A 232,741-nucleotide genomic window follows, 5' to 3' on the forward strand; every position below is an offset into this window, starting at 1 on the left:
TAGAAAGGAACCAAGCTGCATTCTCCCTTTTCAAATGGAAGTGTTCTCAGTAGTTATCCTGTGCCCACCTCCCACTTTGGTGGGGTGCATATAACCTATCTGTTTAGTCCACTAGTCTTTAGATCAAAAGGAATGGTGTTCAAGGAACTGTCCCCAAGCACTGCACTTGAGGTCCTCAGCAGCCATGCCACCTGAGTTGGATGACAAGATCCCAGGTCTTGAACCTGCACCTGAATGACATGATAGATGAAATTTGGGGGAAGTATTACAAAGAATGGGTATATTTTGCATATGAGATAAACACAAATAATTCCAGTGACTCTTAAGTCCAGAGGGTGGACTGTAGTGGTTTTAAAACGTGGTTCCCAAATCCTTTGACAGTCTTCCCATCAAAAGGTAGTGTCTATGTATCTGTGTCCATTTCCCTTGATCAGGGGCAAATTCAGTGATGGTTCCCCAACAGAATATGATAGGAGTTAACTTTTGAAGAGAGGTCATGTAATCTAGATGAGGAAAGGTCATGTAATCTCTACCTGGTACTCTTGAGAACACTCTTGGAATCCAGCCAAGAGGAAAGATGACCAGTCTCTGGAGAAGTTCACACAGAGAGGTACCCTCCATTCTCAGCCCCAACTGAAGTCCTAACTAAAAGTCAATGGTAACTTGCCAGCCATGTGAGTAGTCCTGATGGTGGATCCTCCAAGTCCCAGTCAGGGTTCCCCATGTGGAACAGACACTAGTCTGCGCGACCAGCCCCTGGCAAATTGCTGGTTCATGAGTTAAGTAAATGGTTATTGCTTTCTCAAGCCACTAACTCTTGGAGTGGTTTAAAATATAGAAAAAAATAACGGGAGCATCCTGCACATGGCTGCAAAAGCACTTCAGTGAGAATAATTTTGATCTCCAAAGAATTGAGAGACCCTAGGGAAAACATTAATGTCCATGAATATTTTGTGCAAATATGATTCTCTTGATAAATGTACTGCAAAAGTCTACTTAAAAATAAAGGAGGCTTAACATCATACTTAATGGAGAAAAACTGAAACCACTTCCCCTAAAATCAGGATGGAGACAAGGGTGCCCACTCTCCCCACTCCTATTCAACATAGTCCTGGAAATCGTAGCCAGAGCAATAAAGCAAGAAGTAATAAAAGGAATACAAAGAGATAAAGAAATTGTCAAAGTATCCTTATTTGCAGACAACACGATCCTATACCTCAAAGACCCAAAAAACTCTACCCAAAAACTCCTAGATACCATAAACAGCTTCAACAATGTAGCAGGATACAAAATCAACTTACAAAAATCAGTAGCCTCTCTATACACCAACAATGAACAAATTGAGAAAGAATATAGGAAAACAATTCCATTTACAATCACCTCAAAAAAATCAAATACCTAGGAGTAAACTTAACAAAGGATGTGAATGACCTCTACAAGGAGAACTACAAACCTCTGAAGAAAGAGATCGAGGAAGATTACAGAAGGTAGAAAGATCTCCCATGCTCATGGATTGGTAGAAACAACATAGTAAAAATGGCTATACTCCCAAAAGTAATCTACATGTTCAACGCAATTCTCATCAAAATCCCAATGATATTCATCACAGAGACTGAAAAATCTACCAGAAAGCTCATTTGGAAACACAAGAGACTGTGAATAGCCAAGGCAATACTCAGCAAAAATAGCAATGCTGGAGATATCACAATACCCGACTTCAAACAATATTACAGAGCAATAGCAATAAAAACAGCATGGTACTGGCACAAAAACAGATATGAAGACCAGTGGAACAGAATAGAAGACCCAGACATAAATCCACACAGCTATGACCACTTTATTTTTGACAAAGTCTCCAAAAACATACAATGGAGAATAGACAGTCTCTTCAACAAATGTTGCTGAGAAAAGTGGTTATCTGCCCAGAGAAAACTGAAACTACATCCATGCTTGTCACCCTGTACTAGTATCAACTCAAAGTGGATTAAGGACCTTAATATCAGACCTGAAACTCAGAAGTTAGTACAGGAAAGAGCAGGGAATACTCTGGAAGCAATAGGAATAGGAAAATAATTCCTCAATAGAACTCTAGCAGCCCAGCAACTAAGAGAAAGGATGCACAAGTGGGACTATATGAAATTAAAAACTTCTGTACAACATAAGAAATGGTCTCTAAACTGAAGAGACCACCCACAGAGTGGGAGAAAATATTCGCTGGCTATACATCAAAGGACTGATAACCAGAATATACAGGGAGTTCCAAAAACTAAACTCCCTCCAAATCAATGAACCAATAAAGAAGTGGACAACTGATATAAACAGAACTTTTTCAAAAGAAGAAATTCAAATGGCCAAAAAACACATGAAAAAGTGCTTACCATCCTTGGCCATAAAGGAAATCGAAATCAAAACCACACTAAGATTCCACCTCACCCCTGTTAGAATAGCTATCATCAAAAACAAATGTTGGCAAGGATGCAGGGAAAAAAGGAACCTTCACACACTACCGGTGGGATTGTAAACTAGTATGACCACTTTAGAAAATGATATAGAGGCTTCTTAAAAAACTAAACATAGATCTGCCATATGATCCAGCAATACCACTCTTAGGCATATACCCAAAGGAATGCGATTCAGGTTACTCCAGAGGCACCTGCACACCCATGTTTATTTCAGCACTATTCACAATTGCCAAGTTATGGAAACAGCCAAGATACCCCACTACTGACGAATGGATTAAGAAAATGTGGTATTTATACACAATGGAATTTTACTCAGCCACAAAGAAGAATGAAATTTTGTCATTCCCAAGTAAATGGATAGAACTGGACAACATCACTAAGTGAAGTTAGCCAGGCTCAGAAGGCCAAAAATCATATGTTCTCTCTCATATGTTGACTATAGACCTAAAACAAATGCAGTAATATTATTGGACATGGGTCACATGCTAAGGGGAGAAAGCGTACAGGAGGAATAGGGAAAGGGAAGGAAACCTAAAATTTGAAAGTGTTTGATGTGCCCACGGTAGAGGAGTGAATACAGTAATCTTAAATTGGCAGAGGTCACTATGGGAAGGGGACCAGGAAATAGTGAAGAGGTCTGATAGAGATGAACCAATTTGTGTTGCAATTCACATGTACATGGAAGCAATGCTAGGAATCTCTCTGTATAGCTATCTTTAGATCAAGCTAGAAAAAACGCTATGTCTTTCTTGTTATCTTAGTTTTCTCTTCAACAAAATTGGAGAATAGGGCAGAACAGGTTCTGCCTGGAAGCGGGGGATAGGAATGGTAGGAGACGGGGTAGGGGAGGGGTAGGGGGAGAGAGGGCCCAAACAATGTATACACATATGAATAAACGTATAGACAATTTTAAAAACAGAAATTGAAGAAAAAATAAAGGAGGCTATAATGAGTTGTCCAACAATTTGGTTGGACAAAAACATACATCTTCGAAAGAATCAACACCTGATCTGATTATTTGCCCTTAAAATCAGGACATCACTTCAATCATGCCCTATATTTTGTTAACTATAGGATAACATTAATTTTATTTTTTTAACTCTTGACAAAACCAAGTCAGATCTATCAATTTGCCTCTAGGTCAAAAATTTAACCTTTTTTTGAAGTGTTTCATATTGTGTGAATTTTTTTTTCTAGTCCCCAATTATCCTTAGGAACTGGTACCATCAGGGATCTTCAAAGAAACAGAATGTGTGCATGTGTGCGCATACATGTCTTCATACGTGTACACACACATAGGTTTTATTTCTCAGGAATACATAGATATATATATATGTAAGGAAGAATATATGTCTGTATTTGTCTGTATAATATATGTGAAGAGATTTATTATAAGGTGTTGGCTCACGATTACGGAGGCTGAGAAGTACCTCAATGTGCTACCGTATGCAAGCTGGACCCCAGGAATGTCCGTGGGATAGTTTGAAGGCCTGAAAGCCAGGAATCAGATCCTGTGGATTCTAGTCTGGGTCTGAAGGCTGGAGAACCGGGCCTGCCAAGGGCAGGAGCAGAGCTGTGAGACCTCAGTCAGGCCGAGTCAATTTGCCCTTCCTCCACCTGTTTTTTCTATCTGGGCTCTAGCGGATTGGATAATGCCACCAACATCAGGGAGGCCATCTGCTTCACTGGGTCCACCAATTCAGATGCTAATCTATTCCAGAAAATTCCTCACAGACACATTCAAATATTTAAATAGCTGTCTGGGCATCCGAAGCCCAATCAAGTTAACATAAAATTAGCCATAACAAAAACCAATAACCTCAGCTATACGCCTGGACCATATTGCTGTATCCTTAGGCTGTCCTTTGTCAGGCTTGCTTTTTCCCTAGCACCAAAAGAAGAGGATGTTCCCCAACCTCTCCAGATCTTCTCTCACCCCCAGTCTGCCTATTCATCAGTAAATGCCCAGCCTTTCCTTGCACCCACTGAGAAAGAACCTCAAAGTGCTCCCTCATTTCACAGCCCCATCATGCACCACTCTCATCCTGGCTTCTCCTGTTTCTCCACTTTTCTCCACCTCCTTGGTTCTTCATCTTTGTTCAGCCTCTTTCCCTGCACTGTCCTTCGTAGTCCTCTTCATTCCATGTGGATACTTCGACAGTATGTATTTTCAAGTGCATCCAAGTATGGGTTCTTGGATAGGTCCCCAAGTGTTCCATATGGACACTTGAATATGTATCTTCCTTGCAGATGTACACTTCATTCCATATGCATTACCCTCTTTCATGAAATAACCCACACCAACTCCATCCAATCCCAAATACCAGACCATGATGCTGACATTTATGCCAGATTGGTCCCAACTATCATGAAAAAGAAGCAAACAGTGACTAACAATGTTATATTTGAGAAAACCCAAGACTGACAAATTTTGCACTTCCTTGAGACTAGGTCTTGGGACGAGAAGTTTATAGATAAAATTTCACATAGGAAAACTCCAAATCTGTCCTTTTAATTTACCAAGCTCTGTGGACTCACAATGCACCATCTATCAGTTAGAAATCATTATGTTGAAAATATCAAAAACTCAATTCAAGCTGGTTTAAACAATAAAGACAATTTGTCGTCTGATAGAATAGAAAAGGGCAGAGATTGGCCTAGCTTCAGGCAGGGCTTGTTCTAGACACTCAAATGATGCTACCATGAATCCAGTTTCATTCCATCTCTCTTCTGTCCTTTCTTTAAACAGCACATTCATTCTAAAGGTGGACCTTTTCTTGGTCACAGGACATCTGTCAGTATTATCCAAGGGTTAGATAAGCCCTCTCCCCAACAGTTCAATAAAAGTCTCATAACTTATTCTATTTGGTTCTTGTTGGCTAACTTGGATTATGTGCCATTGGCCAATCCACGTGTAACCTTTTGGTCAAGAAGATGACCCTAATTGGGTCCATCCTCTGTATGATGCTTATACTAACCACCCACATGGATGAGGTATGAAAGATACTTTTAGGAAGGGGGAAACAGGTATTGAAAGGCTAGAAATTTATTCCAGATCACAAGTCCCACATACTTCCTGGATACAGTCAAGGTACTTAACTGCCCCTAAGATGGTGATAACAATGTATTTCTACATGCCTTGTTAAAAATAGGCTTTATTTTTTAAAGAAATTTTAGGTTCACAGTAAAACTGGGCAGAAGGTACAGATATTCCCAACATGCCCCTGTTCTTCTACACAGACACACACGGGCACTCTCCCCCACTGTCCATATCTCACACTAGAGTGGTAGATATGTTACATTTGATGAACCTGTGTCCATGTATTATCATCACTCATAATTTACATCCTGACTCTTGGTGTTATACATGCTAAGGATTTGGGCAAATGGATAACGAGATGAATCTACCATCACAGTATCTCCCAGAGTAGTTTCACTGCCCTAAATATCCTCTGTGCTCTGCCTACTCATCCCTTCCCTCAACCTCCGGCAACCACTGATCTTTTTACTGTCTCCACTGCATCGCTTTTTCTGAATGTCATAGAGTTGGAATTATCCAGTATGTAGCCTTTTCAGATTGGTTTCTTTCACTTAGTAACTGAAATTCCCTCTGCCTGCTCATTTCTTTTTAAGCACTAAATAATGCTCCATTGTCTGGATGTACTCAAGTTTATTTACCCATCCACCTATTGAAGGACGTCTTGGCTGTATCCGTATTTTGCAAAATAATGTTTAAAGCTGCTATTAACGTCTGCATGCAGGTTTTTGTACAGACATACGTTCTCATGCACATCTTTTTACAGTTTACCCAAGTTCCTTTTCATCCACTCTCTCCTTGGACTCTCACCTCTTTCCTGAAAAGTAGATACCAGTAACTCCAACGTCCAGGGGAGTTGTGTCAATTATACCTTAAACTACAAAATTCTATACTTTTTCTTGGCCTTGACACTGATTTTCTAGGAGATGAGTGTCTAGAAAACCAGATTCAAAGCTGCTTCCAAATGACAAAGCACAGACTCAGCCTAAGTTCTTGGTCCCCCATTCAGCGCACAGATATGCCCTCTAAGTTATTTAGTGCTTTTCTCATTTTGGGGAACTCTGAGTTCTATGGTCCATGAGTCTGGTTATCACCTGGCCTACCCTCAGACCCCCTGACAGTACTTTTGTGTCCATTGGGCAGATTCCTGCTTGCATCCAAACCAGTTCCAACTAGACTGGAGTCCTTTATTTCCCTGCTTCCCTTTGTTCTTGCCTTTCTTCACCCAGTGTTTATTGAACATCTCACAAAACCCAGTGTCCTTGATGTAGCATTGACTCACACTCACCTCTAGCTCTCTGGTCTCACCTCCCACAACTTTCTCGTCATGCAAGCCATCCAACCAACTGGCCTCTCGCAGTCCCTCAAATGTCACCTCAGGGCCTCGCAGTCTCTGATTGCTATAGCATGGCTTATTCTCACTTCCTTCAAGTTTCTGTGTAAAGATCACTATATAAGTGAGTTCTCCTCTGACCCTTCAGGAAAAAAAGTCAACATCCTCAGTTCTCCCAGCACCATCTCTGTTTTAATTTTTCACATAATAGTTATCACAACAAATGTCTTATGCATTTATGTGTTTATTGTGCATCTCCTTAAGGCAGAGACCTTTGTTTATTGAACAATTTTGTGCTTCTGGGACTGTATGGTGGCACTATCAGGTGTTCAATGAATATTGGTGGAAATGCTGAATGTTATAACCTAGCCGGACTCTCTTGCCTTTTAGAGCCTTCCAGACATAGGTGATACCAGCCTAAGTGCCACAATGACGGGAGACTGAGATGAGACTCTATGGGGGTAAGGGACTGTTCTTGAATCTCTTTTCACTCTTGAGATTTTCTTTCTCCCTCATGACAGTAGTGGGGTACAGTGATACCCAACACCTCACTAGCTCCAAAGATACCCCTTCTTCTCCCTCTAACCTCAGCCTCGGATGCCCTCCAACCTGGCCAAACTTGTGTCAGAATCACTTGGTGTATCCTTCACAGGTAGGCTGATCCCTCACTTTGCCTGAGAGTGCTTGTCACCTGTGTTTTGTTCTGGCTTCTGGTTTCAGCTGATACTGAGCTAGAAACAGTCCACTAACATACTGCTACATGTACTTCACATCCATGTACTTCCATGAGGACTCAACAATGCAAATGTCCTTATCTCCATTTTGTAGATTGGAAAACTGAAGCTCAGAGAGTTCTTCCCCTCTGGAAAAATGAGACTGGAGAAGTGCTCACAAAGTAACTCTCTCCCGGATCCCACAGAGAGCAATGGGTCTTGTCATCCTCGCCATTGCTAGACAGCCAGTCAGCAGCTGATTGCTCTTTTTACTGCAGGGCTCTGCCTCCCACCTAATCATTACAAAGTCCCCTGCTTCCAGCCAAGCAGACTCTGGAGAAGCTTCAGTCCCTGGTCAGCGGCACCTCTTGTCCACCTCCATGCTAAACAGCTTGGTAGGGAGATAAATGGATGTGATTATTGGCCTCCAATGAGGCTTAGACAGCATCGTGGATTTTCCTCCCTCTTAGTTGAAGACACGATGGAAAGGAAGTCTGTGATTTCAGACCCAAGGTAGGGTGCCAAGCACTTTCATGACCTCAGTTATGCCAAAGATTGAGAGTCAGATGAATTTGGGTTTGCATCCAAATTCTATGACCTTGGCCATGCCATTTCTGTCTGACCCTGTTATTTCCCTGTGCACAAGGAGGTACAAACATGCTGGAATAGGTTTATTCTTCTTTTTCAGAAAGGATCGTTCTCCAAAGTTCTGCTTTAAAGAATTTTACATACAACTGTACAGTTCTCCATTAATTACCTCTAGGTATCTCAGCGTTTACTGCAACAACACTGCATCTTGAAACAGCAAACCAAACTACTCTACACAACAGAACCAACTGACATACCTAAGATCTTCTAGTATGCACGCATGTTACAGACATACTATTATTTTATCCTCTCAATAATTCTAAGAATTCAGTTCTGTTTTTCTCTTGTTTTGTGTGTGGAGTCAAAAAGTCAAAAGCCATGTGGCTTGACTAATTTTATAAAATTAGTGAGAGGTGAGGCCAGGTTCAGCACTCAGTTCTAGACTCCCCAAACCCAACACTGAAAGCCTTCCCCAAATGCCTCAATTGAGTGTGACCTGGTCTCTCTAGCAACTTCTGACTCAAATGTAAGCTTTACAAAATCCACATGAACTACTGTCATGAGCACTGACTGTACTTGTCTCTGGGTCCCTGTTTCTCCATCTGGAAACTAGAGGTGATAATTCTTTCATTCAAATGACTGTTTCAAGGATTAAGTGAAAGGTAATACCTGCTCAAGAATTATCAGTATTCCTTCTTTTCCCCTCAAAACTTAATATAAATTGACTTGCCAAAATGAAGTCAACTGGGTTTTGAGAACATCAATAAAAATGGAAAAATAAATCAGGTGAAGAATGGATGGTGATAAAAATGGTCCACCTAACTACTCTGTGTGTCGCACTGGTAGAGGTGTTGGGGCACAGTGTATTGCTTTGCTTTAATGCCACTGCTAGCTGATGTTACAGGGAGTGGTGATAGTGTCACACCACCTGATTCAATGAACATGCATCAAGCCACTTTCCCCAGCATGCCCCGTAGCCCATACATTGGAATTAAATCTCCAACGCAGCAGTGTAGGGGCGGGGCCTTGGGGGTCAGTGCTTAGGTCATGGAGGATCAGCTCTCATGAATGGATTAGTGTTGTTATAAAGAGGTGGGTGGGAGTGGGTTCATGCCTTTCTGCTCTCCTGTCCTGTGGAGAAACAGTGCTGGTCCCCTCTGCCCTCCACTTTCCACCAGGTGAGGATGCAGCAAGGAGGCCCCCCACAAAATGCATCAGTGATCTTGGACTTCCCAGTCTCCAGAACTCAGAGAAAATACATTTTCGTTCTTTTATAAATGACCCAGTTTCAGGTACTATCACAGCACAAAGCAGTTCAACACAGTGAGTTCAGAGGTAAATACGACACAGTCCTTGCTGTCATGGAGATTATAGTCCAGTGCAAAAAACAGAAAGTAATAGTTAAATAAGATGTTTTAAGGAGCAGTGAGGTAAACATCGAATGGAATTGGGGTGAGAAGAAGCTATTTTAGAGAATGAGGGTGGGCCAGCCAACCTTCTCTGAGATGCTCATGAATATTGAGGAATAAAGCATTCCTGCAAAGGGATGTGGGGCTGGTGGAGTGGCTCAGGTGGTAAAGCGTCTGTCTCACAAGCCTAGCAAGTGTGAAGCCCTGAGTTCAAGCCCCAGTACTGCCAAAAAAAAGAGTAAAAAGGGCCAAGAATGAGAGGCATAGATATAGATTATATATGTGTATATATAGTTGTTGTTGCTGTTTTCATTTTTTGAGACAGAGTCTTGTTATGTAGCCCCAGTCTGGCCTCCAAGTCACAATCCTTCAGCCTCAGCCCCCCCAGTGCTAGGTTTACAGGTATGCACCACTGTGCCCAACTGAGATGTGTATATTTAAGAACTGAAAAGAAATTCTGTGGCATGTGAAGAGTTCTCAACACTGGTACAAGACACTCTGTGTAAGTTAGCTATTATCAGGGCCCATGTGGACTTCCCAGAGGGGTGGAGAGACAGAAGGTAGATTTTAGTTCTTGAGCCAAGACTGAGTTTCATTAGCATAGTGATCACCCTCTGAAACAAATGAAAGCATAAAATATTATTACCACATAATAGAGACCATCAGGACCCAAATACTGGAGCCAAAAGATGTAAAGAGGAAGTCCTGGCTTGGTTAGGTGTTGATCACCTAAGTGCCAAAATGCCTGTCTATGTAGGGAAAGGAAAATTGTTACAATTATTAACCATTTTGAAGAGCTAAATCCCAGCCCCCGCCAAAGTGCTCAGAGTCAAGGGCAGAGGATTTTTACTTTCTAGAGTCAGCAGTCCAAAGAATTGTGCACACCAGGAGTAAGTGGTGCTTGTCATCCCTTCTCCTTCTTGGATTATTACAGCTGCCTTTGAACTTAACTCCCTGCATCCAACACTTACAGAACACCTGCACTGGTCCAGGTACCCAATAGGTATTAAGAAACAATAAGCATAAGCCATCAGGCAGGCCCACATCACACCAGAGCAGTATTTCAATGTCAGCAGAAAGCACTTTGCAAATCATAAGGGACTGATCTAATGTCGTTGCTGTGGGGATAACAAGGTGGCAATGGCAGTTGTTAAAGTGAAGATCTTATCTTTCAATGGCTCTCCACCACCTGTGAGATGAAGTTGCACTAGCCCAGTCCAAACCAATTGCTGACTAATTTCCCATCCCCTGTCCCCTTCATGACCTCTAACAGTCCCCTCATTTCCACATCCCAAGGTTCTCAAGTATTCAATTTTCCTCCATCTGAAAAACTCTCCCCTTTTTTCTTCCTGTAAACCCCCACTTAATCCTTCAAGGTTCAATTTCAGCCTCCCCAAAGGTAGAGTTTTTGTTCCCTTTCCTTGGCTGGCAGTTCTCTCTACTTGAATGTTACTCAGAAGGGGTGAAACAAATGGATTTTTTATGACCTAAGAATCATTTTCAAATCTCAGGCTCATCCCTGAAACCAGAAACTCAGTAGTTCAAAATGGTTTCAGAGCTCACATTTGGGGTCAAATAAAGTCAGGTTAGTCTCAATTCAGCTATTCAGAAGCTTTACCACCTCAGTTTCCTCTGTAAATTGGGGACAGGAGTGAGTGGGAATGACCAGCTAAACAAAGTTTACAAAATACTTAGTAATAATACTTAATAATAGTACCTGATGCCTGGGAAGCACTCAACAAGTTGCAATTATTATTGAAAAGTTTCATTTTGCTTGAATCTTGATAGCCTGTCTATTTCTTGCCCACAGCACTCCACCTGTCTCCATGTTGAAAATCACTCCTGGGCATTTATCAAATTTTATTAAAATCCATTTGCCTGTGTTTCCTACCAATGTGAAATCCCAGGTGCCAAAGGCTATGTCCTTCAGGTTAGCTCCCCAGCATGTACTCTAATACCAAGAATAGTGTCATTCCTTACAAGCTGTTTGACCTTGGTCAAGTCAGTATGTCTCTGTTGGCCTCAATTGCTTTAGGTGTAAAATGGGCAACCTACCAGGCCTGGTTGTCATAAATATCAAACAAAATCATGAAAATGAAGGTGCTTTGAATGGTTTGTACAAGGAGTTGTTATGGTCTCGTTATCCAGTGTGAAAAAGGGCTGCTGTTCAGTCATATATCTGCAACTCTCCCTGTTGTGGTTTGAGTTTGTCCCCCAAGTTTATTATATTGGAAACTTAATTCCCAGTCCAATGATGTTAGGATTGGGGCTTATGGGAGGTCATGAGGGCTCTCCAATTATATAGAGATCAAGTCTGAAAGTCATTTTTCTCTCTCTCTTCTTTCACTATGGGATAACATAGCAAGAAAGCCCTCACCAGATGCCAGCTCCATGTTGGACTTCTCAGCCATCTGAACAGTGAGTTAGTAAGTTTCTCTTCATAATAAATTACCCAGCTTATGTTATTCAGTTATGGCAGCACAGAACAGCCTAAGGCCCTCCCCTTCCTATCCTCAGGAATAGCCACACACCCCTCTTTCTTTACACATTCTTAGGTGATTTATACCTCAGAGGTGATTCCACAATGACCTGCACAAAAGATCAAGCTCTTTTCCAAAGATGAAAAGACTGAATACATTGACATAAGATGAGTTCTCAGAATGTTAAGAACTGAAGGTCCTGAGTGACAATGTAGACAGGACCCTTGCCCCAATACAGGTCTAGTTCTAGTTGGGGGAAGCCACTAATAAACAAATACACACACATATGGTTGTGTATAGATACATATGTATACATATAGACTCACAATCAGCCTTCTGTGTCTGCAGGTTTCACATTTTCATGTTCAACCAGCTTCAAACTGGAAATGCTTGGGGAAAACAAATGTATCTGTACTGAACATGTACAGACTATTTTTCTTGTCATTGTTTCCCAAACATTACAATGTAACAACTGTGTACATAGCATATACATTGCATTAGGGATTATAAGTCATCTAGACGTGACCTAACGTATATGGGAGGATGTGAGGGTTACATGCAAACACTAAGCCATTTTATATAAGAGTCCTGAGCATCCTCAGATTTTGGTATCAGTGGAAAGTCCTGGAACTCATCCCCCTTGGATACTGAGGAGAATGTGAAATGATTTCAGAGAGTAATAAAAACAAAAAAATTGAAGTGTTACTACAGAATTGGGGGAGAAAGCATTAGGCAGGTGGTCAGAGAAGGCCTCTTTGAGGAAATGACATTTCAGCTAAAATCCAAATGACAAAGCCAAGGCATGGTGGCACATGCCTGCAATCCCAGCAATCAGGAGGCTGAAGCAGAAGGGTACAAGTTCCAGGCCAGCCTGGGCTACATTGTGAAACCGTGTCTAAAAAAAAAAGACCAAAAAAAAAATCCAAGTGTCAAGATGGATTCAGTGATGTGAGTCAAAATGGTGAGGGTGTCAGGTAGAGAAAATAGCAACTAATTTTTTTTTAATTTTAAAAGTAGCTCAATAGAAGATTGAGGTCATTGTAGGAGGAACTTCTGACTCAGGGGAGAGTTGGTGATAAGGCAGGAATGCTGCCATGATAAAAAAAATATGGAAATCAAATGAGCACCAGGTGTGGTGGTACACATCTGTAATCCCAGCATTCAGGAGGATGGAGCAGAAGGATCAAGAGTTCAAAGCCAGACTGGGCTACACAGCAAGACAGGAGAGAGAGAAAAAGAGAAGGAAAACAAAAAGAAATCAAATGAATAATGGCACCAAGAAAAAGGAAGTCCCTTTGAGCCCTGCTTTGCATTTGTTCACTCATTCAGCAGATATAATTGAACACCAGTTGTGTCAGTCACCAACCTAGGATATGGAGATACAGAGAAAAACATGGGACCAGCTTTTCAGAGCTGAGGAGCTGAGGATTTGTGACTGAAAATCTAGTAGAGAGATGTGAGGACTGACAGAGCCCAAAGGAGGGAGTGACTGACCGTGCTGTAGGAGTCAGGACATTTTTCACTTTGGATGAAAACACTAAACTTGCAGATGAAGAGTAAGAAGGGGGACAAAGTTTGCACCCTAAGGGAACAAATAGCTGTGCTAAGGCACTGGGGGGAGCTGATCAGAGTGAGTGGTCCTCTGTCATGGTGGGAGACAACTGGAAAGCAGGTGGTGGGCCTTGCTGATGAACAACTTAAATATCATATTTTCAGAAAGATCTCTCTGGGCCATGATTGATGACAGATAGAAAAGAGGAACTGGAGTTATATCAGTGAGCTGTCCTTGCAACAGCACAGGTAAGTGTCAAAGACCTGCGTTTGGTTATTGGCCACAGAAATGAAGAGAGAGGGAAGAGACTTCCAAGATAGGATAGACACCCCCTCTGTCCCCAAACTTCAAGGTAGAACTGCCTGTATGGGGAACCCCCCCCCCCGTCTCCCTCTTGATTTCACAGCCACCTCTGCTGGCGCCCTCTCCCGTCCCAGCCACCAGCCCCCGCCTCTTTTCTCAGGAAGCTTGGGTCTCCCTGGGAGCGGGTCTGCCCTTAGGGGAGGCCTCTCGGCTCTGCGCCCAGCAGCTCGGCTGACATTCAAGACGGACAGAAGAGGGGCTCGGCGCCCCCCGCGCGCACATGTGCTAACCCAGGCAGGAGGGAGCATCTCAGCGGAGGAGTCAAGGAAGACGGAGAGGGACAGAACCGCGCCAGAACCTCGGACCCCGGCTCTCTGGTCCGCCGCGGAGGAGCTGCAGCCTCCAACAGGTTCGTAGAACGCGCGCTCGCTGGCTGTCGCTGAGCTGCCACCTCCTCCCCTGGAGCAGGCTCGCTGGAGAGACCCTAGTCATAGGCCCCGAGCTGCGGAGCTCCCCGGTGCGGCTTCCTCCGGCCTCTGCCTGTCTCGCAAGCTCAGCCGCCGCCGGCTCTTCCCGGCGAAGCGGAGGGCGCTACAAGCGCCTTCCATTTCAGCACCACCTCGGAGACAGCTCCACGCCCGGCCCCACAGGGGTCCGCTCCTCGTTTCAGCACTGCACGGGCGGACAGCGCCCGCCTGCCGGGCTCCGCTCCTCTCCCGGTCCCCGCGGACAGCGCCTCGCCCCCCGCGGGCTGAGCTCCCGCGTCAGCACCGCGGCCGTGGACAGCTCCCCGCCAGCGTCCCGGCCAGCCACCAACAAAGCCGAGGGGCTGGGGCCTCCCGCGTTCCCTGGGGTGGGAAGGGTGGGGGTGGGGATGGTGGCTGCCTCGATTGGGGGATTTCGGGTTCTCCCAGGGGCTGGCACGGGCGGGCTGGAAAAGGGGGCCTAGTCACAGCGCGCGACTCCGGCTCGGGTTTGCAGTTCGCCAGGCCTGCGGTGCAATGGCGGGTCTCCGCGGGAGTCAGAAAGAGGGTGGAAGGGGAGATGGACACAGGAGGGTCCTGGGTTCCTGTTGGGTGATCTGGAGCCTAATCTGGACTGGGAGGCAGGAGTGCGCCCCCATTCCCGCACCACCACCACCCCTTTCTCCAAACCTCCACCCTAGCTCAGGACCACGGACTTCGGAGAGACTAACCCAGATGCCTGGGACTCGCTCAATCAGCTGAAATCACTGGCTCTGGCTGTCCCCGGAGCATCCCTAGAAAGTGTGAGGCTGAGTTTCCGTGGGGGGGAGGGGGCCGAGAAACAGCGGGGAAGCCGCACGCAGGAACAGGGCAGCTACATGCTTCCCCACCCTCTTGCCCAGTGTTCCACCTCCACCTCTAGAGAAATCCCAGCCCGCAAGGAAGGGAGTGGGGGGAGGAGGCGACCCGGGCAGCAGGTTGTGAATATGGCTCAGCTCTGGGAGACTGCAATTAGCAAGAAAAACGGTTGAGGAAGTAGGAGAAACTGGGAGGTTCCCAAGCAGGGAAGCCAGCTCTGTGGCAGGAAACCAAAGGTGGAAGAGAAACCTTTTCTCTGGGAGCTGAAGCTGGGAGGTCCCTGGGATCACGTGATCTTCTGATCACTGACAGTCTCACCAGGAGACTAGGCCTAGGGGGCAGAGGTGATTTGCCCAAGGTCACTGGGCAATTTGGTAGCAATGTTGGGCCCAAAACCCAGGCCCCTCAGCTCTCCTGCAACTGTTGTATAACATTTATGGAGTTAGTCTCATGAAATGTCAAATGCAAGAAGAGCCACAGTGGTTTCCATTCTGAAACCATTTCAGCCCTGTCACTTAGTAGCATATGACCTTGGGCAAGTAACCTCCCAAGATCTTCTTCAGCTACTAAAAGGGAGGGATAAGATTAATAGTATACCCACTTGTGGTGAGGATTCAATGAAATGGCTATGTAATGAGCTTAGTGCAGTGCCTGGGACACAGTAAATGTTAAAAATATGTAGCTACCATTATTGCTGTTATCACTTCTGTAAACATGTGCTGAAGTCCTATTAAATACCAAGTCTGGCTGTGCATTGGGAGGATAGGGGAATATCCCAAAGATGTCACAGACTAGCAGGGGAAGCAAAACAAGAAAACACAGAACTGCAATATGGTGTGATAAGTATTGAGGCTGGTAAACAAGGCTGTGGGACTGCAGAAGCAGGAGTGTGGAATTGTGGGAGAAAAGAGGAAAAAGATCTCAGACAGATGGAGCTGAGTGCAAAGGCCTAGAGGTGTGAAATCACAGCCACCAGGGTAATGTCACCATGCCAGAAGGTCCTCAGGATGGGGGCTGTGAACTGAGGGTAAAGAGAGAAGCTGAAGCCAGTCTCCAAAGGTCCTTTTGTGATGGAATATTTCAAACATATTTTGAAAAATAGAAAAAAGAGTACAATAAACACCCACATAACCATCATTCAACTTCAGCAGTTGGCCAATTTGTTTCACTTATGCCCATACTTGTTCTCATCAGAGAGAGAGGGAGAGAGAGAGAGAGAGAGACTTATTTTGAAGCAAACTCAAGACATAGTACAAGACATTACACCATTTTATGCAGAAAGATGTTAACACCAATAACAATTTCTGCCGTTTAGATGCTGCATCGCTTTAGAACTCACTAAATCCTGACCTTTCCTGCTTTTCCTTCTGTTCTGAACTTTTCTGTACTTAGCAGAAAGTTTTGAGAAATAGGCTATGCTAGCCAGGCACCAGTGGCTCATGCCTATAATCCTAGCTACTGAGGAGGCAGAGATCAGGAGGATTATGGTTCGAAGCCTACTAGGACAAATAGTTCTTAAACACCTATCTCAAAAAAAAATCACAAAAAAGAGGCTGGTGGAGTGGCTTAAGTTGTAGCCCCTGAGTTCAAACCCCAGTACAGAAGAAGGAGAAGGAGGAGGAGGAGAAGGAGGAGAGAGAGAGAGAGAGAGAGAGAGAGAGAAGCCACACTGTGGCAATAAACCACTTATCTTAGAAGACACTGTTTCAGGGAAAAGGGGGTGGACATCAACTCTCAACAGATTTTACCAAACCAGAATTGTTCGATTCTACTACCAACACTGGGGCCTTAGGCCAGTGACTATCTGAAAGGCAGACCAAAGGACAAATCCAGCTCCATAAAGACAAAGTGAGTTTCCCTTTCAAAGCAATCTGAATCATGAACTCTTAAGGGTAGAAGGTTTGATGTCATGGAAATTATTCATTTGGAGATCATCAAGTCATATCTTACAGATGAGAAAGACAAAGGTCAGGGAATTGGAACAATTTACCCAGTGTTGCACAGTGCTGAGGCCAGAGCACGATCTTCAAACTCACAATCTGGAGTGTTTTTTCAGTTCCTGATTTTACCTAGAAGATTCAGCCTTGGAGTTTCTTGGTACATGCACGTGAGGTGCTATTTCTTTCCCCAACCTAGACAGGCTGGAAGGAGGAAGAGGAATAGGGCAAGAAATGTCTTCCTGGCTGTCAAGAAGACAGTCATGTGTGATGGTTGGTCTTTGAGACCCCTCCCCCATCCATAGACTTTCAGAGTTACTTGAAGGTACATTAATGGCACCTACTTTCTGGCCACTGTGCTAATCTGTCCACTGCCCCCCTGAGTTATCATTAGCAATGGACTCTGCAGCCAGATACCACAGATAATCACTTCTGTGGATTAGGTCCAGTCCTACTAGCCTTAACTAGAGGCATATGAACCCTCCCTTTCTCCATTTGCCCTGAATTTGGCTGCACATCCTCTAGGTTATCCACAGCTCCTGTGACGTGTTAAATGAATAGTGTTTGGTCCAGGCCCCGGCAGGACTCAGAGCTCTTGTGCCTTTTTAGAGCATAAAATCTTTTCAGTTACAGACAAAATGTGACGGCTGTGATGGGTTTATGTGCCCTGATCAGGCTCTAGGGCTCTAACTACAGTAGTCAGCATTTTTCACTTTTCAGGGAAGCTCCTGTGAGCAAAACAGGGAAGATGGTATCTTACAGGTCTCCCTAAGTCGTGGCTGGACAAATGAGGGCAGACAGAAGAAGTTCTTAGCATCCTAGTGAAGGGAAATCAGCAGAGAAACTAGCTCACTTCTGGGAGTATGATTGCCAACAAGACAAAGGAAAGTGATAAAGGCAGTGAACTTCAGCAAGCGAGGTTCATCAGCCTGGGAGGGGCCCCATTCTGATGTATTCTATTACCTGGGCCTTGTTGAATTGCATGGTAGGATCCCAAAGGGACTTGTTGAGGCTCTCCCCTTTCTTCAAGACACTTATCCACTGAGCGGCTGTTCTGTGTCAGGCACCGTTCCAGGTGCAGGTGACACAGCAGAACCAGACAGAGAGATCTCTGCTCTCTTGAGACTTACAGACTCACAGTAGATGCTGTCATTAATAACAATTAAAAAGTGAATATAGAAACATATAAACAGACAGATGAGGAAATAGTGACATGGAACGGAGGTCTAAGTAACAAGGAGTCAGTCATGTGAGATGTGGGGAAGAACATTTCAGGAAGAGGAAATCTCTCTGGCAGAGGCCCTAATGTGAGGGTGACTGTTCAGAGACAGGCAGGAGGCCAGTGTGTCTGGAGCAGGGTGAGAAAGTGAGGAAGTAACATCAGATGAGGGCGGAGAGAGCACAGGGGTAGACCATGCAGAATTCTGTGGTCAGAATTGGGATTTTATTCAAAATGCAGTGGATTTTTCCAGATAGGTTTAAGGCGGGAACTGATCTTAAATGCTTTTGTTTTTTAAATATGCCTCTGGCTGCTGCATGGAGAATGGATGATAGGAGGATGCTAGGTTGGGAAGGGAGGAGGAAGGAAGGGTGAGGCACAGACTCCCATGCCCTGAGGTGCCCAGCACCCAAGAGGAGACAATACACAAACAAGAGCAGAGCACCCCGTGGGGAGGCTGTCCTGGGGAAGGACTGGATATGCAAAGCATTGTGGGTACACAGAGTGCAGAAGAATTAATTCATCTGGGGTGGGGGCATTAGGGAAGGCTTCTTGGATGTTGAATTGTACCTAGAAAAGGAGAGGAGTAGTCTGGTGCACAGGTGGCCAGAGAAGCAGCAGTGACAGCAGTGCCTATGCAGACTCCAGGCCTGTCATCGAGCAACTGTGTGGGTTCAAGTGAGCCATTCACCTCTATGCGTCTCGGTGTCCTCATCCTTAAGATGTGAATATAAGGAGGACCCAAATCCTTATTTCAGGGCTTCTGTGAGGATTAAACAAGTTAAAATTGGTGCCATGTGAGTGCTGTGAAATTAAAACGGGGCTGGAGAGCAGGAAGCACGCACCAAAGAGTGACAAGTGGAGCACCATTCTGAAGGATCTTGAATCCCAGGCCAGAGGTGCCTATCTTGCTCTACAAGCAATAAGGGACTGTCAAAGGCTTAGGAGGGAGACTATGAGGGAAGAATAAGATAAAACCCAAAGACCCGAAGAGAACAGGGTATTTACCCAAGTCACACAGCCAGTTACAGGACACTACTGGGCCATGTCTGCAAGATGGCAAGGGTAGCACATATTTTGTTCCAGCATTCCATTCTTCAGTGTCCAGGAGAATGTCTAAGATATTCTCAGTAAATATTTGTGGAATTCATTGCTGAATCAGAGACCAAATAGGAAAGGAAGCAATAGAAACCTTCAATCCCAAAAAAGCCGACACATTTAGGACAGTAGAGAAACCACTCTCAGGAAAACAGATCAAACACCTAGAGGTGTTGTCTTGGGGGCCTTAAGCCCCTCCAAACCTCAGGTTCTCTTGTACAAAAGACATTGCCTCCCACACTTCCCCCGCCACCCCCTCAATCCGCAGCAAGCCTTGCTGCATAGGGTTCAGAAGTTAATCTTGGTAAAGTGCCTGGAGATGAAAAATGCTCCCGAGACATTCCACATAGTAATTGCCAACGCAGAGAAAAATATATCTCTACATTTGCAAGAGGCAGGTCTTTGTGTTCCACAAAAACCAGCCATTAGAATTCCTGTGTCTGACTCGTCGGGAAACTGTGACAGCCAGGCGGGCATGTCGGGTCTTGCAGTTCAAGCAGCAGATGGCAGAGGAGTGGAGCTGCAGATCTCAGTGCTGAACACCCACTCAGAACAGGGAGCAGAGCCAGGCGTACCTCCATCAGGACAGAACCCCAGACCCAGCACTCTGGGGCAGTCCTGTCATTCCTCTGAGATTCAAGTTCGTTATCTGTAAAATGGGGAAATGAACTGCCAGGCTTTACTGGTCATTTTGTCTAGTGGTAGATCATGTGAAAACATGCCTTTTTTTAGTTTAGTTTTTTTTGTTGTTGTTGTTATACTGGGAATTGAACCCAGGGCCTTACAAATGCTAGGCAGGTGTTCTAACATTTGAGTCATGTCCCCAGCCCTGCAAATATGCCTTTGATGCTGCCAGTAACCTTTTAGGACTAGAGGTATCATCCCAATTCCCAAATGTGGAAGCTGAAGCCCAGGGAATGGCTCCCTGGGTCATCAACACTCACTGAGAACCCCAGCTCATGGCGAGCAGACTGGCTTTCAGTGCTAGTTCAGAGTGGGAACAGTGCCTGCCCCAGGTGTTGTCCCTGCCACTAAACCCAGGACTGGATTCTACTCAAGCCGGCTCATCCCTTCCCCTTGTCTCACCCTATCCCAGTGCCCATTTTAGGAGCTGGAGAGATGATGAAGAATAAGACAGACAAGGGCCATCCCTTCCCAGAGCTCATGTTTTAGTGAGAAGACAGAAAATAAACAATTAAACACATAAAATAATTTTGCCAAATCCCATAAATGCTAGGAGAGAAACAAAGAGGGAGCTGTTTAGATAAGATATCCAGGAAGACCTCAAGGAAGAGACACTGAAGCTAGCATCTCAACAAATGGAAGAGGAAAGGTATGGGACAAGCATCTAGGCAGGAGGATGCTTGGGGCAGGAAAAAAAACTGACAAGGTTGCAAGATAGAAATGAAGTGAGCAGCTGATCATGGTGGTGCTCACCTGTAATCCCAACTATTCAGAAGGTAGAGACAGGAGGATTTCAAGTTTGAGGCTAGCCTGGGCAAGGTAAGAAACAAAATACAAACAAAAGGGCTGGGAGCATGGCTCAAGTTGTAGAGTACTTGCTTAGGGCCTGGGTTCAATCCCCAGTACTGCAAAAAATGAAGTGAGCAAGGAGGAGAATGGTGGACGGTGAGGGTGGAAGGTGGCCTTGAAGGCTGCGTGGTAGAATCTATTTGTGAGGCAAAGAGGTAGCATAATCTAAGTTGTGGTGATGTGACTTCTTTCAGTCATGCAGCCAGTGAGAGGCTAGATGGGGTTAAGCCCACGTCAAAGTAGCCTCCTGGATCTCCCTCAGGTCCACAGGCCCCACTACCATCTCCAGAGCAGGTCAGCCAAAGGACAAGCCAGGTGATGCATCTCAGGACTCACCTGCTGGAAAATAAACCCATCAGCCACTGGCTGTCAGCGGTGCAGGCAGCACCGACAGGGCTGGCAGAAACTCGGGGGAGGCCAAGAAGAGAGGCACCTACCCTAGGTACTAAATTTAAGGAGATGTGACAACCCACGTGACAAAATAGGATAAATAACTTTTGTGTAGCTCTTTGATATTTATAAAGGCACTTTATATCACTTCAACTGACTATCATAGCCCTTTGAGTAAGAAACCACGAGCCATCCATTTCACAGAGGAAAAAAAGATCTAGATTCAGAGATGAAGTGACTTGTCCAAGTTAACCGGGACTGAAATCCCTGAAGTCTGACACTCAACATCTGTGTGAACATCTAACCAAGAAACATCAACCAAGGTCGATCAGGCTAAGGCAATGTTAGACTCCAGCGATGGCATTGTCCAACCTTCTTATTCTACAGAAGGGTCTGAACAGACCTGTGGAGGAGAAGAGACTTATCCAAGATCACTCAGACTGAACATTAGCCCTCAAGTCAGACCCTAGCTCCCAAGACTCCCAAGCCAGAATCCTTCCCAGGGTCCAGACCCACCTCTGTCCATGATTGACAGTTCCTTGAGTCGGCCGAGTGGTCAGGAGGCATCCCAGCTCCACCTTCCAGTCCAATCAGAAGAGGAATGAGCAGAGGCTGGCGTTCCAAGGTGAGGGCTGCCAGGTTGGTAGGACACAGTTTGGGAGCCTTCAGTCAGATGCTGGGGCTAGGCCTGGGCCTGGGAATGGGGATGGGACTAGAGCCTGCCACTGTGATTTTCTTGGGGGCCAGGAGAGGACCTCTAACCTCAGGGTGAGTCATCCAATGGCAGAGTTGACTCCTATGGCCTCTCCTATGTCATCTCTCCACCCAACCCAGGAGGCTGAGTCCCCTTCTCCCTCAACTCCACACTTCATCAAGCAAATCCTATTCCCTACTCCTACTATCTTTGTTACCCTGAGCCACTACCTTCAAGCCTCTCTTTGTCTGTAGGCTGGCAAGAGAGTCCCACAGTCCATTCTCAGTCCCCATTCCTCACCTCTCCCCGCAGGGCCTCTCCAGAGGCACAAAGCTGAGCCTATTAGTGGCCCTCCAACCCTCGGGGATCCTCTAAGGACCCTCAGAAATGTGCCCCAACAACCTGCCAAATTTCTTTTCACCCCAAGGCTCCAGCCAAATCACACTCTTCCAAGTTCCCTAACTGAACCATACTCCCTCCATACCTTTGCAGATGCTGTTCCTTATTCCTTCCCACTCCACTGCTCTTAGCCTTCTGTAAGAAGGCTTCCACTAGCTCCAAACTCACTTCTCAGGGAAGCCACCCTGCTGCTCCCAGCAGAGTGAAGCCCCTTGCAAACCTGCATCAGTGTGGGAACCACATGGCCATTTTTAACCACCTGCTTTCCTGTTTGTGTCCCTGTTGTGCTGTGAGCTTTTTATATATTGATACTGGGTTTTTCATTAAGCCTCCCTGCCACCTCTGTGTGACATTGGCCTTGCCAGGCTTCTGAGCATGTTCTAAACATTGGGACGTAAGGACAGGGGACATAGAGAGACAGAGGGGATAACCAGCAGGCAGAGGGTTCTACAGAGTGAAGTCTCACTCAAGTACAAGGCATAGCCCTATGACAGTTAGCACTTTAACTCCCACAGTCTCTGGACCTAAGCCAGCCTCATGTGTTCTCTGCCCACCTGTATTCCTCCAATAAAAGTTGACTAAGTACCTACTATGTGCCAGCTGTGTGCTAGCTGTCTGGGTCTCAGTAAGAGGTTGACATTAAGCATTTAGAGAAACCATCCATTTTCTTCTCTTGGCTTCTTAAAGATCAGCCACCTGACTGACCCTGAACCCAGGTAGCCCTGCCTGAGGACATTTGGCTGAGATGCCATGCCCCTGCTGTCTAGAAGGCTCCACCTCTCCACCACTCCTCCCCCAGCTCCCTACCCCAGCCAGTTAGAAAATAGTAATTCAGCCCATTTCCAATCCAACTGAAACTTTAAATTCAAATATTGTCAGTTCCCTGAGAGAAGGCATCCTGTCTGTCCCTTTCACTGCTATGCCACACCAACGATTAGAACATGGTCCACCCTCTCCTTCAACCACCGAGTCTGCATTCATTCATCATTCAGCAGATACTTACCAAGTTCTGCTAAGTGCGAGCTCTGGAAAACACCAGGTCCCTGCCCCAGGAGCTCCTATTTGGACAGTGGGATTGGAGGCAAGGCGGATGTGCAGAGGGTATAATGCCATGGAGAAAGTTAAGCACGATCAAGCGTTTGGGACGGAGGAGTCAGAGTGCTTCATAATCTAAGTTGGTGATCAAGTCCTAGAGCTGGCCCTCTCCTTTGGAATCTCTGCTTCACCCCACACTGCCTCTGTGGGCTGGACTCTTCATTCTTCTGAACAGGAACCCCCATTTCAGTAAATGACACAAAAATATCTGCTCCCTGGAGCCACTGGGAGCAGGACTATGGCTACTGGAAAGAAGAGGAAAGAGACAGTGGGGGAGGAAGTGGCAGTTTGTACAAGGAAGAAGTGACCTGAGTGAACATTGCAAACCCTTCATTGGCCTGGACCTTGGTGCTCAGCCAACAGAGGCCCCAGCTCAACAGAGAACAGCAGCTGGAGTGGAAAGAGCGAGGGATATAGGTTCAGATCCCAGACCCACTCTTAACCCCGTGGGAACTTGACCAGATCATCTCCTCTCTGCACCTGTTCTGTCCTCTGTGAATGGGGAGGGAACAGCGGCCCCTCTAATCCTCAAATCATGAAAGCAACTCTAGCAGACTTGTGGAAACAAGGTTTAATCAACAAAAGCTGGTTGGACACCAGCATTCTGTCAAAGCCTTGTGCAAGGTCTGGAAATGTCATAAAAGAGTCAACCCTTGCCTCTTAAGGAATGCTTGGTGCCCCGTAGAATAACATAGGATGGTAACCAAAATTTGGAGGGGGGGGCCTCAGTGTAATTGATATTTTCACAGAAATTATCTTATTTAAACAGTCATCATGACCATAAGCTCTTCATGTATGAAGTTAGTTATCAGAAATCCCATTTTACAGATGAGGAAGCTGAGGGCCAAAGAGATGTAATGGATGTCCCTGTTGATTAACAATAAAACCTGTCTGTTGACATTGATGAGAGACCACTGTCATGTTGGAGAATAGTGTGGCCAGTGGTATGATGCAAGCGTCTTCTGAACCAGTTGATAAGATGGACAGCTGCTATCAGATTAGATGAAGTAGAGTCAGGAGTTGAGTCTGATGCCAGAGGGGGTCCCATCCTGTGTAGCCCTTTGCTGGAACCAAGCGAGCAGTGGTGACATTGAGAGAAGTGAGGGCATGTCCTCATTGGCACCTGGGGTCCCCACTCATTCAGGAAGCAACACACTCTCATCCCGCATAAGCTCTTCTCACTTCCAAATTCTCTCTCCTCCTCCAGGAAGTGCATCTCTGACATGGTCTCTGCTCTACTCAGTGCCTGAAGGCTCTTGCATCCCAACTCAGCCAGGAAGCAAAGGTAAGGGTACTGCCCACGGTCATTGCCATGGGTGGTGTTCAGTGACCCCCCCCGGGGCTCCACTGGAGGGGGTCTCAATGTTGTGTCTGCTTGTGATCACCAGGGACACTCCTAAGTTGGACTGAGGTGGGTGAGGTGGTGGGCGAGATGGTGGAACTGTGTCAGACTGCATCTTCAGAGCTGTTTACAATAGAGAGGTGCTTTCAGGTGCATTCTCTTATTCCATGGTACCCCCTACACTCTGCCAAAACCTGAGGTGGGTATTTCAGATGAGGAAACAAAAGCTCAGAGAGGTGGAAGATCTTGCCTAAAGACACACAGCTGGGAAGTGACTAAGGCTGAATTCCAACCTACCTATTCTTAGCCCAGTAACCCATGCATGCTGTAGGGGTGTGGTACATGGTGGATGAATGAATGAGTGAGTTGATGAATTTCCCAAGATAACTAGCAGGACAGAGCTGAGCAAGAACCTGGCTCTCTTGTCTCCACCAGGTCCTGTGCTCTTTCTGCTGCATTACAGCTCTCAGCATCCCTGCCCCCGCCCTACCCCATCCTAGAACCTCAAGCTCTGCCCCTTCTGATGGAGACAGAAGGTCCAAGGGTAGACCTCAGCTCCTCTCCCAGGTGGCTGGCCAAGCTTGGATGGTACCCAGCATCCCTTCCTCCACATCATCTCTTCCCCACCACCCACTACCAGCAATCCACTGTGCATAGTTGTAAACTTGTTTCTTTAAATAAACAGTCTTCAGTTTCATACCAAATAGTCTTTTAAGAGGAGGAACGTCTCCAGGCCACCTCATATTTAGTATACAGTGAGCACATATTTGCACAGAGAGAGTGTGTGTGGATATAGAGATGGCTTGATCGCTATAGATATCACTGCTTATCCAGATGGGAGCTATTTATGATGCTGACTCATTCACAGCAAATGCCACTGAGGAATCCCAGGCTGGGCTCTGAGCCCCAGCATCACAGACCTCATGGCTCTCTGCCTCATCGTCACTGTTCACAAATGAGAGAGAGAGAGAGAGAGAGAGAGAAAGGGTGCGCACGCACACGGTCCCCCACCACAGTGCAGGGAAAGAAGAGAATGTTTGGGACATTAAGAAATGGAAGGCCATCTCATAACCAGTTCCTATTTTAAGTCCTTGTCCTCCATCCAGAGCTGTTCACCCTTACAGGTCTAATCTATTCCTTCATTGAGAACCAGAGAGGGGAAAGACCTTACCCGAGCCACACAGAGAAGTGACAGAGCTGGTGCAATGCCTTAGATCTGAGGTGGAGGGCTCCTTCCACTCCCCCAGCTACCTCTTCTGCTTTCTCTCAATGTCTTGGCATTTGTAGCCCTGGAGTTGCTTCCTGTCCTCAGCAAACTTGGAGATTTCACTGAGCACACTTGGGGACTGAGTCCTTCATTTGATGTCCCCATGTTTACTGCAGGACCCGCACACACTGGGAGCTCAATCCATGTGTACAAAGCACTGGGTAAACCAAACTCAAGACCTGTTCCCAGGGAACCCTAGTTCTCCATTTGCAAAAGCATCCATTTATCTCCTCCACCCTCCTTTCTTGTCTCCAAGCCAGTTCTCTATCCATGTAAAAATAGACTGACTCCCGCCCACTCGCCACCCACCTCTGCCCAATTCTATAAAGAATCAATTTTATTAATAGGCTTTGGATAGAAACTTTACAAAGCCTTTTTGTGAAAGTCACCCTTTATCTCCCTATATAGTTCACTTCTCAAAGAATTCTAATAAACTAGTCAGGTGGGATTTGGGCCGACATAAAATAGTCATTAATCTGCTCTTCCCCTCCATATAGAGTATGTTTGTTTAAGCATTCAGTGATCTATACCTTTATTATAGATTGTCTTCAGTTGTTGTAAGGGACAAGGGGAAGCGATGCAAAGGGCACAGGCTTGGGATTGGGGCTGGGTTAAATTCTAGATGATTCTAGTGGGTTCTGTATCCATACTGCACAGAGATCTTTGGAATGAAATTCTCATAGAAAATTAAATGAGAGAGCATCTGTAAGGTGTGCGGCACACAGAGAGTGTTCAATGCAGGTTTGTGAAAAAAGAAACAAATAATGAATGAATGAACCAGATCTTAAAATATGAGGAACACAGTGGCTTTGTGATCTGAGGTGCTCAGGTCATACAACACCAGGAGAACAGTTTGAGAAGTCTTGGAAAGCAGACCCAGCGTCCTTGGCTGCCAACGAGGCTATCCCAAGCCCAAAAAGGGGTTCTTTCTCTGGCCCCTTAGCTCAAGGGGAATTTTGATTTCAGCTCAAAGCAAAAACACTCCTTTGAGAGCTGAGAGTGTGTCCTGTTAACTGTTGGATTTTACCTTCTTCCCACTGTTACCTGGCTAAGGGGATGGGATAGTGGAGAGGAACACAGTGAGTACATACTGTGTTGACTGGCTGGGTTTATCTTGACTAGTGTTGATCTGACAGACCTGGCATGATTGACTGGAGTAGTTTTGAGTTTAAGAATAGACTCGACTCTTAGACCTACTAAGACAGAAGCTTCCTGGAACTTGGGCTTGGTTAAGACATGGTCCTATAGCACAGGGGAGTCCCCAAGGGTGAAGTTCTGGGGATATTGCAGGATCTTCCAAAGATGAGGCATCTCAAGAGGACCAGCACCATCACCAGGACTGAGGGAAAAGGGTAGCAGTCTTGGCGAGGTGGGCGATGGGCACAAGGTAGAGTATCCTTTAAGAATCTTGAGGTTGAGAACTGGCTGGAACTCTGCCAGATTCTCTGCATGTTTTCAAGGCAGCAGGTCCTTCTCTTCCTGGGCACAGAAGGGCATTCCCACTTTAGGAGTTCCCACTTCAGTGAGAGGATAGCCTCTTGGTTAGGGGGTCAAATAGACTCAACTAGGAGGGAGAAAGCAGTCTGAGGTCAGGAGTCAGGGAGAGTTTCGTGTTACAGATGCTGGGATGGTTGTACGTGGCCTTTCCTATTGGAATGAGGATTTGGGGTCTGAGTGAGGTATGATTCTAACTCCAAATTTCTATCAGACACTGCTTGCTGAAGGGATCTGTAATTTCAAAACCACAGTTGGTGGTCAGGCAAGACCACTGGCATCACAATGTGCGAAGCACAGAATGCAGCCAGGCCCCTGAGAAAGATAGGAACTGAGGTGATAAATGAGCTTTAGGAGAGCAGGAGGTGTTCAGTTCTCCAGTTGGTCACATCTGTGTCTGTTTCCCACACTGGGGAACCCATCAAAGGAAATATATTCAATTCCTCTCACTCCCCCTTTATGCCCTCTGAAAATCTGGGTACAGTTTAGACATCGGTGTTTGATGAATGAATAATGAAGTCAGAGCAAGACTTAGAAAGCCAGTGGAATATTTCAAATGGCAAGATGGAAATTTTTGAAATATCAGGATGGCCAAGGTCCAAAAGCAGAGATGCCCAGCCAGAAAGGATTGGACACACCCCAAAGTTGCCCCCCCACACACACACACACCAAAAGTGGCTCACAGAAAAAAATTGAACAGAGACATGAGACAGTGGCAGAGTGCAGGTTTAAAAGAATGTTCCTCTGAGCCCCAGGCTTCTGATCAAGGTCCTCAGGAACCACTAACAGATGGTTTGGGGAAAAGGAAAGGCCCTTAAGAAGCAGCTCTGGACTCCCAGGCCCACTTCAATCACAAAAGCTCTGCTTTTATTTGTTTTATATATTGGACTCCCACATACATTTTTATTTTTAAAGGATGCTTTGGATTTTAGAAACGTGTTTGGAAAGCATCAGAGTGAAAGGCCCTTGGGATATGGAGGTAGATAGTCTAGATTCACACCCTAACCCCAACCCTTGAGGTGGGACTTGAGGCAGGTGACACTGTGTGCCTCCAGTTCTTTTCTATACTATAGCTCATCCTCCCAGAGCTGTGTGAGCATTTGCTAAAATTCTACAGCATTTCCCAAAGTCTGGCGTGATTGATGCCATTTGAGATGATTTTAGGAGGTGTATATATATTTTAATAGCTCACAATTGATGTATGTTAGAAATATATAACCCGCACATCAAACTGTGATTTATGGAAATAATATCACATTTCCTTTGAAAACAAAATTGTGCGCTTTTTAAATCAATTTAAAGAGAAATGCTAAGTAAATGAATTGTACCAATAGGGCAGAAATCGTGAAGCTAGTACATGAATGAGATTTGGGGAAATTTGAGATGTCCGTGGGAAACACCAACCACAGTAGCTGTCACTTAAAAAGGGTTCAAAAATTGCAGTTCTTGTTTCCTTCTCTTCACCCTAACTTGCTGAGATATCTAGACCAAGAACCAAACTGGTTCACCAAGGCAAAGCAGGTACCCAGGCCTCATTGGCCTGGGGTACTGTGCGAGGGGGACATTGGGCTGGTGGCAGTGACTTGAGTCCAGTTGGGCAGTAGTAATCAAATCTGGCTGTCCCCCTCTGCACCACAGGCTGCTGAAGCAGCATTTTCCACAAAATGGGCACAAACCATCAGTGGTCCATTGTCACTTTTAAAATTTACTCAGACACCAATGAAATAGCTTTGCGAGAAGGCTGGAAATGTGGCTCCGAGTAGAATACTAACCAAGCATGCATGAAGCCCTGGGTTCCATCCCAAGCCCGACCAAAACTAAGAAATAAAAAAAATCATACTTTTGAATTTAGCTCTTTTCCCAAGCTAGCAATACACAGTAGGACTCTCTCTCTAGAAATGCTGGGTAGAACCACAGAAATGGTGCAGTACACGGGGCTGCTAGACTGGGGTCTGCTACAAGTCACACGTACCAAATGCATTTTCTAGTTACAATTGTCAACTTAGGAGGTTTATCAGGATGTGCTCCTCATAATTCCAGAAGTATCTGTGCTGGATTCCTGTGTATGAGAACGGCCTCATGTTTCCTTTTTAGGTATGTATATAAAAGGTCGCCTCAGCCTCCCAGCCTTTGGGAAAAGCTTGGTCCTGGGAAGACCAACACGGGACCCCAGAGAAGTGGCCCAGAGTTTCCTGGCTAAGCCAGGAGTCCAGGGATCAGGACGGCCCCTTGGCCAGGCGTCAGTAGAACTTGGGTTATGGCCAGAGTTGTGTCTGGAACAGATCTCAGATCTTTCGTTTCTGGATTCGCTTTTCCAAGCCCAGGCTTGACTCTGAGAACAGTCCCTGGCCCAGGGTCACCATCTCAGGCTGAGGACTGCTCAGCTCTTCTTGGGACATAGCCCCGCAGGGCTCCCAGGGAGAAGCTTCCAAATCCTCCCGATGGGCTGGAGGCCCTGGGGGAGAGAGGGTGGCTGGACAGCTTGGTGCTGGGCCTCAGGACAGGACAAGACCTGCTGGGCTGAGGAAGTCTCAGGAGAACTGATTTACTCAGGGGCTAGAAAGCCGACCAAATGCAGGGCAGAACAGGAGCAAAAGCACAGCGGGAGCTGCAGTCCTGTGAAATCATGAGCTGTCTACACAGCAGCACAGCCAGCTCTAGACAGGTTTTACCACACAGCTATGTGACTCCAGTATTAACAGATATCCTTTTTAAAGTGAATCCCCAACCCAGACTTTTATGGGTACTGTTAATATTAATATTAACATCCCTGTTAATTGACAATATTTACAGTTGTTAATGTTAATATTGTGTTTATTAGTAAAATAAACCATATACCACCAGTTTGTGGTCATTGGACCACCTTCTATTCATCTGCTACAATTCAGCTGAAATATCACTTCCTCCAGGAAGCCTTCTATGGTTTGTCCCTCCCTCTGCCTTGCCACCCTTGCTTTGGACTCCCACAGACCCCATTTTTCCTCCTGTCACAGTGCTAACCTTCACTATTATGAAGCTCTTTGGCTCTTCTCTGCCATTCTTTGGCTGTGAGCTACTTCAGAGACCATGGTGTCATGGCATATCTGTGCCTAGTCCAGCACCTGACACACAGTGCTATGGCCCTGATGGACAGGGATTGTGGGAACTGCATGTGGAAGACAGTTAGGTCATCTGTGGTGACCAAGGAATACTGAAGTCTGTGTGGCTTGACACAGCAGAAGTTGATTCTCCCTCGTGAGGCATAACTGTGGAACCAGCAGCTCTTTCAGGCTAGGACTCAGGGGTCCAGGCTCACTCCTCCACTCTGCAGCAGGGGATGAAAGCGAGTGTAAAACTCACACCCATTCAAGTAATTCAGCCTAGAAGTGATGCTCTGTTCATTCTTTTCGCAGCCTGTTGGCTAAAACAAGTGACATGACTTGTCTCACACAGGAGGCAGGGAAATGGGTGAGAGGGCGAGTGTTCACTGAGTCTGTATCTCTGCAACATGGTCCCTGAGCTGCAGCCAGCAGAACCAGAGAGTCTGGGGGGTCCAGAGATGGGCTTAGGAGTCTGGTGGGTCCAAGGCAGCCAGAGCCCCATGTTTTCATGGTCCACACATGGAAGCACCTGTTCATTCGCATTTTTAATACAAGGTGTCCTGAAAAGTGGAAGAGACTGGGGAGAAGATGTCATTAGCACAATATTTCTACCTTTCTTTGTTTTTCTGATCAGCAAACACTAGAAAATGAAAATCAGGTTGATGTAAAAGAGAGGACAAATGCCAGTGAGCAAACCATTTACAGTGAAATTGCCACTTGGCCCCTTTGGCATCTCATTTGAGGTTCACAATGACCTAGGAGGGGTTGTGCCTGCTCAAAGGACGTCTCTTCTGTGATCCGACACCAATGCACTCAGGGAACCTGACTCCCGATGCACTGTCAATCGTAGTCAAACCATGGTCAATGGCAAATCTATGACTCCAGTTCCAGGGAGCTCCAAAACACTCCCCACACCCTCCATCAGGTTGGGCTGGCACAACACCAACAGCTCTTGTCTCCTTGGGATGGAATCGTCAGTCCTAGATGTGCTCTAGAAAGAGGTCAAGCTTAGCAGCCAGGAAGGCCTGGGTTCAGTTTCTAGCTTTCCTAGAAAGTAGAATTCCTAGTAAGACCCTTTCCTCTGCTGAGTTTCAGTTTCATTGTCTTTAAAATAAGAACAATGACAACTTGTTCCCAAGACAATTCTGCAAAGTCTGAAAGGGCTTAGTGCACAGTAGGGCTTCATTGCACTTCCTTTTCCCTATTGGGGTTGGAGAAACTGAGTCTAACATCCAACTACCAGCACCCCTAACTGTGGCCACCCAACTCTCATTTGCATACCTCTGATGACCAAAAGCCACACCCACCCCTAGTATCCGGCTCCATTTTTAACCATTCCCATGGTCTTTGTGATGAGAGGCTCTGATGCCCCTAAGGGTTGAGGTTGGAGGGGAAAGGTCTTGGCCCAACTATCCCTTCCCCTGGCCTGACCAATCAGTGCCTTGTCTCACAGGAGTTGTCCTGGGAAACTGAGTATGGTGGGGATGAAGGAGGTGAGGGGATCAGGGTAGAGAATATGTGTCCATTATGTGTTCACAGAGCAGAAACAGAAGTTCATCCAATGGCAACAGGATGAGGACCAGGGTCATTTATCCCAGAGAAGAGAAACTTCTGGAGGACGTGGTCACAAGGCAATGATGGAGGTTCCAGCTGAGGTTAAATGCAGGGAGCTCTAGAAGAGCCAATAGGAACCCAAAATAAGAGTGAGTTTCCTTCATTCCTTCCACAAGCATTACTTTTGGCCCACCATGCCAGGCCCCATGCTGAGCATGGGGGAGAGAGAAATGAATCAGCCACTGTCCCTGACCTTGGAGGAGTGCCTAGTGTACAGATGATAACATTTAAAATCAAATGCTGAGATGATGGAAAGTGTGCCATGGAGACTCCGGAGAAGGGTGTGTAGCCCCTGGGAAGGAGTGTTCAGGAAAGGATAAGAACACAAACAAAAATGGGGACAGAGAGGATGCTGGGTAAAGGGGTACCAAGGACAAAGGCACAGAGGTGAGAAATAGCCTGGTGTGTGGAAGACTTGCCCACTGTCCTGCTGTTTGAGGTAGGGAGACATGACAAATTGACAGCAGGGGGCTGTGAATGACAACCACAAAGCTGGGGCCATGTCCCAGGCAAGGAGGGAGCCATGGAAGGAGTTCTTTTTTTTGGTTTTGTTTGGGCTTTATTTCATAAAAAATTTTACTGAAATATAATCAAATGTGTTAGCTTTCCATTGCTGTGACAAAACACCCAAGAAAATCAACTTAAAAGAGGAAAGATTAAATTTTCGTTCACAGTTTCAATTCATGTCAAAGGGCTCCATTTCTTTTAGGCCTGTGTCAAGGCAGAAACGCCATGGCGGAAGAAGATAGTGTAGGAAATCTGCTCATCTCATGGCACGGAAAGAGAGGAGGGTCAGAGAACAGGATGCACCCTTCCAGCATACACTTCCAGGGACCTAAGTCCTCCAACTAGGCTCCACCTCCTCGCCCATTGAGCTCTGAACTCATCCGTGGAGTAACTCACTGATGGAGTGAGTGTTCTCATGATCCAAGCACCTTCAAGGCCCCACTTGTGAATGCTGCTGCATTGGAAACCAAGCCTTCAACCATGGACCTTTTGAAGGGACACTTCATATCCAAACCATAATACTGGCTCACATAAGTTTACCACTCAGTGAATTTTCACAAAGTGAACCTACCTATGTAACCCACCCCAGATCAAGAAGCAGAAGTTTACAACCTCACAGGAAGCTCCCTCTGCTCTTCCTCCCAGTTACATGACTCCCTTGAAAAAGAGCCACCATACCAACTTCTACCCTCATAGATTAGCTGACTTGTTGTTGAAATTTATACAAGTAAAATCAAGCAATAATTAAGCTCTTCAGCATTTGACTTCTTTCATTTAACATATGTTTGATACTTTTTTGCCCTTGGTTGTAATTCATTTTCATGGCTATGTTATATTCCATGTGTGACCTTATCAACATGTATTCAACCATTCTAGGATGCACACTTGGGTTGTTTTCAGCTGGAGGCTCTTAGGGAAAATGCTGCCATAAAGATTTCTATGCATGCCTTTGGATGATCATATACACACATTTCTGTTGGGTTCTTGCCATAGGGTGGAGTGGCTGTGTCCTAGGACGGGCTGGTTCAGCCTCAGCAGATATTGGCAAATGTCTTTCAGATGGCAGGTATCACTTGCACTCCTTCCTGTACCGCGTGAGAGTTCTAGGAGCTCCAAATCCTGGCCAACACTTGGCATTTTCTGTCTTTTCCATCCTAGCCATTCTGGTGAGCAGTGTAGTGATTATAGTTGTAATTTGCATCTACTGGATAACAGATGAAGTCAAACACCTCCTCATTTGCTTACTCATCATTTGTACATCCTCCTTCATGAAGTGTTTATTTATGTTTCTGGAAGGAGAGTAACAAGGTCTATATTTCATTTTAGAAACTCGTTTCAGGCACCATCGTGGGATGACTAGGTTTATGGATGTAGGTGACTTTGAATCTCTGGCTAACACTAAAGGTATCTCACTTGAGTCCTAAACTTCACGCACTTCTGCCTCCCTAAATCCTCACTGCTGCCTTGAGAGTCTAATTATAATTAACATTTCAAAGAGGGGAGTCACTTGCCCAAGGTCTCACAATGGAACTGGAAGTGGAGCCCAAGGCTGGGGACACCGAGTTTATTTCCACACCCATCTCAGATGGGACAGGTGACCTCAGGAAGGAATAGAACAGAAAGGAACAGAAAAAAAAAAAGATAAGGAAACGGTTACATGAACTTCTGTCTCCGTATTTTGCAGAGGAGGAATTTCTCCTTCTCTCTCTCCTCCCCTTCAGTCCCCACTCTCCTTATCACACCAAAAATCCTGGCAGAGGTGAGTTGGATGCCCAGTGATGTAAAGAAAAGAGGCCAACTTGGATCAAGCCCTCCCTCTGCCACACCTACTATGTGGCCCTGGACTGGTCACTTTTCCCTCCCCAAGCCTAAGCCCTTCATCTGTTTCAATCATCTCTTTCTCAGAGCCTCCTGGAGAGAAGCCAGTGAGACAGACAGGTGAACTGCCCAGTGCAACTTAGCCCATGCTCATCCCTACCCCCCGCAACGCTTCCAGGATGGCTCCTGCCCAGGACCCACTCCTTGGGCTCCTCCCTCCCTGAGTAGCAGGGTCAGCATCCTTTTGTCTTGTGCAGCTACAGCTGGCCCCTGGTGGGTTTCCTCAGTGCCTAAGAGCAGGTGTGGTGGGGACGGGATCCACACCCTCCCCCACCTCTTCTCCAAGGACCTCCGTCTCCCTGCAGCTGCCTGCACTCGGGCTGACAGCCACACAAGTAGCCCCAGAAGGGCCTGTCTCTTCTGAAGGGCTCTCATCTCAGAGCCCAGATGCCTTTATTTTGGGAGACTTGCTTGGTAAAGTGCCACCTCCAAGCACCAACCGCAACCCACACCACACACATAATCCACACATGGCCATCCCACAAGACCTTCCATTCATTAATCTGCTCAGCATTCAGGGAGCATTTCCAGGTGTTGTGCTAGGCACTGGGAGACCCACCAGACCCCTGTCATGGAGTTTCCCTGCAGTGGGAGAGACAGAAAATAAACAGTTAGATGGGCACAATAAACAGGATCACTTTGAATGGTGCTCAGGACGGTGGAGAGGATAAAGGAGAAGGTGGTGATGGAGAGGGGCAGTCTATCAGACACTCAGCCTTAGAGCAGAGTGGGGAAAATCAAAGACCGACTGCCTGCAAAGCATGGTGGCGGGGGAGGGCTTTCCTGGCTTGGGATCCAAACACAGCTTCTGAAGGGAAGGGTCACTGCACAGACCCCCTGAGAAGTCCCTCAGAACATAGCAGTACCAAAGGTCCTGGCTGCTTCTGACTGCCAGCTTTTTCTCTCCCTCCTTTCCTTCATTGCTGAGCCGTACCGGCATCTCACGATTGTCTTGCATCTCCAGCCCCACTAGTAGGGAGAGGAAGTGCGGGAACTCTTCCTTGGTCCACCAGCTTCTCCCCACCCACACCATAGGGTTCTTCTCAACTCTGGGATTCTGACCAAACCAAGTCCTTTCCAAAAAGTTACCCTGCAAAACACCAGGAGCAATGTCAACTGAATCCCAGAGAAGTCCAGCCAACCCTCCCAGAGCTTCACACCCATACCCCATTCTTGGTCTCTCTTTGGGTCTCTCTCTTCCCTGTCTCCATCCCTTGCTGACCCAGTATCTCTGTCTGTGCATCTCAGCTCTCTTGTCCCTTCTCTATCTCTCTGTCACTCTTATTTGCATCCTAAATTTACTTCTTATGTGGACATTCATTTCCTTTAGAAAAAAAAAATACATTGAACCCCTACTGGGTGCCAAGCATGGGGTTGGATCTAATCAAAGATAAGTAAGTCATGGGCTTCTCCAGAAGGGAGATGAGTCATGCACTGAAATAAATGAAACAGGGAGGCTGAAAGTGGCCAGCATTGGAGACACTGACCGGGCTGTAGAACATCAAGAAAGAGGGCTCCTGGGCTTCCTGGGGGTAATGTTTTTAGTCAGACCTTGAAATGTGGTCATGCAACAAAATGCAGGCTGCCTGTGGGGACGAAGGTCCTCTTCCGTGGCTGCTTATGTAGTTACAAACTCATTTAGCTAGAAGGTAAGAAATCACAATGCTATCTTCTTCCACTTTTACAGTTCTGGTTCCAACTCACTCCCTTAAGTCTCACCACCTTCTTTCTTCCACTGATGCTGGCCCCTTCACAGACCAGAAGCCAGTGGTTCTGAGTTTCATCTCTGATTCCTCTCCTTCCATCCTCTCCCAAATCTAAGTCCTTCTCCCCAGCATACTTCTTCCTTCACCTCCACAGTGCCCTGAGTGAGGGATGAGTTTTGATGTCTCGCAGACCTGCATCTAAGTCTGCTGACTCAACTCGCCAAGGCTCTCATCTTATCTATAAGCAGCTTCCCAGGGCTTCTGTGAAAACCAAATAAGACACAGGGTGTGAATATGCTTCCTACTGCTAATGAGACTGTTTACTGTTAATGAAGTCTCTTTTGACTGCAAGTGACAGAAACCCCACTCGAAATGGCTCAAAGGGAAAGTCTGACATTGTGCCATCAAACATGTCTGGATCGAAGGTTCAAAGGATGACTTCAATACTCTGTCTTTCTACGTCTCTCAGACAGGTCTCTGTTATGTTATATCGGCCCCATTCACTGGCAGGCTCTCCCCTTCAGAGTGGTGACACAGCCACTCTGAGCAGTTCCATTCCCCCATTCCCCATGGGGCCAACAGAGGTCAGGGATTGAACATCAGCAGATTAATCCAAAACCCATTCCCAACAGCCAGGCCTGGGTCTTACACTACCTCCTGGAGCTATTGATAATGTGGTTTTCCTAGCCAGTCCATAAGGACCACAAGAAGAAAGGGGAATGAGGAGAATGGTTGTTGGAAAGCAATCTCCATGGGTAAAAGAAGCAAGGAACCAAGGGGAAAGGGGCAGGTTCATTCCTTGGCTCTCAGGGCTCTGACCAGATGTCATCTCTTCAGAAAAGTCTTCTCTGGCCCCCAAGAATGTGTTGGGTACCTCATTCTGTGTTCCTGCAGCACCTTACGCCCTCCATCTACCTGCTGCATTTTTTACAGTTGTCAAGTTACTTTTCTCCCTCCTTCACCTGATTATTACTATTGAAAGGACAAACCCAGTGCCTGTCTTGCCTGTCACTGTACCCTCAATGTTGACAAATTCTAGGTTCTTACTAAATGGCGGCTGGAAGGATTCAGGGCTGGAAGGATGGACGAATGGATGGATGGGTGGATGGATGGATGGATGAGCAGACAGATGCATAAGTGAATTGATAGGTGGTAAATGGACAGTTGGTAAGATAGATGATGAAGAGGTGAATGAATGAATCCGTGAGGGGTTCAATGTATGGGTGATGGATAGTCAGCTGGATGAATGGAAGGATGAAAGGATGGATAGGATGGACGGTTTGGGAAAAAACAAATAAGATCGGTTTGCAATGTGCTAAGCCTGAACTTTCTGTGAACAAACAGAGCTGTCCCTCAAGCTGTTGGTAGATGGACCTGGAGTTCAGAAGAGAGGTCAGGGCTGTAAACAGAGGTTGGGGAGCTATTAAGATGGAGACTCTAACAGCAGCCGTGGAAAGGAATCATGGAGGAGGGGGTAAACTGGTACACTCAAGGTCCTGTATCTCATCAGGAACCCTTAAACCCAAGGCTGTGTGATGTCAAAGCCTGTCTCATTCCCTCATTCTGAGGCAGCCTGGCCACTACGTGAGATAGCAGCACAGTGTTGCCATCTCTTCCTTCTCTCCTCCCTCTCCCTCCTCAAGCCACTCAGCCAGAAGGGAGCAGCTGCCTGGGAGGACAGAGAGGCAGATTATGTAAACTGTGACTGCCACCCACTGGAGGAGGACAGAGAAAAGGTATTGAAATTTGCTTTCAATAATGCATGTCCTCCTCCGCACAGGCCTGGGGCTGGGTGGCAGAGAGAGGAGCCTTAAAGAGACCAAGCTTCCCATCCCCAGTGGCAGCACTCACAGGCCTTGCATGGCCACACAGGTCTTCTGTCCACTCCTAGGGATTATGTGGACATCCTCCCAGTGTTCCAGTCTCTCCATGGCAAGGACCCCCTTTTATCCCCCACTGGCCCCAGTAGATTTGTGTGTTTCAAAGATTCTGTTTCCCAGATACACTGCATTTAAATCATGATTAATTCATTTTCCCCATTTTTTATTAATCAAAGACACTTAACTGCCAGTCAGAGGTAACCCAAAGCTAAGAAATATGACAATATCATTAGTCAGCCCTACCTCGCTGCTGGAAAAGGTCCTCTCCCTGCCCCACATCCAGTGCTGTCTTTGGAAAACCTCCACAAACAGAAGAAGCCCAGGCTGGGGAACAGGGAGCCTGCCCAATGCCCAGAGGAGGAAACTGAGCCTCAGAAAGGGGAATGGATTTGCCTGGGTCTCAGGATCTATGGAGGCCTGACGTCTCCAGGTTTAACTGACCTAGAACTTGGCAGTAAGATAAAACCATCCAAGAGATCTGACAGTCAAGAACAGGGTAGCCAAGAAAGAAAAACGGAATTAATGGTAGCCAGTACCTTCATTGTGCCGCACTATGCCAGACCCACCAGTGTTGCTCTCTTCAAACTAACCCAGGGGTGAGTTTGTCATTCCTGTTGTGCATAGAAGGAAATTGAGCTTTGAAGAACTCCTATAATTTATATAATCCACATGGTGGGGAAATGAAGGCTAGGGATTCCCTCCCCCAAAATTCCCTCCTCCTAGAGACCTGGCTAGGATGGAGGTGAGGGGGTCACCTGAACCAGATCTGAAGTTCTACTTACCACTTCAAAGCTGTGTGAGTTTGGTCAATGATCTCACCTCTCTGAGCTTCCATCCTTCATCTGTGAGCTAGGATCGTGTCTGGTTCTTAAGTGATCAAGTGGTCACGGAGAAGAAGAGAAGATGAGGTTAAAGCCCCCAGCACAGAGCTCAATGTTTCAAAATGGCATTCCTCTCCCTCTATTCCTCCCTTTTATTGTGAAAACTCATCCAAGCTGGCAGAAGCCCGGGTGTGAGAACTGATTGCTTATGTCTTTGGGGATCTCCTGGGCTGTGGAGCAGGAAAACATTGTCCTGTTCCCACTCTGTTATCAATTATCCAGGCTGGTTTCCTCTGGTCCAATAATTCTAAGACCAGGGTCAAGGGTGGGACAAGGATCCCTCCCTCCAGCTTCACTGCCTTCCAGCCATCGCCATCTGCTCCCACGTCTGGTTTTGTTGATGTCGAGTCAGTGATGGTTTGAAAGTTTCCACCACACTCCTGGAAACCCCACGCACTTCCCCAAGGCAATCTAATGAAGCTGGATGGGAAATTTCAGCTCCCAGCAACTGGAAAGAGTGACTATTGTGGCCTTGCCACCTTTGCTCCTCCTGAGCAATACAAGTACTTGACTCTCTGTATTCCCCTGGAAATGGTTTTAAATGAATAAGTGAAAAAATTTTTTAAAAATTGATGACTGGTCTGCCACCCTGAACAATTCCTTACCAGGATCTCAGTGAACAGTCATCACCCCTCTCCCTTATCTCTAGGGAACACGTTGCAAGACCCTCCAGTGGGTGCCAGAAACTGCACGTAATCCTAAGTCCTATATATGTTGTTTTTCCCATATAACACACCTATGATAAAGTTGAATTGATAAATTATGTGCAGTAAGAGATTAACACCATACATAATAAAGCAGAACAATTACGACAACATCCTAAAATACATGATCTCTCTCTCGAAATATGTTACTGTACTATACTCACCCTTCTTGTGATGATGTGAGCTAATTCAATGCCAATGGGATAAGATGAAGGGAGGAGACTGTGTCACTGTGAGGTAGCATTAGGGTACTCCATAACGATTACTTGAACACAGGCACTGTGACACCAGGACAGTTGATCTGATAACCCAAACAGCTACTAATTGACGAACTGGAGGGTATCATATACAGTGTGGATACACTGGACAAAGGAATGATGTCATGTCTGGGGCAGAAAGGAGTAGGATGGGGTGAGATTTCAACACACTACTTAGAATGGCCCCTAATTTAAAACATATGAATTGTCTATTTCTGGAATTTTCCATTCAATGTTGTTGGACCACAGCTGACGTGGGTAACTGAAGTCACAGGAAGCAAAACCTTGATAAAGGGGAACCACTGTGTGAGAAGCTTGTGAGGCGCCTCACTATGCTAACATGGGCTGTGAGCACTCAGGGAAGGATATGGCCTGGTCCTGCCCTCACTGAGCACCCTGACTCAGGGGCTATGGAGATAGACTAGAACCAAGGGCAGTACAGGGGCTGTGATGGAGGCAGGTGCAGGATGGGATACAGTGATTAGCCAAACCCTGGCCATGTGTCTTCTACACGAACCCTGGTTGAGGGCTCAGTTTTCTCCCCTAAACTATGTGGAAGGAAACTGGGGGAGGACAGTTCTCCCAAAAGGAAATGGGGGCGCCCTTCCTAAGAGAAAGGGGGATGGATGCACGGACTGCAAACTCAGCAGTGCAACCCTTTCTCCTACAGCCTAGGGCTCCCCGTATACTTTCAGCGTTTGGCACCCACATTATGGTTTTTATATCCAGGCCTCCTCGACACTCTCGTAAGGACCAAAAGATGAACGAGCAGAGAGGTACATTTGACCTTTTCCACACTGAAAATAACAACCACCTGAAGCTATCCATTTATGCATTCATTGGCTTCTGTGTGCCTGGCCAGCTCTGACTGTCACGGGTGATAGAAAGACCCGACTCTGCCCTCAAGAAACTCACAGTGAGGAGAGTCTACACGAAGGCTAATTCTCTGATAATTCAGTAGAGTCAAACTTGCCCTTCAAAAATTACATTGCACCGCATATTTTTTCCTGGCCCTTGAATGCTTTTATTTGCTTGTAGATTAACTGCCTCCCATGAAAATCAAACATTGAAAATTCCCCCTTTTACTTCAGAGTGGATTTCGTTTTCACTAATAAAAATACCTAATTGCTATTACATTTATTGTGTGTTCTCATGAGGCAGCCTCTGGGACTTTCACGGTATATTCTTTGCAAATGTGGCCCAGAGTTTCAGGTGTTTGGTGCCATCACTGACTGAGAGGGCGAGGAAGCTGTTCTATTACAACAGTGACTGCAAAATTATAGTCTGTAAAAAACAAGAAAAAAAGAAGAAGACTCAGGAGCTGGGGGAGTGGCTTAAGTGGTAGAGCACCTGCCTAGCAAGCATGAGGCCCTAAGTTCAAACCCCAGCCTCACCAAAACTCAAAGACGACTCAAGGCTTGTGATCTCTGATGTCAAGGACCTATATGTGAAACCACTGCATGTTGATCCTGTGGGTGGCAGTCATGGGAATTAGGAATAGATTTTTAGCTCCATGTGAAAAAGAAATATTTAGGGACCAGAGGTATTGCAAAATGCATGACCACCATAAGAGGTTGTGAGTTCCTCATACTTGGAGGTATGTAAGCTAGGAACTCTTGGATGCGAAGTTGGGCCAAGTGAACACAGCCTTTGCCAGCTAGGAGATTCCTAAACCATGGGTTCCAGGTCTGGCTCTGTGGCTTTGGATAAAACCTTGCCCCTCTCTGAGCCTCAGTGACCTAGATTCCTGTAGCTTCTTCTAAATGCTTTGCCTTGTCTCAGACATCCACACCTAACTCTGTACACTCAGCTGATTCTGTCCCCCCAAGCACTCAAAAGCTACCAGTGCCTGAGCAAACCCACAGGTGAGCAGTGGCTTCTGTCTGCACCTTCTGTTCTTAGAGATGTCTTGATTCTCAGCCATGGGGGATGCCTCCCACATCTGGCAGGTGGAGGGTGCCCCTGCAAACACACCCCACTGGCATCTCCCTCCCTACCAGCACTAACCCAGGACTTGCCCTGGATCCCCAGACCATCCAGAGAGCTGACCTCTCCCCCAGGTCAGGTGAAGAGCAGCTACAGGCAGATGCCGACCCGACCCATCTGAAGCTGACAAGTGCTTCTCCAGCTGGTCTGTCCTCACAGGCTGCTCTCATTTCATTTTTATGACAGTCCTTCTCCAACTTGTGGGGAGGAAACTGAGGCTTAGCAACTGTCTACAGCCAACAGCAAGTCCACAGTTGTGAGGGCAAAGGGGCAGCTGTGCCCCTTTCTGGGGATATGAAAGAACTGGCCTTCTGTGAGAGGCACCCACTCTTCCAAGGAGACGCTTTCTGAGGACATCCAGCCTGAGCCAGACCTTCCCTCCATGTCCTTCTGTCAGAGTTTACCAAAGGATGGAGGTGGATTAGGTGGTCCCCTCTGAACAATGCTGGGTCTTTTGGAGAAACCCCTTACCCCTCTGTAAAAGGAAGGACTTTGTTCCTCCAGGACTAATTCTAGGAGGCCACTGTTCCAAGCTTCCCCAACCCCAGGTCTCCACCTTCTGGTCACACACAGGCTGACAAAGCATTTTCCACCATGTGTCTGCCTTCATGTGACCATATATCGTGATCAACAAAGGTTCACAGCACAGAGGAGAAGACCAAGAAGCTGTATCTCAAATCCAAGTTCACACAGGGAAGAGGACTCAAGGTCAGGGTGGTGGCCCAGCCTTTCACACTCTGACAGTGCCTACCAGGAACTCTTGAGGGTACTTAGTGTATGGCTACTGGACTCACAGACATCCAAGAGTAAGCCAGCAACATGCTTGTCAACTTTGGGCTCCACAAGGTGCTGGCTCCTCCATCCTAGGACCTAACTGAAGTCTAGAATCCACTCCATCAAAACTGCAATGTCTTCTGCTGGTGATGGGAACCAGTCCCAGACCACTGCCTGGTGATCTTTCTCACTCACCCACAGAGCCAGAGGTCCTTCTGAGCTCTCTGGGGTTCTGAGGGCAGTCATGGGGGACTCCTGGCTATCCAGAAGAGAGACAATTTGAGTTGGAAGGGCAAATGAAGGGCACTGTGGGCAGAGGAGGTTGGGAGGAGGGCTGAGAAGAAAGAGAGCTGTAGATGCCCACGTGGGTCAGGCTGGTCTTCACCCCTGGGTTGGAGAGATGCACAGCCAAGCAGGACAGAGGTGATCAGATCTACCTCTTGTTGCTTCATTTTTACAACTCATAAGGGAGAGAGACGTGAGCAGCTCCATTTTTCAGTTGAAAACCCTGGTGCTCAGAGATATGAAGCATCTTGCCCAAAGTCACACAGCTAGGTATAAACCACCCTACCACACTGTCCTCCCAGAGGTGCCTGATGTCCTCAGCCAGGACAGCTGAGCAGGATAGCCTTTGTCTAAGCCTTCCCACCCCCAGCCATCCGGCTGCCCTTGGCCTCTTTGCCACAGGCTGGGGGGACCCGTATACCTAGCTGTGCAGGCAGGCAAGGGACAAGTCCAATCCAATCTCTGGAGTCCTCATTCCCCAGAGCTTTTCTGGAAATAGCAGGAAGCTATTTTTAAGAAGTAGCATTCACAGGCAGTAACCCGGGAGATGGGCTCCATCCTGATTGTCAACCCCTGGCCAGGAATGGTGTTACCCTGCTCACAGCCCAGCCAGGACACCCAGCAACTGCAGCTCCTCTGCCTGCCTAGATCTGAGAGAGGGGAGGGCACTGCCACCTGCCAGAGGAAGGGATGTGGGTCTTCTTCAATGACCCCCACCTGTACCTGCTGGGAGAGGCTTTGGATCACCATAGGGGATGTGCCTGTGGTTGCATACTTGTGGGTGATGATAAGAATAGGTATAGCGGATGTAGACGTTGTTCGTGGCAGACTGAATATGTCTATATCCTATGCAAATGTGACATTTAGACATGTGGGTCTGTCTGTCTATCGGTCTGTCTGAAAGCCAGTACATATTGATGTGTCTCTGTCTGTCTGTCTGTCTGCGTGCTTCTGCATCTGTCGTTCCTGTGTGCGTGTATGTAGGTGTGTGTGCAGGAATGATTGTGTGTGTCTGTCAGTCTCCAAGAAACCCAGGAAGCAAACTTATAGAATTTTAGAAGTAGGAGGAGCATTTGCCTTCTCTGTATCTCAGTTCCCACTGCTTAAGTCACAGAAAAGGAAGCAGAAGCTCAGAGCGGGAGAGGGAATTGCCCATGGGCAGCCTATGGCAGTGAGGATTGGAACCCAGATGTGCTTCCTGGCCCAAGAGCTTATTCATTTGGTGCCCATACAAGCTCCATTTCCAGTCAACAGCTGCTCCCACCCTGCTTCTATGGATGGGACCAGCTGGGCCCATCACCCCACTAAGCTTCCAGCTGGCTGCTAAGAGGGGGGAGGGAACAGTACAGAAACGAGGGCATCTGTTATGGGCCCTGGGTGGGACATGGACTCATTCAACAAACCTTCACTGGGGTGAGGGAAGAGCATAAACTAAGCCAGCCAGCTGCCCAACCCTAGGCCCATGGTGATCCCAAGAGAGGCTGGACATGGCATCTGACTTTAGGAAATCCACAGTCTGACAGCTAAGTGAATAAAAACTATGGCAAAGGGTTGAAAGTACCTAATGGAGGTATGAGCAGAAACCCTTTGTTCTAGAGAGATTCAGCTCCTCCCTGGTCTGAAGACTCTGCTTGGCCTGTCCTCCATGCCTCCTGGCTATGCTCCTGTTATTCCCACCATCTGAAATTTATTCATTCCTTCAGCAAATATGTCCTGAGCACCAAAAAAGGTTCTTGGCCCTGAAAGTAGTATGGGAGACACCAATGTGATTTCGAGCATAATTGTGGTGCTGGAAGGCAAGAAATGGGAACAGTTAATAGTCAATCAACTGCAGATCCTTGTTTCCTATGTGCCTGGCCTCGTTGCCAGGGCAGAGAGGGTTGGAAAAGCCCATGGACAGAGGAAGGAAGTTCACTAGGCACCTTGTTATGCCAGGCCTGGGTCCTTGCCACAAAAGCACCTTAACAAAAATTTAAGTCCTGATGGACCCATTTCTGGAAAAGGAAGTTGAGTCTCAAAGAGATAAACTGACCTACTGAGTTTTGTCCTAACCCTAAATATCAAAGCAGTTCTTCATGACTCAGAATCTAGATTATTTCTGCTGAGCTGGGCTGACTGCCTGCACAAGCAAAACACATGCTTTGAAAACTACTGTTTTCACTACTCTTGTGCCTATAACCATCTCCTTCCTGGTCCTCCTAAGCTGGGACTTGAGGCAGTGGGGGTGTTTTTGACTTTTGGGCTCAAAGAACGTGGGATCAAACCTGGTCACCTCCAAGGAGCCAGTGTGGGCCAAAGAGGCTAGAGAACAGAGTGGGCATGGGTGTACAACTCAGGGGACCTGACTGGGCTCCTCAGCCTTCTGTCTTCCAAGAAAGCTCCTCTGCCCAGAATTCCTCACTGCTCAGACCAAAAGAAGGAAGTGTGTCCTAAGGAAACAACCAGGCCACATACAGGAAACCAGTAGCCCTCTACTCCTCCACATTAACCAAGAAAAAGTGATACGTCTGCATCTCGTGTTAGCTATAAAGGCTGGGACGTTCCTGAAATCTCATTTGTCACTGAGTGTTCACCCTCTGATCAAGAATTGCCACCCTCCTTATGTAGATAAGAAGCACTGGCTGTTAGGGACATGGAGGTGAAAAAAAGTTCAGTGCTGACCCTAAAGAACCTGTGGCCAAGAAACATGAACACGGAGACCTCTGGGGCACACACATCTGGGATTAAAAGAAACATGGCAGGTGAATCAGGAGGGACTCCCTTTGTAACATGGAGAATCTATGTTATGGAGGAGGGGACATCCAAGCTGAGACTGAAGATGAGTTGAAGTTAGACAGATGGAAATGTGAAGAGCAGGAATGCGAGAGACCAAGGCTCCAGCAGAGACCAGATTCTAGCCTGTGAGTCTTCTGGGAGCTCTGGTTCTCGTGTCCACTAGACAGGTATATAGTCTGGAAAAGCTGGCAGCAAGGATCTGGGTGGGATGAGGCTGGTCCTGTATCTGTAGAGTTCCCAGACTGGAGTGGATGCTCCACCTGCCATAGCCAGGACCCTTCTTTGGAAATCCACCATCTCAGACCCTGGGCTGGGTTGAGATGCTGCCTGCTTGCCTTAGGATCCCAGTATCGCACTGCTTCCTGTCCCCCTTCCTGTACCCTAGGGACCCATCTAACCTGGGAGCAAGGCTTCTATAGGCACTTGGCTCCCGCACTTGGCTCCAGCCCTAGCTAGAGCAACAGGTCATCATTCCTCCCTGAGCAACCTCACCAGCTGTGTTAGCACTGGGGGCAAATCCTAAAGCATCCCCCAAACCAGCAGCACTTTGGCAGGTACGTGAGATGCAGGAATCCCCCGGATTTGGAGTCAGGAAGGACCACCTTTAGATACTGGCTCTGGCAGTTGTGTTGCTTGACAAGTCACCATGTCTCTCTGGGCCTCAGGGTCCACATAAATAAAATGAGATAATGACAGTTACTGTGAAGATGCCAGTAACCCTGCTTGCCAAGCCACTCCTAAGTCACTCGGAGATGTGACTGCTGTCGTGGATAGCAATACTTGATACTTGCCAAGTGATAACCAAGAAAGAGCTCACATGCCAGACTCTGTGCTCAGAGCAGGACTCTTAACAATGAACAGAGTAGACTCAGGGGCTGTCCTCAAGGACTCCAAAGAATGGAAGGTGACAGATCAGACAATTTCCACATAGAGCCATGTTCCATGTAACGATGCTTCAGCCAATGACAGGAAGAATACACGATGGGGGTCCTGAAAGATGGTAACAGAGCTGAAAATTTCCCATTGCCTGGTGACACTGCAGCTATCACATCGTCACAGTGCAAGGCATTGCTGCTGTGTTTCTGGCCATGCTGGTGTAAACAAATCCGCTGCACCTCCAGTCAGATGAAAGTATAGCACACACTATCCCATACAGTGCATAGTACTTGATTGTGATATAAACAACTGTGTTCCTGCTTTGTGTATTTACTATGCTATACTTTGCATTGGTATTTGGATGTGTGCTCCTTTTACTTAAAGTAAATAAGCTTGCTGTGAACAGTGTGCCGTCTCTCACCAGCAGCCTGGTCCATCTCGTGTTTTCTGTGTCTCTTGATTGACGCACTGAGGTTTGTGTGCACACTCAGTGATGTTCAGTGTTCCTCTGAGTGTGCCCTGCCGTTAAGAGATGGATGACTGTGACATGATTCATATTTGAGGAAGGGAACACAAGGAACAGGAGTAGCCAGGGGAGTCACCTTGCCCAGCCTAGGGAGTCCAGAAAAGTCTTGCAAAAGTGATACCCAATGGAGTAAGCTAGGTTTGGACCCAGGGCAGACAAGAGCCTGGGCAAAGGCTAGGAGGCAGGACAGAGGCACTGTGAGACACCACAAAGAGTAAGAGATGGGACTGAAAAGGTAAGCAGGGCTCATCCACTTTAACACAGGATCAAAGCTAACCACATTCTGTTCATTTCTTTTAAACAGATTGCAAGCAATTTGTTGCTTTAAAAAAAAAACAACATAAAAACTGCAAAATCATAACACATAAACTTGGATCTTATTACAGTCACCGGAGCCTGGTACAGCCCAAAGCAAGAACCCAAGGAAAATGTTGGAAAACAAAATCTTGGGAAATAGTTCAATCAACACATAAGACAGAAATAGTGAGCAAAACAACTCCTTTTTTTTTTTTCAAAAAGTAATTTATAGTGTCAAAAAATCTGAATCATGATTCACTGGTAAATTCTACCAAACATTTAAGGGAAAAAAATGTGAATTCTACTGAAAATCTTTTACCCAACAAAAAGGAATGTTCCCAACTTCTTTAAGAGGCCAGTATTAGCTTGAGACCAAAACCGGACAAGGGCATAAGAAAACCATATACCAGTATCGCTTGGGAACATGGACACAGAAATCTGCACAAAACACTAGCAAATTAAATCCAATCATCAGCCCCGCTACTGTACCCCACACACACGCTGATGAAATCAAAGGCTTTTTGGAATCTAATTATTTACTGGAGGTCAGTTAGAAAGAAGTTTCCAGACTGAAAGAGGTCAGAGTACCACGCTGTGCTACTGAAAACCCAAGCACAGCTGAACCCAGGCTATTCAGAATGTCGCCAGGAAGCTAGCTCTGTCCATCTCTCCACACTGCCCTCCTCCAGGTGTGCCCAGTTGTCTCCTGCAAGTTCTCCCCAAGGGGTGTTAAGATGTCATTAGCACTAGGTGTTTGTCCAACCAGCTGCAAATCACCTAGAAAGAGAGGACTACTCTCTAGTGAGAGCTCAGAATTGGGGTTCAGCCAAGGCAGACTTCATGTGGACATGAAGCCTTTCATCTCCAGCCACTCCTCTCTGCCATCCTAAAGACAGAGGGCCTGGGGCAGAGGACATGAAGGAAACAATAGTCACTATAATGTCACTGGTCTTGACAGTTTACACGCCCATTGTCTCAGGCAGGCTTGGCCCTGCAAGGTAGGCAGAGCAGGTGCCAATGTGAGGTCCAGTTTGCAGGAGCATGAGGTCCAGAGTGGAAGAGATCACACAGAAGGGGGAGAGTGGGGAGGAGGGAGGGCGGGCAGAGGCAAAGCTTGTATTCAGATCTGCAAGATCCCATGGCCCAGGTGTACTCAACCCTCAGAAAACCTGTCCAAGGCCAGGTGCCGATGGCTCATGTCTGTAATCCTACTCAGGAGCATCATGGTTCAAAGCCAGTCCCAGGCAAATAGTTTATGAGACGTTATGTTGAAAAAACCCATCATAAAAAAGGGCTGGCAGAGTGGCTCAAGCGGTAAGAGTGCCTGCCTAACAAGCATGAGGTTCTGAGCTCAAACCCCAGTGCCACAAAAAGAAAAAAGAAAAGAAAAGAAAACACGTCCAGAAGAAACCAGACTGGGGCCTCCTAAAGAAGAAAGGAAGGAGCTATGTGTCACTGGGTGCCAGGACCAGCACTCATTCCCTCCCATTCCAACCCTGCAGGCTTTGAGAAGGGTCTCCCCTGCTCAAGCTCATTCAGGAAAGGAGAATTCAGACCCCAAGCTGTGTGCTCCCTTGGCCTTCACTGGGCTATTACAGGAAAGGCCTCCCCATAACCCTGGGGGTGTGGTGCTGCTGATCTCTCACCACACCCGGCAGGGGCTAATTGGAAACCTGAGCCTTCCGAACCTCCCACTCGCCCCGCCTTCCTCCCCTCCACCTGGAGCCAGGGCCATCTGTCCCCTTTTGTGGGGAAGCAGGGGAAGATGAAACTGAATTTAAATACTAATAATACTTAACATTTGTCTGGAAAGTGTTTTGCACACTAATTACTGATTAATCCTCCCCAGGCCCAGAGAGAGCTCCCTGTCTTTGTGTCCATAGTCTGCAGACAAGCTGATGGCTTTCAGCCTGCAAGAAGCTTGGCCGGAAGCTGGAAGGTAGATTTAGGGCTTAACAAATCAATTCATTCTGCTCATTGTTGCTCCACAGCTAACAAAGTTGGGAGCTGGGTCCAAACAATGGCTTGGTTACCCACCAGCTGCTCGCTCATGGCAGCCCCTCACCTCTCTGGGCCTCAGGTTCTTTAATCTATAAAATGAAAATGCTGGAGGTGTGGCTCAAGTGGTAGAGGGTCTATCAAACGTGAAACCCTGAGTTCAAACCCCTGTTCCCTGTACTGCAAGGAAGGAAGGAAGGGAGGGAGGGAGGGAGGAAGGAAGGAAGGAGAGGGGGGATAAAGGAGAATCATGGAGGGGGTGAATTTAACTAAGATATATTGGAAACACTTTTACAAATGTTACAATGTACCCTTAGATTAGTGCAACAATAATATGATAATAAAACACATTTTAAAAAGAAAAGTAAAGAAAAGAATTTGGGGGTCTAGTGGTAGAGCACCTGCCTAGCAAGCATAAGGCCCAGAGTTTAAACCCCACTATTGACAAAAAAAAAAAAAAAAAGTGGGAAATAAGCTAGCATTCTCCCACACTTGCTAGAATGAAAATTATGTTCCCTGTGGTTTGGCTGGTCATTCACCATTTTATTTTTTTGAGGCAGGGTCTCACTATGTAACCTAGGCTGGCCTGAACTTGAGATCATCCTGCCTCAACCTCCTGAGTTCTGGGATTACAGGTATGTGCCACCACACCTGGCAAACCAATGTTTACTGAGTGCTCATTTGAGCTGGCCACTGGGTGAGGCACTGAGATGCCACATTGAACGAGACAAGGTCCTTGATCCCATGTAGCTCCCCCACTGCTTGAAGAGACAAATAAAAACTAAGAGAATGAACAAAAAGATCATTATGGCTCATGATCACAAAGTTGTTAAGAAACAAATTTACAAATGTATTTTTAAAATCATGGTTTACCTCAAAAAATTCTTCCAGATGGTAGTCCTATTTTTCTTGTCACATTTATCTAGAAATCAGATATGTTCCCTAAGAAATGGGTGCAACCAAGGAATTTTATTGGGATGGGCAGGAAAAGCCCCAGTGTATCCTGGGGAATACTGGAAGCCAGCAACTTCTCACCCTTATACCCCTCTGCAGAGAGCAGCTGTTTCTAGGATCTCACATCTTTCCTCTTCTGTCAGTCACCTCTACACTTTCCTGGGGCTTCCTGGGCTGGCTACTCACCCAGGCCTGAGAACTGGGCTTTTCTTGCAGCATTGGTGGCTGTGGCCCTGTGGTTTTCAGGCTGTGTTCTTTAAACTCACAAAATTCTACAACAGACCTCTTGCCTCTATCCCCTAACAATATGTGCTCTTGAACAGACTGGGTAAAATGGGGCTGCTGCCTGACCAGACAGCACAAGTCATAGGGGCAACAAACCCAATGCAATGCTTAATTCAGCAGGTACACTGAATTAGCTTTTTTTTATGCATCTTTTTCCTGGGTATTTAACAAAGTAGAATAGAGCTGGGTTGCAATATCCACCTTAACCACTAGGTGGACTGTGCTCAAGAACACTGGAAGAAGAGCTAATTCACACCAATTTGTCAAGCCTATAAGCTTCAAAACTTCTTTGTATCCTCATTCCCAAACCCTACAAGGATACAACAAAATGAGAACATAGGTGGAAAAATTCTCAATAAAATACTTGCAAATCAAATTCAACAACACATCAAAAAGATCATACACAATGACAGAGTTTGTTTCACTCCAGGAATGCAAGGATGGTTCAACATATGTAAATTAATAAATGTAATACAGCATATAAACAGAATCAAGAACAAAAATCACATGACCATCTCAATTGATAAAGAAAAACCTTTTGACAAAATTCGACATCCTTTCATGATAAAAGCTCTGAAGAAACTAGGAATAGAAGGAATGTTCCTCAACATAATAAGGCTACATATGACAAACCTACAGCCAACATCATACTAAATGGGGAAAAACTGAAACTATTTCTTCTAAAGACATGAATGAGACAAGGGGGTCCACTCTCCCTACTCTTATTCAACATAGTTCTGGAATTCCTAACCAGAGCAATAAGACAAGAAAAAGAAATAAAAGGGATTCAAATAAGGAATGAAGAAGTCAAATTATCCCTATTTGAAGATGATATGATTGTATACTTAAAAGACCCTAAAGATTCTACCAAAAAAAAAAAAACTCCTAGATCTGATAAACACTTTCAGAAACATATCAGAACATAAAATCAATATATGAAAACCAGTAGCTTTTCTGTATACCAACAATGAACAGGCTGAGAAAAAAATCAGGAAAACAGCTCCATTCACAATAGCCTTAAAAAAAAATAAATTAAATACCTAGGTATAAACCTAACAAAGGAGGTGAAAGATCTCTACAATGAAAACTACAAAACCTTGAAAAAATAAATTGAAGAAGAAACCAGAAGATGGAAAGACCCCCATGTTCACTGATATCATGAAAATGGCCACACTACTGAAAACTTTCTACAGAGCCAATGCAACACCCATCAAAAAGTGTCATTCTTTGCCAAAATAGAAAAAAAAATCAATCCTAAAATTCATGTGGAAGCATAAAAGACTATGAATAGCAAAAGTAACCCTGAGCAAAAAGAACAATGCTGGAGGTATCACAATACCAGTCTTCAAATTATACTACAGAGCCACAATAAGAAAAACAGAACAATAAGAAAAACAGTACTGGAACAAAAACAGACACAAAGACCGATGGAACAGAAGAGAAGACCAGAAATAAACCCGCACAGCTCAGCATCTGATCTTTGACAGAGGAACCAAAAACATACACTGGAGAAAAGACAGCCTCTTCAACACATGGTGCTGGGAGAACTGGCTATCCACATGCAGAAGGATGAAAGTAGACCCTACCTCTCACTCTGTACAAAAATCTACTCCAAATGGACCAAAGATCTTTATGTAAGATTTGAAACTACTACAGGAAAAAATAGGGAAAACACATAGGAAATTATTTTCTGAATAGAGCACAATTTGCCCAGGAAATAAGAGCAAGAATTGACAAGTAGGATTGCATCAAATTTAAAAATTTCTGCACATCAAAGGAAACAATTATCAGACTCAATAGACAATCCACAGAATGAAAGAAAATCTTCACCAGCTATTCAACAGATAAGGAATTAATATTCAGAAATACAAAGAGCTTAAAAACCTAAATAGCAAAAGAACAAATAGTACAATAAATAAGTGGGTATAGGAATTGAACAGACAGTTCTCAAAAGAAATTCAACTAGCTAATAAACACATGAAGAAATGTTCAGCAAAGGTCAGCATCCTTAGTTATAAAGGAAATGTAAATCAAAACTACACTGAGGTTCCACCTCACTCCAGTCAGGTCAGCCATTATGAAGAAAACCTACAACAACAAATGCTGGCGAGGATGTGGGGAAAAAGAACCCTCATACACTGCTGGTGGGAATGTAAATTATTACAACCCTATGGAAAACAGTATGGAGGCTCCTCAAAAAACTAAAAATAGACTTGCCTTATGACCCCACCATAACTCTCTTGGGCATGTATCTGAAGGAGTGTAACTCCACATACAAGAGAGACCCCTGCACACCTATGTTTATTTCAGCTCCGCTCACGACAGTTGAATCATGGAACCAGCTATGGTGCCCAGCAACCAATGAATGGATAAAGAAAATGTGATGTATAATATATATTATATTATATATAATATATATATTATATATAATATATATAATATGACATAGATGCACCATGGAATATTACTCAGTCATAAAGAAAAATGCAATGCTGTCATTTGCAGGAACATGGATGGACCTGGAGATCATCACATTGAGGGAGCTATGCCAAGCTCAAAACACCAAATACCGCATGTTCTCACTCATCTGTGGAACCCAGACCTAAAACGATGACCATGATAGGACATGGATGTGGAAGGGAGGCTGTCTGAAGGGGATCAATGGGAAGGGGAAGGGGACAAGGAAAGGACATGAGGGGTGAAGAGGATCGAACACAGCATAATGAAACCTACAAACACTGTTTGAAAAGTGAGAAGGGAGGAGGGAATGTGGATATAACAGAGGGGCCGAAGTTGTTCAAAGTACACTGTACTCATGTATGGAATTGTCAAAATGAACCCCTCATATTATTAATAATTAATAAACTACTAAAATCTGTGTATCCCTTTCATTTCACTTATTCATTGGCAATACTGGGGTTTGAACTCAGGACTTCATGCTTGCTAAGCAGAACTTGAGGCACACCCCCAGTCTTCCCTTCACCTTTTTTTTTTTGCTTTAATTACCAGTCAGGTAGGATCTCATATTTTTGCCTCAGACAGTTATCCTCCTGATCTCCACCTCTCAAGTAGCTGGGATTACAGGTATGAGCCACTGCACCCAGATCTCTTGCATTTTAAACAGGAGCTGTTTCTCTCTTCAGTGTAATAGCTTAATGTCTAGCCTTTCATTGAGGGCAAAAACTCAGCACAATTCATCACGGGGCACGGTTAAGAAAGCCCACTCAGCAACATCTTCCCAATGCAAAGGAGTACAGTTATTCTGAGTTATGCAGCTGGTTTGAGGGGGTCTCACCTCCTCTGTGTTAGCTCATGCCAGGGGAAGGGGTGGGCATGACCAAGAAGTAGGAAGATTGTCTTGGCAAAATGTCAAGGAATCACCTCTGTCCTACCCACGTGGGGAAACAGGCGGTATTCCGACTTGACAAGACACCTTTCTATAGCATGCTCAGCCCAAAGCTCCTCCTCTCACTGGTGCCACCTCCAAGCCACACCACAGTCTAACTGTCCTCAGCTCAGGAAACGGCACCCAGAAAGTGGGTAACTAACCAACGTCCTACACAGCAGATGGTGAAGCTGAAACTCAAACTGAGAACCCTGAAAGCCACACCAGGATGTGTAACGTACATACCAGGAAAGCATTGACCTTCAACACTCCAATTCAAGAAGCAAAGACCTTGAGGGGAAGCTGGGCCCAAGGCAGTGTCTGCTGGAGCCTCCTGTCTCCATTGCTCCCTCTGACAGCTCCTCAGCCTACACCCCAGCCCACCCAACCCCCATACAGTCTCCCGAACCTGCAAGCTCACACAAGGACACAGCCACTCAGACAGGTGGTCAGACCTCAAGGCCACACAGAAGTACAGTCCATGCAGATTCCCAGCTGGTGCACATCTGGGCTAGCATGCATATTTACAAGGGATCAGCACACAGAAAGCACAAAGACCCACTTGGGAGGCAGTCACCCAAGGAGAGGGTACACACAGGAGAGTCCCCACCAGGAAGCTACTAACGGAGACAGCTTGAGCGTGGAATCTCAGGTGCACCTGCTCTGCATGTCAACGCCCCAGGATCTGTGGTTCTGCTGTGTACAACCCTGACTTCTGATCGCTAGATGCTAGGGTCTCCCAGCACACAGCAGGCCCCAGAGGACAGAGGCTCCTTGCCAGGATGGACACACAATCATCTCTCTGCAGATAGCTTCTGACATGGCTGTCAGATATACAGTTGGCCGTAGGGGCCCTGGCAGGGGGCTGGGACAGAGGTGTCCCTTCTGTGCCTGAGACCAGACCAACACAGTGGTGAGAAGCTCCCTGCTGCCCAGCTATGAATGACCTTGGACATGTCTTATCTCCCTTTGAGCCTCAAATTTCACATTAACCAAATGGGTTTTTGCACTACTGTAATGTTTTAGAGAGCCTTGTACAGAACATCTAGTAAGAACCGAATCCCTTCAGTCCCTGCTGCTCAAATCAGCGACAGACAGACAGACACCATCCAATCAGCCCTAAGATTTCCCCCATAGTCCTCTCCCTCCAGGGGCTCAGAAATTTAAGAGAAGATAAGGACATAAATATATTGTCCTTCGTGATGAAGTGTGAATGACGGGGCATTGGGCACTGTGGGAGTCTGGAGAAGGAAACTGCAGGGCAGGCTGCCCAGAGCAGGGCACACTGTAGCCATCTTGCAGGATGGGGACCAAGGGCCATATTTCAACCCAGAGCAGCAGATCTGCTGGGGCCCTTGGTGATCATTTCCTCACACACCCCCATGTTGATATTTACTGGGCGTATCCTGTGTGCTTAGACCCCTTACCTACACGTTTCTGTTTAATGCTCCAATAAAACATGAAAATAACAATTATTATGTCATCCTACTAAAAAGGAAAGCAGGAAGGGGGATCACCCACCCAGTGTCACAGACACGAGAGGTAAGCCTGACTCCAAGCGCCATGCTCATTCCCCTCTCTCAGCTTCTGTAACAAACACCCTGCTTCTTGGTTGTGCCCTCCTCCCCAGGTTCATTGCTGTGATAGTTTGGATCCAAAGCACCTATGCTGAAGGCTTGGTCACCAGCCTGTGTCATATTGGATGATGGTGGAAGTTTTAAGAGGTGTGGCTGGGCACCAGTGGCTCACGTCTGTAATCCCAGCTACTCAGGAGGCAGAGATCAGGAGGATCGAGGTTTGAAGTCAGCCCGGACAAACAATTCTCAAAACCCTATTTTGAAAAAAACCATCACAAAAAAGGGCTGGTGGAATGGCTCAAGGTGTAGGTCCTGAGTTCAAACCTTAGTACTGAAAAGCAAAAGAGGTGTGGCCTAGTGGGGGGGAAGTTAGGCCTTTGGAGGCATGTCACTGAAGGGGATAGTAGCACTCCAGCCCCTCCCCCATCTCTAGCTCCCTGCCACCATTATGAGAGCAGCTTTGCCCCACGAAATTTGGTGATGTTCTGTCTTGACACAGGCCCAAAGCAATGGGGCCAACCGACCATGGACTGAAACCATGAGCCAAAATAACCCTTTCTTTCTTATAAAGTTGATATGCCTCAGGTATTTTGTCACAGCAATGGAAAGCTGACTAAACCAGGAAGCCACACTGTGTCCTCATACCTGGACATCTCTTCAGAGCCCAGGGCCCTGTGAAAGGAAGGTGGTGGGCCTGCAGTCTCTAACCTTAGCCAGGCCCTGAGCCTGAGGGACCCTGCTGGCCCTCCTGCATGGCCACCGTGTAGGACCTTAGCAATGGCCTGCACCTCTGTGTGTTAGGCAACCTTTCCAGAGCCCAGGGAACCTGCTACCTCTGCCTTTCTTAGACTCTTGCTACTCACCTGATTCACGACAACCATAGCACAGAAGAGGAAGCAGAAGAAAGTGAGACAAGGGGCCCCAGAGGTGAGGCCCAGGACCCATACTCTGAAGCATGGTGACACCCACCAAGATTCCCCAACTGGCTCTAGGGAAACAGTCACCGCTGCTTCATCCATGGATGTCAGGATTCACAGTCCAACAGCTGATCACCCACAGGCTGAGCTAGGATTAATTCAAGCTTTCCAGAGAACAGGACACTGGCAATGAGTCAGCCAGCCATGGCGTAGGTCAGCTGGCCAGCAGACAGCGGCATCCACCAGTGTCCATCAGCCAGTGAGTCAGCCAGATGGAGTTGGCTGGTCAGATGACAGTAAGCTGGCCTCCTCCTTCCAAGCCTCTCTCTCCATCTCTGTTTTCCCCATGAGCCTTGGGGGAGCTCAAGTGTGGACACCTTGCCACGACTCTCTCTGAATTCCTGACGGTGCCTCAGCCAGACACCCCGAGCTGCAGACAGCAGTGTGCCAAGAGGCACGCGCTGGGATCTCACACATGGACGCACACGTACGCGCTTACCATGGAAGGCCACACACACCCCCCCCAGCACAGCACACTCTCTTCCTCGCTCATGGTCTTGTAAATGAAGGCACTCGGGTTTTCTCACGCTGAGGGACACCTGAAAAGGAACCCAATCCTTACCATCACTTAAAGGGCTGAGGAAGGGGGGTGGGACGCTAGTCTTCACTAACCAGGAACAAGCAGGGCGAGGCTGGGGCCCTGGGCTCACACTCCATGGAGCCAATCTGTAAGCCAAGGGTGAGCCTCAAAATAAGGTATATTTCTCAACTTTCCTCCAGCTTGGGTGGCAGCCACAGGTAGCTTGGAGCTAGGCAGTTAGGTAAAAACTCACTGAGGAGGGGTCCCCAGCCCTAGGGACCTCCATTCACTTCCTAGGGTTCTCTCTTTCATTGTCTCCTCCTTAGGGGACTTGCCCTATGTGGGGCAGATTTGCAGACAGGAGACCTGAATGTGCACCCTGAAATACTCCTCACCATCCTCCTCACCTTGGGCATGCCTTTTACGTCCTGTCCTGCGGGCAGCAGTAAAAGACCTTCCTGAAAATGTGTGGGGTGACATGCAGTGCCTTCTGGAGAGGATTTGCTGATGGCATGCTTGGCCCAAAACTGATTCTTGGTGGCAGCCAGAGGTCAGTGGAGAAGCAAAAGGAAACAGTGAAGGCTCTGCTACAGATTTGCATGTTAGTGGGGGTGACAGGGCTTCCTCACAGGAAAGGGGACCCCTCCCAGGAAGGCAGGGAGATAAAACAGCAGGAGGACTCCTAGCACTGCCTCTGATGCTAAGGTGAAGAGGACAGTGTGGTCAGGAATGAGGGCGGCTTCTAGAAGTTGAGAGTGTGGCCCCCACGCTGGTGGCCAGCCACCATGTGCAGACTTCTGTCTTCCAACTGTGAGTAGCTGACTCCAGCCAGCAGCCTGGGGGGACTAGGAAGCACCTCTGTGCTACAGCCTCCACAGGAGGTTCGGCCTCCCCAAGGCATTGTGAGGCCTTCAAGACTCCTGAACTTCCAAACTGTGGTGTAGTAAATGTATGTCCCTCTAAGCTGGAAACAGGAAAGGATAGAAGAAAGGAAGGAAGGAAGAAGAAAGGAAGGAAGGAAGGAAGGAAGGAAAGAAGGAAGGAAGGAAGGAAAGAAGGAAGGAAGGAAGGAAAGAAGGAAAGAAGGAAAGAAGGAAGGAAGGAAGGAAGGAAAGAGGGTTGTTTTTTTCATTAGGAACATGAGTATCTATCGTACAGAGTTGGTTGTTCATTCATTCAACAAACCTGCTACTGTGTACTAGGCCCTGGGTTCCAAATAAGACAGACAAGGACTGCTGTGGTGAAGCTTCCATCAACTGAGAGAAGACAGACATCAATAAAGAGGTACATGAGGGTCACAATGACAACGGCTGTATGGAAAATAGAAGCAAGATTATCACCCATGACTAGGAAGGTAGCTTGTTGGATAGAAAAGTCTCCTCTGATGAAGTGGCTTGAGTTTTTCCTGCCACCTGAAGAGTCTGCCAACCAGGTGGGAAAAAGAGAGAACAGGCAGGGCAGAGAAAACAGTAAATGCAAAGAGCCTGGGGCTGGCATGAGTTTACCTACCGTAACTTCAGGAAAAGAAAGAAATCCTGTGAAGCTGAGATAATGTGAGTGGATTTTAAAAGAGGGAAGAATTTATTTTTTTAATGCATTTGCAGAAGGAGGAAGGGACTAGATTGCGTAGGACACTGTGAACTTGCCATTACTGTAACAAATAATTGAGACAATCAACTTATATTAAAAAAAGGTTTATTTTGACTCATGGTTTCAGAGGGTTCGGTCCATGGTGGCTTGGCTCTGTTGCCTCTGGGCCTGTGGCAGGCAGGGCACCATCACTTCCTGATGGCTGGGAAGCAGAGGCACAGGAAGGGGCTGGGCCACGCCCCCAGTGACCTCACTTCCACTCACCAGGCCTCACCTCCTCAAGGTTCTGCCATCCCTCAGTATTATCAAGGGCTGGTGACATATGGGCCTCTGAGGGACATTTAAGATCCAAATTGTCCCAGGCCTAGTAGCGTGTCTGTGAACTCCTGGTGCTGGGAAGATGCATCTGTTTGGAGGCTGGACCGCGGGAGGCCTGGGATGGATGGAAGCCACCAGAATAGCCACGGAACTGAGGCTTGGTGGGTTTCCAGCCACCTCTGCCCAGAACGGCCTCTTACAAGGACCAGAGTATACACAAGGCAAAGACAACTCAGACTGGGAAGCCCAGGGGGCCTTCCCAGTGCCTATGGTGATACTTGTCTGCAGGTTCTAGGGCCAGCAGATCTTGTTCTAGAAATTTCCTCATTTTCTTCACAACTACTCTGTGTGAGAGTCAACAGCAACCAACACATGTCCGTCTCACGCTTACAGAGAACTACTATGCTTGGACTAAAATCTGCAGTCTACTCTAGGACCCTCAAGGCCCCGTGTCACCTGTCCCCTGAGCCCTCGCCAGCCTCATTTCCCGAGCTTCAAATACAGCCTTCTGTCTATTTCTCCCAAAGCACCAAGGTCATTCCCGCCCCAGGGCATTTGCACTTGCTTTTTCCTCTGTGCGGACGATTATCCCATCACGGAAAGTTCACCTCTTCATGGGGCTTCTCCCCATAGAGAAATGCCTCCCCACCTCCCCTTCCCTGTCACCTTACTGTATGTTATTTTCTTCCAAGCATTTATCACGGTCTGAGAGATCTTGATTTTTGTTTGCTTAGGTATGGTGGGAACCCCTAAGAGCAGGGATCTCATTGGTTCTGGTCCATGGGGCCTGGCACAGAGTAAGAGCCTGGGGTATATTTGCAAGATAGGTGGATGTGTGACATGCCCAAAGTGACACAGCTGTCAGCTGCACAGCTACACACAGGCATTCAGTTACCTAAGGCCACCATCTCCTTCCAGAGCCCAAAGGTTTTGAGGAGACCCAGGATGGAGCTGGGGGCCCAGGAAAGGGGTATCACCTGTGCTCCTGCTACTTCAAGCTCCTCTGATCTTGTCACAGTAGCTGGCCACTGTCCTCTCTCCTGGCATCAGTTGGAGCTAGACCTGACTTTGGGAGCCAGCAATCCTCTCCCAAACAGTTTGGTGGCCTTTTCCGCCCTTCATTTCGAGGCTTGGCTTAACGCTGCCCACTCCTGACCAGGCAAACACACGCTTCACCCCAGCGCCTGCCCATGTCCTCCCCAGGGACAAGCAGGACCCAGCTGGCACTAGTCACTTTGTACCTGATCTGCAGCCCACAAGACAAGCGTGACACATCAGTTCTCCATGCACTGTGGCTCCCAAAGGCTCCAGGTCACGTGACCAGGTGGACAAAGCAGAACAAGGACTCAGGGAGGGATCAGGGAACCCGACCTTGAAAGGCTCACTTCCCTCCTCTGAGGGAAAATGAAAAGCCACCTGCAAAATGAAAAGCCAACGGATTTGATATTTTCCAGCTCTGAGAAAGGAAGAATTTTTTTTAGATAAGGCACATTTATTGACCACTTACTGTATACCATCACCATATTTTATTCTCACAGCAAACCCATGGCCACAGACCTGGGCTCAGAAGGACAAAAACTTATCCAAGTCCTCAGCTAGTAGGTGGCAGAGCTGAGACATGATCCAGGCCTGCTTCGGTCCTCTTCACCAACTGCTCCACACCTTCGCTGTCACTCTGTGCACAGGACAAGTATGGCCAGCTCACCCAGGCTTGCAGGGTGAGGGCCACCACAGGGAGGGTTGCCTGCATGGAATCCCTGATAGCCTGCTGGTGTGACTTGCTGCTGGACCCCTGGAGCTCCTCAGAGGAGCAGGACTGGCCAATCTCAGAGGCTCCAGAGGTCTCCAGAGGCAGCCTCGGGCAAGTCAGTCACCCTCTCTGAGTCCTGGCTTCCTCGTGTAACACGGAGAAGATGCTTCCTATACCTGGGCGTGTGGCAAGGAATCAGGGAGGTGACACAGAGAGCTGCCAGACTGGACTGTGGATATGTAAATGGAGAAGCCAGGGTTGGGGAGGGTTTGAGGCCCGGTGCAGGCAATACGAGGCTATGGCGGGATGTTTCTGAGCAGGGGAGTGCTGCGACATGAGGGTATTTTAGGAAGATTCTTCTGGCAACACGGGACAGGTTGAGTTGGAGGAGCCGCATGGGGGAGTGTGAGCAGCTTTTATGCCTGGAAAATTCGTGCCAAGGAGCTTCCCCTCCCTCTCCAAGTCCCTCAGGATCTGAGGCCATGGGAAAAGCAGGGACTGTATCCAGACATCCCTTCCCCTCTCCCAGAGAGCATTCATGGCCCCAGGGCCTCAACGTCCGCCAGGGGACTCAAGCTGACTCCACTGCTGAACTGCACCAGCCCCTGTGTCACCAGAAAGCATTGCCTCTGCCACAGCCACCATCTCAAAGCACACACTGAACCTCAGGATTATCCCAGGTCTGCAGGACACCAAAGCCATGCTGCTCAGCTGAGTGGCAGAAACTCCCGGGAAAGGAGTTTGTCCCAGAACCAGGCCTGTGCTTCAGATGGGCCTCCTGATCCAGGGCAGGACTAGAGAGTTGGAGAAGTTCTGCTCAGCTAAGGCTTGCACCTATGGGAGGGTGCAAGTGGGCAGATTGTATCCAGGCCCCGCTGCTGGGTACCAGTCACGATGGAAGTAACCCTGGCTTCCCCAGACCCACTAGTCAGGGCATCAGCCTTTCTCCTCCAGTCCCCACAAGTGGCAGTGCCCCGAGAGATCCAGCCTTCTCAGCCACCTGCCAGTTTTCTGGCTACTGATGCTGACAGTGTTGGTCCTAGTCCCACATTGATGTCAATCAACAAACCTCAGGTGAGGCTTGCTTTGAGCCAAGCCCTGGGCCTGGACCTGAAGTCAAAAGGACATTCAGATACAATCCTGCTCTCAAACAGCTCAGACCCCAGGTTGAGACCATGAAGGTGAAAGGTTTTGGGGCAAATAGATGGCCCCAGGAGACAGAGAAGGTACAGGAAACCTGGACACCCATGGAGAGACCTAGGAAGGGTGGGGTTGCCCTGGGCAGGCAGGGGTCGACAGGGAAAAGGAACAAGTGTCCCAGACATGGCCAAAGGCCGAGGCACAGAAAGTGGCCTGAGAACACAGTGGGTTGGCGTGTTCCATGGGGCTGAGGTCTTGGACCAAGTGACACTGAGCTTAGTCTGACAGAGACGTACAGGTAAGCCAGGTGAGAGCAGAGGCAAAGCAGTGTGGCACAGAGGCAGAAATAATAGGAATCTGCTGGTGGCCTTCATTTTGACCAAGGAAGAGGGCAAGAGGGAGGGATGAGGGAAAAAGGCTCCCGAGAGAGGGTGCAGCACTGACTGGTTCCAGAGGTGGGACAGTGACACAAAGATCACATGAGCTTCCTCCCCTCGTGGAGCTTTCATTCTAATTGGGGAAACAAGCAAGAAACACACAAACAAATACGTGTACACCATCAAAATCATTTTAAACAGTAGTAAGTGCTACAAAAACCATTATAGCAATGGGATAGGGAGTGACATCTTATTTTAAAATGAAGTGGACATGGAAGGACTCTTCAAGGAAAGGACATTTGAGCTCAAATACCTGGAAGGAGCCAACCTAAGAAAGACCATGGGAAGAGAGTGTTCCAGGCAGAGGAAACAGCAGGTGCAAAAGTCCGGAGGCAGGAACAAGATTGACAGTTCAAGACAGGCAAGAAGTTGGAGTGGCTGTAGTGGAGTGAGTGACAAAGGCAGAGAGAAGAGGGGATTCAGGTCATGAGTGCTCATGAGAGACCTGGGAAATGGCTTTGGATTTCATTCTAACTGTGGTGGTTTTATTCTGAGCTAATGGGGACTTTTAAACAGGCCTGCTGTGATCTAATTTATGCTCCACCTGCCACGGGGAGACTGTGTTGGTGTGTGCTTTAATGCCAACTGGAGTTAGTGGGTGTGTTGAACGGTGTCCCTGCTTTAGCAGGTGAAGGCAGAACAAGCTTATCGGTTTGCTTGTTTGGTGGTCCTGAGCTACACCTTGTCCCCAGCCATCTTGGCTGGTGGACTAAGCAGTTCAGAAGGAGTAGTTTCATGAGAGTAGACCTCAGTGTGTGTCTTCCTGAAACCACTCCTCTAAGGACCCAGTCTTCCTTGGGCCAGGAAATGAGGTCCCTCGCCTCGTGCATACTAACTCAGCACGAAGCTGACATTGAGGGTACAAACACAAATCAGACTTGACCTTGAGGGACCTCTGGCCTGCGGCGGGAGATAGTGCAGAGCCCAGACCCTCACTAGCCTGGGTGCCTCACAGTGGACAGAGACACTGTCCACTCCCCTGGCACAGGAGCTCAGGGGAGAGGAGGGAGGGCTGTGGACAGAGGCTTCTGAGTGGGAACTGAGCCAGGGGGTCACAACAGGAAAAGTGGGCTGTGGGGCTAGATGCGCCTGAGCTCGTGTTGGTGTCATTACCGTGAGCAGGTCCCTAACCCTCCAAGGTGCCATCTTTCCCTGGGAGCTCCGTCCCGGCACCACTCTGGCCATCAGGTGACATGACAGGCCTTAGCAACAATAGTGTGTGTTATCAGTCAGTGACAGTGCCCTCCTGGTGTCCATGTGACTCAAAGTCCCATTGAATCAGGGACTCACAGGGCACCACCAGGGCCATATGTGCAGATGTCATTAGGGAGCATGTGGCCCGTGCAGAGGGCCAGACGCGGCGCTGGTGTGGTAAGTGCTGCTGATTTGAATGGTGATGTTTGCAAATGATTGGATTTTGTCTTTTTTTTTTTTTAATCAAATTAAAGTAGATCCAAGGATTTCTCTGTAATACGTCAGACTCAGGGTGATCAGCACAGCCAGATTTGGGACCTTGGGGCCAGAGGAGGGTGGGAGGTCTCTGTGCACCACTCAGATGAGTCTGTGATGGGGGCGGCTGAGGGGTGGCATTCGGACGTGGCCCTGAAGGAGTGACAGGTTTGAACACGTGGAAAGAGCGAGTCGGGCAGGAGGATGAGTGGGCTGCAGGCCAGCAGCACTGCCACAGCAGGCCGGTACACCCAGAGGTGGGCTTTTGTTTGGTTTGGTTTTTTGGCTGGAACTTTCTGGATGCCAGAGGACTGGCCAGAGGGGCAGCGGGACAGGCTTTGAGCTCAAAGATCCAGGAATATGGCAAAGTCTACCTGTGGCAGTCCCCGGGGAGAGGAGAGAGCCTGTGGGCAGGGGTACAGGCCACTCTGGCCGTCATAGTCTGTTTCTTTGTCTCCCTAGAGGTGCTGTCAGGTTGGAAGCAAGCTCCGTGGGTTTTGGTTGGTTGCTTGATACTAAGGTTGAACCCAGGGCCTCGCCTGGGCTAACAAAGAGCCCTGAGCAACTACTCTGCTACTTGGGCCACACCGCCAGCCATTTTTGGCTTTAGTCTATTTTTCAAGTAGGGTCTCTTGCTGATTTTGCCCAGGTCAGCCTTGGAACATGATTCTCCTGCCTCTGCCTCCCAATTAGCTGGAATTATGGGCATATACCACCACACCCAGCTCTCACTGGGTTTGAGCTGAGGAAACACCTCTGCCAGCCATTATTCATTCCTTTGATTAACATTCACTCAGCCTTGCACTCAGAGACAGACAGGCCAAGTCACCCAGCAGGGAGGCTTAGTGAAGTCCCTGGTGAAGCCTGACCGAGTCCTACTGTGGTAGGATAGGCTCTGCCCAGGGCAATGCCGTGTGTTCCCAGTGTTGAACAGTCCCAACAGAAGGAAGAGACACACGCAGCAGAGCTGGCAATAATAGAGAAGAGGAAACTTACAGTTAAGGGAGAGCCCATGACAACTAATCAGTCCTGGCCTGAGCCTCGGTTTGTCCACCTCTGGAATGGGTGTGCCAGCCTCCTCATTGCAGCACCCTCTGCATGAGGCCAGAGGAATAGATCTGGATCCTCCCTCCTGAACTCACCAGGCCCTGCCAGCCTTGTGCCAGACGTGTGGCTGCAAAAGTGAATAAGCCTCAAGACCAGGTGAGCTCCTCAGAGACACTGGCTGGGCTACCTTTTGCCCTCCAGGCTCAGGAGATGGTAGTTGTTGGGATCAGAGCTGGGGCTGTCCTCAGCTCCCAGGGACTGGGTTCCAGATGTGCACAACTGGCAACTGTGCTTAGGTCCTGGCTGAGTCTCAGGATGCAGGGCCGAGCAAGAAGAGGCAGATGAATTTTGACAAGGCTGCCACAGCTTCTGCAGCATCCAGGGCCATAGAGTCACAGAAACAGTGGGTATGAAACTTCACAGTGACCAAGTGTGCTCTTGTCACTTGGTGAGGTGGCTGCTATTGTGCCCATTTTAAAGATGAGTAAACTGAGGTTCAGAGCAGGGACGTGACCTGGCAGGAATGGAAGAGATGAGATTTGAGCCTGGGGTTGTTGGGCTGTCCAGGTAGAAAGAAAGAACATGCATGAGAAGAAGTGGACCTGGGGCAGATATGGAGGCGAACAGAGTTGCTCAGCTTGATCAGATCAGCACCAATGGCTGACGATCTTGCTCTCCGTGCCGGACGCTGTGCAGTCTCTTTGACACATAACATTTGGCTGTAATCTTCTGAACACCCCTGGAAATATGAATTGCTAGCCCCATGCTCTGGATGGAGAAACTGAGGGTCAGAGTGATAAAGTATTTCCTTCCCTTTTGGCTACTAGAAACAGTGCACCGTTAGTCGGTCAGTTCTCTCAATTCATGAGCTTCAGTTTGTGTCTATGAGAAGCTCTCTGTGTGTCCTTAACACTTCTCTACTTTCAGTCTCTCCTTTCAATGACCAGAGGGCTAGCCTCAGACTCAGGGTCCAGCCTCAACACAGAGCCGGTCCAGAGCCCGGAGCCAGACACTCACAGGGTTTTCTTCTTGCTGCATCGGAGAGCATCATTCCCTTCCATGTGTGTGAGCGGCACTGGCTTGCTGGTTTGAAGCGGCCCTTCGAGGGTTCTTTTTTTAAATAAATGCAATACAGGGTTTTATTTTTGTAAGTGAGTGAAATTAGAGAGAAATGTTAAGTCAATAGCACAGGTGGCACAAATATGTGGCAAAAAAAACCATGGAGGTGCTACTCCAGTGAGCAAGGCTGACAAAACGAGCTGTCACCTCAGAGCCAGGCCATGGCAGATCAGAGTGTCACCAGAAACAGCTGCAGAGACCCCCAAGAAATTGCCCAATACTCCTCGTCCAGGTAGCCGCAGGCCCTCTCTACAGAGCCAGGACAAGCCACTGCCACACTACTGAATGTCATCGCTGTCCTAGACGTTCACAGGGCAGAAGGAACAGTGTCCCTGGAGGAAAAAAATCATGAAAAGAGGAACTCGGAACCCATAAGAGCCCACAGTACGAAGTCACGGATGGTCCACACCGGCCCTTCCCCCAACCCACATCCAAGTTCAAAGCCATCTTGAGAAAACTGCAAAGGAAAAACAAAGGTTCTGGAACTGCACTAATGGACTCAGATCTTAGCTGCCTCTTCCGGCTCAGTGACCTTGAGCAAGTGGCTGCTCCTGTCCAGCCTCCTCCTCTGCACGTGGCTTTCAGCAGCCCTAGCTCGTTGGCCAACAGCTCTGACACTCCATGTCAGGCACAAACTAGGCAAGTCCATGTGTCACCCCAGCCTGGCATCACTCTGCCAAGTGGTCTCAGAGAGGTGCAGTACCTCGCCTCAGATCACAAAGCCAGGAAGTGCTGGGCTGAGCTAGGAGCCAGGCTCTCCAGCTGTGCCCGCAGCCCCCTCCTTTTGTCCCAAGACTCTCCAGTCTCCTCACAGCTCCTCCTTCCCTTGATGGTCCATATTCCTTTCTTCTGGACTCTTCCCTTCAACAGGGGACAGCCAGCCTCCATCTGCTGGGCCAACCCAAGAGCTCATTCCCATACCCCAAACCTCTGCTATCCTTGAGGCCTTCCCCTCCAGCCTGGCATCTACCCCACAAAGCCACTGCCAAAACAAGGGCTGTCAATTGCATGAGACAGATCCCTGGCTCAAAGTGGAAAGGCAGAAAGAGCCCATGTGACCTCGCCAAGCTTCAGTTTACCCTTAAGTACAATGGGGTCTTAAACCACCATATAGTTGGTGTGAGAATTAAATGAAATGATACGTGTTAAAGTCTTAGCCCTGGGCCAGGCAGGTGGTGAGTCACCATTACTAGTGTGTTACTGGCACCGTTTCATTCTTGTTGTTATTATTATTATTATTTATTATTATTATTACCACAATGCAAGGACTATGGTCGGAGACACTGGCCTGTGTGTGGGTTAAAACCATACAGACAGACCCACGGACAAGCAAGCCTCTGAGATCACAGGGAGCCATGATGCCACACAAGGAATTCTTTGTGTCAGAACAAGCCAGCAATGCAGTCAGAAAAGCATCGGCCATCCTGTGCCAAGGTGGGAGTGAAGCACGCTCACCAGCGCCCCCTACAGGCCAGGTGCCGTGCCAGGGCATGAGGGCTTCAACAATGGCCAGAAAGGGGGTCAAGTCTGCCCCTGCCGGACTCCCACCACAGGAAGAGATAAACCTGGAACCAATATTTACTGAAGTTCAGTCCAGCTAAGAAAAATTGTATTATGCCATAAAAATGGCTACCAGAAAAGGGTTGGTCTGAAGGTATGGCCAGCAAAGACTTCATCCCTGAGCAAGTGGGGATGAAGGGATGAGAATGTAGCAGGGGGAGCAGCTGGAGAGTAGAGATCGCTGGTCTATGCTACAATGTTACCCCGGGACTAAAGGGGGTGAAATAAGCTTTTACTATAAGGCAGAGTGGTTGCAGCTCATTCTAGATCTAATCCAGCCATACCATGCACGCAGTAGGAACCAACGTAACAAGTCTCTTTTACCCCATTCCCTCTCTCAAATAATGGACACAGTGTCAACCACCTCACTGGTAAAATAACAAAGGTGGGGTCCTGAGCACAATGCCAGTCAGTCCTATTTTAGATGCAAGTGATAGAAAAATAAGTTAAAATGGTTTAAGGGGGAAAGACATTATATTAGTTGGAGTAACAGAAAAATCCAAGCGATGAATTTCAGGAAGGGCTTGATCTAGCGGCTTATGCAATGTCATCAGGTTCAGACTCTATCAGTTCTGCTTGTCTCTAGCTTTGCTTTCCCCATGAGCAGGCTCTTTCTGTACTGTGACCTGTGGCTCTGGGCTTCACACTTTCCCAGCTCAGTAACTCCAACAGAACAGGTTACCTCGGGAGCAGTTTGTGATAAACAAGGCCAGTCCTGAGTTATAGCCAGTCTCTACAGCTTGAGGGAAAGGGAAATCAATTTGATCCAAACTTCATGGCCAGAGAATGGGGGAGTGTGATTCCAGAAGAATATTAAGTTTACAGGGTAAAAACAGGCAGTCTACATTGACCACAGCAATTTGTAACAGAATGCCTAAGAGTGGGTAATTTATAAATCAGGGATTTATTTTGGCTTACGGTTCTGGAGGCTGGGAAGTCCAAGAGTTTGGCACCAACACCTGGCCTGCTTCTGGTGTGGCTTTGACTTGCAGCAGAAGGTAGAGGGCAAGTAGGCAGGAGAGGAAGGGGCAGCCTCACTTCCTCACCCTGCTCCTGCCATGATTAATCCAGTCCTGGGAGAGCAAAAGCCCATTCATGGGAGAAAAGCATTCATCCAGCCATGACCTGAGCGCTCTCATCAGGCCCCTTCTGCCCTCACTGCTGCCCTGAAGAATCAAGTTTCCCGCCCAGGAATTTCTAGGATGCACTTGAACCATCACACAATTACAGACACAGTGGCACACCAAAAAGGCTGGCCAGCCACTCAGTGCCACCTTATCCTCCTCCAAGCAGGAAGTGAGCCCTAGCTCCCATTCAGGATGGCAAGGCTGAGTGCTAGACAGGCCAGACAACCTGGATGCAAGAGCCTATGTTACCTTCTAGCTGTGTGACCTTTGGCTGTGTGCCTTTCCCCATCTGGAAAAGGAGCACAGCTGTGGTGCTCACCTCATAAAATTGTGTAGCTTAACAAGATAGTCTACAAACTGCTCAGATAAGACTCCCTTTCCTCAAACCCCTCTGTGTGCCACACGCTCAGCCATGTGCTAAGTACAGTCCTCATGCAGTCTTCAGGACAGACATTACTTATTATACACCTGAGTTTTGGATGAAGAAACAGAGGTTCCTAGAGGCACCCAGCTAGTGAATGGTGGAGCTAGGGCCCAGCCCTAGGCCTTCAGATTCCATATCTGAGCTCCTGCTGGGATCTGCATGGAGCTCAGCCGGGGATCTAACGACTCAGCACTCCCAGTCCAAAGACAGAACAGGTTTCCAAGGAGAAGGAGGAGAGGTGTTGGGAACATGCAGTTATTTACAGGATGTCGTGTGGGTTGCTGCCTGCAGGAGGGGGCTGTCCTGAGGTGAGCGAGGAGGGGGAGGAGCTGGTTCCTCAGTTTCCTCCAGAGCAGAAATGACAGCGCCAGCCACTCAGAGGAGGAGAGAGGAGAGGAAAAAGCGAGTGTGGGGAGGCTCACTGCTCGCCTGGAGCACAGAGGTTCTCACAGGGTAGAAATGAGAGAGAGGAGACAGGTGACTATGGTCTTTATCAGGACCTGACCCCAGTGACTGTAGGTCTCAGTTTCCCCAGAAGTGAACAAGCAACGTGTGTGAATCCTGAAAGCCCTAAGGTCTCCAAAAATGGCAATTTGCTAAAGAAATTGATGAGAAAAATGAGGTAAGAGAATTTGGATCACTTCTGGGCCAAAAGGCGAAGATCAAGTATAACAAGAGAATTCGGGACTAGGGACAAGTGAATTTAACCAGGACCCCATGATAGGTAGGCAAGTATTTTACCTCTTGAGCCACGCCTCCAGCCCCATGGTGGCTTCAATCTGCTCCTTAAACCCTCCCAATATGCCTATCCAAATCTGATAAGACCCAGGCCTTTCATGAGAGCTGATAAGGTCCCATGTGACCTTGGTTCCACACTTCCTGCCACCAGGGTCCCTTCTGTCCTATCTGGGAAACAGGCCAAGCACATTCCCAGCCCAGGGGCATGACCTTAGGGTCAAACTTCCTGCCTTTGATGTCACAAAGGCCTCTTCTTGTCCTTCAGATCAAGCACAAAATGTCACCTCCAGGATACCTACCTAGGTATCTCTTTCTCCCATCACGCAGGTGTCTTTCTTCAGAGTACTTGTCACTCTGCAGCATGTCTTTCTATTTATTTGTCAACTGTCTGTCTACTCCAATGCAAACGCTCCCTGGAGCAGGGCCTCTTTTTCTTGACGCGCCCCTATTCCAGCACCAGGGCATGTCTGGCCCAAGAAAGTGCCTGGGGGACAGCGTTTAACGAGTGCATAGATGTCAGTCTTACCAGGCACAAATGTAGTGGTTAGTTCTAGCTGCTGTTTACTGCATGCCTCCCATGTGCCTGGGCCTGGGTGTGTGCTATTTCAGCCCAGCAACATCCCATTTTGCAAATGAGGAAACAGACACTCAGAGAGGGAGGTTGACTTGCCCAAAGTCACAAAGTGAGGACGTAGCAAAGTCCAAATAGGCATCCAGAGCCCTTCCACTCTGCAGGACCTAGGGAAAAGAGCTTTAAAGAGGAAGTGTGTTTTAGGAAGCAAGAGAAGCCCTTTGGAAAGACATTTCTGTAGTCCCAGAGTGTGAGAGCTGGGAGCTATGAGCTCACGGCGCCTGAGGTGGAGATGGCTGGAATGCATCCACATCTAGCTAGTCTATGTACCTAAGCATAAGCTATGCACCCTTCCCAGCCCCTTGCAGTTGGTGAACCCAAAGCACTAGGTCTGGTGAATGATGGTGGGCAGAAAAGTGGCTAACTGTGGATCTCCATCTGGGCCATTTGAGCAGGACATCATTAAGGTGTGGGCAGATGCCAGAGGAAGGCTCAATGTCTGGGAGGGAGTCAGCACCAATAGGAGCCAGCACCACCTCTGAGCATGAAGAGTGGGGGATCAGTTAACAAGCCTACAGAAAGAGCCACAAAGCAGGAACCAGCAAAGGGACACTCCAAGGATCCTCTTTTCTTTGCTTCCAATCCCTGCCAGTACCTCTTTGATAAAACCCAACCAGAAACCCAGCTGGAGTCAATTGATTGGTCCACATGGTGCAGAGCAGGGGGACATAGCGGTGGGAAGGAACTGGAAGAACACATGGAGGTAGCATGGGACCCCAGTGACTCTCCCTACCACAATGCCCCTGAAAGTCACATGCTGAGATGGTGGCATCATAAGATGGTGGAGCCTCTATGAGCACCACCAGCCTTGCACACAGCCTCCTTCCTCCCACTGTAGCCTCAGGTGGTCTGGCCATGACACTGAGGAACAACCAAAATACAGCAAAAATAAGAGATGTATGCGAGGCTATTGAAAGGAAAAGGCATCTTTAGACAACCTTTTAAAAAGTGATGACTTGGGATCAAGAGGCCTGCTTGGGGCAGGAAGGCATTGAAATTATGCAGTCCAGAGATATTCTGAAAGTCACCTTGGGAAGGGCAATACAGCCAGGAATAAGTCTTTCAAATGCATCAAATGGAAAAGAGGTCAGATAAAGAGCCGGCAGGATGCTTGATGATCACAACCACGGAGGAGAGCTCAGAGCTGGAAACAGGGTTGCCCAGAAGATCTGAGGAAGCCTCCATCTCAGCCTCCACTGACGAGGACCTTGGGGAGATTCCTGCTCCCAAATTGTCTTTTGGAAGTAGGGGCACCAAAGGCACTGTTCTTAAAAGCAAATGTTCCCAGTCCAACTGACAAATTAGACACAGACAAATCGCCAGGAATGAATGGCACCTGCCCAACGATGCCATTCACTCAAGGGTGAAATTGCAGAGCTCTTGGCAAAAAATACGTGCATTTTTGAGGAGATGTGGTTATATGGACTGGGATTTGTGGGTATGACGTTCCCACTTTGACTAAGCCTGAGGAAGGACCCATAAAGCAAGCTCTTTCTGGAACTTCAGTCAACATGACCATGGGACCAGGCTACAGTAGTGAGGAGGTGGCAGCTTCGTGACCAAGGATAATCAACTTCCTGGAATGTAGAGATATTATATGGCAGGTCCTCCTGAGATCAGGGCCTGCCTCACTGGACGTGTTCTGAAGGAGGAGACACACAGCTCAAAGTTACAGATTCTAGCAGCTGTCCTCCAGGTGACCAAGACAGAAACTTAACGCAAAGCAACGTAAATAGGACGGCCCCATTTTACTGGCTCATGTAAGTGAAAATTTCATGAACTGATGAGGCCAAAAGGGATCTGGATCCTGAAACACTGTCACTGGCCATCAGAGATTTGTTTCGTAGGAACAAATTGTACCCTTGACTCAGCTCTGGGCTCCTCTGTGTTGGCATCACCCTCAGGCCGGCTCTACCTGAGGTGGCAAAATCACCAGGTGCTCAGGCCCATGTTCTACCCACGGAGTCATCTATTTCCCGTTGTTGTCAGCTAAAGTCCCAGGGCTATCTCTCATTGGCTTAGGTTGTATCTTCCCAGAGCCAATCACTGTGGTCAGGTGACTCCCCAGGGCTCTGATTAGCTGGTTCTGGATCTAATGTCCACCCAAGAAGCAAAGCAGAGAGTAAGTCCCACCCAGATCATAAAGACTAAGCCTGGAGGAGTGGATACCCCACTGAACAGGTCACCACAGCACATGATACCAAGATCAACCCAGTGACAAAATGCCACTACGATGGCCCCTAAGCATGGAAGGGGCCCATGAGGTTTTGTGTGTGGACTGAGAAATGCAAAATAGCTCCAGGAGAGGGAAGTGCAAGATTGAAACATGGATACCAGAGCGACTGCTGTGATCTGTGGCCCATTGAAGGATGCAGGTCTGCAAGTCCCAGCCCTGAGATGGGAACCTCAAGGTCTATGAACCAAGCCATTTCAATCCCTAGCAGGTGCAGCAACGTCGTGCATGTACTTCCTGCGTTCTGGAAATAGTTGTTGACAATCTGCAATCAGAGGACCTTGGGTTTCAGAGAGCTGGGGACTCAGGGATAAGCAGGATATGGTCCGTGCCCTCGGGCAGCTTACATCCAGTGGGGGTAGACAAGCAGATGTGTAAATTAAGAAAGGAACAAATCAAACACCAGAGGGTATAGTGTTTGGGAGAAGAGTGGTCAACAGGCTAGGAAAGGAGGCAGAAGTCAGACTGAGAGAGGCCCTGTGGATTTGGACTTGATGCTGAGGCACTGGTGAGTCATCGAAGGCTTTTGAGCACGGGAGTGACATGAGCAGGATGAGGCTTCACTGTCTTAATGGAGCCAGATAAGACCCAGTGGAAAGACACAGAGATGATCAAAGGGCCAGCAGCAGGCCTGTGGAGGGAACGGAGCAAAGACTGGAGAGCCCAAGGCAGGGGGAGCCTTGATCAAAGTCAGCCAAGGGAGCATTTGCACTTCCTGCCACTGTGCCTCACCGAGGCAGGACCGAGCAGCCAGAGGCATTAAAGACTGTGCAGCTTTGTTCAGCTCCCATCGGAAGAGGTGAGTGTTGCACACACAAAAATGCCATTTATATAACTATGACCCTAACCCCATGGGAGGAGTAGTCTGGAAATGGAGAATAAAGCACTAACAAAGAGGTTCTGGAAGAGTCCTGAGTGACATCACACCACGGGGGTGTCTGGGATGCTCCTTATCCGTTATCAACCACTTCCTGAGGGCCTGGACGCTGAGCCCTGAGACCAGAGGCCGCCATCGCCCTGTCTCCTTTTGGCACTCCCCTGCCCCTGTGTGTGCTGGACTGAACAGTGTCCAATTTGCCAACAAGGAAACAGACACCTGTATAGTGTTTTTCCCATTGAACCCCAGGACCCGAAGAGTCACCCCTTGGTCCTCACAGGGCAGGGATTGGCTCGAGAACACCAAAATCAGAGAATACTCAAGTCCCTCATACAAAACGGTGTGGTGTGTGCCATCCTCCCTTGTACCTTCAATCATCTCAAGATGACGACTTGTACCTAGTCCGGTGTAAAGGCTGTATAAATAATTGTTTAGGGGATGATGATAAGGAAAAAGTTCATCCATGATCAGTATGGAAACAACTGTTCTTCAAATATTTTAGATTTGCGGTTGTTTAATTTCACAGATGTGGAACCTGTGGATTCGCAGAGCTGGTTGGGACTCATTTGGATCACATGGCCTGACCTAAGCCAATCAGCGCATCCCACCCTGCTCCCCAACACACACACACACACACACACACACACACACACACACACACACACACAGAGGTTACATGCAAATTCTACACCGTTTTCTATAGGAACTCAAGCATCCAAGGATGCTTGGCGGGGTTGGGGGGGTGCATCCTGCCAGGGTCCTGGAAACACCGCCCATGTATGCTGAGGGAGGACTGTACACTTATGGCCACCACCAAAGCCCATGTCCCAGGAGGGAGGAGCTGGTGCTGGGTGGTAAACTAAGCTGTGGCCCCTGTGTGTTTAAGAAAAGCGATGCATTCAGACGTATGTTCTAGAAAGCCAGGATTCTTCTACAGAGAATAAATTAGCAGGCAAGAGCAGAGGCAGGAATGATGGTTAGAGGCTGCTGGTGAGAGGAAGGCTGAGCCAAACTGAGCAGAAGACAGTGAAGACCGCCAGCAAGAATTTCTTACAGAATCCTAAGGCAACCTTCTGGGGCCTTGACCAGCACCCCATCATTTGTGATAATCTTCAGGCCTGAAATACCCAGCCCCATTAGTGACCAGTTCATGGCAAGCTCCTCATATAGGATGTCCTAGCAGAGTCACCCAAACTTGGACCAGTTGCCCTGAAGCTTCAGAGCAAGGCGTGGCTTCCAGAAACCCACCCATGCCCCTCGGGAAAGGTGGCACCTGTACAGACACACCACCTTCAAATGCTGATGCTTCTAGATGTTTCCCTGAACAAGGGGCTTAGCCCTTTGAATCCGAATATCCCTGACTGAATATAAAGTGGAGGTAATAGCATTTAGTGTAAGGAGGATGCAGGAGTGGGGATTAAATCAGATAAAGATTATGAATCACCTACCCAAGTGAGAGGCTCAGAGAATAAAACTCCTTCCTTTACAGCCCCTCTTCTAAGCTTTCGCTGGCTTCATCTTCCTAAGACCACTCCAACCTTTGCTTGCCAACTAAAAAGGGGGGTTGGTTTTATTTTGTTTTTGTGCCAGAAAGAAACAACTGGAGGGTGAGTAGCATAGAACAGCCATTTTTAGATTTGTGGGTGGAAAATTCCTCCTGTTCTTGAGCCTGAAGTCTGAGCCTTCCTGGACTTCCTGCTCAGGTGGCTCCATTTGGGAACCAGTCCCCTGTGGGAGAGGAAGGAGGAAGCCAAAAAAAAATTGGGGGGGGGTGGAGAAGTAAAAATAATAAAAAAGATCTCCTCCATTTTCCTCTAAGCTTTAAATTTTTTCCTTTCTCATTCTAACTTAGACAAATTTTGGGAAATTAAAAGGAAGAGTTTTTTGGTCAAGGAGGTCATCAAAGGAGGTTTTTCTAATGGTCACCCAGTCCCAAATGCCAGGAGTTGCTGCCTGCTGCTGGGTTGTTGGAGGGAAAAGAGCATGTTGCACTGATAAGGAAACTGAGAAAAGTCACATGCCCTGCAGGAAGGGGCAGGGGCTACTGGCATCTAACTGCACATCACTCCATGCCACCCGTCAATGCCTCCTCCAGGAGACCTCCAAGGTGACATAGATGGCCCCAGAGCCTTCATGCATCGGGAATGAATGCCAGCTGCCCAACCCTTTCCCTGCTTGAAACTCCCAGTTCCATCTGCTTGCAAGCTGTGTGTGTTTGATTCTCCTCCTCAGAGCTCTCTCCTCACTGGGGCAGCACTGGCTGCTGTACTGTGGACTGTTTGCGGGCATCTCTCCCCCCGCTCACTCACTGGTTTCTGAGAGTCTTGGATCTAAAAGGCTCCCGAGAGTGTGAATTGGTGCATGTGTTATCTCTCAATGGATTATTTGCATCTCTGCGCAGCAGACAGGAAGAGAAACTTCAAAGTTTCTTACACCTTTGTCTGCGTGGGAGAGTCCTGGTGTGTCATAGGCCCTTCATACATGGTCAATATATGACTAAGTACGTGAAAAATACTATCACACAGGGTTGTCACATGTCTTACAGGGATGACACTTTGGCTTGATAAAGGTCTTAGGAAACATGAAGCTGATGCTGAGTTGTGCCTAAGAAAGAACTTACCTAGGACTTAGATGCTGTGTGACCTCGAGAAACTTCCTACCTCATTCTGTTTTCCATCTCTGCTGGATGAACAAAAGATAGACTTTTTAGTACAGTTTTTAATGCATGCCTAGTTGATTGCCCTCCATCATATTCCTTTCCTCTAAACATATTCTCTCTCTCTCTCTCTCTCTCTGTCATGTGTGTGCCTCTCTCTCTGTCTTTGTCTCCTTCTCTGTCTCTGTCTTTGTTTCTCTCACTCTCTCTCTCTTTCTGTGTATGTGTGTCTCTGTCTCTCTCTCTCTCTCTCTTCCCTCCCAACCCCTATCAATCTCCAAAATGTCATTCTTCTGTCTCTGGCACTCTCTTTCATTTCCTTGACCAAAGGCCCCATGAACTTGTGAATAGCTTATTAGCTTGTTTGTGTTCTCAATATCCCTGCTTTAGTAAAACACCAATAATACCCTCTTGAATTCATTTTTATCAAAGATCAGATCTGTCTTGTGGGCCAGGGTGTGCCGGTCCTAAATAGAAAAGGGAAGTCATTTCCGGCTCGCTGGCTCTGTGCGCTCAGGACTCTGCTGGCTGCCTTTGCACCAACATGGAAGGAGCCTCTATCTTCACAAATGTAGCGACACCATGGTGACAGCTCTCCAAGGGGCAGGGGCAGAAGAAAAGGCCTTCCATGCCAAATGGAGCAGAGAGGCTGGAAGATGAAAATTCCTCCTAGAATGAGAACAAAATCACACTTTAGGGTCACTTCCAACTCCACAATTCTAGACATTGAGATGCTTTTTTTTTTTTGGCAGTATTGGGACTTGAACTCAGAGCCTCACACTTGCTAGGCAGGTGCTCTACTACTTGAGCCATACTTCCAGTCCTTCCAAGATAGGGTCTCTTGAACTATTTGCCCAGGACTGGCTTCAAACTGCTATCCTCCTGACCTGGAGCTCTACCTGGAGAGTCAATAAAAGAAGGAACTCCTCATTCCCAGTGCAGAGACTTTGGCTTGCTCCATGTGGAATGAGGTTCAAGAATCTGCAATCTTTGTTTTGCTTCATTTTTGTGTTTTGGTGGTACTGGGGGTTGAACTCAGGGCCTCATGCTTGCCAAGCAGGAGCTCCACTTAAACCATTCTACCACCCCTAACTAATCATGGATGAATTGATTAATTAAAGCACATCTGCTCCTGTGAGGGTAGACAGAGCTAATCATAGACTTTTGATGTTTTTGGAAGTAATGGGGTTTGAACTCAGGGCCTCGAGTTTGCTAGGCAGTCATGCTAGGACTTGAACCACTCCACCAGCCCTGTGGTGTTTGTTGTTGTTTGTTTTTAAGACAGGATCTCACTATGTAGCCCAGGCTGGACTTGAACTTGAGATCGTCATGCCTCAGCCTCCCCAGTGCTAGGACTATAGGGGTGCACCACTTCGCCAGCTGAATCTGCAATTTTTTTAACATGTCCTCTCCTCCAGTAGTTCTGAGTGGGAGTGGGCCGCTCTGACATAAGGCACTAAAGGAAGCCTGTAATTCGATGATTCTAATGTGATTCTAAAATGGCCTTTTGCTTATGATTCTAGTTTTCTGCAACTCTGTTTCCATGTGCCTAAAGAGAGCCTTCTAAGGTGCCAAGCCTATCTCCCTGTGCATGGTTTCACAGAGGAGGGGAAGAGTCACCAAGAGTCTCGGGGTGGAGGGTCACTCAGGTAGGGGAGCCAGCAAACTCATGCGGTACCCATTGTGCTGAGGAGTCCAGAGCTAGGGAGTGAAGGACTTGAGCAGACATGCTCAAAGACAGCTCCTGATGGACAGGACTTCCGACTGTGTCAGCAAGTGTTAGGAGGACAGAGGATGGAGGAAGGGAAAGAACCAGAGGTGAGAGGAAGAAGATGTATCACCAAAACACCCACCTTTGGTGGATGGCAGGGTACTGCAGACTGGTGTGCAGGCATGAAAATGCCAGGTTTCAGGAAAACTCCAGAGGAGAGAAAGTTAGTGTGGGGGACACCCAGGGTACACTGTGTGGGCTGGAAGAGGACTGTGTTGACATGCTAATGAGTGCCTGGATCTGGGAGGTGGGGTGGCACAAAGAGCACACAGGACTTCCGAGGAGCTGGTAGGCGGTACCAGTAAGGGAGGAGCTCTGAGTGGAGAATGGGCTCTGGGATAGAGGAGGGCTCCCCAGGGATTTCCACAGCAGTGAGTCAGGGTTCAGGTGTTGACTTTGGGACCTTCTTTCTGAGAAATGAAAGTGCAGAATGGAAGGTCCTAGGACTCCTGCAGCTTCCCACATGGAACAGGAGCCAGCAGGCTCTTGGTCTCTCTGGTAAGAGAAGAATGACATAGTGGGGGCTGGTCACATACAGTGATTTCCATTTTGTCTGCATGCCTGCACAGCAGTGGTAGCATATTCCTGGCTACACATATATACACCCACACACCTCTGCTGGCCCACACAAGGACAGTGACATGTGTGCCAGTCCACGGTGACACAAGGGTACACCCTTGCCTGTTGATGGTGACACAGGACCACACCATTTCATACCCATGGTAGCTCCCTCTCCTGGGTCATCCTTAGTTGACAGCAACATTTAGATATACCCCATTACTCAGAAATAGTGACATATCCCAGAATCTTTGTATCTAGCCCAGTCTATGTAAATGGGCCCTGTGGTTGTGCAGTGTACACCATCACATCAGTTCACCTCAGGAGGAATTCAGCACCACACACTGAGAGTCCCATGGTGACAGACCCACACCTGCCTAAGTGCCTATGTCACTCCACATGGTGCTGCATGGCTGGCGTGCACACACACAAATGCAGTAGAGCACACTGGTGGGCTTGCCTGCACCCCGTGTCATTCCAGATTGAAGAAAGCAGACTGGGAGCCTCATGCCACACCCTCACGGTAATAGCACCCTAGCCATTGTGGGTGACAAAAGAGAAGGCACTCATCAGATGAGCAAGGTGGCCTAGAGCCCTTCTCTGTGCCCCACCCCCACAGTTCTGTTCCTGCCTGGCACCTGGCCACCCTCTCAAACCAAGGCCAACTCTGCCCTTCCAGGCTCAAGCTAGAATGGCAGGATGTGCTGTAATCCTCCCTGCAGCCACCCACACCTCGGAGGTCAGGACCAGCAGCCCCAGATAAGATCAGATCCTAGCCACCTCCCCAGCTCCTGCAGGGCATCCCAGGGAGCCCTAGGGGCAGAGGCAGTTGCAGGGAAGCAGTGGGCTGACCTTTGGACAAGCGCTATTCTCACTGATGGCCACATTTACAGTCTGTGACAGTTGTCATTCTTCACACACTGTTCCTCGAGCCTCGCACAAAATGCTAACATTAGCTGTCTTAATTGGCTTCCTAGTGAACATTCAAGACATGTATGTATCATTTTGTGAATCTGTTTAAATCTGCCCCCCTGCCCCTGCTCCCAGAGCTCATAAATAAAAGTAGAAATTCAGTACCTGACAGGATAAGACACCTTAAGCTCATCCATATCCGTGTTTTACTGGATGGCACTTAGCAGCTGTCCACAGAGCAAGCTCTGCAAGGACCAGAGGCTGAGCCTGTTTGCACTTTCACACACTCATTCACAGCAGGCTGGATTAGAAATGCCAGAGATAAAGGAAGTGCTGGCAACTGCATGACGTGAAGACCCTGCTCTCATGTCACACAGCAGTGTGTGTGTGTGTGTGTGTGTGTGTGTGTGTGTGTGTAGAACAAGGATGCCTATAAATGTCAATGTAAAAAAATATATCTGCAGAGCAAAAGTTCCATTTCCATAGACTCGGGGATGTGTCAGAAGAGAAGCAGCCCAACATGATGTAAAGGACCATGAGCTCAGTGCAGGGCTGAGCTAGAATCCTGGCTTTGCCCAAGACTTACTTTCTCTGCCCTGGGCTTTGACTTCTCTATCTTCAAAATCAGGGTTTGTGTAAATTAACTGAGAAAACGTAACTTCTATAAAGAACCAGAGTTAGCACCTAAGACATAATGGAAGCTCAGATTATTGCTTCAACTAAGAGTGCTGTACTCATTAGGAGTTGCTTATACCACCTAGCAACTTTTCCTCCATAATAACAGAGTAGTTAAGAACTATGTCCAGGGTGGTAACTGGACAGAGAGGAAGTGTTCATTTCTGCACCACCTTTGGTCCATGGGGAGAATCTGTGAGTAAAATGTGAGGATTTACCCCAAACAGTTCAACAGGATGAAAAGTCAACAAAACTTGACTGAACTGTGTTTGTTCTCACCAATAAGATTTTCTACAGCTAGGCACAGTTCATGGTCAGATCATGCAGGGTTTTTGGGGTTTTTTAAGATTCATAAAAGCTTGGGTTCAAAGGTTACTGTAGATATCACCTGGATAGTCCTCTCATCCACCAGCCATTTTCCATGAATGGAGAACTCATGACCACATGGAACAGCATAGCTATGGATGGACAGCTCCAACTGATAGCTGGTCCTTCCTCTAGAGCTCTGCCTCCTTTCCTTCCCTCACTGCCCTAACTCCATCCCCAGCAATAGTGAAAAGCAGTAGCATTTGTCTTCCCTTACAGTGGTTTTTAGCCATCCGAAGGGCATTTCCTTAGCACCTACTCTGCCAATCACCAAACCAAGTCCTACAATTATAAATTAAGCAAGATTCACCAGAACTTCAGGCATTAATGCCCCCTCTGTGTTCCCTCCTCAGGTGAGACATCCTCAACTCCTCAACTTCCCTCACTTGACCAGATTTCCAGACAGCCACCTCCAAGTCACCCTCTTCTCATACTTAACATCCTCGAGCTTAAAATATGGTACCCAGAATTGAGCTCAGTATTTTTTGAAGCCTAAGCTGAGTTTTTAGCCCAGCTTAGTCAATGTCTATGTCAAAGGCAATACCAATTGTGGAAAAACCCCAATTGTAGCCTGACTGCTGCCAGCCAGGTCCCATTTAGTGAGCAGGTTGTTGAAGAACATGAAGCAAAGAGGAACAGAGGACTGAGGCTCTTGAAATGACAGGATGTCAGATCTTTCTGCCCAGAATTGTCCTCAGGCATTAGTGGAGAGTCTAAGTCACTCTAATCAAACAGCACCCTCTTCCTTCCTCCCCCCCACCTCGCTTAGTGTCTGCCTAGGAAATAAAGAATCAGCATGCTGATGCCCCAATACGGTGCTACACAGAGGACTCAGCTGTAAAAGCCCCCCAGTCTGGAAGGAGAAAACAGGAATGAGCTTCAGAAGGTTCTCTCTCTAGGAGAGGAGGGTGGGTCCACCGATGGCTTCTGGCTTGTGGAGGCCCCCCACATGGAGGCCTCTGCTGTGATTACATACAAAGGAATAGTTCCCCCTTATTGTCACAAAATGACACCCCTGTCCCTCCCTTGTCCTTTGGTGGCTCATGCAGCTGCCTCCCTGTAAGGAAGCCACCCCCTTCCAAAACAGAAGTCCTTCCTGCTCGGACACAACCTGACTGATGCATAAACTCTCACACATCTCTCAAAGGCCTAGTGTAAGTCCCCTCCTTTCCGAAGCCATTTTCCTACACATCCAGCTGGATTAAAGGAAGCAGTGGAGAGCCAAGAGATGACAGGCACAATGGAGAGGCTTATTAAGAGAGAGTAATAAAAGAAAAAATGAGTGTACAGAGAGGAGGAAAGGCTGGGACAGCTGCCCCTTTTCTTCCCTGGGCACACAAGGAAAAAGAAAGGGTCTTTCAGAATAACTTTGCCAGAGGAGCCATTCTTCTTCACAGGATAACAGATGGAGAGGTGATTGTTGAGTGACTCACCTAGGGCCCACTGCAATCGTGTAGCAGTCTTCTCCCCGAGTCCAGAGCAGAGGGTTCCTGACCCTCTAGGAGGGCCTGGCTCACTCTGTACACCGATACTTCTCCAGTGCTCGTGACACTATCAGGGGCTGCAAAGATGATCTGGCAGTGGGTGGTCCCGTCTTGGAGCTGCTCACAGGCAAGACATAAGCAAATGGATATAAGGGAGGAGTGACTGAAACAGGGGTTCCTCTAGGGCCGCCAGGAGCCGGGAGAGGAGTGTGCCCATTCTCCCTGTCAGAACCAAAGAGGCTTTCCCAAGGATGGGACCTTTGAGTTCCTTCCTCCACCTCTGTCCCACCCTCACCCCCCTCCAGAGCAGCAATCTTGTGGCCCTTGGAGATGTCTGACTACAGGGGGATTGGTGGGGTGTCCGCGGTGGCAAGGGGGACAGTGAAAGGTGGAGGTGGAAGAAGAGGAGGACAAAAGCAAAAAGAATAGGAGAGGAAGGGGGGGGAGAGGGGAGAAGAGGGAGGCGGAAGGAGAGAGGGGAAGAGAGAGAGGAAGGAGGGAGGGAGGGAGAGAGAGAGAGAGAGAGAAGAGAGAGGAGAGAGAGAGAGAGAGAGAGAGAGAGAGAGAGAGAGAGAGAGAGAGAGAGAGAGAGAGAGAGAGAGAGAGATTTGAATTTCCCATCTGGAAGGGGAGCGGTGGCACGTCAGGGCCTGGCTTAGGGGCGTGATTGGAGGGCGCTTTCAGCAGTCGCCCGCGGCAGCCGCGGCCCCAGCTCGCCTGGCGGAGTTGCACGAGGCGGCGGCGGTAGCTGGAATAGCAGAAGGAACCGCCTGGTTGAGTCGGGCCGGAGCCCTGCAGTGGCTTAGACGGTTGCGGGGACCGCCAGGTCTGTGCTGGCCGTGCGGGCCGGGAAGGTGGAGCCGGGCTGTGGGCAACAGGGTCCAGGCTCCCGCCTGGAGGCTACAGGGCACCCGGGGAAGCTGGGGAGCGCGGCTTTTGCTGGTGTGTGTGTGGGGAGGGGAGCTCCCCGAGCCTTCCGGGGTGCTGGAATGGGCGACTGCGCGGCCGCCCCGGGGACCCTCCCGGGCGCGATCGTTTGGCGCGGTGCTGAAAGGACAGCTCCCCGCGCCGGGAAGCGCGCGGGCGGGGGGAACCCCGCGCAGCAGATGCAAACTAGAAGGGGAGACCCCGGGCAGAAGCTGGGACCGCCGCGAATGCGGCGGGAGAATCAAGTCTGAACCCAGGGCACAACTTCGAGCTCGCAGGCTAGGGGTGGGGGACTTCGATCTAAGCCACTTGGGGTGGTTGTTAAACCCAGGGCCCGCGCGGCCCTCTTCGCCCTGCAGGTGGGAGTCGCCCCCCAAGGGGGGGTAGAGTTCGGGCTCCGGAGTGAGTCAGAGGGAGGCGGGAAGCCGGCGGACGAAGGTGGAGGGAGGACCTAAACGTCGATTGGGGGTGGGGACCAAGGGGACTATTTGTCCTCTTCCCTGGAGGAGCCATGGGGTGGGGAGCGCGCATTCGCTATCGGGGGTGGGGGGGGTCATCCGAAACGGACTCCCGTCCCGACCCACTCTGCCCCCTCCTCCAGCAAAGTTTGAGATCGGGCTGGGTCTTGGGGTTACGCTGTGTGTGTTGGGGGGAAGGAGCGCCCTCGGTGGCCAAGCGAGAGCTCCGGGACAGGGCTGTGGGGTGTGTGAATCGCCGCGATGGCCCCGAGGGGGACGCCTGGATTCTGGTCCTCTCCTCTGCTGGGGGAACGGGAAGCCCCCGCCACTTCCGCTTTTCAGCCAAAACAGGTCCCTACCTCTCCCGTTCTCCGCTGCCCCTTCTCCTTCCCCAGTGCTTCTCACTTCTAGGGGAGTCGGGGAGGGAGGGGGGCTAGGGGAGGTAGAGGGACATCCCCCCTATCTCTGCCACCGCCATTAGCGTCCAGTCCCTTGTAAAAGCAAATGAGTGTTGAGTTGTGGTGAATACAGCCCGGACTTGAGTCATAAAGACAGGAAAACAGCCACAAGGACAAACACTGCAGGTGCCTGAGTCTGCTGGTCAAATGGAGGGGGCCATCGCCTGGGGCTCAGATGGTGCAGCCTTGGTGTTGGGACAGGCTAGGAAGGTGCGGGGAGGGAAGCTTAAGACTTGCCCAGGGTTGAAGGCGTGGAAACCAGGTGCTACCGCAGCACCCTTCCTTCCGCCCCCTCCCTGTCACCCCTCCCCCAGCCCAACATCCCCCACCCCCACTCCTCGCCGCCACCACCACCCTTCCCGCGCAGGGACAGACCGAAGCTTTCCGCAGAGCCGCCGAGGAGCGCCTCCTGGCGGTCCCGCCAAAATCCTCTATGGCACCCAACCCGCCGGACCTCCCCACTCCTACAGGCGTAGAGCAAAGTATGGACACACACGCTCACACATACACGGTGGCTAGGTCCAGGGTTAGACTTCCGAGATCCATGCTTTGAACGCGTACACTCCCACACTTGTTGACGCACATTAAATTCGACCCAGCAAATACATTGTAAGGGTCTACCTGATGTTGATCCTGGGGATAGGTGAAAGAAGTAAGATACAGGTTTGTCCTAAGAGCTCAGAGTGACCAGGAAGGGACAGCCACATGGACAAATAGGGCATGAATGAGTTAAAGCAGGCCATACTGCCCTAGGAAGTGCCATGGGTCTTGGAAAAGGAAGAGAATGACACCATCAGCTCTTGTCAAGGAGATCCGGGAAATTTCATGGACAGTGATGTTTGACAGGGATCTTTGAATATGAATACTACTGCTGCTGAGGATAATGATGACAACTAAAATGTACTGAGTACCTACTATGTGTCAGGCAGAGGACTGAGCACTTTATTGTATCACTTAATGCTGGCAACAAGCCTTAGACATTAGGCGTTAACTGCGTCACCTGCTCAAGGTCGCTTAGTAAGTAGGAGAGCCAGGATTTGAACCAGCAGAGATGAGACTAAGGTCTTAAGGCAGTGGGAATAGCAAGCACAAATGCTCAGGGCAAGGGGAGGGGGTCTGGCTGAAACAGAGCCACGTGCAGGGGGTGGGAAAAGAGAGACGAAGAAGGCAGTTGCTAGACTGTACAGGACTTGAAGGTCGGCACAAGGACTCTGGGTGGTTTAGCAGGGCCATGGGGAGCCATTTCAGGGTATGTTTGCATGAGCAGATCTGCCCTTTAGGAAGATTAATCGGACAAGCATGGGGAAAGGTGGATAGGAGCTGAGGGACAGCTAGGTTATGCACAAATCCAGAACCTCTAGACCCTGAACCAAGGCATCAGCAGCAAAGGGAGAGAGGACGATGAGGATGCAGGAAGCACTGAGAAGCTACAGCCTCTTTTCCTGAACCCCACCCAGTTATACTCACCAATTCCTGCGTGCAGTTTCTACCCTCCCCAGCCAACTCTATGCTATAGAGCAAGTAAGGGAATCCCCTTCTCTGCCACAATGCCTGGCAGAGAGTAAGTGCTCAAAGTATGTAGTGAGTAAGTGAATAGAGAACTCACAGAGGCTTTAGTTGAAGCATTCAGAACAAAGCAGACTTTATTCTGCTTTGGAAAAGATGGTTGGGTGGGAGACAAGGGTGACATTAATTTTTGACCAACTGAATTGGAGGTGATGCATACAACAATCATGCAAGAGTTAAATGTATAGGTTTGGGAGAGGATGTGTATTTATATTTAATCTGTGGCATTAAACCAATATGAGATTTCCGAAGGTGACAGTGGGAAAAGGAGGTGCAGTGGAAAGGGGGAGAAGGGAGAGTTTGCTTTGAGAACATGTCCGTTTTATTGGAAAGGAGAGAGGGAAGACCTACCTGAGAAGGAGGATGGAAACCACAAGAATGCTGTGTCATGGAATTCATAAGAAGGCTGATAAGGGGGGAGGGAGTCACCCTCAGCTTCTGACACCATAGAGGGACAGAGGAGGAAGAGGGGAACTGCGAAAACACTCCTGGTCTGGCATTTCCGAGACCTCCTGATGACTATGCTTAGAGCAGTTGTGGGGTGGTCCAGAGGCTGCTGATCTCTGGAGGTGAAGGGGCTGCACAGGAGTGTGGACCTCTCCATCATGCTATAAGGAAAAGATTCAGGGAAGGAACTGGAGAAGGGAGCGAATCAAAGAGACATATAGAGAGGACACAGAAGATGTGAAGAAGGAAGATGGTGAGTGGATTTAGAAGGAGATACAAGAAACAATCCAGAGCACAGGCACATGGATTGACTTCAGCCAAAAGGAGGGGCTCCCTGGGGAGCTGGGAGACGGGAGGTTGCAGGAGTTCACACTAGCTGGCATTTATCATTTTCGTAATAGCCACCATTTGCTGAGCACCTGTCATGTGCCAAACACAGCCCAGAGATGATTTGTAACCCTTCAAAGTGGTAGTGTAGGCTTCGTTGTACGGAGAGGACCCATTCCTAAGAACTCAGGTCAGTTCCTATTGCACAGCTAGAAAGAGCCAGATGCACTTGACCCCAGAGCTTCTGCCCTTTCCCTGCACACCTGACACGGAGAGAAGTCACCTGCTGAGACAGAAGGGTGAGGAAGGCCGAGCCTTGAAAAATGGAGAATTGGTTAGAAGATCTTAACTGAATGAACAAAAGATTGCTTACTGGCTGAGGGGGCTGTGAGACTTTGGGATAGACTCAAGAAGCTCCTAGGAACTACCTGGAGCATTGGGAAGACTCCATCCTCACATAGATGTTCTTTGCAAACTGGAGGAGGGGTAGCTGTGGTAATTGATGTTTGCTGAATGAATGCACGAAAGCAGAGGTGTCTAGAGAGGGAGATTGTTTGGTGATAGAGAAATGGCATGTTGAGCGTGAGTGGCACCTACAGAACACCCAGGGGAAGGTGTCCAAGAGAAGACAAGAGCATTTCTTTACTTATTTATTGCCCATTTCTCAACATGCACGCACTCACCCACACTCACACAGACAACACCTTAGAATGCAATCTGTAGGAAGTCAAGGTTCGTCTCTCTGAATTCAATGTTGCACTTAACATGCCAACTAGCACATAGCAGCTGTCAGTTAATGCATGTTCCATGAATGGATGTGGGGATCTGGAGCCCGGAAAACAGATCTAGATGTTCTCAGTGTCAGAGCCCAAGAAAATTCCCAGAATGGATGAGTTCCCCAAGGGAGAGATTAGAAAGAAAAAGAGGCAAGGGTTTAGGAACAAGTTTATATAGGACAGAAGGAAAATAGGAGCCAGTAAAGGAAAGAGGGAGAGAAAGGGGAGGAGGAGATAAAAGGAAGGAGAGAAGGGAGATGGGGGAGCAGGAAAGAGCTGAATTACAGAACCAAAAGGGGAGAGGGTTTGCGCGTACCATGGGGAGGTCAGCAGTTCAAAGGCTGCAGAATTGCTCCAATAGCAGCAGCTGGGAAAAGGTCCTGTAACATCATCTGGTCCCAGTGACACTCGACAGAGTCACGCAGCAAGTAAGGCAGGAGGCTGGAATTAAAGTGCAGGTGTCTTGCCTACCAATTTGAAACATCTCAAATTAGAGTCCTACATCTTCCACCACCTGGTAATTCCTTGAGCTCTATGTAAACACTGAGTAGCAACTCAAGAGTTCCTGAAATCACTTGATTATTACATTGTTCATTTCCTGTTCTTAGAAAGGAAGTCTTCTCCCAAGGTCTTAAATCAATTGAAAACATCTTGACTAAGCTGAGCAAGCTTCAAACTCAGATTTCTGGGGCAGGGTGGGTTCTCCTGAATTTCCTGGAAAGCCGGCTCCTTTTTGGTTTAAATGGAGTGCTTGTAAATAAGAGGAAGTTCTAGGCACTTTCTCTTTTCTTCTTCAAGCATCAATACAAAAGTGCCTTACTCCTCCCCCCCCACACACAACACACACACACACACACACTTTGCAAGTAACAAACTGAAGCTTTGCCAAGAACTCACAGACAGTATTAAGGCTAGGGTTTTGAACCAGTGTGTCTAATGCCAAAAGCCCCTGGAGATTCTTCCCCCTACTATGGCATGACTTTCTCTACCAAAAACAACCTATCAGGTAGTTTGAACATGTAGATAAGCTCTTGGGCTCCATATTATGAAAAAAAAATGGCAATATGATTTCTCAAGAAATGAGGAAAACCCATCCAGGAACAACCACTGGCCTTGAACTCAACTCTGTTATGATAGATGTCCAGCCTTGCTTCTCTACCACCCTTTCCCAGGACCCCTCTTCCTTCCTAGAAAGTCATAACGACCTCAAGGCTGGGGAGGACACTTGGCTTCAGCTGACCATCAAGCTACATCACACTGTGGACAGCTCATGGGTGTCCCTATCCGCATTGGAAAAGAGATTTGCAGTGTCTTCATCTGTTAAAGAACCAGTGAGACGGAGTGTTTAAAATAGTACAGCTCTAAGAGTTAGAGCAGCAGGGTTCGCACTCTCAGGGAAGCGGGGGGCGGGGGTGTGTGTGGAAAGGGGGGCCAGCCGTAGTCTCCAGGCCCTCTATCCTTACCCATGACCACCACTGGAATAGTTCCACTTTTACATATTTTGCATATTGAGATCCCTATTAAGATTTTATTTGGAGAAAATCTTCTGAGACAAAAAAAAAAAAACAATAAAAAATATGATAAAAACAGCAAGTTGGTGATTTAGGGAGGAGGGCAGAAGGGTAACATTAACACAGTGCCTCCAAGGCCTGTGCTAAGTACTTTAAAGTCCCTAAGCCCCAAGAACAAAGTCTCCAATGCCCCATGTGTAATTCAAAATAAAAATCAATATTAAGCTATAAACCACAAAACTTACCCATATGCTGCAGTAAAAATAACTTACTTCTCCATTTGTCTAATTTCCGTAAGTCTGGGTACATCCATCCACACTGGCTGTACCCATTTTTTCACATACTCAGATTTGCCAAGGCCCTTAGCACATGCTCAGTTCTTTTGTGGGTTCATCCAAGGCCCAGCCTGGGGCTGGAAGAGTGGCTCAAGCAGTAGGAGCGCCTGCCTAGCAAGTGTGAGGCCCTGCGTTCAAACCCTAGTGCTGCCTAAAAAAAATCAAAGCCAAGGCTGAGGCTGGTTGCTTCCCATTCTCCACAGTAGCCTTGGGAGGGGAAGCTTTGCCATTTCTGACTCAGAGAGAAGGAAACTGGGGGCTTATGGAGGTTAAGCAGTTTGCCAAAGGTCACATGGGAAATAATGAATGAGAGTGGCATTAAAACACAGCTCTGCCTGACTCCAAATTTCAGTTTCATTGCAATACTCCTGACCTCAATCAAATTAGAACAGTGCGGTCAAGATGAAGGTTTTAAAATAGGAACCATGTTTTAAAATAGGGCTAAAGGAGTGGACCAAGTGGTTAGAGTACCTGCCTAGCAAGTGCAAGGCCCTGAGTTCAAATCCCAGAATCGCCCAAAAAAAGTGGGGGAGGGTGCCAGAAGCTGTTCAGCAGCTCATATATGCTGATAAATAACATAATTAGGTATAGAGTTAATAGCGCTCTTCCATCTTCTCTCCCATCTGACCCGGGTGGTGCCCAGGTTGGAACCTGGGTGAGGGTGCCATATGTTGAACTACCATCCTTCTTGGGAAGGCCTCTCTCATCTGGGCCATCACTCCTCTTTTGCAGGTCGGCACATATCACCAAGCCGGGCCAGCCAGGTGCGCTGCATGCAAATTCAGTCGTGCACTAGGGCGCACTAACCAGAGCCGGCAGCATGGACTTCGTCATGAAGCAAGCCCTCGGAGGTGAGACTTGTGCCACCTTTCCTTGCATCACACACCCCTGATGCAGGTGGGAGGGGACCTCAGCTCACCTGGCCTCTCTCTTCAACCCTGGTCCCCCAACTGATCCTGCCCTTGCCCTCCCCATCGCATTCCCGCAGGGGCCACCAAGGACATGGGGAAGATGCTAGGGGGAGAAGAGGAGAAGGACCCGGACGCGCAGAAGAAGGAGGAGGAGCGGCAGGAGGCGCTGCGACAGCAGGAGGAGGAGCGCAAGGCGAAGCACGCGCGCATGGAGGCGGAGCGCGAAAAGGTCCGGCAGCAGATCCGAGACAAGGTTAGCATCCCTGGAAAACTAGGGGACAAGAAACTGCAAAACCGGTCCCCTGATTGAGATCTTCCAATCTCAATCAACTGTCAGCTTAGACCTCGTTCTCTATAAGCCTTCTTCCGCCTCAGAAAAAATGGGTGTCACCAAAACACCTCCCTCCTTCCCTTAAATAAGATAATGCGTATAGTAAGTGCTACAGGTCCACAGTCTCTTTCCCGAGCTCGTGGGGCCAAATATGCATGGAATCCAGAAATTTCACCTAAGAGAAAATTCTACTGTAATTAGGAATCAGTCCCAGGAGGTCTGGGACTGTCACCCTCTGCCAAACAGTTTTTAATGCATGTCTGGTAGCACCATGCAACAAATCAGGACTCCAAATAGTCTTCCATTTGGTTCACCAAAATGTAGCTCCCAATATACGGGGCGACTTCTAGTGTTCAGATCTTTGGGGATTTCAAAAGAGCAAGAAGTTATAATGGGCAGGTATGACTTTTAAAGGAAACACTAGGCACGGTTTCTCTATTATTAAATCACCTGCTGGTGACCAAGAACACTAACTACTATAGGGACCTACTCTTAACCCCACTTTATGACGAAGACCCAGAGGCTTATGGAGCCATGTCACTGAAGTCTACATGACCTAGAAAGCCAGCTCCCTCCTTGCCCCCTACCTCACTTCATGCTCCTCTGCCCTTCTCCCCAGTACGGGCTGAAGAAGAAGGAGGAGAAGGAGGCAGAGGAGAAGGCAGCCCTCGAACAGCCCTGCGAGGGGAGCCTGACCAGGCCCAAGAAGGCTATCCCTGCAGGCTGCGGGGACGAGGAGGAGGAGGAAGAGGAGAGCATCCTGGACACGGTGCTCAAATACCTGCCCGGGCCACTGCAGGACATGTTCAAGAAGTAACTGGCCTTCCTGCCCATCCCCACTCCACTTGTTACGATTTTTTTTGTTCTTTCTTTTCTTTTTATTCAGTTAAGTCTTCAGTTCTGAAGGGGAAAACCTCAGTTGGCCTCTGCCCCCTTTCCCTGGCCAGGGGCTCCTCCCCTCAGCACTCCTTACACCTTCTTTCATCCCAGAGTATCCAGTCCCACCCCACTCCCAAGCAGCTTGGCAAAGAGAGGACAACTTCTCTCCAGCAGGGGGTGTTAAACCCAGAGCCAAAGACACACTGGGTCCCCCTCTGAAATACTACGTGAGAGTGGTAACCCCCATACATTCCTTCATGCTCCCCACTGCCAGGAGGACCACTGTCCCCAGCCAGCCAAAGTAATGACACATTCCAGTCCTGCCCGGCATGCTGACCTTTGGTCTCTGACAGCCTCCAGGTCAGGGTAGGGACACTTAGTGGCCTGACTCTGAGAAGGGAGTCAGGGTAAGCCTGTCCCATGAGGACTTGGCCCAAGAGCCTGGAGGCTGGCCTGGCTAAGATCTGGGCAGGAGGCAGGAGTACTCCTCTTCCTTCTCCCTGGTGACACCCAGCCCAGAAGCACACCCTTTCCCAACCCACCCCTGCCAGGCTGGTCCTTCCAAATAGATCCTCTTTGGACTTGAGCACATCGGTGGAGGAGCCCCAGGGTAGGGTAACCCCTGTTCGCCTTCACCCCACTTAGGTCCTGGGACCCTACTGCCAGGCTAGGCCCAGATTGCCAAGCCAAGGGGCTGCCCAGGCCCCCAGAAAACACTTGGAGCCATCGGGCAGTGATGGTCTACACCATGGGACCTCCCCCATTGGTGCAGCCAAACTGCCCCCATTCCTATCCACCCCTCTCCTCCACCCTTTCCTGTCCATGTGCTTCCAAGGCCCCATGGTCCCCAGGAGGACCCTTCCTGGTCAAAGCCCCGAGCTGTTGGGGAGAAGTCAATTCCCACTTGACAGGAGGCATCTGTTTATTCATCCCATTGGCCAAGAACAAATACTCCTCTGGGACGTATGGGACTGGCATTTGTCCCCATACCCCAGATTGTCAAGGCTTCCTGCTCTGTCAGTTGCATAAGAATGGGGTGGCAGGGTTGGAGAAAATGAAAGAAGAAAGTGTGACTCCATGCATGCATGGTGGTGTGTAGCAGAGGCTGTGTCAGCAACTGTATGCCCAGAGATTTTTTTCCATCTATGTATGGTTAGAGTGTGGTGTGTCTTGAGATTACATGTATGTATGTTAGTCATCATAGCTGTGTTACAGATTCCATGAGGCAACCTTGAGTATGGGTGTTTGTTTGAGATGGTGTAGGTGATTGTGTCCTAAGTGTGTGCTAACCATCTCGGGTGTGTTAGTGTGTATATGCATGTGTTTTTAAAATGGCATGTGTCAGGAGTAATGGGTACGTGTTAGATATCATAAAAGTGTGTGTTTGAGAGAAACTGTCAGATGTACCAAGACTGTGGTATTCACGTGTGGGAGGTCTAAAAAGGTAGCTGTGTGCATGGATGTGCCCTTAGACAGAGAGAAGTTGAGTAAGATGCCCCTCTCAGCCCTAAGACCACTGGTCACAGGTTGCCACACTCAATAGGAGACTTTGTCCTTGGCCTAGAATCCTCTCGCCCTTGGGGGGTTTCTGCCTGAGGTCCTCAGATTTCCACTGAGACAGACCCAGGCAGTGCCCCAGGAAGCCATGCTAGGCCCCAACCAGGGTCTATCCCCAAAGCAGGGGCCAGGGAGGGGGCGACTTGCCTGCCCCTGAAGCCCTTGTCCCACCGGCCCCACTTTGCATCTGTGGGTTTTCCATTTTAGTGGATTTATGCTTTTATTTCAGAGACAGACAGGTGTCTTCTCTGTCCGTTTCCAATAGTTAAAGCCATATCAGTTAGACTGCAATACTTTAAAGATGAGACAAAACAATCCATATGTTTAGGGAACCAGAAAAGTCCCCTGGTCTGCCCCTTCTCTGGGGAGCTGGGCCTCAGCAGCTCCAGCACCTGGGACTTACCCTCCTCCCCCACCCCTCCCCTGTGCCTCTGGTGTCAGGTCCCTTAGGGGGCCAGTGTCTTTGTCTGTGCCTCTGTTTGTGATGGGGAGCCACCTCGCACCCCTGTTGTCTGCTTGTCTGTTTGTGTCTTTTATTCTGAGCAGGATGGTCATTCTCAAGAGTCCTGGGGTCCTGGGCCAGAGACAGACAGGGCCCAGTCCGGGGGTCCCAGGCCTCCCTAGACCTTGTGTGTGAGTCCGACTTGCACACAGAGGTGGATACCAGTGCTAAAAGAGGTCTCCACCTTGGCAGGGACCCTCAGACCTCAAAGGTGATGCCAGGACACAGAGTACTAGATGGGTAAGTCAAGTCAAGGCCCAGGGAGCTATAGACAACCAGGGGAGTCCAGCCATACACGATATCCCAGGTGGGCCTGAGGGACCCCAGACCCTCAGATTGAGTGTCCCTGGTGGCCTCCACAGCTCCTCTGGATCCCTGGAGTGGGCTTAGGGCTTTTCCGCCCCACCTGTGCCCTCCAGGCTGGGCTGGCTTAGTCTGGGTGCACCTCCCAGGCTCCTCCATTCTACTTCCAGGGCAATAGGACTTGAGGTCTTCTGGAGGCAGGGCAAGGGGAGAATTTCTGCCTGGCACGTACCTGCCTGGCTCCACACTGTCAGGTCCAGATGGATACAATGACTGTCATTTCTTGACACAGACCTGACTGTGGGAAGAAGCCAATGGGTGTCCCTAAGAGGAGGTTTGTGTACAACACACACATGAGGGGAACAAATGCACATGAGATGCTACAGCAAGATAAGGATATCCCCATGATGCTCCTGGGGCAGGCCATGTGTGTGATCTACCGGATGGGATGGGGAAAGACAGTCATGTCACACAGAAATGAAGCAGTGTGCCTGTGACACACTGAGTGGGGCCAGGGCCCCAGAATTCACACACACACATGATCCACAAAGGAGAATAAGGAGGAGCAGTCACTGGTAGGTGGCTCTAGACAGAATTAGGCAGAAGGGAGCATGTACCACTCACATGAGCACAAGTTGTCTTCCGGGAAGGCCACCAGGCTCCTCCCCTGGGATTCACTGCCAGAGAGAAAGAAGAGGGCTTCTATTTCTCTCTATACTGGACCCTTAGGAGAAGCCAGGATTTCCAAAGTGGACATCTTCCACTCTGGGTCCAGAAGTGCCCACAGAACGTGTGTCATGGTGCACAGCTTCATGGTGTACTCCTTCAATGAAAGTGGGGAGTCGAGAGGCAGTTCCAGGAGTGAGAGAGAAAGAGAAAGTGAGAAAATGCGAGAGAGAGACATAAGTATTGCAGCTCAGAGCCCCTCACAGGTTGGGCAGCTGGTGGGCAAAGCAGCTAGAGTAAAATGGGGGGACTCCCCAGCTCCAAGAGTCCCCAGCACCCAGTTCACATCACAGCCCCACTATTCCAGCTTTCTAGGGCTCTGCAGGCTCCCGACTGCATGGGAGGCTGGGTTTAGACTGGCTCCAGTGAGGGGTGTCATCTAGGTCTGAGGACATGTCCCCTGCCCCAGTCCCCTCTCCTGTTGCTCACCTTCTTCACTTGGGAGAGAATGGAGGCACTTTTGCTGGCCCTGAGGTGGCATCTCAATGAGGCCCAGGTGAGATGGACCATCCTGCTTACACAGGGGAACCCCTTTCCCACATTTGTGCTGTGTCCCTGTTGCTCTGCTTCCTTTAAATGTGTCAGTGCCTGGGGGGAGGGGAGAGCTACACCCTCATGCCCCCCTGAACCTGACCAAAAGCCATGGCTGTTGCTCCCCCCTTTGTATGATGCAAATGCTAAAATGTACAAAACCAACCATGACAACAAAGAAAAAAGACCTTGTACAGCAGTTCTCCATCTGTCTGTCCTCTTCTATCCACCGGCATCACCAGGCTATGAAGGGGGTACCACCTTCCTGGGGAGGGGAGGCAATGCACACAGCTCACGAGGCCTCGGAGTATCTTCTGTTTTGCCCCAGCTTCTAGCCAGGACACTGTGGAAATCAACCAAGGCCAGAGTTGGGGCCAGCCCCAGAGTTCCAGGATTGCCTTACCTTCCTGTGTTAGCTCTGCAGTCCCAGAGGTCAGGAAGTGAGGCTGAGCTCCACGTCCCATCTCTGACCATGCTCCCCTCAAGCTCCTCAGGGTGTGATGGACTGAGAATACCACAAAGTCACACGAGTGGACAAAGGTCTATGATGGATCATTCATTCTACAAACATGGGGGGAGCATCTACTCTTTACCATGCTGTGTGCAGGAGGCTGGGGACACACCAAGAGGGCAGCCCCACCTAGAATATTCATCTAAAATGCAAACTTCACCATGCCACCCCCTGCCCAATACCATCCAATGGTTTGTAGGATGACATCTGCCTATAGGATCCTATCCAAATAATCAAAGTGACCTGTGTGATATGATACCAACCTGCCAGGTCAAACCCACAACCACTTGGATGCTCCAAGTGTCCCTAGTCCCCACACATAATTCATCCCCTCTGCCTGGAGAGATGGACCCTTCCTCTCCTTGGTGCCTGCCCTGCTCCAGTCCCCTGTCCCCTGACCATAGCAGAGATCTGTTGCTGCATCCACACAACGCACAGCATCACAGTTTGAATGACACAACAGTGCTGGGTATATAGACAGCTCTGTCACGCAGCACAGTGATCTTGAGCAAGCCACTTTACCCCCTAAGTGTTTGCTAGCAAGTGAAACAGGACGGTAAGTAATAATTGCTCTGATCTCCGCAGTTGTTGGGAGTAGTAAATGGGACCCTGCATGAACTCTTATCTCTGAGGGCCAACCACTCAGTGAGTGGCACTCTTTAGCTTCTGCCCATACTTCCCTTCCAAACTTGAGAGCTCTATAAAGGCAGCACATATTTATTATCCCATGGTTTCTGTGGGGCAGGAGTCTAGGCACAAGCTTAGCTGGGTCCTCTGCTCCAGGGTCTTCATGAGGCTGCAGTTAAGGTGCAGGCCAGGGATGGGGTCCTATTGGAACGCTCAGCTGGGCAAGCATCACGTTCAAGCTCACACAGTTGCTGGCAAGATTCAGTTTCATTTGGATTAAAGGCCTCTGTTGCTTGCTGACTGTTAACTGGAGACTGTCCTCTGTTCCTTCATGTGTTGTGTGGGGCCCCTCTGTTGGAGCAGTATGCAACAGGGCAGCTTACATCATCTAAATGTGTGAGCCAAGATGGCTCTAGAAAAAGTGACTAGCAAGACGGAAGCAACAATGTTAAACCACCCAACTGCAGAAGGGCAACCCATGATCTTCACCATATGGTGCTGGTTAGCAGCAAGTCACAGGTCCTGCCCATACTTACAGGGAGGGAAATACACAAGGGTGGGAATACCAGGATGGGGGAATCATTGGGAGTCCTAGAAGCTACCCACCACAAAGAATGAGCCAGAAGTCTCCCTTCCCTACAAGGTGCTGGAGTTGAGTAGGGCCTCAGAGGAGACACAACCCCCAAACCTCTATAGTCACAGGGTCCCAGGTGGTAGAGAAAGTGTCTCAGCATGGGGCAGTGCCAATGGTGGGCTCTCCCAGGGCTTCTACAAGGCACTCCAGGAGCCACAGACTGGCCTCCAGGGGCCCTCAAAGGCTGAAGACTGGAAAGAACACAAGGACATCAGAATTCCCTAGAAGTCCATCTGTGTGCTCTCCTAGGCACTCCAGACACTGTCCTCCTGCAACCCACGTCCCTGACAGTAAACAACCCAGTCCAGACACTTGGATGCTCCTCCCCTCCCCTCTCCTTTCCATTTGTTGGATCCCAATGTACCCTGTGCCCTAGCGGATAAAAACAAGTACCCTTTTGGTTTTGGTCCTTAAGTCCTCTCCTTAGAATCTTAATCCTCTCAGTTAACTACTCTGAGCTTCTACCATGTCCTTGGCACTATATTAGATAACAAGAATACCAATCACACATACCCCTCCTTCCAGGAACCTACTTGGAAATGGAGAAGAAAGGTAGAAAAACAAACCAATTGCCCACCACATCGTGTGCAGTGACACAGGGAACCTGGGGTACTTGGTGAAGGTTCCCAGGAGGATGCAACACCTGAGATGAGTCTTAAATGAAAAGGAGTCAACCTGGTGGAAGAGGGCACTCCAGGCCTAGGGGTTGGAAGAACAGAGGCATGGAGAGACAAAAGTAGCTCGATCCAGGTGGTGAGCATTGAGGAGTGTCTGCATGAACTTACTGAAGTTTCAGGAAGGCTGAGAGTCAGGGGTGGGGGCTGTCAACAAGGCTGCCAGGTGATGGAGTTTGGGCTCTACCTGCAGGCCCTGGGAAGACACTGAAGAGCACTGAGCAGACCTGTGACATGACCAAACGTGCAGATTGAGAAGTATCATTTCGGGCTGTGAAGAGGATGAACTGAGAGTAAGCTGGGAAGCCCAGAGCCCAGGGCTAGTGCAATGCCAAGATTGGAGATGGAGCAGCCTGACCTCCATCTCCAAACGAGATGGGGCGAAACAGGCAGATTGGAGGGATTCAGAGGACGGCAAACTGGCAGGGTTGGGTGTGGGGAGCATGGAGGACAGAAGAGTATAGGCCAATGCCTGTGTCTCCACGATCTGGAACATAGGTGAGATCATGAGTTTGGAACCTTTCAGTTTGAGGCACCTGGGCAGGGTCTGGTGTGTAGTCTGTGCTCTGTGCTGGCTTACCCCAGAAAAGCAGAGGCAGAATTTTGCATGGGTTAGCCCCAAAATGGAGCATTCCCCAGTAGGAAAGTTCCCTTTTTTTTCCTAAATCAAAGCTGCCAGGAGGCAGGGGGTTAATGAACCCTCCTCCACCATCTCCCTAATTGTCTGCAAAACTTGCTTCCAGACCACTCACTTATAGTACTTGTAATTAATTGGAGTTTCTCGCCTGATCTGAGAGATGATTCCATATCCCCTGAGGACAATGTTTTCTCATCTGGGATCCTCCAGCTGGAGACATCTCTACACACCCAGTCACTCTATGGGCACCGACCTAGGAATAAATGCAGACTTCAGTCCTTCCTCTCTGTATGAGCTCAAGCAGAGCACTTCCCAGCCCCAAGCATAGAGCTGGCATGGTTCAGGCTCTGTAGGTAGCATCAGATCTGATGTTACCTTCTCCTTGGACTCCAGGCCCAGGGCATCCACCCTGTCCTGGAGCAGGTCTGGGAATCTGCAGCCCTTGGTCACATCAACTTTCTGCTGCTGTCATTGTAATAGGCACTTGGCATGACTGTCTACATGAGGGTCAAGACAGCCCATATTAATATGCATAAGGGCAGGGAAGGGGAAGGAGCCCCACTCACTGTGCACCTGCTACTTGCCATACACAGAGCTAATTGCCTTAAAGGCTCCACCTCTCCTCATTCTGACAGGAATCTGAGTTTAGTACTATCCCCATTTTACACATGGGAAAGCAAGGCTTGGAAGTAGAAGCACATAATGGGAAGGAGCACTGATTTTGAACTCAGACAAACTGGATTTGAATCCTGATTCTTTCCACCTAGTCTTGAGCCACTGACTCAACTCCTCTGGGCCTTGTTTTTCTTATTTATTAAAAATAAGTAGCCAGGTGCTGGTGGCTCACACCTGCAATCCTAGCTACTCAGAAGGCAGAGATCAGGAGGATCATGGTTCTAAGCCAGCCCAGGCAAATACATCAGACTCTATCTGGAAAATACCTAACACAAAAAAGGGCTGGCAGAGTGGCTCAAGTGGTACAGCACCTGCCTAGCAAGCATGAAACCCTGAGTTCAAATCCCAGTACCATCAAAAAAACAGTATAATAATATCTAACCCCTACCTCCACCACCAAGGTCACTGAGGGAATTAAATAAAATAATGACTGTAGATTTCCTATTACAATGCCTAGCAATAGCTATACTTAAAAATTAACTGTCTCCAGGCACCAGTGGCTCATGCCTATAATCTTAGCTACTATGGAGGCAGAGATAGAGAGGATCAAGTTTTAAAGCCAGCCCAGGCAAATAATTTGAGAGACCTTATCTCAAAAATACTCAACACAAAAAAGGACTGGTGAAGTAGCTCAAGTGGTAGAGCACCTGCCTAGCAAGCACAAGATCCTGATTTCAAACCCCAGTACTGCCAAAAAAAATTAACAGACATTGTTACTGAATATTACTATTATTACTATGGCAAGAGTGGTGAAGAAAATGAGGACTAAAGACAAGAGAAGAAACGAAAAGGAGAGGAGAAGAATTCTTTTTTTTTTTTTTAATCATCCCATAATCCAAATAGTAAACTGGGGAGCCCAGATTTAAAAACAAATCTATCCCATGACTTTTCACTATAGCACAAGACAAGCTGAGAAGCAAGGGTCACAAGGGAGTTAGGAACACAAGGGAGTTGTTGTCTCCTTCCAGAAGCCCTCTTGAATCTTCAGCTCAGAAGAGACTTAGCAATATCTGACACTGTATAACAAATCACCCCAAAATGTAGTGACCTCAAGTAGCAAACATTCATGTTTCTTTCATCATGCCTGTGGGTCAGGAACTCTGTGTGGCTTCACTGGACAGTCCTAGATTGGGATCTATCATGAAGTTGCTGGCTGCTGTCTCATCTGAAGGTTCAGCTGAGCTGGGGAGGTTGTACCTCCGAGGCAGCTCAGTCACATCACTGGCAGTTGGTGCTGGCCATCAGTAGGGAGCTTCCTTTCCAGGGAAGCCTCTTGTGGAACTTCTAGAATGAATCATCCAAGAGAGCAAGGTAAAAGCTGCAATGTCTTTGGTGCCCTAGCTTCAGAAGCCACACATCATCACACCTGCAGTACTCCACGGGTCACTGGCATGAGCCCTGGTTCAGAGAGGAAGACTGTACAGAGCATGAATCCTAGAAGGGAAGATTGTTAGGGACTGGGGCTTTCATGGACATTGGCCTACCTCACAATGCATATCTCAGCATCTCATCCCACTTGCATCTCTTTCATCAGGGCCTAATCAGTAAACACCCCTTCAATGAACCAGCCATTCAGCAAAGATTTCCTCATTACTTCCTGCCCTTAGCCATCTCTTCCCATCATCATACCCCAGGCTAGGCACTGCCTTTCAGACTTGACTCTGACAAGCTCCTGAGATCTTACAGTCTGGACATGCAAGCATTGTTCCCAGACAGACCTGGTTCTAAGCCTGGCTTGGACCTTTGAAGCCATTTGACCTTGAGCACTATATTTTACCATAAAAAGTGATCAGAAGATCACTTTTTCAATGCCCAGTTATCAAAAGAATGCATTAAGATGCCTGGCACATAGCAAGTTCTCAATAAATGATAACTAAGACTATTAATACTACCACTCTAAATAAATGGAGATTGTACCCTCAAACCTAAATAGCAATCCATCAAGGCTTCCCCTGCACTCCAAGAGAAGGCTGGGCTCTTGGATCTCCAAGGTGGCCCCCAGCTCCTGCCTGCTACATCTTCGCAAAGGCCTAGGCAAGCCTTGCCTTGGCTCTGACAGTCAGCGGCTCCCTGGCTGCCATCCTAATCAGCAGCTCCAGCAGAGACCTCAAATTGATTTGCCATCATTTAGCTGGGAAGCAAGAGATCTTCTTGACTAGCAGCCAAAATCCATTCTGTGATAGCAAAGTAATCAGCTCCATGGCGGGTGTCCAGAGAATGTGATGGAGATCTAGGACAAAAAGTCTCCATCCTACCACCCCATAGCAGCTCTATCTCTAGCCCCACTCCTTCCTGCTGTATGTGTGTGGGCCTCCATGGGCATCCTCTGAGGCAGCACGTGACTACACTCTATGCACTGGCTCTCAAACTTTGCAGCACAGTGGAATTAACCTGGTGAAATCTTAAAAAAAAAAAAAAACAGATGTTTGACTCTATCCTCCCAACACTGAGATTTAATTGATATAGGATACAGCCTGAGCCCTGGGATTTTTTAAGTAATGGGTTTTGGTTTTTTTGGTGGTACCTGAGATTTGAACTTAGGGTTTTACACTTGCAAAGAAGTGCTCTACCACTTGAGCCACACCTGCAGTCCAAACACTGGAATTTTTAAGAGCTCTCTGAGTGGTTTTAACTGGCAAAAGTTTGGGAACTGCTAGCCAAAATGCACAGCACCCTGGCTACCCCTGAATGCACACACCTCTGCATTATTCACTTAATTACTCCATTGTGATTTATTGAACACCTATAAAAGAACAGTCCCAAGCCCTATAATAGACCTGGAAGTACCATGGAGACAAAGTCACTGCCTGCATGGGGTTGGCATTCTAGTCAAAGAGGGCAGACAAGAAGCAAAGGAATAAGTAAAGTGCATCAGATATTAAATGATAGTAAGTGCTCGAGAAGTCACATGTGGCCAAAGCCACTTTTGTGTGACATCTGAGTCACCCATAGATCAGTCCTACTTAGTGCTGATCAAGTTCTGATCCCACTCCCACCCAGATCCAGACTGAATCTTCTATTCAGTCACAATGGCTGAATGCTTCCCCAACTGATATGCTTCCCCAAATCTGGCCACACAATAAGCCTTGACCCCAAGCACAGGGCTTAATTCTCACCATAAACAGAGCCCTGGTCAGGATAGCTCCTGGCCAGAAACCCACCTCCCCCAGCATTTCACACAGAAAGCAAAGCCTCCCCAGCCCTGTGGCAGATTCTAAACTCAGCTCCCCTTCCTACAACTTGCCCTACAGAAAATCCACTGGGTTTTCTAAGGACTTCTACTACAAGTTTCTACAGCCACAAAAAGACAGATGGGCTAAGCAGATGGAAGAAGAAGCCTCCAAGTGGCAAGGTTGCAGGAGCTGGAAGGTCCCTTAGAGAGCATTCAGTTCCACCCCCTCGTTTTTTACAGCTGGACCCAGAGAAGTTAATAAGTAATTTGTTCAACGTCATACAGCAAAGCAGCAGCAGCCCTAGACGCAATCCAGGTCTCCTTCAATTCCATCATCCCACAGACAGAGTAGGAAGCATCACACAACCAGTAAGCAGGACCCAGAGTTTCCTCTGGGAACCACCCTTCCTTACTGTCCACCCAGGATTTGGATGTAACCCAGTCCACTCAGTATCCAGTGTTCCCCAGGTCCTGTGATTGGTTGAGGAGAGGCAAGGCAGAGACCAGAAGTTCCTCCTCCCCAGTGCAATTAAACCTGAGGACTGCCAGACAGGAGTGGCTGCTGCCATGTTGGCATCTCACACGTGCTGAGGATGAAGCCAATCGAGACAAAGAGATTTGTGAGATGAAGTAGAAAGAATTAAAAAATTGTGGGGACATTATCTGAACCTCAACCAAACCATTCCTCGAGGAACTTCAACTCCCTTCCTTGAGTCAACAAATTCCTCTTGCCTGCCATCATCCACAGGGGATTTGTTCCAAGACCCCAGCCCATACCTGAAACTTCAGACAGTATTGAACCTATATATACCATGGCTTTCCCCCTATATATACGTACCTATGATAGTTTAAAATATAAAGTAGGCATAGTAAGAGATTAACAAAAATAACAAGATAGAATGATTATAATAATATACTATAGTAACTGCCAGCATTGCTGCTTTTGTGATTAGGGCAATTGAGGTTTACTTGAACACTAACACTGCAATAATGCAACAGTTGATCTGATAACTAAAACAGCTACTAAGTGACTACCAGATGGGTAGTGAATACAGTATGGTTACACTGGATAAAGGAATGATTTACATCTCAAGTAGGATGGAGCAGGATGGTGTGAGATTTCACCATGCTACTCACAACTGTGGGCAATTTAAAACTTGTGAATGAGGGCTGGAATTTCAGACTTCAGTTGACCACAGGCAACTGAAACCACAGCAAGTAAAATGGTAGATAAGGGGGATGCTGTGCTTAAAGTTAGTCTTCTGGGTTGGGTTTCTGTCACTTACAGGTCTGAAGCACTTTCTGCCTCCGCCCCAAACCCTCTCGCCTGCATCACTCCATCCTGCTCTCTGATCTCCACTTTCCTTTTGCACTTGGTCTCCCAAAACTCTTGGGGTTTCACAGAGGATCACCCCTCTCTCCGCATTGCTTCACTAAGTTTCTTCCACATAGTGGTGGGCAGAATGTCTCCACCCAGAAGATATTCACATCCTAATTCCTGGGATCTGTTGTTACCTTACATGTCAAACAGGAGTTAAGGCTGCAGATGAAATTAAGGTCACTAATCATCTGACCTTAAAATAAGGAGATCACCCTGGATTAGCTGATGGGCTCAGTGCAAACACCAGTGTCCTTAAAAGTGGAACCGGGAGGCAGCAGAGAGATCCAGTGCAATGGCAGTGTGTGAGAAGGACTCAGCCTTGAAAAGGAGAGAGGGTCACAAGCCAAGGAAAGTAGGTGACCTCCAGGGGCTGGAAAAGGCAAGTCTCCAGAAGGGGGCGCAGCCTTGCCTGCCCACAATTCGACATTAGCCCAGTGAGATTGAGTTCTGATTTCTGACTTCCAGAACTGTAAGAGAATGAATTTGTGTTGTTTAAAACACTAAGTTTGTGGTCATTTGTTATAGCAGCAACAAAAAACCAATACACACATCGAAAAACCCTGATACTGGCATTCAAGAGAAGGGTAAACATTCATTTCATTCCCTCCTGTAACCCTGGCTGAGCATCAACCATATACCCGACTCTAAGCAAATGCTAAGAATGGCAAGATAAACAAAGCCCCAACCCTGACCCTCCAGGCTCTCACAGTCAGCAGTGAGGGGGCGGGGGAGGGGGACAGGGACAATAACGGACAGGAAAGGAATAAATCTGTAGTCAACCCTGACAGAGCACAGTGCAGTGAGTGCCACAATGCTACCACAGCCTGGAGTAAAGACACATAAACTTACAAAGCACATCGGGGGACATATTCAGGGAGCATTTCCTAAAGAGTCAGAAGCTGAGCTTACTCTCTAGCTAAAGCTTAAAACCAAAAACAGGGGCTGGGGGTGTAGCTCAGTGGTAGAGCGCTTGTCTAGTATGTGCAAGGCCCTGGCTTTGATCCCTAGCACCACAATCAAAAAGAGGAGGGGGAGGGAAGGCATTCCAGGCACAGGGAACTTATGAGCAAAGGCTCAGAGGTGTGACTGAGCCTGGAGCAAGAGTAAGTGAAGGGTAGGAGGAGATACAGAAGCAGCGGTGGCAAGAGGGGCCAGGCCAGGTACCCCAGGATGCTGGCACAAGGAGTATGGACTTCATCCAAAGGTGCAGGGCAGCCACTTGGAATTTTAAGCAGGAGAGAGAGATGGACAGGCAGTATGACTAACGCTGAGACTATAAAACCACTGGGGAATGAGGGAAGGTGTGTGAGCCAGGACACAGCAGTGGGGAAGGGAATGGAAGGAGATAGCAGAAAGCTAATGAGACAGACCCATGGACTGGGCAAGGCTTGCCCCCTGTAGATTAGTTAGGGTGAGTCAGGTTTCCTGGCCTGAGCTCGTGGAGCCCCTCTTAGAGATGGGGCACCATGGCAGATGAGAATAGAATTGGGAGGATTCTTACAAACAGACCAGACAGGGGGGTGAGGGTCCAGTGAAAACCCAGCCCAGCAGCCATGGAGGTCAAGGAGACCCCAGAGTGGGGTTACAACTTGGAGGGACCATAGGAGCTAACTCCAGGTTCAATCCAGCTCCCTGCCTTCCTCTAATGTTGACCAGGAGGGGCTCAGACCTAGTGACGGCTTCTGAGAACCCCTAATCTGAGTCCTTCCCCCCACAGAATGAGACCAAAGGGCTTCTGGGTCCAGGCAGCCCCAACCTCCATTTGCTCTCACAACTCCTACAGTTGTTTTCATCCCTTATCTGCTAAACTCACTAACCTGGGGAGCACTTTATAACTGGTTGCCACATCCCCTGGGGTCAAGCTAATGAAACCTGCCTCCCTGCTTCCCACTTCCTCTGAGGCCTTGTGCCCACCTACTCCCATCCCTCTTAATTCTCCCACCCTCCACTGAAGCAATTTGGCCTGAAAGGGGGAGGGGCTCATCTGAGCCCCAAATTTCCAGGCTCTGGGAAGGCCATAAGATGAGAGAACTCAGGTCAGGGCACTCTGAGAACAGCAGGTGAAGCCTCTGCCTGTGCCTCATATCTGAGTGTTCTCAGAACATTTGCCAAGTGGCTGCAGAACACTGGCAGCACCCTCCCCCCATCACTTGCTACGTTTCTAGGGTGCATCAGGTTGCCACTGGGCATTCATCCCTTAGTATCAAAGGAGCCCAAGCTTGGAAGAACTGGTGCTTGGACATCAAACAGATTTAGAGGACTTGGTCGCACTACCTCCCAGTGTGTGACATCTGTAGCAGCTTCCCTCTTGTCTGTAAAATGGGGAGGATACCCCTTCATGCAGAAAGGATAGAAAGAGGTCATGTATGTAAAGCACCTAACTCCAGGCCTTGTGCACAGAATGCTCGAAATAAATTATGCACCCGAATGTTTCAAATTGCACTCCCTGGCAAGGTGAGGTGTCCAATCAGGAAGTAGTGGTTGCCCTGGAAACACAGGTTTCTCTGTACAAAGGGTCAGTGGATACCACGGGGACTGGGCTCACCTCTCTGGCACTCCCTAGGCTGGTTTTGTCTCTCCAGAGGCTGGTACTAATTCAAAAAATTCTTTTCCTCCCCTTCTTAATCATCACTAATCCCTGGAGGGCCTCCTGATATGGAGCTCATAGTTAGGGCCCATGAATTGTGGAAGCTTGGTTCCTTCTACGGCACCTCCTTACTCGAATGCAGTCAGGACAGTGTGTGAAGGAGACATGAATGCCTTCCCCATTCCTGCACACAGCTACACTTTTCCACCATCACAGCCACCAAATCACCAGGTGAACTTGTTCCTCACACTGGATACCCTGTACCTCCTCCCCAAGGGCTTTCCTGTCCACCCCAGCTCAGGTGTCCTGTGCTTTGCTTTGCCCAGGGACACAGAAGACTACTGGACAGGTCTGTCTCCCACAGACCAAGGTATAGGCTCCTCTGGCCTGTTGTGAGGAACGCATACTGTGTTTGTTCCCCATCCACTCCCCTTCTTTAGGTGTAGGACCCCAATATTATTTTGGGGGACTACCTCTCCTCCACTTTCAGCCTATGTCATTTTTACTCCCTCTGGCTCCAGAATGGTTATGTAACCCAGGTATGACCCAGGAAAGGACCACCTGCCCTTAACCACATCACTGGTTCAGGCATGGTCACGTGATCTGATCAATGAGAGGACCACTTTCCCTCAGCCATAGTGATTGTCCATGGACGGTCATGTGACCCAGGCATTACCAACAAGATGTCTAAGATTTTAGCTAAAACTATGGGGGAAGAGGTTCCTTCTTTCTTCTCTAGTAGCTAAACTGGCCAAATGAGGATCTGGAGCCTCCTGAAGCTCACACAGGAAAGCAGAGTTCAACAATGGTAACAGTTACTTGTTTAGGTTTGGTTTTGTTGGTACTGGAGTTTGAAGTCAGGGCCTTGTGCTTGCTAGGCAGGCAACTTGAGCCATGCCTCCAGCCCTTTTTGCTTTAGTTATTTTTCCAATAGGGTCTTGTGTTAATGTCCAGACTGGCCAGGATCACCATCCTCTTATTTATGCTTCCCGCATAACTGGGGTGACAGGTATACACGACCATACCCAGCTTCTTATTAGTTGAGATGAAGTCTTGCTAACTTTTTGCCTGGGCTACCCTCAAACCTCCATCCTCCCAATCTCAGCTTCCTGAGTAGCTAGGATTACAGATGTGAGTCACTGCACTAGGCTCCTGTTTGGGCCTCTAATCATCACAAGATCTTCTCTCCCCATTCAGAGGTCATGACCCCTTCACATTCCATAGCTACCCAATCAGAACCCTCCAGCAGCACATGGTGAATGTCAGGAGCAGACGCACTCACATTTTGAGGTGAGCATTGACCTCTGAAAAGAGTCAGAACAGGGTGTGGGTCACAGCTCTGCATTCTTGCGTGCTTCACGTTGGGCAGGTCACATCTATATGAGATTCAGCTGTATCATCTTTGAAATAGGGCTAATATCTACAAGCAAGCCAAGGGACCCCACACTATTTCCTTCACAGACAGGAATGCATTACTCCCACTTCTCCTTGCATACTTCCACTTAACCGTCAAAACCCCTAAGCAGCCTTATTCTCTCCACCTGTTCTCCTCCATGTACAATGAGGTTATGCCCAGGGAAATCCATATGATTCAGTCAACACTGCATTTAACACACTTAGCCCATAGTGCACTGTAGAGGACCATTTGTTTGCCTCATGCTATCATGGCCGGCCAGGAGCTGAGGCTCACTGCCACCCAGCATCAGGAGAAGATCCTGACACACGTCATTAGTCTGGAAAAAGACCCAAACTCCTGCTGGATGGGTTCTGCCTTCACTCTATCGTAATGTCAAAAATTCTTAAGTCGAACCATCCTTAAGTAGGGAGCCATGTGTGCATGTTTAGTGCTTACTGTTTGTCAGGCGCTGTGCTACTGCATTTATCTGCACTATGATCCTAAAGGATGGGGGCAAAGTATCCCTTGTCTTGGAAATGAGACATCAAAGGCTCAAGAAGTTGAATTAATTTACCCAACATCATACCTTCCACTCTAGTCTTAATGGTTGCTCATTTTGCTTTGTTTTCTCTCCCCCATGAGATGATGAACTCTGGAGCAAGCTCTGCATCTTGATCCACTCACCTGAGAGCCTTTATAACAGACTGAAGCATCCTTGCACATTCTGACACCCAAGAAAAGCCCAAAAAGACCTCCTATTCATCCTCACCTTCAGACTACTTTGTACCACCCATAAGTCCCAGTATTCCCTGAGAGGCTGCACTGTAGCGTCCCCAGAACCCCCTGCTCTACAGAGAAGAAAGTGCATGGAGGGGAAGCTCCAGCTCATGGAGAACTTGAGCTCTGTCCCCAGCTTTGGAAATATCTGCTAGACACATCATTAAGTGATCGAAGCAAAGACAGAACCTATTATAAATGAATGAGAGTGGGATGGAATACTATTCATACTTGTTTGTATCTGCATAAAAACTCTGGGAGGACACCCAAGAAACTCATGCAGGGGTTTATCTGTGGTAGGGGGTTGAGCACAGTGGGTGGCAGCAAGTGTGGGAGTTAGATTTTCTATTCTATACTGTTTTGTATTGTTTTGATTGTTGAACCCTAAAAGTGTATTATTTATTTAAAATAAACAAATTAAATTTTAAATAACAAGAGTGGTAAGTCCCTTCTCGTTCCAGCTGACTGTTATTGTGCAAAGATGTAGATCCTGTCTTGCTAGAGTTGGCAATTATTCAGAAGAAACCACAAAGCAGTGTGAAATAACTGAACTTTTTTATGCTTTTCTATTTATTATCTTTTTATTATGGTAAATACACACAAGATAATCTGAGCCATTTTTAAGTGAACAGTTTTGTGGGTTAGACTGCATTGTTGTGTAACTATCACCACCATCTGTCTCTAGAACCCTTTTCATCTTGCAAAACTGAAGCTCTGAGCTGGGCACCAGTGACTCACACCTGTAATCCTAGCTACTCAGGAGGCAGAGATCAGGAGGATCAAGGTTTGAAACCAGCCCAGACAAATAGTTCACAAAACCCTATCTTGAAAGTACCCAACAAAAAAAAAGGGCTGTTGACTGGGTCAAGTAGTTGAGCACTTGCCTAGTGAGCATGAGGCCCTGAGTTGAAACCCCAGTACTACCAAAAAAAAAAAGTTCTGAATCCATTTAATAGCAACTCCCCATTCTCTCTTCCCTAATCCTAGCAATCTACTTTCTGTCTCTATGAGTTTGACTATTCTAACTACCTTATATAAGTGGAATCAGACGACACTGGTCTTGTGTTTAACTGGCTTATTTTACTGAGCATAATAGTGTTCTCAAGTTTCATCCAAGTGGTAGCATGTATCAAAATTTCCTTCCTTTTTAAGGCTGAATAACATTCCAGTATATATACAGACCACATTTTGCTTATCCACTCATCAATGGGCACTTGATTTGCTTCCCTGTTTTAATTATTGTGAATAAAGCTACTGAGAACACTGATGTACAGACGTATCTTCAAGTCCCTGCTTTCAGTTTTTTTGGGTCATTTTTTAACACATGGTCTCACTATGTAGCTGGCCTTGAACTCACTATGTAGCCCAGCCTGGCCTCCCGAGTGCTGGGATCACAGATGTGCCACCACGCCTGATTCAATTCCTTTTGGGTCTATACCCAGAAGCTTCATCATATGGAAATTCGATTCTTTGTGTGTATGTGGTACTGGGGTTTGAACTCGGGGCCTACACCTTGGGCCACTCCACCATCTCTTTTTTGTGATGGGTTTTTTTCAAGATAGGGTTTTATGAGCTATCTGCTCAGGCTGGCTTCGAACTGTGATCCTCCTGATCTCTGCGTCCTGAATAGCTAGGATTACAGGCGTAAGCCACTGGCGCCCAGCTTTGGAAATTCTATTTTTAATTTCTTGAGGAAGCTTCATATTATTTTCTCCAGTTTTTTAATGTTGGCACTTATTGCATTTTACCAACACTAAGCAAACAGCACATATTTTACATATTAACATCACTGAAATGGGGGCTAATCCTACAATTGTGGCATGTTAGAATTTTTGAGATATTTTTTTCTTATGGTAAGATAGAGGCCCACCTTGCAATTAGTATCATAGTAGATTTTATGAACTAGCACAGTAATCCTAATGTAAATAATTTTTTTTTACTATTGGCAGGCCAAAGAGAGCATACCTGAGGGCCAGAAAGGCTCAGAGGCTGCTGGCTGAGGCCAGCCTGGCTCCCTGATTTTCCATTGCTATAATGAAATACACAAGGCTGGAAATTTTATAAGGAGGAGAGATTTATTTAGCTCACAGTTTGAAGGCTGAAAGGCCAAGGTTGGTCAGCTCCATCAACTTAGCCTGTGGTGAGCACTCCTTTGGCTGAGTTATATGGTGGCAGCAGGCATCATAGTGGTGAGAGTACACATAAGAAGGAGAACTCACATGGTGAGACGAGAAGTAGGAATGAAGGTAGGGGCCAGTAATGACCTCACTAGGTCTCACCTCTCAAAGGCCCCATCACCCCACAGCTGGGGACCCAGCCTCCAAACATGAATCTGAGGGGACAAATCACACCCAAACTATAACACTGCTTCTCAACCATCCAGCTCCCCTGATGCCCTGGTCCACAACGTGGTCTAGTCCTTGGACACCCTGTTCCTCACTGGGAGAGACCCAGCTCTGGGGCTAGCAAAACAGATGCTAATAATTATATGCTGAGTGGATGCACAAGTGAAAAGAGAATGATCTAGACACAAATTGGAGTCAGCTCTGACCTCTCATCCACCCAGACTCTGTCTCAGGACCAGGAACAAGGATTAACTCCCCAGGCTGACTGAGCAAAAGATCTGTTGCCAAGAGGTCATTGAAGAAATTGAGTGTTCAGGATTCCTGTGCCAAGTGACGAACCTTCAAAAAATCAACAGCTGAAGCCAAAAGAGGAATAGGGTTTTAAGCCAGATCAAAACCCTGGAGTTTTTGCCCCAGGAAAAGTCAGAAAGGCAAGCCAGCCCTTAGGGGTCCCTGACCTTTTGTGCATAGAAACCTATGTTTCCAGGGCAACCACCACCTCCCAACCAGATTATCTTATCTGCCAAGAAGTATGACTTAAAATACGGTGCACTGGGCCTCACACGAGGTGCTATGTACTGTCACTCTTGCCAAAACCAATCTGATACCCTTTCACCTCTAGATGGAATGGCAAAGGTCTCCCAAGTTGGGGAAGGAGCAGATGTCTTTTTTATCAGCATTTTCTCTCCTTGGTTTTGTTCACAGAATCTCAGTTTCCCTTTGGGAAATCCTCTTCTCTCCAACTTCCCAAAAAAGCAGAACTCATCCCCCACCCCAGGCCTAGGGATGGGCATATGACCCAGACCTGGCCCAGTAAGTATCTTCCCCTGGGATTTATCTGAGTGCTAGTAATCACTGGGATTTCCACCAACTCCTTCTGACAGAGTTGCTGAACTGGTGGGGCATGGACCTAGAGATCCTGTGGGTACATTTAGCTCCTTAAGGGGAGATTCTACCTGAAATAAGGCCAATTCAGGGGTCTGAGAGGTGGAGAGACAAGTGCATATGTGGAGAGGGAGAGGGAAAGAGAGACAAAGAGGGAAAAGGAGATAGGGAGAGAGAGATGGAGACCCATCCCTAATTGGCATCCTTTGAATTCCTTGATCCTGAAGCTATCTTCCTAATTACATAAACAAATTCATTGCTGAAATTATTTTGAGTTGAAGTGTTATCACTTATAAATATCCTCAAATAGTTGTCTATAAGATATAGCTACTATTTGTAGAGTCCTCATCAATCAGCCAGGCACTAGCTAAAGACATTTTCTCCCTTTTTTATAGATAAGTGAATTCATGAGTGGTAGATAAGTGAATTCATGAGGGGGACACAGGTCCTCCTTCAAGAATAAAGGCCCTATGTCCCCAGCTATGGGACACGCCACCATCAGACAGCACTCAGCTATCAGCACTTTCAGAGGCTCCCTCAACAGAAGAAAGCCACCTAGCCCAAGGGCACACTTTATTCCCAGGGCTGCTCATTACGTCCATGAACTGATCCATCACAACGACAGCACAAAAGCTAGACCCTTTTGCCCAAATCAGGACAGGTTAAAGGGTCACATCACCTTCAGAACTCCCACAGGCTCAGCTGCCATTGCTTCTGGCACTTGGCCTCCTTCTGTCCAATCCTACTTCTGTCCCTGTTCTTCCCCCAGGTACTTGATCCTAGGACTGACAATACCCCTTATGCTGAATTCAGTCGCAGAGTCTGCTTCCTAGGAACCCAGCCTGTAACAGGTGCACTGAAAGTGAATCAGGAAAGTAGATACTGGGTTGAGAGTGTGGGGCCAAGCCACCTGCTGTTCAGCTGGCAATGAGAAGCCTATCACAGAGAGCCAACCCCACACAGGTGACAAAGGATGCTAGACTTGTGAGAGAGAATTCATTAACTGGTGTGATAGTCTTGAGAACCATGGGGGGCGGGGGAGTAACTAGAAAGATAATTGAGTTGGGTGGCTGTTATGAAACCCAATTGATCTAGGAAATGATCATAAGACACTCAGCATGGTTATCCAGCAGTGACAGGAGGCAGAGAAAGTGGAAACCAGACCTGGCTCCAAAGAAGGTGCCACTCCACACTGCAATACTAAGGTTAGGGCTCTGCTTAGAAAAGACTGGAATTCTGGCACAAGGGACAGGAACACGGGGGTTGAATGGGCCTGAAGAATGGTGACTCTCCAGATTCCTCAGAACACTGTGAACCTGCAGAAGGGGCCCCCTTCCTGCCACGGGCTAGCCCTGCACTCTGCCAAGATCTATACTCACAAGACAACACATCTCCCGCCAAGGCCTGCCTCATTTCTCCTTCTGCCCTCAGGCCAATGCTATGGTTCAAATATGGTTTGCCCCCCTCCAAAACTCATGTTGAAGTTGTTATTATTTTTTTGAAAACAAGCTTGATGTTAGCATATATTAATATCACAAAGGGGGTTCATTATGATAATTCCACAGATGTGTAAAATGTACTTTGAACAAGTTCACCCCCTGTATTATATTCCCTTAACCCCTCCTGTTGAAACAATGGGCCAAAATAAACCTCATTTTTTAAATAAGATACCCAGTCTCAGGTATTCTCTTAAAGCAACAGAAAACAGAAGAACTGACTAAACCAATGACTAGGGTTAAGTCACAATATAAATCAGCTATGGGTATACTGGGCCTGATAAGGAAAGATGGAGGCTGGCTCCAAAAAAGCTGCAGGACCTGGTGAGCACATCCCAGCAGGAACATGGGGCTGGATTCTGAGGTTGTTTGGTCAAGAGGACCTAAGGTTGGATAAAGGAGTATTTGTCAGTTTAGGAGCACTCTCCTAGGAAACAGGATTGAACACTCTCACACATGCCCCAAGACATGGTACAAACTCACTAAGGAGAGGGCTTCTAGAAGCCCAGAAAAAGCAGAGGCCAACATGAAATGAAAAGTGCCATGGCAGGTGGTAGACGTGACCAAAAGGCTCAAGAAATGGCCATGCCACAGGACATGTACCACAGAAGGCCAGAACCCCTTGAGGCTTGGGTTACACTCAGGACCCAAACAACTTGCCACTGTCCCAGACTGCCAGGCATACATACTTGGAAAGTCAATGGTGGCTCTGCTCTGTGCACCAGAGCTGCAGTAAGAATGTCATCACAGAACTGGCCTCATCCACAGCAACGGGAATGAAGAGGCCCTGACAGAACAGAAACCATCTGTCTTCGTACACCCAGGCTGCTATGACAAAATACAGTCAGTTATCCTCAGCTTTCTGGGCAGGGGGAAGGAGGGTTCCAGAACCCCCCACGCATACCAAAATCTGAGGACACTTAGGTCCCTGGCATAAAATGGCACAATATTTGTGTGTGTCCTGCACATCTCCTCCTGTGCATTTTTAATCTCTTCTAAATGACTTTTCATACCTAATACCATGGAAGTGCTATGTGCATAGCTGTAATGCTGTATGTTTTGTGGGTAGTGAGAAGTAAAGTCTGCATGTGTCAGTACAGATGACATTTTTTTCTAAATTTTTCCAATCCATGGAAAATATTGTGTGTGGAATCTACACACACAGACCCCACAGATACGGAGGCCAGCTGTGTGGTGTTTGGAGACCACTGGGTGGGACTGTGGACCCAGTGGACCCACTGTGAGCTGGGCCTACTCTAGAATGCTAGTCATCACGTACCCCCTTAGAAAGGCCACGCTAAGACTTTGAGCTTCCCCTACTCTAATTACACAGGGAACTTTGGGAAGGACTGGGGGGCAATTCCTTGGACAGACCAGATTTGAGCCCAGATTAAGGACTGACAGTCCTATTGTAAGAGGCACTCAAATTGCTTTTGCCGAAAAGCACTGACTCCCTACTTGGGCACGTGAATTAACTAAAAACAGGAAAAGCTTGGCATCCCCACCTCCATTTTGTATCTGTCTTTGCTCTAAGCCATTCTCTTTGCAGTCACTTTGCAATCACATTGGATTCCAGAAAGGACAGAACTGATAACATCATTATGACAAGGGACTGAAACTTACCATAAGGAACAGCAGAGACTTGCAGGACAGACATCCCTCCAACTGAGGACAATGACCTGTAATAATGAGGCTGTACCCTAGAGCAGAAGCAATCATCTCATGGAAACAAGATGGCTCCCCTCAAGTGGTGAAAGTGATAACATCTTCTGTGGAACCCCTCTGGGACCCTTGGACTGAGATAATGGTCAACCAGAGCACACCTGTGACTGAACTGTTTAACTATGCACCTCTTCGTCCCCTGCCCCTGCTCTTTTGTCTACTTAAATCTATAGCTCATGTCTGCACCCTGAAAATGGCTGAAGACCACCTGAGTGTTTACTCTGCCTCTTCCCACAGCATGTCCTGAGCAGTGTAAACAACCTTCTTTCTCTGCCTTCACCATGCTTCTTTATTTGGCATTTAGGGACGGGTGGCTGGACCTGGCATATGGAATCTCAGGAGTTTGGGCCTTGGGTCCAAAACTTGGGTTTTACTATTACCACCTACACTAAGCTCACAGGACAACATTCAGGAAGGACAGAGACACCAGTCTCAGGCTCTGGGGTCATTCAGATCAAGGATCCAGTGCTCACCTTGCTTCTTTGAGGACTTGAGGAATTCACTACACCTCCCTGGGCCTTGGTTTCCCCAACTCTAAAATGGGACCGATAAGAAGCACCTGTGACATACTGGGCTTCCTGTGGCTCAGCAGTCACAGGCAGAAACCTCTGAGAAAATGCAGCCATTATTATTCAGGAGCCGCTGAGCTAATTAGCCTTGCTGCTGATGCGACAGAAACTCACAGCACCACAACTGGCCTGCAGAAGAGGACCTGGCTGGAACATCTCATCTCGACAAATGGCTTTTGTTTACCCATGGCTGGCAAACAAACGCTCCACGACATGCGGCTAATCACCTAAAAATAACAGCACATATGTTCCCTCTGAGGATGGGCCTCACTGACAAACAAAATGGCCATGGGGTGCTGGGGGACAGAATGGGGACGGTCTGTGCTCCTCTTCCTACCCCCCCACATCCATCCTCCACCCAGCCCCATCAGTGCCACACAACTCCCCAATCACCACCTTCTGTTTCCCTGTCCCCCAGCTGCTGTCCTGGTCAAGCCTCACCATATCTTGCCAGGACTGGTGCTACAGTCCCCTCACAGCCCTTCCAGCCCAGTCCTGTTCCACAGGGAACTTTCTAACACACACATCTACCATGTTGCTCCCTAGCTAAGAAGCCCCATGTCCCCTGTGCTCAGGACCATGCCAATGTCACTTTTCATACCACGTTGGAGGTCCCCCAAACCCAGACTCTCAAGCCTCCAGGCCGTGCAGATGCTCATCTGAGCACCTCTCCTTCAGGGCCTCAGCTTTAGATGACACTTTGTATTGGTGAGCAATGAGCAGAGCCTTCTCCTAACTCTGTCGCAACTGCTTATCCCACGTCCCCTCCTGCAGTCTAGTAGACACTTCTTAACAAAGTGCCCCCCCCACCCACACACACATCACACACACTGGCTTCTCCTGAGATCTTTCCCATTATTGTTCCAGAGAAAAGCCCTGGGGTCCTCCTTGAGCCCCCTTTTCCTCTCCACCCCACAGACAACCCATTAGCATATGAAGTTGGCTCTGTCTTCAAAACACACCTAGACTCTGCCCAGCCACCCTGAGACATCCATCCCACCTCCATCCCTCACCTCCATCAGTTACTCACAACCCAGATGATCCCTTCAAAGCTGGTCACCTCCCTTCTGCCCTCTGTCCCAAACCCTCATGTTGCTTCCATTTCAGAGTGAAGTCAAAGTCTTACAGAGGCCCAAACTAGGGTTGGTCAAGTTTAGCAAATAAAAATGCAGGGTGCCCAGTTAAACTCGAATTTCAAAGACATCCTGTGAAGTGAAATAAGCCAGACATGGAAAGGCAAATGCCGCATGATCTCACATTTATATGTGGAATCTGAAAAAGTCAAATTTATTGAAGCAGAGAGAAGGATGGTGGTTACCAGGGACTGGGGGCAGGGAAGGGAGGATGGGAGAGCTGTGAACCAATGCATGAGATATCTCAGTTAGATGGGGAAATGGATTCAAGAGGTCCACTATATGCCATGGTGACCATCATTGACAACAATGAATTCATTTGCAGCATGCTTCAAAATTGCTAAAAAAGTAGATTTTAACTGCTCTCACCACAAAAAGAGAAGTATATGACAAAATGCATGTTAATTAACTTGACTTAGCCATTCCACAAATGTACATACATTTCAAAACATCATGCTGTCTATCATAAATACAAACCATTTTTATTTGTTAAATAAAATAATTTCCAAATGGGATAAATAAGGGATATCAGGAACTTTAAAAAAAAAAAAACTGTTCTGGATTTCAGAGAAAAGAAAATTTGCAATGGGATACACTAAAAATTATTTGCTGTTTTTGAAATTCACATTGAACTGAGCATCCTGTATTTTTCTAGCAATCAGACCCTCAAGGCTCAAGATGATTAAGGCCACCTCAACTCCTGCCAGTCCCTCACCCACCTCCCTGCCCCTTTGCCTTTCCCAGAGCCTCTCTTCCACTTCAGGGCCTGAAGTTCCCTGAGTTCTCTCTGCTACCAAGGTTTCTGCCAAATGCCATTGAGCTCGCTACCTCATCTTCTCCTTCCAAATGGCACTTGTCCCTGCACCTGTCCTGGCTGTGCTCTGCTTCTCCATAGCATTTGTCATTTTCTGCTAGACATTCCTCGCCCTGAAGGCAGAGGCTTCACCTATTGTGCTGTGTACCTCAGCCAAAGTAGTAAGTCCACATGTGTCCTCCACTCCCTCTTAAACTCCCAGGGATTATGCTACGACATAACCTCACTGTGAAAGTCACCTTTCCATGACAGTGACAAAATACCTGATGGAGAGGAGAGATTTATTTTGGCTCACAGTTTCAGAGATTTTAGGCTCCTTTACTTTGGGACTGTGATGAGGCAGAGCACCATGGTGGGGAGCACAGAGCAGAGAGTAAAGCTGCTCACCTCATGATGGATAGAAAGCAAAGAGAGATGTCCTAATATACAAGTGTGACCCTAGCTGACCTACACCCAGGCCCCACTCTCTATAAAGTGTCCACCAGTTCCCCAAAACACCATCAGTTGGGAACCAGGCCTTCAACACAGAAGCTTTGGGGGACATTTAAGACCCAAATCATAGCACTCACCTGTCCCGGATGCCATCACTCCCATAGTACCCAATTCTGCAAGTGTATTGGCCACATTTCTAGGTGAGGAAGGGCAGTGAGGAGGGAGCAGTGGTGACAGCCAGCATGTTCATGAGGACAACAAGACAGTAGATTTGAAATCAGAAACGTCTGGAGAAGATCCAATGGTCCTCCTTACACTATAGTATAGCAACTGTCTCTCCCCTTCCTGGCCTCCCTGCTGGTCTATGAGCCCCTCCAACATGAGGATCGGGAGGAGAAGAAGCTAGGACTCACCCCAAACCAGCCAATCTCAAAGGTCACCACACAGCCCTGTCTCTCCAACATGCCCAAGATAACGATGACCCATAAGGGAGTTGTATTTTCTGGATTCATTTCCACACAGCCCCTAGAGAGAAAGAAAGCAGAACGAGCCAGACAGCACAAGAAGCAGGTACTCTGGCCAAGTTACAGTTGCTCCAGTCCTCTCTTTCTTCTGGGCATCTTAGGGACCTGGCCTGGTTATGTTCACACACCTACCTGGCTCGTTTATGCCTCTTAAGACAGTTCTGTTGCCCACACCAGCTTCTGAGCCAGCCCTACATGGACAACTACCCTGAATCATTGCATTTGTCTCAAAAATTTTTGATATTAATGTCATTCTGCACTAATGAGTCCAGCCCACTTGGTCCCAGCTGGAGCCTCTGATGTCTGCTGATTAATTAGTACAGTGTTCTGACAGGGGGGAGCGGGCGGGGGGGGGGCAAGTAAAAGGGAGGGGGAGAAAGAGATGTGCAATTTGTAGAATAGAAATAGGTTTCCTCTGCTCACCAGTGATTTCTCTCCCCTCCCTACCTCAAATCTTCACCTGCTTATGGAAAAAACACAAAAGGTCCGCTCCCTCCTCAGCCACTTATTGTCCCCATTTTAGAAGAAATGAGACCTGTGCAAATAATGGCTGGGGGAGAGCACAGGTCAGACATTGTTAGATTTGGATTCTGTCTCATCCTACTTCTGCTTGGTGTTGCCCAGAGCAAGCCATCAGGCTCCCAGAGCCTCATTTTCCCCACCTATAGATAAAAGACAAAAACTCCCCCCTAGCACAAAAAATTGAAAGCTCTCAAGTTTGACAACTTGGTTTCCAATTCCAGCTCTTCATTTTCTGGGGGCTGTGTGACCCTTAAGCCTCTGAACTTCATCTGCAAAATGCAGTGTTCACAGCACACAGCACACAGGGCTGCAGTGGGGGTTGACTAAGCTTATGCAGGTACAGCTTGGCTGGGCACCCAACAGGATCAACACATGAAAGCTACTGTTACCATGTTCCACCATACAGGTCAACAGATCAAAGCAAAGCACAGGGCTCTACTTACATGGGTACCATCTCACCATCTCACCATGCTGAGAAGATAGTGGGGGCCAAGAAATGCCCATGTTGAAGGCCCTACCTTCTCACAGAAGGGGTAGCCAAGGCTCATAGCAGGGGCTTGATTGGTCCCAGGTCACACAGTAAGCAAATAGCTGAGCTGCGGATTGAATGCAGGGAAGACCTGCCTCAAAACGCAGGCTCTCCTCTTTGCCACAATTCCTACACATCAAATTTTAAAAATTGATTTGCTGAAGTCGTGAGCCTGCAGGCATTTCATCCTGGTTTCTGTCTGGGTGATCGTGATATTTTCATACCATAACTAATCATTTTTTAAGGCAGATCATAATCCCCATCCTGCACCCTCCCCACTTCTTGGCTGATGTGCAGATCAAAGCAGCTAATGGCTGTGTAAGGGCTCTAGAAATAGGACCAGGATGGGCCTACGTGAGCAGCAGTTAGCTCATTCCAGGACCTGGATGGCTTGGCTTAATGTTACACATTCATTCATTCATTCATTCATTCAATAAGCATTCACTGATCCTAAAAGTACATGCTCTAGGCTCAAAGGAGACAGCAGAAAACAAGAGAGAGGACATTCCTTGGAGTAGACATCCCTGGGGAGAAAACAGACAAATAGACAGATACAAATGTTACAGAGGAGAGCGAAACAGGACAAGGGCACCAGGCCGTGAGGCTCTTTTATCTATGGTGTCAAGGAAGGGCTCTCTGGTGAGGTGACATTGGAGGCTGAGAGTTAAACAAAATAAGGAGATGAACCATGATGTTCAAGGGGAAAATATTCTAGGCAGAGAAAACAGCAAGTTCAAAAGCCTTATCTAAGCTACTGAGGCTGTTACAACAAAGTACCAAAAAATGGGGGCAGGTAGTTTACTGTCCTTCTGTGCTGTTATAATAGAATATCACAAACTGAGAAATTTAAAAAGAAAAGAAATGGGTAGCTCCCAATTGTGGAGGCCAGGCCTTCCTTCCTTCCTGCTGCATCCTCTCATCATAGAGGAAGGTGGAAGGGCAAGAAAGCATGGGAGTGGTGGTGGTGGGAGAGAGAGAGGCAACGAGGCTGAGTTCATCATTTTATCAGCCTGTAATGACAACTTTCATCTACTCATGAAGACAGAGACCTGACAACCAATCTACTTTCAAATGTCCCACCACCCAACACTACCACATAGGGGATTATGATTCTAACACATGAAATCTCCCCAGATATCAAACCACAGCACTTAACAAAAAGAAATGAATGATTCCTCACAGTTCTGGAAGCTGGGAAGTCCAAGATCAAGGTACTAACAGAGATGAAAGCCCACTTTCTTCATCATGGATGGTACTGGATCATGGATGGTACTTTCTCACTGTGTCCCCATATGAGGCAAGGTAGCTCTTGTGGGGGACGGGGCAGGGGAACTCAGATTTTAGTATTAGCGAAGAGTCCTGGAATGAACCAATCCATAGATACTGAAGCTGTAATTACCATGGGTGTAATTGTGGGGGGCACAACAGTGGTTAATAATAAGACTAACCACTCTGAAGTGGAGGTGGCTCAGGGAGATGGTGAAGAACCCTCTTCATGATGCATTAAAAACAGTTCCAAGAATGAGTGGGGAAGAATGAAGAATAACTGGTCCCTAGCAAACAGCACAGGGGAGGTCAAGGGAGAAGAGGAAGAGGACAGAGCTCATACAACCATACAGGCTGCCTCAGGAGTCGGGCCTCAATACTGAGACCTTTGCATGGCTTACTGCCAGGGTAGCACCTCCTGACTTCTCCCATGGCCTGCCCTCTTCTGCCCCAGCCTCCTCCCCAGCAGGCATCTGGGCTGGGCCAGGAAGGGAGCTTAGCAAACAGGCAGTGCTGCCTGGCTCAGCACTAGGTAAACAGGACTCTGCCCTGCACCTGCAGCCCACAGCTGCGCACGGGAAAATATTTGCCTACACACCCGCCTTGCCTAACGAGTGTTTGGGCAGCTGCCAGGCAGGCCTGGCCCAAGGGAGCTGGCAGGAAGTGGCCAGTCCCAGGGGCTCCAGTGGTTCATTGCTTGGGGCCTGAGATTGCAATACCCAGATTTATGAGAGGCACAGCCAGAAGTCAAGGTCACAGCATCCACAAACACTTTCCCCAGTGCTTCTGTGGGGGCTCAGGAAGCCTGTCGCTGGAAGCCAAGGATAAAGAATGACCCTGAGAAAGGCAGCCATCCCCCATGTCTGGGCACAGAGCAGCACCCACCACTGCCCTCCATCCTTTCTCTCTCAGTTCTTCTCCTCCCTAAAAACAACAAATACATGCAAGAAATAAATTAACTCTGTATCAGAGTGTTAGAGATAACTGGAGAATTGCACGCATCCTCTGGGTACCTTTTGAACTTTTTCCCTTTGTGTATTATTATTATTATTAGGTATTCAAATGAATAAACAAAATCATAGGGTAATATATGTTCATAATTTAAGAAATCAAATTGCAAAGAAGATTAATTAGTTGAAAACAAAAGTCTCCTGACACTCTCGTCCTACTTCCCAACCTAACTTCATCTTAACTTCGGTAAGATTTCACTTCAATATTAATAGCATCATATCACACAGATGTTCTCCCCTAACAACGTAGCATACCCTGGACACCTTCCACCCCCGCACATCCGGGGTTACCTCATCCTTTTTAGCAGCTGAAATTTATTCTCTGGTTTGGATGTACTGTGATTCATAGAGACAGTTCCCTATTAATGGGTATTTGTTTCCTTTTTTTTTTTTTTCTGTTATATCTACCAAATGGACTTTTACGTGCATCTTTGAATATTTGTTGGGGTTTATTTGAAGAACAAATTCCAAGCCCGAGCACAAATGTCTTGTTTTAACAGACATTACCAAAATATCTTCCTGAAAGGCTGGAGCACCTCACCCTCCTGCTGCCAGGAGCCCATGAAAATGCCATTTCCCCATCCCCAGCTGACCTTTACTCTTTGAAAAACTCAATGGGTAAAAGACACCATCTGCTAAACAGTGAACTTGTATCTGTTAGGTGTATGTCATTTGTATGTCTTATTTTGTGGAACTTCCTCATCATACACTGTGTACCTTTTTGTAGGGATATTCCTTTCAATTTCAGCAATGTTTTAGTACCTACTCTTTAGGGGCTATTGTGTCCAAGGCCCCCTAACAGAACTTGGGACAGAATATATCTACATTTAGGGAAGGATCTAGATGCAATGAAGAGGTCCTACATGGGGTGCTCCCAAGGCATGTGGCCTGAACAGGAAGATTGGAAAGGGCAGGCCTCAACGACATGATCCCAGATAAGTCACTCCTCCTCTCTGGCCCTTGAGTTCCCCCACCTGTAGGATTCAAACTTAATCTCAATTATTGGTCTGATATCTTTTATAGCAGTAGAACTTTTTATTTTTCTATGAATAGTAGATGAAGCCCAATATAGAATAGGTAAAATCAATGGTTTATTAGAAATTTTATCCTTTTTTTTTCTTTTTGTAAGATACGGTCTTGCTATGCTGCCTAAGCTGGCCTTGAACTCATATCTTCCTGTCTCTTCCTCCTGAGAATTGGGATTACAGATGTGTACCACTATGCCCAGCTCTTAAAATTTTAGCTTATTTGTTTAATAAAATATTAGTCAGGTTGGACCAGGATCTGCTGTAATAACATCTCAGCCACTCAACACACAAAGGTTGGCTTCTTGCTCATGCCACAGGTCAGTGCAGCTCTGAGAAATCTTCATGATAGACTTCCTCCCCTCTCCAACTAGTGATTCAGAGACCCAACCTTCCGTCATTTTTTATTCTACCAGAATAAAGCCGGAGCTTCTATGGAAGGGGAAGAAAGAACAAGCACCACTCTGTCCACAGCAGAGTGATCCTCAGCATTCTGTCACATGCCTGAACTCAAATGCAAGAGACTCCAGTAAACGTAATCTTCCCCTGCTTAGAAAAGGAAAAATGTCACTAGTCTTGGTAACTCCGCCAAAACATCTGCAACACTGACTTCTCATAGGTTGTGTTAGTCACCTTTCTGTTACTGTGACAAAATTCCTGAGATATTCAACTTATAAGGAGGGAAGGTTTGTGGCTCACAGTTACAGAGGTTTCTATTCAAGGTCACTTGGCCCTGTTGCTTTGGGCCTGTGGCAGCATAGCACCTCATGGTGGAAGCACATGGAGGAGGAGGCCTGTTCACCTCATGGCAGCCAGAAAGCAAAGAGAGGAGAAGAGAAGGGTCCAAGATCCCAAAATCCCTTCAAGAGCACACCCTCACTGACCTAACTTCCTCCCAGAACGACTTACCTCCTAAAAAAGGTCCCACCACCACCTCCCAACAGCACCACATGCTGGGAACCAAGCCTTCAACACATGTGGAGAACATTTCAGATCCAGTCTTTAACACAGGCCAATCCCTGAGAACAAGGATTTTTTTTGATAGATCAAAAAGATTAATAAATTAAACATTAAGGATGGCAGATACAGCTATATTTCAGTCCCAGACCCATCTTTTTTAAGCTACAGAAGTTTTAACCATCTTTAGGCTACAAATATTATGAAAACCCCAGGTTGACAAGGAATGGGAGTTGGAAATGCTAGCAGTGTTTAAAAACATGCTTTGCTTGCGATTTCAGGATTTTCCTTAATTACACAGACATAACAGGAGAAAGTTAGATCCAACCTGCTGACAACTGAGTAAAGAGGAAAAGGGAAATGGCCTGGGTAGGCCATCTCCAAAATGTTAAACATCAGTATACAGCATAGCCAAAAGTGCTTGTTATATTTTCTGTTAGTGGCTTTCCATCACTATAACAAATGCTGTTGCCTTTTTTATTTATTTATTTTTTTGGTAGTACTGGGGATTTGAACTCAGGGCTTTGTGCTTGCTAGGCAGGTGCTCTACTTCTTGAGTCACACCTCCAAGCCCTTTTTGCTTTTTTGGAGATGGGGTCTTGCTTTTTGCCCAGGCCAATGTGGACCTTGATTCTCCCGATCTCAGCCTCCCTTGTAGCTTGGGATGACAGGCAAGAGCCACTGGTACCCAGCTTTAATTGTCAACTTGATTGGACATCTAGGGACACCTAGGCGATTAATAAAGCCCACCTATGGTGTGTCTGTAGGGGCATTTCCAGAGATAATGAGATCGTGAGAATTCTGACCTAATGAATGAATTAATCCCTTGACGGATTCAAAGCAGACTGAACATGTTTCCATCACCGTGATATTCTGCCTCGTTTCAGGCCCAAAGCAATGGATCCAGCTGACCTGGGACTGCAACCACGGAAACCATGAGTCAAAATAAGTCCTTCCTCCTTTAAATTATTTCTCAGGCTATTGGTCACAGCAATGAAAAGCCTGACTAACACATGAACTTATAAAGACAATAGGTTTATTTTGTCCATGATCATTGGCCCCATTATGTTAGGCCTGTGATGAGGAAGCACGTCATGGTGTGAGCACACGATGAGACAAACCCACTCACATCATGAACCAGAAACAGAGAAAAAGGAAGAGACTGGGGTCCCACAGTTCCCTTCAAGGGCACAACTCAATGACCAAGGGACCTCCCACTAGCCCCCCCACCTCCTGAAGGTTCTACCACCTCCCAATTGCACCACTCTGGGAAATTAAGGCTTAACACATGGCTTTTGGGGGACATTCATGCTCCAAACCACAACCATGTCTTACAATGTCCAAACAGTTTAACATAAATTGAAGTTTAAGTAAAATGTTTGTGGCAGTCCTTCCTGGTTTTGGAAAGCACAATGCCAGGTGACCTTTGAGCTTTATAATCCATACATCTAAATGGAGTCTTGCTGGGTGTTCTCCAGCAAGATATTTCACCCCATCAGACCTTGCTTTTTTTTTTTTCATCTGTACTAGGAATTGTTTAGCAAAATCAAGGGACTCCCAAAAAAAAAAAAAAGAACAAGGCTTGCCTATAATTTAATAACCTGCAAAGGGCATTAGGTAAAAACATATGAAATGGCTGTTTATACATCAAAAAATCCAGATATAGCCAAATATTAGCAATATAAGCTAATATATGAAAACTGAGAGCCCATAGACATTTTCTAGTCCATATACATGTTTTACTTTAATTTTACAAATTAGGACATTTCATATAGAAAGCAGGTTTCTGGTCTCTCTTCTAATTTATTTTTTTCTTTTTTGGTGGCACTGGGGTTTGGACTCAGGGCCTCACGCTTGCTAGGCAGACAATCTACCACTTGAGCTAGACCACCAGCTCTCTTTTAAAAATATATCTGTAAAAGAGACCACAGGAGAAATTCTTTGTGATTAGGAGTTAGGCAAAGTCTTCTTAGTTACAACACAAAAAGAATGACCCATAAAAGAAAAAGTTGGTAACTTTACACTTTATCAAAATTAAGAATTACTACTCTTCAAAAAACACTTTTAAGAGAATGAAAACAAAACGTGTGCAAATCCTACATGGCATCTAATTTTTTTTAACTCATAGCCAGAATACCCACGTGTAAAGAACCTTCCAGCTTCAAAAGATTACAGATGACATGATTCGTGCAGAACAAGCTATCCATACACCAACAGAAAGGAAGTAAGTAGTTGCTTAGGACTGGGGGGAAAAATGGGAATTATGGGGAGTTGGGAGGTCATAACTAAAGGAAATGATGTTTCTGTTTGAAGTCAGGAAAACATTTTAAAATGGACTGTGATGATGACTATGGAACTGTGTGACTGTGAATATACCAAATACTAGTGAAGTGTATGCTGGGAGTGAGTGAGTTTGCTATACAAATTATATCTCAATAAAACTGTTAACAAAACCCTCAAAACTCAGTAACAAGAAAAAATTTAATAAGAAAACATTTCAGTAGACACTTTACTTAAGAAGATAGACAAATAATAAGGATGTGAAAAGATGCTCAACAGCCTTAGCCCTTAGGAAATGCAAGTTAAAACCACAATGGGAGCTCACCAAACACCTCTTAGGATAGCCTTTTCAAAGGAAATACTGACAAAACCTAGCCAGCGACAAAGTGACAGTAGTTAAAACTCACACACTTTGCTGGTGGGATTACAATGTGCTACAAACAGCCACCTTGGGAAACAATTTGGCAGCTTCTTATAAAGTTACATGTGCATTTATATAACCAGCAATTCCACCTCTGTGCATACACCCAAATAAAATGAGAACCTGTATTCAAACAAAAACTTGCACACAAGAGTTCCTAGTGTCTCTGTTTGTAATCACCAAAAAAGTAGGAAACAATCCTAATGTCCTAAAGTTGGAGAATGGATAAAGAAACTGTTGTATATCCAGTCAATGGGATGATACTCAGAAATAAAAAGAAATAATAAGTACATGTAGATGTAGTTTAAATTCATTGCCCTAAGCAAAAGCAGTTGGGCTCAAAAGGCTACAACCCTAGCCAGGCCACACACCTGTAATCCTAGGCACTTGGGAGGCAGAGACAGGAGGACAGAGTTCAAGGCCATCCTGGACAAAGTTATCAGAAGACCCTATCTGAAAAACACACTAAAAAATTTAAAATAAAAGGATTGAAGGAGTGGCTCAAGTGGCAGAGTGCTTGCCTAGCAAGTTCCAGGCCCTGAGTTCAAATCCCAGTACCACAAAAAAAAAAAACCACTACATTCTATTTATATGACATTCTCCAAAGGCAAAAGTATAGGGACAGAAAACAGTCAGAGGGCTAATGGGACATGGAGAAGTCTGGGAGGTTCCCCAGGGAGAACTGTTCTCCATTTTGATTGCCATAGCAATTACACAACTGTATATTTTCATTAAAGCTCACCAAACTATATCCTAAAGAGGGTAAATTCTACTGTACATAAATTATATCTCAATTAAGAACAATAAGGGCTTGAGTCAACACTGTGTAGGACTCCTACAAAGACAGGATCAACTGCTTCCTTAAGGTACAGAGTTTACTGCCCAGCCTCACCCACCCCCTCACTTCCTACTGACTCAGCTGGACTTATCTACCTGGATGGACCTTGTAGACAGTTACGCATTTCCTCTGTTGATCCCACAGTGTAGGGATAAAAGGCAAAGGATATTTAACAACTAACAAGTGATTTCCTGGGTAGGATTCTTCAGTATCCCTCCCAGAATATCCTGTATCATCCCTGCTTTTTAGCCACATGGCAAACTCCTACTCATCCTTCAAGACCCTGTCCTGCCTCCTGGCATTTCACAGCATTCATGTCATGTCATGTATCAGTCTCTGGTGGAATCCTGACAGCCCACGGTGGGCACTGGTGAGTGTGTGTGAAGTAAAGTTGCCCTCATCACTTACACCGTAAAGAAAAGAGGCTCAGGCAGACCCAGAAGAGATGAGGAAGAACACTGAGATGAGGATCAGAAAATAATTTGGGGCCAGACAGAAACAAGGTTTGAATGCCAATTTAAGGATTTCCAACTTAAGCTTGAGGGCTAGTCAGAGTTCTTCAACTTCACTTAACTGTCAAGTCATTTTCCCCCCTTTGCCTTTGGCAGGCTCTTTCCCCTGAAAACATGTGACTCCCTCTCTCAATTCTGGGCTCTGATTAAATCAAAGAAACTTCCCTGACCATCTGATATAAAATAATAGTCTTGGACACACTGTCCCCCTAACTCCATTTTGTTCTTCATATATTTATCAAAATTTTATATTCTCTGCGTCTGTCTGTATATTGTCTTTACCTACTCACAGAATCTCAGATGAATGACAGCAGGGAATTTGTTGAATTTATTGCTATGGCCTCAACATCTGGGATAGAGGCTGAATCAGGGCTGGGGTTCCATAAAACATGGGTCAGATAAATGAATTCCACTTGAACAGACGAGGAAACGAGGTCTCACAGCCTCTTCGTGGTACAGCCAGGACACAGAAGCACATCTTCTGTGAGTTTGACTTTAACCCTGCTTTCCCAACCACGATCCCATGGAGGCAGCCTCAGGACGGACGCTTTGGAGTCAGAAAGGCCTCTGCATAAATTAGAGGCATTTTGACAGTTTGGAATCATTGATTCCATTGAGCATCTGGTGAGAGTTTTGGGCACTTTACCCTGAACACAAAACACTTTGCAGGTGACTTCAAGGAGATCAGGGACACACTTTGGGACCTTTCCCGAGCTTCCTGATAGAGCTTTGGACAAGACATTTCATCCCTCTGGGCTTCTGTGACTGCTCTCAGGGTAGATGGTGAGATCAACCCCCTACTGACTGGGAGGCCCCTCCAGACCAGCATGAACGTTTGGTGTTCAGTATCCTCAGGGCCCCTTTCCCCTTCCCTACCTGAGCTGCTGTGTGACCACTTAGGAAACACACCCAGACACCTGGGCCCCTCCCTCCCCCCAGCTTGTGGGACTCCAGGACTCTTAGATTCTATGAGCCTTCAAGGCCCCACCAGGAAAACGGGATTATTGCTCATTTAACAGAATGAATCAAATGAGATACCCAAAGCCCTCAGGAAACGCTAAACCCCTACAAACGTTTCCCAAGACATCCCCCTGCCTGTCACAGATTGCTTGACTGTTTCAATTTCAGCTACCAAAAAGCACTCAGCAGGTCCAGGCCTCAGGAGAAGTTCAAGGATAATCTGGATCCCAATCCCATTAGCCAAATCCCATTACAGCGCCACATCCCAGTGGGGAAGGCTTTGCTCCCCCTGGACTGCAGCTCCAGGGGAGGCCGCTGACCTGCCTTTGCTTCTGGTGGGCCCAGCACACAGTCAGGCACTGCAGGAGCTCTGGTGACAACACTCCTCCCACCTGCAGTCAAGAACTGCACCGTTTGGCCCACAGGGTGTCTGTTTTAATTAGATGCCAACATTTAAAAATCAAGAGAATTCATAAACAAATAAGTTTGGCTTCTCTTGGAAAATGAGAAGATGCGTACTCAAGTTTCCACTTGTGGGAACAGCCAGAATTGCAGCTCTGGCCCTGTCTCTTTCGATGACAACTGATGTGTGACCTTTAACCCCTGCGGTCTCCACAGCCCTCACAGTTCCTATCCTTGCACTGATTCTGTGTCTATGTCCAGTCTGAAGTTAACAGGCCTTGGGGTCAGGTCCCCTAGCTTACATTCTCAGACACTATTATGAAGCCAGTTTCCAAGTTCCATCTTCTTTAACACATGAGAAAACCTCCATGATTTTGGGTCACCATTCCCTGCATCATAAATCTGTTTTTAGTGAGCTTCCATGAGGCCAAAAAAAAAAAAAAAAAAAATCCAAGAACACAAAGGTAAGAAGAGACTCAACCACAGATGCATGTTAACTAGATATGCTTAATGCCTACTAAATGGTTGCTCCTTATTCAAAATGACATCCACTACAACTATATGCTGGGTCAAAGATTTTGAGTCAAGCAGATTTGTTTTGAATCTGTAGTCTGCTGTGTGCTAGTTATGAGACTCTACCTCACCTGTTTCCACGTCTCTAAAATGAAGCCTAAAATTCCATCTTTGTAGGGTTATTTACTAGTCCTTTGTAGAGCTTTGTTAACGAATATGGAAAATGCCACCCTGACTCAAGCATGAGAGCCACCTCACAGGAGTCATAGAAATTAGAATCAACAGGTGGTTTTTGTTTGGTTACCCCCCACAGAGAACAATGAAGAACCATTAAAAACATATGAAACAACAGTTTCAAGACACTGGACATCAGACAACAAAAGACAATTATCTCTGAGAGATATGAAATAAGCAACATGAATTCTAGGATTATCCCAGCAATACTGAGAGAGACCAGGGAAGGGGAACTGAGGCAGATCCCAGCATATGCCCTAAGCTGAGACAGAGATGACAGTCCAGGAAGACCAAGACAGCTAGAATTCCTAGATTAGATACCAGAGAAGAGAGAATTCTAGAGAGGACCCCAGAAGTCTGCAGAAGATCCCCCTCAAGTAAAGAGCAAAGTTCTTATTGACTCATTTATCTGAAGAAAACACCTGAAGCTGGGAAAGAACTATCTGAAAGGGCAGTAGGACTAATTTCTGTCACTTACAAAGGTGGGAACACTTCCCCCATCCAGAGAGTAACACCTAAAAGGGTCTTTCCTGAGCATTTGGAATAATTATTTCTAACCTAAGCACTGTTCTAAAGCTTCCTAACAAATCATAAAAGCAAGACCCAAAAAGACAGAACGTTTCTAAGTAATTTGATGGCATCCCCAGCAGAAGATTAATAGGAATACAAAAATATCCAATACTTAGCAGAGTAAGATTCACACCATCTGGCATCTAATCAAAGATTATCAGACATGCAAAGAGGGACTGAAAACACAGATTATAATGAGGAGAATAATCAATGAATCAAAACCAACTCAGAACTGACACAGATGTTAGAATTAGCAAATGAGGACATTAACACAGTTACGATAACTATAGTCCATAAACTCAAAAAGCTAAATAGAGATCTGGAAGATATAAAAACGCCCAAATCAAACTTAGAGATGAAAACTATAATGGCTGAGAGTCTTAAAAAGACGGATGTCACAAGTGGCAGTGATTTTGTGGGCCAAGCACTCTATTATGTTTATAATCAGAGTCACCACAGAACAAGGGGGACAGAAAAAAAATACTTGATGAAACAATGACCAAAAATTTTCCAAAGTTGACAAAATGACACACTTCAACCAAATTTATCAAAACTAGTTAACGAGAGCATATCTTAAAGGCAGCCATGTCATGTGGAGAAGAACAAAGACAAGGATGGCACTGATTTCTTGTCAGAAGTAATGCAATCAAGAAGGCAGTGGAGCGACATCATTAAACTACTGAAAGGTAAAAGCTGTCAACACAAAGCCTGCTACATAGTGTGAGTATTTTTTAATGAAAGTGAAATAAAATGTACAAAAGCCAAAGAAACTAATCACCAACAGGCACACACTATAAGAAATGTTCAAAGACCCTCCAGTAAAGGAAAATAATACCAGATGGAAACAGGGAACTAGACAAAGGAATAAAAAGCACTAAAAATGGTAACCATTGAATAAATACATAACACTGCTCTTCTTACCTTCTGGAACTCTTTGAAAGATACCAGACTGTTTATACAAAAATAATAACAATGTACTATGATGTAAAAACATAAGCAAAGGTAAGAAGCCTGATGATAATCTAAAGAACAGGAGGGATGATGTAGTGCAGTATTGTAAGCGTCTTCTACATGAGAGTCTAATAGTACTTGAAGACAGACTGGATGAAGTTAAACATATGTTACTGACCCTAAAACAACAAAATAAGAATTATAGGTAATAATTCACTCAATGTGGGTGATAAAAGTATAAAAAAAATCTTATAGAAGTCAGAAAAAAGGAAAAGGGAACACAGATGAGATGGGAAATAGAACACTAATAGTAAGACGATATATTAATCATAGCAGTGTGATACATGCCTGTAAATCCCAGCACTTGGGAAGCAGAGGCAGGAAGATCAAGGCCATCCTGGGCTACAGAGCAAGATCCTGTCTCAAAAAAAAGGAAAACAAACTAAAAAGTGGAAAAAAAAAAAAAGAGAGAGAGAGAAAATCACATTAAATTAAGTGATCTTGGATCACTTAATTCCCAAATAAAATACAGGAATTATCAGATAGCATTTTTTCAAAAAGGCAGGACAAGATGATATGCTGTCTACTTAAACAGTAGAGCACCTGCTTTGCAAGTGCAAAACCCTGAGTGCAAACAAACCCCAGACCCCCCCCCAAAAAAAAGCATACTTTAATGAAGACACCAACAGGTTAAAATTTCTGGAGTAGCTATATTACTATTAGACAAAGTAGATTTCAAATTATGAGAAAAGAGAAAAATCATCTCATAATAAAGGGCCAATTACTCCAAAAGACATAACAATCCTAGACACTTCGGCTCCTGATAACAAAGCTTCAAAATACATGAAGTAGAAGCTGGTGGCATGCAAGGAGAAATGAACAAACCCATAATTACACTCGGCAATTTTAATACCTGCAATTAACAGAACAACCAGATAAACTATGCAGGATATAGAAGACTTGAACAACGCCATCAGCAACTTGACCTGAGTGACATTGACAGAATATTCTACCCAACCACAGCTGATTACATGTTCTTGTCAAGTGTTCATGGAGCATTTGCCAAGACAGCCCTCGATAAAATGTAGAAGGATTCAAGCCATAGAAAGAGTGCTCTCTATCCAAAATGTAATTAAATGAAAAATCAGAAACAAAAAGATGTGCAGAAAAACCCTAAGTAACACATGGATCAAAGAAGAAATGGAGATGGTAGAATTCTGAACTGTATGAAAATGAAGGTACACATAGCAAATTCTGTAGAGGCTGCTCCAGCTGATCAGGGGACTCTGTAACACTAACGCTGATGCTGTGAAACAAGAAAGGTCTTAAACCAGCAAGCCCAACCTCCCTTCACAGCACTCGAATAAGAAGAGAAGTTAAGTTCAAAATAAGTAGAAGAAAGGAAACAATAAGAAATGGAAACCATAGCAGGTGAGGTGCATGCCTGTAAATCCCAGCACTTGTGAAGCAGAGGCAGGAGGATCACCAGTTCAAGGCCATCCTGAGACTCTGTCTCAAAAAAAAAAAACAGAAATCATAAACTACAAATGGCAAAACCATAGAGAAAATCAAGTAAGAGGAAAAGCTAGAGAAGCCACTTCAAACATCAATTTAGTAATTAATAAGGAAACACAGGACTGTGAAATAGGTACAGTGGGGGGTAATTGTGCGGGAGAGGGTGAATGAAGGAGATTACTGTGAGGGTGCATGGTTGATACGATTCATATACATATATGAAACAGAACAAAGAAACCTCTTGGGAGAGACAATGGGAGCCATCTAACCAATGTACAATATGAATTATTTGGAATTGTCATAATCAATCTCCCCTGTACAATGCATATATCCTAATAAAAACTTTAAAAAAAGCAAAATTTAAAAACACCAAAACCAAAAAATAATACAGGTAACATTGCTATAAGTGATTAAAAGGACAAGAAAATACTAAATACGTTGTCATTAAATCTGAAAACAAACAGACCAATTCACTAAGAGACATGAGACAGAAAAACCCACTTCAGAAGAAATAGGAGAAATAACTATCTGATTTAGAAATTGAAATTATAGTTACAACCTTGCCATAAAAAAAAATTCCAGGTCTACATGGCTGGGTTTGTGAATGCTATCCAACATTTAGGGGAAGAAAAAATCAGTTCTTTATAAACTCTCCCAAGAAAATGGAAAGAAAGTAAGCAAACACTTCCCGATTCATGCCACAAAGCAAGCATTGCCCAGATACCAAAACCAGACAAAGGCATCATGAGAAAAGAAGGCCACAGACCAATAACCCTCACACACGGCTGGGAAAATGCCAAACAAACTTTACCAATTTGGATCTGCTAATATACTAAAAGGATAATACATCACGGCCAAGTGGATTTTACGCCAGAAATTCAAGGCTGGTTTATTATTTGAAATATCAATCCATGTAACTCACAGTAGTAATAAAGTAAAAGACAGAAACCATATGATCATTTCCATAGATATAAAAAGCATTTGAACAAATTCAGTACCCATTCCTGACTTAAAAAACAAAACTCTCAGAAAATGAGGATTGGAAAGGAACTTGTCTCAACTCGATCAAAGGAAACTGCAAAATACTTACAAAGAGCGTCACGCTTCATGATGAAAGACTGAATTCTTTCCTCCTGAGATCAGAAACAAGACAAGGATGCCTGCTCTCACCACTTCTTTTCAACAGTGTTCTGGAGTTTGTAGCAATAAAACAAGGGGGAAAAAACATAAAAAGCATTCAGATTGGAAAGGAACAGTAACACTGGCTTTATTTGTCTATGGATAAAATCCCAGCAAATCTGAAAAAAAAAAAACCCACTAGGACTAGTAAATAACTTGAGGCAAATGACTTATAATCCAGAATGCAAGACCAATATACTAAGACAACTGTGTTTCTATATACCTAAAATAATCAGAAATTTAAAATGCTTAAGTATTGTTAAAAAGTGAAACACTAGGGTTGGGGGTGTAGTTCGGTGATAGAGGATCTAGCCCTCTATACACGAGGCCCTGTATTCAATCCCTAGCACTGAAAAAAAAAAATACACTGCACTGAAAAACAAAAACAACATCAACAACGACAAAAAAGCTGGGTGTGGTGGTACACACCTATAATCCCAGCACCTGGGGAGAGTGAGCAGGAGTGTTGATTGCATCCAGGAAAAAAAGTGAAAAATCTGATTTTAAAAAAAAAGTGAAACCTTGCAGTGTTTAGGGATATGCACTAAAATCTATGAGACATTGCTGAAATGCTTTTCATTACCAGGCCTGGTTTTGAGGTCAGAATAGTCAATCAACACATCGATTCTCCCCACCATATGATCCAGCCATTCTACTCCCAGGTGTTTACTCAAGAAAAATACATATATATATATAATACGTTATATTATACTGTGTTATTACATACATATACCAATAGAAGGACTTGTACACAAATGTTCAAAGCAGCTTTGTTCATGACAGCCAAAAACTGCAAACAGTTCAACTGATCAATAGACAATCAACCAATTGTTGTAAAACCATCCTTTTAACAATAAAAAGGAGTGAGCTATTTATACAAACAACAACATACACCACAGCAATTGAGCCGAGAGAAAAAAAACACACAAAAGAGTGAATCATGCATGATTCTACCCAACCTCGAGAAAGTGCAGGCTAAATTATAGTGACACAAATCAGAATGGCCCCTTCCTGTAGGAGAGGGCTGTTCATGAGGGAGCACCAATGGGGCAGAGGATATGTGCACTGTCTTATTGGTGGTAATAATTTTGTGGATGTACACGTATATCAAAGATGATAAAAGTACATACTTTAAATATATGCAGTTTATTGCATATCAATCATACCTCAAAAAAGCTGATTAACAGATCCAAGCAGAGGAAAATCCACTGTGCTTTGAAATCCATAAAATCCAGATGAAGAAACTTCAACAAGTAAATTTCAAGCAGAAGGGAAGAGAACCAGGGGGAACTTACATCAACAGACTTAGATCGATAATCAATGGCAAACCAAAACCCTGACTGGTTCTCATGCAGACATCCGATTAGAAACCTGAACGCTGATTGGGGATTTCATAATACTATGAAAATATTTTTAGTGCTTTTAGGTGTGATAATACTGTCATTCCATTTTTTAAGAATCTTATTTAGAGATTCATGCTAAAATACTATGGATAAAATGATACGTCGTCTAAGATTTGCTTCCACATAACACAGGGGAATGTATAGGGCTATAACAGAAACAGGACTGCCTGGGAGTTGACAACTGCCAACGCTGAATAATGGGGCTCACACTCATTATATTAGTGGTTTTCACCCTCTGTTGCATTATCATTCCTCTAAGAGCCTTTGTTACACATTTTTTCCTAATAACTTCTCCATCCTGAGTTTCAGTAAAAAGAATACACTGTATGTTTGTTTATGTGCTATGGTCCTTTGGAGGATGGAAACCATTGTAATAACTAAAATTTATTCACCCCTTCTCCAAAACCTTTCTTTTCCTCTTCTTTTCCAAGTGCTGGAAATCAAACCCAGGGTCTTACACATGCAAAGCAAGCACTCTAGCACTGGCTTTATCCTCAGCATGGAATGAACAATTTTTACTTCTGTGACCTCCTCTCCACCCATGGTTGATGGTGCATGTTTTATACCAGTCTATCCATTCTTGTATTCAGTTGCCTCTCAGTATTCATGGGAATTGGTTTAAGACTCTCTGAAGATACCAAAACCCAAGGATGTTCCAGACCCTCATAGAAATTGCTGTAGTGTTTGCATAGAACCTAGGCAAAACCCTCCCAATATATTTTAAAGCATCTCTAGACGACTTATGATCCTCAAGACTATGTAGATGCTCTGAAAACACTTGTTATACTGTGTTATTTGGGAAATAATGACAATCCAAAAATCTGTACATGTTCAGTATAGATGCAATTTGTCTCAATATTTTCAGTCCACAGACTGAAAACCTACAGGTGCAAGATGCAAAACCTACAGGTGTGAAGGACTGAACGTGTGCTTCTAAGTTTCCATTTTTTATGTTTTTTTTTTTAAAAAGCAAGATAAGAAGTACAATGGACAAAAGTACAGGGAAGAATCATGGAGCTGGCTTCAGAGCTGACCAAAACCAGATCTCAAATAGTTATCAACTCTAACTAGCCAGTTGAGAAACTGTGATTACACCACAGGGGGGATTTGGACATGGCTCCAATATCTGGAAGGTCCAGTGGTGGAATGGGCTCCAAGGAAGAACTGACCCACCAGCTATACCCAGAACCTTGGCTTGTCTCTCCTCTGTGTTGTTCACCACATTCCAAGACTGGCTTCCTTGCCGATCCCAAGATGGATGCTCACTGGGCAGCTGTGTGCTACCTACTTCTCCAACAGAGAAGAGAAACTGTATCTCCACATTCAGCAAAATCCTTAATTCACTCTGACTGAGCTAGCTTTGGTACTGACCATCTCTGGAAGTTTCCAGTGGGGGAATAGAATACATTGAGTGGCATAGCCTAGGCAATGTGGGCCCCTCTGGAGTCAGGAGAACGAAGGATAGGGGAGTCAACGTTTTCAGAACTGTATTGTTCTCTAAACAGAAATCAGGCTTGGTAAGGGGGAAAGAGAAGGTTCCTATCATTTCTTTGCCTCTGCTGACATGCCCGGGTTCACTGTTTCAAATCAGTGTCTCCACATGGTGACAAATGTGTCTGTCAGATGATCTGGGAAGATATCAGTACCCTCTGCTAAAGGAGTAAGCAGGATTGTCAGCTGGATTTTTTTTTTAATCTCAGTAAAGATTGTGATTGGCCTGGTTTGAGTCACCTGTTCATGCCTGCACCAACTGCAAGCAAATAGAATGTTATGATTGGCACAGTTAATGCCCTGGCAAGGAGGTGGGTATGCAGTTCCTACTTCCCTGAAGTTGGAGGATTACTCTTGGGAAATAGTGAGTCCTCTCAGTGATATTTACCAAACAGGATGATATGAGAATATACAATGAATTTTCCATTTCTCTTTGGTAGCTTGAGTGTTTTCAATGCCTGTTTCCTTTCCCAGGTCCCCATCTCCACCACTTCTGAGTCTAAATTAGCCAAGTGGATCTAACTGTAGGATGGCATAAAAAAAATTAAATTGCCCAAGTGCAAGAGCAGGCCATAGGGGAGGGAGACAGGGGTACCTGGGTGAGTTCGGTCTAAGCAGGTTCTGGCTTCCATAACATCTTTCTCAGAATGTATGCAGAGGCCATCTGAAGCTCAGATTCCTTACCTGTGATGGAATTAATAAAAGGACCTACCTCACTGGGCAATTTTGGTATGAAATGGGCTGATGTATGTGAAATGGGTTCTGAGCATACAGTAGGCACATAATAAGTGCTGGTTATTATTTCCATTCTATTCTATTCTTTAAAAAGCCCAGGCAAAAGGCAGTGTCACTAAAAACCACCCACCAGTGCCCCAACGCTACACACCCAGGCTGAGCCCACCCCGCCTGTTTCTCAGCGCTCGGAACTGCACATTCATCTCCCACCACCTCCTTCCCACCTGCCAGTCATCTGCGCTGCCCACCCTGGCAAGCTGTCTGCATAACACCTCACCTACTCACAGCTCCGTTATATTTCCCCACCTTTCTCCCTCAGAAGAAGGGGGAGGAGCAGGGATAATCACACAAGCCGGGCAGTGGGGCCCAGCTGCCTAGTCCCTGCCCCCTCATGTCATATCTTCTACCCACACCTCCCCAAAGCCCCCCATCTGGCTTTCAGGTTCACCCCACTTCTTACCTACCCTTCATCTATCAACTCCCCCACACTTAAGCAACCAGAAGTCTTCCTTCCCTACCTCTTCCTCACTCCTTCCCCTCCACTTCCCACAAATGCCTACAAAGCCAGACATGTCCTAAAGTCCCAGGTTCAGTTTGGCAAAAAAGCACAATTCTCCTGTCTGGCAGAATGCACTGGTAGAGGACACTCCCTTCTCTTAAGTGGGCTGGGGAGGGGTGTAGGAGAAAGATCGCCAGCCCTCCCCCAGGCTCATTTGCCCTGTGACCTTAGAAATAATACTCTCTGAGCCCACATATTCCCTCCCTGTCCCCCAAAATACTTTAAAATATAGTAACAGTAACCTCTCCTATGACTACTTCCCCTCCTGGAAATTACAAGTATAACAGGGACAGAGGTTTCATCCTGGCTTGCATTGTAAACTGTGTGACCTTCAGCAAGTCCCTTCACCTCTTTGAGGCTCTGTTCCCTTACCCATAAAGTGAGACATGACACCCGCCTCACAGGCTTGCTTTCAGAAGCAAAGCAAGCCCAGGGTGATGGGAACACCCTTTGTCACTGCAGAGCAAGGTTCCTTCTAATGCGTGTTTTGAAAGAAAAATAATGTAATAAAAAGGTAATGGACACTTGTGCTTCCAGCATGATGGAGTAGCAGGGAATGGATTAATCCAACCAAAACACCAGGAAAGAGAAAAGAAAAAAACCAGAAAGAATGGACCAACGATTTTCAAGCCCACGGACATCAGGCAATAAAAGATAATGACCCCTGTGAGACAGAAAACAAAGTTAGCCAAGAGCTGCCTAGCCTAACTGCCTGGAGAAAGAAGGCGGGTTAGGGAGCTGAGGAAGGCAGAGGCTGGCACACGACCTGAATGAAGGTGGCAGGGATGTGCTGGACACAGTACCAGAAGAGAGAGAGCTACAGAGGAAGAGAACTCCAGAAGTATCTGGTGTTCCTCCCTGGAGTATTTAGCAGAGCAAGAGGATCAGAGGGAGCAGCTCCTGGTCCTGGAAGTTAGGATAGTGCCTGTTCCTAGCATAATGCTCAGTCTTGCACTCATGAGCAATAATTAGCCCAATGCTAGATACAGCTCTGGCCCTGCACAACGTATCTTCAAAGCAATATACAAAAAATCAATTATCTTCAAGTAACTTAGCTGCTTTCCAAAACAAAGCTCAAGAATATCTTTAGGAATACTAAAATAGCTAAACAAGCAACAAGGTAAAATTCATCATGCTTGGCGACCAATAAAAAATTAACATGGGACGTCAGTGGCTCACACCTGTAATCCTAGCTACTCAGGAGGCAGAGATTAGGAGGATAGCAGTTCAAAGCCAGCCCAGGCAAATAATTTGTGACACCCTATCTCAAAAAAAAAAAAATCCATCACAAAAAAAGGCTGGTGGAGTGGTTCAAGGTGTAGGCCCTGAGTTCAAGCCCCAGTACCACAGGAAAGAAATTAACATAGGTGAAAAGAAGCAGGAAAAATACAACCAACAATGAAGAGAAAAACCTGGCATCACCAACCTAGAAATGGCATGGAAATGGATGAGCAGAGAAGGCTGAGCAGAGAAGCATGTTAAATGTTATTATTTAATATTATATTTTGAAATATTTCATGTTCTCAAAGGTTAACTAGACACGTGGAACTTTTTTTTTCTTTTTTTGGCGGGATTGTGGTTTGAACTCAGGGATTTGAGCTTGCAAAGCAAGTGCTCTACCACCTGAGTCACACCTCTAGTCCATTTTGCTCTGGTTATTTTGAAGTTGGGGGTCTTTCAAACTACTTGCCTGGACTGGTCTCAAATTGCAATCTTCCTGATCTCAGCCTCCCAAGTAGCTAGGATTACAGGCGTGAGTCACCGGCACAAAGCTCGAAATGCACATTTCTTAAAGACCAAAATTGAACTGTTACAAGTAAAAAACTGATGTGACTGGGATGTAAAATGTGCTGGAATGAGGTTAGTAGCAAATTCTCCTGCAATGGCAGGAGAAAACAGTAATGAACTTAAAGACACAGAAATAGAAACTGTCCAAAATGGAACACATAAGAGGAAATGTAGCTTTTTAAATGAAAAGAGAGCCAATAAACCACAGAATGACTTCAAGTAACATATTATACATGCAATTGGAGTTCCTGAAGAAGAGGTGGATCTACTATAAGCCTGTAGGTCCAAGAAACTCAAAAAGCTCTAACAAAAGAAACATCATAATAAAATTGCTCAATGCCAGTAACAAAGAGAACGTCCTAGACAGGGGATTTGGGGGTTATGTCACATATAGAGGGGGAAAAGATAAGGATAACACAGATTTCTCATCAGAAACAATGTGAGCAAGAAAACAAGCAACAGGCAACAAGTTTAATGTACTGAATGAAAAACTGTAAACCTAGAAGTACAACTCATTATTAGGTAAGAATAGTTAATATTATTCACCAGTCAGTTCTCCCCAACTGTTCCATTTATTCAACACATTCCTAATTAAAACATCAGGATTATTTTCATCTAAATTGGCAGGCTAATTCTGAAATTCATAGATAAATGCAAAAAAAACCCTAGAATTTACATATACACAGCACATATACATAGCTCTGAAAAAGGAAGAACAAAGAAGATTAGGATCACATGATTTTAAGAATTACTATCAAGCTACATCAAGCAAGACAGTATAGCATCTGTATCAAAATAAGGCTGGCAGAGTGGCTCAAGTGGTAGAGTGCCTGCCTAGCAAGCATGAGACCCTGAGTTCAAGCCTCAGAACCACCAAAAAAAGAAAACGAAAGAAAGAAAATCAAGGAAACAGAAAAGTCAAGAAATAGACCTGTAAGTCAGTCACGGTGGCACAGGTCTATAATCCTAGCTACTCAGGAGGCAGAAATCAGGAGGGTTGTGGTTCCTGGCCAGCCCAGGAAAAAGAGTTCATAAGACCACATCTCAACAGAAAAATCTGAGCATGATGACACATGCCTGTCATCCCAACTATAGCAGCATAAATAGGAGGATCCAGTCCAGCATAAAACAAAACCCTATCTCAAAAACAACCAACACAAAAGGGCTAGTGGAGTGGCTCGACTGGTAGAGCACTTGCTTAGCAAGCATGAGGCCCTGAGTTCAACTTCCAGTACACCAAAAAAAAACAAAAAAGAAAAGAAATAGGCCCATACATATGTGGGGTTTTAGCAAATGTGCAAGGAAATTCAGTGGACACAAGACAGCCTTCTCAACAAGTGTTATTTGAACAACTTGATATTCATATGCAAAAAGACAAACTTGAACCCATACTTGTCATCATCTATGAAAATTAACTCAAAAACAGACCAAATCTACAAATAAAGCCTAAAACTATAAAACTTCTAGAGGAAAACAAGGGGGAAATATTTGGCCATGGGTAACAAAATCATATCAAATACCTTTATGACCTGACATCAAAAGCACGATTCATAAAAGAAAACGATCTGGTTGGTGGAGTGGCTCAAGAGGTAGAGCACCTGCCTAGCAAGCACAAGGCCCTGAGTTCAAACCCCAGCACTGCCAAAAAAAAAAAGAAAAGAAAAGAAAAAGATCCATAAATTGGGACCTCATGAAAATCAAACACCTTTGCTCCTTGAAAGATGCTTTTTAAAAAATAAAATGACAGGACTAAGTGTGCTTACCAAAGAGACCTTGAGTTCAATCCCCAGTACCTCAAAAATAAAGGATTCAAAAAATAAAATGACCAGCAACACACAAGGAGAAAATATTTTTGAAGCATATATCTGATAAAGACTTACATTAAGGAAAACCCTAAAACTCAATAATAAGAAAACAACCTAGGGCTAGAGGTGTGGCTCATCTAGTAGAGCGCCTGCCTAGCAAGCACAAGGACCTGAGTTCAAACCCCCATACCACCAAAAAAAAGAAAACAACCTAATTTTTAAAAGGGTTAAAACATTTGAACAGACACTTCACCAAAGAACATCTACAGACACTCTATATCATTTATCATTAGAGAAATGCAAATTCTCAAAGCCACAAGGAGATTCCATTGCTTACCCATTGGAATAGCTTAAATTAAAACAATGGAACATAACAAGTCAATCCTGGTGAGTTCTGGAGGACGTGGAGGAGCTGGAACACTCCTGGTGGTAAAATTATACACAATTACCGTACTATCCAGGCATCCCGCTCCTAGGTATTTACCCAAGAGAAAGGGAAATATATAACCATAGAAAAACTTGTACATGAATGTTGTAGGAGTTTTGTTGATAGGAGTCCAAAACTGGAAACAATTCAAAAAGCCATCAACAGGTGAACAGATAAAGAAATTGTGTTATACTCCCTGTATAGCTATCCTTATCTCAACCAGCAAAAACCCTTGTTCCTTCCTATTATTGCTTATACTCTCTCTACAACAAAATTAGAAATAAGGGGCAAAATAGTTTCTGCCGGGTATCGAGGGGATGGGGGGGAGAGGGAGGGGGCAGAGTGGGTGGTAAGGGAGGGGGCGGGGGCAGGGGGGAGAAATGACCCAAGCATTGTATGCACATATGAATAATAAAAAAAAATTTTAAAAAAGAAAAAAAAAAGAAATTGTGTTATATCAGTCCAATAAACTACCTTGCAGCAATAAAAAGTAAATAACTACTTACACAAAAATACAACATGGATGAATCTCAAAATAATGATGCAACTGAATGAAGCTAAGCAAAAGAGTGCATGCTATATGATTCCATTTATATAAAACTCTAGGTAATGCAAACTAATCTATAGTGCACAAAGTAGATCAGTGGCTGGCTGGTGAGAGAGTGAGGCTGAGTGCACGCAGAGACATGGACATGGTGGGCATATTTCCTACCCTGATTGTGGTGATGGGTTTTGTGAAACACATAAGTCAAAACTTATCAAATTATTCTCTGTGTATAGTTTACTGTGTGTCAATATGTATATCACAGAAGCTATTTTAAAAAGCTAACTCACGAATAAAGAATGCATTCTTGTACCAAAATTCACTCTGATTCGGTTTGGTTTTTGTAACTTGTGCTTTGAAATAATTTTATACTTATAGAAGAGAGTTGCAAGGACAACATCGTTTCTGAATACCCTTCACCCAGCTCCCCAGATGTCAACAACTTGGTACAATTTTCAAGGTCCATACTATTTTACTCCTCCCTATGCTCCCTCTCTGGACAGCCTGCTGCAATCCAGAAGATCCATCCCTTCACCCCAGCTTTATGTTGGACATTCTGTGTGAAACCTAGCATCCCACCATCTCCACCGCACCCCCATCTTGGCCAAGCTCAGATCCTATAACTAAACTGCCCCCTCAACGTCTCTTCCACTATCCCACAGACATCTCAAAAGTAGCATGTCTAAAACTAAGTATGTTACTATACATGCCCCACAAAATCCTTTTCCCCTGTGGTCTTTAAGCAAGTGTCATTGTCACCAGTAGCCATCCAAGTCCTATTAACTCTCCCCTTACCCTACCCTGCAAGCGCCACCTCTATCAACACCTGATTCAGGCCATTATGGGCTGTTAAAACAGGCTTTAAACACTCTTCACTCTTCCAGTCTCTCCTTCTCTGCTCCAGCCACCTGGAGTGATCTTTCTAAATGCTCACTGACCTATGTCACTTTCTGATGAAAACCCTGCAGTGGTTTCCAGATACCCACAGGGTGACATTCTGGCTCCAAGTCTGGTGTTCAAGGTCCTTTCAAATAGTCTTCAACTACCTCTCTTGACTATTAACTGGCCAGATCACTCCTTGAGTGAGTCATCAAATGACATGGAATTCCTCTTCCTCCCAAGCCTACCAGACTCCTGGTCCCTTTACTCCCATTGTTCCCTAGGCTAGAAGGTTCTTCCCAGTCTTTCCCAGTGGGAAACTCTTATCCAAGATGTGGCTCTATTTCCCCCTATGAATGAAGCCTTCTCAGAAATAAGAGGTAAATGTAAGTCCCTTTTTGTGTATAATCAGCCATTTATAGATCTATAGAGACATCTTTCTATGTGTTTTCCTCCACTAGAAGGTTTTTGCTTATTTCAATCCTTAGCGCAGCCCAGGACTTGGGGTCTTACCCACACATTGATGGCTGGATGAGTGGATAAAGAGATAGAGAGAGTTGTATTCGTGGATGGATGGATGGAAAGAGAAGTAGACAGGCAGAAAAATGGATACTAGATGGATGGTGAGATGAACAGATGAATGAAAAGACAAATGAATGACAGATGGGTGACTGCCTGGAAACATGAATGTACGGACAGATGGATGGATGGATGGATGGGTAGGTTGGATAGATGGATGGACAGATGGATAAATGGATGTATGGAAGGTTCCTAAGAATCAAGGGTAGAGATTATTTCTTATTCAACTTTGTTTTTACAGTACCCAGAAGAAAGTCTGGAATACATTAGTAGATTTTCAGTACATGTTGTTGAAGTGACTGAGTGACTGAAGCATTAGATTATTGCAGTAAAAGTTTTGAACTAAGTCTACAGTCTACATTCTAAGGCTGGGCCTGGTGGCTCGGACCTGTAATCTAGCTACTTGAGAGGACTGCAATTCAAGGCTAGCCTGGTGAAAAAGTTAAACCCCCTCTCTTAACCAATAAAAAAAAGTCGAGCATGGTGGCATGTACCTGTCTTCCCAGCTACATGGGAAGCGTAACTAGGAGGATCACAGTCCAGGCCAGTTCTGGCATAAAAGCAAGACACTATGCAAAAATAACAAAAGTAAAAAGGGCTGGAGGAGTGGCTCAAATGATGGAGCACCTGCTTAGCAAGCACAAGGCCCTGAGTTCAACCCCAGTATCACAAAAAAAAAAAAAAAAAAAAGAAAAGAAAAAGTTTTGGACTAAGCATCAAGACACCTGATTTCCAGCTCTGACTCTATCATTAAGCTATCTGTAAGGATGTGGTAATCTAACCAAGTGTTTTAAATTTACTCTTCTCTAAAATGGGCTGGCTGAGTTAAAAGATTCTGGAGGTCTTTACCAACCACTCTTTGGTTTCTGATTCATAGCTGTCCAATCGTAACACAAGGCTCTGTGATGGGAGGAGGGGCCACACTTGAGCAAATGTGTTTACTTACAACTTGTCCTAACACAGAGCTGAGCCCAGATCTGTGCCAGCGACGGGGGAGACGAGTTAGCACACTCCTGATGAGATTTGTTCAAACTGTCTGGCTGAAAGCCTCAGGGTGGAAATGAAAGACAGGCTGACAACAGAGCCCGAGGGGTGGTTAATATGACACATGAACCTCTGCGAGGCTGTACCCACCCCAAGTTGAAAGGAAGGAGGGAGGACCAGTCTACACAAAGCTCTCCATGCTCCTGGCTATTGGCCAAATGTACCCTGTGTCCAGGAGAACAGGTTTTGTTCGTAAAGCACGTGGTCTGTCCTGATAGAGTCGCACCTGGACTCCTGGCACACTCAGGAGTCATGATTGTACTAAGAACACATCTATCACTAGTCACAGCCCGGATGTGCTGACTACCAGCTATTAAGTGCGGACACCAGGTCCTGACGAGCCATCACCTCATCACTTCTCCCAATGATGCTGCAAGGCCAGAATGAGGACTTACAGCTCATGGAGGAGGAAAACACAGCCAATAAATAGGAGTGAGAATCTGAACCCAGAGCACTTTGGCTCTTTCTGCTCTGCACAGCCGCCTTCTCTGTGGAACTGTCCTGGAACTGGTCACGTAACAATCCAGAGACCTCATAGTTCACGCCACACCACATGGAACTGACGCCTGCCAGAGCCTGCCTGGTCCCTTTGCAATGCACTTTCACATTGATTCAAGCTGACAATGGCGGCCATCACGCCTGCAGAGAGGGTCAGTGAGACTCAGGCGGACAGGTGAGGTGACCAGCCATGGTCATACAACTGTTACCCGGTGGAACTCAGTTTCCATCCCTGGGGACTAGAGTCCCAAGCCAGGGCTCTTAATTAGCACATTATTCTGTTCCCATGTGGTTACTGTAGTGACATCTTGCAGGGGTTGCCTATTTATTCTCTGGGGGGACGAATTTTCTGTGGGGGAATCACACCCCTCCGCCCCACCATTTGCCACCTCAATCCATGTGGTTTTAGTAAAACTGTACTCTCCCTGTCCTGTCAGAGGTGAGCAGGCTGGCCCCCTGACCACAGGGAGTACACGTGACCAAAGATGTCCAGTGAGACTCAGTCCCACAATCCTAAAGAAAACTACTGAGAAAGGGATGCCCTCTTTGTACTGGGCTTCTGGTATGGAAACAAGGAGCTGCTGGGGGCCACCTGTGACACCCCAAAAGGAGGGCTTGACAAAGAGTAAAGTCAACACAGAGAACAGCAGATATAAGAGAACAGTTTCCTAAGGGCACATGTTGAAACTCTGGATGCAGCCACTTGGTATATGGGGGCTGTGAGTCAGTGAATTTCCTTTCAGTGTGGCTTGAGTGTCTTTTTCATGTATCTTAGAGTCTCCAAGTCAATGCTGCCCCTCTCCATACTGAATTATCAACATTTGTGTTGTCCTACGAAACACAGGGCAATTGAGGGCAGGAACCAGAGCAAAGGGCACCACCCCTAAGTCTCAATGCCTGACTCCAACCATGCTGAATGAATATGTTGAATGAATAAAAAACCAACTGACTCAATGGTCCTTGGTGAAATTGGACGTACATCAGGCCTAAGGAAAGCCTTAATTCTCCAGTCTAGCCCCCTCTTTGCCTCCTTCTCTTCTGCCCATTCAAAAGCCACCTCCTCTGAAACTAGCCTGTAGCCCTCCCTGTCCAAAATAACTCTTGCCCATGTCAGGACCTCCATGGACTGCTTCTGGCTTTACAATAATTAACACCTGTTTGATTTCTCCAACCCATTAAGGTGTGACTATGAACTGTCCCCCACAGGCTCATGTGTTAAGACTTGGTCCCCAGCTGATAGCACTATTGGGGGAGGTGGTGGAAACTTTAGGAGGTAAGGAATGGCTGGAGAAAGTAAGTCACTGTGGGCAGGACTTTGAAGGTTATACCTGGTTCTGGGCCCCTTTCTGGTTCTCTGCTTCCTGGCGGCGATGAGGTAAGCAACTCTGCTCAATCCAGCTCTTCCTCCATTATCTTCTGCCTCATCTCAGGCCCAGAAACACAGAGCCAGCTCACCACAGACTGAAACCATGAGCCAAAATTGATCTTTTTCTCCTTTAAACTGTTTCTCTTAGGTATTTGTCACAGTGACGGAAAAATCTAACTAACATACTACCAAGACTGAGAAATCCTGAGGACAGGGACAGAATGGATTCATTTTTGCACCGAGTCAGCATCTGACACCCTCCCGAGCTCAGAAAATAATTCCTACATTCAAGAGATCATTTCAGTCAATAAACATTCACCAACCACTAATGTGTGCCAGGCACTGAGAATACAGAAATATATTTATATCTATAAATAATGGTTAAAAATAATGATGATAATAATAATAGCTGCCATTTACCAAGGAATTGCTTTGTGCCAGGCACTGAACTAAGCACTTTATAGGTATTAGGTCATTTAACTCTCAGAGTAAACCAGTGGATAGCTATTAGCCCATTTTACAAATGAGGAAACTAAGGTTCAAACAGCAAAGGATTTGCCCACAGTCACAGAGATGGAGGTAGAAGAGCCAGGATTTTAACCCAAACAATCTGACTCTGAATCTACACTCTTAACTAGCACCCTATGCTATGGGATCTGTTTCATTATAACCCAGACCTCCTCGCTAGGAAGGTCTAATTCCAAATACCTCACTTCTGGAATGAGCCTGGCTAAAAGTGCAATCAACAGTGCCTAATATTTTGCAGGGAAAGAGACTGGATTTTGGAGTCAGACACACTAGTTTGAATTTCTGACAGCACCATTCTTGAGCCTTGTGGGTTTTACTGTAACCTCCCCAAGCCCACAGTGTCCTCCAGATAAACAGCACATCAGGGTTGGAAGAGGTAATACATAAAAATCATTTAGCACAGTTCTGCCGTGGTGCCTTGTATTACTGTCATGGATAAAGTCAATGTAAAGGGCGTGGCACAAGGGCCACCACTGAATGTCAGAAACTTGCTACTACTTCTTCCCTCACCCCATCCTATGGCCTTGAAAGAGCACCTGTACACCTCCGAAACACTACAATCAGTGCTGCTTAGGAGGCCTCTCCAAAGCCCTGCTTTCAGCCAGCTTTCAAAATGAATTAAGGACTTGGACCTCCCTTTATTTTTCCACCCACAGGATCAAAGGGTGCAGGCGGGGACGGGGAAGCGGGGGAGGAATTCAGGATGGAACAGGCCCCAAGTTTGGAATGGAATTGCAGAAGAGCAACTGCACTCATCCTAAACTCTGCTGAGCTGCAGGGAGCAGGCCCCCATGTTCTGCACCGCCTGTGCCCTTGAGAAATATATACAACTGCCAGAAAGCAGCATGCTTCAGCTGCTACTAATCCCAGACCACAAGACAAGCAGGAACTCAAAGGAGCTCTGAGATGTGAAGTGTTTTCCAAAAAACGTCAGCAACTCCACAGAGCAAGGAGGGAGGGGACGGTCCAATGCAAACACACAATCAGGCTGAGAACAGGAATAAAGGCTGAACGCACAGACCCGCCTCCCCCTCCATGCAGAGCACACAGTGTTCCACCCACAGCCTGGGCTCCACTGCCCTCTGGTGGCCACACCAGGACCAGCAGGCAGGTTTTGACAGTTCACCTGCTGAAGGAGGTTAAGTGTTCTTCACTGGACTGTGAGCCTCAGAAGCCAAGTCCTCTTCTCTCTGTCCTGGGGCCACTGGTCTTGTTCAGGTCTCCTTCAGCCTCCTCACCGGTATTAATAAAAAATAATAACACAATCTCTTCCTACTGAATGCTGACTGCAGGCACCATGCTGAACACTTACGCTCATTATCCCAGGGGTTCTTACTACAGCCTTTGGAGGTAGGTAGTATCCAAGTTTCAGAGGCTCACGCAGGAGGGAGAGAGGCCAAGGCCATATGGCTAGCTACATGGGGAAGACCTCAAATTTAAACCCATCCTCAGCCTGGACTGTGCCCAGACACCCAACCAATTCACCAGCACGGCAGCATCTCCCAGAGAAGCTGTTTGAAATTCAAAATTGAAGGCTGGGTCCCCAGCTGGTGGGTTATTGAGAGGTGGTGGTAACTTTGGGAGGTGGGGCCCGCTTGAAGGACATAAGTCTTTGTGGGCGGCAGGGGGTGCCCTTAAAGGGATATTGAGTATTGGGATATCTCCCTCTGTTCCCCTCCCCTCTCTCCCTCTCCCTCTTTCTTTCACCCCTCCCTGTTTCCCTCTCTCCTTTTCTTTTCAAACAGCGAGTCAAAATAATCATTTCCTCTCTTTAAGTTGTTGATCTCAAGTGCTTTGTCACACCAATGGAAAGCTAACTAACACAGCAACTCTGTGTTAGTAACTAACACAGAAACTCTGGGGTCGCACCGCCACCAGGTGCCTTAACACATTCCAGGGGACTCTAGATGTGCTGGATCTAGAGGCTCCCCGCTACCCCACCATGTGGTCTTGACCACTGTCAACCACTCAAGAGCCTTTGAACCTTTCAGGTAGACATTGGGTCTAGCTCCTTAGCCAGCAAGTAGGCCCCTTCACAGCCAGCCCAATTGCCTGTCCAGACCTTTCATCATCCCTCTCTTCAATCCAAGAGAAACTGGAGCCGGGATGGTCCCACACTGTATGTGAGCACCCACTTGACACTGAGCATATGGGGGGTAATTTCTCCTTGCCTGTGGAAAACCCTACTGCCCAAAACAGGGAGCTTGAAGCTGAGAGAGATACCTGAGTTTATGCCACCAACAACCAGAGACCATCTGACACTGCAGCCCAAGTGCCTCCAAGTCAAATGGGACAAACTGGTAGGGAAGGTAGGCCAGGGTCCACACATATGGACTCTGACGTCCAAATAGGCATAGGCTTCTGAGCTCAGGTCCTGATCTTCATTGGATCGATTCAACCAATATCCAGCTGATTTCATCCAAAGAGCCCTCATGGGAAAATCTGTCTTGACCTCCTTCTCTGTGACCCTAACACAGTGGGACACGAACCTGGGAGAGGTCACAACCCAGAAAGAATCTTCAAGTAACCACACCCAGAAAAGGGGTGGTAGGTTAGACCACGATGGACAAGACAGATGAATTCAGAAGCTTGGGCCAACAATCTCTCTTTGACACAAGGGCCATTAAGGGAAAGCCCACCCCACCATTGCCTGCCTCTGCTAATGTATGTCATTTCCACCACAGCAGATCATATGTCCATGCCTTTGTCTGCAGTGGCCCTCTGCTTCAAACCTCCTCCAAGAGCTGCCTGAAAGACCCCTACCCACCTTTCTAGCATAAACTCCAATGCCTCTTCCAGGAAGCCTTCTTCCTCCACACAAGGCCTTCCTGGGCCATCGTGACAACACTCACCTATCCACAGGTTTAAGAGACAGCAGGGCCCAGGACAGAGGTTCTCCACAGAGATGGGTGTTAGGAGCTCCCACGGGAACTTGGCTAGGGTGAGTCTAAACAGCACGTGGTTCAAGAAAAACGGACCTGCTGGAAAAGACCTGGGCTTTGGAGCCACACTAAGGTTTAGAACCTGCTCCTCTGCCCGACAGCCATCATTGAGCAAGGAAACGAATTAAGAACTGCTTCAACTGTGAGTTGGGGACTGTACCACCTGTCTCTCCAGAACACCGTATTTGGTAATTAGAGCTTCACTTGTCTTAGCTCTCCCTATCCTGATGGCTTCTCTCCTCCTTCCCGTACATGCCCCACCAAACAAGCTGACTGGCATCCTGCTCAGATTAGTATCTCCCTTTGCATGCATTCATTTACTTAATACAAACTTACTGAACACCTGCTTGGTAGTACTGGGTTCTGTGCTAGAGATTCAGAATCTAGCAATAAGCACATCACATAAGGTCCCCAAGGCATCAGAAGTGTAGATGGGTAGATAGTCACAAAACAAGCTACTCACAAAATGAGTAGCTTCAAATGGTTAGAAGTACTCTGAATAAAATTCAAGTGGGTGGGAAGAAACAGAGCGATGGCACACAGGGAGGTCACACTAAAGCTGAGGCTAGAGAGGACCACTCAAAGACAGAACTACTAAATTAAGACATAATTGCTGAAGAGAACTCAGCCTGGGAAGATCAGATCTGGGGAAGGTGCAGTGAGAAGACAATGAAGTTAAGCAACAGACAGCTGTGATCTGAATTTGTCACTGTCTCCACACCAAGAGGGAGGGGTTCTCAGGGCAGAGACCAATTGATCTCTGCATCTGGACCTCAGTGCTCAGCTCAGGCCTGGCACAAGGCAGGTGTTGTATGAATGAATGAACCTTCTTGCCCTTCGTGTAGTATTTGCCGGTAGCTCACCAAGCTAAACTTCCCTGATCTCTGGTTCCTGCCCATCTGCAGCATGACACCTTTCCCACAGGGAACCAGATCAATCCCAACATAGACAATAAAACTGCTGAGCCTCCTAAGCCTTTACATCTGAGTTAGTGATAAACCACACACAGATGAGGCTGAACATTTGTGAACCAAGTGCAGGGTATAGCACAATGGCAGGAACAAGGCCTTCAAACCATCATCCTGACCATCTCACCTCGGCAAGTGCTCTAACCTTTTACCTTAGTATGCATCTGCAAAATGGATCCAGTAGTCCGATTTATCACTCATTCCTTTGCATAAGGCTTGGCAGAGAAAGCTGAGTTTTTGGTCAACCCAAAAGAGGGCACTCCAGCTGCCATCTTGGAGGAGATGCAATCTGTCTTAAATGCTCAACAAGGAACCGCAGGCCTAATGATCTTCAACCTGAACTCCATGATGATCTCTCAATTCCGGAGAGAAACATGTCTCTAAATTGACTTAATCCCCACTCTGGGTAGAGCTGGTGACCAGGTACAAATTGGGCTTTACCAGCCCAGATTTCCTTTGGTGCTCAAGGACAGATTCCTTATCTGCACCATTCCCTGACTTGTACTCCAGTGATATTACCAGAAAGGCAAGAGGAAATGTCACTTTACCAACTTATTCTTCACAGATCCATGTGGCCTTTCTGATTTGTGGCCAAGCTATACCCAGGTGGCTTTGTTACTGTGACACTGTTGGTCATGTTCTTACACTCAGGCCTGGCTCTCCAAAATGATACCAGACTGAGATGCTGGAGGTCTTAAAATTCAACAACTTGGGCTTTGGGGTATGGCTCGGTGGCAAAGCACTTGCCTAGAATGCATGAGGTTCTGGGTTTGAGTCATACATAGCACACACACAAAAAAAAATTCAGCAACTTATGGCTCCATGTTGGCAACAATTCCAAACATGAAAACTGTTAGTAAATTTGTAATCACTGGCTAAACAGCTTTCAATATACTACCCCTACATTTTAAAAGGGCCGTAGCTCTATAAGCAGGTACAAAACAGTGTTTAAATATCCTTTTACTCCAATTCCCACCCCGCATTTTTACTGTAAACTAAACTATATTATTTATAACTCCTCTCTTTTGCACAAAATAGATGGGCACAAGGGACAGGAAGGTACTTCCTAAGGCAGGAAGGTTCTTCCTAAGGCAGGAAGGTTTATCTAGTACACACATAGGGTACATGACAAAAATAGCTACTTACTGAACAGCAATAAGGTGCCAGGCATTTCGACATGTCAACTAACGTGGCCCAAGTCACACTGTTTTTAAGCACGTTTTAAATTGGGGCTGGGGATGTAGCTCAGTGATACAGTGCTTGTCGGGTGTGTGTGAGGCCCTGGATTCCATCCCTAGCACAGAAAATAAAAAAAGAAAATTAATAAAAAACAAAATCATGGAGGTGAAGTAATTTGGCCAGAACCTCCCAGAACAAGGATCTGAACCCAGGTCTACCCACCTCTTCCTGCTCACCTTGGCCAGCCAGAGCCTGACACCTGCCCTCCCATTCCTCTTGACCCCATCTCATATGCTTCTGTCTTCTCAACCTCCCGGGACATGGCCACCATCTCTGCCACGTCCCAAGCTGCAGTGCCCCTTCTCGAAGGTCCTGTCTCCACATCAGTCAAGACTTGCCCTGAGGCCACCCCCGTTCACCCACTCCTTTCCCAGCAGCCTCAGTTAACAGGAGCTCAGCCCTTCTCCCCTGGCCCCCTGCAGGTCTGAGATATGCTCTGCTTGTTCACACCCACACAGATCCATCCTGGGCCCAGACTGCGGCACTAAACAGATCTAGTGCTTCTCTGCTCAGCCTCCTCCTCCACAGCACCCAGCCCCACAATCGCATTCACTCGGCTGCGACCTGAGGCCCCAGTGAGCTAAGGGACAGATGACGGCTCTCTGCAGCCCCCCTTTCTCCTCATTCAGCAGCTGCTCCATCTCACAGGGAAGGAGTTATCAAGCATCGTCCCTGGCTGGGGGCTGGGTGACACCCTTTGCAAACACTGTACACTCTCCTTCTCCTAACAACCCACTGGAGAGGGGAGGAATCACCCAAACCTCACTGATGAGAAAAGTTCTTCCAATAAATCACTGCCCACCAGGATTCAAATCCAGTCCTGGAAAGGAAGCCAGTGATGCTTCCACTGCACTGGGTGTCAGGGCGAGAAAAGAAAGCAACACCTTGCCCACACACAGGTGCTCCTGAGCTGCAGCGCATGCTACGTGCACCAGCTCTCCTAGCTTGCTGGCGATGATGGGGCTGACCTCTAATCTATTTCTCCTCCCAAAGAGGGTAAACATGTCCTTGTCCTTTTGTGAAGTAGAATACAGCTTTGAAACAGGAAAGGGCTCAAAAAATGTACCACCACTCTTAAATAGTCCATCCACACATCGCAACAGACTCCAACCAGTTCCTAACACACACACACACACACACACGCACGCACACGCATGCACTCCTCTGGGACCTCCCAGTGTTGACCTTTTCCCACTTCCCCTCTGGCACTCCAGCCCTCAGCCTCCTGCGAGGAGAGATTGGCCTGCACGCTTAGCCTGTTCTTGGATCCACCTGCCTCTGGATCCTTGGACCTACCTGCCTTTAGCTAGGACTCCCTGCTCCAGCTTCCCAGGACCCCAGCTGCCAAGCCTTATCCTTACACAGGTCAGCATCAGGGAAAGCCACCAGCACACACTCTACCTCACACAAGATGACATGTCATTGCTAATGCTAATCTGCCCTGAGTCTTGTGCCATAGACTCCAGGACCTCAGATGAGATGATAACTATGATGTTCCTGTTTCTTAGCTCCAACTGATAACTCCAGCCAACACCGTGAAGGTCTATGGAACAGCGAATCCAGACTTACCCTGCCAACTGAAGTCTAGCCACCAGTCGGCCTCTCCTCTCACTTCTGGCCTAGCAGTGTAAGGAGCAACAAAGTGCCCCACTGACCAAAACTAAATGACCAGCTCTGCACAACTATAAAACTCACTCAAACCACAGGGAGCCCCCAGGTCAAGGACACGAAACCCCATTTCCCCATCAAGACGTTGGCAATGTGCAAAGGCCACCAGAAGTTGACACTCTTTCCCTGTGATGAGTGTTTTCCTATCGCTACAAGTACCACACTTAAAATCCAAAAAAATTCTTCGGCTTAAGTGACAGGTAGTGTGGACCACTACTTTACCCAAGCCCAGAAAAAGAAAAGCCCCACAAAGACAGATGAGAAGAGAATCATTCAAATATTAAAATGGAGACAAACTCTTAGCATCTGTTTCCAATGCACAGCAGTGACCACAGGAATGGCAGATCAACGCAAAACAAATAGCATGTATCATCAACACTGAACTTCTGACCACTGGATTGCAACTGAAAACCATTCCTCGGGGAAGGTGGGTGACAGGCTGTTTGGGAAGCTGGAGGAAGCACTACTGAGCCTCCAGACTGGGATCAATGCATGTATCCCCACCAACCTGGGCCAATCGTTGACTTCTTATGGCCAAGTAAAATGGAAATGCAAAGCCTGCAGAAACAGGGGAGCCCACTGCAGTGGAACCCCTATGGCCAGTGAGACACCACTGAATATAAGTATGGGTAGAACTGAGTTACTGAGACTCCCCAAGGTAGTAAAATCCCCACCTCCGAAGGCTGTGGAAAAAACCAAGGAAGAGCTGGTGTAAAAGTGCTCACAGGGAATGCCATTCCTAATCATGTCTAGAAGACCTACTGTTTATAAGACTGTCATGTTTAATCTGGCTACTCTTCAAGGCTTTTATGAAGATAAATATGTTTATATATGCAAATATGGACATGGGAAAACTGGCAGGATATTTGCCAAAACATTAGTAATGTTTGTCTCTTGCTGCTAAGAATTTTTGTTTGCTGCCCTTCCCAAAATTTCCTACAACATCAAATTTCTATTTTCTTTTTTAATGCCAAAAAACATTCAGATAAAATGAAAATCAGAGTATCGTTGATAGGTAAAAACCTCTCTACATGAGCAGTTTCTTTCAGAGGGAAGAATAAAGCTTTGTTTTCCAGGGAGCCAGCAAGTGGCTTTCTTTGTTATAATAAGCATCAGCTAACTAACTCATTCCCTTCTTCACTGTGCTACCAGGAAGTTCAAAATCAGTATTTTAGTTAAATCTGTCATTAGGCTCTTATTTTTCACAGAGTTCTTCTTCATTTCCCCTGACCTGACTTTCTATTCTAATTTAGATTTGTCTTATCCTGATTTTGTATTTATTTGTATTTTGTAACTTTTCTCAGTGTTTGTCCTGGTTTGCCGTCTGCAGATCCTGTGTAGACTGAGGCAGGCACATACACACACACTCACATTAAAGATTGCCAAGCCCACGCACTGCACACCTTCAGCTGTTTGGTTAAAACACTAAACAGAATTATAACAGTTAAACTATTTCTTAGACTAAAAAAATTACAAAGCTACAGTATCTCCTTGCAGTAAGAGCGTACTAGTAACACAAATTTTAAAGTCCCATATAAAAAAAGCTAGTTTTATTAAATGCTCAATTCTCAAAATTATATACATAATTTTTTTTTTCTTTTGGCAGTACTGGGGTTTGAACTCAGGGCATTGCAATTGCTAGGCAGGCACTCTACCTCTTGAGCCACACCTCTAGGCCTTTTTGCTCTGATTATTTTGGAGACAGGATCTCACTTTTGCCCAGGATGGCCTGGACCCCAGTCCTCCACACTCCAGCTTCCTAAATAGCTTGAGTGACAGATACAGCTTTTGGTTGAGATGGATCTTGAAAACTCTTTACCTAGGCTGACCTTGAACCATGATCCTCCTGATCTCAACCTCCCAAGTAGCTAGGATTACAGGCATGAGCCACCAGAACCCGACTGTTATTTTTTTATTATTAAAAAAATCTCCATCCCTATCCCACCCTCCCTCCAAACTAAGTATTATCTAAGCAGTGTCAAGTTCAACGAAGTCTACCACATATCTAAAATCTGGAAGACAAACTATGCTGGGGTCATTAACCACAGGGCAGAGTTCTCATTAGCTAACTGATGGGGGCTGGGGATGTGGCTCGGTGGTAGAATGCTTGCCTGGCACACACCCTGCCCTGGGTTTGATCCCAGCACTGTAGAAGAAACAGGAAGGAAATTGGAGTAGGCGGCCTGACAGAAGGCTCATGCAATTTATGTCAATTTACAAACATCCAGGGTGTCCACCAAGTCCAAGAGAACAGACCCAACTACACCAAGTAAGTAAGGTCTGGGCCAGGGTCTCCTCTCAGGAGTCATTGGGAAGCCCAAAGAGCTTCACAGTCCCAGCTTCCCGGCTGCTGTCGTATTTGCCATCTTTGTCATCACAGGCAAATGCCAGCAGAGGCCTTTTGGGGTGCCATGCCACGGTGAAGGTCGGGGACTCACACTGCACCTCCCATAGCTTGTCTCCTGCAGAAATCAAGATAAAGAAAGCAATCAATGTTAATAAGTAGCACATTCATTAAGTAACTAACTACTCCACTAACCACTGCAATCCACTTATAATCCTGTGAGATAGGTACAGCCATTACCTCATTTTGTAGGGAACCCTGAAGCACAGAGAGACAGAGCAGTCACATGCCCACAGGTGGCAAAGCAGGGTCTGAGAACAGGTGAGTTAACACTAACACCTGGGCTCTGAGCCTCTGTTCTGTACTCCCTGGAGAAAACTGGCTACCATCTGGTGGGCACCCTAAGTATCAGGTGGCTTATACTTCATTGTACACCAACGACAGTCCAGTAAAACTCATATTATTTTCTCTTTAAAGTGACTTAACAAAGTCACATCTCAAGGCCATGGCAGGGGCACACAGGAAGACAGCCTGCCCCCAAAGAAACAGATTGCTTAAGTCACAAAGCCTATGAAGTTCATTTTTCCCAAAACTGTAGAGTAAGCCTACCTCACTGACAGATTTATTTTGTGCCGTTTTGACCTGGCATAGCCCAAAAAATAATAAATAAATGAAAAATCGACAGAAGTTCCAAAAGCAAACAAACATTTTAAATTCCCCATGCTCATCGCGCAGCTCAGCTGATGTGGTGCAGCTCTCAGTCAGTTCCTCGTTACTATCAAGTGTGTTTAAATCCTGGCGTGATCTGCTGAGTGCTCCCCTGCCCTTAATCTTGTGGAAATCTGCCTCGCAAAAAGCAAACGGTGCCCAAAAAGCAAGGTAAAAGTTATGGTACTCCTCTCAAGCCAAAAAGAACATATAATGTGTTTAATTTAAGTGATAAAGTGAGAATTTGAGATTTGTGGAAAGGTGGCATGCCTGTAGTTGAAGTTGGGTGGTGTTATGGGAGAAATAAAGCTAGTATCTCAGTATTTGAGCTAAAGAGCGTGAAATAAGATCTAGTTTTTGGTGAGCAGCACTAATGTATACAACAGTTACTACACAGCCTACTCCATGCAGCTTCAAGTCATGGATGCCCAGACCTTCTGTATATAGGTATAGGGAACTCTAAATGATTTCAGAGAACTGACCTCTATGCATAGTTTTCCTCAAGTGATTCCTTGGAACCAGTTACTCGCAGATACCAAGGGTCTACTGTACATTTTTCCAAAGCTACTATAGTTCTGCTTAACTTTTTTCAATCTGAGTTAGGATTAACATAAAAGGCCTACAGTGTGATGCTAATCTAAAGACGCAGGGTACACAGAATTGTATGCTTCAAACAGGTCAACTCTAGGGACCCTAAATTATATCTCAAAGCTATTAAAATATATGTATTTATAGCCGTGTGTGTGTGTGTGTGTGTGTGTGTGTGTGTGTGTGTGTTTTAACTAATTCTATCTCAGGAATGGGCCACAGTTTTCCTGACAGAAACCAACCTACAATGTCTAGGATCTAACCGTCTGTCTACAGCTATCTGTCTAGCATATTTCCAGGTTACATGGACATAGTCTCTTACACACAAACCTCTCTTTCACTCCTCTTTAGGCCTTTAATTCCATGTCATTTGTTATGGGACTGGTTAAGATAACTTTTCACAGTTCAAGAAAACCAAAGTGGGGGGTGGGAAGGAGAGGTAACCCAAACAATGTATACATGTGTGAGTAAATGTAAAAACAATAAAAATTAAAAAAAAAAAAAAGAGAGAGAGCATAAAAAAAAAGAAAAGAAAAGAAAACCAAAGTAGGGCAGAGGAGTGGCTCAAGCAGTACAGCACGTGCCTAGCAAGCACAAAGCCCTGAGTTCAAACCCTGGTACCACCAAAATAAAGAAAAAAGAAAGAAAACCCAAGTAGACATGAAGCCTTCTAAAATGTTTCCCAATTACCACGTAGCTTTCTGAACTTACCATTTGGATGAAAGCTTAACTGCTGAATGACTATGTGTTGAATGACTATGGAAAGAGAACACTGCCATCCCCACCCCTCTGACACAGGCACACGGTGCCCCGGAAACACTGAGTAACTGCACTTGCTAAAGTGAGGCTCTGTGCTGTGCCAGCAGAGCAAGGTCAAAATTAATCCCTACCTTGTTCTAAATTCAACCATTAAGGATATGTGATATATAAAACTGTATCTAATAATGTAAAGAACTCATCGATGGAGGGGGAAAACAAATTGGAAGGAGGTAGATAAAATGTTAGAAACAAGGGCGGAGGGTGAATGAAGGAGATTAAGGTGAGGGTGTATAGTGGATGGACTTCATACACCTATATAAAATAGAACAAAGAAACCTCTCGCAGTTGCTTTAAGTGGGCCAGGGAGGGGGCTGAGGGGACAGATTATGGGGGCAGTATAACTAATATACAATATAAGCCTAATCAGAATTGTCACTGTGAATCTACTCCTGTGTAATGAACATATCACAATAAAAAAAATATGAAAAAAAAGTTAGAAATGGTTATCTCTAAATTATGGACCTGAAAAAACAAAATGGACCTGGGGTGACTTAATTTCTCTATATTTTCTGCATTTTCCTAATAGTTCTATAATAAGCACATAAATTTGCAAACTAATGTGTGGAAATAAGTATGAACAGACCATCTGCAGTGGAAACGCCCTGTTCTGCACTGTGGATGCAGTGGCCCATAGTGACTAAAGGACTGCATTTGTAGTTTTGTTTACTTTCAGTAGCAAACAATCAGTAAATCAACAATTTAAGTTAAAATTGATCCTTTATCCCTATCACATAGTCTCCCTCCAGTCGTCTACATCTGACACAAAGTCTTCCAAAAGTTTTCATACCAATTCAGTTTAAGTTTCTTTACCTAGCTGGGACACTCCCATGCACACCCTGACTGCCTTCTCTGTTCACTCAGCAACATGGCTCGCAGATTCACCACTTCAGTACACACAGAAATGTATGCACGCTTCCTCACAGCGTGCAGTAAAGAGTGTACCAACTTATCACCCCTCCTAAGGAAAATTCAGGTAGACCTCATTTTTATAAAAACAAAGCTACAGATAATTGTCTTAGCTTGATAATCACCTTGCTTTTAATTTTTAATGCAGACTGTAGAGAAAATTGTATGTGTGTGTATATATAAATGTACATATATTATATATATATATATATATATATATATATATATATAAATGTTAGAAATATTTGTCAAACTATTTAGAAAAAGTAACGGAGCCACGTAAGACACAGTCCTACAAGGCTGCGCATGGACTCGATCACTATTACACATGCACTGGCTAAGATCAGAAGTTTAAGAAGGCATGGGTAAAACATACACGTCTGTGCACTGCTGCTAAGACCACACACTGGAATAACCTTTGTGTGAGCTCGCTGAACAAAATGTGAACAGCCTCAGCTCAGCAATCCCACTTCAACAGTTCATCCACAAAGATGGTCACACATGTAACATAAGTAACTAAGATATTCATCATAGTGTTACTTAAGATGGTGCAAAGATCACCACCCCCAATGGTTGGGAATAGCTAAGTATATTCTGACTTATCCATGTAGTTCTAAACTCCATTAAAAGTGAATGACAGGTGAGCTGCACAGCCCCTGCCGTGAGAAGTAACTGAAACGCTGCTGAGGAGATGGAGAGCCACTGCACACAGGAACACAGATCACATACAGGGATCAACATGGTGGGGGGGGCCACAATGCTCACCACTATATGGTGGATTCTTTTAGTAAAAGTATCACATAATAACAAAAGGAACAAAGCTGTATTAAAAAATTAATCTAAAGGAGTTCCTTTTTTAGCTAAGGGTTTGCACTTGCTAGGCAGGCACTCTATGACCTCAGCCACACCCCCACCCTTTTTGGCTTTAGTTGTTTTTCATGTAAGGTCTCAAGGTTTTGCCCAGGTCTGGCCTCGGACCATAACTTTCCTGCCTATGCCTCCCATGTAGCTGGAAGTTCAGGTGCATGCCACCATGCCCAGCTTGATTGTTAGATCGATTTTTTATCTAGGCTGGCCTCGAGTTGCAATCCATCTTCCAAGTAGTCTTGCTACTTGGAAATTCTTTTGTACAATGAATACTAGCCTCCCACTTTTCTATTTTCAATATTTTTTTGTTGTTTTTAAAGAAAAAACTTTGATAATTCCTTAAATTATTTTTTTAAAGCATCTGTGCAAGTTGTATATAAGCTAAAAGCAGAAACGCAACCTTTAAAAAAAAAAGTAGTATTTAGATGGTGGGAACCCAAGTGATGCTTTTCTTCCTCTTCTTTGTACTTAAAAAATTCACTGGATAATGGAAGAATTAAAAGCTAATAAAATGTAAAACATCTTCCCAACTTACTTTCCTTCAGACCTGCCACCTTCTAACCCTCTGCTCCCCCATTACCTTCTAGTGACAGTCATATATAAGCAAAAGTGTCTCAAGGAGACAAATTCACTTATGTCCATTTATGAGTGATGACGTGCAGAGCTGAAGACAAATGACAGTGCAGGCCTGGTGTGCATGATGGGAGACAGAAGTTCTCAGTTACCTGTCTCTACTTCAGCTATGTCTATGAAATGATCTTCAGACGCTGACGCCAGCATCTTCCCATCATGGCTAAAACTGAGGGTCCTCACAGGCCAATCCAGCCTGTAACAGGACAGACACAGAAGAGGAGGCTATGACTTCACTTAGTGTGAAATAAAATTCACTTGTCCAACAAGGAAAAGTCTGGCAGAGCCCTTACCTGGAAAAGCACCTTACACACACCAACTCATCCACATCCCAGAGGCTGACCAATGCATCTGCACTCCCAGTAGCAAAATACTTCCCCATGGGGTCAAACTTGATACAGATGCAGTTGGAAGGATGGGCATTGATGGACTGCACAGGCTTCAGTTCTGGATAGCTGAAGAGAGACAGCAGAAAGAGGACTGTGGCACCAAGAAGACAGTAAGAGACTCAGAAGAAAAAAAACAAACAAAACAGTAGAACAAATACCAAAAACTGTGAACAAGAAACTTTCCTCAAATAAAAAATGACTTCAAACTACATATTGAAACAATACAACATCCCTGAGAATATGAACGGAAATCCTCCAACACCAACACATATGCTGGTACTTTTTACACTAGTAAAAGTACCAGACATTAAAGAAAACTACATTCTCACCAACTTTCTGACAGCAACACTTTAGCCAAAAGGACACAAAGGAGTGTATTTAAGACTCACAAGCAAGAGAATGAAGGATTTTTATACCTAGCAAAACTATCAAATGCAAAGAGCACAAATAAGCACAAAAAAGTATTTACGAGTTTTCTAGGTACATACACAAGTTCTAGTCAGAGCTCAGGCAACCATGCCATGGACTCTTCCTGAGGAACCTTAGCTGGAGAAACTGCTTTTAACAACCAAAATGACTAGGTTTGTGGGCACAAGAGCTAGTGGTGAACACTAAACTTGCCGGTTCTTAATAGAAACTACGTATGACTAAAAGGAGGTACTACGTGATAGCCATAAACTCAGACAATATGCAGTACTTTTGCAAGGCAGGCACTCTACCACTTGAGCCACATCCTCAGCTCTTTTTTGCTTTTGTTATTTTTCAGACAGGATATCATGCTTTTTGCCAGGTGTCAGCCTCAGATGGCAATTCTCCTTCCTACACTCCCCAAGTAGCTAGAATTACAGAAATATACCACCATACCCAGCTTATTTACTGAAATGGGGATCTTGACAACTTTTTTCCCAGGCTGGCCTTGAACCACAATCTTCTGGATCTCCACCTCCCAAGCAGCTAGGATTATAAGCACGAGCCACCACACCTGCAGTACTATTTTTTTAATGAGGGAAGAACAGGAAAAGCATATGCAAAAAGTACGGTTTTTTAAAACTATTTTAAGTATTCACATTGGTGGGTGTGGTAGTAGTAGTGGTTTTAAACATGGAATCACGGCAAAAAATAACAATGGGATAAACTAATTCTACATAATTGGGATATACTAATTCCCCATATCCTGGAAAACCAAAATACTCGGTTGGAAAAAGAATCATTTGTAAATGTAAAAACCTACAGTTCTGAATTTTAATTGGACAGTACCAGCAAGAATTCACAAAGTATTTTATCTTTAAACATATACATGTATTTCCTAGCTCTGTTCACTAGAAACAACAAATAACCCAGCAACCAATGGGCATTCCAGAAAATTTTCTGATTAAAGGTCTGTGGCAGGAAATATACAAAATGAACTCAGAACATCTTACCCAATCAGAGCAAGAAGCAGAGGACTATTAGTAGTATGTCAAGAAAGGCCTTAGAAATCAACCTCTCAGAAATCAACCTGAAAAGGCTTCCAATGACCAAAGATGGGATAATGTGCACTTCAATAAGGATAATAATTACAGCAGATTAAAACACATCCAACTATGTTCAAATACAAGTCCATAATGATTATTAAAAAAAAAAAATCTAAATGCTCATCTTTGGAGGAGATAGGGAGATAGGGAGCTTTCGAATGGGAAAAAATCAAGAATTTACCTTAATATATATGAACTATATTTCTGAATAACCACACAAGCAGATGAGAGAAGAGTCATAAAAGCATTCCAACTAAAAACCATACAGAATCAGCAGTCTAAACTGGGAGACTCTCCAGGGGTTAATTGCCTTATTTTTTTAACAGCTAAGTGGTAAGGAAAAAGAAAGGGATGGAGGGGAACCCTGTAATTTAACAGACTCAAAAGATGTATCAAATAGTTTTCAATATGCAAAACTAGAGTATCTAGGGATACACTTGTGACAAATAAAACTATAAGGAAACACTATAAAAAGCCAAGATCATGCTTACTTCTGAGAGAGGGAGTTGTGATTAGGTCAAAGTTAGGATGGATTTTGAGTGAAAGTACTGGTTCTCAACTGGGTGAAGTTACATAGGTGTAACACACATAACAGTTCATTAAGTTATACTTTTGTTATATGCAGTTTTCAATATCTATTTATAATAAAAAAGGATGTTTAAAGTTACAGAATCTGTACTGCCTACAAAATAAAATCCAAGTTAGTAGACATAGACTCTAAGGCCTTTTATAACCTGGTCCGAAACTTTATTTCGACTTTATCTCCCTGTTATCCTTTCTTCATATATCCTGTCACTACTCAACAGCAACCTTGACCTAACTACTCTCCAAATAAGGCATGTTCATTCACACCTCTCCTTTGCTAATTCTTCAAAGTCCACTCCCTTTCAAGATCCAGCTCAGAAGCCAAGTTTTTCATCCCCTACAGTCAGTATGATGATATGTTCTTTCCTTGGGATTCCACAGCAAAGTCCCGGCGTCTCTATCACAGAATCCATCTCACTCTACCTTGCAGTGCTCATTGGGATGGTAATGATAGACTCGAGCAGATCTGAATTTCAACTCCACAATTGTACTCACTCAGATAACAAGTATTTACTGAGATCCTCCTATTATAACAGGCACTAGGCCAGGCATTAGCAGTTCAACAGTAAACAAGACACAATCCCTACCACCATGAGTTGACAGTGCAATGGGAAATACAGACAAGTAAAGCGCAATTGCGACATAGAACTAAGAAATGCTCCCACAGGAAGTATATAAAATAAGCCTGTAATTCCTCTAACCCTGAAGAGGGAGATGGAGGTGGCTTTGCTAGAAGGAAATTTCAAGAGCATGAATTAGCCACAATTCAAGGTGCATGGAGCTGCAGTGCCCGCTAGCTGACTAGTGACTTAATGTCTCTGAACCTCAGCTCCTTAGCACTCACACAGGAAAATACAATCGACTCCCTGGAATTTCTGTGAAAACTCAGTAAGATACAAAGTGTCTGGCTCAAATATGCCTAACAAAGGCTAGGACTTTTTATTACTATTTATCTGTAAATCCATCAGGACAGACTCATGCCTAGCTCACCTCTGTATCTGATCTGGCACTCAGCACAAAGATACAACAGTCCCCCAAGCTAGAGCCTCCTCACCTGAGGATGTTGATACAACCATTGCCATTTGTGAGGAAGAACATGTTATTATCATTGTTCCAGGAGATTTCGTTGACCTCAAACTTGAACTGCTCCTCTGCTTTGGAACGGTGTGTCTTGGCGTCAATAAAGGTCACCACATCATCCTTGTTGCCCACAGCAATGGTCTGCCCATCAGGACTCCAACAGATATTAATGTTCTCCCCTGGGAACCCAGATACAATCAGCAGCTTTTTGTCTTTTCTGGCAGCACTGGGGTTTTAACTCAGGGCCTCACATTTGCTAGGCAAGCACTCTAGCACTTGGGCCACTCCACCAGCTCTTTTTTTACAATGGGTTTTTTCAAGATAGGGTCTCTCCAACTATTTGCCCAGGCTGGCTTTTCACCACGATCCTCTTGATCTCTGCCTCCTGAGTAGCTAGGATTACAGGCATGCACTCAGTTACAAAGCATTTCTAAAACTCCTGTCATTCACATGTAACCTTCCCAACTTTTGTCCTAACCATGTAATAGTTACACTTTTCTTTATGAAAGATTCTCCTTAAAATTAACTCAAAAGATTTACTTAAGTAAGTTGTATACTTTCAGTTGAGCAACAAATTTTCTGAGGTAGTTCTTTTCTTCTAGTAGGCACTACAATATACATATAACTATGTTTTAATGTTCATCCAAATACCAGCTGAAGCACTCATGCATCACCAAGTGTGTACCTAGGAAGCACTACACCATCCCACTTCCAGGTACAAGTCTTGTCAATCAAGTCCAGTATTCCATACTGAACATATAAAGTAAAAATGTCAACTTTAGCAACCCAAATGCTGTTTTTTAACACTTTAATATCTATGGTATGTCTTAAAATGCATTATGATGTATCTCAAAATTTTGGTGTATTATGGTTATCTGGCACATAAAATCCTGGTGCATCTTACAATCAGTGGCATCTTAGGGCCGATTACTGTAAATGACCTCAAGACGTATAGGATTTACCTGCTAAGAACAAAGCCTATAAATGTAATGCACAACTTTCTGGCTATTTTATTCCAGATCACCAAGCTCATTCAAGTTTCAGCATTTCTGACATGTCAGAATTCCCCAAATTCTCCACGCCTTCATATATTCTGTTCCCTCTTAGAACTGCCTCCCCCCTGTACCGTGACCACTAAATCATATGGTTACTCAAGAAGAGAGTTCAGCCAAGCACCAGTAGCTCACACCTGTAATCCCAGCTACTCAGGAGGCAGAGTTAGAAGATGGCAGTTCGAAGCCAGACCCAGGCAAATAGTTTGCAAGACCCTATCTGGAAAAAACCCATCACAAAAAAAGGGTTGGTATAGTGGGTCAAGTGGTAGAATGCCTGTCTAGCAAGCGTGAGGCCCTGAGTTCAAACCCCAGTGACACCAAAAAAAAGAGAGCTCAAATTCTGTAAGGCCTTTCTTGTCTCCCCCCAGATAGATGTGAACATTTCCATCCTGGGTATCCACCTTGTTGACATCTCTATGACAAACTATGTCATAGTATGCTTTTTTTTATGCATGTGTCTCTCTCCCCACACTAATTATAAGGTTCTTGAAGATGGAGAAATCTTACTCACTCAGCTCCAATGCTCCTACCCAGCAGAGCAGCAGGCACAAACAAAGACTGTACTTGGTAAATGGCTGTTAAATGAATAGTAGGGGCTTGTCTTCCCAATGCCCTCTCTGAATAGTCACCTTTAGTGTTCACGGTGGCAATGCATTTTGTGGTCCTCACATCCCAGATGCGAATGGTTTTATCTCCAGATGCAGTGACGAAGAGATCAGGATTACTTGGATGCCAACAAAGCTGGTCCACACTGTCCCCATGTCCCCGATAGTTGTTTTCTTTGACCTTAAAACACAGAAACCAGATGTCACTGGAAGCGCCTGGCCTACAAATGCAATTTAACTCCACTCAAAACAAGGTATGGCTACCAACCAAGATCTGGGTAACTGAAAAGAATGCAGCAGTCCTTCCTCCAAAGCTCTCCGCATCCTCCCTTCCCTCCACCCTACTCACTGAGTTTCCACACCTCAGCTCTTTCTCTTTTGACCTTTCGAGCTTCTTACCTTTCTGATTTTCCATCCTCAACTCTACCACCAACACCCCAACCCATCAGCTCATACCCAAAGAACGCCCTGTCACTTTCAAAGGAGGCCTTGTTACCACCCAGGGACTGCACCTGCCTCATCAGCCCCTGGACATGATACACGGCCACAGGATTCCTTCCCACGGCTCCCTGGATCTCTGCAGGTCTTCGCGCTCTTCCGGCCACGGTCTTCGCGCTCTTCCGGCCACGCTCCCCGCACAGCCAGGCACCGCCCGCCGGCCTCTGGTCATCCCCGGTGCCCAGCACACACACCGTCCCTATCCCCACTGTCCCACCCCTCGTCCCGTATTTCCTGGGTTCGGGCCCCAGACGCTCACCAACCGGTCCTTCTCCAGTAAGAAGACGCTGGCCGTCTTGTCAAAGGATCCCGAGGCTAAGCGACGCCCGTCGCAGCTCCAGGCCACAGAATGCACCTTGGCACTGTGCGCCGGAAACTCGCGCGTCTTGCTGTGGCCTCGGAACAGTTCCTGCATCCCGAGCACGTAGCGCGATGGGCCGCTGCTCACGGAGCACCAAGGAGCCAGCGAACCTGGACCGCTCTGGCCCAGAGCCGAAGGCCCGACAACTGCCGTAGGGACTGCCATGCTCAACACCCCGAGGACTGCGCTGCAGCCCAGCCTGGGCGCAATTACTCCTGGCGCCGGCGCCTCACGCATGCGCTGGGAAGAGCGCTAGCGTCCCCGCGCAGGCGCCCCGTGGCGCTCCCCGGAAGGGACTACAAATCCCGGCAGGCAGCGCGCGCTCGCGTCTCCGGCGTAGAAGTACCGTGGCCCTCCCCAGAGAGGACTACAAATCCAAGCAAGGTGTTGCACTGGCGTCCTCCTGTGCACGCGCGCCCTCCTGTGCACGCGCGCTGTGGTCCTCCCTAAGAGGGACTACAAATCCCGGCAGGCAGCCCGTGCTCGCCCTTGCCCTTTCAAATAACAATGTTTCAGCTCTTAACTTTTCTTCGCATGAATGATTCCGACTTTTTTAGGTTCCTTATTTCTCCTTTACCTACTCCTTGGTAGAACCAACACTAACTTTCCAGTTTACCCATGAGGAAAACATCTTTCTTTTAGAGCTGGTCCAATTCCCAAAGCCTCCACCCCTCCTTTGAAGAAGGCCTTGGGCTTGTGGATGGAGAGAGACCAGCTGTCTGAGGGGAAGGGGTGAGGGGCGCAGGAGGGGTCTGGGTTGCTGTGTTTGTCAAACTTGTGTTTAAACGATATTTCATGTGCGTGCTTGTATATGCAAAAAATAGATGCAGAGAAAAGTAAATGTCCACCTGCCAGACACACCCACCTCTTGGATTACACACACACACACACACACACACACACACACACACACACACACACACACACACACACACATCTCTCTTAAATCAGATGCTAGGCAGTTTCCTGCTGGAGAAAGAACTGGTGTGAGCTGCCAGCTCCAGCCAAGTCCCTGAAGAAGCTGTGGTTGGGGGAGGTTTTGAGTGGTGAGGAGATAATTGTATACTTGTCTAAGAAGAAATCTTTGGTGAATCTGCAATTATATCAAAATAAAAAGTTTTAGGAAAAAGTTTGGGAGTACTTGAAGGAAGGAAGAAAAGTTTTAAAACAATTCTTTTTTTTTAAGACTAACACATACAATTGGTACTGAATGTGCAAAGTACAAAAGGAAATTGAAAGGTTTCCCGCCATCTAGGGTCCCCCCACATTGCTCTTCCAAAAAATATTGTCACATTTCTTGTGTGACTTCCAAATATAATGGAAGGCACACAAGCAAAGGTAAATGTTATCATTTTTTTCAAAAAAAAGTTAACATTCCTTACATAATTTTCTTTATGATAAATATATATAGGAAATCCTTTCTTATTCAATATGCAAATGTCTCTTCGTAGATGCAGTCTTTAATTATATACCTTTTAATTATTTAGTAGTTTATTCAATTGATCCCCTTAATGAATTCTCTTTTAGAACAGTGACTATCCCTATATAAATTTCATGGCGGATATCTTCACTTTACTTGGATAAATGTAGCCAAAATACCCATGAAGAGGTTCTAAGAATCTGCACCTCCACTAGCTACATAAGGGAGTTTCATAGTCATCAGACTAAATGAGTCCACAAGTACACATATAAAGTTAAGTAGCAGCTGGGACTGGTGGCCTGTAATCTCCACTACTCAGGAGGCAGAAATCAGGAGAATCTTGGTTCAAAGCCAACCTGGGCAAATAGTTCACAATACCCTATCTCAAAAAAACCCTTCACTAAAAAAGACTGGTGGAATGGCTCAAGGTGTAGGCCCTGAGTTCAAATCCCAGTACTAAAAAAAAAAGTAAATAGCTCTCAGAAGGACCTTAGGAAATGACATCCCTTTATTTCCCCAATTCTCTTCCCCACCCCCATTACCCAGAAATTCTTGGAAACTGCAAAGCTTTTCAGACTAAATGGAATACCAATGGAGTCACTGAAGTCTTGAGATACAAAACTATATTATATCTAATTTTCCTTGCTTAGTCTTCTTTTTCAAAAATCATGAGCTGGGCATGGTGGTACACATCTGCAATTCCAGCATTCAGGATGCTAAAACAGGAAGATTGGGAGTTTGAGGCCAGCCTGGATTACATTGCAAGACCCTGTCTCAAAAAAAATTTTTTAAGAACTTCTACTCATCAACAGATTCTATTAAGAGAGTGCCAGAAAATATTTACAAATCATATGTTGAAAATGGAAATGTATAAAGAACTCTCAAAACTAAATTGTGGAAGAATACAAAAAAAATTCTAGATTAGTATCTGTAATGAACAAAGATGCAAAAATCCTTATGAAAATATCAGCAAACTGAACCCAGCTATGCATAAAAAAGCAACACAAGTAGCATTTAGCCCTGTAGCGCAAGGTTAGCTTCAATAGTTGAAAATTAATCAGTGCAATCCTCCATATAACAATCTGGAAAAATGTGATCATATTAAGTGATATAAAAAATAATCTATTTAACAAAAATCACCATGCCACCTAGTATTAAGTAAGAATAATATTTTATCCTCAAACTGACAAATGGTACCTATAAAACAACATACCTATACCTCACAGCACTTTTTGTTTGTTTGTTTTGGGGTTTTCTTGCAGTACTGGAGTTTGAACTCAGGGCCTACACCTTGAACCACTCCACCAACCCTTTTTTGTGATGTATGTTTTTGAGGTAGGGCCTTGCAAACTATTTGCCTGAGCTGGCTTCAAACCTGGATCCTCCTGATTTCTGCCTCCTGAGTAGCTAGGATTACAAGCAATAGTCAGCTAACAGCATTCTTAAATGGCAAAAGATGAATGATTTACCCCTAATATCAGGAATAAGGTAAGGACATCTATTCCCACCTCAACTCTAAACAGTGTTACTGAAAGTTCAAGCCAGTGCAATTGTCATCAGCGGGGTGGAATGCATGATCAGAAGACTTCCACATTCTTTGTGTCCCACTGGGAAGAATCCATACATAGCGGGACATGTGGGTATAAATGGAGTTTATTAAAAGTTAGGGAAGGGAAATACAAAAGGGAGCATGGTGGGGCCCTGGTGGAATCTGGAGGCAAAGACAGCATGCTTCTCTAACCTACACTAACCCATGGGAAGGAAGGAACCAGGTGATTCCCATCCAATAGTCAATGAGTGGGAAGGGACATGGGCAGCTCCCCGGCCAGGTGAGGGTGGTCCCTGAGCTATATCAGGGGCAATCTGGAATGCAATTATTTTTCTATGAGTGCCAAACTTTCCCTAACTCTAGCCTGCCTCACAATGGGAGGGGTGAAAGAAAATGCATAAAATTAGAAAGAAAGACGTAAAACTATCTTTGTTCATGATTATCAACAGGAAAAAAAAAAAAAAACCTCTGCATGGCCTCAAACACTCCTATTACTATTAGTGAGTTTCATAAGGTCACAGAACACATAGGCCAACACACAAAGTTCTACTGTAACTCCACATATTAGCAACTGAAATTTAGGACAAAGAAAAAAAATTAACCCATTAAAAACACATTTTAAATAGTGTCTTGAAAGTAATGGTTAGGCATAAACAAAACTTGTACAAAACCTATGTATTGAAAGCTTCAAAATGCTAAAAAGGCCCAGAAAATGAACATAATACAGGTGTTATTTGTATAATACAAGTCTCAAAATGATAAACACATCAGTTCTCCACCAAATAAACTTACAGATTGGTATTTCATACTCTGCATTTAAGACATATGCCACATAACCTTTTGGTCAACAATGGGGCACATTTATACTACTGATCCCATAAGATTATGTTACCTAATGACATCATAGCTGGCTTAGTTTATACAAGTACACTTATGATGTTTTGTTTTTGTTGTTGTTTTTGGTGGTACTGGGGTTTGAACTCAGGGATCCATGCTTGCTAGATAGGCTCTCTACCAACTGAGCCACACCTCCAGCCCAACTGTTTCATTGTTTGCTCGATGAAAATCACATAATGATGAGTTTCTCAGAACATATTCTTGTCATTAAGCAATGCATACACCTGTATTATTTATAATAATGCATATTCCAATAAAAATTCTAGTAGTGTATTTTGTAGCTATAGACAAGGTGACCCTAAAATTCATACAAAAAGGAAACTAGGATGTTTAAAATAATTTATATAGAAATGCAAAGGACCCAGAATATCTCAAAGAGTTTTTAAAAGGACAAACATGTAGTAATTACATTACCTGATTCTAAAACTTACTATAAAGCTACAGTAACCAAGATGGTGTGGAATTGGTGAAGGGATGAAAAAATTGATGGAACAGACAAGAAAGTCCAGAAATAATCTATGAAAACATGGTTATCTGTATTTTTACTAAAGTGAAAAAGCAATTCAATACATGGCTTTTAACAAAGGGTGTTGAAATGACTAGGCAAAAATGATCTTCAATATAAAACTCACATCTTATACAGAAAATTAATTCAAAATAGATCATAGATCTAAATGTAAAATACGAAATTATAAAATTTCAGAAGTCTTTATGACATAGAATTTGGACATGACACAAAAGAACAATGCATAAGAAAATAGACTTTCTTAAAATTTTAAAAAGACGTTAAGAGCATAAAAGGATATGCTTTACAGTAGAAGAAACTATTTGCAAATTACACATCTAACAAAGGACTTTTGTGCAAAATTTAAAAGGAGAACTCAAATAATTACATCTCAAATTACGACTCAGTAGTTTTTAAATGGGGGCGATACTCAAATAAACACTTCACCAAAGAAGATATGCAAATGGGAGCAGGTACATGAAAAAATGCTCAACATCATTAATTATTATAGAAATGCAAATTCAAAAACACAGTGAGATACCCCTTCACACCGTGCATACAGCTATGATCAAAACCACAAATAATAACAAGTATCTGCAAATGCGGAGAAATGAGAATATAAAATAGCAGTGTCATGTACTGACATGGGAATCCTGTGCCACTTAGACACCACTATGAAGCCATTAAGTTCCCAGGAAGTGAGAGTCTGACATTGATTCCCAGGCCTCCCTCATCCTCACCTCTTCCGATGGGCTGTCACCTTCTCATCAACCCAGGAATCTGCAACTATAGGAAAGTCAGAGATCTGCCCAACTTCAAAGCCTCCAGTAGGACTCAGGAAAGACCCTTCATACAGGATCTCACTAACTTTTTTTGGCCCAGGTTGACCTTGAATCAGGAGACCCTCCTATCTCTGCTTCCCAAATAGCTAGGATTATAGGCGTAAGCCACCATGCTGGCTCCCTTTGAATCTTGAGGGACCTTGTGACCACAGTGGCAGTGATGAGGAAAGGTGATGCAGCTGCCGCCTTGCTGGCTGGAATACTCACACTGCAGCCCTGAGCTGCCTTATGAGCAAGAAACTGCCTTCAGCAGTCATGTGTGAGGAAGCCTAAACCGCCCACGCAGGCGGACCACCAGGAGGGACCCTGACACTGCACGGAGAGAGACTGTCTGAATAAAAGCAGATGAGAAACCCAAGCCAGGATCCCCCCAGTCAGTCCCTTCCAAAATTCCTCACAGAAGCCATGAGACTATAAATTGATTATGTTTTTATAAGCCATTACATTTAGGATGGTTTGTTACATGACCACATTTGCCATGTGTAGACTTCTTCTGGAACAACACAGACCCAGATCTTGTATGGGTTTGACTTCAACAAATGTTGATTCCCTTAACCAGAACTGATGGAGAGGCCTCGACTTACATTGAGACTCTGTTGAACATTTTAGACCTTTTTATCCTGAAAAACATATAAAAGTGCAAACACCAAACACTTTGCAGATGACTTCAAGGAGCTCAGGGACACACTTTGGGACCTTTCCCGAGCTTCCTGATAGAGCTTTGGACAAGTCATTTCATCCCTCTGGGCTTCTGTGACTGCTCTCAGGGGAGATGGTGAGATCAACCCCCTACTGACTGGGAGGCCCCTCCAGACCAGCATGAATGTTTGGTGTTCAGTATCCTCAGGGCCCCTTTCCCCTTCCCTACCTGAGCTGCTGTGTGACCACTTAGGAAACACACCCAGACACCTGGGCCCCTCCCTCCCCCCAGCTTGTGGGACTCCAGGACTCTTAGATTCTATGAGCCTTCAAGGCCCCACCAGGAAAACGGGATTATTGCTCATTTAACAGAATGAATCAAATGAGATACCCAAAGCCCTCAGGAAACGCTAAACCCCTACAAACGTTTCCCAAGACATCCCCCTGCCTGTCACAGATTGCTTGACTGTTTCAATTTCAGCTACCAAAAAGCACTCAGCAGGTCCAGGCCTCAGGAGAAGTTCAAGGATAATCTGGATCCCAATCCCATTAGCCAAATCCCATTACAGCGCCACATCCCAGTGGGGAAGGCTTTGCTCCCCCTGGACTGCAGCTCCAGGGGAGGCCGCTGACCTGCCTTTGCTTCTGGTGGGCCCAGCACACAGTCAGGCACTGCAGGAGCTCTGGTGACAACACTCCTTCCACCTGCAGTCAAGAACTGCACCGTTTGGCCCACAGGGTTTTAATTAGATACCAACATTTAAAAATTGAGACAGTTTGCTTACAAAGTGAAGCTCTAGCTCCCCAGGAAAGGGAATTATTATTGAGGCACTCAAAACAATACCAATCCATTCTGTGGAGGAAGTGCCACTTACCATGCAGACTGAACACTTAACACAGTGTTCAGTGTCAGTCTTAAATATCCTTTCTCTGCCTCCGTCCTCTCCAAGATGGTTCACCAGAGTTCTTTCTAAACAGTTTCAAGCCCTGTGAACATCTTTCTCATTAAAAAAAAACAAATCATAACCAGGCACCCAGTGACTCACGCCTGTAATCCTAGCTACTTTGGAGGCTGAGATCTGGAGAATTAGGGTTCAAGACCAGAGTGAAAATAGTTGGAGAGACTCCATCTCCAAAATAACCAAGCCAAAATGGACTGGAGGTGTGGCTCAGGTGGTAGAGCGCCTACTTTGCAAGTGCACAGCCCTGAGTTCAAAACCCCAGTCCCACCAAAATGAGTAAATAATAAAGCAGAGAACATTTAAAACCCTCTCTTTTAGCTGTTTTGAAATAAACATGATTTCACCATTCCACAACATATATACACATTTTTATAAATATGTATCTCAAAAACATCACATCATACCCCAAAAATGTGTGTAATCATTTTTTTCTACTTTTAAAATTAAAAAAAAAACTAAAAACAAAAACAAAGCACAAATGCTTGAACAAGACACCTGCCTGAGTCTCCAATTTTGCACCTGTGAAATGGAATTACTAATAAGAGTGCTGACCTTGTGCAGTAACTGGGTGAATAAAATGCATCAGTGAGTTCTGACCATACAGTAGGCACTTAATAAGTGGTACAATTCTCTTCCACTCCACACTGTTTAAAAGTCAGTCCAAAAGAATCTCACCATAAAGAAAATCTCCAAGAACATTTAAGTCTGCCCCATAACAAGGAAAAAAGCATACCACCTCTTCCCAGGGATACCTATGCCTCAGCTGTCACTACCAGTGCCCCACCTGCAACTTGGAAGCCCAGGGTGAGATCTTCCCCGCCCCACTCCCATTTCTCAAAGCTCAGAGCCCCACATTTGCCTCCCACCTCACCAGCCAGTCATCCTTTCTGCCCACCCTGGCAAGCTGTCTTCCTAACACCTCACCTATCCACAGCTCATGAATTTATTTCCCCACCTTCCTCACTCAGAGCACTGGAGAGGGGAGGAGATGGCTGGAGACCTGGCTGAACCGGCCTTAATGCACGTCCCACCAGCTTGCACAGGTCTAACCTTCCTCCCCCACCCTGCCACTGAACACCAGTAACCTTCTACTACCCCCAGATTTCAGGGGTTTCACACTTCCAGCTCCACAGCTCTGGGAAATAAACTGATTCTCCTGACCTGCAGGTGCCCTAGACAGGAGTCACTCCCTGAGATGGGGCGGGGCGGGGGGGGGGGGTGAGGACTTAGAAATACTGCTCTCAGACCCCACTATTTACTCCCCAAAAAATATTTTTAAAACTAAAAACAATACCAACCCTTACTCCATGTGGCTGTTTCCCCTCCTGGGAACTACAAGAGTAGCACAGTGTTCTCGGGACACGGACTTTATCCTGGCTCTGCCTTTGGAAATATGTCACTTTGGACAATCCCCTCGCCTCTCCAAGTCTTTGATCCCTTGTCTGTTTAATGGGGTTGGTATGACACCACACCGCCCTCACAGGCTTGCTCTGAGAAGTAAAGCCATCTCAGTACTGTGGGAACAGCTTTGTCAAGCTGTTGTGGTTGTTACAGAGGAAGACTCCCTCCAATGTGCATAATGAGACAATAATAATAATAATTCATAATAATAATAATAAAAGGGAATGGGCAGTCTTATTTCCAGCAAGATGGATTACCAGGCAATGAATTTGTCCTCCCACCTGACATAACCAAAAAGCCAGGAAAAATACACAGGAAACAATGGTTTTCAAGAGAGTGGACATTAGGCAATAAAAGATAATGATCCGTGTGAGACAGAAAACAAACGAGGCAAGCCCTAGGACTGCCCCAATGTACCACTGCCTTGGTCGAGTGCCCAGACACAGGGAGAGGAAGTGAGGAGGAGGGTGGCTGTCCAAGCGGAGGAGACAGCTGAGCAGCTGGGGAGGCCCACTAGTGTTTACAAGACTAAGTCATGAGGAAAAGCAGGGAAGAAAGGAGAGTCTGAGTATCTGTGGAAGGTCTCCCTGAGTTTTCAGCAGAGTACTGATCAGTGCAAGCTTGTAAAGAAACTACCAGAAGTCAGAGAAGGAATGCTGAGGAAAGATCAGTTTGAACAGTGCCTGGGTCCCAGCAGGCTGACAAGAGCACCTGTTCCTCCCCACCAGGCAAGAAAACCTAAGAATTCATGGGACACTCAGTAATAGAAGCAGAAAGGTCTTGCCTCAGTAATGGGGAGTAATTAGTCCTAGAAAAATGCACCCTGATCTGAACTAACAAATCTTGACAGCAACAGCTGACAGGTGTTCCGCTTTTTCTAAGCAGCCTAACTGCATCCCAGAACAAAGCTGAAGAATATAGAAGAAATAAAATATCCAGCAACATGACAAGGTGAAACTCACAATAGCTGGCGTCCAAGTGGACCAATGTGCACAAAGCAGCAGGAAAAGATCCATAATGAGAAGAAAAATCAATTAAACTGACTCAGAAATGGCAGATGTTAGAACTAGCAAGTGAGAACATCAAAAGAAGAATCACTGTAAGAGCCAGGTGTGGTGACTCACACCAGTAATCCCAGCACTCAGGAAACTGAGACAGGATTATCAGGAATTTGAGGGTAGCCTGGACTAAATAGTGAGACACTGCCTCAAATAGCAAAAAAAAAAAATGTGGGTGAAAGGGAGGGCTCAGGGTGTGCCTCAAGTGGTAGACAATTGCCTAGCAAGTACAAAGCTCTGAGTTTAAACCCCAGGGCCACCAAAAAAAAAAAAAAAAGGCCAGGTGCAGTGGCTCACTTCTGTAATCCTAGCAACTTGGGAAGCAAAGATCAGGAGGGTTGCAGTTTGAGATTAGCTGAGCAATAGCAGAAAGGGACCAGGAACTAGAGAAAAGGTTAGATCAAGAAGAAATTGACCTAGAAGGTAACACACATGCACAGGAAATCAGTGTAAGTCAACTCCTCTGTATAGCTATCCTTATCTCAACTAGCAAAAACCCTTGGTCCTTCCTATTATTGCTTATACTCTCTCTTCAACAAAATCAGAGATAAGGGCAAAATAGTTTCTGCCAGGTATCGAGGGTGGGGAGAGGGAGGGGGTGGAGTGGGTGGTAAGGGAGGGGGTGGGGTCGGGGGGAGAAATGATCCAAGCATTGTATGCACATATGAATAATAAAAAAATAAAAATTAAAAAAAAAAACAGATTAGCTGAGCAAAAAAATTTGTGAAACTCCCATGTCAATCAATAAAAGCTGGGCTTGGTGGTGTACATCTGTCATCCCAGGTGTGCAGGAAGCATAAACATGGAAATTCCTGTCCAGGCCAGCCCAAGCATATACACGAGACCCGACTTGAAATACCACTAAAGCAAAAAGGGCTGGTGAATTAGCTCAAGTGGTGGAGTGCCTGCCTAGCAAGCACAAGACGCTGAGTTTAAACCTTACTACTGCCCAAAAAAAGAATTATTATAGCTGTAGTTCATATGTCTACATAAAATAAAGATGATCAAAGAAATGTTGAAAGAGGGCCGGGGTGAGGTAGAGTGCGAACCTAGCATGCACAAGGCCTCGGGTTCAATCCTCAGCACTGAAGGAAGGAAAGAAGAAAGGAGGGAAGGAAGGAAGAAAGGAGGGAAGAAAGGAGAGAGGGAGAAAGGGAGGGAGGGAGGAAGAGGAAGGGAGGGAGAGAGGAAAGAAGGAAGAATTACTGGGTTGGTGGCATGGCTTAAGTGGTACAGCACCTGCCTAGCAACTGCAAGGCCCTGAGTTCAAACCCTAGTACCACCAAAAGAAGAAAGAAAAACTTTACTAACAGCAAGCAAACGTACACTATGAGAAATGTCAAAAGAATTCCTGTAGGCAAAAGAAAAGCGACCCAATATGGAAATGTAGATCTAGACCTAAAATGGTAGTAAAAAAATAAAAATAATAATAATAATAGGACACCAGTGTAAAAAGGACTCTAGGGGGATCAGCAAGAAAAAGGAGAGGGTCCTGGAGACTGAAGATGATTGAAGCATTTTATATACATATATGAAGATAGCGTAATGAACTCCACCAAGTTCTGTATGAAAAAGATGAAGAGAAGGTGGAGGGGTTAAGAGAACATGATAGAGGGGGTGAACTTGTTCAAAGCACACTGTTTGCATCTATGGAATGATCACAGTGAAAGCCCCTGTACTATTAATGTATGATAGTAAAAATAAGAAGAAGAAAACAAGCAGTGTCATTTTTAAATGGGCAAAAGATTTGTACATGATACATGGATGGCAAAAAAAGCGCATGAAAAGAAGTCCTAAAGAGAACAATATTTTAGAATGGATAGCATTTAAAAGAAAGACCATAGGTGGGAAGGATGCAGGGAGACCATTAGAAATGTAAGTGGGGAGAAACTAACTCAAAATCAGTTTAGCAGCTTCTTTAAAAGCTAAATGATTATCTACTACCTGATTCAACCACTCCATTCCAACTCAAGAAAGTATATGTTCACACAGATTCTTATTATTTATCTCAACCCAAGCACCGGCCAAGAGTGAATGTAGAGCAACTGGCAGTCAAGAAGTTGTGAACAAATGAAGACAAATGGACGGGTGGATGGATGGAGGGAGGAAGAAGACTGACAGAAACTGGAATAGATGCTAGGACTGCAGGAATGGCTCAAGTGGTAGAGCACCTGCCTAGCAAGCATGAGGCCCTGAGTTCAAATTCCTGTAGAGTAAAGAAAAAATAAAAAAGATGCTAGCCAGGTTGGTAGATAAACAGACCCAATGTAAAAATGATTCAGTGTGATTGGACAAATGAATAGATGAAGAGAGAGATGAATGGACAGAAACAAGTGCACAAAACATGCAGAAGAATGAAAAAATGAAGTGTTGAACCTGAGAAGAAATGCCAAAAGAGACAGAGGTGAATGAATGGATAGACAGATGCATTAGCTATATAGATGAATAGATGAAAAGTCTGTAAGTACTTCAAGGGAGGAAATTATTCCTTGGAGGTGTGGCTCACATGGTGTAGCACTTGCATTACAACTGCAGAGCCCTGAGTTCAAACCCCAACTCTCACCAAAAAAAAAGAAAGAAATTGTTTCTTATTCATCTCTGTTTTCACCATACCCACAAAAGGACTGAGCATAAAGTAGTTACATATTCAATAAAAACTCTTTGAAGGAAGGAAGGAATGATGGAGGTATTGTTTTATAACAGAAAGTTTTGAACTAAGTCAGAAGACTTAATTTCCAGAGAACAGAGGTACAGTTCAGTGGGAGGGTTCTTGCCTAGCATGTGCAAGGACCTAGGTTTGAACCTCAGCAACACAAAACAAAAGCAAAAATAAAAACAAACAATGCCCCAACTTCCAGCTGTATATGCATCCTCACTTATCTATATTACCACACCATTTTAAATCTGTTCTTCTCTAAAATGGGCTGGCTGAGTTAAAAGATTCTGGAGGTCTTTACCAACCACTCTTTGGTTTCTGATTCATAGCTGTCCAATTGTAACACAAGGCTCTGTGATGGGAGGAGGGGCCACACTTGAGCAAATGTGTTTACTTACAACTTGTCCTAACACAGAGCTGAGCCCAGATCTGTGCCAGCGACGTGGGAGACGAGTTAGCACACTCCTGATGAGATTTGTTCAAACTGTCTGGCTGAAAGCCTCAGGGTGGAAATGAAAGACAGGCTGATAACAGAGCCCGAGGGGTGGTTAATATGACACATGAACCTCTGCGAGGCTGTACCCACCCCAAGTTGAAAGAAAGGAGCCCTCCATGCTCCTGGCTATTGGCCAAATGTACCCTGTGTCCAGGAGAACAGGTTTTGTTCGTAAAGCACGTGGTCTGTCCTGATAGAGTCGCACCTGGACTCCTGGCACACTCAGGAGTCACGATTGTACTAAGAACACATCTATCACTAGTTACAGCCCCCCGGATGTGCTGACTACCAGCTATCAAGTGCGGACACCAGGTCCTGACGAGCCATCACCTCGTGACTTCTCCCAACGATGCTGCAAGGCCAGAATGAGGACTTACAGCTCATGGAGTTGGAAAACACAACCAATAAGTGGGAGTGAGAATCTGAACCCAGAGCACTTTGGCTCTTTCTGCTCTGCACAGCCGCCTTCTCTGTGGAACTGTCCTGGAACTGGTCACGTAACAATCCAGAGGCCTCATAGTTCACGCCACACCACATGGAACTGACGCCTGCCAGAGCCTGCCTGGTCCCTTTGCAATGCACTTTCACATTGATTCAAGCTGACAATGGCAGCCATCACTCCTGCAGAGAGGGACAGTGAGACTCAGGCGGACAGGTGAAGTGACCAGCCATGGTCATACAACTGTTACGCAGTGGAACTCAGTTTCCATCCCTGGGGACTAGAGTCCCAAGCCAGGGCTCTTATCTGGGGAATGATTCTGCTCCCAGATGGAAGCGACCTGTTTTTTGCCTGACAACAGAATCTGAATTTTCTTGGGGAGTCATGCCACCAGGACGTGATGTGGGCAGAACTGTCCCACCTGGGGAGCAGGGGAGGAATGCAGCATGGAACTGGCCCCAAGTTTTAAAGTGGCAGAAGGGCAAGCAAGGTTCCTCCTAAGAATGGCAGGAAGCAGGCCTCCATGTTTCACAGCCTCTTGTGCCCTGGAAAAATAAACACAGGTGCCAGAAACCAAGCAGTACTTGTTAATCATGGTTAATTGCAGGCCATAAGCTGGAACAGAAATTCAGAAACTAGCCTGCGATGTAAAGTGGTTTTGACATTAACATTTAAAATTGTCAGTCAACTCCACAGAGCAAGGAGGGAGGGGACGGTCCAATGCAAACACACAATCAGGCTGAGAACAGGAATAAAGGCTGAACGCACAGACCCGCCTCCCCCTCCATGCAGAGCACACAGTGTTCCACCCACAGCCTGGGCTCCAATGCCCTCTGGTGGCCACACCAGGACCAGCAGGCAGGTTTTGACAGTTCACCTGCTGAAGGAGGTTAAGTGTTCTTCACTGGACTGTGAGCCTCAGAAGCCAAGTCCTCTTCTCTCTGTCCTGGGGCCACTGGTCTTGTTCAGGTCTCCTTCAGCCTCCTCACCGGTATTAATAAAAAATAATAACACAATTTCTTCCTACTGAATGCTGACTGCAGGCACCATGCTGAACACTTACGCTCATTATCCCAGGGGTTCTTACTACAGTCTTTGGAGGTAGGTAGTATCCAAGTTTCAGAGGCTCACGCAGGAGGGAGAGAGGCCAAGGCCATATGGCTAGCTACATGGGGAAGACCTCAAATTTAAACCCATCCTCAGCCTGGACTGTGCCCAGACACCCAACCAATTCACCAGCACGGCAGCATCTCCCAGAGAAGCTGTTTGAAATTCAAAATTGAAGGCTGGGTCCCCAGCTGGTGGGTTATTGAGAGGTGGTGGTTAACTTGCTCTTGGCAAACCTGAGGTGGCCCAGTGAACTCCCAAGATGCAATACATCCCATAATAACCCAGGACCACAGGAGGGGCTTCAGCAGGTAAACTGTGTTACTGTGGCACTGCAGATCGGGGACATGTTCGTGCTCTGGTCTGCTTCTCATATGGAGTGAAGACTGACATGCTGAATGTCTTGAAATTCAGCAACTTAAGATCCCATGTGGGCAAAAATTCAAATATGTAACTTACTAGTAAGTTTGTAAATTGAATATTTTCAGCTTAGTGCTCTAGATGATAACAAAGAGCCTTAGCTGTATGAACCGGTGCTAAACAAGAAGTGTTCACTTTCTCCAAATCCCGCCCCTTTGTTAAGGCTGCACCCTCATGTTCACAATCTTCTACCCTCCCTACTACGCAGTGAAAGCCCCTTCCTACCGCAGGAAGGTCGTGTAGCACACATGCAGTGTTAACACCTACAGAACAATAATAGCCGCTATTCTTTCAACATCCATGATATGTTAGGCTTTGTACCTTCATCAGTTCACTTCACCCTTATAAAGGCACAGTATTTGGGTTGTACTAGGGGCTGGCTGAACTCAAGGATTTGGGCTTGGAAGCGCTCTACCACTGGAGCCACACCTCCAGCCCTTTAGGTTATTTTTCAGGGTTTCAAACTTTCTGCCCAGGCCAGTCTCAGATTATGGTTCTCCTATAGAGCTGGTATTAAGGCCTGGACCACCATGCCTGGCCTTAAACACATTTTAAAGGCAAGCAAAATCATGGAGGTGAAGTAATTTGGCCAGAACCTCCCAGAACAAGGATCTGAACCCAGGTCTACCCACCTCTTCCTGCTCACCTTGGCCAGCCAGAGCCTGACACCTGCCCTCCCATTCCTCTTGACCCCATCTCATATGCTTCTGTCTTCTCCACCTCCCGGGACATGACCACCATCTCTGCCTCGTCCCAAGCTGCGGAGCCCCTTCTCGAAGGTCCTGTCTCCACATCAGTCAAGACTTGCCCTGAGGCCACCCCCGTTCACCCACTCCTTTCCCAGCAGCCTCAGTTAACAGGAGCTCAGCCCTCCTTCCCTGGCCCCCTGCAGGTCTGAGATATGCTCTGCTTGTTCACACCCACACAGATCCATCCTGGGCCCAGACTGCGGCACTAAACAGATCTAGTGCTTCTCTGCTCAGCCTCCTCCTCCACAGCACCCAGCCCCACAGTCGCATTCACTCGGCTGCGACCTGCGGGCCCAGTGAGCTAAGGGACAGATGACGGCTCTCTGCAGCCCCCCTTTCCCCTCATTCAGCAGCTGCTCCATTTCACAGGGAAGGAGTTATCAAGCATCGTCCCTGGCTGGGGGCTGGGTGACACCCTTTGCAAACACTGTACACTCTCCTTCTCCTAACAACCCACTGGAGAGGGGAGGAATCACCCAAACCTCACTGATGAGAAAAGTTCTTCCAATAAATCACTGCCCACCAGGATTCAAATCCAGTCCTGGAAAGGAAGCCAGTGATGCTTCCACTGCACTGGGTGTCAGGGCGAGAAAAGAAAGCAACACCTTGCCCACACACAGGTGCTCCTGAGCTGCAGCACATGCTACGTGCACCAGCTCTCCTAGCTTGCTGGCGATGATGGGGCTGACCTCTAATCTATTTCTCCTTCCAAAGAGGGTAAACATGTCCTTGTCCTTTTGTGACCAAAAGCCTTAGAAAGTAGAATAGAGCTTTTATTTTATTTATTTATTTTTTTTTTTTTTGTGGTACTGGGGCTTGAACTCAGGGCCTAGACCTTGAGCCACTCCACCAGTCCTTTTTTGTGAAGGGTTTTTCGAGATAAGGTCTGGTGAACTATTTCCCCGGGCTGGCTTGGAACTACAATCCTCCTGATCTCTGCCTCCTGAATAGCTAGGATTACAGACTGGCAGAATACAATTTTGAAACAGGAAAGGGGTCAAGGACAAACTGCCACTGTTAAACTGAGTCCATCCACATGTCACACCACACTGCAGCCAGTTCCACACACATGCACATACCTCTAGGACCTCCCAGCATTGACCTTTTCCTGCTTGCTCCCTGTACCCTGGAAGGAGAGCCTGGCCTGCATTGAACTTAGCCTCTTCTTGGATCCACCTGCCTCTGGCCAGGACTGCTTGCTGTAGCATCCTAACCACCCACACAGGGCCCTCTGCCAGGACCCCAGTTTCAAAGCCTAGGCTCCCACAAGGCATACTCCACCTCACATAAGCTTATATATTTGGTATGATGAACTTGTGTTTCTCCTACCCTGGACCAAAAACTACAGAGAAACTGAGTCTTAACAACAAAAGAATCAGAGCAAGCTGGGCACTGTAGCTCACACCTGTTATCCCAGCTATGAGGGAGGTGGAGATCAAGTGGTCGAGGTTCAAGACCAGCCTAGGCAACAGGTTAGTGAGACCCCATCTCAATCAACAGGCTGCCTGTGCTGATTTGTACTTATAATCCCAGCTATGTGGAAGGTCAGAGGTAGGGGGATCATGGTCCCAGTCAGCCCAAGGGAAAAAATTTAAAACCTGAAAAATAACTAAAAGCAAAAAAGGCTGGGAGAATGGCTTCAGTAGCGAGGCCCTGTATTCAAACTTCAGTACCTCCCCCCCAAAAAAGGGACTGGCAGTATGGTAGAGCACCTGCCCCGCAAGTATAAGACTCTGAGTTAGAAGAATTGGTTCAAACCCCGACCCCTCCCATACCACACACACACACAAAAAAAGTGACAATGTTACCAGTATGGCAATATTTAGAAGGGTGAACCTAACCTTTGCAAGTTGGTTCAAGCCTGTAATCCCAGCACTCAGGAGGGTAAGACAGGAGGATTGTGAGTTCAAGGCCAGCCTGGTCTACATAGTGAGTCCCTGTCTCAAAACCAAAAGAGGTGCAGCCTAGTGGGAGGTCACTGGAGACTACGTCCTCAAAGGAAACTGATACGGTGCTCCCTGGGCCCTGCCTTGCTCTCCAGAGAGGGTTGTCAAAAAATAAATAAATAAATAAATAAGCCTGACCTCACCATGTGACGCCCGTCTCACCATGTGACCCCTCTTGCATGCACTCCCGTCACAATGCTACATGCCATGAGGTGATGCAGCCCAGGGGGTCCTCACCAGAGTCAGGGCAATGCTGTTTGGACTTTCCCACCCCCAAAAGTGTAAGCTACATAAACCTCATTTCTTGATAAGCTATCCAGCCTGAGATATTTCCTTATAGTAACAAAACTATATCTGTATTAATACAGATTGCTCAGGCAATCAACAGCCTGAGCTTTTCCCTGCCAACAAACTATGTGCCATAACTGACTTCACCATCCCACCTAGCTTACTAGCATTTAGAGGAGGAACTGTATGGTACACTTGACTGACAGATTAATAATTGGCCAAATATGACCTGGAGAAATGAGGGAATGACCAAACTGGAGTTCTGAACCTGAAGCCCTGTCTGTCACCTGGATAGCAGAAGCCGAGGACAAAGCTCACTCTTCCAGCTGCTCTGTCTGACTGGATATCCAACCTTCCAGGACGGTGGAGCCAAGAAAAGAAGGCCATGGAGCATGAGCCTTGCAGCTGAGGCTGCCACAAGCTACAGCTTTCTGCATTGATGTGTGTAATAATAATTGCTATTAATGGTTACAATTGTGCTAAAATTGTTCTATTAGTTAAAAAGTCATACATCTTTCTCTTTTTTGCAGTACTGGAATTTGAACTCAGGGCCTACACCTTGAGCTACTCCATTTTCTTCTTTTTGTGATGGGTTTTTTGAGATAGGGTCTCATGAACTGTTTGCCTGGGCTGGCTTCTAACCACGATTCTCCTGATCTCTGCCTCCTGAGTAGCTGGAATTACAGACGAGAGCCACCAGCACCTGGCATAAATCTCTTTATTTGAGTAGTAAGTGGTGAAGTTTGCAACTTTTTTGTCTTTTTTGTTTGTTTGGCAGTACTGAGGCTTGAACCCAGGACTTTGTGCTTGGTAGCAGGTGCTCTGCTCTTCTACGTATTTTGGTTTTCTTTTCTTTTCATACCAAACCACTGTGAATTGTTCATTTGTAACACCCAATCATTTATTTTGTACACAAAAAGAAACAACAGCTTTGCCTTCCTGAGGAGCTGTATTGTGTTTTCTTTTAATAAAAATCAGCTAACTGACTTAGCCTCCTTCACTTTGTTACCAGGGAGCTCAGAACCAAACTTTTTGTTGAATCATTTAACTAGGACTTAATTTTTTTTGCATACGTCTCTTCATTATCTTTGCTGTTTCCAGTCTTACCTTTTTTAATTTGTATTTATCTGATCCTGATTTTGTACTTTTTTCTTATATTTAGCTGTTTTCCTCAGTGTCTGTTTTAAGCTACCATAAATCTTTTGTAGCTCGAGGTCAGGCATAAATAAATGCACACCTAATGACTCTGAAGCGCTGTTGTCACCCAGGCACTGCATGCTTTGTCCCTCATTTCACAGAGCTCTGGATGGCTATGTTCATGATAGAATTACAGCTATCTTTCAACTCTATTTCTGAGATATTTTTCCAGTGCAAAAATATACTATCTCCCTGTAATAACATAATTTTAGAGTGCTAGAAATAGGTCACTGTTTTATTAAACCTCAACTCACAAAATGATAGATACCTATTTATCAAAATTATGTATTTTTAACTATTAAAAACATCAGTGCCATTATTCTTCCTTAGCCACTCCACTGAATTTTACTATATCCAAGCAGCAGCAAGATGAACAAAGTCTGCCATACACCCCAGAGAAAAGGTGTGCGTTGACATCAACCACTGGGCAGAGCCCTTCTGCTGCCAGGGAACCTCTGGTGGACAAAGACACTGTCTGGACAGCAATGGAACCATGCAGGCTTCACACAGGCCAGAAACCTGGAGGAAAGAGATTAGAGGATCTAACCAATCCTTCATGTAAGATCTGAAACTCTGAGACAACTAGAGGAAATCTGAGTGAAGTTCCAACAGTTCAGGAAATAGCAAGAATTGACACATGGGATTGAATCAAATTAAAAAGCTTCCGCACAGCAAAGGAAATGATTGCCAGAGCAAAGAGACAGCCTACAGAATGAGAGAGCATCTTTACCAGCTGTTCATCTAACAAGAAGTTAATATACAGAATATCTAACTCAAAAAGTTAAATATCAAAAGAACAAATAATCAAATCAATAAATGGGCAAATGAATTGGACTTACATTTTTCAAAGGAATAACAACAAATGGCCAAGAAATACGTGAAAAGATGTTGAATGTCCTTGACCATAAAGGAATGCAAATCAAACTTCATTGTGATCCTGCCACACCTCAGGCAAGGATGGCTGACATTGAGAAAACAAATGATGACAAAGGCTGGCGAGGATGTGTGGAAAAGGATCCCTCACACACTGTTGGTGGGAACATAAACTAGTGCAACTACTATGGAAATCAGTGTGGAGGTTCCCAAACAACTAAAAATAGATCTGCCATATGACCCTGCTATACCACTCCTGGTTATATACCCAAAGGAATCAAAGTCTGCTTAGCAATAGAAACACCTGAACACCATGTTTGTCATTACAGTATTCACAATAGCCAATCAGCCAAGGTGCCCATCCACAGATGAATGGGTTAAGAACAGGTGGTGTACACTCTGGAAAAAAATCTGGAGGCTACTTAAAAAGCTAAACATTATCTACCATTTGATCCAGCAATACCACTCTTGGGGATACACCCAAAAGACTGTGACACAGGTTACTCCAGAGGCACCTCCACACCCATGTTTATTGCGGCACTATTCACAATAGCCAAGTTGTGGAAACAGCCAAGATGCCCCACTACTGACGAATGGATCAAGAAAATGTGGTATCTATACACAATGGAATTTTATGCAGCCATGAAGAAGAACAAAATGTTATCATTCGCTGGTAAATGGATGGAATTGGAGAACATCATTCTGAGTGAGGTTAGCCTGGCCCAAAAGACCAAAAATCGTATGTTCTCCCTCATATGCAGACATCAGATCAAAGGCAAACACAACAAGGGGATTGGACTTTGAGCATATGATAAAAGCGAGAGCACACAAGGGAGAGGTGAGGATAGGTAAGACACCTAAAAAATTAGCTAGCATTTGTTGCCCTCAATGCAGAGAAACTAAAGCAGATACTTTAAAGCAACTGAGGCCAATAGGAGAAGGGGACCAGGAACTAGAGAAAAGATTAGATCAAAAAGAATTAACCTAGAAGCTAACACATATACACAGGAAATGAATGTGAGTCAACTCCCTGTATAGCTATCCTTATCTCAACCAGCAAAAACCCTTGGTCCTTCCTATTATTGCTTATACTCTCTCTTCAACAAAATTAGAGATAAGGGCAAAATAGTTTCTGCTGGGTATCGAGGGGGTGGGGAGGAGAGAGAGGGGGCGGAGTGGGTGGTAAGGGAGGGGGTGGGGGCAGGGGGGAGAAATGACCCGAGCATTGCATGCACATATGAATAATAAAATAATAATAATTTAAAAAAACAGGTGGTGTATATATACAATGGAGTATTATGCAGCCATAAAGAAGACATAAGTTATGCCATTTGCAGAAAAATGGACAGAACTGGAGATCATCACACTAAGTGGAATAAAAGACAAATATTGAGTGTTTTCTCTCATATGCAGAATCTAGATCGAAAACAAACCATAGAAGATAATGAAGGTTAAAGGGGGACAATTTGGCAAAGGACCAGCTGGGAGGGGAGGGACAAGAGAGAGAGTGATGCAGGTGATCATGATCAAAGTGCTTCATATATGTGTATGACAATGTTGTAATGAAACCATTATTTTGTACAAAAAAAAGCCAGTGTCTCAGAACACTCAGTTAAAATTCATACCATGAAGGAGGCTACCACAGAGGTTTGTCCACCACAGTGTGATGTCAGCACAATGACAAACTTCCCAACAACACATGTCTCAGAATGCACCTCTGACTGTACCCCACTCTTAGGTGATACATAGAGAAATCACAGATGAGGGTACTAAAGAGAGAACACTCATTTAGTGCTTCCTACACGGACTCACTTTGTCTGCTTACTAACCCAGTAGGAGAGGGTTATTCTGCCAAGACCACTGAGGCACAGAGATGTCACCAGCCAGTCGGCAGCAGAGCAGGGTGTGAGCCAGGCAGGTAAGCCTAGCTTCTAAACCTCACTCTGTACACCCTGGAAAAACAGTTAACAGCAGCTCGATTGGTTGAGGAATCCTCGTGAATCAAATAGATGAAACTTCACTGAATGCCAACAACCCATCCAGGCATGAATTTTTTCTCTTTTAATTTTTAACTGAAAAATAGCAAAATTTGTTTTTCCCATGTACAAGTTCCATGAGATTTTAAACATGCATATGTTATTAAAACCATCAACACAAACAGGATACAGAAAAAATTCAACCAAGAAAAGAACTCCATCTGCCTCCAAAACTATAATTTTTTTGTTTGTTTCTTGTTTGCAGTGCTGGGGATCGAACTCAGGGGCTCATGCATGCTAAGCAAGTGCTCTACCCCTGAGCTACACCCTCAACTCAAAGCCATAGCTCTTTCCATAAACCATAGTGCCTCACAAATCAAGTTTTCCCCAAAATTTTATTTCTTTAGTTTAGTTAAAAGATATATGATTTTCCCCCATGCTATTATTCCTTTGTTTTTTTTCAATATTTGGATTAAATATGAAATATAAAGATTAAAGTAGAACAAATGGTTATGATGTGCAGCTAAATAAATAATAAAGAACACGAAGTTGTATCTACTATAAGATCCCAACTACATAAAAACTACAAGTAGAGTTGGCAGAGTGGCTCAAGTGGTAGAGCACCTGCCTAGCAAGCGTGAGGCCCTGAGTTCAAACCCCAGTGCCACCAAAAAGAAAAAAAAATACAAGTAGAAAAGAATTAAGATACATTGCAAAGTTTACAAAGATTCTGAGTATAGACTCAAAGTCTATATAGAACAAAGATTGTTCTTTGTTTAGAGAAATTAATGCAGCCATATTTGGCATATTCTAGAAATCTTGTATGTGAATTAAACCAAATTTTACAAAAACCAGGTAAGGTAGATAATTAAGAGAAACCTGCACAAAGACAGCAGTGGGAAAATACACACATCCACCTGCTGCTGCGAAGAACAAACTCTGAATGAAATAACCTTTCTGCAAGGGAGATTACTTGACTACAAAACGTGAACACTTCTAAGTCCAGAATTCTCTTTTTAATGTATCATCCTAAAGGATGATTGCTTACATAAAAAAGAAAGAAAGAAGTACAGCTGGGTGTGGTGGCACCTGCTTATCATCCCAGCACTGGGGAGGCAGAGGCAGGAGAATCTACAGTTCAAAGCTAGTCTGGGCTACATACGGAGACCCTGTCTCAAAAAACAGCAAAACAAAACAAAAAGCGCATAAAGGATAACCATTACAGCCTTATTTATTAAAATGTGAACAGTAAAAAACACTTACTAGTTGGAAATACCTAAGTACATTTCTGGTATATTCAGTGGAATTCTAAATGACCATTAAAATGGAACAAGTAGAACATAGTGCTAAGGACATGGGCAGTCACAGAGAGATGGGAGGGTGACACTGTGTCATGGGAACATAAATAGGATGACAAATGATCTATGAGACTGGATGACTGGCATTGCTCTCTACAACACTGTTCCTAACAGATCACAGGAAATATTCCACCTGACTAGAAGTGTGCTCTCAATGATAGGACCACAGGTGACTACTTCCCTATATTTAAATTTATCTTTAAAATGGAAGAATTAAAATGCAAAACATTTTCCTAACCCACTTTCCTTCAGACTGGCCACTTTCTTTTCTAACTCTTTGCTCCCTCATTGCCTGGCAGTGACAGTCATAACATAAACTTGTCTTTAGGAGACAAATTCACTGATGACAATGCTGGTGACAAAGTAACATGCAGAGATAAACACGTGACAACAAAAATCCTAATGGCCAGAGATGAAAGACAGAAGGTTCTCCTTAAGATACTGAGGTTTGTGGTTACGTCTCTACTTCAGGAGTGACTATAAAATGACCCTCTGATGCTGTGCCATCCCGGCTAAGTCTACAGATCCTCACAGGCCAATACAGAGTATAATCCGAGATGGAGAAAGCTCACATTAGAGTTCTCCAAGATATAAAGTATAGGGTGAGCAGAGAACGATGGCTCACACCTGTAATCCCAGCTACTTAGGAGGTGGAGATCTGGAGGATCACGGTTCAAGGCTAGGGTCAGACATAAAGCTAGTGAGACCCCCATCTCAGTCACTCACCTGTGATTCCCTCTATGTGAGAGGCTATAGATAAGAGAATCCCAGCCTGAGGCCAGCCCTGTGCAAAAAGTGAGACCCTATCCACAAAAAAACAGAAAAAAAAAAGGACTAGGGGCATGGCTCAAGCAGTAGAACACTTGCCTAGCAAACACTCAGCTCTGAGTTCAAACACCAATATCAACAAAAAAAGTAATAGTTCCAATAGAATAAAACATCAAATATGTTTTAAGCACATGGTTCATAGTGATATTAAAGTAGAAACTAAACAATCATTTTTGGAGGTGAGAAGGAGCAAGTTTATTCCCAGAACTTGTAAGCAAGCAAGAATTACACATTTGCCCTTCTTCTTGAAGTGAAATGTGCCACTGAGTAACTGAAAAGACAGAAGCATCTCCATGTAACAGCATCCCAACAAATAGGTAAAAAATATATATACAATACCACTATTTTATAACCCCAAATTAATTGTCTAAGTAATAAGCACCAACTGCTATAAGCCTCATACACATGCACTCACAGAGAGACAGCAGACACCCCAGGCCTCTAATGAAAGATACAATACCAAGCCAGGCGCCAGTGGTTCACACCTGTAATCCTAGCTACTCAGGAGGCAGAGAGCAACGGAGTTCAAACCCAGCCCAGGCAAATAATTTGTGACACCCTATCTCAAAAAACTCTTCACAAAAAGAAGGTCTGGTGGATTGTCTCAAAGTGGAGGCCCTGAGTACAAACCTCAGTACTGAAAAGAAAAGAAAAAACACAATAACATCCACAGCTTGTCAAGGGAATTAAGTCTGATCACCTCTAGACACATTTGGGAGACAGTAATAGGTGAAACATCTCTAAAATATGGTACCAACAGAATTCAGACTTGGATAATCTCTATAGGTAAAATGATCTGGGGGTTCCAGAATATAAATTCTAAGAAAGATAAAGTGATAGAGGGAACACTCAGAATACAAAAAAGTCTACTGTATTATCCTCAGAAAGTCCAGAGCTATGTTCAGAGGTGCCACTGATGATCCTAGTGAGGGGGACCACCACCTGAGGACCTCAAATAAGAATGCTGTCCCTTCAGGGGTGTCCGCCCTTGCAGTCAGATAAACAGATGACAAGAGAGACCAGAAATGTCAAAGGGAACTGGAAAGATTTGTCCTGAGGTCCAATGCAAAAACCATTTGTTCACTAGCTTTCATCGTTCACTTAACATCTTCAAAATTTTTGTTCTGTCTGCCATTGGCTATACGTTTCTCGTTTTCAGCTTTATTGAGATATAAATGACAAATAGGTGCAAAATGAAAAGTTTCAGTATTTAAAATGGTATGACTCATCTCCTTCATAATTGTTGTCCAAATGGCAGGGAATGAATACTTCTTTTTTTTTTTTTTTAATTTCAACATACTAAAAGTAGGTTGTTAGTTGACTGACTACTTTTGATGGTCTGCATTTGGGCTTAGAATCTTATACCATGTCTATATATGTAACGCAACATATGAAACAAGGCGATGATTTCTGCGACATGGGGATGATACCCAGCATTCTCACCCAGGCAGTTCTCATCTGTAGCATGCACCAGCCACCCCATCCCTTCCTTTCTAATAGCAAACCGAAAGAGGACTTAGAACTATCTTTCAAAATGAAGAGTGCACCTGTAAAAATCTAGTTTATTGCTTTTTTTTTTTTTTAAACTCAATCTAAACATCCCATTTAGATTGGAATCCTTCTGTTCCAATCCAGTTGTCCATGTGGTTTGCATTTCCTGGCTTCCTTCACACCTCTTTCTGGGCTTATTAGCACTTGTCATTCAGTCATCTGTCCTTCCAAATCAGCACCATCGCCGTGTAGTTTAAACAGCGAAATGACTGGGTGTTCCTCTGGCTTTAACGTGGCTAATGTGAGCAGTCTGCAGCCCTCTTGGTTAGTTGGCTTTAATTTCCAGCCTTCTGTGGCTCTTATCTCCTACAGCTGCACAGGACACTGTTGTTTTGGGGGCTCAGAACACCAGCAGCTCTGCTCATTTTCCCATGGACAACGAAACTCCCAAACTCCAACCACAGAGTTTTGGTATCTGGAGGAGACTGCACTGGGTGAAGGGGGGCAACACTGGGGGCCAGTGCTTCCATGCTGTAATGCAGCTTCTCTGACCTCATTTCCACTTTGAATGTTGGGAAGTACACAGTGAAGACAGGTGTGCTCCTTCTAACTGAAGCAGAGGGCTGGGGTGTAGGTTAGTGATGAGCACTTGCCACTAGAACACATGGAAAGCTACGAGGTTTTAGGATTCTCAGGTTCTTACTGATCGTTACATTCCTAGCTCCCCCAACCCCTTGCCCCTCTTCTTGCCTGCCCTTGCCAGCTGCCCCAAATGCCTGGAGTAGTCAGTAAATATTTATGGAATTGAATTGACTAATTATCGTAAAGTTGTGGTAAAAAAAAAAAAACACATTTCAAGGAATTTTTTTTAAAGCTTTAAAGCAGAGACAATACCTCATTTGGGTTATTAATTATTATTAGTCAGACCTAAACAATATTCAGACAACACTTTTTACTTGCTTAACCAATCTAATTATACCATTTTCCTTCTTCTCAGAGTGGCACTCCATCTGCTTGACATAAAATGTTGGGAAATGAGCCAAACACACCACTACAATTTCAAAATTCTCATGAAATTTGCGACAATTCCACAAACACTTCTGAAATCCAGAACCTATTTTCTTATATAACTTTTGTTATTTATTCTTTAAAACTCTTTATTATGATTTGGTGCTTGTGTAGACTTAGGTTGAATTTCACAGTTGTCACAGGCTTTGGCTCTGTCTGTGACCCTTGTCTGAGGCCCCTGGGCACACGAGGTGGTAACGGGGTGTGATAGACATTCTCCATTGTTAAGACTTCTTTCTCTCTGAGGTGATACTAGATATTGGTTCAGCGCTGATGAGGCTGGGGGAAAGTGGACAACACGGAAATTTGAGAAATGGAAATATGCTATCTGCAAAGGCTGGCTTGAGAAAATTTTGTGAATTTACCAGTTAGTCATTCAAAAATATTATCGAGCACCTCTCATATACCAGGCACCATTGCAGGTCCTGGGGATATGGCAGTGAACACAAAAATTCTCAACTTGCTTTGAGTTTTTAGGCAGAAAACAAATCCACAAGAAAAAGAGTCGATTTTTGACAAGCTTAGTCAAAGGATTACAAAAAAGTTAATAAGAATGATAGATGGAGTTGCTATTCTATTTTAGGAAGCCCTGTCAAAGGATAATTAAGTAGAAATCTGAATAAATTACAGAATCAAATGTGGGAGATACTGAGGAATACTTAGGAAACAGGTATTCTTTAGGCTTTTTTTTTTCTTTTTGTGATGCTGGAGATCAAACCCAGGGCCTCACACATGCTAGTCAGGTGCTCTAGCACTGAGTCACACCCCTAGTCCTAGGCCTGTTTCCTAATGAGCTCTTTTTTTTTTTTTTATTCATATGTGCATACAATGTTTGGGTCATTTCTCCCCCGTTCCCCAACCCCTCCCTTATCCCCCCGCCCCCTCCCTCTCCCCTCTACCCCCTCAATACCCAGCAGAAACTATTTTGCCCTTTTCTCTAATTTTGTTGAAGAGAGAGTATAAGCAATAATAGGAAGGACCAAGGGTTTTTGCTAGTTGAGATAAGGATAGATATACAGGGAGTTGACTCACATTGATTTCCTGTGCATGTGTGTTACCTTCTAGGTTAATTCTTCTTGATCTAACCTTTTCTCTAGTTCCTGGTCCCCTTCTCCTATTGGCCTCAGTTGCTTTTAAGGTATCTGCTTTAGTTTCTCGCGTTGAGGGCAACAAATGCTATCTAGGTTTTTAGGTGTCTTACCTATCCTCATACCTCCCTTTTGTGCTCTCACTTTATCATGTGATCAAAGTCCAATCCCCTTGTTGTGTTTGCCCTTGATCTAATGTCTGCATATGAGGGAGAACATAAGATTTTTGGTCTTTTGGGCCAGGCTAACCTCACTCAGAATGATGTTCTCCAATTCCATCCATTTACCAGCGAATGATAACATTTCATTCTTCTTCATGGCTGCATAAAATTCCATTGTGTATAGATACCACATTTTCTTGATCCATTCATCAGTAGTGGGGCATCTTGGCTGCTTCCATAACTTGGCTATTGTGAATAGTGCTGCAATAAACATGGATGTCACAGTCTTTTGGGTATATCCCCAAGAGTGGTATTGCTGGATCATATGGTAGATCTATGTTTAGATTTTTAAGAATCCTCCAAATTTTTTTCTAGAGTGGTTGTACTAGTTTACATTCCCACCAGCAGTGTAAGAGGGTTCCTTTTTCCTGCATTCTCGCCAACATCTGTTGTTGGTGGTGTAGCTAATGATGGCTATTCTAACAGGGGTGAGGTGGAATCTTAGTGTGATTTTAATTTGCATTTCCTTTATTGCTAGGGATGGTGAGCATTTTTTCATGTGTTTTTTGGCCCTCACAAGCTCTTGAAACAACCATTTTAGGGGAGAGCTGAAAGTTAAAATTCCTACTCTTGGAAACTTGTCATCATTCCCACCTGGGTGATGCTGTCCTCCTCCCTTCTGGTACTTTCTGTTGGTGACCTCTGTCTGCTTCTACTTCTGCCTCTGCCCCTTGTCCACTCTGATGCGGCACCAACTTCTGCACGTTCTGCCGCTTGTTCTCTACTGTGAGTCTCTGGAGGAAAGGCTTTATGTCTCCCACTATTTGTTTTGCCACTGGCTGGCAGTTTACAAATATATGTTCAGGGAATATATTTGACTTATTTCCATGATTAGACAAAAGGGCAAATACCGTATCATCTGCATTTTTGAATCTCCCCCGCCCCCTTCCCCAAGTGCCGGCTTGAGAAAGACAGGGCTAATGTGGGTAAAGATTTGCCAATCACGAGTTCTTGGATAAAAACTCTCCGAAGTCTTTACTCAAGCTCACCTTGGCCATTGAGCCTGTGCTCAACAGCTGAATGGGGGAATGAGTTCTAATCTCCATAGCACAGAAGGGGAAACTACAGTCTACAGCAGTTTCTTACACATTTCAAAATAACTGAAGGAAAAGTTGGAAAGTTCCCAACACAAAAATTATACTATTGGAGGAAGTGGAAATGTTAATTACTGGATTTGATCATCAGACATTATATCCATGTGTCAACTTATTCCTGAACCTCACATAATCCATGTAAGTGTCCATTGATATGTAAAAACGAGTTTCTGGATGTAGTATACATGCTGTATCCCAGTATTGGTGAGCCTGGGCAAGGAGGATTGTGAATTTGAGGACAGCCTGGACTACACAGCAAGTTCAAGGCAAGCCTGAGCTCTAGAGTGAGTCCCTGTTTGCTCTTCATTTTCATATTAAAAAAAAAATGAGTAAAAATTGAAGCTGACGATGTAGCTAGGTGGTACAGAACCCTACACAGGGAAGGGTCTATGAGTGTATGATTTCAGGAAGACCATCATGAACGGTTGGGATGCACAGAGTTCAGTGCTACATTGTGAATGTTTGATTCGTTTTTCCCATAATGCCTACCACCCAACTTCTACTAAAGATATACCACCTTTCAACAAATTTCACATTTGACTTTAATTAAGCGCATTCAGTGTTTGTTTTGGGGCAATATTTACTTTTGAGAAGCATATTTTCCTAAGTCAGGAGGCAAAGAAGTGCTCAGCAGATCACACAACAATGTCAACACAACACACAATCACAGGAGACTGAGAGCTTCACCAGCCAGCTGAGCTGTGTAAGGTGTGGGCGGGAATTGAAAAGGTTTGTTTTGGATTTTTATGAGCTGGGGTATAGCTCAAGTAGTTAGAGAACCTGTCTGGCAAGCACGAGGCCCTGAGTTCAAAACCCCAGCACTGCAATCTTTTTCCTTTCATATTTCGATAGATCACACTTTCTAAAAATTCTTGATGTATATGTAAGGAGAAAATTTTAATGTACAGAGTGCTAGGAAGCCCACAAGACAAGGTGACCACAGCACAAGATGTAATCATGGAAGATACAGAAGAGTTTGCATTACAGAGGAGCAAGGTAATACAGGTGTCAGAAGGAATCTAGTTATAGTAGGAAGCATGGAGAAATCCCAAGGGTGGGGGACTGCTTAAAGAGTATGGAGGAAAAACAGGGCATATATTCCCTCTAAGTAGGAGACCCTCTAGAATGTGAGAAGGGCCTGGGGCTGGGTCTTAATTTTCCATCTCATCTCCCTCTGGTTGGGGTCCCCCATTAAGGCCATTAGAGGCAATCCGATTACAAATAACATTGAACCCATTAAGCTTCCCTGCAATATCACCACGGCTCTCTATAGAGGGGAGAAGAACCAGGAGGTTCAACATGAGGTTTATTTGTAAGTGTTGAAAGTTGGGTAATTTTTGTATCCAGAGGGTGGTAAAAGGCAGATTTTATTAAGGAAGCAAAGGAAATTAGGGTAGAGGTTTTCTTTGGTTTTTTGTTTGTTTGTTTGCAGTACTGGGGTTTTTAACTCAGGACCTACATCTTGAGACACTCTACCAGCCCTTTTTTCTGATGGGTTTTTTCAAGATAGGGTCTTGCCAACTATTTGCCCCAGCTGGCTATGAACCATGATCTTCCTGATCTCTGCCTCCTAAGTAGCTTGGATTACAGGTGTGAGTCACTGGCGCCCAGCTAGAGTACAGATTAATACAAGCAGAGGCCTCCATTGATGTGTGAAATGGAAACAGATTCTAGTCAAACAAAAGTAGCACTTTTAGAGTAGAGGTTAAGAGTTGGGAATGAGGACGGCAGACAGCCAGATGATCCACATCAGGATTTGCCGAGGAGGAGGAGCCCATGACGGGAGCCCATTTGTGTTGAGGTAGTGAGGTGAAGGGAGTTTCCCAATGTGGTTATAGAAAAATGGAAGGGATCTCTGGTTGGAGGAGGAAGAGGATTTTGTGCCCAGGAAAGTCGGAGAAGTGACCCCGTAGGGAAAGATCTCGAATAAGGCCATGAATATGTGACTCAGAGAAATCAGCAGAGGGCCAGTGACTAAGGGCCTGGAGAGTCATGGAGTAGATGGATGATTCCTGGTACACAGGGCCCTTTCAGGTCCCAGGACGGGTATCACCTGAAGTATGTCATACAACAGATGGGGATCTCTGAGGGCTTCCAGCTGGAGCTGGAACGTTTTTATTTTTCAGGATCGGTGATGTTCAGGCACCATGTCCTATCATTGGGGAGTTAGCTCTGGCAGGCAGGAAAGCAGGTCTGCAGTGAAGAAGATGAAGAAGAAAAGAAAGATGACTCCCAGACGCGCAGCTGGGGTCATAGCCAAAAAGTCAATGATTACTTCTCTGGAGAAAAAAGCCTCTGTTTCTCAAAAAAATATTTTAAGTCATCCACAGGTTCACATGAGTAGATGGTCCTGGAGGCTTCTTTCTCTCTCACATCCCGCATGAGCTTGTCCTAGAAACCTAACTGAGGGTGACGGAGATAGAAAAGACAACAGACAGAAGACAAAACACTCATAAAGCTGGGGCCAGGTAGGCTGGGTGCTCAGATAGAGACACACCAGCCCCCCCCCAACTCCAGTGAGTTTATTATATACAGTGGCAACACGAGGTGGAGAGGCATTTCTCAGGGGAGGGGGAGTGACACTGTGATCCTTGGGAACAGGAGGAACCTGTGACAGCTTCTCTCCAAATGTAAACATTTGAGGAAGAAACAGCTGCACTGCATCTTGCCCACTTCTGCAGCTGAAACTGTGCCAATCAACCGTGCAATTTTACTGGGCATAACTATACTGCAGTTTGGGGCTGTGCCAAACTCAAACACACAGTTTATTCAGTACACCTGTCAGCTCCCCACATTTCTCCATGGTCCATTCCTCATCATGATGTTCTGCCTCACATGGCCAGAGCAAAAGAGCCAAGTGATAATGGACTGACTGAAATCTCTGAAGCCAAAATAAATCTTTCCTTCTTTAAATTGATTTTCTCAGGCATTTTGTTATAGCAACAGAAAACAGACACCTCCTTCCCTATTCCTGTTTCATCAAGCTTTTTTTAATGTAATTTATGACTCTTCATGCCCCCTGAAATCATACACTATTCATTTTTTTACCTCTTCCCTCATACTTGTGAGCTTATAGCTGATAAAGTGGCTCATGCCTGTAATCCTAGATCCTCAGGAGGCAGAGACTGGGAGGATTGCAGTTGAAGGCCAGCCCAGGCAAAAAGGTTGTTGAGACTACATCTCAACAAATGGCTGAATGCAGTGGTGCATGCCTGTCATCCCAGCTGTGCAGGGAAGCACAATAGGAGGATCCCGTCATGAAGCTAGACCCTATCTGAAAAATAACCAAAGCAAAAAGGCCTGCATGTCCTCAGGACACCAGGCTGACCCAGCCTCCTCGCAGGCATTCGCTAATATTAGTAATTAAATAGCAACGCTCATCCCCCAGTGTACAACAGAGGTCGCATTGTGCCATGGTCCTGAGGGGTCTGGTCCCACGAGGTCTGGTACTCAAGAGGTGTAGGGGGATTCCTGAAGGTCCACTGATTTTTGACAAAGGTGCCAAGAATGTACATTGGAGAAAGGATTGTCTCTTCAATAAATGGTGCTGGGAGAACTGAATATGCAGATATATAAGAAACTAGATCCATATCTCTCACTATATACAAAATTCAACTCAGAATGGCTCAAATATCCAAATTTAAGAGCTGAAACAACGAAACTACTAGAAGAAAACATGGGGAAACACCTCAAGACTTTGACACAGGCCAATATTTCTTTTGGCTAGAGCCCAAAAGCACAGGCAACAAAAGCTAAAATAAACTAATCGGATCATGTGAAAGCTAGAAGCTTCTGCTCAAAGGAACAAGTCATCTGAGGCATGAGGACCTGTAGAGCAGGAAACAGTACCTGCAAGCATCCAGGCTATACACAGAACCCAACTCAACAGAAAAACAAGCAAACATCCTGCTTAAAAATCGGCAAGAGGCCTGAACAGACATTTCTAACAAAGAGACATGCAAATGGCCAATGAGTGTATGAAAACAAAACCCTCAGCATTGCTGATCAGCAGGGAAACGCAAATCAAACCCACAGTGAGACAGCGCCTCACTCCAGAGAGAATGACTATTTTCCAAAAGAAGAAAAGTGACCAAGCTGGCAGGGACAAGGAGGAAGAGGAACGCACGGTGGTGGTGGAAATTTGTAAAGCCGTTAGGGGAAACAGTACAGACTCTTAAAAAAGCTGAAAGCAGAAACACCCTATGCTCCAGCAGCACCACTACTGGGTCATAAATCTAAGGGAATGAACCGATTATCTCAGAGAGACTTGCACAGTCATATTTACTGCAGCAATTTCACAGAGGCTAAAACATGGAATCAGTCAACAGGTCCAACGATGGGTTAATGGACTTTTTAGATGCAGTATATATACACACTGTGTGATAATCTTTTACTTTTTTCCTGCGGTGCTGGGGTTTGAAGTCAGGGCCTACACCTTGAGCCACTCCACCAGCTCTTTTTGTGGTGGGTTTTTTCGAGATAGAGTCTTGCAAACTACTGCCTAGGCTGCTTCAAACCTTGATCCTCCTGATCTCTGCCTCCTGAGTCGCTAGGATTACAGGTGTGCACCACTGGTGTCCAGCGTGTAGTTAATCTTGATTGTCACCTTGACCAGATTGAGCATTGCCTGGGAGATCAGTGAGGCACACCTTTGGGGTGTCTATGAGGGCGTGCCCAGAGACGATTATTACCATGAGGGCTCTGAGCTAATGAAAGGATGGCTCTCCAGCAGGAGGTGAAAAGTAGGAGGGCCTCGTTGGAGGAGGAAAGTCACTGAGACGTGTTGTTGGTAGCTATATCTTGCCCTGATCTCCTCCTTCACTTCCTTTTCCTGCTTTCCCATCTCCATGAGCCAAGCAGCCTCTGCCATGTGCGCCTACTGCCACAAAGCTCTGCCTCACCATGGGCCCACATCAATGGGGAAGTAGAGAGTGGAGAGAGGTCCCTAGAGGCTAGGAATGGTGGGGGAAGGGAAGATATAGAGAAGCTGGATGACAGATGACACCATGCTGTGAGATGGGATTTAGTTCTAATGTTCACAGTGTGGTGACGATATTCTACAGCAATTTATTATACAGTTCAGAACAACTAGAGGAGTGTGTGAAGGTTCCCAACACATGGAAATTACAACATCTGAGGTGATGGAAATGCTAATTACCTTGATTTTATAATTATAAATTGTATATATTATCCATACTACATCATATAAATGAGTATAAGCATGTGAATTGAACTATGATATATTGTAAGAGCTTTTGTCAATGTCAATGTACCCCCAGTACAATAATAATTAATTAATTAATTAAAATAAAATTTTAACATGGCACTGGTGACTCACACCTGCAATGCTAGAGAAGAGGAAGATAGCCTTGAAACAGGGCCATGAAACATGGTAAGCTGCCAGAGCTGTAAAGCATGAGGAATTGCCCAATAAAGCCATGCAAGAAAGTTCAGGACCGGGATAAAGGGCACAATGCAGAGATAAACACCCATTCCCGCCTTCCTTTGTCTCCACTTGTAAATAAACTTTCCAAAGCAGGACTCCCCTGCTGACCTTATCTAAACAACCTTAGGTCTCTAACTTACTACTAGCCCCAATTAACCTGAGCACATTCTTGCAACCTGATGCCCTGCACTGCCTTTTAAATATCCTGTGAATCCTTTGTTCAGATGCTCAGACATACGTCTGAGCCCGCTGGCATAAAATAAAACCCAAGTTCTCCACTCCTCCAAGTGTCGCTTGGTTTCTCGTCTGTCAAAATTCCCACAACTCTAGCTACTTGGGAAGCTGAGATCAGGAGGATTGTGGTTTGAAGCCAGCCCAGAGAAATAGTCCTCAAGACTAAAACTCCAAAACAACCAGAGCAAAAGGGATTGGAGGAGTGGCTCAAGTGGTACAGTACCTGCTTTGCAAGCATGAAGCCCTGAGCTCAAACTCCAGTCCCACCAAAAAGAAATTTTAAAAAATCTTCCATGTTCCTACTGTGCTCTTGACATGGTCCTAAGATGTCCTCAGAAGTTAGACACTAATGAAAGATGGACACGTGTATGATAATTAAACAGGTACTAAATACAACTGTGAAAGCAGGGCACCAATGCTCATACCTGCAATCCTAGCTACTCAGGAGGCAGAGATCAGGAAGATTTAGGTTCCAAACCAGCCTGGCAAATAGTTCAAGAGACCCTATCTCAAAAACCCTTCACAAAAAAGAGCTAGTTGGTGTGGCTTAAGGTATAGGACCTGAGTTGAGACCCCAGTACCAAAGGAAAAAAAAAAAAAGAACCACCCAGGTTTTTCCTCTCCCACAGTTTAGTGCAGGTTTTAAAAGAACTTGCTAACAGAGCTCTCTCTGCTTCGGGCTCCCACCTGACCAACCATGGCCTATTGTAACTCTTTTCCCTGACCTCCCATAAACTTTCATGATCATCCTGCCTGAATGCATCTATGTAGGATTTAAGAATCTGGAATTTTCTGTTTACCAGCAACACAACAACCCTATCTCAATGAAAAGAAAACAAACAAACAAACAAACAAAAAACTGGACATGGCAATGTGTGCCTGTCATCCCAGCAACAGTGGGAAGCTTAAACTAGCATCATGGTCAAAGTCCGGCTAGGCAAATAGACCATATCTCCAAAATAACTAGAGTCAATGGAGCACCAAATGGTAGACCACTTGCCTAGCAAGTGTTAAATTCTGAATTCACACCCCAGCACCACCAAAAAGAAAAAATCCTGGACAAGTCACAATGGTAAGAAAATTTGGCAGAGCTTTATTAAGTAAACAAACAGAAAACAAAGGTTCACTCTACTAGGTAAAGTATGGGAGCTCTGAGGGAGATGCACAGAGCTATTTTTATATCAGGAGTATTTATGGTATGAAAGGTAGGTTAGGGGTTTTGGTTCAAATTCACCCAGAGTAAGTGCTTCCCTTTGTTCTTTTTTGTTTGTTTGTTTGTTTGTTTTTCTTTTTTCCTTCTTTTCTGACACCTGTTTTTGCTGTTACACTGTTTTATCACTTGGGCCCACTGTTTTATTAAGGTTGGCTCGCTTATTAAATGTGGGTCATAGGACATAGATATTTGAGCATCCCTTTAAACAAGGGATGGGTCCTGCCACATGCTCCCTTTAACACAGATGTCCATATTAAATATATGTGCATATATATATATATATATATATATAGTAACCAGAGGAGTCATTTTCCCAAGGATAAGCATCTTTCATTGAGATATCCTTGCTCACTTCCCAGAGTGCAGTAATTATTTGAGCAAGTGGCAAGGTCAGAGGGAGAGAGCTGCTCTTTCTCCTCCTTTCTACCAAATGTTGTAGCTTAATGAGAGACTGTGACGTTTAAAGCAAAAAAAGCAGTATCTCCACACTTTTAATCAAGCTATTCTTAGTACAATGCTTCTCTGTACATTTCTGGCTGCTATTTTCCATACTTCATTCATCCTGACCTACCTGCCTCACAATCACCTCAGCTCCAACATCTCAGCACATGAAAAGGAAAAAATAAACAGTAAAAAGAGTGCTTACAACAAAGGCTTACCACAGAGTGCTTTAAGGGTGTTTAATATTACTTTCACAGTGCTCACGTCCTGCCCTGGGGTGCTGGGGAGAAGTGAGCCTCAGCATCTGTTCAAAGAAGTGATAGTTTGTATTGCAGTTTATCTCAAATGATTCATCAGTGGATTATTGCCCTCTCTGCCTGATATGGCTGCTCTATCTGGGAGCTAAAATCTCCAGTTTTGGTAAAAATCAGAACAGAAGCCTATTTGGGCTTATGAGACATAAGGAAACTTTCAGAAGTGATAGAAGTCTTCTGTATCTTTATTGGAGTGTTGGTTTACATAAAGGTATGCATTTGTCGAAACTCACTGAATCATACTCTTGTACACATTTCATGATATTTAAATTTTAGTTCTACTTAAAAACAAAAACTAGCCTTTCAAGCTAATGACCATCCTCTTAGGGGAACAAAGACTCCATTTCTTAGTGCTGAGCAAGCGAGAGACAGATTGTTTCTGAGGCCACGCAAGTAGGGAAAGCAGGTTTTTCTTCCTGCCCTCTCACCAATGAGGAATCAGAGAAGACAAAGAAAATGGAAAGGACTTGTGTCCATAACTGATAAAGACTTATAACCTGATGAGACAAAAATTCAATTAAATATGAGTAAGATATTTGAAAAATCATTTAACCAGGAAGGATATGAATGACTAGGAAGCACAGAACAGATGCTTGATAACTTATGTAACTACAGGATGGTGAAAGTCAGATAAGGGACTGACAAACTGCAGGACCATACACATGTTTTGTAAATAAAATTCTGTTGCAATACAGACACCCCTTCCCAACACACACACACACACACACACACACACACACACACACACACACACTGTTTGATTATGTATGCTCCAAGACTGCAGCAGGTTAGTAACAGGGAAAGGAGAAATCCCCATGGGACTCTCAGTCCAAGTTAAAAACCCTCCTTGTAAATTTCTTTTCAGTTGTAAAATCTTAACAGTTGTAGAGTCCTCTTCAATCGTAAACCTTTGCAGTTGTAAGTTTCATCGGAATACTTGGGGGAATTCTGCAGTTGATTACCTCTCAGGTAAAAGCCCTCTGCTTAGAACAAATATTAACCACACCTCATACATGCAATTAAAATACCTGAGAGTTAGCATAAGTGCATGGGCAGAGTGCCTCATGTGTATGACAAGACCTGTCAATCAAATCTGCCAGTCACCCTAACCCATCCTGCAAAGACCACTCAGATTTTTCCTGCCTTTGTCCTTTCAATTTATAAAGGCCCTTTAAAGCAAAGATTGGTGCTTCTATCCCATCTGGCTGGGGCCCACCACTGCTTTCTTTTGTAGTGCCTTCCCTTTTCACTACCTTTTCATGTCCTGCTTGAATTCTTCCCTTGCAGGACACAAGTGCCTAAAAAAATCTTCTGACCAGAGTCTTCAGAGACCATCCTCTGGTAACATGACTGCTTTCACCCTACAATGGCAGAATTCAATGGTTGCTACAGAGACCATAGTTGCCTTCAAACAAATTCTAACATATTTACTACCTGGCTCTTTATAGAAAAAGTATAGCAATCTTGAAATAATAATAACAAATATTGGTAAGGATATGGTAGGCAAATTGCTGGTAGGAATGTAACATGACACAGCCACTTCGGAAAATGGTTTGGTGGCTTCTTAAGAGATTAATCGTAAACTTGCCATATGATTCAACCATTTGATTCCTAGGTCTGTATCCAAGAGAAATGAGGTGACATCTCCACATAAATTTTCAGCATGTTCACAGCAGCAATATTCATAACAGCCAAAAAGTGGGGAGAATCAAATTGGTTATCAAAAGATAAAATGTACTCTATCTGTACAATGGGATACCATTAAGCAATAAAAATGAACAAAGTACTGATAAGGCCTCGACATGAATAAAACTCAAGAAAGCAGTCTGGGTGTCAACTTGCATGTTCACTGAGAAGATGAGTAAGAATTCTTCATGAAAGAGATTAGATTGAAAGAAGAAAACATCTGTGACTGGGCTCGGAGGAGGCCAACATCTAATTGCCAAGAGAAAGGATCTATAAGGGAATCTAGGAAGGAATGACCAGGAAGTAGAAAGAATTGGTGTCACAGAATCAAAGGGAAGAGGGACAGGTCAACAATGTAAACCACCGCTTGACAGTCAAAGCGTTCTTTAGATTTAGCAACTGGAGATCATATTACTATCTTACTGCTGTTGTAACAGAGCTCAGTGGGTTCCCATCTTGGTGAGGTCAAAGTCAAAAAGCATAACTGTCTCTGGAGAAGGGAGTGAGGGAGTTCCCTTAGCTTCTCTGTTGTCACGCAAAATCACAGGTACTTGAGATCCACACACCTGAGAAGAATTTCAAGGTGTCTCACACAAAAAAAGGAGTGTCTCACAAGATGGAAGTTTTAGCAGGGATTTGTTTTAGCATAACAGGATAAAAATAGGGAGAAATTTTAAAAGAGAGAGGAAAAAGTGCTGTCTGCCAGAACTTCAGAGGTGGGAAACAAGCTGAAAATTGTTGACTCTGAAAGTCTCAGAAATGCTCTTAGCTGCTCTTAGCTGGGGAAATGTATCATCGAGTCATAGTCTAACAATCACTAATCATTGGGTAGCCAAGATGGGTGCTGCTTATTATTCTAAAACATGGAACTATGATCTAGGTCTAATCAAAACACAGGGACATTAGACATTTTAGGACTTCCTTTGCTACATATGCCTTTCATTTCTCTGTCTCTCTACCCATTCAAAGGGCCTTGCAGCTTAACATCTCAAAGGGGAAGGCCGATGCCACAGCACCGTCTCCCTGTCTTTGTAACTTAACATCTAAAAGGTAGTGATGGGAGGGGAGCTTTATGCCCTAGTTTGTTTTTTGTTTCTTTCAGTTTTTACTCCCTGTTTCCAATGTGAGTCTGGCCCTTTGATTTTTATTAAACTGAGCATACTCAGTTTAAGATCATAGATCCCATGTCTAAAAAGGAAAGATGGTGAACACAAATGCTTCTTGCATGCTCAATTTAATATTGCAATGAGCCAGTTTACTCTAGGTCACCTGAAAGGATGTCAGAGTGACTGACTGGCTTGATGAATGGCTGGTTCCTGATAATTTTCTTTAAAGAGTTTTAGATGAAATAAAAAGGACAATTTCAATGGTCCATTAATATAGTTTTCCTCTAGGGGTACCTGCCTCATTTAGATGCTAACACTGTGTAACAAATTAACTTTTAGCAGCTTACAACAACAAATATTAATGCATGAAATTTCTAAAAGTAAGGAATCTAGGAGCTGCTTAGCTATGTGGTTTTGCCTTAAAGTTTCTCAGGAGATGTCAGCTAAGGCTGCAATAATCAGAAGGGTTGAATTCAAGGCCAACCTGGGCTACATAGCAAGACCCTGTCTCAAAACAAACAAAAGGGTGGGGGGAGCCTGCTATTGTAGATGACTCTCTCAGAAGGTCTGTGAAGGAGGAAAAAGAAGTGGGATGTAAACCAAAGGACAAAGCAGAGTAAAAATGGTTCTGATGATGTTTTCAGAATGGAACTGTTACATGCCGGTGTCGAGGGTCCTTGCCTTCACAGGCCAGAGAACTGGCTCGCGAGGCAGCTGAATGATGAGCCAAAGCTGGTGTATAAAGTAGGATTTATTAGAGAGAAAGGAAAGGCTACAGCTAGAGAAGGGCAGCGGAGCCCAGAAGCCAGTAGCTCACTGCTCAGGTGAAGGCTGGGGTTTTTATGGACATTCTAACTCTGGGTTAAGTGGGTTTTTCTCATTGGCCATGGATTCATGGGCTTTCTCAGGTGAACTGGTTTGGTTTGCACCTTTCTTGGGGGAAGGGAACAATCTTGAGAGCATTTTGCTCATCAGCCCTGTGGCAGATCTGTCGGACTCTGTATCTCTCTTTAGGATGCAGGAACGCAGGCCTCCATCTCCTCAGGATGTAGGAGTGATATTGCTCTCCATAGGGGATGGGATACTCACTCATCTGCCTTGGGTCTGCAGACCCAACAGAACAAACTTAATCTTTAAGTGCACTGGAAAGACTCATTTAGGAAGAAACAGTTGGAATATGTACATAAGGGAACAGGTAACTGAGAGTCTAATATTTGAGGACAATGGGAAGGACCTGAACCCAGAACATACTTGTGGGGATGGTCTTGTGACAAGGAACAGCACTTGTAAAGCTGGGCAAGAGGAAAGCATGGATGTGATTAGGGGTGCATTTGTAGTATGGTTTGGGGAAGATGAGGGAGTGACCATTTGATGGCTTCAGTTTTCTTCATGTAGCAAGCAGCAAGGTCTTCTTACTGTAAGAAAGGAGCAAGGGTAGTCAGGGGTATAAGGAGGTAGGAAAAATATGAACTGCAAAGCAGAGAATTACTCAGCAGTGCTGTTGGCTCAAGTAGTCTCTGATCAGAAGATTCCCAAATTCATTGTGTCCCACATGGAAGCACCCAGACAGGACATGTGGGTGTAGTAAGGAAGGTAATGGAGTTTATTAAAGATAAGGAAAGGAGTTACCAAAGGCCACAGTAGGCCAGGTGGAAGATGGAAGCAGAGAGAGTGTCTTTCTCTCTCTGGATGCTTTTAAAACCTATGCTAACTATAGGAAGGGAAGAACCTGGTGATTCCCAACTACCAATAATCAATGAGTGGGGAGGGGCATGGGTGATTCCTGGGCTGAGGTGGGGGTGGTTTGAGTTGTCCCTGGCCAGGGTGTGAATAACCTACACACATTTGCAATTGAAAACAAGGCTCAGAGAGAGAGAATAATGTTCAACCTGAAATACCATATTATGTCATGCATGTTTTAAGAGTCTGGAGCTTTTCCTATCTTAGCCTGCCTCAGTGCCACAGGGCTGATATGATGCTGTTATCATATTAGTCTGTAGGAAATGGTGAGATCCCTGAGAAATAGAGAGCAAATGAGACCAGATTAAAGGAGAAAATCACAACCCAAAATATCCAGAGGAGAAAACTGAAATGAAAGGTGAGAGCAACTTGAGGATTCTCAACCTCAGAGGCAGGGGACATGGGGAAACAAGAGTGAGCCCTGGCACAAGCATGGTAATACATGCTTGTAATTCCAGCTACTAATGTTGGAATTAAAGACCCTCCAGTGCTGAAAACAGACACACAAGAGACAGAAAATCTTGACAAGGCAATTTCTCTTGCTCAAGAGGGTGCAATCATGTGCTCACTCCAGCTAAGCAAACACACAAGCACAAAATGGCTGACAGTGGCTCCTCCTTATATCCCTCTTATAAGATACAATCGTACCTGCCCCTCACCTGGGATTTGTCCAGGTCAAAGGTTCACAAGCTTTCCTGATTGGCTAAAAGGCTTGGGGGATGGGTTAGGGCATACAGTTTGGTAGGCAATGGAGTTGTACAGGAATCTGGAAGAAGAAGCAAGGACCCTTTAAACGCTAAAGTCACCTAAGATGGTGACCTGAGGAATTTTTAAGTAATCTAAGAGGGTAACAAATACTTTGATAGAAAAGATCATTTCTCTTACAATTTCCCCCTCTTTTAAATTCTTTTCTTCAAACTCATGTAGGAGTCGCTGGCTCTCATGTTCCAGTGTTTCTAATACAAACAAGTTATTTTGGTAGTGTGGGGGTGATTGTTTGGTGAGGGCTGTCTCAATTAACTGCTGTATTATTCCTTGGACACAAGGAATTATGCAGCATCCTACTAAAATTAAAACTCCAGCCACTATGATCAAGGAGGTTAAGATTGAGGTCATCTACCCCTTCCATCTTCCAAGCCATTTTTCCATTAAGTCAGTGAAGGGATCATTTATACCTGAATTTTCAGCTAGCTCATTAGATAGGGTAGTTAATCCCTGTAGGGTCTTAGTAATAGTTTCATCAGGGGCTGTATTTTTTGGTATAAATGTGCAACATGAAACTCCAATCATTATGCAAACTCCTCCCTTTTTAGCCAACATGATGTCTAATGCTAGCCTGTTCTCCCAAGCCATCTGGCTAGTTAGTCCCAATTGCTCTGCTATTCCTTTGATAGCATCCCTGGTATAGTTAACAAACCTTTATTGGTTATAATAAATATAATTAATCCAATCGACATTTTTATTTATAATGGATCACCAAAAGAGTACTGATTCAAATCCCACTGCAATTTGGCTCCTGGCTTTGAATTTGTTTGGCACCCTCTAGGAGCCCTGATGGCATCAATGTAAACATGGGGATCAAGGGAGCCTCCTTGGTTGTCTGCAGTGTCTATGTCTATGTCTCTCCTTTTTCTAGATGTTGGGGCATGGGCTGGGGATCTAAATGCTAGGGTGAAAGGGATTGCCAACTGCACCAAAGCACAGGTGCCCAGTTACCTGGGGAAGTCTCAAGTAAAAGTCCTCTGCCGTACCACCAGATATCAGCTCTGCTCAGAGTGTGGACTGGTTTGTGAGGCTGTTGAAGGACCGGCTTTCACTGCATCCCATCAGGTTTCCCACATTTGCCAATTGTCCCCCCTGTCTGGAGAGACATAAGGTATAATTGATGTCTAGGGTGGGTGGCCTAATAGTCCTCAGGGGCTGACCTGTGGGACCTCTGACCTCTGGGAATAGTAGTGATAGCGTCCATCAGGATTCATTGCCCCAAGCCTTGGCATTCTGAAACATAGCCAACATGCAATACAGTCTATCTGGATGTGAGGACCATCCTAATGAAAATGGGACCACCTTAGACTCTGGTCTCCCAGTAATACAAACAACAATTGCTCTTATTTAATGTGCAGACAGAATATTTTATCCATTTCATCCAAGAATTTGTATCCCTGTACCTGATTTCAACAGCCACAGTTTGTCTTAGGTTCTTGACTTCTACTACAGTTACCTGAGTTTGATTGTTGTACAAACATGGAGGTAATGTTGGAGTGGAGGTAGAACTGGGTGTCACCTGGGAGGGATTGGGAGCTAGATGGAGCTCAAAGGCACCTAACAGGTCTGTTCCTGAGACATCTGCCCCCAACCCATATCTATGAAATATAGATGGTTCTCATGTCATACTACAAGGGTTTTCTATGACTAATCTAAGTGGGTTACATTGTTCATCTTTACAAGTAGGAGAGGGGTGTGTCCAAAACAGCTGTAATTTTGACTGTAGTCTGTTAAAAGACTGTCAACTATTTTGTATGGTGGAAATCAGAATCTTTCCAGTGCCCTAGTGTCCAGCCTTTAGGATTTTCATAAAAAGGGGGAAGTGTATCCTTTATATCCAGTGTTCCACCCCACAACCGTCCACTCTGGACAGATACCAGATTTCCCTGTGGATCCCGGGATGGGACACTTATAAAGGGAGTATCCTTGGAGTTGAAGTTGGGATGTAAGGTCTCCACAAGGAAGGACCTGACTTGCATCGAATTAAACAATTAAATAAGGGAAAGGTACTCTGAGTTACATTAATAATAAGCATACCATTTCCCAAGTGAAAGAGAGAATATTTTCACTACAGTCTTTTTAAAGTCACTTTGGTGTTGCCTGGATGTGACAGCACAGCCCATTGTTCCTTCTGATCAGGTGGGGGCACCTTCTTTACCCATGTGTGATGAATCCACCCCTGCTCTGCAGTCCAGACGGCTGTCTTTGTGGTCAGCAGGACCAGGAAGGGTCCTTCCCAAGCTCCGCAAGCTTATTTTCTTTCCGGGTCTTGACAGGCACATGATCGCCAGGCTGGTGCAGGTGAACAGGAAAGTCAAGTGGAGGAGCCTATGCTAACAATCCTTTTTTCCTAAGACAAAGTAAAGTAGATGACAATCCAAGTATATGATTTTTGAGGAAACAGTCTTTGGTTTCAATGGTAGGTACATCAGTAACAACGCTAAGAAGCCCATAAAGCACTTCATAAGGGGAGAGGTCAATGTCCTTCTGAGGGGCTGTCCTAATTCTGAGTAGCGCTATGGGAAGGTGTTTAGTCCAAGGTAATCTGGTCTCTAAGAATAATTTAGTGAGTTTGTTTTTAAGAGTCTGATTCATTCTTTCAACTCTCCCTGAGGAAGGTGGATGACAGAGAGTATGATATTCCCATTTGAACTCTAGAGCCTTCATACGCCTCTTAAGGTCATTGGCAGTGAAATGACTCCCATTGTCTGAGTCTATATTTTCTATAACCCCAAACCTTGGGATTATGTTTTCTGGTAATAACCTAATTACCTTTGTAGTAGTGGCCCCTGGGAGAGGGATGGCCTCAACCCAGTGAGTGAGATGGTCTACAATAACCAAGAGGTATTTAAGATGAGATTTGGGCATCTCAGTGTAATCTATCTGAATTCTTTGGAAGGGTCACATCCGGGGTTTCTACCCCCAGCTGGTCTCTGTCTCAGAGCTTGCTTGTTAATCTTTCAACAAGTAAGACATCCTTCTGATACTTGTTTGGCTAGTGTATAGATCCTTATACACACACAGGCTCACAAAATTGCATCACACATGGCTTGGGGTCCCCAGTGGCTCTCCTGATGGAGATAGGTGAGGAGTTCTATCATTAGGGACTTTCAGATCATTTCCCTACCATCAGGGAGAACCCATTTTCCCTGTTCAGTCCTGACTGCCCCAAGATTTTTAGTTGCTCTTCCTTGGAGGGGGTAAAGATAGGGATGACATGAGGGGCAGGGAGGTGCGGAATGAGACAAAAGACCGGGGCCTCAGAAGTGAGAGCAGCCTGTTTTGCTGTCTCATCTGCAAAAGAATTTCACTGAGTCTCAAAGTTTACCTACTTTTGGTGATCTGGCACATGGACTATGGCTATTTCTTCAGGTAGTTTTAGGGTCTCTAATATTTGTCGAATTAATTCTCCATGTACCAAGTCTTGGCCCTTGCTGTAGATTAAGCCCCGTTCCACCCAGATTTTTCAAAAGGTGTGGACCAAACCAAATTTTGAATCAGTGTATATGGTCCCTTCTTTGTCCTTTAAGTGTTTTAGGGCCTGATTTATAGCAAACAACTAGCAAGTCTGTGCCAACCAATTGTTAGGGAGTTGGCCTGATTTTATAGTCATGGCCTTCCCATCTACTATAGAATATCCATTATGCTTTTTTCCCCCAATTACCCAAGAATATCCATCCACAAAGAAATGGAACCCAGTCTGGAAAGGAGTTTCCCCAAGATCTGGCCTCACTTTTGTTTGATATTCAATAATATCTAAACATTTATGTACAATGGCTCCTCCCTCCTGCCTTCCTGCCAAGGAAGTGGCTGGATATAGGGCCTCATCAGTAGTTAAAGTTAGGTCATCCTTTTCTAGCAAGATAGCCTCATACTTTAGGTTCCTGGAATCCGTCAGTCATCTACCCACATTCTGATTTAAGATTGTCCTAACTTGATGGGGGGTGCTAATAATCAGGTCTCCCCCAAAGGAGATTTTTCTACTTTCTTTGGTTAGAAGGGCTGTAGCTGCTTCTGCCTGAATACACTCAGGCCAACCTTGGGTAACAGGATCCAGGAACTTAGATAAGAAGGCCATAGGTTGACGTTGGCCCCCATGTTTTTGGGTTAGCACCCAAGGGCAACTCCCTTATTTACATTCACAAAGAGGTGAAAGGGCTGTTCAAGAGAGGGCAAGGCTAGCATTGGGCTATGATAAGGGCTTGTTTTAGCTCATCTACTTGCTTTATCTCCTCTGGGGTCCAAAGGAGGGGGTCTGGTCCCTCTTGGGTCAATTTGAGATATAATATAAAGATTTAGTTTTAAGGGCATATGAGCCTATCCACAAACAGCAATATCCGACTAAGCCAAGGAACTTTCTCAATTCTTGTTTTGTTCCTGGGAGCAGGAGACCAGTGATTCCTTCTATTCTTTCTGGACCAATCCTTCATTGGCCCTTACTGATCAAATGTCCCAGTCTCAGCAAACTGTAACTTATTCTTTGAAATATGAAGTTCCCAGGTTTCTCAGAAACTTATAAAGCTAATGATGGTGTTGATCACTTCTTCCTGATCATCCCCTGACAAAAGTAAATCGTCCACATATTGGAGAAGTCACATGTGGGGATCCAATATGAACTTTTCTAAGACTTATTCTAAAATCTGGCCAAAGAGATGAGGGGAGTTGGTAAATCCCTGGGGAAGGACAGTCCACCTGTACTGTCACTTGTGTCCTGAGTGGGAGTCCTTCCATTCAAAGGCAAATATGTCCTAACTGTTCGCATCTAATGGGCAGGCCTAAAATGCATCCTTTAAGTCCATTACACTAAACCACTCATGGTTATCTGGAATTTTGCTAGAAGAGTGTAGGGGTTCAGGACTACTGGGTGCTTTGCTTGGACTATTTGATTGATGGTTCTAAGGTCTTAAACAAACCAGTAGGACTATCTATCTTTTTGACTGGGAGGATTGGAGTATTGAAGGGAGATGTACAAGGTTCAAGAAGCCCATTTCGTTTCAGTCCCTCTATAACTGGCTTCAAACCTATCCTCCCCTCCATAGGAACAGGTATTGTTTTCTCCTAACAACCTTCCTGGTCTTCTTTAATTGAACTTTGATAGGTGTAACCTGGAGGCCATCCCGGTTCCTGTCTCTAGCCCAGACTATTGGCTTAATTTGTTTCTCAGCCCATGGAATAAGCAGATTTAGGAATGCTTGTATTTTATCCCTTTTTACATGTAAACCAATTCCTAATCAGGTCATTAGATCTCTTCCAAATAGGTTGGTACCTGCCTCAGGGACTAGGAGAAATTGTATCTTAGTGGTCCTGTCTTGGAAATAAACACCTGTTTCTTGTAATATTTTAACTGGAAAGCTTTCTTCCTTTACCCCAGAAATGAGTATCCTCTCTGGGGAATAGATTAATCCCCTGAACAGAAGACAGAGGGAGGATCTGGAAGCACCTGAGTCAACCAGGAAGGTGACAACTTCATGTTGTGGTCCCACTTCTAAATTTATCAAGGGCTTTGAGTGGGACCCTTGATAAAAGAGCCCCTAGCCCCTATTCTTCATCAAAGGTCATTAAGGGAACAGTTTCCCTGCGTGCTCTTTCCCATTCTGGACATTCTCTCTTGAAGTGTCCAGTCTCCCCACACTTAAAGCACTTATTTTCCCCTCTTCTTTGCTTCATCTTCTGACTTTCTGGTCTCTTATACCCCACGAGGGAGGCCAGGACAGTTGAGGTCCAATAGGATATTGGTTTGGCGTTTCCGTATTAACCTGCTCGATTGTGGATAACAATCTTTGCTTTTTGTTTTTGTTTTTCTTCCTCTCTCCTTACATACACCTTTTGTGCCTCTCCTAATAATTTCTCTATGGATCTATTTTACCAATTTTCTAGTTTTTGTAATTTTCCTGCTATATCTGGCTAGCTGTTTGTAACAAAGTGAAATTTTAACATTCTCTGTACCAAAGGGTCTTCTAAGTCTAGCCCAGCATACTTTCTCATCTGACCCTTGAGGCTGCTCATGAACTTGGTTGGTCCCTCATCCTTCCCTTGTTGGACATTGAAGGCTTTAGAGAGGTTTTGTGACCTTGGCACTGATTCCCAGATTCCCCTTATTATTAAATCTCTCAAGTCCCTCATATTTTCTCAGTGTCCTGGGGTGTTGTTATCCCACTGGGGATCTTGGCTAGGAAACTTAACATCAGCTGCCTGGACATTCTGTCCAGGGGATGTTCACATTCCCAGATAGCCATTGCTGCTATATGAATCATGGCTCTTTCCTCCCCTGAGAAGAGAATTCCCAAAATAGACATTAACTCAACCCAAGTATCTATCTGTGGTCCCAAAAATTGATCAGCCTGTTCTGCAACCCAGCAGGGATTCTCGAGAAGGGGTTGCAACTCCTTTTAAAAGTTTCAGATCTCAAAGCTGGTAAGAGGGGCACTTACAAACCCAATTTCACCCCCTCTGAGGGGTCCTCCCTGAGAGGAAAGAGGGAATATGGTCTTTCCCCTTGGGACAGAGGAAAAGATAGATTGTCAATGTCCCAATGACATTGCTCTAACTCCTTTTGGAGTCACAGTAAAGATGGGTTTCCAGCAAGGACTGGGGGAGCAGGGAGTTGAAGGGGGAGTTGAGGTGGAAGGGTTAGGAGTGGGAGGTGGAGAGGCAGAAGCCTTGAAAGGGGACAAAGGTGAAAGAGTTGGGAGGAGAGGTGGAGAGGTGGAAGACTGGTGGGCAGGGAGTTGAAGGGGGGTGGAGGTAGAAAGGTTAGGAGGGGGAGGGGGAGAGGTGGAAGCCTGGGGTGGCAGTGTGGGGCCAGCTCTGGCGCCTAAACCAGAGGAACAGCAGGGTTATGGGGGAAAGGGAGAGAAGAGCAAATCCCAGTTAGAAGTGGTTTTGTGGGTTTTGTCTTTTTTTCTTTTCTTTAAGTGGAACCAGGACTACAGGACTGTGTCTCCAACAGAGGGCATATTCCATCTCCTCTTGAGTGATGGAGCTCTTGTTGCTAACATGCTCAATTAATAGTTGACAGACCCAGTCCTTGTCAGACCCAAATTTTGACCAAAAAACCAAAGGCTTTAAGATTGGTTCTTGGGTCCAGATAAAACAATAGTATTTAACCATTCTTTGTTTCTTTTTCCCTATGGTAGGGAGGCTATCATCCCAATATTTTAACATCTTCCCTAAGGGACTCCAGAGGGTGTTTTATCCTGAGCCTTTGTTTTCTGGCCCCCCTCTTTGCTGCCTTTATTTCCCATTTCTCCCTTCTGGTTGACTGTGCTCTGTCTATCAGGAGCTCCACTCCCCCACCCTTTTGCCTTGGAGGTTTCTTGCACTCTGATTCTTTTTCACTTTGTCCAGCTTTGCCTACATCCTTTGTGAAAGCTTGAGGCACCTGTTGGTAGCCTGTGAGTCAGTATAAGCTCCTGACCTGGATTAGATTTAAAAATATAGTCCACCTTAAATAGTATGAGGTCACCTCAGAACTATGGATCAGGACTCTACTTTTGCCACATTACCCAACACATCTCATTCACACATCACACAGCCTCCAGTACCCCAACCATCAAGACATTACTTGGTCACCCCTGAGATATTTCTTATCTTGGTTTGTGCACAAAACTCACATGGTTTCGGTGGTTCCTGTCTTCAGAGCTCTTTTACCCACATTGTCAAGAATTCTGGAGTCCAAGTTCATTCGTAGATCCAGAAAGTTGTCACCATTGGCCAAACCTTGGGGCTACCACAACCAGGCAGCAGGATGCATCTCCCAGGGGAAAGGCCAGGGGTCCTCCCTTTCCCAGATGGAATGTAACATCCCGGGCAAGCCCCCAAATTGTTGGAATTAAAGACCCTCCAGTGCTGAAAACAGACACACAAGAGACAGAAAATCTTGGTGAGGCAATTTCTTTTTTTTTTCTTATTTTTCTTGGCAATTTCTCTTGATCAAGAGGGTACAAGCATGTGCTCACTCCAGCTAAGCAAACACACAAGCACAAAATGGCTGACAGTGGCTCCTCCTTATATCCCTGACACAATCATACCTGTCACTCACCTGGGATTTGTCCAGGTCAAAGGTTCACAGTCTTTCCCAGTTGGCTAAAAGGCTTGGGGGATGGGTTAGGGCATGCAGTTTGGTGGGCAATGGAGTTGTACAGGAATCCAGAAGAAGAACCAAGGACCCTTTAAACACACAAGTCACCTAAGATGGCGACCTGAGGAATTTTTAAGTAATCTAAAAGGGTAACAAATACTTTGATAGAAAAGATCATTTTTCTTACACTAGGGAGGCAGAGATCAGGAGATTTGAAGCCAGCCTGGGCAAAAATATAAGATCTTACCTGAAAAATAACCAAAGCAAAAAGAGCTGTAGGGGTGGCTCAAGTGGTAATAATGCACCTGCCTAAAAAATGTGAGGCCCTGAGTTCAAAAAAAAAAAAAAAGCAACTGGCAGCAGAGGCTTCTGCCTCCAGGCAGAGCAGTGAAGAATGGAAGAACCTGAGCCCAAAGGGCAGGTGGGTCTCTGTGATGATGTGGTGACAAGAGACTGGGTGTTCACATACCTTACCCAGCTGTAATTAACCTCTCCCAAAGTTACCAGCAACCAGGTGTGAAAAACAGATCTCAGCAGGGAATGTCCAAAACTGAGATGAGCACCCCAAAAAGAATGACAAAATATTTGAGGAAAACTCTAACACCAAAAGTAAGAAATCTTATACCCAGAAAAGGAAAAAAGTAACATCTAAGGAAATGGAACTAACAGAGTGAACAGCATGGCTTGATTCTTCTCTTGCCTGAGCGAGGGAAAAGAAACTGGCTGGGAACACCTGAATCGGCTTTGAAATTCTCAAGCCAAGAAGTTGCTTCTTTAGTGTTCTGGTTCTTTTTAACAAGTTCCCTTAAGGCAAAGGATGATGACTCAGTCTTGTTCTGGATGGAGAGAGAGTTCCATATTGGATAAAAACACTTGGGCTTAAATGTCAAAATATTTTCTCAGCACACCAAAAAGGGATCTTATTACATATGTTATAATATTAATGAAACAAACAGTAGAATTCAAGATGAGCTGGCTCAGGTGGTAGAGTACCTATCAAGCACAAGGCCTTAAGTTCAAACCCCAATACTGAAAAAATAGATAGATAGATAGATAGATAGATATTCAAGATGAAAAGCACTAAGAAGGAAAAATAATGATATTTCATATAAGAGAACAATTAACAAAGAAGTATTGAATTTTTATTTATCTCATATATGAGTTCTCATAGAAATGTAGATTTATGATGAAACTGTATTAGAGCAATTTTCTTCCTCAAAACTAATGAAATGAGGGATAAATGGTAAATGCACACACCTTCTTAACATTGGCAAACTAGATTAGTGGCTAAGAAAAGAACTCAGAAGAGTCTAGAGCAAATAAAGAAGTTTAAGTTAATAATGAAAATTCTTGCTCATAATGTCATTGAACCTAGAGTGATTAAACCTAAGTGGGAATCTTTTTTATAATCTCTTCTAAGAAGTAATACACATGCCTCCTAAAGAATAAGGAAGGTAAAAAATGAAAGCCATGCTGAAACAAAAGGGAAATTTTCAGAACTACCCACTGACATGGGAAAATGTTCAAAGAGGAGAAAGGCATGTGGAAAATAAACTTTGAAAAGATGGTTTCAACACCTACTGACCAAATACCCCCCAGAGAAAAAGTCTGTACTTAAAAAGAAAAAGAAAAAAGGTTAATTGAAGACTGGTAGAGTGGCTCAAATGGTAGAGTGCCTGCCTAGCTAAGCCTAGCAACTGTGAGGCCCTGAGTTCAAGCCCCAGTATTGAAAAAAAAAAAAAAAAGAACTAAATCAAAATTTTTAAAAAAAGGTTCATTAACCTTGGAAAAAGTGCTGGAAAGAACCATGAATACCGAGAAAGAGAAAGCTGGCAGCATAGGATATGGCCTGGTGCTGGATTCTTCCCAGAAAAGCTGAAAAAGTGGGGATCCATGGGAGACTGAAAGTTGGCAATAAGTTGTGGTAATTAAGCAGCTGGATACTTTTGTAATTTTAATCTGGGAAGTAGGGGGATTCTGCAAACCTAAAGTTGGCATTGGTAAAGGATCAGGAGTCACTCACACTGGTCAAAACACAGCCAGACAGCAGATGAGAAGATAGGGATATTATGTTATTTTTAATAAATATTAAAAGCACCAGCCTCGCATTGTTACCAGGAGTAAAAACTAAAAAACAAACAGCCATAAGCTCCCTGCCATCACCTCCTCTTAGATGTTCAGTTACAAGAACAGGGAAACACAGAAGGGCTGTCTGCTTCCCCCTTTGAGATATTAAGAAGCTACAAGCCTCCTTGAGTTGATGGAGAGACAGAAAAATAAAAGGCATGGCTTGCAAAAGAAGTCCTACAACACACCTATTGTTCCTGTGTCATGGGTGGGCCTAGATCACAACTCCATGCGTTAGCACCATCTTGGGCACACAGAACCACTGTCTAATGATCAGGGGTGGCCAGATGGCTTGATCATGTGTATTCCCTCAGTCAACAAAGTATAAAAACTATAGACAAGAAGCACTATTTTGAGTCTTTTCTCCTATTTTCTGCGTAAGAAGCAGGAAATGTTTTTCCCTACTTTATCTTATTGTACTAAAATGAAATCCTTGCTAAAATTTCACCTTGTGAGACTCCTTGTTATGAAATACCTTGAAATGCTTTTCCCATGTGGATCTCAAGTTTTGGTGATTTTGCGTGGAAACTGGGGAGCTTGAGGGAACTCCCTCCCTCATTTGGTAACAAGAAGTGAAGGATGGTTTATTGTTCTTATGGTTGCAAAGTGGTTTTATCTTTGTCTCATTCCAGACATGGTCACAGGGTGGCCTTGTCTGCATCTTGTTTACATTCTGGACAGTATTCTGTGTGTCCAGTTGGAAATACCATAGCCTGACAGCTAGCTGCCAAAAAGGAAGATTTACCCTTTCTCCAGATAATCAATTTCAACCAGTCGCCAGTGATTCACACCTGTAATCCTAGCTACTTGGGAGGCTGACATAGGGAGGATTGAAGTTTGAAGCCAGCCCAGGCAAATAGTTCTCAAGACTCTATCTCCAAAAAAAAAAAAAAAAATCCCATAATATGTACCAGAAAAAGAACTGGTTGAGTGCCTCAAGGTATAGGCCTTGAGTTCAAACCAGAGCCCTGCAAAATAAATAATTAATTTAATTTAAAAAGTCCCAGTCCTTCCCAATTTCTAACCTGTCTCACATCCACTTCTCTCCCTCCAGTACTTTCCTGAAGCAAATTATTTCATCCACATATATTGCAGTATGTATCTCTACCATTATCACATCTAAAAACAATAATAAAAATTCCTTATTTAATGAAACATCTCATCAGTGGTCAAACTTCCAATTGCCTTTTGTATTTCTTGTTTCTTTATCAAGAAAACCTATTCTTTAGCCCACATATTTATACTTCATAAAAGTTCAGGAGCACAGATCAGTGACAAACCTCTATGGAACTCAATCCAAAGAAATTTTTTCTATTCGAATTAAACCTGTTGAAATTGTTCTGGGGGGGAGGGGAGAAAAGGGAGTATGATGGAGGGGTAAATCTAATTAAGATATATAAGCACATATGTAAATATCACCATGTATCCCCCTGTACAACTATTATATGTTAATAAAATTATTTTAAAAATAAAGGAACTAATAGTAATAATGGGGAAAAGATCTTTATATTCCAAAGTCACTTTGCACTGTGACTTCTTCATCTCCTCAAAATCTTTCATGGAATCATAATTTCTGAAGAAATCTTCTTTCTTGGTTCAGCCACAGCAAAGGTACAGAGAGCTGCAACCCACAGAGAGACAATGAGTACTCCAACGATATGAATACACAACATCTGAGACTTCATCATTGCATTGGAAGCCATAGTGGTAACTGCTTTCAACACCAATACCCTTCCCAGCTGCTGGGGAAATGGGCAGCCATGCTTTTTAATAGTTTGCTTGATCATATGTGGACATTAGATCAAGGGCAAACAAAACAAGGGCACTGGACTTTGATCACATGATAAAGCGAGAGCACACAAGGGAGGTATGAGGATAGGTAAGACACCCAAAAAAACTAGATAGCATTTGTTGCCCTCAGCACAGAAAAACTAAAGCAGATACTTTAAAGCAACTGAGGCCAATAGGAGAAGGGGACCAGGAACTAGAGAAAAGGTTAGTTTGAGAAGAATTAACTTAGAAGATAACACACATGTACAGGAAATCAATGCAAGTCAACTCCCTGTATAGTTATCTTTATCTCAGCTAGCAAAAATCCTTGGTCCTTCCTATTATTGCTTATACTCTCTCTTCAACAAAATTAGAGATAAAGGTAGAATAGTTTTTTTCTGCCGGGTAGCAAGGGGTAAGGGGGGGCTAAGGGAGGGAGTGGGGATGTAGGGGGGCAAAGGGGGGAGGAATGACCCAAACATTGTATGCACATATGAATAAAATAAAAAATTTTTAAAAAATAGTTTGCTTGAATTAAGATCCAAGGGTCACACTTATTAAAGCCTATAGCTTTTTAAAAAGCAATCTAACCTTATACATTAAAACCCCAAAATACATATATCCTTTCATCTAGTGGTATTCATCCTAACAATTATCTATTGTGGCACTGTTTGCAATGACAAAAAACTTGAATGTCCATCAATATGGGGAGGGTTAATAAATGTAAACATCTAGAGTAGGGTTATGCACATCAGTATTAAAAAGTCAAGTTAGATCTGTAGCGAATGATGTGGTGGCTGCCCTGATGGATAAAACAAGAAAGGATGTTAATCACACTCTCTCTCTCTCTCTCTCTCTCTCTCTCTCTCTCTCTCTCTTCTATAAAAGCCAATGGCAATTCACTATCTTTTCTATATATTGTGTACTTACTTGTTTACGTATGTACAAACATGGGTCCGTATATCTTTGTTCATGTTTACATATATAGGAGACTAGCACAGTAGCACAAGTAATAGAGCACCTGCCTAGCAAACATGAGGCCCTGAGATCAAACCACAGTGCCGCAAAAGACAGAGAAAGAATGTATAAGGCAAGAGCATAAAGGGAGATATAAAACCAGATTAGTAAAATAGAAGATATTTACAAACAGATTAGTAAAATAGAAGATATTTACAGGATATGTTAAGTGAAACATATAAATCAAATCTCTAACCAAGCCAGGAGTGGTGGTGTGTGCCAGTAATCCCAGCTAGTTGGGAGGCAGAAAGGAAGATCAAAAGTTAGCAAGGCATATCTCCAGGAAAGTTAGCAAGACATATCTCCAAATCAAAACAGAAACAAAAGGGCTGGGGGCGTAGCTCAAATGGTAGAGCTCTTGCCTAGAAAGCACAAGGCCCTGTGTTCAATCCCCAGTATTGCAATCAATCAACCAATCAATCAAATATGATCTCTGTGTTGTTGCAGATTATAAAACTGAATATGCACATAGTGATAACAAAAACAAAGGATGACTTAATTTAAGTTGTAGATTTCTGCCTTTAGTGTCTGATTTCACAAGAAAGTAACAATGAAAAAAAACAGATTAACGTTTACTTACCTTCTCATTCTTAGTCAAATAAATGCATATATATTGAAAACCAAATGGAAAAGAAATCAAAGTTTTGTCTATTTCATTTTGCCTGTCAGTAATGTGAACACAGGAAATGTCTGTCCAGATCATTTTGTTTATAAAATAGTGTTAATAACTTCATTTCTTTGCTAACACAAGGCAGACTTCGTGCCTAGTCAAAACTGCCCTAAAGTACCCTGAAATGCCTAGTCTACTGCAGTGTCACCCCTAATAAATCCTGTAAAACATAGGTTAACATTGTGGTCATTAATGCAATTTGACTTGAATTGCTGTCCAAACTCAATTATTACTCAAATCAGAAATATAAAACTCCCTTGCTCTATGTCTTCTACTACACTTACTGCTAATGTGTAAGCATAAAGTACAAAGACTCATCCTCCCCAGAATCACTTCCTATGTTCTTCTAATTCAGTGGATTGCTCTGTCACAGGTTCTTTGAGCTCTGCTTGCCTAGAAGACCAGCCAGCGCCCCGCCTCCGCAATGAGTGAACTGGCTCAATTGTCCCACTCCCTACATTTAGTCTAGATTGATAAGCTACCAAAGGGCCAAATGCTGACCACCAATTCAGATAACACTGAAGTTGTATGGCCAGAAAATGATTCAGAATGTGCTTATCACTATTTTTAATACTGATATTCACTTGAAAAGTACAAAATTAATTTTCTTTCTTTCTTTAACCTTAGAATTTGCAGACTCCCAGAAGGTCTGGTCACTCAAACAGAGAAGTTGATTTAGGATTTTAAGGAGCTTACTGAGGAAAACAGCTAGGATGATATCATCAATTAGCCTGCTAGTTCGACTCTAATTTATAGCAGATTGGCCATGCAATTAGGAACAACTATTTTGTTTCTCATTCTTTCCTTTCATACTCCCCCACTTGGACCATTCACCCAACACACGTGCTATTTTTGAACATTTGGACAAAGAATTCAACTTTAAATCAACAATTTCACTTCTAGAAAAACTAAATTGAAGAAATATTTGATTCAGAATGCTTAAATCTGCACAATATTTAAGCATTCCAAGTGTTCATTTTTTGGTGATTGGGTGAATAAGCTATCTAATCAATGTAATAATTTACTTAATAAATGTTAGATATTCATATAAAATGTTAGATATTCATAGGTATTTAAAAAGTGCACAGCCTAGAGAAAAAAAATACAGTCAATGTATATTAACAGTTTCAAGGAAAAAACTACAAATAGCCAATGAACATTTAAATATATGTCTTTGTGGCTCACATCTGTAATCCTAGTTACTAATTAGAAGGCAGAGATCAGGAGGATCCTAGTTCAAAGCTATCTTGGTCAAAAAATTAGTGAGATCCCATCTCAACCAATAAAATCTGAATACAGTGGCGTTCATCTGTCATCCCAACTAAGAGGGAAAAGTAAATAGGAAGATCACATCCAGACCAGCCTGGGCATGAATGTGAAACTCTACTGGAAAATTACCTAAAGTGAAAAGGACTGGGAAATGACTCAAGTGGTAGAGCACCTACCTGCCTGCCAGGTACAAGGGCCTGAGTTCAAACCCTAGTTCTAACAAAACAACAACAACAAAAGTATCTCAGCGTCACTCATAATAAAGTAAATGCAAATCAGAGCAAGATTCCAGTCTTAAACTATTTGATTGGCAACAACTTAGTTGTTTAATAATCAGCACTTGGGGATTAGGAAACGAGCACTCTCAAACCCCTTTGAGGCAATATTATTCGGTTTGAAGTTTCTATGTGACAATTTGGTCATTTCTAGCAATATGTAAAACATGCATATCCTTTAACCCAGCTGCCAACATGTGAGAACCTCCTAGTGGATATATTGACTTGTCAAGATAAGAACAAAGATGTTCTTGAGACATTATTAGCAATGGTAACAAAACTACTAGGAATGATCAAAATACCACAGGAAACGAGTTAAATAAATTGTGGCACTTTGCAACCTGACTGCTTACCACAGCCTTACAAAGGGAAGATACAATGTATACATGTACCAAAACATTAGGTAGTACCCCATTAATAAGTATAATTCTTATTTCTTAATTCTTTTATTAATTAAGAATTAAGAATTCTTAATTCTTAATAAAATTACACACACAAAAGAGAAAGATATATTTACTTAAGAAATTATAATACACACATATATATTTGCTTGGAAAAAACACAGTAAGTAATTGTGCATAGTGTGAACTTTTTCATGCTAAGAACAGAAATAGAAAGACAGGACATAAGTATATGCAGTAATTTTGTCTGTTTTGAAGGATTCAAAAAAATGAAAAAGGCATTTAGCCTTGGGGGAAAAAAAAACTAGAAAAGGGAAAGTGACATTCAACTTTCACTTTTCATTTTATAACTTTTTGAAGCAAGAATTTTCCAGTCTCATAGACATGTTTCTTTTAACTTTACTAACTGTTCAATTTGGGATATCAGACATGAGAAAATGTGCTCTACTTCTTTTGTCTGCTTGTGATTTTCCACATAATAAGGGCAAATGTCAAGTTAGTTTAAATTTTCACATGAGCCAATGAAAAATGAATGATTGTAGACAATGTGTGTCCATCTTCACTGGCATAGACAACCACAGGACACAGTAATTTTAAAAAGCCAGCTGCATGGTGGTACCCCATTTAACCATCTGGAGTTGTCTGAAAAGATATTTTCTAAGTGTGATGTGGTTAGGCTTTGTAACTATTCTGAATCACTTTAATCTTCTCAAATCAGTTCATGTCATCTTTGAACATAGAGAATAAAACAAAATTTTTACAAAGACTTGGTCATCTACTTGATATCTCAGCAAACCAGAAGATGGGATAGAAGGAGGGGAAAAGGGTAAGGAAATAATTTAAATAAAGTTATCTAAACTGGGAGGCTGCCTGCTAAAGCAATCCAACAGAAAAGCCTGGTGTGTCCCGAAACTGAAAAGATTATATCTGGAATCCAGCAGGAGAAACACAGTGTTCCCTAGGGGGACAGAAACCTGAGCTGGCCAACTTTAGCATAAACAAAAGCGGCCCTGCCAGACACTGAAAAAAGAAAAAAGCAACCTTTTAAAGATGTGTATCCAGAAAAACAAATCCCCACTAATAAGGCAGGAAACCTATTGCTTAGAAGGTTTTTACCTCAAATAGTGGTTTCAAATCTCTATACTAAAGTAGATATTCTCTTGGGCAAAGCTAAAAATATATATCATTCTAATAAGTACATATGAATTTGGGTAAATATGCAAAACAAGTTCTAGAGGAATAAACACAGAAGCACAGAAGAAGAACTAGAGATTAGAAGGTGGAGGACACAGTGAGCTTTTAGCCTTGATTATAATGTTTAAAAATTTTTACACAGGAAAATATTTACACACACATAAACATATATATGTGCGTGTGTATATATACACATATATACATATATATATGTATGGTGGCACTAGGGTTTGAACTCAGGGCTTCATTTCATGCTTACAAAGCAGGCGCTCTACTGCTTGAGCTACACCTCAAGTCCCTGACATATTCTTTTGATTGTGGTAAAATATACAGAATATTAATTTTTCTAGTAAACCTCCTTCCCGCCCCACTTTTTTTTTTTTTTCCAGTATGGGGATTTGAACTCAAGGTCTGGCGTTTGCTTAGCTGGTGCTCTGCCACATGAGCCACACTGATGACCCTTTCTGGTTTTTGCTATTGCTCCAATAGGGTCTCAAATTTATGCCTGGGCCTGCTCACACAGTGATCATCTTATCTGCGTTTCCCACGTAGCTCGGATGATAATCATTGCTATGGTGCCCAGCTTTTATTGTTTGAGATGAGGTCTCATGAACTTTTTTGCTCAGTTGGCATCAAACTGTGGTCCTCCCAATCTCTACCTCCTGAGTAGCTAGGAGTAAGCCACCTCGCCTGGCACATTATACCAATTTTTAAGTGTAGGATTTAGTGGCATTAGTACACCCATAATGTTGTACAACCACATCTTCCATTCAGAACAATTTTATTATTCCAACAAAAACTGTATGCACGGAACAGGTACTAGAGAAAAAGTTAGATCAAAAAGAATTAACCTAGAAGGTAACACCCACGCACAGGAAATCAATGCTAGTCAACTCCCTGTATAGCTATCCTTATCTCAACCAGCAAAAACCCTTGTTCCTTCCTATTATTGCTTATACTCTCTCTACAACAAAATTAGAAATAAGGGCAAAATAGTTTCTGCTGGGTATTGGGGGGGGGAGAGGGAGGGGGTGGAGTGGGTGGTAAGGGAGGGGGTGGGGGCAGGGGGGAGAAATGAACCAAGCCTTGTATGCACATATGAATAATAAAAGAAAAAAGAAAAAAAAAACTGTATGCATTGAACTTCCCATTCTCCCCTCCCCCAACCCTGCTAATCTTCTGACTCTCTGAACTTGCCTATTCTAGGAACATCATATAAGTGGAATCATACAATATTTGTTCTTTTATGTCTGGCTTATTTTAGCACAATGATGTCAAGTTTCATCCCATGTTGTGCACATATCAGAATTTCATTCCCTTTTATGGTTAAAGTGTCAGGTCATATGGTAGTTCTGTTTCTCTCTCTCTATTTTTTTTTTTTTTTTTTTTTTTGCACAACTAGTGTTTGAATCAAGACTTTACACAAAGGAGGCACTCTATCGCTTGAGCCACACCTCTACTCCATTTTGGTTACTTTGGAGATGGGGGTCTCACAAACTATTTCCCTGGGCTGATCTCAAACTGCAGTCCTTGGCCAGGCACTTATGGTTCACGCCTATAATCCTCACTACTAAGGAGGCAGAGATCAGAAGGATCACAGTTCAAAGCCAGACTGGAAAACTAGTTCACAAGATCCTATCTTGATAAAAAAAAAAAATTGCAAAACAGGGCTGATGGAGTGTCAAACCCCAGTACCACAAAAAAAAAAAAGAAAAAAAATGCTATTCTCTCCATCTCAGCCTCCCAAGTAGGACTGCAAAACATGAACCACCAGTGCCTGGCTTGCATCTAACTTTTTGAGAAACTGACAAACTATTTTCCACAGTTGCTGCACTATTTTACATTTCTACCAGCAATGCATCAAGGGTTATAATTCTCCACATTCTCACACAAACATGTTTTCTGCTATTTTTTAATAGTGATTTTAGCTGGGCATAGTTGCACGCACCTATAATCCCAGCACTCTGGAGGCTAAGTAGAAGGATTTCTACTTTAGCTACATAGCGATCCCATCTCAAAAAGAAATTAATGGACATGAAATCATGTCTAATCGTGGGTATGATTTGCATTTTCACATATTTTTCATGTATAATTTTTAATTAAAAATTATTTACTATAAAAAAGAAGGAAAGGGAATAAGTCAGGCACCTGTGGCTCATGCCTGTAATCCTAGCTACTCAGGAGGCAGAGATCAGGAGGACCACGGTTAGAAGCCAGCCTGGGGAAATAGTTCTTGAGACCCTATCTTGAAAACACTCAGCATGAAAAAAAGAGCTGGTGGAGTGGCTCAAGTGGTAGGGTGGCTGCCTAGCAAGCATGAGGCCCTGAGTTCAAACACCAGTACCACAAAAAAAAAGACACTGTCATTTTGGAAATTTTGGGCAAAAAGCATGTTTCAAGACAAATCTAGAATGATCAAAAAAATAAAAGTGACATTACTTACAGTGTTAGGAAAAACTTCAGGACCAGTATTCATCTATTTGGGTTACCAAGTAAGGTAAAAGAGCTCATCAGGTGTTCTCATATGACACTGCCAGGGACCCTGTGTGTTCTGAATTTTAGGCAGAATGGCTGATGAGAAAGATATATATATAATCAGAACAAGGTTGTACCCTGAAGTCATATTGCTATTTTCATACTTAAAAGTCAGTTCGTGATCTGGGAATATGGCTCAAGTGGTAGATCACCTGTCTAGCAAGCATGAGGCCCTCCCAGCACCTCCATAAAAAGTCATTAATATTAAACATTTTATAATAATTTAACCAAAATGAGTATTTGAAATTTTCCAATTATATCCATGGATGGCTATTATTTATTGCAGATCACAGCCATCCATTACTTCTCCCCAGCTGAAGGACATGGGAGCCATTCAGCTCATTCCCCCATTCCTTTCCCACAAGTTTGAGGTGTAACAAATTATTCCTTGTCCTCTCCCCAAGCTGGGAACTTGTCTGAATTCACTAAATCCTTGATGTAGCTGAGCTTCCTATGCCTCTGGAGTGAAGAAAGGAGGAGAGAAATCGTTGATGATGAAGATGAGTACCAGGACTGCCTGCATCCCTTTCCTCCCAAATTACGTTTGTCTACCAGCAGCACAGATGGTGGCTGGGGCATAAGGCTTTGCTAGCATTCCTCAGGAAGGTCCCCTGGATTAGGGTCCTTCAACAACCAAAGCTTGAACGTTAGCTTGTGTCTAGAAGAGCCTGGAAGTGGCACCCAGGAAAAAGAAGTTGAGCCTGAGCTCTCCTAGCTTGGAGTGTTCAGGGGGACCCCAGAAAGCAACAGTATGCACAGTACAAGTAAAAGAGGAGGGCATCTGAAGACCTGACACAATGAGAGGACTGTTACTGAAGTAGCAACAATTAGTAGAGAGGATGTCCAACTCTGCATGGACAGTCTTGCAGGGAACATTCTTTCTCCTTCCTCATCCTCACTTGGGAACAGAAAGAGCCAAGGAGAGAGAAGGGAAAGGGGAGTGACTTCTTCACCCCCTCCACAAAGAACTATTGTAGATACAAGTCCACCTATGTCAGAAGAACAGAAAGAGCTATGAAATTAAATATTTTAAATGGTCAGGCCTAAGTTTTACTACTTAGAATGGAACTATTAATTACTGAAAAGAAATAGGACTGCAAAGTTATAGGACTAGACTAGGATGTTCTTAAGGGAACCTGCTATCCAGTGTACAAGAGGATTTCTAGAGACAGTGGTTATAGTTATAAGGCAAAAAATTAAACTGTTTTATATTTGTGATTCCCAAGTTGAGACTTCTTACACTGGCTGTTTACTTATAATTTGTGTTTCCTGGTTTGTCTCTGTCTTAAACTATAAGCACTGTGAGACCAAAAAAGCAAGTCTATCTTGTTCACTTTTATATTCATTGAGTGTAGCATAGCTGCTCACAACAATTTGCTGAGTAAGTAAAACTCTATATCTAAATATATAAATATCTATAATTAGATATCTAAATTTATTTAGTAATATAGAAAATACACACAAAGTTATATTTTTCTTTATATTTAGAAGTTGGTAGTATGTTTTGGGACTGAATGTCTGTATTCTCCCCAAATCCATATGTTGAAGCCCTAGCCTCCAGTGGGATGGTCTTTGGAGATGAAACCTTTGGGAAGTAAATGTTGTTAAATTAAGTCATGGGGGTGGGACCTTAGGGATGGGATTAGTGGCTTTATAAGAAGAATGGGGAGAAATCTTTCTCTTTCTCCCTGCATACACAGAAAGGACAAATGTGAGGACAAAGAGATAAGCTGGCCATCTGTGACCCAAGGTGAGAACTGTTATAACTAGGAACAGAACAAACCACACCTTCACTTTGGAATTCCCAGCCTCCAGATAAATGAGAAATGAGAAATAAATTTCTATTGTTTAAGCCACCCAGTCTATGGCACTGCATTAAGGCAGACAGAGCTGACTTAGACATAGTGTAATTAAGAAATCACTGAAGGGACATGATTAAATACTCTCTTTTCCTTTCTTTTCTTTCTTTTTTTTTTTTTTTCCCCTACAGAGAGGGTCTCTCTATGCAGTTCCAGGCTGAGCTGAATTTACTTATGTAGCCCATACTGGCTTCAAACTCATGATCCTCCCGTTTTGGCCAAGTGCTGGAACTTCAGGCATGCATCATGTTAAAGAACACTTTGTCCATGTAGAAAGAATCAAAAGAGGACAAGAATAGTTCAGGAAAATGGGATAAGAAGCTACTTCAATAGACTGGGCCAGAGGTCACTTTAGTTTGGCTAGAATCATGGCAGCAGAAGCCAAAAGAAGTGAATGCCTGCAAGAGGTAGGAGGTAACACAGGCAGGATTTAGTGTGTGAAGAACAGGTAGAGGTCAAGTTCAAAGCTGTGGTTTCTCACTTGACAATTGCTGGCTGGTGGTACCTCCATTCCCCACATAAGGAACACTGAAGGGAAAGCAGGCTTTTTTTTTTTTTTTAAATAGTATATTTTCTTTTATATGCAAAAAATGAAGGTCCAAAACATGGTTTGTTGAAGTAGTTATCCACAAGATGTTAAATTATTTTACCTTTGTTTTTGTTAAAACAGACCAGGAACAGCAGTCAGTTCCCTTTCTACTAATAGCATAGAAACACAGTGACAGGACTATTTTAGTACAGAATAAACAACTTTCAAGAAAAATTAATTTTTAACTAGATTAAGCATTTTTACCAATAAATAAAAAAATTAAAGGTAGCATATTTATCCTACAATCCTGGCAGGCTTTTTTGAGGGAAAGAATATTTGGGGAGAGGTACAGGTGAGTTCAGTTTTAGTCATATTCAACTTGAGATGTCTAGAAACATCCATAGCTTTCTGGATATATGCAACTGTAGATTTAAGGACTGGTAAAGACAGGGCTGGGCCAGAGATAAACATGTGGGGGTCACTGGCACAAGAATAATTACTGATATCATGAGACTAGACGAGATTACACAGGGAGAAAGTAGTGTGTGAGGTGGCCCATGTCAGATGGCTGAGGAACACTAAGATTCATGGAGTGGGGGCTGGTGGATTGGCTCAAATGGTAAAGCACCTGCCTAGCAAGTATGAGGCTCTGAGTTCAAACTCCAGTACTGCCAAAAAAAAAAAAAGACTTTTAAAGAGTGGATAGAGATTATCTTTCACCTTTGTTATATTTATTAGAGTATAATAAAGTATATAGCACACAATTCCTGCTTCTATGGAGAGGCCAGTTAGAAAATTTCAGATGATAACTGATATGAACAAGCCAAATAACATAATAGTGGTATTATAAGGCTTATGATACAAGCCAAATGAACTCTGCAGATAATAAATGCTTCATGCTTTTAAAAAAAAAGTACTGTTAGGTGAAATACTCAGCAAAAGTTTTCAGAGGAGCGCCAATCTTCATTTTTCTTTACTGCATTTTTTCCTATTACTAATTTCTGTCATGAATTAGCAATATTAACTTTACCACCTCAAAAACCAATGTAACTATTACATGTAAAAACAAATGTTAAAATTTTCTAGATTATTTTGCAGAGATTTATGATTAATTTACATGGGCATTTACATATTAATAGGTTAAATTTATTAATTAAATGTATTGATTAATCAATATGCATTCAAGCCTTAAAATGAGCATAAAGATAAGTGTTAATATTAGTGCATATTTGATATAAGTCTAACTACAATGCTTAGAGTGCTCCCGTTTTTCTTTATTTGTACTGACTTTACAGCACCAAAGCATGAAAAAAAAAAAAAAAAAAAAGACTGGATAGAGGACTAGAAGTCAGCTAGAGGAGAAGAAAAAAAGAGAAACGATAAGAAAGATGCAGAGTTGCAGAAGCCTAACAAAGATGGTGTTTCAGGAAGTAGAAAGTTAGGCCAGGAGGTGTAGCTCAATGGTAGGGCCTGTGCTTAGCATTGTGAGGACCCTAGGTTCAATTCCCATAAGAAGGAGGAGAAGGAGAGGAAAAGGAAGAGGAAGAAGAAGGAAAAGAAGAAGTTGAAGGAGGAACAGTAGAAATAGGGAGTTAAGTAAGCTAAATGTTTAATGAAATTAGGTGAATTCAAATTAATGAATGTCTGCATAACATTTCACCTGTTGAAATAGAACATCTAAACTCCTTATCCACCCCAGACCAGTGGTTCTCAAAGCCTGGTGACCACATTAGCAAAGTCAGCATCACCTGGGAACTTGTTAAAAATGCAGATTTCAAGAATGAGGCATTGTGGAACACACCTGTAATCCCAGCACTGGAGAGGCAGAAGCAGAAGTTTCTTGAGTTCAAGAACAGCCTGGGCTACGCATGTAGTGAGACCCTGTTTCAAAACAACAAAACAACCGAAAAAGCAAGAAATGCAAATTTTGGAGCCTGTCGCCCCAAATTCAGTATCTCAGTCAGTAACTCTGGTGTGCAGAGTTTTAATAAGCTCTCTGGGCAATTCAGATGCTCTGCAGAGTTTGAGTACCACTGCATTGGCATGTATTTAGGCAGCACCTGATAGACATTGGCTTAGGAACAAACCCCTTTTTACTAAACACATTTTTCTTTTTGGATCTGTTACTATTATTTTGCAAATCCGAGCAGCAGGACTTTATCACTAACATTGTTTATAACCATAGGTCCTTCCTTGATTTTAATATTCCTGCCCTAGAGCTAACCAACCAACCACCTATCACTTCTCCCTCTATTGGGGATATCATCTTTCATTCTTATAACTGATGCTTATTCATAACATCTAATTATTCATGCCCTCCGCTACCTCCTAGCTTCTCATCCCGCTACCACTTGAACAACCCTCTACAGCTCACAGCTTAAATTCCTGAGAGAGCTATACTGTTTGGTGAATCTGAAAATTGATACAATTTACCAGGTAATTTGGTAATCATTTACCAAAGCAACAACAAAAACACAGCTTTTGACCCAACAGCTCCATTTCTAGGAATTTAATGCCGCAGATAACTCGCACATGCGCACAAAGAAGGGGGGCGGCTCAACTACTTCAGCCAGAAGCCAGGTCACCTATCCTCAGTCCCTTGTCCCCTCTCGCCGCACA

The 232,741-nt window shown here is 45.1% G+C and overlaps 2 protein-coding genes and 2 long non-coding RNA genes across 6 annotated transcripts; 1 reads left to right on the forward strand and 3 right to left on the reverse strand.

Moving 5' to 3' along the window:
- The first annotated feature begins 14,024 nt into the window (after nucleotides 1-14,024).
- Nucleotides 14,025-94,995, forward strand: Cplx2 (complexin 2). 2 transcript variants are annotated; one of them, XM_020171082.2, is made up of 5 exons: nucleotides 14,025-14,286; nucleotides 24,772-24,849; nucleotides 89,789-89,907; nucleotides 90,045-90,220; nucleotides 90,918-94,995. In XM_020171082.2, the coding sequence occupies exons 3-5, from the start codon at nucleotides 89,877-89,879 to the stop codon at nucleotides 91,113-91,115; spliced, it is 405 nt and encodes a 134-aa protein (XP_020026671.1). In that variant the 5' UTR covers nucleotides 14,025-14,286; nucleotides 24,772-24,849; nucleotides 89,789-89,876; the 3' UTR covers nucleotides 91,116-94,995. The 2 variants fall into 2 exon arrangements, with proteins under 2 accessions (XP_020026671.1, XP_020026672.1); XM_020171083.2 differs by lacking the exons at nucleotides 14,025-14,286; nucleotides 24,772-24,849 and adding an exon at nucleotides 82,842-83,077.
- On the reverse strand, nucleotides 76,752-133,802 carry LOC141418212 (uncharacterized). Of its 2 annotated transcripts, none has more exons than XR_012442890.1 (3): nucleotides 133,383-133,802; nucleotides 82,201-82,368; nucleotides 76,752-77,154 (listed from the first exon to the last, which is right to left on the reverse strand). It is a non-coding gene; the product is annotated as an uncharacterized lncRNA (long non-coding RNA). The 2 variants fall into 2 exon arrangements; XR_012442891.1 differs by lacking the exon at nucleotides 133,383-133,802 and adding an exon at nucleotides 87,527-87,903.
- A 21,667-nt stretch (nucleotides 133,803-155,469) lies between these two features.
- On the reverse strand, nucleotides 155,470-167,126 carry Thoc3 (THO complex subunit 3). The gene is made up of 6 exons (XM_020171080.2): nucleotides 166,782-167,126; nucleotides 166,049-166,205; nucleotides 164,339-164,543; nucleotides 161,090-161,251; nucleotides 160,892-160,992; nucleotides 155,470-156,396 (listed from the first exon to the last, which is right to left on the reverse strand). The coding sequence occupies exons 1-6, from the start codon at nucleotides 167,118-167,120 to the stop codon at nucleotides 156,233-156,235; spliced, it is 1,128 nt and encodes a 375-aa protein (XP_020026669.2). The 5' UTR covers nucleotides 167,121-167,126; the 3' UTR covers nucleotides 155,470-156,232.
- A 39,520-nt stretch (nucleotides 167,127-206,646) lies between these two features.
- Nucleotides 206,647-216,241, reverse strand: LOC141418081 (uncharacterized). The gene is made up of 4 exons (XR_012442713.1): nucleotides 216,010-216,241; nucleotides 210,555-210,746; nucleotides 209,348-209,492; nucleotides 206,647-207,306 (listed from the first exon to the last, which is right to left on the reverse strand). It is a non-coding gene; the product is annotated as an uncharacterized lncRNA (long non-coding RNA).
- Nucleotides 216,242-232,741: the final 16,500 nt, after the last annotated feature.

Source organism: Castor canadensis, chromosome 16, assembly GCF_047511655.1.
Source record: "Castor canadensis chromosome 16, mCasCan1.hap1v2, whole genome shotgun sequence".
Taxonomy (NCBI): Eukaryota; Metazoa; Chordata; class Mammalia; order Rodentia; family Castoridae; genus Castor; species Castor canadensis.

Bases quoted from the DNA above. Each gene is read 5' to 3' on its own strand.
- Cplx2 (XM_020171082.2), top strand. From the start codon at position 89,877: ATGGACTTCGTCATGAAGCAAGCCCTCGGAG. The intron at 89,908-90,044 runs GTGAGACTTGTG...GCATTCCCGCAG, and splicing joins CATGAAGCAAGCCCTCGGAG to GGGCCACCAAGGACATGGGG. The intron at 90,221-90,917 runs GTTAGCATCCCT...CCTTCTCCCCAG, and splicing joins GGCAGCAGATCCGAGACAAG to TACGGGCTGAAGAAGAAGGA.
- Thoc3 (XM_020171080.2), bottom strand. From the start codon at position 167,120: ATGCGTGAGGCGCCGGCGCCAGGAGTAATTGCGCCCAGGCTGGGCTGC. The intron at 166,206-166,781 runs GTGAGCGTCTGG...CTGTGTTTTAAG, and splicing joins TACTGGAGAAGGACCGGTTG to GTCAAAGAAAACAACTATCG. The intron at 161,252-164,338 runs GTGAGGAGGCTC...GTCTCTCTTCAG, and splicing joins GGTTGTATCAACATCCTCAG to CTATCCAGAACTGAAGCCTG.